The 288358-nt window shown below is 38.3% G+C and overlaps 1 protein-coding gene, 1 long non-coding RNA gene, 1 other non-coding gene and 2 pseudogenes across 7 annotated transcripts; 4 read left to right on the forward strand and 1 right to left on the reverse strand.

Annotated features, from left to right (window-relative positions):
• Nucleotides 1-10756: 10756 nt before the first annotated feature.
• TBL1XR1 (TBL1X/Y related 1) lies at nt 10757-150190 on the reverse strand. 5 transcript variants are annotated; one of them, XM_090274051.1, is made up of 19 exons: nt 150166-150190; nt 79651-79725; nt 70759-70875; nt 68783-68818; nt 66603-66702; nt 52547-52649; nt 42591-42736; nt 39010-39232; nt 38204-38336; nt 37711-37852; nt 35081-35144; nt 34896-34993; nt 33600-33660; nt 22319-22440; nt 22120-22194; nt 20490-20617; nt 19767-19932; nt 12349-12450; nt 10757-11499 (listed from the first exon to the last, which is right to left on the reverse strand). In XM_090274051.1, the coding sequence occupies exons 6-19, from the start codon at nt 52602-52604 to the stop codon at nt 11473-11475; spliced, it is 1545 nt and encodes a 514-aa protein (XP_090130177.1). In that variant the 5' UTR covers nt 52605-52649; nt 66603-66702; nt 68783-68818; nt 70759-70875; nt 79651-79725; nt 150166-150190; the 3' UTR covers nt 10757-11472. The 5 variants fall into 5 exon arrangements, with proteins under 5 accessions (XP_090130177.1, XP_090130169.1, XP_090130184.1 ...); XM_090274043.1 differs by lacking the exon at nt 150166-150190 and adding an exon at nt 140189-140246; XM_090274058.1 differs by lacking the exons at nt 68783-68818; nt 150166-150190 and adding an exon at nt 140189-140246.
• A 67098-nt stretch (nt 150191-217288) lies between these two features.
• LOC150020906 (large ribosomal subunit protein uL23 pseudogene) lies at nt 217289-217729 on the forward strand (annotated as a pseudogene).
• A 15946-nt stretch (nt 217730-233675) lies between these two features.
• LOC150020907 (sorting nexin-17 pseudogene) lies at nt 233676-235534 on the forward strand (annotated as a pseudogene).
• Nucleotides 235535-245027: 9493 nt separating this feature from the next.
• On the forward strand, nt 245028-249709 carry LOC150020908 (uncharacterized). Its single transcript, XR_016511187.1, has 3 exons — nt 245028-245361; nt 248253-248309; nt 249662-249709. It is a non-coding gene; the product is annotated as an uncharacterized LOC150020908 (long non-coding RNA).
• Nucleotides 249710-259806: 10097 nt separating this feature from the next.
• On the forward strand, nt 259807-259913 carry LOC150020909 (U6 spliceosomal RNA). The gene has a single exon (XR_016513462.1). It is a non-coding gene; the product is annotated as a U6 spliceosomal RNA (small nuclear RNA).
• Nucleotides 259914-288358: the final 28445 nt, after the last annotated feature.

The raw sequence follows: 288358 nt of genomic DNA on the forward strand, positions 1-288358 counted from the left end.
TGATGCAGGAAAGAGCCACTGAGGAATGTGAAAATTACAGGGAGGAACTTAAGAGGCAGAGCTTCACCTCTCTACCCCAGTGTGGAATCAGTAATTCTCTTGTAATGACCAGAGAATGTACAAAGAAAACCATTAACTTCACAGTGGTGAAGCCTTGCAGACACCATCTTTGCCAAATGGTGAAAGTTGGCATGGCCAACAAGCATGCTGTTATAACATACTCCTTGTAATGATGTGATTAGGAGGTTTACACTTTGTTAGTCTTCCCTGAAACCCCAAATGCCAATCTGATCATGAGAAAACATCTGAAAAACCCAGCTTGAGAAACGTTCTGTAAAATACTTGACCAGACTTCTTAAAAAATGGCAAGGCCGTGAACAACAGGAGAACTTAAACAGTGTTACTGACTGGAGACCAAGGAGACATGGTGACTCAGTGTGACGTGGTAACCTCATCTGACCTGGAACAAGGAAAGGACATGGATGGGAAAATTGGTGAAATTTGAATAAATTTTAGTTTTGTTAAAAGTATCATGCTTAGGTTAATTTCTTAGTTTTGATGAAGTATACCTAACATACTACTCTCAGAGGAAACGGTAAAGGATACAGGGACTTACTGTACTATCTTTGCAATTCTTCCTTAAATCTAAAATTATTCAAAAGACGTTTTTTTTTTTAAGGACTGATCATTGCAAGCTGGCAAGAATATAGAGCAACCAGAACTCTCAGGCACTGCTGGTTGAAATGTAAAGCAATGAATAATACAACCAGTTTAGAAAAGTTTGGCAGTTCCTTAGGAAAATAAACATCCACGTATTTCCTACCTGATCCATTTGTAGGTATTTACTCAAGAGAAATGAAAGCATGTCTTCGACACAATCAGTCTGTACATGAACCTTTATAGGAACATTATTAGAACAGTAACAACCAAGTAGTGGAAGAATCTAAATGTTCATCAACAGGTTATTTATTAAATAATTTATGGTATATCCATACAAGAGAACACTTAGCTATAAAAAATAATGAACTAAATTTATAAAACACCTAATGACTCTCCAAGTAATTATGCCGAGTGAAAGAAGGTAGGCTGCACCTTCCCACCAAAAAAAGTACATGCTTCCATTTTTCTAAAAATCTGAAAAAGGTAAACAATTTATAGTGACAAAAAGCAAATGCTGTAGGTAGTTGTCTGAGAATAACAGGAGCAGGAAAGGGAGTTGCGAGAGGGATACTCAAGGGGCGGAGAGAAAGCTTGTGAAGGTGTTAGGTTCATTTTGTGAGATTGTTTCACAGGTGTATACACAGGTCAACACACAAACTTGTACAACTTAAATACGCATTTTATGCCATTAGAGCTTAGTAAAGATTTTTTCTTTTTTTTTTTAATGGCCCGGAGGGATGTTTTAGCATACTAAGCGAAATAAAATCAAGTCACACAAAAACAAGGACAGCATAATCCCCTTTAAACACAAAACGTCTCGGTTTTGTGTATATATGCACAGTAGTGTGAGTATTACCTAATTAACAGAGGCTACTAGAAGGGAGACTGTCCAGGTGGGCCAGAGGTGCGAGTGGAGACGGAGAATGACACCGTGACAGACAATTCCAGTCTGTGGCCTGAGGTAACAATTTTCTTTCCTACTCACACTCCATGTTCCGGAAATGGCTTAAAGGTCGATGATTAGCAGCACTTAAGAATCCTGCTCAAAACTAAATAAAATTTACACCTGTGATTTTCCTATTTACACACATACACCGTTTTACTTTAAAATTTTCTAAAATTAGCATGCATTACTACTAGAAGGGGAAAAAATGACTTAGATCATCTATGCCTGAAGACAAAGGTTTGACCGAACACCCACAAAAGTACAGTGCTATTCTGACCTTGATTAATGTTTCAAAACTGAAGTCTAAGTGAGATAATTGAAATAGAAGCCAAAAGAGTGAAACGTGAAACACTATGCCTTTAGAACCTTGGTTCTTAATATGTTTTTCTATAAATAATAGATTACAAAATGGATACTTGGCACAGAGTTGCTTTTAAAAGTGCATTTTCCAATTCCTGACAATGCAAAAAATAAAATGTAGTAAAAACTCAGGCAAGACACCAAAAAATAGAGACACAGTAACAAAAGAACTGATGACACACGTCATCACTGTCATCCAACTAGGCTCCATGCAAAAAAACAATGACGTATTTTAAGATGTCCCATCGTAACAAAATATAATTTTAAGTAACATTTTGTTCAATAAACTACTTTCACATTCATGTCCATAATAGTAGTGTTTTGTACATCTAATTACAACCCATTATTTTCAACAAATTATCCTGTGAAACAAATGTTTTCTCTGGCATGTTTATAACAGTAAAAATAGTAACAACAATCATGTCAAGTATGAAAGCCTAATTACGCTCATTATTGGGCTAAATTATATGACTACTAATCCTTAAAATCTCAAAAGCAAGAAATCTCCCATAGACATTTCTTACAGATAAGAACTTGATACTCAGATGTAAAGCAACTGTTCAAGCTTACATTCATGGGAAATACAGGTTTTGCCATACAGGAACTCCATCTAATAATATTGGAGCAGATAGGAAGCAATTCTACAACCAGAGCCATGTCTAGGTGCTGAGAGAGGCAAGGGACACCTAACTCGGAGGGAAGGCAGAGGCAGAAGGAAGTGACCAACGAGTCCGTCGGTGGGTGACTGCCTTCACAGAAGCACTTGACTGAATATAACAATTAAGAATTAAGCAAATGAGGGAGGGAAGAAAACATTCCAGAAAGAAGCAATTACATCAATAAAGGGGAGAAGACACCTTTCAGGAGGTACAGGTATTTCCGTATGGCTAGGTGAAAATGTGATAGAATGAAGGAGACAAAGCTTCCTCAGTCACTTCTAGTCACAATGACTAATCAGTTCCCTGACAGCCACTATTCCACAGGCCCCCACCCCTAGGCATTGCAACAAATTCTGACAACCCTGAGCAACCGTAACCCATTAGACAGGCCCTCTCATTGTGGTGAGCTTCTAACCTCTCCCAGGAAGCCTTCTTAAGCTGGTCAATACACCTCCTGGGACATACTAGATATTCAACAAATAAATATTTGCTGAAGAAAGTAACAAAAGAGGACCCAAGACTCGAGAAGGTAGTATGTATAAAAAAGAGCATTAAAAAAGGTCCTAAAAGAATGTCTATTAATTTGCCTACATAATAGACATTTAGCTTCCAGCACTATTAGTAGATGCTGTGACAGAAACATTTTCTTCCATGTTTACCAAAACTTAACCATATCCTTAACATTTAGTGACTAGTTACACAGGTTTAAACATTCCCATTTTCTGCCAACTCTTGCAAAATGGTTGTGATTTATTAGTCTCAATTATTCCCTTGTTCCTGTTTGCACATGGAGCAAATATTCAAAGCACTTTCCCAAAGAAATCTCCCTTCTACAAATTCCTAAATGACTCCTTTTGAAATAACAGATTCATTTAATGCCAGAAAATGGGTGAGTTGCAAGTCTTTCAAAGTGCCTATTAACCAGGGGTGTGCATTGGAATCCACTGTTGAATTTGTCCTACAAATACACAAATACCTATTTTCTGTATCACTGTTTATACTAAGAGACAGTGACTAAGTAAATATGCATTATAGGGGCTGGTTAAATAAGATGTGTAACACAACACAACCATTAAAAGTCAAAATAATGGTAACATATAGAGTGCTTTATACAACCAGGCACTACTCCCTAAGGGTTTTAAATCCTGGGTGGGGCAAAAGTAAAGTAGGTTTACAGTTGTCCGTATGGAAACTAATACAATAATAAATAATAAGAAGAATAAACTGTGTTTCATGTGCTCACAACTGCAAACCTACGTTTGCCCCACCGGGTATGTTAACAATTTTAATCCAACTCCCTCATACCACGAGTCTCGTTTTACAGATAGGAAAACCAGAACAGTAACTCTTTTGGTCAAAGAGCTAGGAAATAGCTGAGTTGGGACTCACCCCAGGCAGTCAGGCAGAGTTCATGTTCTTAACCTCTGTGGTAAAGGGAAGATTTCAGTATATCCTTATAGGACAAAAGCCTCTGACAATTTCAGTGAAAAAGTATTTCTGAAATCAATGAATATTACAATTCCATTTTTAAAATGTATTTAAAATGTCTGGAAGGACACATGCTACAGTATTTAACAGTGGTCATCACTGAGAAGGAACTGGTGGTGAGCTTGGAAATGGAAATTTACTATTTTTCAATTGCTTTACAAGCATGCATTTTATAATAGACAGCATGTGAATTACACAACCCCTTCCTTTCCCACCCTCATCTATGGCATACAAACAAGCATTAAAATAGCACACATGCTAGTACCAACTTACTGGCCAGTAGATTAAGGTAGGGCCCAAGTGTCCTATTTTAAAATGGGTTTTTAATGGACTCTAGGTTAATCAACGTTACTAAAAAGAGTAAAATTTACTTACCTCTAATTTAGTCTAGATTTATCTAAGACTACTTTATTAATTTGTGCAACCTCAAACTTATTTCCATATGCTAAAATATTTCATCCACTTCACAGGAGATATCTAAAAAACACATCACATAGCTATTTTTGTCATATTAAGCTCATTTTGAATTATCTGGTGACTGTAGGCCTTTATGATGATATCCACGCCAAACATGCAGCTCTCCATTTCTGCTAGAAGTTTTAGCTTTTTGCCTGTCCTCTACTGAGGGATACTGCTCGTCAGGCACCCAAGTTGGAAAATCAGATAATTAACCTAGGGTCAAATAGTTCGTTTGCCATGTTCTTTTTATTTTAAAAATCTTTCCATGTATGTAAATTCAGTCAATAAAAGCTTATATGGAAAGCACCTGACAATGTGTAGATTTTCTCAAAACCTCATTTGAACATGTGAGATTCTGGAGGCTGATGTGTTCAAATGTTTGTTATCAGACTGAGTTGAGTGTAACTGGATTTTTAATGCAAGAGTTTCACTACTTGAGGTTTCTATTTGGTGCTTGCATGCAAAGGAGTCCCACCCAGTAGCCCTCAAACCTATAGTTTTGACATTTCTGATAGAGCCCATTACGCTAGTTTTTTTTTGTTTTGTTTTGTTTTTAATACAACTATGGTATCTTTTTCTTAGTAGATTCCACCCCACTGTGCTAGTTCTTAAAATGTGAATTGTTTGCACAATTGATCATACAAACCCAACAACCAAGAAACATTAATAATTGTCTTCTGTACTTTACTAAACACTTTGTGTTTAATATATTTTAAATTATAAAGAAATTACAAGGAACTCCTAAAAAATTTAATACAAAAATATTACAAGTTAGGACAAATAGCATTGAGATATGACATTTGAGAAGAAACATGCAGAAAAGGTAGCACAGGGTTAACATTTCATTGTTGACAGAGCGCTTTGGTACAGCAGAGAAAAAGCACCATAAAACTACTGTCCATAGTGTCTTTTCCTCCACTGCATTTGCAAAGGAATATACTGAAGAAACTGCAAACTTTAACCTGATCTGCTATGTGTTATCATAGGTTAAGAAATCTGACCTACTGTATAAAGTATAAGAACTATGAAATTAAAAATAACCCCTTCTATGACTACTCAAATTGATTTCAGCTTTACCTCAAGCTTATATGGATTATAATCTTTAGTAGACCAACACTTTTTGAAAAAGTGTAAAATGCAGAATATTAACAATCTATGCCATGCAATAAAAGTCAACCCTTTGAAAATGAAAAGCTGTCAGAAAGCTCTAGCAATTGCAGTAGCTTACCATTTAATAAAACATGTCAAGGATATGTCTGTATTAGTTTCTGAGGAAATGGAAGGGAAAGGTAAAAGATCTGGAGAACACAAGTTTTTATAAAACAAAACAAAAAATATGATCAATGATTCTTTTAAAAAGTCTCTAAGTAACTCTAAAGGAGTTGGGATTAATTAAAACTGGACGGTGCCTAATATCTTTCCTAAGGTTTTTCAGCAACATAAGCAACTAGCTAAGGAGAAAAATTATTAAAGTATAATAGGTTTATATGCAGGAAAAATGTCATTAAGAAAGTTGAGCATCCTGCCTTAAAAATCTTAAACAACAAATCTTCAACAGAACTACTGTTTTGTGCTCAACTGCATACCAAGCAAATGAAACTGAGGTCTCTTTTTACTTTGATTATGTGAAACAATATCCTTTAAGTACAATAATTATTTTTCAAAATAATTCAAACTTATTATTCCTTAGCTGCTTAAATGCTCTATTTTTCTTTAATAAAAATAGTAAACAATCCCTTCATTTAAAAAATCTTATCTCCGGCAAGAAGTAATAAAATAGTAAAATTTGTAATTTTATCTATGGGCTTACTGTAACGTATATATCTTGGAAAACAATTTATTTACGAAAACAGTGGTTTGGGTTCTCATGGCAGTTGTTATCATTGGTAACACCAGAATGGGAGAGAACAGACATGTTATATGTTATGAAGACTAACTCAGAGCAAAAAAGTTTATTCTATAATAGAACATTGGAGGAGTATATGCAATTAAAATGTAAACAGGAAATTGTAAACAAGAAATAGCATCCCTCTCTCTTTACTTGACTAAATAGTCTATACAAACTACATAGATATCAAAGATTTTATATATGTACACAGCCAACATAATATCAAAATATATTTTATTCTGGACCTCTTTCAGATCTGATTCAAATTACAGTTGTCAAAGCAATACAATGCAAAGGGAAACTGCAACAACAGCAACAACAACAAATGTGCCTCGAAAGGATAAAGGGTCAGAGGGGACAAATCATTGTGATGTGGAACCAAAATACATTGGAGGTGTAATTAACATGGTCCAGGACAGCATAGAACATCTATAATCAGTCTTCCTTACACAATAATCATGAAAACTGAACAATAAAGTTCTTTAACATGTACAAAAAACTGTCATGGGTTGGTTTACACTTTTACAACAGTTTTAAAGTTAATGGGATAACTAAAGAAATGATGCAGACATTTTAATCCAGTGCTATAGGTAGGCTCACAGAATTAGACCCAAAGGATTTGTAAAAATCAGAATTAGAACATTATAGCTACAATGTCAAAGTCAGGAAAGAAGAAAACTACTTCTGTATTTAGGGATTACACAGCTACAAAATGCAGTCTGTGTTTTTGTTTTTAATGAGATGGATACGTACATCAGACTAGATATAACATGCAGAATGTGGTTTTGAACTTAATCCAGAAACTCCAAAGAAAACATCATGAAAAAGCTTACTAGGGAAAAAAAAAAAAAAAAGCCTTAGTTATTCACCCTGCTTCAACACTGTCAACATAAAGGCAGAAATAAAGAATGCTATTAATACTTCAGAACTACAGATATAAGACATTGAATTTCTAAATCAGTGTATTAAAAAAGTGAACACTTCCTCTTTTCTCTCTCTTCTACATTAACTAGAATCATGTTTAAAAAGCAAACAAACAAACTGATAATGAATGTGACACTTCAGAGCTACTACTGGAAGGAGTAATAATTCATAACTTTCCTACCCTCCTTCCATCCCTGCTGATTCAGAAGGGAAAAAAAAAAAAACAAACAAACCCACAAACCAACAAGGGTCTCTTATAGATTTGCTGCTATTACCCAAAACGTTGGCATTTGCTGCCATGCCACAATGTCGGTCCACTAAAAAGAGGATTTCTGTGGAAACTGTCCACAGTCATTCACCAAATCCCAGTACCATCCTCTCAGCATGTAAGAATAAACGCAGGTTCTGTACACGTACAATGTACTTAAGAAAATGAACTGTCTTGAGAAAAATAAACAGCACTGCATTTGAAATTTATTTTTCTGCTTCTCTAGTAAAACTTAATAATTTTCCTCACATAAAGATGGTCATTTGTGATTCATTTAAATAGCAAAGATGCATACTTCTCTTTAGGCCTCTATTCAAAAAGTTCACATTACTCTTAACGAAATCACTCTACATAAACAGCTCCTTAAAAATAGTACTCTCTCATTAAATCTAATTTGACAGAAAGAAGTTTAAGGGAAAAAATGAGTGCTTTATTAGTTAAGTGAAAATGTACAAATCTTTGGCCTTTCTCTCGACATTTTTACATGTCAAAAAGCAAAGCAAAACAAAACAAAAAAACATACCTTCATGTAATTCAATCTCATGATTACGTTTGCACCATAATTTGTTTTTTACACCACAAAAGGAGGCACTTTCAGTATCTGTAAAAGGTGTTTAATCCTAAAATATACTTACTTACAGAATAATTAATTAAAACAGAATTCAACACACTCTAAGACCTATTAGGAAATTAAACATTATTATTTCTAAAAGTCATTTGAAAGTCAATGATGGTACCTGATCAACAACAGGAAATGGGGAATGGAACAAATATAAGATCTTATGGGATTTCCTACATGGAGAAAAAAAAAAAAAGATTTCCTTTATGATGTTTAAGAGTGACAGCTGCTCTTTATTCTATTTTAACAGTGAATATTCTACTCATTCAAGTTTTCCTTTCTATTTTTCCTTATGGTACGTTTATTATCTATACAACAATGATATATAATGAATACCACAGAAAACCTACTGGAATCAGCCGAACTTCAGAAATAGGTTCTCAGAAAAAAGGAAAAGGAAAAATGAGCAAGAACCTCAAATATAAAACTTCATGGGCTGTGGAACCTGGTCTCCTACAATCATGTTACTGCTCAAATTAGAGGCAATCTGATTGTTTGCTGGAGCAGCATCGTGGCACATCAGCAGGCAATGATGATGTTGAGAACAGCAGCAAAAATAAACAACTCTATGTTCATAAAGAACCCAAGTCTACAAAATGGATACCTTCCAGATAAAGTTGATGTTTAAAAAGACCCAAGACATCAGGATAATAAAGCTCTGTATTTATAATCTTTCATATGTCCTATTGTGGCTATTATGCTTAAGTAAAATAGCTAAAAATTAAAAACAAAAACAAAAGAACAGTTGCCATAAAAATGTAGCTGTCTATTTTGGCAGCTATACTGCAGAACTTCTTGACTATCTTTTAATCAGCTGGGGAAAAAAGTCAATAACTGAATGCAAATGAATAAATTGTATCAAAATACAAAAGTACTACCAATAATCACCTCTGACTTTCAGATTTAAATTCAGTGCAATTGACAAATGCATCACTAAAGGAAAATGCAGCTTAAACATACTCAAAACATTTGTGTCTATTCCTGGGAGCACATTTAAAAATTATTGCACAGATTTTTTATTTTTTTCTTTAAAACAACAACAGAGGTCAACCACAGATGTGGACCTCCAGCAATAAAAGCAGGATTTCAAGTGCCAGATACTCAGCATATTAGGTTTCCTACGTAAGTCACAGGGTAATAGTTGTAAATATCTATAATGTGATCCAAAACCCTAAAAACAGCTGGCACAAAACCATCATGAATGACTGCCTCTTGGGATGTAAAGTTTTAAAACATTATTACAGTATCCTAGTCCCCACTAACAATAACTGGGGTACATATAACAATGTATTATGGAATTAAGTGTATTTATTTTCTTTTAACAATAGCAAATGCTATCCTACCTTAGGAAAAACTAAGACTTGCTTCAATCAAAGCTCTTTTGTAAAAACAGCAAAACAACAAATGCTGAAAATCAAAGCTGCATTTCTTGGACTAAACCAGTTTCTACTTAAAACATAGGTTAAAATTTTAGTAGTAAAGGTATCAAAATAATTAGTGATGGGAATAGTGTTATAAATTTGTTAAGCTTGGTAATAAGCAATTCCTTAATTAAAATCTTTGAGATATACATCTGACAATTATTTCCTTCAAAACTGACATTTCTGGATTCTTAACCCTGACAAACCCTGTTAGTCACACATACAAACAGTCCCACACTATCATTTATAAATTCTGTAAATTTTTGCTTTTAGTTGCATGAGCACAAGAGGAGGTTTGATCTGATATCTATATCCTTAAGAAACTACATGATATCATAAACAAGAGTAAAAGACATGATATAGTAGTGATTACTGGAAAAAAAAATAGCAGCTTAAATCTATCTCTATTTGAAAAAATGTAGTCACACAAGTACCACAAATGCAGACTCAGAGCAGCAGGGAGGTTAGTGCAATTACACTTAAAAAAAGAAATCTGAATCACTGCTATTTAAAAACACCTTGAAGCAAGTCTTTTGTTTTAAAGATTGTTTTTAAACTAAGGTAGCTAACATTTTGCCATGTAATGGCAGTGTTATATGCCGTTATCTTGCTTTGTATAAAAAAATAATAATTGAGAGATTTTTAATACTGGAGTTTGGTTACATTACATATTTAAGCTTCTACACAGAATGATGGACACTTTGAGAAGCTAATCCTTATCCAGAAACATTTTAATCTCTTAATAAACAAAGCAAAACAAACATATAAACAAACAACAAAAAACCCAACCCTACTTTGCTCCTCTTCACAATAGTGCACATTTTAACCATAATTTAGTTATGGCTACAAAACATCAGAAGATTTTTTTATGCATCTTCTCTATGGTATTTTTTTAAAAAATTTGTGCCCTTCTAGTCTTTCATTGGCAGAAATATGTCCCCCAAAAGAAACTACTGTATTTAAGCCACATCACAAAAAAAAAGAAAAAAAAAAAAAAAAAAAAAAAAGAAACCCACAAAACAAAACAAACAAAAAACAGAGCATAATACCCTTTTACTGATGTGTCTTACAGATTGACATGACCAAAGTCATGTATTTTCATTTAATTTCGAATTTCCCCTTCCACAACATGCACCAATTGAATATATGCTCTGGGAGCCATAAAATGTACCAAACATTTATCTTTTCAAAAGAATGCATTAAAATATTTTAAAGAATTTTTTGTTTAAAAGGTGAAAAAAATATAAACAAGAAATTGATTCACTCCCTTACTTCATGCATCCATAAACTAAACCAAAAACAAAGTTTAAAAGCAAGGACAAACTACTGCTGCAGGTTTTTGTTAAGTCCATTTTCTTTGTACATACTCTCAACTGCTCAACTACTAAAGGGAAAAAAAGAATATAATCCATGGTGTCTGCTGATTCAAAGGGGAGAAACAAGGCTGTCATTAGTATCCAAAACCGGTACATGGACGGGCCGCTTTTATAATGCATATTTCTTTCTTCTGTTTTTCATATCCAAAACTTCTAAATGCTATTTTAGGGGCACAGCAGATTAGATTCCAGCACTTGGTGAACAGAATTCACAAGCTGTGACAAAATTCTGTCCTCTTCAGGGTGCAATTTTGTTTATATACACTGTATGTATATATTTCTTTTAGATTTGGCTGCAGTGGACTGGCCATGGTTCAAGTGGGACTATAGCAGTCATGGGTCAGGGACAGTCATTTTGGCTATGTACACATTCATAGTCGGTCCATGGCTTCCAACTAGTAGCGCTATTTTCGAAGGTCTAATACACAAACCTGTAAGAAATTTAAAAAAACAACCAGTGTGTTAAGAATTTCATTGTACATTTTTAGCTTAACTTTTCTATAGTACAGTTAGGAATCTATTCTTGGTGCCAAGTTCATGAAACTGGTAAAGCAACAGTAATCAGGGCAATGGGCACTTAACAGAAACCAGATAAGTCGTTTAAGTAGCTGGAGGAAACAACACTACAGAGGAAGAACCATGGCTAAAATTTTGAATACTTACTCTCTGTTAACTAAGAAATAGAAAAAATATGCTCAAATTAGACCACATCCAATCTGTTGGGTCTTAACAAAAGCCGCTACAGATTATATTAAACTACGGCTTCAGTAAATAGCTAATGGCTACGCCCTTTCCATCTTCCCTTCGCTTTTAGAGCTTCAGAAGCCATGACTGGCATTTCTGTCAAGATTTCGCCAGCCTCATCCTGAAGTCTCTAAGGATCACACATTCCTCAGATGCAGAACTCAATGGCCTCTGTTCCCCCTTCCCTGGGCCACCAACACTCTTCTATAGGGAAGGGAAAGTAGAAACAGGCATTGAAATTTCAAATCTCTCCGAGTAGTATTCTGCTATATTTACTTTCACTAGTAAATGTTTACTTTAAAAATAACCATCCACTTCTTGAATATGAAAACACTCTTTTGGCAAAGGGAGCCTAAATTCTGTTTACATTATTTGAATGAAATGAACATGAAAAGTATGCAGCCTTCAGTTAAAAAAAATCAATATCCTATCATAAAATTTATTTTGAAAAGAACACGAAGCCACATTTATTTACTATGTTTACACACACACATACACACACCTATCCCCCTCTTTGGAAACACTATTATACTTACTGAACCATCTGATGCACTGGCTCCAACCTTGTCTCCTGCTGCATTCCAGCAAACTTCAAAAATTCCACCTGTTCCCCTATAGCTGTGAACTAGAGCACCTGTCTAGAAAAGTGAAAAACAGAATTTTATAAATATTAACATATTGAGGTAAGACTATTTAAGGCTTTATTTCTAGCAATCAAAGGTTTTTTAGCTTCAACTCCAAAATAAATACAAGTTCTAATACTAGAAATGTGACTTGATTATCCTTTTATAAAAAGATAACACCAGCCTGATCTCAACAGATCATTCACACATACACGTTCAGTTTCTCCAGTACTGATAACCATTCTTAGCTAAAGTACCTTTGGCCTCTTTGACACAGTTAACAATGGCTAGAAGTAAACATTCAATGTATGACTTGAAATAAATTTTGATGAAGTTATTGAAAGATGCATGAGTTTGGTCAACATGTAAGGAAACAAAATTAAGTTAAACTTTCGTCAAACATCCTAAAGAGGAAGTACAATAAACTAGTAAAGGTTTCAGTGTGAGTGAGTCTACTAGGTATTCCATATGAAACTGAGTAGCCTCCTAAGCTAGAGGAGTTATAAAAGAAGCTAAAAGAATATACATATATTATCCTTAAAAAATAATATAAAAATTTCTTAAAAATGTAACTAGGAACACTAGCAATTTCATCATCAATTTAGCTGAATCACAAGTATAACTAAATTATTTCATTCCTTCAGCAACAAAACCAGAATCATCAACTGTCACTGATTAATTAAAACTCAGTACAAAAGTGTATTTCCTAAGAAACTAGCCATCAAGCAGGGCAAAGGTCAGAGGTTCTGCTGTGAGAAACTGGAAAACAATAAAGAATATCCTTCTGGTGTTGGGCCTTGACAAACCAGGAAAGTATCTGTCAGCTTTAAAGTAACCTAACAGGTCTAACTGGAGGTGGCAGACCTACCTAAAATCCACATGTCAGCCTAACATGTACCTTGTAAATATCTCCCCAGACAGCCAGCACTAAGTATATCACTAAGGTGAGAGACTGTTTTCCTTTTCGAAGTCAGTCTGGAAATACTGCAGAAACCACAGATGCCCTGCCACAGCTCATCACACTAGGAAGGCTTTACTGTCCCCCGTCCCTCTACCTAAAATTTCTAACAATTTAACAGATTAATGAAAGAATGTGAATACAGTACGTCTTGAGTTATCTACAAGTAATTAGGAAATAAAGGAGTGGCACCAACAAAATCTAAAATCTGCTGATACACAGAAAGCAAAACCTATAGGATGGTCAACTTGGGGGTTTAAGAAAACAGTACTGTAATTTTCTTTCAAAAGTACTTACCAACTTCTAAGTTTGAATTAAGCTCTAACTGAACCAAAATAGTGTGGTCAACAAGCCAGAACAATGGCACCATCAAAGGCTAATGGGATATCAGTATCTGCTCAAATCTGTATGTATACCCAGGTTCAGTAATTTACCTGTCATATCCTCCAAGTAATAAAAGAAAAAACTACATGTATGTATGATAAAAGGATAATGACTGTTTCCTACACTAAAAACTCACTAGATGCATTTTGCTATTTTCAAATTTAAAAAAAGTAAGAGCCTGTATAAAAGACTCATGGACATGGACAACGGGGAGGGATATGATTGCGGGAGAGGGGGTGGGTTGGGTGGGGGAGTGAAATTAGGGGAAAAGGGGACAACTGTAATTGAAAAACCAAAAAAAAATAAATAAATAAAAATAAAAATAAAAAAAAAGTAAAATGATATTTTTAGGACATAACAGTGATATAGCAAAACAGTATGGATAGCTGCTCAAATGTCCTTAAAAACCAATCAGTCTCTTCCATTAGAACTCTAAAGTCCTATGCCCAAATTTCATTTGAATTGATTTTCTCAAAATGAAGTAAATGAGCAACTGAAAAGGTGAACAACAGATTATCTATATTGTATCTAAAAAGCTGCTCTTCAATCACAACAGAAGGATTAATGTGAAAGGAAAGCCAAGGAGAAATATAAATGATTGGACTAAGAAAGTACAGCAATATGCAAAAAACATAATGTTTCAAACATGAGCAAAAACTAGTAAGTAAAAAGATGCTATTCATGGTTAACAATAAAAATACATAAAACACATCAGAATAAATTTTTAAAAAGGAAGTTCTTTATAAAGAAATTTTAAAACCTTACTGAAGGGGAAATAAGACTTAATTAGGGGGACTTAGAAAGTTAGTTACTAAAACTATGCTAATATACAAGTATATAAATGGCATACAAGAGCATCTATGAACAAAGCACACAATAACTCAGTACTTGGAAAAAGTGGCATTATGAAACATTAAAAGTACAATAAATGGTGCTGAGACAACTGATTATAAATACAGGAAGATAAAATTAGATCTCTATCTCACACCATATATAAAACCCAGTCCCACCCTGGCCAGTATGGCTCAGCTGGTTGGAGTGTTGTCCCATAAACCAAGGGGGTTGTGGGTTCCAGTCCTGGTCAGGGCACACGCCTGGGTTGCAGATTTGGTCCCCAGTCAGAGTGCACATGAAAGGCAATCCATCGATGTTTCTCTTCCTCCCTCTCCCCCCTCTAAAAGCAATAAGCATGTCCTCAGGTGAGGATCAAAAAAACACACAAAAAACAACTGCAAGGGAATTGAAAATATAAATGAAAAAGTAAAATAGTGAAAATATTAAATGAATCATATTGCTTTTACTTACACACACATACACACACACACACACCCCTTCAAGAAGAACAAAAAAGAAACTTATAAAAATAGTTGCTTGTAGCAGATAAGGACAAAGAAATAGGAGCAGGGGCTCTTAGTGTACATCTTCTATATGTTTTTAATTTGGGGGTGAAGGGGCTATCTGAATGAATAACTTCACCAAAAATAATGCCTGAAAATAATGATTTATGCAAAATAGACCGAATGCAATGGTTAGCGAGACAGAGAAATAGCCAGCTGGGGTCTCTCTCCACACTGTGCCTCTCTCCTTCCTCAGAGAGTGAATAAAATCTTTACTCTCTGCACTTTCTTCTCTTTGTGAATTCTCCCAAAGCCGGAGTCACCAACCGGCCTAACACTGTGGTGGCCTGTACGGGGATGTGCTCTATTTCTCCCTCTCCTCCGATTCCTGAGACTTGTGGGCAGCAGAGCTCAACTCCAGCTAAGCCCCTAACCCTGTCTCCCTGAGGTTTGGAGAGAGGATTCTAATCCTTCTGTCTGTCAGGACCCTGCTAAAGCCTCCTCCTCACCCATCTTCCCCGCCAGCCATCATTCTCACCATGGGCAATACTTAACCCCCCCCAAGGACTCCCACTGGGACATCTACTTAGGAACTTGAAGGCTCTGGGACTCACTGAAATCAAGCCCAAGTGCTTGATTCTCTTTGCAACAGGCCTGGCCTCAACACAAATGGGTGACCAGGAAGTCTGGCTCATGGACGAATCTCTTAACTATAATACTGTACTCCAACTCGACCTTTACTGTCGCCATCTTGACCCCCTCCTTAGGTTTAGTTCTCCAGCAGGACTCCAGGCCTCCTCCTTCCAAGTATGCCTTTTCATTCAAATTTGCCGCACTCCCCGAGTTTCCCCCACCCCCTTGCTTGGCTCCACTATACCCAAGTGAAAACAAGGGTACAAAGAGGGAGAAAATCTCACCCATCTCCCAGACTGTAAAACATTCTATATTCTCCTCCTGGTGACCTAGGGGCTGCTAAATCCTGGAAAATATTGGGCCTGCTTCTCAATTCAGATAAATGTGCCATTTTAAACTCAAGCCGCTTTTCTGCCCCTTCACCTGATAATAGCAAAGTCCTTCTAAAAAAACTTGCTTTTCTTTCCCTACATTTTGAAATGCAAATAACTGGTCTTAAGAACTCTTGTCAAGGCCATCCTTTAAAATACAAATTTGGGAACTTCTGGTCAAGATAGCAGCATAGGCAGACATGGCTTGCCTCTGTACAACCACTTCGAAATTACAACTAAAATATAAAATCACTATCAGCCAGAATCATCAGAATTTGAGTTGAATGGAAGTCTGACAACTATGGAATTAAAGAAACCACATCCATCCAGACTGGTAGGAGGGGCGCAGATCCAGAATAGGCTGGTCCCTCACCCACGTGTGGGGGATAAAAATTCAAGAGGGATATCTCAGAAGCAAGGAGTCCCAGTCCCAAAACTGGCTCCCCCAGCCCAAGGCCAGGAAGGTAAGTCCCCACAACTTCCGTCTGCAAAAACCAGCAGGAACTGAGTTGGTGGAAGAAACTTCTGGAGTCCCAAAATGTTCCTCTTAAATAATCGACACATAGACTCACCTACGCAGATTCTCTCTCTCCCTCTGAATTCCAGCACCAGAGTACCAGCTTGAAAGGCACCAGTGGCATACTGGGATAAACTGCGGTGTCTTGCATCAAGGAAAAGTAGAGGACATTGTCCTTTTTCTGAGCCCTCCCCCAAGAGAGCCAGGCAACTTGGTGCCATATCTGAGACTAACCTGGCTAACACTGTGACCCACCTCGGAGATCCCTGGAGACTCCAACCCACCCAACTTATGGGCCCACCCAAGCTGCTTTTCCATAGGAATGGCTGGCCTTGGCTCATGCTTCACAACTTCCTAAATACTATCAAACAAGTAACAGATGGCCTCAGTGAGCTCCAGGCCCAGCACTAACAGCAGCCAACATAGATTCACAGCTTGGCTTTGCCTGGGAACCTCCAAGCCCAGCACATGTAGCAGCCATCTCAGATTGCTTTATAGCTCAGGCAGGGTGGCCCCAGGCAAAACATAGGTGGAGCTGATGCTGACCTGCACCACTGGGGAAACCTCAGGGCCAGAGCAACCAGTGAACAGCTACAGACCACACTGGGGCACCACCACCTGCCCTTACACAGATGATCCTCCACAGAGGGCAGAGGCTGGTGATAAGTGGTCACAGCCAATCCTTAGAGCTGAATGGCCTGAGTAAATCCTTCCCATTGATCTGCCAACAGCAACCAAGGCTCAACTATAAGAGTGTACTCAGCCTACAATAAGGGAATACATTGAATAACCAGTTTGGGTGATAGCGGAAACTGTGCCACTGAACCCTGAAGGGCACCTACTACATTAGGCCACGACATGGAATCAAAGCAGCTATACCCGATACACAGAAACAAACACAGGGAGGCTGCCAAAACAAGCAGACAAAGAAACATGGCCCAAATGAAAGAACACATCAAAACTCCAGAAAAAGAGCTAAACAAAATGGAAATAAGCAACCTATCAGATGCAGAGTTCACAACAACTGTTATTAGGATGTTCAAGAAACTTAGTAAGGACTTCAGCAGCATAAAAAAAGATCCAGTCAGAATCAAAGGATACACAAATTGAAATAAAAACAATTTACAGGAAACAACAGTAGAGTGGATGAAGCCAGGAATCAAATCAATGATTTGGAACATAAGAAAGAAAAAACAACCAATCAGAACAAGAAGAAAAAAAAAGAACTCCCCCAAAATGAGTATAGAAAAAGCAGCCTCTGGGACAACTTCAAGCATTCGCATTATAGAGGTGCCAGAAGAAGGGAAAGAGTAAGAAGTTGGAAATCTATTTGAAAAAAATAATGAAAGAAAAGTTCCCTAATTTGGTGAAGGTAATAGACATGCAAATCCAGGAAGCAAAGAGTCCTAAACAAGAGGGATACAAAGAGGCCCACTCCAAGACATAATATAATTAAAAATCTAAAGATTAAAGAGAATCTTAAGAGTAGTAAGAGAAAAAAAGCTAGTTACCCTACAGGGGAGTTCCCAGAAGACTGTCAGCCAATTTCTCAAAAGACACTTTGCAAGCTAAGAAGGAACTGGCAAGAAATATTCAAAGTCATAAAAAGCAGGGACTTACAGCCAAGATTGCTCTACCCAGCAAAGCTAGCACTTAGAATCAAAAGGCAGATAAAGAACATATCTGCCAGAAAAAAACAGAAAAAACTAAAGGAGTTCTTCATCACCAAACCATTATTATATGAAATGTTAAAGGGACTTAAGAAAAAGAAGATCAAAACTGTGAACTATCAAATTCCAATAAATACTTATCTATCAACAATTAAATCTAAAAACACACTAAGCAAACAAAAAGAAGAGAGACAGAATCATGGATATGGAGAGCCTTTTGATGGTTACCAGATGGGACAGGGGGCCGGGGGAATGGGTGAGGAGGTGAGAGGATTAAGAAGTATAAACAGGTAGTTATAGAATAGCCACGGGGATATAAAGTACAGTATAGGAAATGGAGTAGCTAAAGAACTTATACACACGACCCATGGACATGAACAATGGTGGGATGGACTGCCTGAAGGATTGGGGGATGCTGGGTGGAAGGGGGCAAAGGGAAAAACCAGGAAAACTTAACAGCATAATCAATAAAATATAATTAAAAAAATAAAAACAAAGAGAAATAGCCCACAATAACTTATTATGTGTGTTCTACCACAGTGTGGAGTTTGATCATGGGAAAGCTGGGGAGTCAAGTAACTACTATTAAAGAAACAGTATATGGAGAATAAAACCTAAGACTGAAAAAAAATTTTTTTTAATTAAAGCAATAGGATGTTTCTCCACTTTTAGGAAAGAATCTCTATAACACTGTCCCTAAAATGGTCATATAGCTTTAATTTTGTTTCATTGTGTTCAATCATAAAATCTTATCTTTTAATACATTTTTTTTTTTACTGATCAGGTATAGGTCCTTCAAAGGATAATTCTTTTAGAAAATAAATTACGTTAATTAATAAATGCATCCTAAACTACTTTATTTCTAAATTTTGGTCAATATTGTGACAATGTAATATAACAATATTTAACTTCAGTTGGTTTCAATCTTAGCTGTAAATTTAGAAAAAAGTATTCATTTAAAAACAAGAACTGAATTCATGTCACAAAAGAAATGACAACCAAAAAAGAAAAGAAAAAAATATGTAGAGGCTAATGCTTATTAAATATGAGAATACTTGATCATTTAAAATAACTCAGGGGGCCAAATATATGGCAATGATAGATGATTTGACTTTGGGTGGAGGACACACAATCAGTATGCAGATCATGTCTCACAGAAATGAATACCTGAAACCTACATGACCCTATGAATCAATGTCACCCCAATACATTTAATTGAAAAATAAAATAACTCAGCCTTCGCTGGTGTGGCTCAGTGGATTGAGTGCCGGCCTGCAAACCAAAGGTTGCTGGTTCAATTCCCAGTCAGGGCACATGCCTAGGTTGTGGGCTAGGTTCCCAGTTGGGGGCATGCAAGACACAACCACATATTGATGTTTCTTTCTCTCCCTCCCTTTTTCTCACCCTTCCCTTCTCCCTAAAACTAAGTAAAATCTTAAAAATAAAATAACTCAGACATACCTGTGTGTTCCAGATGTGTACACATTTGTCAAAAGAACCACTTGCCAGATACCTGCCATCAGGACTGAAAGCTACACTGTACACAGGTTCTTGGTGTTTTGTCAAAGTATGGATGCAAATTCCTCGGTCTACATCCCATAATCTAACAGTAGAGTCAAATGATGCACTGACAGGAAGAAAAAAATATAATTTTACAAATAATGAAATACGCTCAGGGCCACGCCCGATGTAGAATATTCAGCCGTTCCTAATAGCTAGCCACAAATTCCTCCTGCGAAGGGGACTGGACTGTTAGGAAGAAAGTGTTCTGGAAACAAATCTCCATGTGAGAAAAGGCAGCTTCAGGGCATCCCCAAGTTCCTGAATTGGAAAACATAAATGAGCTAATTCACTGTGTTCCTTTGCTATGCAAATAATTCCTTTACATTGATCCATGGTTTTGAACACTGTATTGACTGCATTTTTAACTTTATAGCTTTTTATTAATACTAAAGAAATCTTATTGAACTGTGCCCTCAATTACTTGGGTAATCATCAGCAAATATTTCATATCTCCAGATCAAAAAAAATCCATTTTGACTTGAAATAATAAAACTCCATTTAAAAGCCCATTAAAAAAATATTCGTTGCAGGATGGATACATTCCTCACTTCATGTAATCTTCCCTGATTTTCTGTCACACTTATTAGACTTATAAAAGGAAACGTAAAACATAAGTATTACCTTGCTAACATTAGGTTGGCATTTGGATTATTTGTCCCTGGCCCTGTTGGACTCCACTTGATAGTATAAATTTCTTTATTATGTGCTTGCAAATCATGGACACAATTGTCTTGTTTCATACTCCATATCTAAAGGAAAAAAATTTTTACATAATAATTTTCCATACAAAAGGTACACTTAAAATACAATCTTGCCAATTCAAAATGTAAGTGGTATAACCAAAACAATCTTTATAGAGATCAAGAGAGCATTTAGAAATTAAAATGCAGAATTTTTAATATTTATTTCTTTTTAAAATGACAGTCCTTTACAAATATTCACTGTTGTGCAGCTTCCAGACTGAATAAACTGTACTTCTAAGATTACTTTTGATAGCTTCAGATGGTATAAACTGTAACATTCAACAAGCTCCTTGGATAATGTTTCTAAAATGTTTAAGGCATTAGTTTTTATCATGTCCTTAAATAAGAGATCAAAATTATAAATTGCTCTTAGAATTTAAAAACAGAAAATTTTTTGGAAGAGAAAATAGATCGGCAGCTTACAAATAATACAACATGATTCATGCTGAAAACAAAGCACAGGCAACACCAGCGAAAAGAAGCCGAGTGGGACTACACAGAATTAAAGAGTTCTGCACAGCAATGGACAAAACCAGTAAAGTAAAATAAAAAGGATACCTACAAAATGGGAGGAAATATTTACAAATCATATACCCAATAAAGGGTTAATTTCCATGAAAATATAAGGAACAACTCCTACAACTCAAGAGCAAAAAACTTACATTGCTAGAAAAGCATTTTTACTAGTAAGGAAGCTCAGGCTTGAGAAAGACTATCTAACTAAAGACACAGCAGGTATTTAAGGAAAATAATCTACCAGGTTACCAAGGTCACATTTAGTCTGTTCATGGAAGGAGGAAAAGCAGTTTTCCCTAACGATTATGTCAACTGTGAAGGTCATCATGTCTGTGGTCACTGGCATTGCAAAGTCAAGAATAAAATTATTTTCAGTAGTTAGTATATTGAAGGAAAGGGCTTCATTAATTTTGAGATTAGTAGTAGGTTGTTCTTTATATCAATTTTTTTCCCTCTAACTGTGGTATATGATGTACATAGGTGTTAGTTTTGCTTTTAGTCACACAATAAGAAAAATGTAAATTCATGCTGAGATGTGGATGCTGGCATGTCAATTAGGCTCACCCACCAATTAAGTAATTCTCTACTTTATCAGTTTCCAAGCAAGGGTGACACATAACACCACAGCAAATTCAAATCTATACAATTCTTATCTCAGTCAAATTCATGAATGCTACAGAGATGTATGTTACTTGTTACTCAAATCTTCCTATGTGCAAATACACTTATTGCACCAATATATGACTTTCTAATAGTGAGGACAAATTATAACGGCACGTTCCTAGGTATCATAATTCCCATAATGCAGCCATCCTTTTCAATGGAATTTATTTGCCGTACCAAACACTTGAAATACTTCATAAAAGAAAACATAAAAAGCAACATTTAAGCATTCAATGAACTTTAAGAGAGATTTTACACAGTGTTCAAAAGGCCTGAGCAGTGACACTATATGACGTCTCCACCCCTTTTCTCCCCATTATCCAAATTACCTTCAAAGTCATGTCATCAGAACAGGAGGCCAGGAGATTGCCAGTTGGGTCCCATTTGATAGCATTTACTTCATTCTAAAAATAATAGTAAACATTCATATTTTCATTTTATAAACTGGGCTGCTCTATTTCAAAGCCACTCTGAAATGTTACTTATTCTTCATAATCACTTTAAAGGCAGAAAAGAAATGTTTCTCACCGTGTGTCCCTGGAATGTTTTAATAGGTCTGTCTTGTCCTAATTTACAGACATGAATGCACATATCTGTACTACAAGAAGCAAAGGTGTTGTTGCTCTGCCAGTCGACATCCAATGCTGGTGCTGAAAAGGAAAAAAAGGCTAGGTTTGCATTCTCATTCCACAGGTACTGAAACCTAGGAGCCTTAGTTTAAACCATGGTTGGACATGATGTATGCTAACAGAAACACAGAAGTTTATACTTTTTAAAATAGAATTTTTTAAACTTATAGCGAAGTATCAAAAATATTAATAAATTTCAGTTTGCTTGCCTCTAGGTCAGACACAGCCTAATAGGAAGTACACTTGCCTGGTAATGAGGAGATTAGTCTCTGACAGCATGCTCTGTGAATTACTAGCACTGGATTTTTGGTTTCTCATTAGTAAATAATAAAATTAAACATGATGCTATACTTTCTATTTCTAGAATTCTTTGAGTGTTCAATGAAAAGAAGCCTTGGTTCTGCCACTCCCTAACTACTCGTGGACCCTAAGCAAGTCACTTAACCTCTCACAGTATTTTCCTCATCTAAAATATGGGAATAAAAACTTTCAGCTTGTGAAAATCAGGTGAGATGATATGTATGGAAAGTACTTCATAACTACAAGTTAAACAAATGTTACACTAAATGCATATCATTCCCAGTAGCTACTCAACTAATAAATGGAATACTGCATACGATTCACAAATACATTTTCTTCTAAGAGATTCCCATCCAATAACTTAGAATCTATGTCACTGAGTTTCAAACCTCTGAAGCTCAAAGGGTGGCTGACATTTAATGCTCATTTTAGCTTTACTATGATGAAAGAATCTTTCCTTTCACTTTCCCCTGCTGCAAGGTGCAAAGACTCTTAATTAGCATTACAGATTAAGGTAATCATAGTAGGTAATCGGGTAAAGGAACAGGAGCATAACAAAAACAATAGATCTGGAGCAGGGATAGACACTGTATGGTCCATGCCAAGAACAGTTTTTATATTTTAACTGGCTGCAGAGAAAAACAAAAATACCAAGACTACACCTGAACAAAAGAACACCCGAGAGTGTGAAAATCGTATGAAATTCAAATTTTGGTGTCCATATATAAAGTTTTATTAAAACCCAGCCAAGCTCCTTAGGTTACAAACTATCTGTGGCTGCTTTTGCACTACAAGGGCAGATCTGAATAGTTTCAACAGAGATTCTACAGCTTACAAAGCCTGAAAGTTATTTTCTGAAGCTTACAGAACAAATTTACCATTTAGAGGAAACAGAGAAAAGAAGAAAAACAGGAAGGTTTAAATATAAGCTGTGTATCCTCATTATCAGAGATATAAAGCACTTAATAAAGAAGGTCAGAACTGGTGTTGATGGGAAGGGAAAAACAAAGCCACTCTGTATATATCTAATTACAATAATAACCGGCGATGCTGAAACTAAAAATATTATAAAATAAATGCTTTGAGCACTGTCAGACTGATAAACCAAAGAGTATGTCATGTGTGAGAGCTCACAACTATGGAAAAGAGCAGCTCGAAGAAAGGAAAAAGAAGAATTAAAGCATTTATGACTTAAATATTTCATCAGGATTTTCAGAACTGTAACAAGACATTTTTAAACAAACAAAGGACAACAGGCAACAGTGAAACTGATTTCATTAACTTGCTAGAGACATATCAGGAAAAATACTAAAATCTAGAGTACAGCTCAGGGAAGCTAATAGTAAGAATACGGCCAGACATTATTGAAGAACTAGCTTTGGATATATTTCCACAATGAAAAACCAGAAATCAGGATACTACCTGGACTGAGTCAGTAAAGGAAAGTAATACTTACAAGATGGAAAAACACGTGTTTAATAGCAACTTACTAGGCAGGGGCTATGAGATGCGGGGAACCACTCCTTGTGGTTTCAGGAATTGTAGCCCGGGCTGTGAGCCAGGCAGCCCACCACCTCGGGAAGTCTTTAAGTCTCAACAGAAAACTGGAAGGCTGTGCAGGAGACAGGACCGAAGGCCACTCAGAGGGTTTCCATGGGAATTGGATTTAAAGAATGCTTATTATGCTTTGGAGCTTGCTCTGCTTTTCTTATCTCTTAGTTAACTATAAACAGTCTCTGGCAAGGAATGTATGAAACCTTGCACCTAATGCCAGTGTGGCGTCAAGATGTTTAATAGACCCTGACAGAGACTGGCCACTGTGCGCTCTATATTGATACTTGTAATCTGTAACTCAACTGTAATCCAGGTGACTAAAAGCTATTGATAATCTTATGAATTTTGACCTTGTATCTCCCATGCATACCCTTCTCAATAAAAAGCACGAGGAATGGAGGTCTTGTGCTTTCTCCACTAGAGGAAACAGCCACCTCCGGTTCCCCCCAGACAAATACAGCATCCTGGATAAATCTGTTCCGCCGTGGTCGTGAAACCTCTGTAAGACAGAGTTGTTTCCAACCGAGCCAGGGCACTGGAGGCAGCTCAGCATCAATGAAATATTAAATCCTCACCTCAAGCAACCTTATGGAAAACAGTGGCACGTAAAAATATTAGCATAAATATCTTTTGTACCAAAATTTCAAATTACAAGAATTCCCACCAGATTTTAAAAATAATAAACAAGACATGACTTTAGAGCGGGCAAGTGCAGTGACCTGCAGTGCCTATTACTGTCACAAGGCACCATCGCCCTGAGTGGTTCTGGTCCCCTCCCTGCCTTGTAGAACCTCTTCGCCTCTGCCGCGTGTCTAGTCACCAGCTTCTGAGTGCTTTGGTGCTAAGGGCTCCAGGGGTAAACTTCTTTAGTGAACTCCTCTGCTCTGCTGCTGCCCACTTCTCCCAAATGGAGCTGGCACCCAATAGCTGGTGATATGTAATTGGGGCGCAGAGGGGTGGATTAAAAAACCTAGCACCCATAGCTAAAATGAGAAAAATTCTGAGCGGTAAATAAAACGCTCTAGAGCTGTGTCTGCATCAGGCTGAAAATGGGCCAGCTTCACAGAAACTCCTCCCTTCCTTCCCATTTTGCTTCCCACAGCTCCTCACTTGTTTCTCCTGGGAAAGTTGCCTTAATAAATCATTTCACTCAAATGCTTGGCTCAAGGTCTGCTTCTGAGAGAATCCAACTTAAACCAGCCAGTAAATAAAAATACAGGTCAGCCCTGGCCAGTTGGCTCAGTTGGTTGGAGCAGCGTCCCGTACACCTATGCGGATTTGATGCCCTGTCAGAGCACATAACTGGGTTGTGGGTTCGATCCCTGGTCAGGTCATGTATGGGAGCAAACGGATCAATGTTTCTCACATCAACGTTTCTCTTTTTCTCTCCCTTCCTCTCTAAGATCAATAAACATATCCTGGGATGAGGATTGAAAAAAAAAGTTAACAAAAAAACCCACCACAGGCTAATTTTGATCAGCACAGTGTGTGAACCCTGCTGCTGTCTGTGTGCATCACAACTTCCCAGAGCAACACAGATGACTGTCCTGTTCACTTGCCACACTCTGTTCTCTGATGCTCTGCACCCAGGAGGCTGACTCAAATTACACATTCCAGCCCCCAGGACCTCAGGTTTCCTGACATTCCCACAGAGGAAGACAGAGTAGGAGCCCATGGTCAAGAGAAGGAAAGAAGACGGGCAATTTTGCTCCCATTTCCCTCTTTCAGGTGGGTCCCGGCAGTGCCTAGGTTTACGCCACGGTGCCTGTTCTTGCCAGGGAGCCTCTCCTCTAAGGTTCCAATTCACATTGGATATTTGGGTCCTGCTGCCTTCTCTAAGTATTAGGTTTCCGGCAGTTTTTAGAAGTCTGAGTTATCTCATATTCCTCTGTTTTTCACTCTTTCAACACCTCTGCAACTACTTCCTTGTATTAAATTCCCTTTCTTGGATTACCTGGTTTAGGTTCTTCAATTGTGCCTGGAATATGATTCAGGAACTACTTATACTACACTTTCGTTTTGACACTGAATATCTTACTTAAGCTATTTCAAAAACAATTTTTAACAAAATGTTCGTTAGGTAAATCATTTGTTCAAGTGTTAAGAAAAAAAAAATCAAATTAATTTAGAAGACAATTAAAGGTATAATAAAATGCTATAATGAAGGCCAAGTATCTGTCATAATACAGAAGAGTATTAATTTCATACAGAGCTGTCAGCAAATTATTAGGTGGGATAAAATAAGAAGTAACATTCGAAGAATTACACCATTAGGTTCAAAACAAAAGAAAAACAAACTGGATAACCAGGTAAAGATCATTGGAGGAAGCTGGGGAAACATGAGTTGCATGATTATAGACTGGTGTAATCTAAGAACACACGCCTCCTTACTTCATATTTATTTCTAAAATAAAACAAGTCCAGGTAATAAAAGTTCTTTAAGGACAGAAATAGACCTCTAACATAAAATGTACTTTTATGTAAGCAATATATAAAGGGTGAGCTCGCTATCTCTGGTCTCATTCTACTTATGATAAAAGAGTCTAAGAAAAGTTAATCTGCCCAGGGTCACAGTTTTAAAATCCTGAAGCTAAGATTCAAATTACTGTGTTCTCCAATTCTGATTTTTGTTAACCTGTGCAGTTAAGTAATGAACAAATCTACAGGACAGGGAAGAAAGGCATTCATTACTCGTTTACCTTTTTTTAAAAAACAGCTTTATTCAGATATAAATCACAGACCATAAAATCCATCCATTTAAAGTATATAATTCAATGGTTTTGGTACAGTACATTATTAATTTTAAAATACTGTGGTTACAGTAACATAAAATTTGTCATTTTATTAAGTGTACAATTCAGTGGTATTAATTGTTCATAATGTTGTGCAACTATCACCACTAAATTTCCAAAACTTTTTCACTACCCCAAACAGAAACTCAAACCATTAAGCAATAACGCCCTATTTCTCCCACTCCCAGCCCCTGTAACCTCTGATCTCTACTTTTTGTCTCTATGAATTTGCTTATTGTAGTTACTTCATATAAGTAGAATGTTTGTTCATTTGTGTCTAGTTTACTTAGCATAATGTGTACAAGGGTCACTGATGGTGCAGCATGTGTCAGAACTTCATTCCTTTCTATGGCTGAATAATAATTAATTGTATATATCGGCCACATTTTGTTTATCCATCCATGTGTTGATGGACACTGGGTCGTTTCCACCTTCTGGCTACTGTGAATAATGCTACTGTGAACACTGACATACAAGAATGTGTTCAAGTCCCTGCTTTCGGTTCTTTTGTATATATACCTGGGAGTAGAATTACTAGGTCACATGGCAATTCTATATTTAGCCTTTAGAGTAACTGCCATACTGTTTTCCAGTGAATGTGTCATTTTACATAACTACAAGAAAAGTGTAAGGGGTCCGAATTTCTCAGTATCTTCATGAACATTGTTATGCTTTACAGCTGTCCTAACGGATACGAAGGGGTAACTCATTGTAACTCATCTATAATCATGATTTATGCTTTATACAAGAGTGTATGCAGAACATTTAGTACGGGAATTAAAATACAGTAATTTAAAAAGCATGGTAGACTTCTACTTCTGGTCAAGATGGAGTGACAGGGACCATATTTACCTCCTTCCCCAAACAATCAAAAATTTTACAAAATATATGAAATCATAATTCAAGACACTGGGCATTAGGCAACAAAGGATAGTGATTTCCTGAGAGAATGGAAACCCAACAATCAACATGCCTTCAAAATTGCCTGTGCTTACAATCTGAAAAAATGTCCAGGTCTTGGCATAGGAAACAGTAATCGCCCTAGGCAGAGGTAAAATTTCTGATTTGCGAAGACAAGCTGAGAATCTGGGGAGACAAAGGCAGCTAGAATTCACAGGACAGAGTGTTGGGAAGGAGAGAGCTATGCAGAGAGCTCTGAAGATCTGCACTGGGTCCTACTCACATATTCTGCTGAGTACTAATCAGCGCAAGTATGTGAGGATACTAGCTGGGACCTGGGAATGAAAAACTCAAAAAGATTCAGGAAAACAATGCCTAATACGCAAGGCTGGGAATAGTGCCTATATCTACCAGTCAGACTAGAAACCTCACACTTCATGGAATACTGGTTAAAGTACATTTGAGGTTTTTGCCTCAGTACTGGGAAAGAATTAGCCCTAAACTGAGCAATGTTTCACGGCCATTTAACAATCTTATAAGCAAAACCCAAAAGGATCAAACCATTTCTTAACAGCGTTCCAGAACAAAGTTCATGAATATTTCTATAAGAATACAAAAATATCCAGCAACCAGCAAGGCAAAATTCAAAACACCTCACTTCCAATCAAAAGTAACAAGGCATGCAAAGGTGCAGGAAAATATGGCCCAAATAAAAGAGAAAAAGCACATGAGAACTAGCAAAGACATCAAAGCAATCGCAACTACAGTTAACCGTTGAAAAATGCAGATACCAACCCTCTTGTGCAGTCAAAAATCTGCGTGTAACTTTTGACTCTCCTAAACCTCAACTACAGTCATCTCATAGTATCTGGAAGGGATTAGTTCCAGAAACCCTTCACATACTCAAAATCCCTGGTTGCTCAAATCCTTTAGAGAGAGTGGTATAGGAAAATGCATAGTTAGCCCTCTGCGTCTGAGGTTGTTTGCAACCATGAATGTAAAACCTGAGGATATGGAGGGATGAATTCATACTTATAGAAAAAAAATCTGCATATACATAGACCCATGCAGTTCAAACCCATGCTCTTCAAGGGTCAACTATATATATCATATGTTCAGATAAGTGAGACATGAAAAGATGTATAAAAGACCTAAATCAAGCTTCTAAAGATAAAAACTGAAATGTAAAATGAAAAATGCACTAGATGGAATAAACCGCAGATTAGACATTGCAGAAGAAAGTATTTGTGAACTTGGAAACAGCACAGAAATAACCCAAAATTTAAAAACAAAAGAAGTTGAAAAAAAACCAAACAGAGCATCATCAAATTTTAGGATATAAAGCAGATTAAATAAACATGTAACCAGAATGTCAGGATTAAAAAGGGGGCAGGGAGCCCTGGCTTGTGTGGCTCAGTGGATTGAGTGCAGGCCTGCAAACCAAAAAATGTCACCAGTTTGATTCCCAGTCAAGGGCACGTGCCTGGGTTTTGGGCCAGGTCCCTGCAATTGATATATCTCTCACATTATGATGTTTCTCTCTCTCTCTTTCTCCCTCCCTTCCCATCTAAAAAAATTAATTTAAAAAAGGGGGGCGGCGGGGATACTTGAAAAAATGGTCAACATTTTAATTAATTTGAAGAGGACTATGAACCAAGAGATTTAATTAGTTCCAAGGACAGGAAACATGAAGAAAATGTTACCAAGGTATGGTACTCAAATTTGCCAAAATAAGTGATAATGAGAAAAATCTTAAAAAAGAAACCAGAGAAAACAAGACAATTATATAGAATTATAAGGTTGAAAACAGTAGCAATTTCAAAATGAAAATAATGTAAATGAAAAGAGAATGGAACATTTTTTAAAGTACTAAAAGAAACAAAATCCCCCAAATCCCAGAATTCTATACCCAACAAAAATCTTTTAAAAATGACAGTGAAATAACGATTTGTTTAGCTGTACAAAAGCTAAAAGAATTCATCATCCTCAGATCTGCACTATAAGAAATATTAAAGTAGTTCAGGCAGAAATGCCATCAAATGGAAATATGTATCTATGCAAAGGAATGAAGCATTAAAAATGGTAGCTATACAAACAAAACCTACTTAATGATTTAATCCCTTTTAAGTATTATTTGAAGGTAGCTGGTATCTTTAATAAATTAAAGATGTATACTACAAATCCTAATGCAACCATTAAAATAAAAAATTTAGTTATTAACCTACCAAAGGAAAAATATGATCATAAAAATATTTAATTCAAATGGTGGCAGAAAAAGATATATAGAAATATGATTAATTTAAACATAATCACATCAACAATCACATTAAATGTAAATGCCCTAAATATTATCATTAAAAGACAGAGACTGATACTGAATAATAAACAATACATACTGCCTGCATAAAATACACTTCAAATATAAAAACATTAATAGATTGAAAGTAAAAGGATGGAAAAATATATACTATGCCAGCACTAACTGGAAGAACACTGGAAAAGCTACATTAATATCAGATTTCAGAGAACAGAACTTGGGGGTGGGGGGGAGGTGGTCATTAACAAAATGGTGAAGGGGTCATTTCAAGATGAGGATGTAACACCCCTGAATGTTCATGTCTCTAATAACATTGTTTCAAAATACAGAGCTTCAAAGGAACAGAAAATTACTGTTTCCAACTTTGTTGGCAAATTTCAATACCCCACTCTCAATGGATTGTATGAGTAGACAGAAAAATTAGCAAAGCTATAAAAGATCTGAACAGCATTATCAAACAACTTGACCTAAATGACATTTATAGGAACAATGGAATTAAATTAGAAATCCATGTTAAAAAAGATCTGGAAACTTCTCAAATACTCAGAAATTAACACTTTTGTAAGGTCAAAAAATAAATCAAAAGTGGAAAGTATTTTGAACTAAATGAAAAAACAACAAATAAAAAGCTGTGAGATGTCACTAAGTAGTTAAGTAGAGGTAAATTTATAGCACTGATTTTCCATACCAGAAATAAGTGACCTCAACCTCTGAGAGCATGATTAATAAATTATGGAATCACCAACATTAAAAACTTCTGATCTCCAAAGACACTGTCAAAACAATGCAAGAACGAGCCACAGATAACAAGACAATATCTGTAAATAATTGATAAAAGGCTTGCATTCAGACTACATAAGGAGATCACAAAATTCAATAATAAGAAAAAATTTTTTTAAAAGGCCCAACAATTTATATAGGTACTTCACCAAAGAAGACATAAAGATGGCAAGATGCTCAAAACACCATTAGTCATTAGGAAGTGCAAATTAAAACCACAGTGAGATACCACTACACACAACTTAAAGTGGCTACAATTAAAAAGGCTGACCACATAAAAAGTGCTGGCAAGAATACAGAGATTAGAATACCCACTGCTGATGAGAATGTAAACCACTTTGGAAAATATACTGTGGAAAACAATTTGGCAGTTTATTAACAAGCTAAACATACACCTAGTGAATGATCTAGTCATTCCATTTCTAGGTATTCACACAGGAGAAATGAAAGCATAAGTTCATAGAAAGACTTGTAGATGAACGCTGATAGCAATTTTGTTTGTAATAAGCAAAAACTGGAAACAACCCAAATATGCTCCAATAGGTGATGAATAACTGTGGTACCTTTACACACACACACACACACACACACACACACACACACACACACACACACACAATACTACCCATCAATTGAAAGCAAAAGAATTATAAAAAAGAATACATACTGTGTGATACTGTTAACATCATGTAAACTAATTATCAGCAGTTGCCTGGGGATGGGGGAAGGGAATCAGAAAGGAGAGGAGGAAACTTCTGAAGACAATAGATGCAAATCAATGTCTTGAGTGTGGTGATGAATTCAATAGTATATACATTATATCAATATATATCAAATTGTACAATTTAAATACATATTTAAATACATATACAGTGTGGGACAAAAGTGGGTTTACAGTTGTTTGTATGGAAAGTAATACAATAACTGATAAACAATACAAGAATTCTGTTTCGTGCACTCATAACTATAAACCTACTTCTGCCCCACCCTGTAATTAATTTTTTGTCATTATACCTCAATAAAGCTTCTTTAAAAACCAAAACGTACGGCAAGAAAGACTACTATGGGTAAAAAAGCTATTTACTTTTTTTTTGTTTTTGTTTTTTTGTTGTGACTTTAAAGTTAAAATGCTTTTTAAAAAAAAAATTATATTTTATTGGTTATATTGTTACAATAATTCCAATTTTTTCCCCTTTGCTATTTACTTTTTAAATGACTTCAATTCCATTCAGCTCATCTGGTTGTCGCCAGGACCAAATAGGATCATGTATACAAAAAGCAGCTTCTCTAGCACAGGCAAGGAAGACATTATACAGTAGCTAGTAGCAGTATCACACACACACTTCTGTCAATATCCCATCACTTCTAGGAGGTAGGGGAAACTTTTACACAAAATATCCAGAGGCCTAACAGAATTCTATTTGGGTAAAGACTAGAAGCAAAGGTGAACAAAAACTGACGTGTAAATGCCTATTAATGTGGTAAGCTTTAATCAAGCTGAGTTTTTTAACATCATGCTTGCAAAACTGTTACTCAGATACTGCAGAAAAATATTTTTGTACCTTATTTGATTGTTGAGTCACACTAAATACAAGCAAAAAGGCAAATGACCAGCAGCTGTTTCAGTTTTTAAAAGTGAGGCTGTGTCGCTCCCTATGAAAAAGATGTTATAAAGACTTGATAATTACTTTAGTCAGCCACCATATTGAAAACAGCATTTAAATCAGGCAGTACAATACTAAAACTACTGTTTTGATAGTTATTTGGCATTTTGTTCTAGTTTACTATCAGCTACGGTCATCAGGAAACTTGCTGAGAGCAAGTACCAGGATTCTTGGCTGCAAAGGAGCACAGGTCCTCAAAGCCACCGGTCTGCGCTCACCTGGCTGCATGGCTGGTGCACACCTATACATCATGATTGATGGAGCACACTATTTTGAGGGTCAGATTTATCAATTTAAGTATCAAAATATTTTAAAAGGAAAAATTCATCTATAGCACCAAAGTTACAAGAACACTGGAAAAGTTTAATTTTTATTTTATGTCTATGGGTGGACTGATTTATATAAATCAATCCCAAATAAGACATAACAATACCTAAGTTTGTGGCTTGTGCAGTATTTTCATATATATTACTTGTCTTATCCTCATAACAGATAGGTATTATCATCCTTTATTATCATCCTTCATCTACAGATAGAGAAAATGAGGTTCAGAAAGGTTAAGTGACTTACTCAGTCTTAAAGCTTGTTAAGGGGGTGAAACTGACATTCAAACCCTTATCTCCTGATTCAAAAGTCTATGTCCTTACCATTGACCAGGGCTCAAAATGCTTTATCATGGTATATTTCACAGAAAACTTTTGATGATCCTCTAACAATTAACAATCTGAAAGTCATGGAACACCAGCACTTCAAAGAACTAGTAACAAGATTGATATTTGATATATTGAGGTTTTAAATAAATTCATGCTGTTAAAAGTTTAATTAGAAAAACAGAAAAAAGCTCCAGTTCTCATGTAAATTGTAAAGACTTACCTGAATGAAAAGGAAACTGCTGCTTGGCTTCACCAGTATGTGCATCCCAAATAATTGTTGTCTGATATTAAAAAGAAAAAAATATATTGCCAAGAAGTTAAAAGGAATTTATTATAGATGCGTGTTCAGATTCCTATCTTAAAGCAATATAAAATGTCAGGGTGGATTTAATTTTTAACATTTACTTTTACCAAATAGCACAATGAAGCTATACTCCACTTTCAGGGCTGGTGGGAGTTCGAGGTGGGGGTTGGGGGAGAGTGAGGGGGAATAACAAGCAATTTTAATTTTTCCCTGATGGTTTTTCATCAGTAAACTTAGTTGAAATGACAACTATTGGTTTGTCTACAAAGTACCAGGTATTACATTAGATTGCTTTTAACAACTCCATTGCAATAGTGTATTTAATGTAAGGGTTTTTTTTATAGCTACTTAGCTATAAGAAAAATTCTTCGTTAACAAAGTAGTCAGCTAATTCTCAGTACGTATTATGATTTTTAAAGCTCCCATTCACATATAAAGGCAGCTTGAATTTTGGTAATACTTAACAGTGCCTTTTATATTACATCAAAGTACAGCATATAAATCTGAATGGGTATCCTCACCATTCCTCTCATTGCTGATTTTATAACTCTGGGGATGCGAAGTATTGCACAGTGCAAGGCTATTAACATGGGTTTCCGCCCAGTCCTGGCCTCCTGCCCTTTTCTTCCCTTTTGACAACACACCCAGTTACCTATAAGCATGTATTTTCCTAGATTCAAATAATTCTAAACCTGGATTCATTTTGGGAGGTGTGGTAAAGAAATGACCTATGAAAATTAAGGAGAAAGAAGACCATATTTCCAACCTCTGCGTATTTACCAGCTTCATTAGGTGAAAAGGCTGGAAAGATCCTGCATTTCTTACATTTTCAATTAAGCACCAGGAGTTCAACTAATGGATTGGCTCTAAGACTTCCCACGGAATCACTCCAGAATCATACTCACTGATGAGATAAACTAGGAACTTTATGAGGGAGCGAAGAGCATGACATGCATTATGGCTCAAATTACAGCACAAACGACGAGTGCAGGCACATAGATAAAGAATAAAAGGCACTGTGATGAGTAGGTTCAGGAATGAGCTGACCGGAAATCTAAGGAAGTATTTGTTACTATCATCAGTTCCTACCTGAATTTCGCAAATATGAATGTCTTATTGTTTATGTAATGAGCAGAGAGCATATTACTTTTGAGTATACTCTGTAACACATGAACCTTTACCTTTACAGAATTGAGTTTAATGTTCTTTTACCTTGTCTACTCCAGCACTTAGGATGAAATTTCCTTTCTTGTTCCATTTTAATGCAAATATAGGTCCTTTATGCTGCCCCAAGGTGCTAGCAAGGTTACCTAATATTTAAAAAAAAAATTAAAATTAATTCAAGCTTTATAATGTAAGAGACCAACAACAAATGAAAAGAAAAATGCTTCACTTACCATCTTTAGTCCATATTCTGGCAAACCCATCGTATGAACCAGTTGCTAGAAGTGTACCTTCACTCTGTCAGAGAAACACATTTCTTTCAATTATGTAATCCAGAAAGGGCACTTAATTGTTATTAAAATATTTCGTGTTTAAATGACATTCTCTGCTTCAAAACTTTTTAGTTTGGGAGTGCCACCGAGGCCTACAAAACAGCCCTCACTGATGTGAAGCTAAAATTTTGGCAGCACGTAGCCAGTGTGTGAGCCTACATCCAAATCTCAAAAATAGCAGAACTCCCTGGAACAGAAAACCCACATCACTGTCCTGCATGCCTGGGAGTGCACACAGCCAAAGCTGGGGAGGCTGGGGGACTGGGGAGGACATCAAAATCATAACTTTTTAATGATTTATTAGGAGTAAAAAGCAAAACCTTCTGAAATATTTCATTATGATTAGGAGTTTTTATATGACCCTCTTTAAATCTTTTACTGCCTAAACAAAATGTGTTATATGATACAAACAATACTGCTGTTTCAGATTATCAGATTCTTAAATATCATTGAATGTTTCTTCCTAATTCTTCCCAGATATAAAAGTCGCCACCAATAAAAAATGCAACACAAGAAAAAGAGGCAGAGAAGAGTGTAGGTGACTTGATAGTAAAAGAAGTTGAGTACAATTGCCCAGAACTAATTTACAAGGAAAAATCCATTCCAATTTCTCTAATCTTGTATTCCCTTGTGCCTTGCCTTGATGAATGGCACAACAGAAGAACAGATCTAATCCTCTATGGAAATGCAAGTTACGGAGTATATGACACAGACTTTTGCTGGGATGAGTATACCCCGTACTGCAGACATAGAATGAAAACCTGCCTTACCCAGTACTTTCTTAATGCTTTTTGGTAAGGGCACTGAGAACACTGTCCTTTTCAGACCTCTCAAGCCATTTAGCTATACAGGTTAAGTGACATACACTAGCTAGTTCTGGGGGTTGTAGATCCAGTCCTGCCAGGATTTAGAAACCCCCTGTGTTTCCATACGAGGAAGCAACAGCCATGGTGAAGCCAACAGCAAAAGCGTATTTCCAGACTCTGTACAATGGGGGTGGTTCCTTTTAAACTAACGGTCCCCAAATGTTTTAGTTCATGGACCACTAAAGTTGGAAAAGAATACTTTAAACATCAAATATGTCAGGCTCTTGCTTTAGGCATTGAGAAAGAAACATTAATCAAGAATATTGTTTTTGCCTTTCAGTGGAAGATTCAAATACACAGTGAATAATATATTTTTGAAAAGTCCATGTTTTAAAACCATAATTTGCAGTTCAGAATCACTAAGCTCAACAAATCAACGTTTGTTTACCATCCTATTCAGCGTAAACTCGAAGTTTCATTACATTAACATCGTCTCCAAGCCAAATAGCTTAAGAATGTTACGAGGTTTTTGACCTAAGACAGAATCCCATATTAAAAAGATATTAGTATTGACCCTGCAACCAAAGAAGACTGCAGTGTTATTAACCTCTTCTCATTTTACAACTGCCAACTTGGTAAGGGGAAGGGTAAATACATTACTGGGAATTTTAGAAGAGAATGCTTAAAACAAAACAAAGCCAAACAAAAAACTCTAGCTATGAGTTCTGGAGGAATTCCATAGAACCAGAACTTTAGCCATAGTAATCGTTTTTAAAGGTAGATCTCGTTTCCTGCAAAGCGATGTGGAAGATCCTTTGGAAAGCCCCACAAAAAGCTGTTAAGCAGGAGGAGCCAGAGGAGGAAAGGATGCTCACTTGCGGAGGAAAGAATAGCTGATCCCTGAAATTCTTGAAATAATCTAAAAAGGCTTCTTTGGGGGGGGGGGGGGGCAGGAGAAAGGTAAAAAATGGATACAAAGTTACAAGGACGGAAAAAAATAACACGGAACAAGGGAAAATATACAGGAACCTTAAAAATGCAAATTCTCCAGATATTAATAATGGGAATAGAAAGAAACAAAGATAATAATCATGTATCGGAAACTAAAAGGCTGAAGCTTTATCAACAATAAAAACAAACTTTATGGTAAGTCAGAGCAGTCAAGTTATCCCTGAAAGATGTTAAATAATATATGTATAAGATTACTATAGCTAGAATAAAGCTTGGAAGTAAGCAGTCTAGAATAACGGTCCCTAAAAGGCAATTGATGATGAAGTTTTCATCAGATCACAGCAAAATGAGAAAAACAAGAACATGTTTTTATTATACAGATTTCTCTTACCCCCCTGCAAAGGACTTACCGGTTAAAAGACTTAGTATGTGCCTGTTATTGACTGTCACCTATTACCTCACTTATGTAGGTACCATTATCACACTCCTACTATACATGTGAGGAAAATGAAGCACAGGGTGGTCAACCATCGATTTTACGGAGGTTCTGCTGTTAGATAAACTAAAGAGCTGCAAGTTGAACCTTGGTCTGACTGCTCGAGGGCCAGCCTTTGTTTTTAACACCATTTGGAAATGAAGACTTCTAATTTGCTGTTCTCATTAGTTAGTGAAATCCAAAAATATCTGAACAAAGGGACAAACCCTCCATTAGTCTAAGGTTCTGAGAATTACATGAGTAACTACATCCACCATGGACAATACAGTGATACTCACATTCCAATCTAGAGAGGTCACGTCCTTGTTGCTCGGGACATCTTGCCCTCCTTCTCGGATACAATGTCTAAGGACTAACTGCGTGGAGCCACTAGTGCTATTTTCACTAAGATTCCATATTCTTGCTGTGGAGTCTCCAGACCTATAAAGTATGCAATACATTTTACATCCTCATAATATTCCCAAGTATCCCGGAATTTAAAAGAATGTATTTATACCCTAATGCTAATATGGCAAAACAAACAAGAGTATCAGAATTTACATATCCAGCATTTTCTGTCTTCATTTTGAGGGCCCTAAGCACTCCTGAAACAGTAAGTTTAATGAAAAATTCTAAGATTACTTTATAAAGGAATGATGATTTACAGAGGCAAAATGACCACTAACAAGCAACCACAGAAACCTGAAAACATAAATAATGTATTCATAAACTATAACAGGTTCAGTAAGACAGTTTTTAAAATCCACTTTAGTTTCACTTTGAGATGCATACCCTGACGCCAAGAGATCACTAACGGGGTTCCAGGCACAGATGAACACTTCAGATTCATGGCCGCGCAACACGACTGCCTTGTTAGGAGGGATTTCAACATCCCCATCCACTTCCATCATATCAGTATGGTTATCTGCAGCATATGAAACAAGTGGAAAATTCCAGTTAGGTAGTATCACAACATATTGGTAAAAATACCTCCTTTATAATACACACTGTAACTTGACTACATGGTACTTACCACATGGAAAATAAATTCTTATCTTTAGTTAAGTATGACCATACTACTTTCAAAAGATTTTATATATATATCAGTGCGTGTTTAGAGGTGGGGGGGTGAGGGTAGAGAAGAAATGTGAAAGTTAGACCCACAAAACATGACTAAAATGATAAAATGGTTTGAATTAAACATAACCCATGTCAATACTATTCTGAGTTCCCGCCAGTAGGGGTTGCTGGTATCATTCATATAACATAAGAGCTGCCTTTATATCTCCATGTCAGAGCTTCATTGTATTTGTTAATGACTAGTATTACAAGTTTTATTTAAAAATAAATGCAGGTACAAAATTCATTTAACCACAGGAAAAATGGTTCCTAAATATTTTTAAAAACAAAATCCATGAATGTAAATCTAGCTTTTTGGAACTTTAGGAATAAAACTCTGAATTGTGTGATACGAGCTAAGGGAACAAGTTGGCACAGACGAACGAGATGATGTTATTTCAGCTTAGAAGAGGCAATATCCCTATAAAGCAAAACATTCCTCCTGAAAAGTAATTTTTAAAAATTCTATCTCAGCTTACTTGCTATGGTATGTGCTCCATTCTCCTCTCCATTTGCTGTGTTTTCTCCATTTTTTGCAGACCCTTGTTGGTTCGTGGCAGCTGCAGCAGCTGCGGCAGCTGCAGCTTGTTGCTGTGCAAGCTTATCTCTGTAAGCTTGTTGTCTTGTTTGTACTACATCAGGCATTACGGCATCTATCAGTGACAGAGACTCTATTGGTCGACCATCAAACAAGGTACCATCCTGGATTTGGAAAATTGTGAGAGAGAAGTCAAAGGTAACACATTTAGGGTAATCTGTATTCATACAAGTCAACAACAGAATTGAAAAGCTTCATTCCATGGCAAAAATACTTTTATATAATTTTCTGAATGCATGTAAGAAAGAAACAAGTAAGAGGAAAGAAGGGAACTTCATGATGCAACTGCGAACAGTTAATTTTTCCTCCTCACCTGGTTCTTATTGTTATATTTTGCACAGATAAAGCTGACATATTGAAAGAAATAATAACAAGTGGACCCAGATAACAGAAAGATTTATTAATTAATTATATACCAAAATTCTGTTAGTCAAAAGCAATAACCAATATAAAAACTGTTCATACAATAAAGAGATTTGGTACCACAGTAAATTATTCTATAAAATTAAAACTAAAAACTTTTCAATAGCTTTGTTGGACACAAAAGTTTCTTGTGATCTGATGAAAGCATTCAAACAGTAAGCCCTCAGGCGTTATGCCACACATTTCATCTTACTCCTCTTTACTAATGTTGGAGTGCAAGCGCAGTAAGGTTAAAGACTTGCTGAAGTCATACACCCAGTCAATGGCAGCTGGCACCTCTTAACCAGTGCCACTCTAAGTGTGATTCAAAGACCACCACCACTTGGTAACTTGTTAGAAATGTAGATCCAAACCTATGGAATCAGAATCTCTGAAGGGCTTCGAAACGGTGTTTTAACAAGCTCTCTGGGGTGTTCATGTGCACTAACATTTGAGAAGCACCATCTTAACCCACAGGCCAATGCTCTTTAATTTTATGGACTTGCTTTAATTTTCCTAGGCTCCTCTCATGGATATTAGGAAGTTGATAATTAAAAGAAGTTCTCCAACAAGCACAAGAGGAGACATAAAGCATGGAACAAGTCAGGAATGTGGGTTGGCCAAAAAGTCCATTTAGTTTGTTTCTGTAAAATAGTTATTTACACCAATAACTTCACTGATTGGGTATTTTGAGTATGTCAGCTATCTCCCGATACCAGATTCTAGTGGTAGAGGCCAGGGGTGCTATTAAGCACCTTCCAATACATATGAGGTCTGTCAGGAAAAGTCCTGCCATTGTTAAAGTAACAAGAACAGTTTGTGCGACATCCATGTCACCTGGCAGCCAAGGAAACTGGACTGAAATGTGCATGCATGAACAATGATGACTTCACTGTACTAGTCAGTGGGGGCTGCAGATGTCATTGAGTGACAATGTGTACTATGCAGCCATTGCATGCAAAATGACTGAGTGTATAGGGCAATGAATCTGCATCAAATTTTCTGTTAAGCTTGAACATTCCTCCATGGAAACTATTTGGATGATTCAGAAGGCAGCAGCTATGGGCAACTGCTGATTGGCAACTTCCTCATGACTACATGCCTGCTCATGCAACACATCTCATGCAGAATTTTTTGGCCAAACATCAAATCACCCAGGTGACTCAAGTCTCCCTACAGCCCAGATTTGGCGCCCTGTGACTTCTGGCTTTTCCCAAAACTAAAATCACCTTTGAAAGGGAAGAGATTTCATATCTTCGATGAGATTAAGGAAAGTACAATGGGGCAGCTGAATGGCAATTGGGAGAACTGTGTGAGATCCCAGGGTGTCTACTTTGGAGGGGACTGAGGTGTCATTGTCTTATGTACAATGCTTCTTGTATCTTCTTCAATAAATGTCTCTATTTTCATATCATATGGGTGAATACCTTCTGGACAGAACTTGTAAGACAGCCCCCATAGCAAAGAATTATTTAGCCAGAATCTCAACATCACCCAGAAACTCTGCAAACCACTTTTGACAGGTTTGATCAGCCACTGCACTTTCTCCATACACTGCACAAATCTTTTTTGGTGTGTTTCAGTTGTGTTTTTACCCTCCTTGAAATAATAAAGCATAATATACCAAAAATGTTGCATATCTTCTTCCATCTTCAATATTTAAAATGGCTGCACAAAACTTCACCAATCTGTGTAAGTTTTTTTTAATGCATGCTGATATGACAGCTGTCACAACACAATCTAGCAAAACTGTTTCGAATGAAGTTAAAGACAACAACTAAACACTACTAGAGCCATCGTTCAGAAAAAACTAAAACTTTTTGGCCAACCCAATAAAACAGTGCAAGTTAGCTAACAATATGCGTACATGAAGCCTGGCTCACTTAAGCCAATGCACATGAACTACTGACAACCTGCAGTGGTGTGAAGGGTGCTCTGAGTTGCAAAAACACACCACATCTTTCTAAGGTGTCGATTGTAATGGAGTATTTGAGGAGTAGGTGAAAGTATTTTAAATTAAAAATATTAAAACCAACACAGACACAATGTGGAGTGCTATATAAAATGTACGAAAAGGTTTTCAGATAAAATAAGACTTCATCTGGCCACTGGTGGAAATTGTTTATCACCCTCTGTAAAGGTACTTTTGGAAGTTAAGTGCTAAAAGACAGTGAGGACACATTTAATTCAGTATTAGTGGGTTTTTCAGTTACAGAAATGAGGAAACATAGATAATAAGATCAATTTTAGTATGCTATATAGTAATAGCAATAAATATTTATATGGAAACCATGGATGCTTCAGTTTTTAAAATATTTGTGAAAGTATTTTTTCACAGTATATATTTGTGAAAGGGAAGGGGGACACATTAATCTCTGAAATGAAAATAACATATCATTAATCCTGACCACATACGAAAATTTTCAGCTAGACCAGGGTTTGTGAACCTTTTCTGTAAAAGACCAGATAGTATATATTTTAGACTTTGCAGACCCTAAGTTCTGTCAGCACTACTCAATTCTGCCAGTGACACAAAATTAGCCAGACAATTATGTCTATGAATGAGCACGAATATGTTCCAATCAAACCTTACAAAAACAAGCAGCAGGCAGGATCTGGTTCATGGGACCATAGTTGGCTGATGCCTGAGTTAAACTACCAATATATGGACCTTAAATAGGCAATAGTGTCAAGAATTAGCTTTAATTATGAACTGCCTTCCAAAATCAGGTATAACCAAATAAAATCTGAGATTTTCTGATTTTTTAGACCACGAATTATGATTTTAGCATTACACAGTACCATGTTGTTTTAAAGATGACTATTTCTTACTGTTTACTTATAAAACCATTTAAAGTGAAATAAGATACAGATAATGGTTCTCATAGTAACCTGGCAGCCAACGTACTTTGTCTGCGGGACCTGACAGTTACATTAGGAACAACACCCTTCCACTGTGTGCATTCAGAGAAGCTGAAGTCAGATAATGAATGAGCAAACAAGACATCAGATTTAGCAACGTATTTAAGAGGAAGAATATTTGAAATAAGTATTCCTTACCTCATTAATACTAACTTCTGCCTCTACATACTGTAGACCTTTCTGGATGATAGAAATCAATGCAGCAGGTGGGACGAGGGCACCATTTATGTTTGATTGACTAATATGGCTTTCTATACCAAAGGTAAATGCTGAATGAGAAAATCCTAAAAGCAAAAGAAAATGTATAAGAAGCTCTCCTAGTGGCAACATGCTATAAAGCACAAACGAAAAACCTTTCAAAATCACACTCTACCCATCTGAAACCCCAGACTGTTAGCTAAGGTCAAATTATGTTTTAAACAAAAGGAAAATCAAAATCCAAACTCGTTAATCTTTATATATTTTCCTTTTCACTTCCATTATTAATGTACTACTTCAAATTTCTAATACATATAAAATTTAGCATTGGCGTATCATTTCCCTCAACAAATAGCATTAACCTTTAAAGTTGGAAAAAAAGCATTTGGAAATCATGTGACTCAACTGCTTCACTCAAGATAATTCAGGTGAAGGTAAATTAAGTGACATTTAATATTTTTGTAGTATACTTAAATCTCTGCATACAAATCATAAAATATCTTATAAATTTAATCTTTTGCAGGTTTTTAAAAACTACTTAGGAAATAAAAAGCACACTAAAACTAATTTAAGAAATAAAAATTGAAATTTAATAATGAAAAATAACTTTGCCCCAAACCCAGTGTGTGTCAAAAAAAAAAATAACTAATTCTTTGCCACTTAGTAATAACCTACTTGAATAAAAGCTTTAGAAAAATGAAGTAGCAAGTGAAAATCCAGTCTGACTCCATTAGCAATTCTTTAATTTTTATTTGAAACACTTAAAACCAAAACACATAACAAAAATCCCTTTATGTTAGCCTTACTTTTTTATGCCAGCCAAGTTCAAAATGAAAAGTAAAATTCTAGTTAACTGACAGACCCAAGGCACATCTAAGTTGCTTTTCCATGTAACTCTTTCCCTCTGTGGAGCACCTAGCCATTCCATTCCTGTAACTATCCATCATGAGAAGTGAAAAGATGTTAAACACCTTTAAGACTTTCATTTTAACCTCATGATTTTACCAACAGACAAGATTTTTATTAAACATACCAATGGGAAAAAACCCAGCCTTTTGCACACTGTCCTTATCAGGAAACCCATAACTATGAATATGAGTAGATTTCAGATCACCAGGGTAGTAAACTGAGAATAAAGACTAGGAAAGATTGGGAGAAAGTGTAAAAGATGTGGCCATGAAATCTGTAAGCAGTGAGGTAGGATATTTTGTTTTCAACTGCGTATCCCTCACTAAAAGAATGCTGCAGTAAATCATGACTAGGGAGAAAAACAACAACAACTGAACAGCCAAGTGGCTTAGAGATTTAAGATATTAAGATGTAAGATTTCAAGATAAATGGTAGCATTTATGGAGGGTCTTCACCATGCATGCATAAATAATTGTATTATTTTATAATGTAAATCAGCTCATGGGAAAACAGCCATTAAGAGAATATGGATTCATTCGGAAACCAGGGTCGTAACTACTACACTCTATTGTTCCTACTAAACAGTTAGAATATGATCGAAAATAAAGCTAAGGCTGAGTGAGCTCCTGTTTACTAACAGCAAACAAAAACTTGCACCACTTTCTTTTGTTTCAGCTTAAGGTGTTAAGTGTCAGTAGTGCATGAAATATTACGACACCTTATTAAACAAGGTTTTGAAAGTGTTTCGAATTTCAGAAGCTTTATAAATTGTAGCAAAGGCCATGACTTCTCCACTCTCTAATTCATGAGTGCATCTTAAAAAAAATTAAAATCACTGCACGCAAACCTGCTTAATTAGATGATACAGTCCAAGCCTAGTCTAAGCCTATGTCTAAGAATATCTTAAGAGTTGCACGTGGATAATCAAAAGATGTCATTTTGGGGCTTGAATGTTACATATATCCTAAATGATAAGGACAGAAGCTATACCTGTGCTTATATCCATCTCAAGTTATTGCACATACGCTTAGAATGTTCTTAAACAGGAAGGAAAAAACCCTGAAGAGATCATTAGCATTGTTTTGGCACTTCTTATTAATGTTTACGCTAAAGAAGGTTCACACTTAAACGCTCTGCGTAAATAAATGTTGGATCCAACTATGATTTCTTTTTCTTTATTTCTAGCCATAGCACTATATGGCAGCTTAAAATCATTATGTTGAAAATTAGTTTTCTTCTTCCCCTGCTTAGAATTTCTTTGTCCTTAGAAATTTCTGACTTTCCTTCCTCGAACCTGCGAGTCATCCTCACTCTCACCTCTGCCGTTGGCATTTCACCAAACCCTGTTAATCCCCTCTCCCTGGCCTACATCACCAGTTTTCCTTCTCTGCCAAAACCTGGAGTTTGGTCCCCATGACCCTTTGCCTGGACTATTCCTGCCATCAGTGCCTTTCCTCTCCTCCCCAATTCAATACATCTGCCACATTACAGCTAGTATCCTACCCGATCCTCTCACTCCTTACGCAGGCACTTTCAATGATCCCTTTGGCCTTCATAATAAAGGCCAAATTCTTAAGCATGCCACACTGTTACTTTTGTAATCTGAGCCTACTTATCTGTCCAGGTTCATCTCCCCAATTCCACACCCCCACAGTTCTTCCCATTGCAAGTTTAATTCAAGTGATTACCATTACATGTGACACCTTGAATACACTGTGTGAGCTCATGCCTGTGGGCCTTCTGTGTTCCTATGCTCTGTTCTCCTAACTGAATGGAGGTGAAGGCCTTCCTTCGCTGCCCCAGGGCTGATCATTCTCTTCTATGCTAATCCTTTCATTTGTATGGCACTTGCCACATCGTGAGTGTCTATGGTTGTGTGTATGTGTGCACTAGGCTGCCTGAGGAAAGGATTTATGTCTAGTAATCTTTTAATTCTGGAAGAATAGAACATTACCTAATTTACCCAGTGCTCAATAAATATGTGTCAAATCAGAATGTGATTCTACTATAATGTATCTTGGCACATCAGAAAATCTATGAATACAAAAAAAGCATGACTTAAAATATTCCTGGAAAAACAAAAATAAAACTTTGTGCTAGAAAATATTTCCATTTATCTGTCAATATATATGCAGGAAATTTTTTTTTCAGGGACAGCTTTTGACTTAAAAAGTAGAAGACAAAAGGGAGCAACCTAAATCTGTGAAATAACTGAAGTTTGGCCTAATTGCCTAAAATAGCACCCCTTCTTTTTGGGGTAAGAGCAAATCTCCTATAAATAATACCTCTGTAATCAAGTACTCCACACATTCGCTAGGGTGATTAAGGTTTGGGAGGTAGAAAAGTGTCCAGAGAGGAATAAGGCTAAAAACCACAAATTTCAGTATACAGTAATTCATGATAAAGACAAGCATTGGCAGGAATGTGTGTGGTCACTCAGGAGATCACGCACTGTTCCCACATGAGAAAAGAGACCACACAGCAACCATTTTCTGAATGTTGCTTGGTTCAAAGAGTGCTCTCCCTTGGGTGTCCTTAAAGGGGAGCTCCTCCTCCAATCAGCCAGCTCTACAAACAGAGAACACAGGAACATGAAAATGGGCCTCAATTCTCAGGGTTATGGTATATGGTGTCTCAACAAGACAATAAAAGCAAAGCTTAACTATTATCACAACATAGTGCTATAGTCTGGAAGGAGAATCTGATTTAGCCAAGGTCCTAGTTAAAGTTCATGTCAGAAAATCCTAAAAAATTATGTCCCTGCTAACATCATCACATATACCCTTGCCCCCAAATCCATTTTGAACTCCGTTCTACAGACCCAGATTTTTGTTTACTCTAAAAATTCCACAATCATTAGTCATGGGGATGGTACAACATAGGAAACACAGGCAATAATATTGTAATAGCTATGTATGACGCTAGGTGGGTACTGGAATTATTGGGGGTATTGCTTCATAAGTCATATAAATGTCTCATCACTACACTGTACACCTGAAACTAATACAGCATTGAATGTCAGCTGTCAGTGAAAAGTAAAAAAAAAAATTAAACCTAGAATTGCAAAATTATCCATCAGTTTCTCTTATAGGTATATTGTCAAAGAAAAATAAAACACGTTTGAACAACAATAACAAAAAAGTTCCACAAATGCTTGAAGGTTTTAGAAAAAGTAAAAAGCAGGATAAAATTGCTATAGGAGATCTTTGATGCTGAAGAGTTAGACCCAGCACTTAGAAAAAGAAAAATGTAAAGAGAAAATATTACAATAACTGTTAATGTTTTTTTTCTTTACATGTATTTCCCAGCAAAATATAATACAATGTCTATACACTTTTGTGCCTTAATTTTGCTCTTAAAAATATATACAACCATGAACATTTCATATAAGTTATATTTTCTAAAATAATTTTATTATCCTAATATCCAACCAATAAATGTACACAGCTAGTAAATTATTCATCCCATAGCTGGACATTTGGACTTTTCCAATACTTCCTATTTAAAAAGAACCTTACCTCAAATATTTATGTATATAGGTTTATGCCAGGTATAATTTTTTTTTTCTCCTTACAATGGATTCCCTCAAAAGTTGAAGGGGACATGAGCATTTTAAAGGGAGTTCTTGTGATTACCAAATTGCTTTCCCCCAATTGTGCAAATTTATATGCCATCAGCAATTCATATGTTTCCTTACACCCTCACTATGCTGGCTATTCCTAAGAAAACAAAAAGATTACTATTAAGATTGAACAAGTTCTGTTTGGCAACTATTAAAGGGCCTTTGTTGTTTTTTAACAAATATGTCAGTAGGAAAGTGTAACTGGAATTTCCTCTATCAGCAAAAAATTGTCATTCAGGTGACAAAATTAGAAAAACTGATTTGGAAGTATAAAAGTATGGTAATTACCAGTATTTATGGTAACTGCTTGCTATTCATTATTAATTAGTCATGTATACAACAAGTATGTGTCAAATCAATGTTAATGCATACTGTATTGATTATAAAGCAAAACACTGCATACCTACTTGTTCTTTTGTAGTTGACCATCCTACTCTTACAAACTAAAAGAAAGACTAAGGGTGGACATTCCAGATCCTGAGCTCTCCTCACTCCAGTTCTTCAGGGCTAGGGGCACATTACTGACAGCAGATAAACCTGACTCCATCCTGTCCTCTGTTAATGTGTTTATAAATGGCACCACCAGGGGACTATGTGCAAAAGAATGATTATGCAGCCCAGTTACCGTCATCTGAGTCAAGAGTAAGGACAGTCATTTGAGTGCTGACATTTTACTAGTCACTGCAGGAGTAAATACAAAATCATTAAATTAAACAAATAAATGAATGTGCTTTGGTGTTATAAGGTTAGAACCTTTAATGTTATACATAAACATTCGGGTAGTTTGTGCCTACTATGATCACATTTATATTAAGTATGTGTGGTGTGGGGAGGGGTGTACACGGGAAGTAAGCATTATCTCATAAGTGGTATGGTACAAGACCTTGTACCTAGGGAGACGCAATACCTCTCCGAAAAGGTTAGAAAACAGGGGACAGGGATGGGGTGTAGGAGTCAAGATGTTCTTTAATGAATGAAACCTTTCAAGCCTACATATATCATTATCTTCTCATAAATGGAAACTATATGGCAAGATAAACTTCAGTTCTAAAAACATGAGGATTTTTAAAAATAATACTATTCAGAATCACAATCTAGAAAATCAGTAATAATGGCATACTCTTTTTGCATTTTCAAGTTAGTTTTCAATCATAAAATGCAAAACAGAACTGTTTCATAACACCCAACATTCAAGTATATCATAAATAAATATGCAATAGATGACAGTTAAATCTACAATAAAGAATTCTCCCCCAAACCAAATACACAAGTTAGGCAAAATAAAATTATATATAACACAAAGGAACAAGAAAAATGAGTGCCACAACATTCACAAATAACTGCCAGGAACAACTTCTCTAGGAAAAAAAATAAAACTAAAACTGTGAATAACTACAGGAAAGTCTAGGGAAAATGGGAAAATACACAGGGGAGATGAAAGGATTAAAAAGGTCCAGACCAGCTTAGCTCTTCTAAGATTAACACTGCATCAGGTTTGGTTATACAGATACAATTTAGGATGTACCACTTAGTACTTATTCTGCATGTGGTTGCTAGATATAAGTTATTAGGACAATCAAATTATTAATGTCCTTGGGCGAGTACTAATTAAAGGGGGGATAATTAAGTCAATCGTCACTTACAGTACTACATGTCAAATACACTCAATTTTCAAAAAAGAAAAAAACCTTTATTCCCGAGGATATATTTATTGAAAATGGAAATCTAGTCCACAAAAGTACAAAATGGTGATGACCAAAGTAATCTGCTTAGGGTGAACTTTCTAGAGATAAAATAAAGAAAAAAAGTCACAATCCTTAATAAAAACATCCTACAATAAATACACTTTTCTCTTAATTAGTTTTAATGAATAGAGGAGGATGGCTTATTTCATTTGAAGCCAAATATCACATTATAATCCCTTTTTAAGAAGCAACAATGCTTATGGGTGCAGAAACTGAAGATCTGAGAAATTAAATAATTTGGGGGGAAAGAGAGGAGTTTTAACAGATAATATATTCCGGTGCTGATAATAATCATAATAGAATGATCACCACATAAAAGTATTTAAAATGAAAACAATTCCAGTGATTTTATCCCCTCTGGAGATGGATACCATCTGGTCCAGTCAACATTAAAAACTGTTTGCAGAGAACAAATATTAGACGTTCTTACTGAAAAACAGTATTTCTAAGTCATACATTTACCAAAACAGAACCAAACGTTCATAAGTGGGTTTTTGAAATTTCTGATTAAGAACTTTTATACATGAGACAAGCAGAAGGAAATTTTATTTTCCTTTCTGGTAAGTCTTTACAAACCAGCTCTTTAATGTCTTTGTACAGATACTTTGTCATCACAATTACTTTTTTTCCTATCTCCTATTCTGCACTACTCTTTTATGGGGAAAGTAGCAACATTAAGATTCTAGTTTCTTCTATTTTGCTTTAACTTTTTTTAAGAGAAATATTTGTGACCTAAAATGTAATTTACATCGTATTTCTTAAGTATTTAATGATTAATTCTAAGTATTCCTTGTAAATTATGGTGATAAATAAATACACTGAATCCCAAGAAAAGGGATTTCTGGACTACATGATTTCAAGATTCAGTCAACTGCAAAAATGACAATTTTTATATACAAAGAGAAATCAGAACCAAGAAAGAGCCTTTGGAATAGTGGCAAGTGCTGAGATGGGTTAGATCCTGAGCTCTGTCAGAAACCTGTCCCTAGCTGACAGAACCATAAATTTCTTAAAACTTTTTTCCACTTCCTATGTCTAGAAGTAATTTCAAAAGAAATGTCTGATGGTATCCCTTACGATAGAAACACGACTCATCTTTCCTGCAAAACCTTACCTACAAATACAAATACACCACTTTTATTGGCAGCTCCCTCTTTACAAGAGAATTCTCACAGTCCAAATCTCAATGTGTACATTTCATGCTTTCTACTTTCTCTCAAATAGTCACTACATATTTTTCTTTCAAGATATTGTGAGCATGCTACATACCTGATGTCAAGTTCTAACTGTCCTACAACTAATATAGATCGATGGCTTTCAAACTTGATTATGCCTTAGAATCACCTGGTGCATTTGAAAAACGTACTTCCTGAGCCCCATTCGCTGTGCTCTACGTGATTCTGATGCAGATGATCAAAGGATCGAACTTTAGAATTCTAGATTAGGTGGTTCTTAAATTTATGGCAAGTTGCAATCCTAGAAAAACTGCCATAAGTCAAAATGTCATCAGTTGAGTCTCATTTTCCCCTATAAATCATAATGTAAACAGGAAGCTACAAATTTTATGAAAGGACCAGTGTTTACATTTTTAGATGTGGCTTAACATCATACTTCATCACCAGTACAAAGCTTTCTAAAGAATGCACAACTAACTAAAAATACAGTAAATAGTTTTAAAGAAGTTATGATAAATATCAGTCTACCACAGAAAGGTATTTTTTTTAAATATAATTATTGCTTTATTTTTACTGCAACATAAAACACTTCAAGACCTGGAAATTTAGAAAGGTTTTCTCTGAGAACATAACCAACCTTAAGAAGACTTTTGGTAATATTTAATCACTTGGTATTCTTTCAGAAATTAATCCAGGGTATTATTTTACTGCCCCTTTACTTCCTGTATTCTCTCGCAGCAACACAAAACATCAATTTGAGGACTCTTGTTTGCAAACAAGACCTGAGTGTTCATTAACATCTCTAACTTCACCTTGCCCTATTGCACTTCAGCACAAGCTGAACCACAGGATGCTGCTAAGCTATTCAGCTGTTTCTAATCTCCAGAAATGGCAGTTTCTGCATGGTTCAACCTAACTAACTGCCTTTACAATACACCTACAAGCTATAATAATATATTGTCCATCCACTGATCCTTTACTATGTATGTTGATTTAGTGTCCAAGGCCTCAAAACGCTGGCTTAAATAGTGTTCAGATTCTAAGGCAGAAAAAAGTTTGTTTTGGCCCAACAAATTCTTTCCATTTTGTCCAAAAGTACCACATAACAATATCCAAACATATGCATACATACATGACAATCACCAGGTCTCTACTTTTTCCACTTCATTAATCATTTTATCTTATTCAAAATATTGTGGACTTCCTCTTTGGATTTGCCTTCAATACCAGTTTACCAGTTGAAAAAGAAAACAAGATCTATTAATTTCAGGGCTTCACAGCAAGCTATTCTGCATCAGTTGGTTACTTTCATTTCTTCTGTCTTTTCTCCACCCTGCCTTTGCTGGACATCGTTTTCCCAGCTATTCCAGGCCAGAGAGGAGCAGTGAGGCTTGAAAACAGAAATCCTCCACCAAGAGAAAAGCTCAGAACGGGAGTGCAGCTGGGGATGTCTCAACAAGCACTGAGATCTAAGACCTAAGCTCATGTTTGCATTCCCCTTATAAGAAAGGACAACTAGCTGAGCCCTATGAGAACAGTAACTGGAGTTTCAAAATCAAAATTGAGAGCTCAATGTCCTCCTCTATTACTTGTCTTCCCTCACACACAACCACCAAAATTATCTTTTTTATACCACACTTCACCTTACTAGTAAAACATTCCAAAAAAGTTAAGCTGTAATTTCTAAAATTCAGCCACTCCAGCATGACATTTTCAAAGCACTAAATAATTACATCTCATGTTAACAATCTGCACTTACCAATACTGTCAACCTTTTCTACCATCCTATGCCCGACCCAATCCAAGTTTAACCTTATACTGTTTGTTTTTATTTCCTTAACCCATCCCACATTTTCCCCTTGTAGTTTTCCTTCTGTCTAGACAACATTTCTGTCTAGAAAACTTGGATGATCCCTCATTTAATATTTTTTTTACAAATGACTTTCCATAATTTGTATTTATCAGTTATCCCCCAATAGAGACATGAGTAAGAATTCAGGTGACGGGTACACTTAATCACTTGGGATAATACTTTAAAAAGCATTGCGAAAAAAATATGATTAATTTAGCTGTTGAAAGGCTAACTACAATTAGAACCAGTAACATTTAGCTAAAAATTCTGAATATACATTATTAAATTGCTATCTGAGTTTATATGTTCCTGTGTATAATCATTTCACTTCAGAACAAATCATAAAAATGATCTTTGAACAGTGAAACCCAAACCATTACTTACAAATATTTGCCTGAGATGATTCTAACATATTTGAAAGAGTCAGAGAGTTAAACCATGCAGTAACACATAGCTTTAAAATGGCAGTCCAGACATTTAAGGAAACATACAAAGTTCAACAGTTTGGACTGATACAAATTTCAAGTGCATAAAAGGTTATTTTGAGAATATTAAAATAATTTGAGGCCTATTTACTTTATGAAAGTACTCACCTGACTCTTGCAAGTATCTATATACCAAGAAGTTGACCTCATCACTGCTTATACTCATCTTTATTCCCACTTAAACCATGAGGTCACAACACAGGATATAACCCTAAAAATAAAACAAAGTTAATTAAGTATTTTCTCAATATAATATCTTTAAACAAAATGTAAACAATGTTCTATAAACCATTTTATTTTATTCAGTAATGAAAAAAAGGTTCTATATTGCGTAATAATAAATCCTAACAAATAAAGTTACTTCCAATAATAATAGATTACACAATCTAAACACGGCTGGGTCTATTTTTCTGCACAATAACATACTAACAAAAATGATTCAAAATTTATAAAAGGGCTTTAACATCACACTTCAATGATTATATCAAACAGCATAAAAAGTTGTTACTTTTTTCTCCTTAACTATAAAAATAATAAATTTTAAGAATCAGAATATTATTTAGGACTCATTTTAGACCACTGGCTAAGAGGGGAGGAGGGTGAGCTTGTTTTTGTCTACATAATTTCATAGGGTTTGAAGTCTCTATATAGTCAATATCTAATCCGCAATGTTCGTTTCCAAAAAAAAGCTCTAGGTATGTAAGGCAGAGAGGCTGGAATACAATTCTGAAAACTCAAATGATACTCTCTTAATGGATATCCTTAAACCTCGAACTGGGAGGAAGGGAAAACAGTAAACTAAGGCGTAACAAATATGTTTAACTATACTCATTCATTCTTATGTCACAGAAGTGATTTAAAGCAGAAGTCAGCAACCTTTTTTTGTTCAGGGCCAGACAGTGAATGTGTTCGACTTTGCCAGCCACACAGTCTCTGTCATTGCTAATCAACTCTGCGGCAGCAGCACAAAAGCAACAGCTAACAATATGTAAACAAATGAGTGTGACCATGTTCCAATAAAACTTTATTTAGACATTGAAATTTGAATGTTACATAAATTTGTTGTGTCGTAATTTTTTCTTCTTTCCAAGCACGTAAAAATAAAAAGCATTCTTAGGTGCGGCCTTTATAAAAGGCCAATAGTCCGGATTTGGCCCAAAGACTAGTTTCTTGGTCCCTTGTTTACAAAGATGTACTAACATCTAGCATAAAGGGGTATGATTGTTCTGCCACATCAAGGATCCTTTATGATGCAGAGTTCACAGTATACTTTAAAATCACAAATTAACAGCCCTGACCACAGGTGTGGCTCAGTTGGTTGGGCATCCTCCCACAAGGTAAAAGGTTGGAGTTCAATTCCCAGTCGGCACATGTCCAGGTTGCAGGTTCACTCCCTTCCCCACTCTCTAAAAATAAAAAAAATCTTTTTTTGAAAAATCACAAAGCAAGCACTTGAGTAGGCTATTATGTGACAGGCGCTGCTACTGTCCTAAATTGTGGGAAAAATGGTGACTAAGCACTCATCAAGCTTGTATCTCAGAAAGGAAAAAAAGGCAAATAAGGAATTGCAACCATTTTCCAATGGACACACACAGAGGAAGCCCTAACCAAATTCCGTTGTCTGGGAATACAGTTCAGGGAAAGTGTCACTGGTGTTTAGACCTGAAGGATAGGAGCAAAGTGAGAACAGGAAAGTTTGGGGGAGGAAGGCAGGGAATGGAAGCAACTCGGTGAGTAGTAACAGTCAACAAAAGGGCTGGTGAGGTAAGAGTAACAAACCATCAACTAAGGCTTGAAACACAGACAAAAAACGTATTCTGAGAGGCCTTGACAGCATCACCTAGAGGAAATTAATAGACTGACAAGGTTTAAGCAGCGTAGGTGAATGACCTGATTTACATTTTTAAAAGATTATCCTGGATCTAAAATGAAGAACAGACCTGAAGGAAACTTGGACTGGAAAAAAGGAGAAAAGAGTTAAGAAGGTGTTGCAGAAATCTAGCAGAAGACTAAAAAACCTGGACTGTGCCTTTGGAGTGAGAGAATTCAGATTCCCAAGATATTTAGCAAGTAGACTCAAGGGTGCTGGACACACAAATGAGGAAAAGAGAAGGCTCAAAGGTCTTTCAGGGGACCTGGATGGCTGGCACTTCCATTTACTGAGATGAGAAACCATAGAAGGAAGAATAACAACTATCTTGATGTAAAGAAAAAACAAAAAACTAACTCAAAGAGTCTCACAATTAATCACCTGAATGTTCAACATACAGTATCCCTCTTATCCACAGGAACACATTCCAAGAACCTCAGTGCTTGAAACCACAGATAGTATGAAACTCTTTATATACCATACTATGTTTTTCCCCTATGTATAAATACCTATGATAAAGTTTAATTTATAAATTAGGCACAGAAAGAGATTAACAACAGTAACAAATAATACAATTAAACATTTGTAACACTATGTTGTATTAAAAGTTACATAAATGTGGTCATTTTTCCCAGATCCCTTGCTGAAATCTTTGTATAGACTCAATGCTTTCTAGCACATGTTGCTTTTGATCAAAACACATTTCTGCTCATGCCACCCACCCAAAGTTTAAGTGCCTTTTCCCTTTCTTTTTTTCTGATGACTATAACTAAATTTATTGTGATCCCTTCAAAATGTATACATATACCAAGTCATTATAATGTATACCTGAAACATAAGGTTGTATGTCAATTATATCTCAATAAAACTGGGGGAGAAAACCACTTACAGTTGTATTAGAAGACATAAATGTAAAGGTTTAGGTCAGCACTGTTCATAATTAAGAAAAGAAAATTAACTACTTGACATATTACACAGCAAAACAATTTATTTCTTCCCCCAATTTTAACATTTTAATTTAGATTAAAATTTATTAACTAACTACACTTCAGTGGTTCCACAATCAGGTAGAACATGATCTTTTTTTTTACTTTTTTATTGAATTTACTGCGGTGACATTGGTTAATAAAATTTACATATATGTACATTGTATTTTGTGTTCACCACCCCAAGTCAAGCCCCCTTCCATCACTATTTCCCTCCCATACCCTGTTCTACCTTCTCCCAATCCCCTTTTCTTCTGGTAATTACCATACTACTGTCTGTGTCTATGATTTTTTTTTTTTTTTTTTGCTTGATTTCTTCATTTTCCACCTAGTCTCTCCCTCCACCTTTGACAGCTGTCAGTCTGTTTCTACTTTGTTAGTTTATTTTGTTCATTAGATTCCACATATGAGTGAGATTATATGGTATTTGTCTTTCTCCGACTGGCTTATTCACTTAGCATAATGTTCTCCAAGTTCACCCATGATGTCACAAAAAGTAAGATTTCCTTCTTTATTATGGCCAAGTATTGTTCCATTGTGTAAATGTACCACTTCTTTTTATCCACTCATCTACTGATGGACACCTGGGCTGCTTCCAAATCTTGGCTAAAGTAAATAATGCTGCAATGAACATAGGAGTGCATATATTCTTTAAAATTAGGGTTTCGGTTTTCTTCAGATACATTCCCAGAAGTGGAATCACTGGGTCATAAGGCAATTCCATTTTTAATTTTCTGAGGTACCTCCAAACTGCTTTCCACAGTGGCTGCAAAAATCTGCATTCCCACCAACCATGCACAAGGGTTCCCTTTTCTCTACGCCCTCACGAGCACTTGTTTGTTGACTTACTGATGTTAGCTGCTACCACAGGTTGAGCTGATTTCTCATTGTGGTTTTAATCGGCATTTCTCTGATGATTAGTGATGTTGAGCATCTTTTCAAATGTCACTGATCATCTCTATGTCCTCTTTGGAGAAGTATCTGTTCAGGTCCTGTGCCCATTTTTTAATTGGATTGTTTGTTTTTTGGTGTTGAGTTTTCTATAAATTCTGGATATTAATAACCCCTTATCAGACATATAATTGGCAAATATGTTCTCCCATTCATTGGGCGGTCTTTTCATTTTGTTGATTTCCTTTGCTGTGCAAATACTTTTTAGTTTGATATAGTATGTTTGTTTATTTTTTCTTTTGTTTCCCTTGCCCAACGCAATATATCAGAAAAAAAATACTGCCATGAGAAATGTCTGAGATTTTACTGTTTATGTTTTCTTCTAGGATTTTTATGGTTTTGAGTCTGTTAAGTCTTTAATCCATTTTGAGTTTATTCTTGTGTGTGGTATAAGAAGGTGGTCTACCTTCATTTTTTTACACGCATCTAACAAATATGTGCCTTTTCCTTCTTAAGCACTTGACCACATTGTGGCTATAACTTTTGCAATTGAGGCACAACAACAAAACTAGCACAGATTTTTTTCCCCCTTCTTCATAATATCTTAAAGAGAAGATACAGTCTTATGAGAGATCTTAGCAACCTCAGCATATGATGTTTTTTCTTTGCTTTTTACATTGAGAACTTCCACCTTTTCACTTAAAGGAGGCACTTGACAATTTCTCTGGCATATCCAAATTGGCAGCTTGCTCTCTGGGGTCATGATTAAGTAAAATAAGGGTTACCTCAACACAAGCACTGCTATACTATGACAGTGGATCTGATAACCAAGACGGCCACTAAGATAACTGATTGGTGGGTATGTGCACAGTGTGGGGATACTGGACAAAGACATGAGTCAGGACCGGGGCAGGACAGAGCTAGATGACACGAGATCTCATCATGCTACTCAGAACGGCACACATTTTAAAAGTTGTGAATTGTTTATCTCTGGAATTTTCCATTTAATATTTATTGTTTTGACCAGTTTTGACCTCGGATAACTGAAAGCATGGAAAGTGAAACCATAAATAATTAGGGACTACTAAACTTACATCACCTTGGTGTAATTAATTAACCAAACAAATGCTAATTAGATGCCATTTGTGGAGTGAGGTAGTGACCAGTGAAAAGCAAACACTACAATGGTCATGTAATAAATAAAGATCATGGGGAGGAAATGTCCTAAAGCACTTTTTCTGACCATTTAATTCACTCAGTCAATACTTTGTTTGAGCACCTCTAATGTTCCAATGTATCAGGCATGCTGGCATGCTTCAGACGTGGCTAAACAAAATAGACCAGGGCTAGACCCAGGGATGTGACACATTGTTGGGGAGAGAGACAATAATTAATTCCAACTTAAATAACAAAAAATACATAAAATTGTAAGAGCACACACCCTGAGTCTGAGTGTTCAGGTAGGCAAAGTATGTGAAATGTAAGTGACCTACATACAGGTTTCTATAATAGGCATAGTGTTGAAGGAGCTAATATTCCTTTTAATTCAAAATATTTGAAATATATGAAGTTACCTTTGCTCCTATCTGTATGTACACTGCTTCTCATTGATTTGCATGTTAAGAAAAATTAGGTGAAAGAATATTCACATTTATTGAGTAAATGCTACATACTATATGTGTGGGGCTAGGCCTTATTCACATTCAGTTTCCTCTTCAGTGTTATAGATCTATACATAGATCTGTGTATTCAGAAAGGTTATTCAAATACTAATCCTAAAGTGACTTCCTTCAGTTCAGGGAAAACATGAAAAATAGTATGGGATGTATAATGTAGAATAATGTAATGACTATAAAGAATAAAAATTCCTAGCACTAGAGGGTCCATCAGGGAGTTGCTAATTCCACGTTGTGACCCAACTTGCCAAGACCCCATGCAGGCATCACTGCACAGCTGACACCGACTATAATGTGAACCGTAGTCCAAACTGGTCAGCCAAGCTCTGCAGCCACAGATATACCACTGCAATACTCTGTTAAGTAACAGCTTCTAACTAAACTCACACAGAATCATGGCACAAAATTATTTGGTTTGTTGGGGGTGAGTTCTCAATCTGCTGTGAAATGAAGGAATGGTTCAGCTGTTGCCCTGGAACCCAATGAGCTGGCACAGAAAACGCGGTCCAATTGTTTTGTTAAAAAACCAAGACACATGCTGAAAATACCAAATTATTATAACAAAAAGAAAACAACAAAGTGTGTCTATACGGAGGTGAAATGAAATAAGAGGACAGAGATTAAGTCCATCTATCCACTGGTGAACTCATGGTGTTTATTGCCATGCTGTGGGCTGCATAGAATTCCTATGTTGAGTCCTTACACCTCCATACCTCCAGTACCTTAGAATGTGTCTTTATTTGGTGATGGGATCTTTACAGAGATGATTAAGTTCAAATGAGGCCAATAGAGCGGACTTTTAATAATGTGGATATAACCCAATAGGACCGGTGTCCTTGTAAGAAGAGGAAGAGACAACAGGATGGATGTGCACGGAGGAAAGGCCATGTGAGGACACACTTGAGAAGGTGGCCATCTGCAAGTCAAGGGAAGAGGCCTCAAAAAAACCAAATCTGCTGGCACCTTGATCTTGGGCTTCCAACTTCCAGAACTGTGAGAAAATAAACTTCAGTTATTTAAACCACCTAATCTGTGGTAACTGGTTATAGCAACGCTGGCAAACTGATACACACCCATCATATCATAAATTCTTAAAAGCTCTCTATTTGATCATTCATTAGAGCCCTTTAAAATTATTAAGTTCACGCCCTGGCTGATGTGGCTCAGTGGATCGAGTGAAGGCCTACAAACCAAAAGGTGCCCGGCTGGATTCTCAGTCAGGGCACATGTCTGGCTTGTGAGGCAGATCCCAGTTGGGAGCAAGCGAGAGACAACCACACATTGATGTTTCTCTCTCCTTTCTCCCTCTCTTCCCCTCTCTCTAAAAATAAATAAGTAAAATAATTAAGTTCACAACTGCTAGGATCTGCCTTCTTGAGAATTTACCTCGCTATCTCTTTAGGAACTCATCCTGTCCTGTAATTATCAAAGACAATGAGATTAGCAGAATACATTAACATTTCATAATCTTTTGCTCCCCATTGCCCCCTTCTTCTCAATGCCCCCTCCCAAATCATTCTCAAGAACAGCAGCAAAAAGTGTATTACTCTTAATTTCCCACCTGATTAAAAATAGTAATTAAAATTTTACCAATGTTAAGTAATAACACTTTGGTGTGTATAAAATATAGGGTACAATGAAGGAAGGCATATTTTAAGACTAAGCTTGAAGTCTTTGGCAATACAGCTTAAAATGTGCATAAAGTACATTCTCAACTTTTACTATGCTAAATCTTATGAGGTTTCACAAAATTTTACTAAATGAAATCTTGTTTACCAAATTACGTTTGTAAACTATAGTTACATTAGGATTTAGAAACAATCTGATATTCTCGAGACGAAACACTAAACTCTAAATGAAATACATACTTCAGCTTATTTTTTATATAATACTAATAAAGCTAAAAACAAAAAACAAAATCAGTTTGGCTGACTTCTTAAAGCATTAATGACAAACAACAGCATATTTACTTTTCTGTGTATTATCCCTGAAGTACAACATTTTAAGGGTATCTTTTCATGGTTGCCTGTAACATTAAGTCCAAAGAGAAGGAAAGTAGTGTATTTCCTTACACTACAGAGATAGGCTGTATTTCTGGTAATTTTATTTATTTTTATTATTGAGCAGTAATGAGTCATAGGACTTAAGGCAAACGATTGTCAGTGTGGGAAGGAAACTTCCGGAAACTAAAGTCAGGTATGAAAATAAAAATCAAAAAGTTAGTCCTCTCCCACTAAAAGAAAAAGCTCTGAATTTGTTTGAATGGGAACAAATATAAGAAAGGTAACATAATTTTCTTAATTAAAACACTTATTATTCTTGCTTAGAACAGATATGAAAATATGGAAGACTGAAGCAGCTAAAACTTTAAAAGGACAATCATGCCAATGGATAGAAACTTTGCTTAAAACTGAGAAATTACAGGCTAAATAAAGAGAAAAAGGTACCTAACGAAACAAACTAGTAGAGTTATGACCATCTTTATAAAACAGATTATTGGGTAAGGATAGGTGTTCCTGACTCCTCAAAAGGAAAAAAACAAAAACAAAAAACTAAGCAGACACAATGAAGACTACTGAACCCTAGTGAATCAAAACAAGTGCCCATGGATTGATTATACTCAGCAAATTCCTTACAAGGGCAGAAGTAAAAATGTGCAGAAGATTGTTCTGCTGGCAGAAATATGTAATTAATATAGATCAAGTGTCCAACAATGGGAGAAAAACTGTAAAGAAGAGATCAACATTCATCCCAATGGGCAATCAATGCTGTTCAAATCAAGTGAAGACCATTTAAACCAAGTTTGATACTCAGATAACAAAATGATACACCCATGTGTGTATACACACACACATGCGCGCGCTATTGGAAAATTTGAGAGACAAAGGCAAAAGCAAATGGAGGAGAAATTGATGACAAATGTGGATTAATGTAGGCTTTCAAGTTTTATTTTTAAAAAAGCAAAAAAATCCACCATGAAAGTCTCATAGGTCAATTTCACAGTGTAAAAGGAAACAACAGTACTATCCTATTAGATTTTCTGTTTAAAAAACAAACTACAACCCAGGTAGGAACAAATAAAGTGCATCACTCCACAATGATACTGAGGTCCTGTCTCCTCCTTCCTAATCAATCAATCCAGTCAGGTTACGATAGACTAACTGCACAGATAGATTTTTAGCAGAATCTTATTAAGAGATACTTCTTTTCATTTCATAGTAAATGTATTTCATTGATGATAATGTTCAAAGTGCTCAAAACTAAAAACCAGACTTACTTCCTTTATCAAGTCCATGACATAGTCTGATCACCGTTTTATTCTGTATAGAAATTAGGTCTCAAAGTGAGGTCTGTAGATCCATGGGGTTCCCAAGACTTTTTTAAAGGTGAGGTCAAAATTATTTTTCTAATGTTACCTGCCTTTTTTACTGAAGTGACATTTACAATGATGTCATATAGTAATAGTGGGTAAAATCAAGGCAGGAACACCTTACTTTATTAGTAGTCATTATACTCTTCACTATCATACACTCAGAAATAAAATAAAATAAAGTAATCCACAAAAATTCTTTACTGAAGAATTTCCTTAATGAAGCAGAAAAAAAAACTTACTTCAATTAATATCTTAATCCTCAAATACATATACTTTAATATCCTATGTAACAAAACATTCAGTACACATAAAAGCACTTTGTTGCATACTAAAATGATGAGTCTCAAAGAAAAGTACTGTGTAACTATTTGAACTGCAAGCTGAACTGGCTACTTTTTTCCATGGAATGCTATTTTTACTTCAAAACAATTGACAAGAGTGTGGCTTTTTCAGATTGAGAATCTGGCATTTTCTTGCAAATAAATAAAGTGAAACTGTCACTTTAAAGAAAATAACTAATGGTATACGTTGGCAAGGATTTAACTTCAGCTTTTAAGAGAAAATTAGTATTTGGAAATTTTATCAGCCACCATGAGCTTGACTGAGAGCCCCCTAATACTGTATTCTAATGAGACCAATGGTAGTATTAATGAGTCTTAATTTTTTATATTGTATAATGAACATATGGAAGACCTGCATAACTCAGTGAACCAATATTTTCCCAATGACCAGCACAAAATTATGTATGAGGAAACCACCCATGCAAACATAAAGAGAGACCAATGGATTTTAAGGAATAGAATACACATTAATTGATAAAATTTCACATCTTGCATTAAAACTAATCCTCAAGGAACTAGCCTAACTGTTGAAATTTGGTGTAATACCAAAGAACGTCATCCAAATTTATTTTTAAAAATTAGTTTTCATTTGAAATATTTACAACTATTTATCTTTATAAAGATAGTTTTCGTGTATTTTGACTACAATAATATACCTCAATATGTGACTGCAGAAGCAAATGTTGAGAACCCCAGTTGTCTTCTATTAAGCCAAAGATTAATAGAAATTTGAAAAATGTAGAACAATGTCACTCTTCTCATGAAAATTTACATTTTGGATAATACCCATTTTTCATAAAATGATATTTTGGATGGTTTCCTGTTACGTTAAAACGTGTTAGTAATATAAAATTTCAGTTTAACTTTCTGATGCAGCAAATATCAATAGCTATAACCCACATAAAAGTTCTTTGGAGTCATTAATAAATCAAGAATGTACTGGGTACTAAAACCAAAATGCTTGAGACCTGATAAGACTAAAAACTGATTTCCTCTTGGCAATATCGATGCTAATATTTTTGGCAAAGTTCAAGAATTTCCCTGAAGAAACAGATCTCTTAAATCACACTAATGTTCGGATTGTAACACGACCTAAATCTTAGTTTGACTTCTATTATGTTCATGTTGGAGTAATTATTATAAACAACAACAAAAGTACTTAAGAGATATAAACATCCCCATGCAAAGTTCAAGTTTTAATAAAACGGACAGGATCTACTAACTAAAACACGGAGTGAAAATTACAAACTGAGACTATACCTCTGTGAAAGGATTTCTAGATAATCCCATTTGATTCAATAATTTTACTGAAATTTAGTTTATCATTTAATCAACAAACATTTACTGAGTGCTAGCATATGCTGGCACCGTTCTAGGCCCTGAATACTCTAATAATACAGAACTCCATTAATATAAAGTGATGTTGTGAATAGGCTTCACAGGCAAACATCAGCCTGCATCTTATTTCCTCCCAAATTCTACTATACAAAGCTGTAGGCAAGGTGTGGGGGCCATGGCACAGAAGCACACCACACTGCCCCACACTTCCCTCTCTCATAGCGCAGGCCGCACCATCTGGCAGGTTTGCCCAGCTTCACCACCTGTGCTAAGTGGTAAGGTTCCAAAGGGCCGCAATCCCTTTCCCACCAACTGAAATATGAAGCTGATCTCTCTCTAATGGCCTTTATTTTCCAAAGAGAATGCACTGAAAACTACACTCAACGGCAGCCTTCTTCACCATGAAGACACAAGCAATGAATGCAGGACTTGGGCACTACAAAATCCGGTCACTACGTATTCAATTTGCTAGCTCCATGAGCCACAAAGAGAGGCACACAGCTAACAACGAGTCTGAAATTCTTTATAGTCAGGTTCCCAGGCTATGCGTGGTACAAACTCCGTACGTGCCCATTTACACTCTTGAGGGCACAAAAGAAGAGATGTAGGGAGTTCAAGAACATCTAGGAAATAGAGGCACATCTGTGTTTAATAGTGGTAAGTAACTTTGACAATAATTTTGCTGCTCCTACCCATCTGAATAATTGTTGTGGATATATTAGAGGAAATTCAAATATAAGATATAGGGTTTCCGTTCCTTTTCAAATCTTTGTATATAAGCCATTATCAGTCAGGTGGAGAAGCCTAGGGAGAATTGCTGAGTAAATGCAGCTCTTCCTAGGACCTCCTACCATCCCTTTCTCCTGACTAGACCCCTTACAGAGCACTCCACTACTTAGCATCAATCAATATCAACATCACTGAAAGTGGAACAGCCAGACGGTTCATGCCTCATGGTGTGCTGCAAAAGGAAGAAAAAAGAAGACTCCATTGTCAGACTTAAAAGTGAATTTAATCAAGCCTCTAACTACCACTTTACAGAAATTATAGGAGTAGAGTAGAATGTGTTAACAATACCACAAAGATGTGATTAGACAAATCCAAAATGTGGGATATTCAACAAGAATAAATGAATGTCTTCTACCAGTAAGTGGAAGGGACTTAAATTTAGCAACCAAAAGCAGTGTGTAGACCTTACTTGGATTCTGATTAAAATTATTTGAAAATGTCATTTAGGAGGGAAAAAAATTAATTCCATTTACTGCATACAGTTTCTCTTAAATCTTGAATCTTTTCTGGACCATTGTAACACATGAAGTTGAACCTGTTCTTTCCATTATTAATGGGAAGGGTAGGGGAAGCTATATGTAAGGATGGGGTCAGTGAGTATAAAGGCAATACAGCAATTCTTATTTCATATTCAAAAGTATCCCAGTCTTTTAATCCTTATGTTGTATAAAGATTCTGATTTGACTATGAAATACTGGGCTTGACTCTGTTTTCTCTGTAAAATCAACAGTGATGACTTGCTGAGTTTATCTATAGACATGCTCCAAGGATTTTCATCAGAAACATACTGTTTACTACCAAACTCCTGATCGATTTACTGTTTCCCAAGAACAGGTATTAGAATGGCCTATTCCTTCAACATAATGCAAATGATGTCAGGGGCTCAATAAATAGTTGTAGAGAAACAAACTCTGAGGCAGAAAACAGTGGCGCCAATGCGCAGGAGTGCTGGAGCTTCCCTTCTCATCCTTCTCTCAACCTCAAGGCTTTCTGGGAGAAGGAAAGGCACTTAGAGGAAAGAGGACGCTGTGTATTCCCTTAGATGTCAACTTCAGAATCACTTTGATATACACCAAAAGTATTACATTAAGGAATCAGTAGTAAGACTTTCTTGAACACACCTGGTAATCAGGTATTTAATCACTGTTTTATATCAATCATGTAACTAAAAAGCACTTTGTTGCACAATTTTCTAACATAATTCTCTGAACAAATAAAAGGAAAAAAATAGTCTTTCAAAAGATATGAAGCTGTTCGGGCCATAAATCCCAAAAACATTCGATCTCAATTAAAATACCTAATGTTATAATAGAGTTATTGCTATAATAAAATGTTATACACAAAATATTTCAAAATGAAAGAAGAACCTCTACCCCTGTGCTCTGTTCTGGTTACTTTATCAGATATCACTGGGCTGTCTAATGTGAAAGGTTTTAAATCTATTTATGGCCAGTAGGTAGGAGTCTGGAATTATTTCTCTGCTAGAACTAAAAGAATGACCCTCCTTTTCCATTATGTAGTGGGAATGGGCTCACCTTTTTGTGTGTGTGTGGTCCCTCCTTATATTAGGGGTAAAGAAAGCTTTAATGGGAATACATATAACAACAAAAAAGAGCAGCTAGAAGGTAATGAAAGCATTAATTTCAAAATTAATTTTTTATTTATATAGACCATTACTCTAAAGAAACTAACACTAGATTGTACAATGTGTAGGATAGGTAAGATTTTTCAAACACCATGGTGGCTCAAAAAATACTCTAGGAACGACAAGTAATTCACATTCATTAAAAAAATGAAAGCTACATAAGAGCAGAAAGTTGATCGCTATTATTTACTAATGTTTAAAAAGACCAAAAAATGATCTCTGATGAGAACTAAATGTTAATGGTCCTTTTCATCCATTTCCAACTTGATCTCCATTACTTCCTCTATTTCAATAAACTGTACCTCCGTTTATCTTTGGCCAAACATTAAATACAAAGAAAAAGATCCACACTCCAGTTCTAGCCCACCAGGTGCTTGCTTAGCACGCATATCAAAATCACCTGTGGCATGTTTTTCAAAGTAATGTCATAAACTTTGTGACAACTCTGAAAGGTCTTAATTAAGTTTTAGCAAGTGAAAGGCACAGCCCAAGCATGTGTACTTTTACAAGTTCCTCAGGTCATGCAAACTGTGCCTTGCATCATGCCATATGCTTCAAAACTTCTCTACCTGTAAATCCTGTAACTATAAAACAAAACCAAGTGCACGCACCCCTATACCTCTTTTATAGTAAACTTCTTAAACCTCTGAGCTACTCAGTTTCTAACTGAACAGGTTTTCACCATCACCTCAATTACTCATACTGCTCAGTGTCCTCAAATCCAACATCCTCCTCCTGGGCTATATCTGTTCTCCCTCCAATTTCACGCGAATCTACTGATCAAACATTACAACAAACGCTATGATCCTGACATTCAGTCCAACTAGTCCCGTCAATTCCACTCGAGCCCTGTAACATGTTACATTCCCCAAACAATGACAGTATCCAAAACCATTTTGCCCCTCTGAGCCATTTGGCATTTTATTATGTTTTTAACTTCCTTATCAAAATTGCCATCATGGATTTTCAAAAATTTTAATTTTCCTCAAGGACCCCATCTCACCGAAAGCCCCTCAATCTAAGTGACTTTGCTTCTCCAGGAAAAGTTATTAGAACTTCCTAGACTCTTTGCTCACTTCAAAATCTTTATTTTTTATTCACCACATTATTTTTTTAATTTATTTATTTTTTGAGAGACAGGGAGGGAGGGAGAAGAGAAACAGAGAGAGAGAAACATCAATGTGCAAGAGATGCATTGATCAGCCACCTCCCACACTCCCCCAACTGGACCTGCAACCCCGGTATGTGCCCTTACCGGGAATCGAACCAGCGACCTTTCAGTTCACAGGCCGGAGCTCAATCCACTGAGCCACACCAGGGCAGGGCTATTCATCATATTATTTTGTGCTGACTTGCTGAAACAGGAAAAAAATATATATATATGAGAGAAAAAATTATCTATACCATAAAATCTACTGGGTCTTCTAGCTAAATTACTAGCCCTTTATAAAGGAATTGGTTACAGTGGCTACTAAAAAGTATCTTTTCCCTATTCCAGTAATAAGCACCTAAAAATTACAGATGAGAAAATATTCTATTTACAAGAACAAAAAACTATTAAATATTTACCAAAAAATTATCAAAGCAAGCACAGAATTCAGGCGAGTAAACAAAATACTCTATTGAAAGATACAAAATCTGAGCAAAGGAAAAGGATGGATTGCTGTGCAGACTTGTGCTATCACAAGTGACTATCCTTCTGAAAAAAAATAAAAGTGGGCCCACATGTTTTGCTATTAACAAAAATAAATTATAGATGGATTTAGTAAATATTTTTATAAATGTGGTGTACATGAGTATATGTATGCATGTACATATATACATATTTCATATATACATTATAATTAAACATGTAAGAATACATGTATAATCTAAAGAGCAGGAAAAAAATCTTTTTAACCAAGACTAGAAACTCAAAAACTACACAAGAGCCATATCTGAGAGAATCAAGATTTACTAGGTATCAAAGAAAAAATCATATCAAAGTAACTCAGACTAAAATTATACTCATCAAAATTCGTACAATGTAAGAGATTTGGTATTTCTGGCAGAAATGTGGGGAAAGGTTATTCTCATTTACTGCGAATGGAATGTGAGCCCTTCTGAAAAACAATCTGACAACCTTTAATAAAAGTAAAATTATTAGACTGAGTCATAGATTTGCCCCCTTTTTTCAGGTTCAAATGATTAAAGTTAAAAATATCATGTTGTTCACCTAATACACATACCTGTACAACCTAGAGAAATAAAAGCACAAATTCCTAAGGATGTTTATTTTAGCATCACTGTTTTTTAGTGTCAAAAAAAGGAATGAAGTCCATTAAAAGGGGACTATCAAAATAAGAGTGTGGCACATTTATAATACCCATGGATTGTAAAACATAAGAACAATAAACTGATGGGGAAAGGGGAGAGTACACTACCAAAGTCTAATCACATTCATGTATTTAAATAAAAGAATATGTGCATTGTATAAGAAGAAAAAATGTTTTTGTTACTGTTAGCTTTGCTTTTGATCTTATAGACTCTAAATAACTTTATTACTAATCACATCCAAATTCAAAGGGTTGTCATACTCCTTGACTCCCACCCCTTGCCATTTTCAGTATCTGCAAAGACTGAAAACAACACTCTTACTTTCCAACAACTGACTTCCTGACTGTCCCCTCTCCTCTCCTGATTTTTCCTCCTGCCCTAATATGTGTACACCTTACTTCTTTTTAGCCCTTTCGTCTTCACTCTACTCTCGCACTAATGATCTCACCCACTCTGAAGTATTAGAAAACAACCATGTAACACATCCCGACCTTTTCCACCCCAAGTATTCCAGCTGACTCAGACACAAGTCTTCCTTTCAGAATCTTTAACCCAGCATTATCTGGGGCAATTTATGTCCTATGCCCTGAAATTTATTTCTCCTCTTGCCTATAACTATCACTGATCCTACCATTTACCACACTTTAAACTTTAGTGTCATGTTGGATTTAATTTCCTATTTTAGCTTGTACCTGCACTCTTAGACTATCTTCTAGTCCCTATTCAACACCACTTTCAGCCATTCCTTCCTTTCTATAGCTCCTATCACCAGTACTGCAAGTCTCAAAGTCTGCTAGCCCCATCCTGTTATCTTCTGACACCCAGACATAAAACATAACTCTGATTATGTCATATATATTTATCGCTACCTGTTAGCTTCCACATTCACTCTAAACCATTTAGCCAGGTATTTAAGTTCTTCAGTCTATGGTCTCAAAGTATCTATCTAGCCACAGAGCACCTCCCTTGAATGTATCCTTCAGATAAACGCAGATGGTCCTTGACTTAAACCCATCATAAATTGAAAATACTATAAATTGAAAATGCATTTCAATACATCAAACCTACTGAACATCATTATCTTAGCTAGCCTACCTTAAATGTGCTCAGAACACTTACATTAGTCTACAGGTGGGCAAAATCATCCCTCTGCCGCTGTCCAGCACCACAGGAGTATCATGCCACATATACATGGGAAAAGATAAAATTCAAATTTCAAAGTAGTTTCTACTGAATGCTTTTGTTTTCATGTCATTGTAAAGTTGAAAATTTTTAACCTGAACAATAATAAATCAGGACAATCTGTATACATGTGTCCTTCTAACAGACAACAAATTTCCACACTCCTGCTTTTTAGCTCATTGTTCCAATTATAAGTGTTGAAATTCTTCTGTTCTTCTTCAAATGCCACCTACCTATGAAGCCTATTCAAATATTAACATTAAAGATGGCTGGGTACTTTCTTCCTGTTATCTCAAAGCATAGTATTTTTACTTTTCAAAATAGTCAGAATGTAGATGTTTTCTTTCAAAGGCTACTGATTTTGCATAAATAAAAGTCATTTTAAATTCCGAGTCCCAGTTTCTTGTTCTGTAATATAGAAGTAAAATCTAATCTACAAACCTCAGGGGTAGGTAGAAATGCATGAAAAAGCAGTTTCTAATCTAAGTGTTAAAGTTGTTATTGTATTATCTTTTATTATGCATATTTGTTTTTTCAACCACTACTAAATTAGGCACTTAAAAGGCAGTCTGTTCTTTATAGCCTAATACCCAATACATAGTAGCTGTTCAAATATTTTTAAAACCTTCATAAATCATGAAATAACTCTCATGCTCCAGCATAAGAAATATAATCTAAGCACAATTTTATACCATTATGCCTTGATCAGAATAAAGTATCTAAAATAAGCCAGTCTGAGAGAGACAAATACCATATGATTCCACTCTTATGTGGAATCTAATGAACAAACTGAACTAACAAGCAAAATAAAGGCAGACTCAGATGGAGAGCAGGGTAACAGCTAAGTGGGGGAGGGGGGTGGGGGGAGGGATTGAGCAAAAAGGAAAAAGGATTCATGGACAATAGTGTGATGATTGGGGGGTGGGGGAGATAAGGGTACTAAACAGTAATGGAAAAATAATACAATAAAAAAAATTGAAAAACTGGAGAATCTACAAAACCCTCCTTCTGTTATCTTTTCAGGAAAACTGTTGTCACATAATACATCTAGACCTCTGACTTAGTCCACCTGAAACACAATTAGTTAACTCGTGGTAGGCTGATAGGGATCCTTTAAAATGATTGATAAATAACTAAGTAGTCTAAGTATCTGTTTGTGTGTCTGTGATGGTGGTATTGTATCCAATCCAACAAATTTATCCAAGATTCATAGCCGTATATTAGTGCTTTAGTTTACCATAAAATTCAAAAATGTTTAAAGTTGACATCATGGTTATTTCAGTGACATAAAACAACAGATTTTTTTTTAAGTAAATATACGAAAGAAGCATGTTGACTTTTTTCTCACTCTTTTACAAAAGCAAAATTAATTATGGACAATGTTTACAAAATTTTTTTACATGGAAGGGAGACTAGATATGACACTTTGGTTCTATAAAAATCAGTATATAATAGTTTAAGAGAACTTAACTGCAATTATGTCATGCTGTTGGCTAGTATTTCTTGGCATTTTATTTCACAAAAAAATATTGGACTTGTATCCAGTATCGTATGTGTTAAGATCTCCTATCTACACTCTTGTACTTATTTGTAATTCATTTTTTAAATCTAAATTTACAACTCTATAAATCATTCCTGTTATAAATTTTAATCTACTATTGCTAATAGTGCCTGGTATGGCTACAGTAGCTACTGATAAGTAATCTTCTGAGAGTTTAACTCTTAAAAATAATGATCAAATGCCAAGAAGCAGCAGCAACAAAATAAAAAGTCACGAGTAACTGGACTATGTTATGCACTAAAATGGGTGTGGGTAAAAAAGGAAAAAGAAGAGTTGATAGCAATGGGGAACAGCACTTGATGAGAGCAGTAGATCACTTTGTGCGTTCATTTAACAACAACAAAAAGCTCACCCTGTGTCTGATGTTGCTGAGTTCCACAAACAAACCTCAGGCAGCATGATGTAATACAGAGAGTCTTGGACTGAGTCAGGAGACCTCTGTTCTAGCCCAAGGCCTCAGTTTCCTCATCTGTAAAATGAGGGTACTGAATTAGATAATCTGAAAGGGGTCTCCTAATTTTAAAATTGAGGAACAGGAATTCTATGGACGAATTTTGGAAAAAGCAATAAAATGTAGAACTTTTGTTAACAGTGAAGTTTAACTGTTAACACTGGAAACAGCAGGTGGAAAAAGGGATGAAAAGAATTTTCATAAAATTTTGAAATGCAAAAAGCAATTACCTTCTAACTTGTTAACACTTAGTAGTGTTCCCATCTAAACTGGATTAGCTATGGTGACCACATTATGACCTGAAAAAATCTATTCATCTTTAGCTAGCCAGGCTGCTCAGGTAAATCTAGAAAATAGTACAGAAAACACCATTGGGCTAGTAATGACTTCAAATGATAATGTATGTCATAACTGTCCATAGTTAAGTAACTGAATAAAGAGTAAAATGACATGAAAAATTATTAGAGTAAATTAAGTAATTATTTAATATGCAATAAAGCAATAATTATGTTAGTGATATCCTTCTTTGTTAATGAGTGTATTTTCTCTATGCAATAATTTTTTTTCTGGTTAGGACTCAAAACAGAACCTGGCTTCTTCTGACAACAAAGCTAATTGAAATAAATGACTTTACCCCCCCCCCCCCCAGTGACACATAGAAAAAGGGCGTCTGTATCCAAGTTTCTATACTGAAAGAAATCAAGCTTCTATCAATAACAAATAATAGAAAGGCTCTGGTGCCTCAAAAAATAGTTATTTCCTAAACATAATTTCCTAAATAGAATTAACTGCCTGGTTCCAGCTATTCCTCCAAGGTCTAACTGAATTATAAGTTTCAAGTTCATGGGTCAGTTGATATTCTACTTTATAATTATTTATTTTTTGCTTATGTTGATGCTAAGGTTCTGACCTGGCAAAACTTAAAATTCCAGGGACATGAGAACCAATAAACATATCTCAATAATCAAAAATCTACAAAAAAATTTATTCTATTAAAGGATATGATGTCTATATTTAAAGGATATAAAGATATAATGAAACATGCAATACAAAAACTTGTCTTTTAATGCTTTTTTATGCAAATTATCTAAGGGATTATAAAATAATTTGGCATCCACACAATTCCATTAAGTATTCATTTGAACATTTCACCTTGGCAATAGCGTACCTAATATGTTATTCAGAATCACTGATAAATTTCTATTTGGTTGGTAGAAACAAAGGCAAAAATAAAACACTCTTCGTGGTAATAAAACTTGATCTTGGCTAGTCTAAAAATGGCTACACGTAATATTGGATGTTTCGTCAATATGTTTTAAAAGCACTGTGTCTGTCTCTCAGAACTTTACAGAAGAACCACAACATTCTGGAACAATGACATTTTGCTTTTCAACTCAACAACTCAGAAACATACTGTTAACCATATTCCTAAAATACACATTATTTTTTAAAAACAAATCCTGATCATCCAATCTGGCTAACAATTCTTGCATAAAAAATAAGCAACCTTCCTTCTTTGAAAAATGAATACACTGCACTAAAAAATGTGTCCTAAGCTATACTTCATAAATGGCAATTGATCAATTAAAAGAATGGAAAGAGGATCTAGTAATTTTCTTTAATAGCATTTTCAAAACTTGTTCAAAATAAGCAACCCCAGGGATTCCATCTCCCATTAATCATACTTGACTCTGAGCATATTCTAATTATGTATCCATTCCATTCCCTCAGTATACTCTAATTATGTATCCATTCCCTCAGAATTTATGTATTATAAATTATCTTAATGAGTCTTTGCTATGTCACTTTGAAGTAATCAAATTATTGTGTGGATGTGATTTGTCTTCTCACTTTTATTGTTTATATTTCAGTATCTTTCTGCATCCTAAACAGTTCAGAGCTCAGGACACAGGCAGAAAAGTAGCACTGATAAACTCAAACTATTTTCAAATTTAAAGAAATACCAGTTTTGATAAAAGGCACTACAAACATATTAACAAGAGGAACCTGGTTTAGAAAAATACTACCTACTAGTACTTTCATAATATTTTATTATACAAACTTGCAAACATACAGAAGAAATGAAGAACTATACTAAAAATATGAACACAGCCATCATCAAAGTCTTTAAAATTAACATTTCCTTGTATTTGTTTTGCCACATCTATTAATTGGTCTCAATTTCTGAAGCATTTCAAAAGAAGTTGCTGATACCAGTATAATTATACCATATATTCTTTAGCTTGCCTACCACTATAGCAAAGTATTTAATAAGGTTTTTCTGTTAAAAAAAAAAAAAAAAAAGACTTTACACAAAATACAATGGATACATACTAGGTGTACCACTCAATGAGTTTTGATAACCGAACTCCCTAACAGCACACAGTACCACTGCCCCAGGAAGTTCCCACATGCCCTTTCCCACTTAATCCCTGTCCCCAATACCCAGGCATCCATTTCTAGGCCATGGCAACTACTTTTTTTTTTTTTTTGACAACATAGATTAGTTCTGTTTCCTCCACCTCATATTTCGAATGATAAAAACTGCATGTTTTTGCTTTTGGGACATCATATAAATGGAATCATACACTAATGTCCTGTTTTACATATAGCTACCTTCGCTGAGCATAGTGTTTCAAAGTTGCTGCAGGCATCAATAGTTTGTTTGTCTCCATTGCTCAGTAGTATTCTGTTGTACAAATATAGCATACAGTTTATCTATTGTGATGCTGACAGGCACCTAAACTGTTTCCAGGTTAGGGAACAACCCCATATTTGGTAAAGTTTATATACAGTATTTGGCATCCCACTCTGTGGTTGAGAGATTTCCCCCCTTTTCCTCCTGCTGACTCCTGACTCTGCAACTGCTGTGTAGCTCTCAACTCTGTCTCTGATTCCTCAAGCCAACAGAACTGTCCTCAGGCAAAACCATCAAGATGAGGAAACTAACCAGAAACTGGTCCAGTTTCTACTTGTTTTAGCTTGTTCTACAGTGTCCTCAATGTTTTTTTTTTACTTGACCAGAGACTGCGGTCACGTTTATGGATTTATCTGATAGGAGGCACTACTCCATTTTTTAAATTCTACCTTCCTGTTATTCTTCTGAGCACAGCTGCTAAGACTGTAATTAACATACTGGGGGGGGGGGGTCCCCTCCAAAGCTTGATTAAGTCAGTCCTTATTAAAAGAGCCAAACTAAGCCAGGAAAAGAGGCCTCTGGGCACTAGTGAGTACGAAAGCTGAAGGAGGGGACACTGTACTTCTGTGTATGAACCAACAAAGTCCCAAATTCACCCCAAGGTGTCTATGTAGAACATAGGCAAAGCAGCAAAGAGTTTGAGAGCTAAAGATATAAGCCACTGTTTGGGTCCCACACTAATTCTGAGTGGTACCTGTGAGGAACAGACTCATGCGGCTTAGCAAAAGGCTTTGAAAAGTGAACTAGCCGCGGAACCACTGCCCACACCACGAAAGGAGGCAGAACTTGTAGTCTGAACCCACCACGCTGATCACCTGTTTTAATCAGAAGGAAAAAAATTAATAATCATTCTCCCAAGAGGATATAATAAAAAATCACTCAACATACAACAAATCAGAAAAATGTGAACAGTTAGATGCCAACCTTGATAAGATCCAGACATGAGAATTATCAAACAAAGGCATTAAGCGGTTACTTTATTCATCCTCCACAGGGCAAAAGTACACACTTGAAATGAAAGTATAAAAAAGAAACAAATAGAAACTTTGTAACTGAAAAATTGGGAGGGAGGGTGATTTAACAAGTTAATATAGACAAAGGAGAGCAAACACTGAATAACTATCTGAACAAAAGAATGCAAGTAGATAAGAAAAAAATCTAATTTTAATTTAAAAATTTTTTCCTAACAGTTTGCACCTTTAGTTCTTAACACTAATGAAAAATACTTAGAAATTGCTAACCAAGATGCTTTAATCCTATTATTCTATCTCCTCCGGAGGTCCTGTGAAAGCTCTCATGATTCACCTTTGAATAATATTCAGATTCTATATAATTTGTATGACAGAATTTTTTTAAATGCTGGACTGCAAATGAGATCTGTTCAAGTCTTGTTCTGTAACCATGACAAGTACGTGATACGGTATTATTCTCTAAGCCTTAGTACCTCATTTGTAAAACGAGGGCCTACTCAATGAGTAATGACAACTTACTGAGTTTTGTAATGTAGTCCCATGATCTAATTTTAGGAATCCTCTGAGGGGCATTCTAGTTTCCCCAGATCTTAGCACTAGCCAAGTTTTCATTGAGCTAATTACTTGTTTCTGGCAAATAGGCAGAATACAAGTAAATAGATCAGGTAGTTGGGACTAGCAAGGTCTAGAACAACAGTGTCAATAAATATACAATGTAAGCCTTAATGCAAACCACATAAGTATTTTTTAATTTTCTACAGACATGGAAAATTTTAAAAGAAATAGATAGCAATTGATTTTAATAATATATTTTATTTAACTCAATATATCAAAATATTATTTCTTGTAATATTTTCATAGTGTGACTACCACACTATACAGCACAGGTCTAGATGTGGAGGTGAAGGGTGAGGAGAGAAGAGTCAATGGCAAGCAAGGGCCACGGGGGTCTCAATGAGTGATCTGCTACACATATATACACACAAACAAAAACTGTATGTTGGTGGTGGTAATGAGGTCTGCTCTGTTCCATGGCAGGAAGATAGAGCAAGAAAAGTCTTTTTGAAATAAATATCCATCTCTACTATGGGTAGTGCCTAAAAAAAGGTAGTAGCTTATGAATCATTTCAAAATAAATGCATTAACAAGTATTTATTTTTATGAAAGCTACTGTCAAAAAGAGGTCAACTCAAGAAAGCTCTGTAGGCCAAGACAATGTAAACATCCATAAAATAAGAATAAAAACTACAATGCAATAAACACATCAAATATTTATATCTACAAGCTAACAATGACACCTTAAAAAGTTCTCATTGGTCTACTTTTCTAGGATTATAGGGAAAAACTCAGTACTTTGAAAATTAGTAAATGAAGGAAAGAATCAAGTATTTAATATGCCTTTCCTGTGCTGACTGTGCCATAGGGTAACCAAGCATCTAATGAGAGAATTTTCTCTCTGTAGAAAGATTACAAATAACAAAAACTTGATTCACTTAGGACGTCAACATTCTGTACTCAAGGAAATAACGGATCAAGGAGGTGGACAGCAATAGCCAGCAGACAACCGAACAGTATGTGCTTCTTCATGGGATTACTTAGCACCAGCCGGTCCCTCCCTCCCAAATAAAGCAAGAAGACCTGACTTAGATGAAGCCTTTAGACCTGACTACCAATTTACCAAAATATACAAGGTAAAGAGAGGCATTTTACTACAGGAATGCAAGTTATAAAATACAGAATGAGGAAACCTTAAGGGTTTTCCCTTAACGGGAAAGAATTGTTAATAAATAAAGACCTAAAAGCATAAGCTGCACATTCCAACCAAATGTAATACATGAATTGTTATGATGGTGTAAAAATATTACTTATGAGCAGATGGAGAAACAAACTAAATGGATATATGGTGATATTAAGAAATTATTGTCATCATCTCACACCCATTATGATGCCCACTATCTAAAAAACAAAACTAAACTAAACGATCCACAGAAAATAGCAAGTATTGGCAAGAATGTAGAGAAATAAAAACCCTTGTGCACTATTGTCGGAATATAAAATGGCACAGCCACTTTGTAAAACAATATGGAAGTAACTCAAAAATCAAAACTAGAATTACCATATGATTCAGCAATATGATTTCTGGGTTCACAGCCAAAAGAACTGAAAGCAGGTTCTCAAAGAGATATATGCACACCCATGTTCACCACAGCATTATTCACTACAGTCAAAGAAAGGTGTAAGCAACCCAAAAGTCCACTGACAATGAATAAAAAAAAAATGATACATGCATACAAAGAAGTATTATTCAGCCTTTAGAAAGAGAGAAATGAAATCCTGTCACATGATATAACATGCATGAACCTAAAGGACATTATGTAAGTTAATGAGCCAGTCACAAAGGAATACTACTGTATGATTCCATTTATGTAAGGTAGCTAAAGCAGTCAAACTCAAGGGAACAAAAAGTAAACTGGCTGTTGCTAATGGCTAGGGAAGAGGGAGAATTGGGAGTTGTGGTTCAATAGGTACAGAGTTTCAGTTTTGCAAGATGAAAAAGTTCTAGAGATCTGTTGCATAATAATGTAAATACATTTAACATTACACACACCTGCACTGACTGCACACTTAAAATTGTTAAGATAAAGTTTGTTACTACAACTTTAAAAGTATATTTAAATTCCTTTTCAAATAAAAAACACTGTCAATTTTTAAAGTGTGATAATGGTATTGTGGCACATATTTTTAAATAGTCCATATCTTCTATAGCTACACACTAAAACATTTATGAATGAAATTATGTGATATAATCAAGTGTGTGTGGGAGGGAAGGGTAAACAGTAACAAGATGGTTAACTGAAACAAAATTGGTGACTACTCAGCTAGGTGAGTTTATCATGCTATTCTCTCTAATGTTCGTTTGAAATTTTTTACAACATAAAATTAAAATGATACACACCTGTTGGCCAATGGGTTCTATTAAAAAAAGTTACAGAAAGTAGTATAAAACATTTATATAAGAAAGTACCTGTATATCATGATGATTTAAGGTGCAATTAGTTAAAATAACTTTTACCTGGGCAAATGAAGAGTGAGATTTAAAAAATGAATGTTATGAATCCCTCATGGTTATTATATCAATAACAAAGTTGAGAGCAGGCGTGGAGGGTGGTTGAGGTAACTATTCCCACAAAGCACTCCTTTATGGCATGTTCAGCAAACACCACACAGGCATTCCCCTGAACACTATGGCATTTCTCAGGTCCATAGGAAAATCACCACTTTGGACCAGTATCTATAAACTTACAGGCACTGCATGCAAATGTGCAGAAATGTCTTTTGTGTCCTCAAGCTAGATCGTAAGCAAGCTTGTTGCAATTGCCTTTCATCTCTAATACACACACATATATAGAACACTAACACAAATAAACATAAATTTCTGTGGTCATAATTCAGGTATGATTTTCAGGTATTTTCAGCAAAACTGGCAAATGTGAGATGATCTGATTTAAAATACAGTCTATGAGCTGTTTCAAAACCAAAACAACATATCTCCTGTGTGAGCAGCACATTTAGAACTTCACTGAGGACAGGTGCATCGCAGACACCAAAAGCCTGTGCAACTGATTCTTGGGAGACATGTCACAAATAGTTAAGACTCCAACAACTCAGTAAACTAACAGGCTTCAAATATGAACTTCAAACAAAACACCAGGGGCAGATATTCCAAAAAGCCAAAGATGATTTACCATGGAGCTGCTGCTTCCCACAGAAACTCTATAGTGCTCCAGAAAAACACAGCAGATTTAATGAGTTAATGAATCACCCAAGCACCCTAAAGAACCCAGCAAGTATTTCATAAATTAATGAAGAATTATGTAATACTTCAAATTAGGAAAAGACAGAAAATAATTCCTATTTTCCCCAACATTCCCCATTAGCCATTAGCTGCTGGGGGCCTGGGCGGGGGGGGGGGGGGGGGGAGGGGGGGGCAGTGAGAAAGGCCACTTCCCCCCTCACTAAGAATTTGAAAGGCAGTTTAGATTAAAGGAAATCCTCCTCTTATCAAACACACTGACAAATTCATCTTTAAATGAATCATCTCCTAGGAATAGTTTCATAGATACCTTATCTCACCCTTGTATCCAGGTTCTAGTTAATTTTTTGTTTTTTATTTCATACTGATACATCTATTTCCCACAAAATTTTATAAACCTTAATCAGTTTCTATAGCTCCCTGATTTAATGTTTAAAGCAAAAAATAATTTGAAATTTTGATAATGCACTACTTTGAAATAAAAGATATTGTTTAAGTAATTAATTCTAAAGAACAAAAAGTAAAATTAATTCTCCTGCTATTTATTGATCCCCAAAATATACAGCAATACAATTTAGGTTAGGAATTATTCTTTGTAAGGGAAAATCATTCTAATCTAAAATGAACAGTGATGAGATCACTTAGCCTACAGCTAGAGTAAACCTAATTTACTCCACTTCTATCATCAAATTTTGTAAGAATACTTGCCAAGTCACCCAAGACACATGCAAGAAAGACAGCAAATCCTAACTCCTACAGAGTCCAGTGGTCTTTCTGCTGTATAACATAATAGACAGATTTTTATTCTACAGAGAAAGGCTTCTAAATGGTTAAACAGATAAAAATATTTCTCCTGAAAATTATTCATTAGCTAAAAACAGGCAGAATTTCAGCCAGTTAAGTCTCCATTAACTATAAATAGTAGGATAAATGCAATACAAAGAAACTTAAGTTCATCATGAAAATTCTATTCACAAAATATATAACCTACTTGTTAAAATACAGGATTATCACTACATAATAATACTTTTCATCCTGATAACCATATCCAAGAGATTTTAAAACCTATTGATAATGGAAATACTGAAAGAAAGGATTTGCCTTTTTATTTTTAATACTAAATAATCAAAAAATATTTTAAGTACCTTAAATTACATACTTTAAAAAAACAATTCTTTAGTTTGGGAACACATGTATAGTTTGTGAGACTGTGAGAAACTTTCAAAACCCTTAACAGAATCTTAAAAATAAGTGAATACTAAAAAAAGCACTTGAAACACTCTAACATTCAGAGTGGGAGGAATTCTTACCATTGGCAGTGCATTGATGTGGGGATGTACAACTGAATATCCGGTACCGCCAATCACAAGCTGCTGTTGCTGATGCTGAGAAAAAGGAAAGTAAGATATTCAGTGTGCCCTAAAACAAATTCAGCTTTAAAGATTCTTCATGCCAAATTCTGGAGGTATAAATATTCTTCATTTATGTCTGTAAGGTCTCCTTACAGACCTCCCTCCCCCACCAAGCAATTGTTATAAACAACAGCAACTTCTGCATGCATATTGTGTGGCAGGCACTGAATCTTTCTAACGTTCCTAAAAGATTGACACAAGGAACAAAGTGAGATGCAAGAGAGGCATCTGCACAAACTGACCCACATTCAACTCAACTCATGCAAATATTGCTGTAAAAGGGCACAGTATAGTGTGTTAATGATCTACAATCATGAACCATGAAGAATGGTAGTAAACTTATATTCTGTATATTCTGTTTAATTAAGAGAAATACATGACTGGTATTTAAAACCATTTCAATCAAAACTTAATAAATTTTCATCTCTTCAGAGTTTACATTTTACAGAGTTTACCCAGTCTTCTCAATTGCTAAGTCACAGCACACTCGTTTTCCATGAACCCTTTTTGTAAATACACATACACCAGTGGTTTTCCACACACCCCATCAGTTGTGACTCGGGGAGACACTGACCAGTGCACGTTCCACCACGTGCCAGGGCAGAGAACCATTTTCTGTTAGAGCACAAGTAGATGCCACAGGAAGGAGTGTAGGAGCTTTACCTCATAAACCTAACAGGTTCAAGTAAGCCACACAACACTTTTTAAAAAGAGAACTAAGCAAGTGCACTGAATAACTGCAGAAGAATTTAATCCCTTGAAGTCTGCTCCCCTCAGATTTTATCTGTAACTAACTAGAACTTGTATTTGTGCTAACTGCCAGCTCTGTGGCCTTACTAATACTTTAGTGCTACTATGTATCTTAAGTTTTAAGGAAATCTACAAATTAAAGTAACATTTATTAAATATGTCACACAACAAAATTACAGATGGCTATATCAACATATAATATATCCCACCAGCCTCTGGTGTTTCAAGAGAGAGGAAGGAGCCCCACAGCTTTGTGTAGAAGACACTTGTGTGAGCTAGTTGGTAGATCCTTTCTACCACCTATTGAAGAAATGTTTACAGATATGACTGAGGCCAAACAAAAATTAATTACTGCTAGGCTGTTTACCTCAGGGTCATTTGTTATAAACATCAATTATTCTGCTATAAAATTTTCATTAATTTTTGAGCTATTAACCAGACACGGCAACTTGTTATCCAAAAACCAGAAGATCCTCCTTATCAGAAAAAAGTTTGGACATACACTCAGTCTATTTATTTATAAATAATTAACACGGGCTACTGAATTATGTACATTGTAAAATACACAAAACCAATTTTTTTTATTTAGAGTGTTGCAATATTGTTTTAAAACATTCTAGTTTCTTGACTTTTAAATGTCTTTTAATAATGATGGGTTTATATCATTATGAACTAATAACTCAAAACACAATTCACTCTTACAGCAAGGCTCACCAATACCAAAAGTGAATGTATGCCTATGTGTCAAATATCTTTCTTGATAATCTCTGCATTTTCCAGTCATCTTGTAAAATTACAGGATGGCTCATTCTAGTAGTTTGTATCAGCTCTAGCATTTTCTTGTTTCCTATTTTTATTGTTTCTTATATTCAGTTTCTTTGTAGGAATCTTTAAGTTATTAGTCTTTTTTGTGGAGTTTGGTTAAAACTATATAATATCCATAAATCTACACATTCAAACACAAGTAAACTTACAGAAGTAAGCCTAAATATGGGGGGGAGGGGGCAAAAAACCCAGAATTTATAGAAAATTGTGTATTTATTCTTGCATGTTTAAACTTCAGTCACTTTCAAAGTACTCTCCATTTGATGAAACACACTCATCCAGATATTTTTTCCCCCTGCTCAAAACGGTTTTTGAATTTGTTGATTTTGATGCCTTTCAGTGCTTCTACCATTTTTTTGCTTCACCTTTCACATGCGCAAAACATTTCCCTTTGAGGACTTTTGTCACTGGGGGAAACAAAGGTCGCTGGGGGGAGATCAGGTGATTAGGGAGGGTGGGGCACGGGGTGGGGGGTTGGGGGGGGTCCATGCCATTTTAGCAGAGGAAGCCTATACTACAAGGGGCCCGCACTGCAGGAGATAATTCCAGGTTTTGGGGGGGGGGGTCCTCTTCGTACATGGCAATTCCCAGAAATGGAATGAGTGAATGGGAGTGCCACTGTTGCTTTGTGGAACCCTGCCCCTCCTGAAAACCATTCTTTGCCAAATGTTATATATAACTCTGACATCACAGATAAATAAGGGTACAAATTGGAACCCCTACATTGAAATTAAGAATTTTAAAACCTAAAACAAACATAAATAGACTAATAGAGCATTATACCTCAATGGATACTTGTTTTCACTACTGGGATGTGTATACACAACACAAAGTCACACACAATTACCTTTGAAAAAGACATAATTAGATCCTTCCAGTTGCTAAGACTTTTTCCTCCTCTTCCTGTTTCTCTTCCCCTACTTTTCTGTGGTCAGTGAGTCTTTCTATCACAGCGGTTCTCAACCTGTGGGTCGCAACCCCTTTGGGGGTCAAACAACCCTTTCACAGGGGTCGCCTAAGACCATCGGAAAACACATATACAATTACATATTGTTTTTGTGATTAATCACTATGCTTTAGTTATGGTTGGGGGTCACCACAACATAAGGAACTGTTTTAAAAGGGTCGTGGCATTAGGAAGGTTGAGAACCACTGTTCTATCATCACTTTCACATGTGTCTCAAATCTCAGTTTCTTTCTCTTTTTTCTACCCTTGTTTTCTTCAGTCACTCATTTAACTTCTCCTATTAGACCATAGTCCTTAAGGGAAAAAAAATAACAATAGTGATTTGATAAATGTTTAGGTAGGTAAATAAATATTTGATTCTAGGATATGAAGGGTGAATTAATCTGTGGAAAATAATGTATCAACAGGTCTGCCCATGTGCACATATGGTACAATCTGGAAAACTGAGGAGTTGCTTAAAAAAATAAACATACGGAGGGCTGTATTTTGGATTCTGTTAGATGTTTTTCTACTTGATTTATGTACGTGTGTACCGGCCATTGTGCAGTGCATTTATAAAGCACACCACACAATTCTTCATCTCATAAATATTTGAATTTTAAATATATAATTATACTTTACAAAAGAATTACAAAAATCTAAGGTGTACTTAAAATAATCTGACAGAATGTACAGTATTTTACAACTTCTTGCACTGCAGTAATTCAAGTTGTCCAAAAATATCATCTGTTTCCTTTGAATCTGCCTTTAATCTCACCATAGTAGATTGTATTATCCCTCTGGTCTCTGCATTCTGGCTGCCATGACAGTGCTCATTCCTCTACAGTTCTGCCCATCAAAGTTCAGCCCAAATCAGCTTCCTCCCTTGACTGTTTACTCCACGTTCTGAAGAGAACCACAACTTTGTAGTGCCTTAGTCTCTCCTGTCCCCCTTTAACAGACTTCTGGGGACCAAGGACTGATCTGTTCATCTTGCTGACCCACCACAGAACTAAGAATAGTGCCTTAAACATATACAGTTCTTAAGATATGTATGTTCATGAAGTGTTACAAAATCTCTATGTGTAGAATTAAGTGTATACACATTTAAAAATAAAACATAGTAGAGAATGAATTATAGCACAAATAAACCATATTGGTTAGGAAGAATTCCGAAACTTTTTTTTTTAATCTTAAAAACGCTCAGAAGAGCCTAGCTATACCAGTAATTTCAGTAACCCTTCTAGGCAATAACCAATGAAGATTGATCTTTTGCCATCAAAAAAAAAACACAAAACAAAACAAAAACAAAAAACCTCATTATCACATTATAAAATCAGCATTAAACTATCAACTAGTTTGTTCTACATACATTAAACCTATTTGCTTTACTTCTTGTAATGAAATAAAGTTTATTGGCTTTGGTTTTCTCTCCAACAGAAAACTTTGCTTTTAGAATCTACATTTCAGAACACTTTACCTAAATAAAAAAAGTGCTAATTTTAGAAAAGGCTTCCAGACTAAAATAGACATTGCTGACTCAGCAGACATCTTCTAAAATCTACCACCTACACATAATTAGGTTTTTTAATATGCGAAAATCGTATAAAATAGTTCGATGTTATATTATGACTATCTTCAAAAATACTACCCTGAAGTCTTTAGAAGTAAATTTATTTGATTTGTAGATCTCTTTGGAATGCTAACAGATTACAGGCCCTTTCCAAGAAGAGGTACAAACAGGTAGAAAAGTTGCTTACAATTTACAGTTGCAACATAATCTAATCTAGAACCTAGTGGCCAGTAACAAATTCAAGGACATATACTTGGTATCGTAAGAAAACCTGAGAAAAATCATCCCAAAAATTAAGAGAAAAACATACTGATCCTACCATAATCAAGGTGCTTGGAAGTATTTCTTATTAAATGAATTTCTGGGCAAAAGAAAAGTGACAGATAATGTCCAAATTGAATTGCTTAGCATACTATTGAAAGTACAATAAAAAAAATAGTGATTACCTTCAACTGGAACAACTAAAAAAGAATATACTTGAAAATTGGAAGTTTCAACTGAATCTTCTCAATTCCATTGATCCATGTCACAACAGACTTTTATTAATGGCCTTCTACAACATGGCAATCTTTTAATATCATTACTATGCATCTATCAAAGCCTCTAAACTTCAGAGTCTAAAGCATTATATCCTGAACTCTCCTCACCCCCTTATCAATATCCATGGAATTACACACACATAATATTCTAGACAGCCAGTACAAAAGAGGAAGGAGCTGTAACAGAAAGGATGTCTTAAGGAAACGGACCCTGAATCAGACTCAAAGACAAAGCAGTCAGACCAAACACAAGTTTACCATCACTGGCTATAATTTTCACTTTTTTGTTATTTGAGTGCCTTAGGAAAAATGGATTCAAGAGCTATATATTGTAATTCCAATTTTCTAAAAATAGGATATACTCAAAACCACAAATCCAATTTAAAAACAATTTAAACATGCCTTGTAAAATAAGTAAACATGCACTGATGTCTAATTTTACAGTTATTACTTCAGTTGAGTTAGTTTCACTGGTAGCATCCCATGTAGTTGAATTTTTATTAATTTTATCTTAAAAAAAAGAAAAAAACCACTGTGCAGGAATAAGACAAAAAATTATGAAGTACCCCAAAATTTGCCTGTCAAAGAGTAAGCAATGCAATTAAAGACAATAAAAACTTATACTAAGCCACAGACTTTTTAAAATTAAAGTCTGGTTTGGACAGTTTCAAGTGTTATTAAAAGTCAAATTGATTTTTTTCTAGGCACTAACAGCTACAGACCAAAAGTTTCCAGTTCACTAACTTTCCAGGATAGAGAATTTAACATGAGAAAGGCTTAAACGCAAACTACAGCTGTGATGCTACAATGACTAAGAGTACACTATTGTCAGTTACTTATAAAGTGGTACGTCAACAAACAAATTTCCTTTTTTCTTCCAAAGAAACTGTTACTAAATTAATGGTGCATCTTATAATTTACGATGCCTTAGATATATGACAGATATGACATCGTTTTCTTCTTAATACAAAGCTGATAGCACCTAAACATTTCTTTTAAGTAGCCTGTGAGGAAGAAACAAGTAGAAGGGTGACCGGTGGCAGTAAGAATAGTATAAGGATGTAAGAAATAATAAGATGAAAAAAAAACTTTGGCGTCTCCAAATTTGCTTAAAACCACATAATCAGTACCTTGGCATTAACAAGTTAAAGAAAAAAAACGACAAAATTCCTTGATCTTATATTAGGTTTCTCACTCTTCCCAAAGGTTGAACATTTGATTCAAGATACCAAGAACCTGAATCGCTAACTAGGCTAGGACAACACAAAAGCATTCTGCTGAACAAAATACTCTCTGCAGAAATGAGAACAGCTCTGCCAGGGATGCTGGGTCTTTGGTTAAATGTGTCCTACTGAAATACCTTTCCAGATTCTAGCCCAACAGTGATATAGTGTGTCCCTCACTGAGATTTAATTGGTCTAGGGTAGAAATCTGCATATTGGTTGTATTTTTAAAGCTCCTCCATGTGATTCCAATGGGGATTAAGAACCACTCGAAAGGGTAGCACAAAAACGTAGGATGGGGGGTTTTAATAGTCAGATTTAATTATTAATCTATTGGGGTGAGGATGCCCAAAAGGATCATTTCTTTCAAATATTAGCATTGCAAAGTGAGTGCTTCTCACAACTTGAATGAGAAACGTAAATAGTATATTAAGTAAATTAAAGGTTTTTTTCGTTTCGTTTCGGCAGCCATCCATCTCGAGAGACGATGGTGTAGCTTCTTAAGAGTCTATCTGCACCGCCGAGAATGGCTGTGCAGTCCAACTCGGGAGTGACACGGTATCTGTCTCCTCCCGTGTTGAATCGACATCTTGCGATGACGCTGGAGTGTCCTCTCCAGTGAAGCTGAAGCTACAGAGCCTGGGCAGGGTGATATGGAGGGTCTGCTGTTGCCCATGCAGCAGACCCCCCCTCTCTTCGCAGCTGAAGGGTCCAAGGGAAAGACGGAGTCGATACAGCTTGGGTTCAGGTGCGCCGCAGGAGTTGCCGGTGTTGACTACAACGTCAAACCGCCTTAGGGACTCCGGCTCCGGATTTTCTGTTGGGGTTTACTCCCTTAGCCTTTCCCCTGAAGAGGTATGCCGCAAGGCAGCGGAGGTTTTTTGGAATCAGAGTTTTCCTTCTCTGAAATTAAAGGTTTTACTAATTTGATTTTAAGATTAACACTAAGAAACAGAAAATAAAACTCAATCTTTCTCCCAAAAAATGAATTAGAAAAGCAAGAACAATAATAATGAGGGCCTCTGAGACCCAGTAAGAACACAAAACAGGGGGTTACCATACCAAAGAACACAAAAGGAGCACTGCTGGTACCTACACTTCAATATAAAGAGACATATAAGACCAAATGAGACTAAGTCATGCGTGACAAAACTGTCAGTAGCAGGTAGAAATTATAGGAAAATATTTTTTCTGCTCAATATAATAAAAACAATTTAAACAAATCAATGAAAATGTTCAAACATCACTCAGATCTACCCCTCGGTAAGGAAGTGATTATAATGGGATATATGTGATTGTGTGCGTGCCTTGTCTGATTCCTTCCATCTCGGCGTTCCTGTGTGCTACCAGGACAGGGCCGCCAGTAACATCTACGGCACCCGTGCAAATGAGATTCCAACAAGACAAATTAGAAAAAAAGAGACACATGACAGCACACAGGGGGCTCCCAGCCTGAACTGCAGGGCCACATGACTTGGATTTCACTCCCAAGACCTTAAGACATGTTACTTAACCTCTCAGTGCCTTAGTTCTCTCACCTGTAAAATAAATTTTTATGGAAGTTGAGTAACAATATTTATAAAGTGCTAAATAGTGCCTGGCATAGGGTTCAAATACAACCGTTTTGCAACAATACACCGAAGTGAAAAGGAGCCCTTTCCTCCAGGAAGACACAACCCCGTACCAGAGAGACAGCTTGGCTGACGAAGCGTGGCTTGGGTGTCAGCACCCACTTGTCTCTGGCTGTGCACGTCTGTGCAAGACACAAGCTCACCATTCATGTTCTTTTGTGCTGTGTCCTACTATGACTGTAGTGTCCAGTTTTTCTTTTGTGAGTTAATATAACAGCATAGAAAGGATTAATCATTGATACTACTTTTAAATTATAACATATTTGGAGTGTGCCTGAACATGGTAGTTACCTCGACTAGTATGACCACACACAGTTAACAATGAACACACCTAACCAATGTAACAACACAGTGGCAATGAACACACCTGACTTCTCACTGAAGCAGAGAGCCTACCAATCACATTTGAGAAACGAAGTCTTCAACTTCCACTTTGTAATAGAAAGGAATAAGCTTCTTAACTTCTTTTATAACTAAGAACATGCCAGCAGATGATTAATAAAATGAAAAATGTCTTTCAGAAGTATTTTGCACACAAAGAGAAAAAAAAGTATTACGTCAAGCTAGGTGCTGGGTCCAGAATTTTAAAATGTTATACTATTTTGATCTACTACTACAAGAGTTAAGAGTCACTCTTGTGCATCTTTACTAAGAGTGTTTCTTTACATATTTTCACCTAAAAATACCTAAAAACTGGTTGCTTTGACTTCACATTTTTTAAATTGGTATAATCTAGACAGTATCCATAAATGCTTTACCTTTAGTTAAAACAAATTGCTAACTACCAATTTTAAAGTGGCTGTCAGAGATACTATATTCTTTCAAGAAATCAAGGACAGCCTGTCTTTTAACACAATTCATTCTAAGTATACAAAATATCTAAATGACATATTCGTAATTACAAAAAATGCCAAATTCTCACCAAGCTGTTTTCCATCTAACATTTCACCAAACTTAAAATGAATCATTTAAACCAACAAATACAATCTGTGTTGTCCGCCGATTCACTCAGGACACACACACACTCAGGGGGACAGAGGCTCACACTCCCTCCCACACTCTTGTGACCCCATCCCCATTTCACGGGTCATGAAAAAAGAGACGACCTTTCTTAATTACTTACTTCAATATAGACCACTACTCCTCTCCCCACCCACCACCCAAATTATAATCAAGCACTGACTGAAACCAGATGAACACAACTGTCCATCTTGTTAGTCATCACTACACAATGATGTAAGTAAGGGTTGGCAAACTATGACCAGAAAGCATGTTAGGTTTTGCGGGCCATGCAGTCTACCACAGGTACTCAACTCTGATATTATAGTGCAGAGCAGCCAGCAACAATACATAAATGAAAGGGTAGTACTGTTTCTAATAAAACTTTATTCACAAACACACAAAAAATGGCAACAGATGATATTTTGTTGACCATGAGGTAATTCCCAAGACCACCCCAACTTCTTCAGATCCAGAATAAAACGTTTAGGTTAAATAAGAGGAAAATATTTTTTTAAGAATAGTAACAGATCAAGTTTAAAAAATTACTCAAGAATTCTCTACTAAAACTGTAATAACCATTCTATGGGAAGAAAAATTTCTAAGGCATTCAAACATACTGTCTTATGTGGCACTATTTAGAATAATGAAATTCAATTAAAAAAGAGTATTAGAACTTTAGTATTTCTCTGTCATCATCAAACACTTCAAAGACAGTGGAAGTAAAATGTAAAGAACAAAGGATTTCTACTCTTTCTGTTTAAAAACTCGGCTCTTTCACATCATAACCATATGATCAGGAGTAAGTCCTAGGTGTCCTCTGTAAAATGAAGCTATTATATAATACTATACTCTACGGAGATGTTGTATTAGATGGCTCGACAACAAAGATAGTTTGGCTTTTTTTTTTAACTATGATTTTAAAATAAGGACACCAATCCTATTACATCTCTAAAGATGTTTTCTTGCAGAATAAAAAATATCAGCTAATTATAATTGCTTACAGAGCTTAAAATGCACAAAAGGGTTAAGAATAGTATAGTATCGAAAGATTTAAAAATTTAGGTTCTAAGCAAAAACTGTTTAGGGCTTACTATGAGATTATAAAAATAACAATGGGAAGCATTTTTTTAAAAAACAGACAACAAAAAAAGAGAACAATGAAGGCAGAGAAATAACAGAGTGCACCTGGATATGAATCCCCTTGGCCAGAGCAAATGGAAGCAACAAAAAATGTTTGCCAGAAATTTTGTCTATACTAGCCAATGTTCACCTAGTAGTGGGTGAAAATAAATCTGTTATTATGTGTATTTTAAACTAAAAGAAAATGAGCTTATATTTTAGATTTCTGACATGATTAATGACAACTGGATACCAAAAATGACTTCTATAATATAAACTGAACTGACTGCAAAAGATATTTTCACATTTCCTAACATTCCTAAATCATAATATAATTCACAAATACAGGAATGAACAAGTGAATTGTTTGTCGTTAGTTTTTAAAACAAATTCATAAATCTATAGACAAAATTACATATAAAGCAAAATGGTAATTTTCTTCTTTTCCGAGTTCTCTAATATCAAAGCAACCAAAGATTCCATCAATAACAAGGGACCTGCCTGGTATAAACAGACTCTTTCCATTAGCAATGCATTAGTTATGCAAGAAAATGCAAACCAAGAAGAAAGCCAGATTCTTCTTCAGGAGGCCAGGAAACAATGGAATCTAAAGCCTAAGTTTATCTTGAAGCCAAGTTATATAGTAGGGGTTTTCTTTTCTTTTTTTTTTTCTTTTCTTTTCTTTTAACTGACTGTAAGATTTATCCTGCAACAGACAACAGATTGGTGGGAAGAAAGGAGAGAGGAAAAGAGGAGGAAAGGAGAGGAAAAAAGGGAAAAGTTTAATTAACCTCTATTATAGACATTGTTAATATTAAAAGTTAGCCTTTTACCAACAATAGAAAAAATATATACTAAAATATATCAGAAAATAAACATGCTTGCCCTCCCAGAGTTTAAATTCCAGCAGAATTTAGATTCAGGTACCATATAGATGGTGTCAAGTGCTATGAAAAACAGAAAAAGTCTGAGTAGCGGGAGGAGACTCAGTGTTGGGGAGGAGGGAGGAGTTGGTGCTTTCAACCAGTTGGTCAGAACTGGTTTTCAGCAGAAAGCTGGCAAGATATCAGGAAGCCACTGTATATTCTATGTTCTGTATGCAGGCAATCATACAGGAAGATGTGCCTTATCTTGATGTTGTCACCTTAGTGTTGGAAACCGTTCCTAAAACATCCACATTCACAAAATAGATCAGATATGTTTCAATTATTCCAATTTTTCCCTCTGATATATGTGCCTTGCCTATATCCTATATCACCTGTACATTATAAAGCTATAATTCCTAGAATAGATATTAACTATTATAAATGGCAGGTTTACTTAAGTGTTTAGCACTGTAATTTTATGGAGGTCATCAGAAAAGTTATCAAATGTGGAAGAGTAGATATGCTAAATAAGAGAAACTTTCATAATTGTTGCCCCAGAGCCTTTTCAGTCAAATTGCTTTGCATACAAGCATTCTTACAAAAAACTTCCAAGTTTTAAGAAACATGATACTGAAAAACAGAAAAATACTACTGAAATGAAATGCTTGGTCACTTAAGCCCTACTACAGTTTAGACAACAGACTAAATGTTTAAATATCCAGCAAATGCTCACATTGTGCCTAGTACTACACACATTTATCTAGCATTACTACTTTAAAATACCTAGTTATGTAAAAATAACAAAAACAAAAATGTGCATACAGACCAATCAATACTTTTTCAAATACTTAAGAGCCATTGATCTTATCTGTTTTTCCCCATTGTATTCAATATTCATAAGCAGAGCAAACATAAAAAGGAGGAAAAGTAAAACTAGTTTGTGAAAACACACAAAGCTAGAACTATAAAAACTGGCTGGACTTCTTTCAATTGTAAACTCTTAGAAAAAAATAAGAGTATCTATAACTTGTAGACTCTATCACATCTAAAACATAATTCTAAATTCCAATGAGCACTAAGTAAGACTGACAGAGGGGGAGATCTGTGAAGGTAAAGGAATGGGATCAAAATCTTACCTCTTCCTTATAAGAGGGGAAATAACTCGGAAAATATCTTTCCAATAAATAGGATGAAAATCTGTTGTGATTGTTCACTGGCCTCTGAAGCTCTAGTCCAGGCTAATCAATCAGATGAAAAGTACTACCACTTAGATGAGTCAGACTCAACTAGGAGGAACTCACAAAAATCTAAGTAGGCCACACCTGTAACTTGTTTACTCAGAAGGATATAGGACAGGAAGGCTATCAGTGTAGTTACTAACAGGCCAGACAGGTCAGCAGAACATGCAATCCAGGAGCCTTTGTACATCTCCCGCCTACCACCACATGATCACTCAGGTAAAAGGGGGCAAGAACTCTCAGAGGGTGCAGAAGCCACCCTGGCTTAGAAACCCCAAGGTCCACAAAGGAACTAATATCATCTTATAAGTGTCATGAGCATAGCTTCCAGGGTATCCAATTCATCAACAGTCATGCTCAGTCATAAGACTGCACTAAACCTCCCACCAGGTATTCACCCCTACTCCAGATGCAGTTCATGCCCCATGCTGGCTGGTAATATGAAATACAGCTAAAATTTAAACCAGTCACTTAATTATATAAGGAGAAAAGGTTTGCTGAACCCTTTCCTCAAAACATACCTGGATCCTCATCCTACTCTGACTCAAAGATGACAGTGTTGGGCCTATGACTTAGGCCTTTGGTTCACCTCCTATAAACAATAACTGGGTATCACTGGGCTGACCTCTGAAACACTTTGAAGCCTTATAAAAAATAAAAATCAGGTTAACAAAAAACAGGCACTCAAAAGGAAGAAAATACCTCCTAACTTCTGAGAAATGAGGCAACATAGACTTAAAACCAAACTAACAACCTAAGTAGCATAGAAAACCTGTTTTGATGATCTAAAGGTTCAAGTTTAAAAAGAAGGCAGTCTAGTCATAGAGAAATTAAGTCCCCACAGGTTAGACATTCTTACCAGAAGTAATAAAATAACTATTAAACTCTGCAATTGCTTGTGCACGCGGTATTATTTCGATTTCACACGGTATTATTTCGATTTCACAAGCTTGTACAGGAGATATTACTGTCTTTGCTTCAAAAGCTGAGGCTCAAACAAGTTCCTAGACCCAAATCAACACCTGATACCAGGGTACATTCTTAACCACTTTTCATCCTTATAGGTCTTTTGAGTCTCTCTTCAAAGCCTCTGTTTTCAAAAAGTGTTTCCTTATTTCAACATGATAAATAATTTTTAATGCAAGTACCACTTTACTTAGGAGGAAGAGATTTATATCTATATTCTCTTATTGTAACAGGTTAAGATGGAGTCAATACAGTAAGGATCATGGGCACCCCCAGAGGACAGTGTAAATCTACCAACCAATAAATACTACCTTTGCTACCCACCCCTACCCTGCTTCCAAATTCTTTTGGCCTAGAGTGTTTCATACAACTTACTAGTTCTTGAAATATCATGTAGACTTAATTTTTTTAAAACCTGACACATACAGAAATCAAACTTCATCTGATGGGAGTTAGGTTAAATTTATTAATTTGCATAATCATTCATAAAAGAGTCTGGAATTTTATAATGTATAAATCCTATTACTTCTGGAATTTTACTAAAAAAAGTGTTGGAAGGCACAAAAGCACGACAGCCATTTCTGAAGCAAATATTGTGCTACATATAGCTTAACATGCACTAGCCAAGTCAGAAGCCTGCAAGCCATCCCTGACTCTTCCCCGGCTCCATCATCAGCCACATCAACTACTAAATTTTGTCAATTCTTTTTCCTAAAGACCCCTTGAATCCCATCACCCACACTCCTCCATCTCCTCCCGCAAAAGCCTCTATTACTTGCAATAGCCAGGCATCCCAAAATTGACTATCTGAAAATTCAGCCATTAAAAAAAAAATTGAAGTTCAAGAGACAATTGTGGGTTTCTTTGTTGGGTCACTTAGTTATTCACTTACATAACAAATATTAGTTGACTTCTTGCTTACAAAATCTCAAATCTGTTCAAATTAACAACATGTTCAGACAAATACTCACTTTCCCAGCCTTTCTTACAGCTATAACTCTAGGAAAGATAGACAGTGGGGAGGAGGTGGCTTTTGCTTCCCTGGGACAGCACTTCCTCCTGTGAAGCAGGATGCTCCTGCAGCAGTCGCTGTATTCAGCTGTGTGGTAAACCTGAAGGAATGCCCCACACTAAGGAGCACGGAAGCAAGCAACAGCAACTGCCTGCCTCTCAATGTGTTTGATTTATTTAAAACAGTGGCCTCGCGTAACTTGAAGCCCAATGGACATCATTCTCCCTGTAGGAGTTCAGAATGGGACTCTCCAAGGCCTGCAACTTCAGCATGCGTGTTATTTCAAGCTAAAGACAACCAAGGCCCCAGGGCTCATGAGGAACTTTTACCCTCTGCTCTTCCTATGTCTTGCAATGACCTTTCTCCCCTCTAAAACCCCAAGATACCTTACCTCATTCCTTAGTTCAGAATGCCATATATATCTCAATTAACTTTGTCTTTAAACCTCTCACATATGTGGGGTTTCCGTGCATATGTATGTATGTATGTATGTAATGAAATTCAGTTTTCTCTAGTTAATCTGTCTCATAGATTTAATTATTAGACTACCTGAAAGAACCTTGACAGTAAAGTTTCCTCCTCTCTCATATCCCCTTATAAATCCCCAAAGCATTTCAAACTTACTATGTATAAAAACTTAATTTATCTTTCACTCCACACTCACTCCTCTTCCTATACTGTCTACCTCCATGTATCACTCCAACCTCCCACTCACCCAAGCTACAAATAATCGCTATTTCTCCTCCTCCATCTCTATAGCTTAATCAATGTCCAAACACAATTCCATTCTAACCCTACGGGGTCACCTCACAAGTATGCTGTGCCCTCTGAACCCCCCACACCTTCATGCCTTCAGACATGCTGCACCTTCTAGCTGAATTTTAGATAATCTAAATCAGCGGTTCTCAAACTGTGGGCTGCAACCCCTTTGGGGGTCGAACAACCGTTTCACAGGGGTTGCCTAAGACCATCGGAAAACACATATAATTACATAGTTTTTGTGATTAATCGCTATGCATTAATTATGTTCAATTTGTAACAATGAAAATACATCCTGCGTATCAGATATTTACATTACCATTCATAACAGGAGCAAAATTACAGTTATGAAGTAGCAACAAAAATAATTTTATGGTTGGGGGTCACCACAACATGAGGAACTGTATTAAACGGTCGAGGCATTAGGAAGGTTGAGAACCACTGATCTAAATCCTACCTTAGCTTTATCACCACTGCAGGTATTAGTTTTATATGCCTATCTCCCCTCAATAAAGGAATCTTGAAAGATTCCTTATTCAGCTTTATGACACTAGATGAATAGAACAAAATATGGCAAAATACATCCCTCTCACAAAAAGGCTAGTGGTTAAAATATAGACCTTATCTGCACAGGTATTAAAAACCCATGACAAGGCCCTGGCTGCTGTGGCTCAGTGGATTGAGCGTCGGCCTGAGAGCCAAGTGTTGCTGGTTCAATTCCCAGTCAGGGCACATGACTAGGTTGCACGTCAGGTCCCCAGTTGGGGGCGCGAGTGAAAGGCAACCACACAGTGATATTTTTCTCCCTCTCTTTCTCCTTTCCCCGCTCTCTAAAAATAAAATAATTTTTTTTTTTTTAAAGATACTTTAAAAAAACAAACAACAACAAAAAAAACCATGACAAAACTGTTGGGTTGCTTTTCACTCCCTCATAAAATCAATTTCAGGAAGAACAAAGACAAATGTAAACCATATATGAAATTCAGGATACTTAAAGTATACTTTTTGTTCAAAAGGTAAAGAAAAAGAGCTATAACCAATTATTTAACAACCATGCTTATCACTGAAATATTGTATGACCCCAAAACCCATTACTGTAACTATGGAATCTTGGTAAAAAAACATTTTAAAAGCATTTTAACACAGTGCTACTCTGTTACAAATGCAAGTGCAAATTTAAAAATGTGATAGTTGCTGTTAACAGACATTTCCTCACTTTTGCTCTTTTAGGGTATATGGTTTGATTCTGATTCCACTGGTTGATTACCTTAGGCCAGAATAGAAGAACTGGAAGGAAGGCAAAGAACTGCATAAAGAAGTATGAACAGCCTGCACTAAAAAAAGGTTGAGAGATATTTCTATTTTTGATATTTTTCTTTCATTGTTCTATAGACAAAAAACTGAGCAGACTACCTAAAACTTAAAGACAGCTTACAACTGTCAGGGACTCCTTTCATTATCAGTTTCAGACCCCAAGATTCTGGAAAGAAAGACAAATTTGCTCTGCTGGGATTCTAACACCAAAGGAAATAAAATCTGAAACAATATGGATGTCCCATACAAGTTTACTATCATGAAGCTGTTTGCACATTTGCAAATTTTACAGGTTCATTAGTAGCTACTATATAATTACATGCCTAACGTATACCTCCTATCACTTTTATTTCTTGCTTTCCCCCTCCTAATAATGTGAATATTTTATGCCCTTATTCTCTTCTAACCACACAAAGTTCCTTACTCCTTCCCACGTGCATCTCATAATCCTACTAGTTCACTTCATTTGTAAACCTTACAAAAATACAACTGCCAGAAACAAATGTCCGGCTCTTTACGACTTTTCAATTCACAGGGGAACAAATTTTTAACCTAATTGCTGTTGAGTTTGATTTTTCAACGGTTTCTTAAGACTTAGATAGGCACACTGATCTCAAAACTGCAGTTAGTTTTCTTCTATCACATTTTTTTCTGTACAGCTTATTTTAATGCAACCACTCTAGGCTGGATCGAGCCCAGATCAAGAGAAGCACTAGTGCTCTCCTACTGGCTGAGAGCAAACCTCCCTCAAGTGGGGAGGGATGGGGGACGACCTTGGAGACCAGCGACAGGTTCATACTTGTCTAGGCTATTCAGTTACACATGAGACAGTGTGATGAGAGGTTGTGTGCAGCTCTATATAGTGAATCGTATTCCAAAGTGTAGTCTGAGTTCTTGTCTATATACAAGAAGTTAGCAGAATTTATTTTTTTATTTACATATGTACTTATTTTCTTTCCTTCAGATCATGTCTGCCTCTGCTATTTTTCGTCGTTAAGTGCCTAAACAACCCTGATTCATTTTGTTATATCTGTGGCAGTTTCACCATTCCCAGTCAAAGGACAAACATCAGTGCATTCGTCAAGCAAGTATAGTAAAATTGGTGATCAAGATAAGTCTTGGGTCCCTCACAAGGTGTGCAAGCAGTGTGTCGGGAGTTTAGCATGTGGACGAAAGGAACACATGATCAATTGCCATTTGGTATACCTATGGTTTGATGAGAGCCCAGAGATCATTCAAGTGACTGTTACTTATGTATAGTGAAAACGTCAGCATATAACAAGAAAAATAAATGAATGCAAATTAGAGTATGTTAAGTCTACCATCAGCTATACACCCAGGGCCTCATTCAGCTGAAATCCCAGTGCCAGTTTTCACTGAAATACCCTCTTTTGAAAAACAGGAGTCTGGTGAAGAACTAAGTGACAGCAACAATGAAGATTTTGAAACTGAAGATGACTCAGTTCGTAAGGGATTTGATCAGCATGAGTTGAATGATTTGGCACAAGATTTGGGACTATCCAAAAAGGCTTCAGAACTCCTAGCATCAAGACTGCACAAGAAAAACTTGCTTGAAAAAGGAGCGAAGGCATCCTACTTTCGATCAAGAGAAAGTGCATTTCTCCAGTTCTTATGCAGTGACAGTGGCTTTGTGTATTGCCTTAATATATATGGTTTAATGGTGGAATTGGGAATTCCAATCTATAACGCAACTGAATGGCGACTGTTCATCGATAGCTCAAAGCAGAGCTTGAAGTGTGTCCTCCTCCACAGTGGCAATTTATTTGGTGCAGTCCCAATGGGCCATTCGGTTTGTTTTTGTGAAGACTATGAAGACATAAAGAGAGTCATTGATCTGTTGCAATATCACAAGCACAATTGGATCATCTGTGTTTACCTTAAAATGATCTGCTTCCTTCTTGGTCAGCAACACAGATACACCAAGTATCCCTGTTTTCTGTGTATGGGGGACAGCAGAGCTCGTGAGAAGCATTGGGTGGAGTCAAATTGCCCTCCAAGATCTGACCTCAAACATGGTGATCCAAACATTCTACATGAGCCACTTGCTGACAGGAAGAACATTCTATTCCCACCTCTGTACATAAAACTGGGTCTCATGAAGCAATTTGTTAAAGCTCTGCCAACTGAAGGAGACTGTTTTAAGTATCTCATTTTGGCATTTCCTAGCCTGTCATTTGAAAAGATAAAATACCTTAATAAGTATGTTTGGTGGCAGAACTTTACTACTTGTACACAATTTGACTTACAGTAACAATATATAGCCTTTATAGGAATAAAATAACTCTAAATAAACAGTATATTCAGGTAATTTTTTCTTTATTTTCCTCTGTATGTACATTTTGTATGATTCTGGGGACAAAGGGAGGGTATCCTGTACCTTAAGAAGTTGACGTGATAGAGAAAGACTGGGTCATTTTTGGATTCAGATGCCAAAAGTTAGTCAAAAACAAGTGTCAGATCTAACTCAATGAAAATTGTGTTCCCCAGTGTAATTTAGTTTCTGTTTTGAAAATTTTTAAAAACAGCAAAATAAAATTACATAAAATTAAAATAGAAAATAATGAAAATAAGAACAAAAAATGAAATAGAATGCAAATGTACAGAAAATATCCAACATTCTGATATAATTTTTTATGTAACCCATGAGTTTCTTTATACATTCTTTATTTAGTATGAAGCATTTATATGATACATGAATATCACATAATATACAAAATGTTATACTTTTATATAATACATTAATTATATAATACATGAAATAAATACAAAGTACGCTTTATCTTATCCTAAATATTTAACTTGCGAAGAACTGAAATATGCCATAGTGAGTTCCAGAAGTTTGGTGAAGCTACTTATTCAACACAGTTAAATAAACACAAACGTTATGCATTTGCATTTCCTCCTTAGTCTCCACCATTTCTATGGGCCTATATACACAAACTATGATTCAATTACTCTCATTAGCCAATATGTTTAAATTTTGCTAACAAATACAAATTCCAATAAAGACAAAAAGCAAGAAATAATGTAAGAAAAAATGTAAGGGATTAAATGAACTAATTCTTTAGAGCATGCTACTCCAAATTCTTATTATTGGAAATATGGACACAAGCTTATTTTCATATGGGTTCATGGTTGCTCAAGACCACTAATACTTAAATTGGTATACAGTATTCCCTCACTTATCATGGGGTATTACGCTCTAGACACCACCCCCCCGCGATAGGTGAAAATCCACCAAGTAGGAACCTTACATGTATTTTAATATTTGTAAATATTTTAAGGCTTTATAAACCCTTCCCACACTCTTATAAACCGTTTCCAGTCCCTTAACCTTTCCCACTCCCTTAATAACCTTTTCCACACTTTTATAAACACTACTTATGTTCTTAAAACATATTCTACACTCTTAAACCTACGTAACCTTAACACATGTATACAGTACCGCAAAATCCCACGATATAGTGAAAAATCGGGATAAATAATTAAATATATATTTTAAAATCCCGCGATACAGTGAGGACGCCATAAGTGAACCACGATAAAAAGAGGGACTACTGTATCCTTAAATCTAGACCTCTGACTTTTCTTATAGTCAGTCGCTGCTCTTTTCAGAGCCATAATAATGTTACATAATAATAATGAACTATGTTAAGCTAATTGTGAGAAATTGATACCAAGCAAGTAACGGCTGTTAATTGCCATCTTTAGTGTTACTTTCCATGAGTGGCCAGCAGACTATTTTTATAGACTTTAAAGATATATGTACACATTTCCAAATTAAGTCATACTGTTTGGGAATACTTGAACTAATTTTTGGTCCATGTGAAATTTACAGAACAAAAATATTTAACTTGAGTCCTAAGCAAGAAAATGGTGCAAAGCAGGGTTGGTTTTTTGCTTGTTATTTCTGGGAAAAAACAACACACTTCTGTGAGGACTACAAACTGGAAATGAGCACATGCTGTCGCTGGGCAGGCTTTCCTTAATATTTCTCTCAAAGAACTGAAAAGGCCTAGTTTTATTTTTTTTATTTAATTATTTTTTAAATATTATATACCACCCTCTGTAGGTTTTGGGTATATGTGCTAAGCTGGGCTGTACGTAGAACATAAATAACCACAGATTAACAAAGCCAACAAAATCGTTCTGATTTTTTAATTCAATTCTATTGTAAACATAATCTGAAAACAATAATACACAAAGCACCTAAAGCACATGTGAATCAACATTTTAGATATATTCCAGAGGTTCAAGCTTCAAGCTTCAAGTCCCTGAGAAACTATCTTAATGGAAAATGACCTGGCAGAGGCTGGTTCTCTTTTAAGTCCAACTCTACTTAGACATGTATTCTTACACTGATGTTAAATCTTCAAGGAGGACACAGAGAATACCAGACTTTCATTCAAAGTATATCTAGTTACTAACATTTCTCCTGCCCAATAAACTTACTGCATTCCTATGTTTTATGTCAGCCTGACAATGTTCTTCCCCAGGGCATTATTCAAAGAACACATATTTCACTAAGACTTATCAAGAGCATTTTATTTAAAAGTTGAAGGAAGACAAATTGTGTCTTAACCCTTTGAGTGACAAGACAAATTTTCCCAAAAGTGCCAGCGTTGCTCCCAGCGACTCTTTTCGATGGCTATAAATGTAAATAACAATGGAATAATTTGTATTTTATGTTTTGTTCTCTTTTTTTGTACCTCAGGTTATATTGATATAACTTTTTCTCATGTTGATCCAAATTTTGAATTACACATGGCACTCAAAGGGTTAAGCTAATAGATCAAGAAAGACATAAATGTATAACGGTTAACTATCAAAAGAACCAAAGCACAAGTTCTTAACATTGCTGCAGCCCTATCCTGAGGGGAGGACTAGTAAAGAAGCCCCATTTTTTTTTTCCACTTTATTACATGCATTCATTACACCCATGGTATTAAAAAGGAAAACATGCTGAAATTTCAAATTTCCTAGGTCACCCAGGGCCAGGAAACAAATTTCCTTTATGATTCTAATGAACATTAATCGCACATGCCTTTTTCACATCCCCACCACTAGGTATCTTTGGTCATTTTTAAAGATTTAATATAAGTTTAGATAGAAATGTTTTAAGTATAGAATTTTACCACAAGATTTAAATTTTAGATAAGCATTAGTATAAAATAAAATTTTAAACTGCTGGCTTTCTTCTGTTAAAGGACCTTAAGTGTCCTTTCCAATTAAAGGCTAAAAATCTGACCATGGTATTTTTATCCAAAGACATGACTAGATTCCTAGACAAAATTAAAACGTGACTTGTCATACCCTTTCACTGATCAAAGCAAAGCAAAGCTCATAAACAAATGGGGAAGGAGAAAGGGAGTAAAAAAACTTTAAATGAATCTGTTTGTGAATTCTTTCATTAGCTTTAATTGTATGTTATGTGGTGAAACACCACAGTTTTTCATTCATTTGATGATTGTGCACTGAGTGCCTACTATACATGCCAGGCAGCATTTCAGATGCTAAGGGACAGAGCAGTAAAGAAAACTCCTTTAAGTTTAATTCTAGTGAGGGAGGACAAACAAAATGAGTGCATTATAATATGTACTCAATTTTTTAACCTAACTTTTATAAAAGCAAGAGATACTTACACTTGATCACTTAGCCATTCAGATTCATTGACTGCATACACCAGAAAGCAACTCCAGAAAATGTGATCTACTCAACACATGAGCTCAGAAAAACCTGGTTAGTCAGGTTTTGAAAGAAAGAAAAGACAGCAGTTGTATGGATCAAGAATACCCCTGCCTACCAAATTGTTTGTTCCTGGAACCTGTTCCAACAGCTTGTGGTCAAATACAGTCCCACCTCTCTTATTTCTCCAATGAATGGCTGGATTCACATTAATTGGAACTTCCACTAATTTTATTTATAGATAGGTAAATAAGTAGATATGAATGCTTGGTAGAAGGAAGGTTAGAAACCCTGAGGCAGGGGGATCTACAAAGAACAGTTACTCATACACAGTTTTTACTGCCATATGATGGGGCTGTTGAAATTTGCTTTGAATAAACAATAGTTATTCATTGTGTTGTGATATGCTGCAGGTCTAGATCCCAGCTACCAATTCTGTGGATTATTTTATTTTATACTTGCACAACCATTTATTGTTCCTCCAAGATCAGCTGCCACACTTGTGTGACTGGGTCTGTAGAAGCTCCAGAATCAACTGACACACAGAAACATTCTAAGGCCTATATATTCCATCCATGGCCTATATTTCAAACTCATCCATTTTTAAAATCTTTCTTAATTTTTCAGTTACAGTCCACATTCAATTTTATATTAGTTCCAGGTGTATAGCACAGTGGTTAGACACTTACCTAACTTAACAAGGTGACTTCCCAATAAATCTAGTGCCCATCTGACACCAGCTCAACTCGTTCCTACCAAAAGCCTTCCCTATTCTGACCAATAAGCGATGTTTCTCCCTCTCTCAAGAATATTAGTAATATACTAGTCATTTTATACTACTAGAAAATACAATCCAAGCAGGTTAAATAATTTACTCAAAATCATACAACTAGCCAATGGCAAAGGCTGGACTATAATCCTGACCTTCAAACTCAATCTCCAAGGTTGTCTGTTCTTCCAAACTCCTCTAACAGTATTTCCCATACTAATCTGACCACATCACCACTTAAAAATTTCCAACGGATTCTCCACACTTAGATGTTTTATCCAAAATCAACCCATTCTTTACATCACAGGCCAACTGCAATCTTATCCATTCAAATTTCTTTTAGACAGTTCTAACTCATATTGATTTTCCTTTTTCAGATTTACTCTTATTTTAATCAATATCACACAGCGCAGCATCTTTTTACTTTCCAGATACTATCTTAATATCCCAAACAACTTGAAAAGTTAAGAATATGTATATTAGCTATAGTTTACAAATGACCCTACATATTAAGTTACCAGTATTTGCTTAGTTATACAATTAGTCACAGTAGTGATGCCACAAAGAGCTGCATTTTAAAACTATGTCACCATCTCGAAAGTCTAAGGTCATACTATAATTTTCTTCTTCTCAACACACACACAGATTACAGATAAGCAATTCTTTTCTTATAATTAGAATGCAGGACTCACTCTTGATTCTTATTCCAGAATTTTTTCAATTATAACCTACAGACTTTTCCTGTTATAGGAGTCCATCCTTTTCATCCCTTTAAAACCACAGTTAACATAATTTGAATCTGTCCTGAGGAAACAAACCCAAACTAAGAAAACATTCTTTAAAACTGTCAATGTGAATGTATTAAAACACAAAGGAAGGCTGAGAAACTGTGCCAAAATATTCATGCATGACTGAATCCCATATTAGGGCAAAACAATTGCTAGCAATGTCATCAGGAGAACTAGCACAAATTTGAATACGGGATATATTAAATAATAGTGTTGTATCAATATCATAACAATGCTAAATACAGTGGTACCTCAGTACTCGTCCTTAATCTGTTCTGAAAAGTGGCGAGCAAGCAACAATTGATAAAGCATTTTCTTTTGCAGCTGCCGGCAATGTGACTCATACAAGTTCTAGCAAGTGCAACAAGTGGTGAGCAAGCACCAAATGCTGAAACATTTTTTCCCCATCAAAATGTACCAGTTTCGACGAGTTCTGAAGCCAACAAGTATTAAGGTACCACTGTACCCTAAGTTTGATCACTGCATTCAGGTTATATAACAGTGTCCTTGTTCTTAAGAGATGGAAATATTGGGTTGGTCAAGAAGTTCATTTGGTTTTTTCTGTAAGCTGAATCTAGTAGTACTTACTTGTCTTTCATTCTAAACAATTTTGTTAGATTGTATTGTGACATCTGTCATTATCAGCGTGCATTAAAAAAAAAAAAAAAAACTCATCAAAACTGGTGAACTTCTGTGTAGTCATTTTAATACTGAACGTGGAAGAAAATAAGCTACATTTTTAGCATATTATGCTTTACTATTTCAAGAAATGTAAAAATCCAACTGAAATGAAAAAATAAAAGATTTGTGCAGTGTATAGAGAAGGTGCTGTGACTGATCAAACGTGTCAAAAGTGGTTTGTGAAGTTTCGTGCTGGAGAGTTCTCGCTGGATGATGCTTCATGGTTGGGTAAACCAGCTTAAATTGATAGAGATCAAATCAAGACATTAATTGAGAACAATCAACATTCTAAAACACAAGAGATAGCCAACATACTCAAAATATCCAAATCAATGAAGTTACTGGTGAAAAGTAAAAAATGTCTTCTATTTTACATAAAAAACCATACGGAATTTTTGGTCAACCCAATATTTAGAGGAAAGGATCATGATGTGCACAGTTTATTCTCAAATGACTCAGCTACAACAATGATAAGAGACGTTAATAACTAATGTAAAGCAAATGTGTAAAAATGTCAAAAATTGGTAAATCTATGTAAAAGGTACGTGAGAGTTCAAATTTACAGAAAAATTGAAAAAATATATTGTTGAGAGAGGACTGGATAGGCATGTAGATCAGAGATTGGCAAATAGTTTCTGCAAAGCGCCAGACAATAAACACTTTATGTTTGAAAGCCATACAATCCCTGCCACAACTACTCAATGTTCAGTGTTGCCTCTGTGGCACAAAGAGAGCCGACAGACGATAATATAACCCAATGAATGAGGTATCTTCCAATGAAACTTTACTTACAAAAAGCAGGCCTTTGTTTGCAGAACCATGGTCAAGAAAAAGACTGGCAGTGTTGATAACTGTTGGATGCTAAGCAATGGCAACATGAGATATTTACATTATGTTTTTACATGCTTTGAAATTTTTTATAATAAAGTTTTAAAAATAAAACCTTTCACTAGAAAACCTTCCTATATGTCCCTTTCTTCCCTTCCAGACTACCGCATCCAGAAAACATCCCAATGACTTTACACATCATTCTTCTTTCAATTATTATCCTCTCTTCCAAACAATGTGCAGTTTTTTCATTGAGCTTAAATGTACTTAGATTGCATGCTACATGCACTAACTTTCTTTTAAAAGTCTAAAGTCCCTGAGGAAATGGGTCTTATTATCTGGGGATTTGAATAAATTTGGTGGCCTAACAGGATGATGTAGCAAATTTCACCACTGGCTCTGAACTCAAGTCTGCCTTGGGAACGTGGGAAAAAATGAAACTTTCACAACTCATTGAGCCTGTTTGTCGTGAGGTGTAAGGAAGGCAAGCCTGCTTTTAGATTTTACAAGGTTTTTCTTAGCTAACGAAGTAAAATAAACTGATGTAGCAACTAATTTAAGAATCCAGACTGGCGGAAACCTAGAATGACACAGGACTTGAAGGCACTGCAATACAAGCCTCATCCCACAGATGAAAAAATTAGGGTGATTCCAGCATTCCAATTAAGCGATATGAAGTCTAAACCGGGACATGCATTAAAAAAACTATAGTAGTATTAATAAGAAAGTTTTATTCTTTTAGAACATATACTTATAACTACTGTGTATCTGTACATGTTTACAGATTCACCAAAATTCTGCTTGTCAGCACTGTCAAATTTAGTTCTTCCATAATGTTGTGTCTACTAAATTACATTCTATTAGGTACTATAGTGTATACAACAGTTCAAGTCTTTCCTCCTCCTCTAAGTAAGATATATGAAGACAGGTAACTGCTATACAAGACAAATGTGAACACAATAAGCCTCCAGCCTGGGGTAGTACAAGAAGTGATACGATGAAACAACGAGAAAAGCAGGTCTCCTAAAAGTACAAAGTACTGACCCAAAGCTCTTACTATTGCCATTAGATCTGCCTCTAACACAGATGTCCAGTTTGGCTCTATACATTCTAATTTGAACTCCTGTGTACTGAATGTTAGAACCTAAAATACAGCAAGTCCACCAACAGTGAAGCCACAGAGCTGAAAATTCAATTTTGCTGAGCTAGCTTTCACATAGCTATTACAGTCAAGTCTGAGAAAAAGCAGAGCTCTTGGATCAATGGCTTCTGGATGGCAGAGCTAAATTAGGCAGCTGTAAAGAACAACAGGTTCTTTAAGTAGTGGTAATAGCTGCAAATCAAAGCACAGATCATCATATATGTGCAAAAAGGACTGATGGTCAGATACCACTCTTTTCAGGCTTATTCACAAATGTTCCAAAAAATTAGTGTTAACAATGTCTCGTCTTCCAATTCCAATAGCGTTTATATACAATACAGACAATTCTACACTATAAGCCAAGCCAGCCTTAGGAAAACATCCTGCTGTGCAGTATTTCCCCACATTCTATCCTGTACTGTACATACATATCTTTATATCTATCGAGAGGAGAAGTGAAATCTTTTACTAACTTCTGGCAGGGTCATGGACAGAAACCTGTGAGCAGTAGGAATCTTTACACAGTCCATTCAAAAACAGGCAAAAGGAAAAAAAACTTGATTAAATCATAAACTTTAATAATTTGTAATGTATAGTAACGTCAGGGGAAAACTCACATACATCAGAAACAATATTTTACCTTCTTAGGCATAAAAGAATGCACATATTTAAAATTTTTAATTTAAGTCTTAAATAGTTATAATTATATAAAGACATCTTCACTTTAATTGATTTGCACCAATTGCCCATTGAGGCACTCACATCACAAAAAGAAAGCTTTGGTTTCAAGTCAACTGTTCCCAGCAAGACTTAGGCTACATTCAAAGTAAAATTTTTGGAATAATCTTGAAAATAAGGAAAAGCCCCTAAAATTGAGCAAACAAGATAAATATTTAAAACCTGGAACAGGCTAAGCTCAGAAGTTTTTCCCTACTGTATCTCACTTCAAAGAAATAAGAAATCAAATTATTTCATGTTCTCAAATCTGTTTTGAGCAATATAGTTTGAGTCTTATCACCAAAATATTCTCAAATTATTCTGTCTAAAGGCTAGGGATTTAAATTCATTTGCCTCAATTAGCTTATATAACAATCAGTTTTCTTCCAAACATTGAAACATATAATTGTAAAATGCACCCATCAGAGAAGTACAAATATGCAATAGTACATTTTTTCCTTTAAATAATGTATTCTTTTAACGAATCATTTACAAAGTATATAACTCCTTGAATCAAGTATGGTAACTGTTCAGATTTTCCTGAAAGGATGACAATGTAATTTTATTTATACTATCACAATTTATATGTTCCTGTAATTTATGCAAGCATTCTTTAATCCGCAATCTACAAATCACAACCATGCTCAAATGGGATGCTAGAGTAATACTTTAATTTTCAGTTCTGACCAAGTTTCACTCTTACTACAGTGCCTCACTTCCACTGTTGACTGGTTTTCCAACAAGGTGAGAGAAGTCAAAAAGAAAAGAACTAGCTCAAGCAATGGGATCCGTTTACAGGATAATGCATAATAACGTTAGCTAATCAAAAACTGGAGTACTTCTACCACTTAATCCTTCAAGACAAGAACCTCCTACTGTCACTCGTGTTCTGCTACTTGACAGAAATCTGGAAAAGAATGAAGCTTGAAGAGAAAACTCTTCACAAACATGAAAGCAAATCAGAATAGAATGAAAAGTCTTCACCAACTTTTGTTTCATGCAGAAACCCATTCTGTAATTTTGATGATAAAATGTTTCAACCTCTCCTTGAGCTCCTCCAATGATGAGTGCTTTCATGGGAGATTGACTATTTCACTAAATTATTAGCTCTAATTGTTTCAAAGTTCTCTCTTTAGGATTCAAATGTAACTTCTTCTTAGGGCCCCTAGAGCTACACAAAACAAACTTACCCATTAACTGGGTACTCCACTGAATCGAATTCTTCACTTCTACTACCCATAAAACAATGATTTGCCAGCCTGTAGTAAATTTCTGAGTTGGCAACAGCTAGACATTTTCGCTTCTTAGCCAAGGCTCTCCAAAAGTATTGAATAAAAATGCATTCAGCAAATAATTAGAATCAATTTTTGATTACATCGCTGAAAAAAAGGAACAGTAAGTACGTGAGGATTTCACAGAGAAATAAAGTCAAAACAAAATCCTTTTAAAATGACTATAATAATAAGTTATACTATTTAACAATTTAGGTACAGGTTTCGAAATAAGAACACTAAATTGGGGTGCTTTAAAACCTAGCTTCAACACTAACTTACAATATAACCCTCAGGTTGGTTAATTAACCTACTCTGCTCAAAAAAATGCATTTAAAATCCCAGATTAAGCTGTTTTATTTTTTTGTAAGATTTTTTAAAATTTATTTTGGGGGAGAGGGGAAGGGAAGGAGGAAGAAAGGGAGAGACACATCAATGTGTGGTTGCTCCCTGTATGCCCCCAACTGGGGACCTGGCCCACAACCCAGGCATGTGCCCTGACTGGGAATCAAACCAATGACCCTTTTGTTCACTGGCTGGCACTCACTCAATCCATTGAGCCACACCAGCCAGTGCTGGGCTATTTATTTTAAAGATTAATCTGCTATAGACAGGTTACAATCAGTATAGGGACCTGCTGCACAAGTATTAATTATTTCCATGTTATTATTTATATTAAAAATGTCTGTTTCATGGCTTGTAATAACCATACTACCACCAAACCGATATAAAAAAGCTCAACTTGTATATATATTATAGTTCCTACCAGTTTCCTCGAAAAGAAGAATCACCCTTTTATGGTATTTCCAACATTACAGAACATAGCAAAGAATTCAGCAACACTTTTAAAATGGTTGAGATTTTCCATATCATGAACTCTAAATCTTCTGTGATATTTCTGCATAATTCCATTAAATCATCTTTCATCTGCCTGCCTACCCTTAGTCGACTGTGAGCTCCTTCAAGGGAAAAAAAGGGGGGCAAGGGAGAGACCTAATGTTATTTATACCCCAATACCCAACAGTGCCTAATGTGTAGCAGGTGCTCAAGAAATAAACAAAACCATTGTTGTCTTTCATGATCTTACACACTCTTCTTCTTGTATCTCCTGAAACTACTGTTATCCACACTTGGCATTTTAGGGACATAATGAGATCCATAGCAGCTCAAGGAACTCAAGTCCTGAATAGAAGAAAAACATACCATATTTGGAGCTCTAGTTAACCTATGGTAGAGTCCAAGGTCAGAAAGACCATAAAGGGATTTCCTTCTGAAAATCAGGTCAATTTAAGAAGTTGGGGGGGGGGGGGGTGTTAAACACACCCAGGCAGTCCTCATTATTTTAACAGTAGCATAGACTACAAAAATGACCATGTAAGATGAAACCAAGCAAAACAACCCTAATCAGTTGGAATTAGTAAAACTAATATAGAAATGAGAACCCTTGTGAACTAAAGTAAAGGGCTTTATTTCTTTGTAAATAACTTATCCAGTAGTTTGAACAGCACATGTCTGCTCTAGTGGTGTGACTTATGAGACAGTACGATCATCTTTTACATTTTATACATCTTTTACATTTTATACATCTTGGGGAACTGTCATACTCCTAAGTTGGGACCAACTTCTAAGATTTTATCCCTTGCACTTTTAATGTCATAAAATATCTCTGTGAAAGTTCCATTAGTGTGACGTTTTCTGCCAGTCACTTCCTCTGGGACATTATCCTTTTCATCACACCACTTTCCACATTTGTCCCTAAAGTTCGTCTTCATTAAGTTCCTCTGAGTGCATATCCAATCTCTTGAAAAGTGGCAGTGAGAACATTCTCTTCTTCTAGAACTCCATTTACATTTTTAGTCAGATTTCACTTTCAGAGTTATCACTTTTCATTTCTTTATTGCACTTTCATTTTTACTGACATTAAGTTGTGGTTTAATAAAAGTGATGTGGTGCTCAGAAGACAGTAGGCCTACTGAGAAAACAAATAATATGAAGGAAGTTTTTAATGGGCACAAATATTAATTGGATTATATAATTTTTTAAACTTTCATGCAGGAATCATATGCAAAATCAAAAGGCATGGGAAACTATAAAAAAAGCTGTAACTCATATCCCAGGTAAAGAATTCCCTCCCTTTATATACAAAGAAATCCTTAAGAAAATAATCTTCCATTCATGGATATAGGAAATAAAGAGCTTATACAGAAAACTTTAAAGACAAACACGAAAAGATGCTTATAAAAATTTAAAGCTTGAAATACAAGTTTCTCCTCATAAAAAAAAATGCAACTTATGATTTCACTGAGAACTTCTGATACAAGCTGAATGAATCCCAAATGTAATACTGAGTAAAAGAAACTATATATGAGGACACACACTGTATGACTTAAATGAAGTATGAAAATAATGAATTGATGACATAAGTCAGGATAATGGGTCATCTTTCCAGAGGCTGGGGATGGAGCAATGACCAGGCTTGTGGTTACACAGGTGTGTTCCATTTGTGAAACTCAAGGTATATTTTTGTGCCTTTATTATATATGTTACATAATGGGACACAAATCATTAAAAAAATGAAGGTAGCATTTTTTCATCTACTAGTTTGGTGAAGATAGAAAATGTTGTAACACTGTGAAGTATTACACTCTAACACGGCTGGTAAGTGTGCCCATTAGTACGACCTCCATGGAGACAATCAGGCAGTTAAAGTTAAAAATGCACATATCTTTTCATACTAAAATCCCACTGTAGGGAATTTATCCTTCAGAATGTTTGCATACATGCAAAATAACTTATGTACAAAGTTATCTGCTGCAGCATTAGCAAAACAAATTAAACAACCTATTGTCCATCAATAGTGGCCTGGTCATACTGATCTATTATTCAGTCAGAAAGAAAAGAGAATGAAGAAACCCTTCCGGTACTGATATGGGCATGATCATCAGGATATACTTTTAGACTAAAGGGAGAAGAGAAAAAAAAGCAAAACAGTATGCATAATATACTGGTTTTTTTTTAAGTTGAGAGAAAACATTATGTATTTGTTTAAATATAATAGCATAATTTCTTGGAGGACTCCTAAGAGAACGATAATACGCATTACCAAGTGGCTAAGGAGCAGATGTCAGAAGATTTTTCAATGTATATACATGTTAAACTTGGAGCCATATAAAATGTTCCAATGTTCAAAACAATTAAAAGTACCTGAAAGGGAAGCAAAAATAGAGAACCATAAAGAGAGGATCAGACCCTAGATTAAAACTATTGCTAACGACTCCTCAGCGAAGGACTATCTAGAAAACTTTTAAAAAGGAAAGGCTACCATATTAGGGTTTAGATGTACTGTGACCTGGCTGGTTTAGCTCATTGGATTGAGCGTCGGCCTGCGAGTTAAGTGTCGCTGGTTCGATCTTCCAGTCAGGGTACATCAGAGAAGGAAAACTCTGACTCCAAAAAACCTCCGCTGCCTTGCGGCATACCTCTTCAGGGGAAAGGCTAAGGGAGTAAACCCCGACAGAAAATCCGGAGCCGGAGTCCCTAAGGCGGTTTGACGTTGTAGTCAACACCGGCAACTCCTGCGGCGCACCTGAAGCCAAGCTGTATTGACTCCGTCTTTCCCTTGGACCCTTCAGCTGCGAAGAGAGGGGGGGTCTGCTGCATGGGCAACAGCAGACCCTCCATATCACCCTGCCCAGGCTCTGTAGCTTCAGCGTCATCGCAAGATGTCGATTCAACACGGGAGGAGACAGATACCGTGTCACTCCCGAGTCGGACTGCACAGCCATTCTCAGCGGTGCAGATAGACTCTTAAGAAGCTACACCATCGTCTCTCGAGACGGACGGCTGCCGACGACGACGAAATCAGTTAAATTACTGAGACTTAATGTGAAGTCACTGACACCACAGCAAAAGGAAACTACACTTCAGAGAAGAAAGAGAATTTACTTAGCTAATCAGGGGTATCCTTTTCAACATATCTACTTGACTATTTCACATGAATCCAAATAAAGAGGTAAGTTCTATATACTTATACAGAGAGAAATGAACAAGACAAACCTCCCCTCCCCAAAAAGTTATGGTTAATGTCAGATCGGCTACTTGTAAGAGGCAGAACTTCAAATGTTCTTCCTATCTAATTCCCGCCATGTGTTGAAAGGTTATGTTAGTGATTCACTCTCAGGTTCTTGCCATCTTTTACTTCTACAACAATAGGAAGTCAGTCTGGTTTGGGCCCTCAGGTCCAGGTCCAAATCTACCTGTGCCAAGTAATTACTAAGAAAAGTCTTGAGTGTAGTCTTTGACTTTGAGCCTCAGATTATAGTCCTTCAAAAAAGGAATAGTACTGTCCATCCTGTAGTGTCTGCGTCAAAATCAGAGCTAGCCCTGGCTGGTGTGGCTCAGTGGGTTGAGCACTGGCCTAAAACCAAAGTGTCTCTGGTTCAATTCCCAGTCAGGGCACATGCCTGAGTTGCAGGCCAGGTCCCCAGTTGGGGGCATGGGAGACAACCACACAGTGATGTTTCTTTCCCTTCCTTTCTCCCTCCTTTCCTCTCTAAAAATAAATAAATAAATAAATCTTTAAAAACAAAACACTAAAGATAATGTGTGAAAAAAATGTTAACATGATGTTTGATGACTAAAAGGTACTCAAAGAAAGGGTTCCCATTATTGCTTCATCTGTTCGTAAAACTACTATAATTCTTTTTATAGAAGACGTTCATAGAGAACACAAAAGATGAAACTACCTTATTTGCCTAGTCATGAAGACCCTTAAAGAGGTGTCAAGGAAAAATGAAAGAATAAGAATCACACTCAGTTTTACACCCATTCCTATTTATCACTTGCTGCCTCCTGACCTGCCACTAGATAAAGTGCCTGCCCCTTCACAAGATACTCAGATCCCAGACCTAAAAGGTGTGGGGGAGGGGGAGGAGTAAATAAGATACTTTTTGGTCATTCTTAATATCCATTGTCAAATCATAAATACAGTAACGAAATCATTCACATATTCCAACATAGATACAATTCCTGCTGTAGTAGCCTTTACAGTCTAGTGGAAGAGAAAGATAAATAAGCATGTAAGCAAAAAAGCACATTGAGGGTTAATTCCAACAGACTTGAAACAAGAGAATGACCTAAAAGGCACTTATGCCTGGTCAAAGCAGGATACTGCTTTGAAATCATGGATCCAACAAACTTGAGCTTCAGGATGTTTGTACCAAAACGCGAGAGGCTGTGGAATTAAGAGAATAAAAACCAGGGAAGGAAGAAGGGATACAGAAGCTAAGGTACAAATGAGAAGAATCCTAGCAACTGACAACCAAAGGTAAAAGAATCCAAAGGACGTGTATACGCTGAGGTGAGAATAAGTTTGACTTGCACAAAACCTAAGTATGGCTAGAGCCCAAGGGAGAACTAGTAGAAAATTAAATCAAAGAGGTAGAAGGAGCAAAATCTCAGAGGGCCTTATAAGTTTGGATTTCAACTAACCAAACAGCTTTCTTTCTGCCTCACACAGCCCTACTTATATCCTCACGCCAACCTTTATAATGCCTGCAGATTAAACTTTCTAAAAGATAAATATAATCATATAATTTGACAGCAAAAAATAAATGAATCCAAAATCCTCGTGATGATGTTATCTTTGCTTGTTCTCTCTCTCCTATCACTTAGTTTTAAGATATATGCCCTAAGCCCTAGTCACATAAAACTCCAAAGTTGTTTACTTTTTACACCAGATATATGCCCAGTAAGTGGATAACAATTAAGAACGTTGCTTTCAGGGAGCCACAAGCTATGGAGAGATGATAGCTCCAAACAGGTTGCTCAGGGCCAGTCACAAGCAGTGTCTGACAAAGGCCCACACCAGAATATTTGCAGATCTACCTATTACACAGAAACAAACACAAAGAGGCAGCCAAAATGGGAAAACAAAGAAACAGGCCCCAAATGAAAGAACAAGAGAATTCTCCAGAATAAGAACTAGATGAAATAGAAGCAAGCAATTGATCAGATAGAAGAGTTTAGAGTAATGATTATAAGGATACTCAACAGCATGAAAAAGGGCACAGAAACAATAAAAAAGAATCAGTGAGACATACAGATTGCAATATCTGAAATAAACAATACACTAGAAGGAATATACAATTGGTTAGATGAAGCACAGGATCAAATCAGTGATTTGGAAAACAAGGTAAAAAAAAACAAAACACCCAATCAGAGCAGCAAAAAGAGAAAAATAATTTTTAAAAAATGAGGAGAGCTTAAGAACCTTTGGGACAACATGAAGCATAACATCTGCATCATGGGAACACCAGAAGAAGAGAGTGAGCCAGGGATCAAAAACCTGTTTGAAGAAATAATGACCAAAAACTTCCCCAGTTTAGTGAAGGAAAAAGACACACAAGTCCAGGAAGCTCAGAGAGTCCCAAACAAGTTGGACCAAAGAGGCCTACACTGGGACACATCATAATTAAAATTGCAAGGCTTAAAGACAAAGAGAGAATCCTGAAAGCTTTAAGAGAAAGGCAGGTAGTTACCTACAAGGGAGCTCCCATGAGGCTGTCATCTGATTACTTAACAGAAACACTTCAAGGCCAGAAGGGAGTGGCATGAAATATTCAAGGTGATGAAAAGCAAGGACCTACAACCAAGGTTACTTTACCCAGCAAGGCTATCGCTTAAAATCAAAGGAGAATAAGGAGCTTCCCAGACAGGAAAAAAGCTAGTTTGTTAACACCAAACCAGTACTGCAACATATATTCAAGGGCTTGCTTTAAAAATAATAAAAAGGAGGAAAATAAAACAAAACCCAGAGGAAAATCGATAATGACCTTAAATATAAATGGCTTAAATGCTCCAATCAAAGGACACAGAGTAGCTGAATGGATAAGAAAAATAGACCCATATATATGCTGCCTCTAAGAGATCCACCTCAGGACAAAAGATATACACATACAAAAAGTAAAGGGATGGAATAAAAGGTATTTCATTCAAAGGGAAAGGGGAAAAAGGTAGGATAGCAATAATTATAAGGTTACAGTAAGAGGTAGCACAGTACATAATGATAGAAAGAATAACCCAACAAGAGGATATAACCCTAGTAAAAATATTTATGCCCCAACATAGGAGCACCTAAATATGTAAAGTACATCATGATGGACATAAAAAAAGAAATTGACAGAAATAGTCAGAGTAGGGGATTTTAACACCCCATTGACTTTAATGGATAGATCTTCCAGACAGAAAATCAGAAAGAAGACAATGGCCCTAAATGACACACTAAATCAAATGGATTTAATTGATACCTTCAGAGCATTTCATCCCAAAGCAGCTAAAAAGACACTTCATCAAAGAGGACATACAGATGGCCAACAGACATATGAAAAGATGTTCAATGTCACTATCATCAGAGAAATGCAAATTAAAACCACAATGAGATAGATCTCACATCTATCAGAATGGCTATCAACAATATAAATCAACAAACAAGTACTGGAGAGGATGTGGAGAAAGGGGAAGAACCCTTTTGCACTGTTGGTGGGAATGCAGACTGGTGCAGCCACTGTGGGAAGCAGTATGGAGACACCTCAAAAAATTAAAAATGGATCTGTCTTTTGGCCCAGTGATCCCACTTCTGGGAATATATCCAAAGGAACCCAAAACACTTAATTTGAAAGAACAAAGGCACCCCTGTGTTCATTGCAGTGTGATTTACAATCACCAGGATATGGAAGCAGCCCAGGTATCCATCAGTAGATCAGTGGACAAAACATCTATGGGACATTTACACAATAGAATACTACTCAGTCATAAAAAAGAAAATTGTACCCTTTACAACAGTATGGATGGACCTGGAGAACATTATGCTAAGTGAAATAAGCCAGTCAGAGAAAGACAAATACTGTATGATTTCATTCATGTGTGGAATCTAATGAACTAACAAGCAGAATAAAGACAGACTCATAGATAGAGAGCAGGCTGACACAGCTATGGGGGTGGGAAGTTAGGTGGTGGAGGGACTGAACAAAAAGGAAAAAGAACTCATGGACAAGCGTGTGGTGACTGCAGGAGGGGAGGGCAGTATAAGAGAACTAAATGATAAGAAAGAAAAAATAAGGGAAAAAAAGAACCAGACATTATCTTCTCCCTTAAGTTTGAATAAAATATACAAACCCATCCCCCGCCACAGACACACACACACACACACACAGTATTAGACATCTGCTGTTTTTGGCTGCTAGCATCCAGTCTCCCTTCTGGAGCAGCACTCTGATTTTGTTTTAGAGGAACTACACAGTTTTTGCCGCAGTCTTGGTTAGATTTTCAATCAGTGTCCTCTCCTACCCTGGCCAAAGGCAAACCAGATTCTCTCCTAAATAACTAAATGTAAGGAGAGAAAAACTATAAAGGAAAATAATAGGAAATGATTATTAACCATGGTCTACTAACACAACCCACTGATTTCTCTGACTAGATTTTTCGTTCTTTACTTTTTCTTTGCTTCAATGAACACGTCTTTCCTCTTTTTTGCTTCAGTTGTCTAGAATCCATGTCTGTTGCTTATAACCAAAAACCCAGGAGTCCAGAAGCCATGAGTGTAATGGAAGTCAGCAGAAGTCACACTGTAGCAGAATCCATAAAGCGCGGCAGGCAGAGCAGAACCTGACCTAGTGGAACACAGAACTGAGTTATGAAGGCAGAATACTGGAGCTGGAGCCTCATACTGCTGCTACTGCAGGAAAACATCAGAATCAGTCCCTGGACTGTCATAGTATAGGAGATGTGCCAATTATCCATGAACTCAGAAAATGAAAACAATCAGTTATGGTCAAAATAATTCTCTGAAATGCCTAGTTCCGTGGTTTTAAAGTGATTCCTGTTTTTCCTAACATCCCTTATGTATCCCTGAACTAAAACCCCGTTTAGAGGGGGTAATGTGAGAGACACTGTTCCTTAAGAGTCAAAAACCAAATACAAAAAAGGCACATCTGTAATTTCACAACTCCAATTTCCCCTTTTAGGTTATTCTACCTCCTATATACACTACCTACTTCCTCCTTCCCCTGCAGGGTAAGTATATGTCTGCATGTCTCTACATTGATAAAGTGTTACCTACCTCCCTAAAAACAAGAACGTTTGAATCTCAGTGTCTACTTCGTATGACAGGTGGCATACAGTAATAATACTGAAGATAATAAAAACCTTCCAATTACTAAATATCTAACTCGGGTCCCTAACCCCCAGGGCCACGGACCTGGCTGGTCCACAGACTGTTAAACGAGGCTACACAGCAGGAGGTGAGCAAGAAGCAAGCAAGAACAGCTTTGCTTGCATTACTGCCTGAGCTCCGCTTCCAGTCTCCTTCCCCTCGACCTCCGCCCCTGTCCATGGAAAAACTGTCTTCCATGAAACCAGTCCCTGGTGCCAAAAAGGTTGGGGACTACTGACATCATTCCTAGCTCTGGTAGGTACTTCACATTTCTTTTTAACCCTCACAATCAAGCTAACAAGGTATCATTACTCCCAGTTTACAGTTGCAAAAACAGAATCAAAAAAGGAAAATCTAAGTCCATGAAGCTAGAACCACCTACTTCTCTACCTGAATTCAAATCCCCTCGTCTCCCACTATTCTAAGGGCAGGATTTAAATCAGGGGATTTCAAACTACAGATCAACCAAGTAGTGGATCATGAAATCAAGCGAGTGGGGCATATACTTTTTGTTAATGAAAATAGACAATGTGAGTTTATCACATGAAAGGCAAACACTGTTTCATGAAATTCACACATTTGAGTATCAAACACGCAGGTACAAGGCAGCAATGTAAATGTATGTCTTACTGTGGATGGCAGACTACAGAAGTCTAAAAGCTACCAACATAAACACTGACTTTATTACAGCTGTATACCCAATACATTCTGATTCTTTATCAAAGGTATAATGTTTTTTAAAGCAGGTGGGCAGTAAAATCCTTCACCTAACAGCCTAAAGGCATTACAACAATAACAACAACAACCAACAAGGTTTACAAAGTGGTAAATAAAAAGATGTTTGGGACATTAAGTACTAGATTTTTCCTCCTCCAGAAAAATGCTAAACCTCCACTGCACACCCATATAAGATGGCGAAGAACAAAAGTGATCTAGCCGATCTTTCCCTCTCTTCCCCAAGCTTTTACTAAATCATTTTGAAAAATAATTCCCTTCTCCCTGACAGGTGTGGCTCAGTTGGTTGGGCATCACCCCAGAAAACAAAAGGTCTCTGGTCTGATTCCCAGTCAGGGTACATGCCTGGCTTGTGGGTTCAGTCCCCAATCACAGTATGTATGGGAGGCAACTGATGTTCCTCTCTCACACTGATGTTTCCCTCCCTTTCTCCCTCCCTTCCCCCTTCTCTAAAAATAAGTAAATGAAATCTTTTAAAAAAATGATTCCCTCCTTTGCCATGGATCACTAGAGATCACAACCCAATTTTATCAGTTTTCGGACCATTTCATGAGTGATTAAATAAATATTACCCAATATATAGTTTCTCAAAAAAAGATAACTTTACTCATATGTATAACCTTATATACAAAGGGGGGGGGGGCACTCAGTGGGTGTTGGCCAGCAATGTCACTGTGATTGGGCATGTTTTCTTCTACAAGAGGCCATAGGACCAAACAGCAGCAGTGAGCATTACAGCAGAGACTTAAAATTAAAATATCCTTTGTTGTTTGGGGAAAATAGAAAATTTGGTAATTCTTCTAGGGCACAAAAGAAGTCATGCATGTTAAGACAGAAACGTGCTTAGGAACCTATCTACCTTTTAAATCAGACTAAAATTAGTTACAATTCAAGGCAGTGGGCTGAATAAATATATTTACCTCTCTTCTCCTTTCCCAAGGTCCCACTGAAATGTCAGGAACAAAATTTGAAATAAAAACAACAACACTGTTGCAAAACAAGATTCACTGGATGATCACAATTTGTAAAGAATCCTGGGCAGACAGAAAGCAGAAAAGTCAATTCACTAAGGAAGAAAGCAAAAATCACATATAAGACACCAAAGGCTTTCCAAGGACACTCTCCACAGAAGTTCCAAGTTCTAATCAACCTAATCACAATTACAAAGAGGAGGAAATAATCACCGGTATTTCATCAGGGTGCTGCATTACCTTAATTCGGGGCAGATAACCCCACCCCCTCTCACTGTGTGAACAGAGATGCCGCTGCCAGCAGCTTTTGCCTTTAGGATGAAGCCAGAGAGCTGGTCTCTATAAAGCAGGCATTTCTGCCTGAAGGCTTCCTATGAGTAGCCAGGCCTGAGAGAAAAGCAAAACAGAACGAGGGCACATGAGCCCTCTAATGTGAAGCCAGAAATAAGGGGCGCAGAAAGAAAGGGAAGAAGAAGCAAGCTCTTAATATCCGTAGAGTGAATGAAATATGCCAAAGCACTGCTCTGCGGAAGTACTTAAAAGACACCAGTTATGCAAGTGAGAAGGGTGCCCCCTTTCCCATTCCTCATCCACCTTCCCCAGGAGGAGGTCTGACCTGCTGGTCTACACCTCATCCCACTTCATACAACCCACACACCAAAACTTCCATTCAAGATAGAGGCCTCACGGAGAAAGAATTACATACTACATCAGACACATTTCAACTGCCAGTACTAACCTAGATGCACTGAACATTTGGGGGAAAACCTACCAGCATAAAACAGGAGCAAGATGAAGACAGAAAAATCAGGGGGGGAATGGGCATGACCAAACATCAAATTATTTATCTACAATATAATTATAAACTGCAATATCTGGAAAGATACAATTATCATTATTCATGAATTTCATATTTGTGAAATCTGCCTACATGCTAAAATTTATATGTAACTCCAAAATTACTACTTGTGGGACTTTTGCAATCTTCAGACGCATACAGAACAGCAAAAACTGGGTTGTCTACCTTGCATGTAAGGCAACACTCTGCCTTGTTTCAGCTCCGATATGGTAACAAACATCCTTTGTATGGCCCACTTAGTTCCACTGTTTATTTTCTTGGTGATTCCGCTATTTAAAATAGCCCCAAGCATAGTGCTGAAAGCCTACCTGTCTAGTACTCCCTAAGCGCAAGATTGTGATGTTCCTTATGGAGAAATATGTGTGGCATGTGGGCTTCATTAATGTAGGAGTTATAATGCTGGTGGCCACCAGTGCAGTACTACTGAATCAACAATATCTATTAAATAATGTGTCTTTAAACAGAAACACACAAAACAAATTTATTATTGATCAGCTGACAAAAATGTTGTGACCAGTGGCTCACAGGAACCTAACCCTGTATTCCCCCTAGGAGCAACAGTTCAATATTTGCTAATTCAGCACTCAGAGCAACTTTATAAACTTAACTATTATGAGTAAGAATTGACTATATTTATCTACAAGTTTTTAAAAAGGAGGAATATTATATGCAAAAAACATATTGGTTTATGTCAATCACTCCAATTACCTTTAATGTGATTTAACATATTCTAATAGCTAATAAAGTTTTTTTACAGCACATGAAGGGGAGGATGGGAGACATTTATTTCTAAATTAAAAAATAAATATCAGCTTACCTTTACTGAATACTTATTCACCAGGCACTATACTAAGCACTTCTTACATGTGCAAAGTACTTAGCTCAGTGCCTGTACACAGGAAAAAAATCAATCAATCAATCAACAAATTATTGACTAATATTATTTATATCATGAAATTCTTATAATCATTCTGTGAGGTGATGAGCAAATCTTCAAGATAATGGAAATTTGAGCATGCTATCTAATCTGGTTGGGTTTGAATGCAGTGAAGACACAATTACATAAGATGAGCCTCTGAGAGATCATTCAAGCTATGACAAAATTAAATTATCAACTGTGGTCATCTGTAATGAAGTGCCTCCTGAAAACAAGGTTTTGGGGTCCAAGAAGAAAGCTCTGAAGGGCAGGAGGACAAGGACAATGGAGTACAACTATTGCTTCTAACAGCATTGAAGAGTTTGGAAAACAGAAAGTGACATTCACAGTGTAAATTCTTGACTCAGGCACTGACAAAGAACAAGTCAGTTACTAAATATGACAAAAGAGTTCTTCTCTAATCTCTATATTAGTAATCAGAAAACTTTTTTCTACAAAAGGCCACATAGGAAATTTTTTCAAAGGCCATAAGGTATCTGTTGCAACTCTCCAACTCTGTTGTTGTAAAGTAAGAGAAGCCATAAGCTATACATAAACAAATTAACATGGCTGCATTCCAACAAACCCTTATATATGAAAATATAAACTTCATATAACGTTCACTTGTCATAGAATATTATCTTTGTTAAATTTTTTTCAATTACTTAAAAATGTGGAAAGCATGATTAGCTTGTGCGTCATAAAAACACAAGTATGGGCCACGTTCGGCCTGCAAGGCGGTAGCTTGCCACTCTAGTGCTGTCAGGACCAAAACACATAGCTGACCTTGTTGATCACTTAATTATAACATCAAGTGGCACAAGCAAGGCTAAGGAAACAGGATCCTAGTGGTTATAAAACTAGTTTGTCTGGAAGAATTTTAGGAAGTCCCTAAAATCATATCAGTATATCCCATCATAATCCTATATGATTTGTACAAGAGGTACAGAAATTACAATCTGAAGTCCAAATGTGACCCACTGTGTATATTTTTGTAAATAAAGTTTTATGGAAATGCAGACAAGCCATTTATTTATTGCCTATGGCTATTTGAGCCCTGCAATGGCTGTGTTGGGTAGTTTTTTCAGACTATAGAGCACATACAGCCTAAAATATTTAATACATGGCCCCCTACAGACAGGGATTGTTGATCCTTTATCTATACAAATAACTCTAGGTATGGCATACAGAGAGGCCAGACAAAGGGGACATAAGCCACCAAAAAAGAAAATTACAGCCTCTCAGTTCCCAGACCCAGAGCCTCCAGGATAAAGGTACAGCAAAGTTCTCTTCAATGGGCTCTATGATTACATCATAAGTACTATGATTTTCCTCTTGGCTTTCCACAAATGATCAACTACTTATCGGGGTAATCATGCACTTAGGAAGGGGGAAGAGCCCAATGTTTATTTTTGTGACTACAAAATCTAACTCTTAATCTCTAAGGACAAAGATAGCATTACTGTGATATGTGTCAAAATGAAGGATTATAGTAGTCAAAAAATATATGAAGTTCTAGCCCAAGTCCATTTATCAGAGAGTGGATCACTCCTCCCATATCTCATGGTTATTATCCCAAATGCTGAATGTACAGCTGAAAAGAGTAGTCTCAGATGACCACCAGCTGACAAAAATCCCACAATGATGCCATGACAAGTGGAGTGGTGGGGTAGTACGGTATCAGGAAAGGTCAGAGACCCCGGGAGCTCTCCCTCCAAATAAAATAGTGCATTCCTTGGGAGTTATGAAAGAATTGAAAGGCGCAAGGGTTGCAATCCCTAGAAGATATTCATTTAATATAACTGTTTGGCTAATGCAGAACACACCAATGTTTTTAGAGAATGACTGTATTTTCAGCTAAAGGACTACAAGCGTAGCTGGCAATCCAAATTGAATCTCCTTACTGTAGTACCTGGTATGTAGCTATAGTTCTGGCAAATGATTTCTGTTTCTACAAAGAACTCCAGAAGCAATGTGCTTTCATCTGGCTTGGAGAGCATTACATTGCCTTAGGCTAAGTCAAGTTTCAAGCTTTCATATGACCTTAGTTATTTCACCACACTGACACTACACTGATAAAATCAAGCCAATAGGAGTTTGTGAGGAAAGAGTGGTCCTCTAGCTGCCTTAGTGAGACATATACGCCAAAAGACCAAGTCCCAAGAAAATACAGGCTCCTACCTTCACTATTAAATTCTAGGAGCCAGTGGGGTGTGAAAAATCACAATATCCCCTCCAAATGAAAAACACTTCACCATACCTTGTACTTCCTAAAACAAAAACAAAAAGAAGTGGGCAGCTTGCTAGGCCTTGTTGGCGATTGGAAACTACATATACCAATTTGGTACGTTGCTCTACTTACTAAGTAATCTGAAATCCATCAGTTTAAGTGTGGTCCAAAGGAAGAGAAAATTCTCTAGCCAATCCAGGCTGTAGTACAATTAGCTCTGCCATTTGACCATCATGACCCTCTGATTGCAATGAAGCTCAAAGTGTAAACAGATCAATGCCATAAGAAGCCACTGGCAAACCTGTCTCGGGCAATCGCAACAGAGACCCCTAAGAGTTTTTAGGGCAGTCATACATTCTTTATCAAACCAAAATTCTCTTTTGGAAATAATTCCTGTACCTTCTGCCTGGTAGAGAATAAAGATTTAGCCACAGGTAACTGCCCATCAGGAATTATCATGATCTGATCCACCAAGTTAAAGCTGATGTGACAGAGACATTACATGATCAAGTGGTATGGCATATAGGACCTAGGGCTGTTGTGAAACATGAGCAAACAGATGGCTTACATCTTCAGTGTACATACTCCAGATGCACTGCTCTTTCTTCCTCAAACAAGGCCTATCACTACATATAGGGGATTCTCTATGACCAGCTAACTTAGAAGGAAAAAATATGAGCCTGGATTACAGGTATCACCCCACACTCGATTCTTTCAACCATACTGCCCATTCTTGAATAGTTCTTAAGTTAAAGAGAGAAATCCTCCCACTGAACAGTACATCTTGTGGTCCACATTGCCAAGAAAGAAAAACAGAGTGAGGTTCATACCAATTCTTGGAAAGGGAATAATCATATGTCCAGATTTCCAGGTCAGGAACTCAAAAAGGAAAAGGTATGGAGAATAATTTAAGGTAGAGATGTATGGATGGACCTGTTAGAATTGACCAAGAGTGGAAATATGTCTGTCCCATGTGAAGGCTCACCAAAAAGTCTAGCTGTGGAGACTTCTATAGTTATGTGGAATCATGTAGATAACCCATTCCTTGAAAGTCAGTCAACATCTTTCCCAGCAACCTCAAGGCCTAATCAATGGTCTCACAGAAAACAGCCACAGTAACAAAACAGAGACTCAACAAACTGTACTGTACTTCTCAACAAAAATTACTTATTTACATTGCCAATGCGCCATCTTTCTCTAGATTTTGATGTAGGAGACAAATAATCCTAAAAACAGTAATAGTTTACAACAATGGTTCTTGAACATTTTGGGTTTATAACCACTTTATACTCTTTAAAAAATGAGGATCTCAAAAAACTTGTTTATAGTTATACTTACTATATTAGAAATTAAAATGAAATGTATTCTATATCTAATATATAAACTTCCGCAAGACTTTGATTTGGAAGTAAGCAAGAAACTTCCATTTTTGCTCAAGGCCAAGACAGCAGATACATTTGGGTTTTTGACAGCGGCGGTGGCAGAAATGTTAGCCATTTCCCAGTGATTACAACATGGAGTCCCTATCGTTGAAAGAGTACCAGAGCTAACAGTGGCAGCATCTGCAGTCAGTTGAGAACCTGACATTTAGTGCTCAGCATCAGTGACTTTCTCAAACCTGGATCTATTGTAAGGTTTTAGGGAATGTTCCCAGAAGCTTGGACTCAAGTCTCTATTTCTAGCACTCCCCAATGATTCTGTGATCTACCTAATAATTCTCTAATAATTCCCGACTCTGCTTTCAACAGCCAGGGTAGGTTGTTATTTACAATAAAGAACTATAATTTACAATATTTGTATTTCCACTCTACATATAAGAAAACTGAAGTTTGAGGTGGCTAGGTAATCAGCTATCAGGTGGGTTTTTTGTTTGTTTGTTTTTGTTTTAATCTAAAAGCTTATTTTGCTAATTTTATATTATACAATTAATTACTTAAATAGCATAACACTACATCATCACTGTTCTACACAGGGCCTGGCAAACTGGCCAACAGGCCAAATCCAACTTGCTTTTTACATTTTTAAATGGTGGGGTGGCAGAAAATGTAAAATTTATACAACCTTCAAATTTCACTGTCTATCATAAATGAAGTTTTATTGGAACACAGCTACGTCCATTCATTTACATATTGGCTATGGCTGGTTTCCCACTACAAGAAGCCAACTTGAATGGCTGCCTAAAATATTTACTACTTGACTCTACAGAAACAGCATGCCAATCCATGCTCTAAAATTATTCTAAAATAAGTGAGGAAATGCCAATGTAAACAAACCTTAAAGTAGGCATATGTGTATTCCTATCATCCTTGATTACCTACTTGAGAGCATGAGACACGCACCACAGCACAATCTGCCCAATAGTTAAACCAGAAGGTCCCATTTTTCTCTCACTTACCTGTGGCTTCTCTAGCAAAGGTATACATATCAAACTAAAAGTTAGTGTCAAAGGGTAATTTTCAGGACAATCAGGATGCTGGTAACCAAAAGTCAAATGTCCCTATTTATCATCCCTAAAAATTGGAAAAGTCAACAGTAAGGAAGATATGTTAAAAAAACATCTGGCACTGATGTTTGTTTGGGGGGGGCAGTCTAGAATACAGAGGGGGAGGGACAAATAAGTATAGTATCAATCAAAGGAGTTGACATTTTAGCAGGAGATGAGAGTCCTTGATTCCTTAACACTAAGCAAAATGGACCAGAAAAAAAGGCAAATGTACCTCCTAAGAAGCACTCATAGTAGGGTACTATCTATGCATGCCAAAATCTAGAGCACAAAAGTCACTAAGTCACTGAAATTGAAAATTGACCAGTCCCAGATTCATTCTTCCTCTTTCAGAAACTACAAACTGAATTAGCTAGCAAAAACAATAATAATAATCAATTGTCCTTTTGAAAGCCTCAAATTCAAACTGTTTTTCTCCATCATGTAGTTTAATAATGTTCTAGGAATTCTGTTCCCCCGTTTGTTGGCAGTATTCTCAGCTCTATCTCCAGACCCCAAAATGACTTTTCTGTGTGGAAAAATGTTAAGTTATATACAACACTTTGTTCAAGTGCCATGAAGAAGGCCACTAACAGAAAGTAATTATCTGAGGATTCTGTGACATAATCCCAGTTAAGGTAGGCTGAGAACAGAGTGGAGGGAAGCATTCGGAAATAAGGAGAAATAGTCACAAAGGTTTTTATTTTACTATCTTTTAAAAATTAGGACACAAACAGGAACAACTTGTGAGAAGCCATGAGATCTGACCTCAACATATATTGTAATAATACAAGTCCACCACAGATGACAGGTTTGGAATGTGAGTTGTTAAGAACTTAAAACTCAACCTCTCCTGGAAATAAGGTTATATACCTACATGTACTTATTTCTAAGATAGCTCAGAAAAGCTAATAAACAAACAAACAAAAAAAAAAACATAGGATCACAGACTACGATAGATGCTGATTATAGATGCTATCCCATGCCTTCGGTGTACAGATTGATGCAGCTCTGGTGAAGAGAACGATACTTGCCCAGTATCACCGTAGTATGTAAAATCAGAACTCAGAAAAGAACCAGATCTGTGACTCTTCTAACCATGTTTTCAGATTATACCATCTCTACTTATAAAATATCTTTTAAGTTTATATGCCCAAATATAGCTTAACTTTATCAGTCTAAACCAGAAGCAATATTAACGAACAGTAGCTGGTGGTGGCTTTACATAATAAAGTACTGAACAGGCCAGGTGTGAAACCAGCCGTATTCCAGAACACCTGTAGTGTAAGTATAGTCCCCTGTCTCAGCTGGTCAAATCTCAGTTATTTTTTACTACTGAGAAAGTTTGCTCACTAGATACAGTACTCTTTTGTCCTAAACACTGCTAAAGACAATTTGTTCCAAGTTGATTGAGACTGGTAACAGTGGGAAGGAATTCCAGGAATAAATTAAATACAACTATATCAAATTACAAGTTTTGTTAAGACTACTTAACTGGCTTGGCTATATGGCAAAACTTCGAAGATGCTCCCAGCTGACACCCTTCTTCTTCAGTCCACAAGTTTCCTTTTAAGTTACCACATCCACGCTGTACTATGCATCCCACTTTTTCACTTCTAGACCACTGTCACTCCTCTTTGTTCTCTCCAGAGCCAGATGAGTAATTTGAGGGTCACCCGAAGCTTTTGCAAAAAGCTGCTGTATCCATGTTTACTTCCCTCACCTACTCAGGCAAGGTTCTATATATTTCTATATGTTTTTATTTTCCACATAGATTTCTTCAGCCCTCATTCACAGAGCTTAGCCCTAACTGAGCGTATTGCTTCTATCTCCCTCTGTTCTTTTTCTATTTTCCACACAGCTTTCCTAAAAATCTCTTAAGTTGTTGCTCTTCTCAATTCCTGCCCTCACATTCCTATTCAGCTAATGTTACCCTGCAGAACCACACTGCTTTCAGACTGGTTTGCAGCAAAGGCACATGTCATTATTGTCTTGTGGATCCAGAGAAAAATGACCTGCCCGGTGACTCCTATTTGATTAACGGCAGGTTAAGATTTAATACAGCAGAGAATTTCACCAACCAAGAATTCATCTTACCTAGAATTATTTTTTTTAACTGTTTAAAAAATAATTTACAGAGGCATGTAAGAATGAGTAGAGCAATGTGAACTAAAAAATTTTTTAAAACTAATCCATAATACATATAAGAACAAAAAAAGTAAATGAAAGCAATAAAACTAGTGATTTATTTTATTTTAACATAAACACTTGTTAAAAATCTTGATCTTTCCCAAAGGTAATATACAAATGGCCAATAAGCACATAAAGATACTTAATCTCATCAGGTATTAGGGAACTGCAAATCAAAACCACAGTAATATACCCATCTCACACCCATCAGGATGGCTATTATCAAATAAATGAAAAATCTGTGATCAAAGTACACAATCAACAGAGTAAAAAGGTATCCTAAAGAATGGAAGAAAATCTTTGCAAAGTATTTTTCCAATAAGAAGTTTATATTTATAATATATAAAGAATTCCTACAACTCAACAGCAAAAAACTGATTTTAAAATGAGCTAAGAATCTGAATAGGCATTTCTCCAAATAAGATATACAGATGACCAACTGGCATATGAAAAGATGTCCAACATTAATCATCAGAGAATTGCAAATCAAAACCACAGTATCACCTCATATCCCTTATAATAGCTATTATCTTAAAAAAAAAAAAAAAAAAGGAAGAAAGGAAAGAAAGGGGAGGGGAGTGGAGAGGAAGGACACAAAAAGCACAATTAGCAAACAGAAATATTCATTCACAGTAGCTTTATTTCTAATAGCTCAAATTGAAAAAGATACAAATATCCATCAATAGGCAAACAGATAAAAAATGTGGTACAATGAAATGGTACTAAGAAATAAAAAAGGAATTAATTACTGATATAGTTACATAATGACTCTTTAAAATGAAAAAAAAAAGCAAGGCTCAAAAGAAAAGTTAATTGCTGCTATAAAAAATTACCACCATTTTAGTAGCTTATAACAACAAATTTATTATCTTACAGTTCCATAAGTTAGAAGTCTGACACAGGTCTCACTGGGCTAACATTAAAGGTGTAAGAATGGGGCCACATTCCTCTCTGGAGGTTTATAGGGGAGAGAGCTGTGTTTCAGACATTTCTAGCTTCTAAGGCAGACCATATTCCTCAGCTTACGGTCCCCCTTCTTCCATCTTCAAAACATCTTTACTAAATTATATCTCTCTAAGCATTCTTCAAAAGTCATCTCTTTCAGACTACAATTTTTAGAAGACTCAAATATTAATTATACCCTCCTGTAAAATCCAGGACAATCTCCCCATCTCAAGGCCCTTAACTTAATGTCTATCTGCAAAATATGTTTTGTTAGGTAAAGTAAAATATATTCATAGGTTCCCGGGATTGGACTATGGATAGCTTTAAGGGGTCTTCATTCTGCCTACCATAAGAAAAGAGCTAAATTCCACTCATATAGGATTTTTTTTTAATAGGCTGTATTGATTATGCCGTTACAGTTGCCCCAATTTCTTTTCCCTTTGTTCCCCTCCACCCAGTGACACCTCTGCCTCCTGTTGCCCCCCACTTAGTCCATATCCATTGGTTGTGCATATAGTTCTTCTCAACATCTTCCTATCTGCCCCTCTCCTTCCTACTAGGCATCTTAATTCCCGTACTATCTCCCTCCCTGTGCCCCCTTCTCCCTCCCTGTTGACCTCCCCCAATAATTCTTTCCCACTCTCATTGCCTACTTAGTTTGCCTTTGTTTCAGTTCCCTAGCTTCTGTTGTTGGTTGTTGTGATACAGTTTTCATTTTAATGTTCAGTATTGATCGTCTTTCTCCTAAACAAGTCCCTTTAACATTTCATATAACAGTGGTTTGGATCTTATGAACTCTTTCAGTTTTACTTTGTCCTGGAAGCACTTTCTCTGCCCTTCTATTCTGAATGACAGCTTCGCTGGATAGAGTAATCATGGTTGTAGGTTTTTGCTTTTCATTCCTTTGAATATTTCTTGCCAGTCCCTTCTTGCCTACAGAGTTTCTTTTGAGAAATCAGTTTACAGTCTTATAGGGACCCCTTTGTATGTAATTTTCTTCTTCTCTCTTGCTGCTTTTAAGATTCTCTCTTTATCATTAATTTTTGACATTTTGATTATAATGTGTCTTGGTGTGGTTCTCCCTGGGCCCAGTTCTTTTGGAACTCTGTGCTTCCTAGACCTGTAAGTCTATTTCCTTCCCCAAGTTCGGGAAGTTCTGCTTCATTATTTTTTCACATAGTTTTTGAATTTCTAGTTCTTCTTCACCTTCTGGCAACCCTATGATTTGGATGTTGGCCACGTATAGCCGTCCCATAAGTTTCTGAGCCTTTCCTCATTTTCCTCACTTTTTGTTTCCTCTTTCTGCACTGGTTGACTGTTTGTTCCTTCCCTATGTTATGATTTGTTGATTTGATCCCTGGTTTTCTTGCCCTCACCACTAGTTTCGTGTTTTTTTGTTCATTTCAGCACGACTAGCCTTCATTCCTTCCCCGTCTTGTTTAAGATCTGCTGTCAGGTCTGTAAGCAATTTTATAACCAAAGCTCTGAACTGTGCCTCAGAAAGACTTCCTATCTGCTGCTTCGTTAGATTAGATATTTGCTGTCTGGTCAGCTGCGTCGCCGGGATCTCTATCATGATCTGTGCCATCCTGACAGTTTTGTGTTTATCTTTGCTTCGTGGTTGGGGCTGTCACACCTCCTAAACTATAGGGGGTGGAGCCCCATGCACTCACCACAACCGGGTGACCCTTCTCACCACACTGTGGCATTTTCTGCAGGGGTGGGGGTCCAAAATGGATTCCTGCCATTCACTCTCCACTGACAGACCGGGAGCCTCCTCCTCCGTCCCCACCCCCTCTGGGCCTAACAGTCCAAGGCAGTGGGGATCTGCCTTCCCTAGCGTTGGAATCACAAGCTGACAGGTTTGGTCTGCAGCCCGGGGTGCTCCCCAGGTGCTTCTCGCCTCCCCTTAAATACGGGTGTCTATGCTTACCATTGTCCCGCTGCTGTCGCCACCAGCACAGCTTGACCTCTCTGCCCTCGCTTCGCCCCTCCTACCCGTCCAGACGAGCACCACTTTTTATAACTTCATACATTGAGCTTCCATTTGTTTTCTGGAACTTCTGATTATTTCTGGTTTTGCGGTAGTTATATTCCTTCTTAGTTGTGGAGGGAGATGGAGCGTGTCAGTCTAGGCCTCCATCTTGGCCAGAAGTCTCCTGTGTGTCACTTACACATAAGATTTTAAAAGAAGCAAAACTAATCTACAGTGTGAGAAAGCACATCAGTGGTTGCCTGGGATGGAGGTGAAGAGTGGGACTGGCTGCAGGTGGGAACAGGGAAGCTCTTCTGTAATGAACATAGGAGTCTTGACTTGAACTGTAGTGTTCTACAGGTACACCTTGTCAAAACTCAACAAACTGTACATTCCACTGTATGTAAAGTATACCTCAGCACAGTTTATTTTAAAAGTCATAAATAGTTATCTTCAGTATTTTTTTTTATTTGTTTTCCTCCAAAAGCTTTAACACATTTGCTCATAACCTTAATTCTCCAACCTATCTTTCTCATGTATCTTAAGTTCCCACCATGGCAGTTTTCAGAAAAAGAATCTATGACTAGGGAGGCAATAACATTCACCACAGAAAAACTAATCACTTTTGTAACATTACTACAAAAGAAAAACCTGTTGGAAATTCCAGTTCAAATATGGGAATTTAGAACATGGCCACAACTCTGGCAGCGCTACATTGCTCAATTCCATGTTGTCTATTGAGGACTGAAAATCCTATGTGTTGTTGTGGTATTGCTTCTAGGAGATATTCAGAAGCAGTAATAGGAGGCAGTAAGGAGCCAACTGACCGATGTGCAGACGTGATTAGGAAATCATGTGCACTTTGCACACCCTGGTCCAGCACCACTGGCTTTAAGAAAACTGAACAACCACTAACAACTCCATATTACATAAGCCCAGAAATTTAACCTAATTTCCCTGAAGTAATACTAAATAAATATCATGTTTCTACACACCACTCAATATAAATCCAGAACAGTAACATCCATTCTATGGGACACATTTAGACTACTGCATTTCCCATTGAAAGGGCGAATCTCCCCACCTCCAAAATAGAGTACTGTCTATGAAATCAGTAGCACTCAGAAGGCTCAATGTAGAGATATCTTGTTAGTTTTAGGTTTATTGTGCTAAAATGTAAAAAGAGGAAGTTTTTTTTTAATTCCTGCAGTGACAAGGATGTTTTTGTTTATATGGTACAGTGCTGATTTTTCTCAATGGGGAGAAAAAGAAATGTTTCCATTATGGGTTTAAAATGCTGGGCCTGATTCCTGCTGCTGAAAAAAGTAAAGCACTACTTCCAAAACTGAATGAACAAGCTCCTCGAAATTATATCAGTTCTCTCTAATGCTAAAAAGATTCCCTCAAAAATGGTAAGTAAATTACCACTTATGGCACGATTTAGAGCATCACTTTATGACAATAAGGACTCTCTATTTTAAAATTAAGCATGTTCAATGTTGTTATGAGAATTGGGTGATTAAAAGTCAGTATGTATAATCTACACACATATAAATGACAAGTCTGATCAAAATAACTGCCTGAAAACATAAAGACATAAAATTCTCATCATATTTTTAGTAATACCAGTTCTTATATCCATTCTCCTATTCTCTTCTTTCTTAAAATAAGCATTTACAACACCTCTTCCAAGCACTAAAGGTACATCAGTCTTCAATGTTCCAGAGAGAAAAGGAGAGGGGAAAAATCACCCAAGTAAATGTATAATTATAATCAGTGGTAAATGTTATGAAATAGTACCAGCTCCTATGATGACAAGAAAGCCCTTTCTAAGCAAATAACCTTGCTGTAGCCACCTGGTACAAAGGGCTTGGTGAGGACTGTTAATGTTTTTAAGATAAGCTATCCTCGCCCCAAGCTCAACTGGCAATGCTGCTGAGTTTCAACAATACTAGCTATACCTTTTCATAAGGACTTGCCATTTTATTTGTTTACAAATTTTAAAAGATAATTTATCAATGGGTCAAGTTCACAGACACCACCACACTGATGTATCTAACCTCCTAACTTGGATCTAAATTTCCTAATAATGTTAAGTAGTGGTTCGGAGCATGGCTAGAAAGCAGATTTGCATGTGATACGGAGAATATTAATCTGAAGAAAGGAAAAAATGGAGGAGGGAACATATATAAGACTGTTTTCTCTAGGAGCCTGGATAAATACATACAAATTAAAAAGCTGCTGGAAGCCTTATTTTACTGACTTTCAATCCTGATTAAGTGAGAGTATCTGGTTTGCAGAGTGAAAAAAAGAATCAATGTCCAGAACAGTCTGTACTGACGCCATAGTTCCCACTCTGTTCCCAATTCAGGATATATATCCCTGCACCAAGTTCCAGGAGATACTTTCCAAAAAATTGTCCTTTTTCACTAAGCTCACAATTACTGGGTTTTGTTATTTAAAAGTCAAAGAGCTCTAAATCATAAAAGAAGTCTAAAGACTACAATACAGATGCTTAACGGAAAAAAAAAACAAACAAATTATAAATGTAAAATTAAGTATTAAACAATCAAAGCCAGTTAGACAATCTTATATACAATAAATACACAAATGCTAGATCGAGTTTTTTTAAATATGGTAAACGTTCACAATAATTTTCCATTTCTGTTATAATCTAAGTTGTGCTTTGCCGGTTTTCTGAGTTTTGCCTACCTATCACCTGAAATAAAACAGCTCATTCTTGCCTTCTTCACTTTTCATATGGTTATTTTAGCCAGTCTATGTGCCCTTTAAGTATTCTTTCCCCCAAACCCTTACTAAACAAATTAGATTCCTACAAGCAGTAGGCAGATTACTACCTGCACCTGTCTCACTTGTGTACCTTATGAACCTATTAATTCCATTTAAAATTAGTAAAATGCAAGTCAAAGACTCTGAACTTAGCAGTAAGCATGCACAATCCTACATACAAGATAATTATTGTAAAACAACTATAAGCACCAGATTGATTCCCCTGAGCAGTAATGGCCAAAAGCCGTGAATACTGGAAGGCAGTAAAGAGCTCAGCAAAATGTGTACTGGGTTGACTACAAAGTCCGTTTAGATTTTTCCATAAAATAAAAGACATATTTTTCATTTTCACTAATAACTTTATTGATTTGGGTATTTTGAGTATGTCAGCTATCTCCCGCTGTTGGCTTCTAGCGGGTAGAGGCCAGGATGCTGCTAACCTTCTTCTAATGCGTAAGTCAGCCCCACAGCAAAGAATTCTTTGGCCAAAATGTCAATAGCACCAAGAAACTGCGCAAACCACTTTTGTTGTGTTCAATAAGTCACAGCGCCTCCTCCATACACTACACAAATCTTTTTTTGAATTTCAGTTGCATTTTTAGCATTTTTGAAATAATAAAGCATAACATGCTGAAAATGTGTATTTTCTTCCATCTTCTTTATTAAAATGGCAGCACAAAAATTCACCAATTCTATATAACTTTTTTTTAATGCCTACTGACATGACAATTGTCACAATACAATCTAACAAAATTGTTTCAAATGTTTTGGCCAACCCAATACTAAGTTTAAAAGATACAATAATTTCATAGTAAAGTCTCTTTGTTTTACTTTCCTAGTTATTTATATAGAAATAAATTGCTTGTGCAGTTAAAAAAAAGTGAATAAATAAAAGATACATATACTTACACCCTAGAAACCCATCAATTCCATTTCTAATACACCAAAAGATGTAAGTACTTAGGTCTACCAAGTGAGAAATCTAAGAATATTCACCAGTTTTAGTTAAAATAGGCAAAAGTTGAAAAAACTGCAAATGTCTCTCCATCCACAGTAAAATAATAGTGTTATATTCACATATATAGCAATAAAAAAAAAAAAATGCTTGACACAGAGGATAACTGAGATCTACTAATGAATCTATAGTGGACACAAGGTCAGACAGTAGTTACTTTTGGTGGAGAATATACTGATGGGGCAGGTAGAGTAAAATGCATCTGCAGGACAGCAGAAAAATGTTCTGCATGGGTGTATAATACATAAAAAAATCAATGGACACAACCCTGGCTGGGTAGATCATTTGGTTGCAGCCTTGTCCACATACACCAATGCTGTGGGTTCAATCCCTGGTCAGGGCACATATGGGAGTCAAGCAATGAATGCATAAATAAGTGGAACAACAAATCAATGTTTCTCTCTCTCTCTACTCCCCTTTCTAAAATCAATAAATATAAATTTTAAAACATTATTGCTAAAATAAAGAACAGGAAAATTAATGGACACAACTGATGGTAAGAGAAATGAGAAAAGTGATTACTTAAGGTAAGAGATGGGAAAGTTGAATGAAAAGATGGCCTAAGGCAGTGGTTCTCAACCTCCCTAATGCCGCGACCCCTTAATACAGTTCCTCATGTTGTGGTGACTCCCAACCATAAAATTATTTTCATTGCTACTTCATAACTGTAATTTTGCTACTGTTATGAATCGTAATGTAAATATCTGATACACAGGATGTATTTTCATTGTTACAAATTGAGCATAATTAAAGCATAGTGATTAATCACAAAAACAATATGTAATTATATATGTGTTTTCCGATGGTCTTAGGTTGACCCCTGTGAAAGGGCCGTTCGACCTCCAAAGGGGTCCCAACCCACAGGTTGAGAATCATTGGCCTAAGGGAACCTCTTTCTGGGTGATGGAAATTTCCTAAACCTTGACTATGATGTGTTATATATGGTCATATAAAGGTGTCAAAATTGTACACTTAAGACCTGTTTATTTTATTGGAAGCAAATTATACTTCAATTAAAATAAAGTTTACTGAGTTATACATTTAAAATATCTGTATTTACCTTAAGTAAACAGCTCACTATTAGAAATGACTAATATAAAAGATGCTCAATCTCACTAAATTAAAAAACAAATTGGAAATTAAATACCATCTTTACTATCAGATTAGCGAAGAGCAAAAACTGTTGTTAACACTACATTTGCAAGAGTGTAAGCAAAGAGACTGGCCCTGGGAGCAGGACTATAGACTGAGAGCCTCAGTGAAGTCAGTCTGGAGTAACTACCCCACTTACACAATTCCAATGCTAGTAATTTATCACAGAGATATCCTGGAACATATAGGAAATGATATACTCGTATGTACCAAGGTTATTTACTAAAACATTGTGATAGCAACAGATGGAAACAACCTAAATATCCATCAACAGGGGAACCAGTTAAATGTATTATAACATATCCATGCAACAAAATACCAGCATTAAAAAGAAAAGGAAAACCCTACATGTGTTGATGTGAAAGCTACAAAAATTATATAAAAAAGTAAGATACAGCAAAGTGACTTAGTATCCTATCATCTGTTTTTAAAACAAATCTAGGAGGAGGGTGTTAATTATATATACTTACTGGCGTTACTATATATAATATTTCTCTGGAAGGATAGAGAGGAAACCACTAATATTGGTTGGCTCCAGCGAAGTAAATGGGTGGCTTGGGGAGACATGAGGAGAAAGAACAGATTTGATGTTTTAACAATGAGATGTATTACCTAGTCAAATCATTTTTGAGGCAGTTATCAGCCCTACTTCCTACACATTACTTGCTGTACACACAAAGATATACTGTCTGAAATGGATAATAATCATAATTCCCTCTCAAAAAATACCTAAATGTGGATTAAAATTGTTTTTTCTTTTGATCCTTAAAAAGTACCAACAGTTTGAATTAAGTAACTATACTTAAACAGTGAACATTCACTGCATGACTTTTTCCAAGCCCAAAAGATATACAAGGTCTGTCCAGAAGGTATCCAGCCATGTAATATAAAAAAGACACACTTATTGACGAAGATAAAGAAACACTGTACATAGAACAATGACACCTCAGTCCCCTTCAAAGTAGGCACCTTGGGACCTCACAGTTCTCCCAAAGCCACCAGATCCTGTTGTTCTGCTAAGTCCTTCGCTAGTTCCCTGACACAGAAAACTGTCCACACTCCTTATCACAGCAAAAGTCACTTCATGATAGGATCCCTTCTCACCTTTCCTGTCCATTGACACTACTCTCCCACTCACAAACCATTGTCTACACACAAAGCCCACTGTTTGCCAGAGAAGACCAACTTGCCGGGCACCTTTATGCCCTAATACATATGCTCTCCTGCTGTTATACCACTCACATATCTATGTTTTACTGTTATTTTAATACACAGATTCTGTTAAGATGGGCAACACTTGTGATTTGTTTTATCATTTAAAAAATTATGAATGAGAACAGCATGTTTAATAGTACTTAAGAAATACTTTAAGCAAAATTTCAAAAATGTGTAATATGGAGAGCAAAAAAATACCTAAAATATTGAAAAATTATTTACTTTGACATTCAACAATCATACAATTAAAATAAGGGCATTAAAAAATGTCAAAAATGTGTTTCATGCTATTTCTTTTAATTTTCTCTACAATGAAGTGGGATGTAACAAATACACCTGAACTCAGAGATTAACGGATAAAAACAACATAAGTTCCTTAAGATACCTAAAAAATATTTCCTGTATACTAACCTATTCAAAAACAAGGTGTCAAGAGAAATGCAAATGTTTTCTTTAGGAAAAACCAGTTCAGGTAATGATTAACCTGAAGCGATCAACACTGTATATTTTTCATTTAATTTCGCTAAACACTGACCTAATGTTTAAATTTATACGCAACCACAGGTCAAAGAGCATTAAATCCAGAAGAGACCTCAGAGGCTCAGTTCAATGTTTTGCTTTGTTTTTTGTAGTCCTCATCTGAGGATATGTTTATTGATTTGAGACAGGGGAGGGGAGGGAGAGAGAGAGAGAGAGAAACATTGACTGGTGGTCTTCTGTATGCGCCCTGACTGTGGAAGGAACCTACAACCTTTTTGGTTGACAATCCAGCCAAATGAACCACCCAGCCAGGGCCCAGTTCAATGTTTTAAAGATGAAGCAACTTAAGTCCAGAAAGATTACTAATCTCAAGTCACAAAAAGCTTTTTCTACATGGCTTTCTCTTATTTTAGTGAGCTGATGAAGTACTTATCAAAACAATAACAAGAATAAGTAACTTGTTAATTTTGTTACATGCTAAAAAATATTTAACTATCTGGTTAGGATGAAGGAGGTTATCTTCCTCAGAGATTCAAATATCTCCTCTATATGTATAATTAATCTGTTGATAATTTTCCAACAGCTACCCTCAAACACTGGCTTACATTATCTGTTACATTAGCAGAAGTAATGTTAAAAAGAAAACCAAAATAAACAGCATTCATTTTTTTACTATATAACTTGTTTTGAGAAGTTAAGTTCATTTCAGTACCCATATTAGCAATAGACAGGGTACATAAAATTACAATTACTATTATGAGGGACCGCAATTTTTCATTTTAAAAGTGAATTTATATTTGAAAAGTTTGGGAAGCACAGAGAAAAAAATAAAATAAAATTTAAAAAGTACCAGTTCTGTTGTAGTTAAAAGAGAATTTTAAGTTAGCTTTTCTCATGAAATAAATGCACAACCTTTGTCACTATAAATGAACACACCTTTAGGGATGAGGAGGGGGGGAGGGGGACATGTCTGCCCAGCAGCTTCCTTGTTCACTAAACTGTCCCATCCAATACCCTCCTCCCACTCCCACCAGGTAATCAGGAGCAGCCATAGTTTACATTTGGCCTCTGGCCATAGCGAGCACTTCCCCAAACCAAACTGATCAGTGCTTCAAGAACTTTCCAAACAGAAAGAGATAGTAGTCCCTGCTCTAAAGCAGGAAAAAATAATAAAAACTCTGGCACTGGCAGGTTATGTTTTCCTCCACGTCAAGAAAGCTAATCTACTATGAAAGAACGAAACTAACCCACCAAAATACATACATACATACATACATACTTAAATAAAATAAAAATCTCTTAAGAGAAATTTCTAGTAGCATTCAAATGGCGTAAAGCCTGGCTGACTCAATGCTTTTTCTATAGTTGAGTTTTTCAATCCATTTTTAGATTCCATGTGCCAATAAATTCCCCTTCTCAGGTTAAGCTAATTTGAATTGAGTTTCTATTGCACAACTACAAGAGTTCTGACTCATATACCAACTATGGAAAGTTGACCACTGATTATTCAAGACCCCATCACAGGTAAATATAAGTAAAGGCAAATTACAAAATCTCCAGAACCTGTATAACCATAAATGCGGGTATCTAGCCCTCATCCTATTACTTGAATGTAATATGTATCTTTAAGAAAAATGAGGTGTTATGATTAGCACAAGCACATTTTCAAAGTTCAACAATCATCCATTTATTTTCTCCAGATTGATTTAAATACTATCTGTAAGTATGTTCCTCAAAGGGGGGCGGGGGGCACGCATATGTTCCCTAGTAAAGCCTCTTTCAACCCTCCCCTAAATGCTGGCCTTATTGAATTATTTTCAGTGTTCTATTGTAAAGATGAACCAAATTAAGGCTATTAGCTAGTCACAAAAACATTCCTGAGAGAACAATTTCACTCAAATATTCAGTATTTAGAGCCTAAAGTGGAGCTTAAACTATAAAGGTGTGTGTACACACACACACACACACATTTGAGTGACTTGTGCTCTCAGAAATATTTTCATGACCAGCTGATAGTCTTAAACTGGTTCATCCTTACCAAAGAACACTGAAAATAATTGAAATATATCTGAATGATACATATAATTGGCATATATAAATGATCAAGGCTATTTCAGAGAGAGGTAAGTACTATAAGGAAAATAAGAGGGTCTTATGACTGAAAATGGTGAAAGGGTGGGCAGCTACACTTCAGTGTGAGCTCTCTCTGTGACCTCTCTGAGGTGATGGCACTGGAACTGAAATCTAAGTGACTTAAAAGAATTAGCCACAGCACCATCTCAGGCCAAGCCTGAGGCACAGAGCAAAGCAATTAAGGCGCTGAGACAGGAACAAGCTCGCACAGTGGGCGTGGAGCTGGTATGGCTCATCATAGTGAACAGGGGGAGGGTGCTGTGAAATATGATGATGAGGTCTGTGAGGTGGCCAAGGGCAGGATCTCGTGGGGGCGGGGGGATCCTCACAGCCTAAGGAAAGGCATTTGAATTTTGTACTGAGTATGATGGAAAACCCACAGAGGAAGGATAACAGGAAGAAAACTGACATTTATTGAGCATCTTACATAATTTCAGATAAAACAGTATGTATGTTTTTGCTATGCACTCTAAAGCCTATATGCATTCATATAAATTATACCATATGCATGTATCATAGTATTTATCAAAAAATCAGTATGCTGCTATGCACAAACTTTTTTAAAAAGCCACTTTTCCTGTTACTACCAGTTCTCACTTGTAGGAAGTCACTTATATGTTGATTTGTCAGACCAAAGGAACCAACCAACCACTGTTATCTACTAGCAACACACATGAGTCATCTGGAAGAAAATGCAAAGGCAAATGAGACTAGATGAAATAAGGCAGCAAGCTATTCATTAGAGTATATGACCCAGTAAAATGAAACAAACCAAGTAGAGAAGCAACAAATAAGAAAACATACCCATGTATAAGAAGCAGAGAGAACCCAGGAATACAAAAGATTAAGTCGTCTACTTAAACAGAAGTACACTCCAGCAGACAAGTAAACAAAGGTAAAAAACACAAAAGCTTCTAAAATAAATTCTCTGTTCATGCCTCTATTTAATAGGGCCTCGCCTGTTTTAACAACATTCAGAGGAAAATAAAAATTAGTTAACGTTTTAAATGTAGTATGCTCAATAATTTTTATATCTACTGAATTCAAATTTTTTAAATTTTTATTTATAAGTATAAATATTTATTAAAATATCATTGAAATACTGTGGCAATGATTTTAGTTCAAAATTCTAAAACTGAAAATCTTATCTTCCCTTATAGCAAATTCCGGTTTCCAGAAAGCAGCTCAACTATCTCCCTTCTGACAACTCTCTTCTCTGACACAAGGATTTTCAATAAAAATGAGATGGGGAAAGGGGCATCTTCTACTTTGGAAAGCTCCAAATAATAATACCAAGACTTCTTATCCCCAAACCTTGACTCCGAACACCCCATATCTCAAATTTTCACCAGTAGCCACAAGTAATGATGTTGCCCTAGCTCACCCTGACAGTGTTACTATGCCCTACACCCATTTCTTCCATCTCTGACCCATCCCCTTACCTTCCAGCTCCGTATCACCATCACCACTTACCATTAAATGAAAATCCAATGCCACTGCCAGCCTACAGTCAACAGTAAAAACACAGGAAGAAAGTAACAGGATGTTCACGCTCTAGAATGTGGGCAGTAGCAGCTCAGAAGAGGAGGTCAGAATTAGGAGCCAATCTGGGCCACAGAAACACTTGTACAGTGAGGGCTGGTTTAACAAGAAAAAGGGCATGGAGTGCGCACATGCTCTGAGTCCTGAGGGAGGGCCAAGATCAAAGGGGAGAGCATCAGTAGGTGTACAGACTGAGCCCACAGGCTAAGATCCAGCACCCAGGAGTAAAAGTCAGACAAAAATGGCATTATCAGTATCAGGTACAGGCCAAGGTTCTAATTAGGGGAGGAAAAAAGGACCAAGGGAAAATAAACTAGAAAAAGCACGAGAGTATCAAAAGCATGTGGACAAGTCCACACAACAATCCAATTCAGGTTTAACCGCTAATGTCAGGTCAAAGTCTTTGCTTCTTTTAACCAAGGTCTTGAGCATATTCACTGTCTGTCTCTTGCAGACGCCAAAAGCTGTAGAGCAGGATGCTAGGTTATCAAGCAGGTCCTCACAATTTTCCTACAGTATAAACACAAGAAGTCCAAGGATCCATGAGTTTGTAAACATGGATGAACCCTTTTTCTAATTTTGAATATCTGAATCACTCTGTGTTTTTAAACAAAAGAAAATAAAGAGTATAGAAAATGTGTACCATGTATTAAAAGCAAGTATCATTTCCTGAAAACTTACTTTAGTATTTATGCACATATACACATCCCATGTTATGTCATATGTATTTCTTGTGAGTCGAAGTCTAAGTTTGCATATATGTAACATGCCCATCTGAAATTATTGATCTGCCCACAAGCAGTATCCAATGAGAGCCAGAGCAGTGCTGGATCTCCCTGAGACTGAAAAGGTATAGATTCCATTCCAGAAAGCAAAGACTATCTCTTAAGAAAGGCAGTAACCTTTTTTTCTTGAAACATCACATCAAGATGTGCCCAAATTCAGGCCTGCCTGGTGTGGCTCAGTGAACTGAGAGCCAGTCTGCGAACTCAAATGTCACTGGTTCGATTCCCAGTCAGGGCACATGTCTGGGTTCGGGGACTTGGAAGAGGCAACTAATCGATGTTTGTCTCCCTCTCTTTCTCTCTCCCTTCCCCTCTCTCTAAAAACAAATAAAAATCTTTTTAAAAAAAGATGTGACCAAATTCAATATAAAATATCACTGTGAAAAAGCATATGTATTATGGACATAACAAAGCATCACAGTACACAGTCATTTTAGAGTGAAAAACAGAAGCTCAGTCACTGAATATGTTAGTCTTAGTCCTAGTCTAACTTAGAAATTCTAAGCATTCTGTTCTCTGCAGTTGCCACAGGAAGCCATGACAGGTTTACAGGAGGGGTGTCACTTTTTTGCCTGTCTCTACAGCTGTTCCCCCTGCAACTAACAAAGGCACCAAGTAGCAGCTAACAGTTTTACTGAGTACTTCCTCTGTGCCAGACTCTATAATAATTGCTTTACATGCAATCACATTTCAATCCCCACAAATGCTCCATGAAGAAAATTATTAATTATCCTTTATTCCCATTTTGCAGAGTGGAAACTAATTGAAATAGTTACATAATTTCTCAAAGCCACATAATTAATAACTAGGGGTGACAGGCTTCTGAGGTGAGCACTTCACCACATTAACACCCTACGGTTAGGAGTTACAGCCGAAGATCAGACACAGACCCTACCTAGTTCTTTTATCACTAAAAAGAGAGGCACTGCTCTCAGGAAAGGCCAGTGTCAGATCACAGCAGCAGAATTAAATGCACAGAAACAGTTGCCACCTTTCTCTCAGGTTGTTTCAGCTTAAGTTAAAAGTGATGGGCATGACTGGAAGGCAAGATTCTTTGGGTAAACTAAACAGCCAACGTACAATTACAAATGACACCAACTGCAACCAAAAATGGAAGCAGCAACCAATGTATCTGTCCTTGGAATCAACATATACATCTAAATTCACAAGTCCTGTTAGGATCCATGAAATATCAGAATATATATCAATAGTTCCACAAATCCCATTTCATCAAAGTTATCAGTATTATTAAAATGAACTACTAAACTATGAAAGCTCCAATTTTCACCTGATTTCCAAATCCTTGGCACAACAACACAACTAGAATCTCTTAAAAGTCTGCAATGACTCAATTTCTAATATTATCAACCTTGACTAAAACTCAAAAGTCACCAGTTCACTATCACTAAATATTTCCACTGGTCTGATGACCTAATCATGAAATAGAACCAACATTTTTAATCGCACTCAGTAGCTCTAGTTCTGCCAACAAATCTGAGAAATAAGAATAAGTGCATGCCTGACTGTGGGAGCAGGGAGTGGGATGGGCAGGGGAGAGCAATGGGGGGAAATTGGGACAACTGTAAAAGAACAATTAAAAAATGAATAAAAAGAAAAGAGCAAGTACATGCAGAAATATACAGTTCCAGTTCTTTAAGAACTGACTGAAAAGCACAGGAGAAATTAATAGTTTTCTCTTCTTTTGACTGTCCAAATTGAAAGGAATAGAAAAGATTAAGAATTCTTAACAGGAAGCCTTGATTTTTCACAATCATTTCTTTTTTTGAAACGGCTAAAACTAACGCACGATTCAAACACAGTTCAAAAGGTTAGGCACGGCCCTGGCCAGGTAGCTCAGTTAGTTAGAACATCATCCTGATATGACAAGGTTGTGAGTTCAATCCCTGGTCAGGGCACATACAATAAGCAACAAACAAATGCATAAATTAGTGGAACAATAAATCAATCTCTCTCTCTCTCTCTCCCCCCTCAAATCAATAAATAAATTTAAAAAAAAAAAAAAAGGTTAGGCACAAACAAGTTTCTCCCACATCTGACCTCATGATCTCCCCACCCCACCCCCACCCCCAAAACCACTGTTATTAGACTCTTGTGCATGTTTCTGGAGTCACTTTAAACACACAAGACAAGCATATATACACATACTCATACACACTCCACCTCCACCATGTGTGTGTCCTTTCTACCCTTCTCCCCCTTTCTAAGCTAAAATGGCAGCAGACTACACAAGATCTTTGCCTCCTTGTTTTTTCATTTAAATATATCTTGAAGAAGATTCTATAAATACTAACAAAAAAGTCATAAACATCAAATCTAAACAAATCTTTAAAAGACCCATTCAATTCACACAAAACCTCTCTCACCAGGTGTTAAAACTGGTGACCTCTGCTGGCAGGACACAAGAAAGTCCAAGGTCAAAAACTAATTCTGGGGAGGGCCTGTTACTTTTAGTTTTTGCACAACAGAAAAACTATTTCCCTGATATCGCACTCCTAACCTGTCTATGGTCTCACAAATGTACAGGGCTTACTAAGAAAAACAGAGAACAGTGACTTAGATAACACCCATCACTTTAGAGGAAGAAAAAAGTTTTAGGTATTCAGTATATTACATTTTTATATTAAAAAAGTGCCAAAGAATATTGCCACAGCTACAAACAGCATCTAAAAATTCACGCATATAATAAATTCTGTCCCATAAAAGGATAATTATATAGAAAAAGAAAAAAAAATACCAAAATATTAAGGAAATCCATTTATTATTCCTACCACCTTATTTCAAAAACCCAGAATAGATGACCCAATTGCCTTACACTATGAGTTAATGACACCTAATAGCAGCAAAATAGAGATGGAGCAAAATTAGTATACACTCTGCACCGTTAGCCTGTTCAATTTAGGGAAAAAGCATAAAACACCTTCTCCCTAACCCATAATCTATGTTCTGTTAGCAGTTAAAGGTAACCACCAAAATGGGCTGTAACTTCTCTAGCAAAGTGTTTGCTGATGCTAATGTCAAGTACTTTCTGACCATTCAGAAAATGACAGAATGTGATCATTTTAATACAACAATTGACTATATAAGTTTTGGTTGAATGAATGAGCAAATTTTAGGTACTATTTCACATGATCGCCTTAACACACATTTCCAGAAGCTAAATCATTTACCCACATATGGCTTTGCAAAAACTGATAAAAATCACTTGCTTAATAATGAACCTATGTGAGAATTTGAAATGCTTCATACCATTCAAGTAGATAAGCAGTAAGAACAAAAACAGTCACTGATTACCTCGTTATAATGTCCTATCATTCAGTGTTGAAAAGGGCACAATGCAAAAAAAAAAAAAAAAGAGTAGAACAGAAAAGCTCAGATACCACCTTTGTTCTCAGACAAAATAAAGAAGATATCAAGAAGTAGATTGAAATCTAATTCCTAAAAAGTAAAAGTTCTTCACTGTTTTAAGGTCATTAAAAATTTAAACATCTTTGTGTTTTTAAGTTTGAGAGTACAGTGTTCCATTTCATAAAAAGAATTATTCTATTAAAATACTGGAATGACTGTCTCTAACCTGCACTCCTCATGTTCTTCTGTTTAAAATTCTACCTCCTAAAAGAAACTTTCACAGCTACATAAGAAAAAAGATGGCAAACTCCCAGTTTAAACATTCAATACCTATTCTTCCTCATTCCTCAAACTATTCATTACACACAAATCGTTTCCTTAATCTGAATACTCTTTCTATGTATGTTTACTGAAATTTAATTGTTGATCTTTCAGCATAACCCTTACAGTTTGATTACATTAATTCTGAACATTACTCAGCCCTCAGAAAAAAGGGTAACTTAGAACTCATTTTGTTTGATGCAAATAAAAATCATGCTAAAAGCTTAAGTTTTAAAACTCTAAATATTAAAACTTTCAGAAGGATAAATTAAGTTAGTTGCATTTAGAATAAATTACGCAGGCTGTTTCTAACTAATATGGCACAGCCTTACCATAAAAGCCTACTGAACTAAGATGGCCACATGATGACATTCTTCTGGTAGATTAAACCCACTCACATGGTATACTCAATACACCCTAAACTGTACGTTAATACGTTCATAGCAATGGCTCAAATGGGACTCCAATATCGTCAGAATGCTGTCACACATACTGAGAGCTAAAACAAAATCTTATTTAGGCACACTACTGAGAAAATAATGGGCAAAAGAGTCTGAGAAGTTAAAAATAAATAAAAGTCCAAAATATTAAATTACAACTGGCACAAAGATAACCAGATAAAGCCAACTTAGTGTGATGTGATTCCCAACTAGAATGGGTTTTTCACCAATACAGTGGCTACAATTCTGAATCAAGACAACAAAATTAATTTTCATTTCACTCTTAAGTTTTGGCTAGGTTTAAAAAAAAAACTCAGATTAACAGTTAAATGTGTCTATATTACACCTAAACCTTAAAGGCCTAATTCAAAATGAAGCTTCTGCCACATCAACAGGACTGTTGCTGTTATTTTAACACTGGCCCTTTTAACATGAAGATGGTATGAGAGAAAGTCAAGAATTCTGCTGAATACTATTTTTTTTTTTTAAAAGTTCAAGAAATATGACATGTAGTTGGGGTAATGTGACACATACTCACACATAAAACAATAAATAATTATAATGGAGTCTGTGATATTCACTAAATCAATGGAATCTCTGAGAAGAAATATCCTGAAACAGGATGGCCAGAAAAAGCTTCATGGGAGAAATAGGACTGAAATCAGTCCATAAAAAGGACAAAGGGAAGGAGCAGTATGAGCAAAAGCAATAGAGTAATGTGTATGGAAAACTGGATTTGATCAGCAGGCAAGAATCCCAGTTGGAAAAGACTAGGAAATTAAGCTGAATAGGTAGAATGGAGCCTTAAAAGCCAGACTGAAGCATATGAACTCAATCCAGTTGGCAATGGGAAGCCATAATGGGTTCTCCAGCAGGGAAACTGACGTGATGAAATCAATATTTTAAATAAATATACTGTCAGTAGTTACAGCAGATAGGTGGAGAAGAAAGACTGCTCAGGGCATTCTACTAGAAAATTAATGCAACAACCCAGAGCAAAAACCATTCGCTCATTTCTTCATTCACTGAAGTGAACTGGCTAAAAGACAGACCTGCTGGGCCTACTGCCCCTTACTACCTGAGCCTCGGTTTCCCCACTCTTAAAATCAGGATATCACCAGTTCAGATTGTCGCAAATACCTTTCCAAGCATCTGTGTAGTCCTGACACACAGAACTCTAATAGTAGTTAACATTATTGCTGATTGAGAATGGGGGAAAAAGGGGAAGTGAAAATGAGACAAGGCTCACAGATATTTTAGAGGAACAGAACTTCCAAGTAGAATAGTCTTGACAGCAGCTGAAATATGGAGCAAGAACCCAGGTCAAGGCTGGAGAAACAATAAACGCACTTGAAGTAATCACTCCAATCTAAAAACCAGATCCTAGGTACTGCTGAACCTGGCCTTGAAAAACAAACAATTTTTTTTTTTTTTTAAGTTGGAAACTATTTCAAATGGTACAAGTGGATTTAACAAGTCCAAGCCCAAGTGACAGAACAGCAACAAAAGCATGCAAAAGATGCACCACTGTACCTACACCAACCATGTAACTTAATATTAAAACCCAATCTAATTCTTCAAGGTAAGGCTTAAATCACAACTTCAAGAGTAAATAAATTAAGCCAAGTTTATTTCAAATACTTTGACAAGGAACTTAAGGAATAAAGCTGCCAAATGCCTTCTATGACATTATTCCCCCACTGAAAATTAACAAGCAAATAAAATGTAATACAAAGAAGCAAATTTCAAGTCCAAACAAACCCATCCTCCTCCTCCTACTCTTCCTAAATACCTTACATGTGCAGCATGCTTGTTGTATGTCATGTACTGTTTTCAGCACTTCACACATACACTTTTCTCAATCCTCTCAAGGCTACCAAGTCTACTGTCCCTCTGACACAGAGGAGAAAACGGAGATACAGTGGGAGTTACTCCCCCAAGGTCACACATAGTAAGGGATAATGCCTGAGTTTGAACACAGGCAGCTGGCCTCAAGGACCTCTGATGGAATCAACTAAACTACATCAGACATATGATGTTTCTTATTCAAGGAATATGTACTGTGAGGATAGTTGGGCATAGTCTTATTTGCTTTTCCTTCTTAATTGAAGGCATGGAAGCACATTTTCTTATTTCTGCGGGCAGTACTTGGAGAGGCCGCTTCACCACTGTCAATCTTAAGGTAGAAAATATAGTACTTGACAAGACTGCATCTTATTAAGCTGTTCTAGAAATTTTTTATGGGTTTTTTTTGTTTTAGTTTTTACAGTTCTAGAAACTTAAGCAAAATGGTGTTTGAATCACATGAATTTTATTTATACATACAATCTCCTGACCCAGTTAGTAGAGATAGACAACTATAGAATTAAAAACTTGATTAGAAATACTAGTTTTTACAAGCACATTTACAGAGAAGACTGACAAAACAGCTGGGAAAATCTAGCACAGCTACAGCCATCTAGAAAGAACATGGACAGGGCTCAGACAGACCTAGGTTTGGATTCTAGAGCACATTTGATGATTTTGTGGCCTTGGACAAGTGGATTAACTTGTCGGCAACTCTGTTTCATTATCCACAAAAAAAAAAAAAAACAACGCCACCCACCCATCTCATAGAATCAGCCTGAGGTATTAATGGCACAGAAGCAACTCTCAACTCTCCTAGAATATAGCTCAGTAGACTCCCTTTCCTATGGCTCTTTGTAACAAGGCAATTCATTGTACTCTAGCAGAGTCCAATCCCAGAGATGATGACTAGCAAACTTCTCCAGCAACAGTTTTCTCACACAGCTTTCTTTAAAATCAACAACAACAACAAAAAATTTCAAGTTCCTGTTGGTCAAAGAGCAGGAGATACCACCTTGGCAGTCTCCAAACTGAAGGAGACTCTTACTAATTCTTTACTATCCAGCCCTCAGGGCCTAGCCCTTCTGTTTTATGAGGATGTGTAACTGCTTTCCTTTTTTTGCATTTCAGTGACCTACTGTAAATATTATTTGTGGAATGAGTCAAATTCACTTGTACTAGAAAAATACAAACTCCCAGACAGTGGCAATATTTCTGCGTTCTCTCTCACTTGACTTACCACCATTCACATTCCTCTCAATTCTTTTTATATATTAATACAGAAACTGAACAAAACAAATTTTCCTACTAACTTGATCAAAATATGTCAAGTCAGAAATTCTTCGTAGTAATAATGCTCTAGTACATTGTGGGACGATTCCTTTGTCAGCTTCTCGTTTGACAAGACTGTACTTATATTTCATTGCAATATGCGAACAGATGTATTTATTCAACAGGTTGTTGTTCAAATTGTCCATTAGTCACATCTTCTCATCAGCAACCCCTATGTAGATACTAAGCTTCTTCCCTTTCTGCATATTAGCTTGAAAGACTCCAAGTACAGAGAAAGCAGTTACTTCTTGTTCTCTTGGTAGGCAAGCATCGTGGTAATCATGATAAACCTTAATTAGATGTTGAGAACGCAAGTAACAAAAACATTCCTAGACACATGTAAAAACTTATTTAAATGTTTAACACTTCTTTGAAGCAACCAATGCAAAAATACAACCTCCACAAGGGGCCACTTCATTTACGATGTGTCTCCACCACATGCATAACCGAATGTCACTCCGTTAACTGGTGGTGAGCTGTAACAATTTTTAAGCCATCAATGACTCCTTTAAGTTCTTTAATAGTAAGAAAAACTTTTTCCACGTAAATATTGTTTTCACGTGGATAAAGGTTAGTAGTTTTCCCTATGGGTCTGATTCCAACTACTCAAATGGCAAAAACAGTAGTTATTTATGGGTTTAATAGCTGTGATTATATATACATCAGACAGTGCATGATAAAAGAACTGGAAAAATATATTCAAAACAAGCAGGAAAACCTCAATTTCAGAGCAGAAAGTATAAACAGCGCATCACATGCCTAATCACTCTCAGGCATACTTTCTGTCTACCGCCCCTCCCCCACAAGCAAACGCTAACTTTCTGGAACCCTCAATGATCATTTCCAAAGCTTGTTTGCCATCAACTCCCATGATACAACCCAACATACACACCGTTTTCATGGAGACAAAGCTGCTATTTCCCTAGACCATACACTTATTAAAATGGTGAGGCCATACAGTCCCAGGAAGTCAGAATTACTAAAATACACCAATGGAGCATGGGTCTGATTTAACAAAAATGAAAATGAACCACATTGGGATAGCCAAAAAGTCACTCACTGTATCTTCAATGTGTAACAAAGATATTTATTACAATTTGTTTGAGATAAGCAGGTAACATCACCAGGGCCTTATATTTTCCAATCTAATAAAGGAGTCGTTTAGGAGAAGAAAGGGGAGGAAGATAATCAGCTAATTACATGAGGTGGGAGGACCACTGAGACTAAAAATAACCCACCAATTCACCCACCACACTTTATTAACAAGTTTGTTTTGATCAACCTAAGGTTCTTGTTTATAAAACAAGAAAGCCAATAGTAAACTTTCCTAAGTCAATTGTAAATTACATAGGTTCTAAAACTATTCACCTTGGTGCCTGCACCGCCCAAGGTTTTAAGTAAACTCCAGACACAGAGAAAATCTAGTTTTTACTAGGTACCTACCCTTGACATTTACAATCACCAAAATATTTTAGAGAATGTTATTAAATAACCGAACAGGAGCAATTTTAAAGATCCATTACAACCCAAATTTTACATGAAACACGTTATTTTCACAATCTAAATTTAATCTCGGTCGCCACTGCAAAGTGATGCATGTTTCAGCAAATTAGGAACTTCCAAAAATACTGAACATGTTAGCACATGCATGGCTTCCCTCGAACTGCCATTTAAGATTAATATTTTACTTAAATAAAAAGTCTGTTTCTGTTCAAAAAATGACATCGATTGCAAAGAGGAAGTTACCGAGAAACCACCCTCACAACGTGGCCTTTACACTGTCAGAAAATAATGTGACTATGTGCTACCCAAAACTTACCAGGAAGCTGGCAATAACTTTGCCAATTCTACACTTCTGAACCCAACTTCAAAGACACTCAAAATACCTCCTCAGGAAGATAAAAAGCACTAAGTTACAAGTAAACACGTCCAGAAGTGCAGCCCCGCGGCCGCGCGCCCCTCCCCCGCCGGCGCCCCCGCCCGGGACCCGCGGCACCAGGAGCCGCCGGCAGCCCCCCACACGCCGGACGGGGTCCTGGACGCGCCCAGGGAGGGAAGTCGATTTCCATTGCCGGCTGAGGTTTAACAAAATAACGTGCACCGAAAAGATCCCTCTCCTCTGCTAAAAATAGGCTATAAAGGAGTCGGCCTCATGATGGCTCCTTGATTCAATTTGCTTCAAATTCTTTCCTGAAAGCCTCTCCCCACAGACACACACAAAAAAGGGGTGTAAATGCACGAAGGGTGGAACAGGGGGAGAAGGCCGAGGTGCACATTTTCGGGGACAACATCATAAGGGTAAGGATCCCCGAGATCAGGAAGGGGTAGGGGTTGGGCAGGCACGTGAGCATTTCAAAGCCTGAGGAAAAAGGGGGGATGGGACACCCTAAATGCCTTCACCTCTTTCCCCTCCCCCACCCATACCCCAGTTCCCCAAAGGGGCAAGTTGAAAAATGGTTGTTCCAGTTGCGCCCACTTCCTCGCGGCCCGGCGCCCCTCGGCCGCCTCCGCCCGCGCCCCCAACCCCGGCCCGCGGCCGCCCCCACCCGGGGGTCCAGCCCCCGGCGCTTACCTGGAAACGGTGGCCTCGGACGCCGCTCCCCCCTCCCGGGAATGGAGGCACAAGGAAATTCCCTACCTCGCCGCCGCCGCCGCCGCCTCCAACCACCCCCAAAATAACCCCTCCGGGGGGTGAGAGGCAATTATAACCCCGGCGAGCGGAGGGCGCGGGGGATGGGCGCCGGGCGGGCGGGGGCGGGGAGCGCGGCGCGGGTCCCCAGGTGGCGAGCGGAGGTGCTCCCGCCGCGGGGGGAGGGGCGGGGGCGCACGCGGCCGCCGGCAGGGGGAGGCGGCGCGCGGGGGAAGGGCGCGAGCTGGGAGAGGAATTGAGGCAGAAGGTAAAAGCTGTTACTAAGGGAAAGAGCCAAACGGTTCGGAGCAGCCAACGGCTCAGACACTCAACACTGGGGAGAGAGGAATGGGGACCAGCCAGGCACAAATGAGCTCGCGAGGCCCGCGGCGGCGGCGGCGGCGGCGGCCGCGCAGCAAAACAAACCCGATCGGCCTGCGCCGGGCGGGCGCGCGGGGGAGGGGCCGGCGGGGGATGGGCGCCGCGGACGCTAGGAGGAGGCGCTGACGGTGGCGGCGGCGAGGCTGGGGAGGTCGGGGTTCGTTTCTGCTGGTGTCGTTTCTCTAGCTCCCTGCTGCGGGCCTCGGCGTCGCTGGAGGCTGGGCATGTGCGGCGCAGTCTTTCAAAAATAAAGACCCGCAGGCGCTGCGAGGCGCCTCCAGGGCACTGGCCGCCCCGCCCCCACCGCCGCGCTGCCGTGTGCAGAACGGCTTGGGTGGTTGTGGGGCCCGCGGCCCGAGACCCAGTAGGAGCAGGGAGGCTCGCGCCGCAGCCAGTGTGACAACGCGGGTTAATTTTGCTGGGGAGGGTGTGCGGGCTCCCGCGTGTTCCCGGGGGGGGGCAGTCTGTCCCTGCCTAGACCGAGTTCGCGTCGGAGCACACGCACGCGGTGGGCATGTGCAGGGAGCGCGGCACAGGCGTCATATGGACTTTAGTGTGTGCAAAGATATGCACACACCTTTGTGTACATAAAAACATATGTTTCTCGGAAACATACCTGGAAAAGTACTTTGTCTGTAATAAGCAATTTTTAAAATGTAATCCAGTGCACAGGATTTGGAAAGAAAACACACACACAAGGAAAGGTTTTTGATACTAAACACAAAGCTGTAATTGAAGTGTTTATGCCCAAATGTACTGTGAATCAGACATATGGTGGTATTTATCGTCTGGTGGGTCTGTTTGAAAGGTTTGGTCCATCAGTTCTCATTTCACAAAAATAAAATAATGTAACTAGGTGGTTACTAATACAGGGGTGGACAAAAGTAGGCTTAAGGTTGCATTGTGACATTCTTTAGAGTTAATAAAGCTATGGTAATAATCATAACCATATGCACAACCGTAAGCTTTTGCTCATCCCTGTATATGCTTCTAGGGCAGCATCCACAGAAGTTTACCCACTTCGTGTACTTTTTGCATGTGGAGCACATCAAGGCGGTTGATAAAGTGTAACTTAGGTGAGTGATGGTGTGACAGTATGATTGAGGAACTGGGTACAGCCGGTTGTTTTTTAAAAGGTAGGCAGGCACCTCACAGTTTTTAAGACAGAAAGCAGGGGTCGGGGGTCTTTTAAGACCTTGTATAAGCCTAAGACATAAAAAGCAGCTACCCTTTTAAGATGTGACCTGAAAGAAACCTGTTAGTTGTTATTTTCAATTATTACTGTCTTCAGAATAAAATAACATTTTTGCAGCCTTTTTACATGAAGAGTTCTGTTTTCATATTTTCATCACAATATTTGAAAACAGGTGTGGTTATTATTTTAAGAAAAAGTCTTTTCCTCTCAATATCAAAGACCCAAATTTTTACACACACTCGCAAAAAAAGTTCATTTGAAGTAACTTTTATGCATCTGGATTCCCAGAGGACTAATAAGGTCAGTGATTAGACAGGTGCTTTTATAGCCAAGGTCAAGGGCTCTTTCCCCTGATTAGCCCTTGCTTGGGGGTGAGGGGAAGCATCCAGAAACTTTCCTGACCAGGGTCGGAGAAGGGCTGGGGGGGTGGGGGGCGGTAGGAAAACCATCAGCGAAAAAAGGATTGGAATTAGAAAACCCTTCCCAACCATAATAAAGCGAGTTTAATGCACCTCAGTGGATCCGTGGCTGAAAGAGGGAATGTTAGATTAAACAATGTCACCCGATGGGAATTTAGATAACTGCAGGTTTCCAAAACACTGTGTTGAGTGTACAGGGAAACAGCACAAGGAAAGTGAGTTTGCATTTCAGTAAGATTCTAAAGCCAAGTCTTATTTACTGCAGAACTAGGACCTTTGCAAAAACTTTATTTGAAGAGCGATAAGAATACAGTAGTTTCCTATGTTTTTAAATTTTTTAAAGAGTTGATTAATGACAAACATAGGTTACTAAACATAATCTCTTCAATAAGTAAACTATCTCAGTACAATTAGGGTTCATTTATCTGATCCACCCAATGAAATAAATCTATTAAAAGTTTCACATTGCATGCATGGGCCTTCTGCAGGCAGCAGTTACTATTAAATCAAACCACTCTTCCAGTGAATATGGACTTCCCAACTATATGATTCTTAAGTAGGGTCATCTTCAAACTGGGGACCGCCAGAACTCTCCAGCAAAATGACCTCTTCCTATCCCTTCACAAGGGTGGGCCCACACTTCTTCAGTTTGGTGAGATCTAGGGCTTCCAGCCTGAAGTCCTGATACACTACTACAAGCTGTCTTCTTTCCTAACAGAAGTTACCACAATGATAATAATTATGTGTCTTTTACATAGTACTTGTAATACAGTGTGGAACTTATGAATTATTTATTAGTTGTTTATTTCTAGAATTTTCCATTTAAAATTTTTGGCCCATGGTTGACTGCAGGTAACTGAAACCACAAAAAAAAACCATGGCTAAGGGGGTGTTCTATACACATATGTTTTTATGTTGATTATATATTTCATCTGGCTGGTTTGGCTCAGTGGATTGAGCGTCGGCCTGCGAGCTAAGTGTCGCTGGTTCGATCTTCCAGTCAGGGCACATCAGAGAAGGAAAACTCTGATTCCAAAAAACCTCCGCTGCCTTGCGGCATACCTCTTCAGGGGAAAGGCTAAGGGAGTAAACCCCGACAGAAAATCCGGAGCCGGAGTCCCTAAGGCGGTTTGACGTTGTAGTCAACACCGGCAACTCCTGCGGCGCACCTGAAGCCAAGCTGTATTGACTCCGTCTTTCCCTTGGACCCTTCAGCTGCGAAGAGAGGGGGGGTCTGCTGCATGGGCAACAGCAGACCCTCCATATCACCCTGCCCAGGCTCTGTAGCTTCATCGAGGCTCTGTAGCTTCAGCTTCACTGGAGAGTGCAGATAGACTCTTAAGAAGCTACACCATCGTCTCTCGAGACGGACGGCTGCCGACGACGACATAGTACTTGTAGTTTACAAGGTATTTTTGTGCATAAATTACTTCATTTGAATAGTGAGATGAAAATCACCAAAGGAGGGACCTATGCCCTCAACTAGTTCCAGTAAAGGGCACCTCACCTGCCATGGCCACTGAAAAGAAACGTTAAGTATCTTTGGGGGAGGAAAAAAAAAAAAAATCCAGCACTAAATATGGAAAAATCTTGATTCTCCCTATGAAGGAATTTTAAATGAAACTATAGTTTGATCCCTTTGCTATATTATGGAACCTACCTGAAATGCTGGTGTGGCTGAAACATGAAATCTTCAGATAAATGAGCCACCCTATAAAGGTGGTATGTACAGTAACCCTACCCTTCAGTCATCCTAATTATAGCCACTATACAAGATGAGAGGCCTCACCAAAATTCAAGCAATAATTGGGCACAAGAGTGAGGTACAGGACAAACAAGTAACTATTGTTACTAATTATCAGTGCTTTGTCCTAATCTAAAAGATACCCTTATGCTTTGAATGTGTTATGTTTCTAGAAAGGAGAAATTATTTTGTTACTAAGACATTCTCAAGCAAAGAGTTACATTATTAAGAAAGTTCTCCTGAACTTTCTAGCTAATTACTCAACAAAGAGAAACCTCATACCAGTAACTGTTACCAGAAGTTACATATATATATACATATATATATATATATATGTATATATATATATATATATATTATAAAATGACTAAACAAATCTGGACTTGTTTTATTTCAGTAATATTACACCCAGGGGTGTGGTGTGGCAAGAAAGCTTACACCTTTGCAACTTTCGTCTCTCAGGAAATAGAACATTTTAAAGTTAAAGTGGCTTAATCCCAGGCTACAGGATCTCATTCTTGTTTGTATTTTTAAAACCACCACGATGGTTTAGATGGTTTAAATTGTTTGCTTTGGTTGATCTATGTAAGTAAGGTGTTCAAAACAAACTTAATCACACGAAAAAGATCTTTTATACCAAAAATGTTATCCTGGCACTATAAATCTGTTTTTATTGTTACTCACCCAAAAACTCAGTGTCTCTACATCTGCAGGATTTACCCCTAAGCGTCTTGCTGATATGATACCCTGTGATATGTCTGTTTCATTTTGACTCAGCTTGTGCAATTCTTTGCGTTTCTTTCAGCTATCAGCTTTTGCCATCCTCACTGATGCACACCTTGGCCACACATCTCAAGATCTTAGCACACAAGCTCCTTTTCTCCATCTGTGCTTAGCATGCGACTTGTGACCTTTCCTCATCAGTGTGAACCTTGTCACAATTTTCCATGACTTTGTGACCCGATTGCATTACAACCATGAACTTTACTTGAGAGTCTTCTTCATTTAAATTACAAAAGAAACTCACAGCCGTCTTACAAGTATTTATGCTTCTCAGATAATGGAAATAGCAGGTTGTATCCTGCCTTTGTGATTGAGTCAGAACAGAAAACCAACCACACACAGATTGCTAAGCACTGTACCAATCACGTATACTGACCAGCCAGCCATGTGCTTCCTCAGGGCAACACAAGGCCTTCCATTATGTTGATGGTTTTGCCATTCAGTCGTTCAACAAACATGTTCTGAATGCTGAGCAGACTAGGTACTGTTCAACAAGCTTTTTACAGTGAACCAAACAGCTTCCACTATCATGGAATTTACATTCTAGTCCCATTTCAGGTAGGGGTTGGGAGGGTGATCAGACATTCAAAAAATACATGTCTGTGTTAGTCTTCGGTTTCATTCTGTAACAAAGGTAATATGAAAATGGCATAAACAACATAATTTTTTTTTTCCTTTAGGAGGCCATTCAAATGCAAGCATTTCAGAGCTGATAAGGTATTAAGGGCCCAGATTTCTCTACTGTTTCAACACTCATCTTCCCTCTGGTTGTCTAGGATGGCTTTTCTAGCTCCTGCCATCACATTCAAATTCCAGCCACTGGACTAGAAAGGAGGAGAAGTAGAGGTCTTATGCCTTCTCTTTCAGGACTTGTCCTGGCATTTGCACTTACTGCTTCCACTCATACTCCATTGGCCAAAACTTGGACACGTAACTCTACCTAGCTGGTAGCAAGCCAGGTAAAGGACAGATACCAAGCTTATGTAAAATAAAGTGGGGAGGGGGTGAAGGTGTTTGTTATTTTAGAGAAGACTGCTCAGTTAAGGTCATGTGAGCAGAACATTAAATAACAAGAGTGGGTGAGTGTGCTAATATCAAACAATAGAGCAGTCCAGGCAGAGGGCATATCAAGCACAAAGGAACAGAAATAAAAGCAAGTATGCCGTAGTCTAGGAATAAAAATAATACCAGTTGACTGGCATGAAGCAAGCAAAGGAATGGCAGCCAGGGACCAGATGCGAAAGGTCTTTCTCTTCTCGTGAGATGGAAAACCAATGGAAGGTCTTAAAAGCAGAAAAGTGACATGGTGCAACTTCTGTTTTAAAAGGACTCTGCTGTGCAGAGGACCCAGTGCAGCAGTACAGCAGGGCAAGGGGCCAACCAGTCAGGGAGCAGTGCAGAAATCCCAAAGAGTAGGCTGTAGCATGGGTCATGGTGGCAGGAGCGAGCTAGAAAAAGCTACAGTCTGTACATTTTAAACAATGATTTCCCGATTTTAGACCAAACAAGTGGAAGAATGGAGTTGCCATTTATTGAGATAAGAAAGGTTGGGAGAGGAGAAAGTTGATAAGGGAAAAATCAAGGGTTTTTGTTTTAGAGTTTGATGGGCCTATTATACATCCCCATGAAGATATATAATGGGCACCTAGATAAATTAATCTGATGTTCAGAGGAGGTATCAGAGCTGGAGATACAATTTTGGGACTCCTCAGTAATGGTATTTGAAATTATAGATCTAGATACAATGAACTACAGAGTGAGTATAGGTAAAGAAGAATTTTTTCTTACCTCTAATTATCTGCTGCCCCAAATGTTTTATTACGAATGCTCCTCTGCTCTTGATGTGGTCAGAAACCTAAAACATATTTTATCATAGGTGAACATATGGTGAAAAGCTGTGCAAGGACACTGGTAGAAACCACAGGTAATATTTATTGCTATCTTGTATTGAGTGTGTTATCAAGCACTTTTATGTTTGTTGTCTAATTTTTTCAACAACCTGAAAAGGTAAATAATATTGTCATCTCAGTTTGGTACATGAGGAAACTAAAGGAATGAGACCTAATAGCTTGTCTAAGGTCATGCTACGAAAGGCGAAATGAGGATTTGAACTCAGGGTTGTCTGAATGCAGCATCTGTTTTCCCACCAAGTGAAACTATACAAGTCAAGGCAAGAAAGTGCAAGTGTTTGCTGAAAAGCCCTTCACTGAATGAGGAGAACGGAGAAATGCAAAGTGGTAAAAAGGAGAAACTGCTTGAAGGGAGGAAACCCATCTTAATGACATTTATATGACCCACATTTCCTAGATCAGAACCTCAGAAAAAATGCTTATTGAGTGCAGATGTGGTTATAATCAATCAATTGATTTACCGTTGTACTCTTTGATACTGTTAGTGTATCTAATGATTACACAAGGATGACCTTTGTCCCCCTCATTCCCTATCTCTCACCACCACCTGCCCTGCTACTGCAGGGCGATGTGGGCATGGAGTGTTCTTGAGGACAGGTTTTGTGAGCAAAGAAGACAATATTACAGTAATTCAGTTCAATTTATTACAAATTTGATAACCTAGTTTTCTTTCAAGCTTTGATTTCAAGTTCCAAATTTAACTCTCCCTTTTAAGGGAGTGTTTACAATTTGATTAAATTTTCTTGAATTATTAAATTGTATTTGTACACTTCATGTATTCCATCTTCTTTTTAAAATATTTCAATTGCTCAACAAACAAAAGAATCACAAGTAGTTAATATTCATAAATATGATAAACTAATTATAAAATATGATGAATCTTAAGTTCTCTTGAATGTTACAAAAAGATTTACAGATTTAATACAATTCTTGTATCTTTTCAACTGAAATCACATATCTAAATTAATGATAGCTCTCATTTAGATATTTTAAATTGGCATCACAAGAGTGACCTGTTAGATGTTCTAAAATGTGAAATTATCTTTTTTTTTTAACTTTTGGGGGTTTTTTTACTTTATTTTTTTATTTATTGTTTTTTTTCTATTAAAATGCGAAATTATCTTGAGGAACTAAACATTAAAACACCGAATACAAATATACACAATTATTTTTAAACATAAAATAATAGTATGATGAGCTTACTATATCTCTACATAACTTTATGCTTTCCTGAGGCTAAAAGAAATGTATGCTTTAAATAAACAATTCTACTGATTCAGGTGAGTTGCAGTGCCTTCACAGTAGGTTGAGTGGCTTATTGTCCTGAGAGGTTCTGGCTGGAGATGCAGACATCAGGGTAGTATTTCTTACAGTTGATAAGACATGCAGAACCATCCTTAATGGCAACCAACGAGAACCCCAAGTTCTTGCCTTCAAATTGGTGGTGTCGCCACAGTTCATGTCCACAGATTCTGGCTGTACCTACTTCTTCCAAACAATTTCAATTTGCACCCCTACTGCTCAATTGCTGACACACATAGCTAAATTTAACTAATTTATATCCTCTTTTATTTAACTATGAATTCTTTTTACATTTTTCTTCTGATGGGGCTATAATTTTTATAGAATCAACTGTGCATGTTCTTGTGTCTGGCTGGCTCTGCAGTTTTGACCATGCACACATACACCCAAAAACCTTATTACAGTCAAGTGCCACTTAATAACAGGAATATGTTCTGAGAGATGTGTCATTAGGCAATTTCATTGTTGTGTGAACATCATGGAGTGCGCTTACACAGACCTGCATAGTGTAGGCTACTTCACACCTGGGCTGTATGGTACAGCCTATTGCTCCTAGGCTGCAAACCTATACAGCATGTTACTGTACAAATGCTGTAGGGAGTTGTAACACAATGGTGAGTATTTTTGTATCTAAACATAGAAAAGGTTAAAAAAAAAGACAGTAAAAAGGTAAAAACTGGTACACCTTTATAGGGCACTTCCCAATAAATGGAGCTTCAAGACTAGAAGTTGCTCTGGGTGAGTCAGTGAGTGAGTGAATGTGAAGGCCTAGGACATTACTATACACTACTATAGATTCTGTAAACACTGTACACTTAGGCTACACCAAACTTACAGAACGTGAAATTAAATTAGTCACGTGAAAAAATCATGCAACCAAGAAACACAGTAAACACAAACTGTGTGTGGCTGCTGCCAGTGTAACATGGCATACTATTTTACAGCAAACTTTGTTTTTAAATTTTTTGTGTATATTTTATTGATTATGTTGTTATAGTAGTCCCAGTTTTTCCCCTTTGCTCCCTTCTGCTCTGTAACCCCCTTCCCCCAGCAATCCCACCCTCCCTAGTTCACATCCATGGGTCGTGCATATAAGTTCTTTGGCTTCACCCTTTCCTATATTATTCTTAACTTCCTCCTGTCTATTTTGAACCAACCAATTATGCTTCTTAATGCCTGCACCATTCCCCTATTTCTCCCCCTCCCCCCTCCCAGCTGATAACCCTCCAAATTATCCCTATACCTATGATTTTGTTCCTATTCTGGTTTGCTTAAATTTTGTTTTTATTTTTTAGATTCAGTTGTTGATAGTTGTGAGTTTGTTGTCATTTTAGTGTTCATAGTTTTGATCTTCTTTTTCTTAAATAAGTCCCTTTAACATTTCATATAATAATGGCTTGGTGATGATGAACTCTTTTAGCTTTACCTTGTCTGGAAAGCACTTCATCTGCCCTTCCATTCTAAATGATAGCTTTGCTGGATAGAGTAATCTTGGTTGTAGGTCCTTGCTTTTCATCGCATTAAATACTTCTTGCCAGTCCCTTCTTGCCTGCAAAGTTTCTTTCGAGAAATCAGCTGACAGTCTTATAGGCACCCCTTTGTAGGTAACTCTCTGCTTTTCTCTTGCTGCTTTTAAGAGTCTCTCTTTATCTTGAACCTTTGGCATTTTAATTACGATGTGTCTTGGTGTGGTCCTCTTGGATCTAGCTTGTTTGGGACTCTCCGTGTTTCTTGCACTTGTATGTCTATTTCCTTCGCCAAATTTGGGAAGTTTTCCTTCGTTATTTTTTCACATAAGCTTTCAATTTCTTGCTCTTCCTCTTCTCCTTCTGGCACTCCAATGATTCGGATATTGGCGCATTTAAAGTTGTCCCAGAGGTTCCTAAGCCTCCCCTCATTTTTTTCAATTCTTGTTTCCTCATTCTGTTCTGGTTGACAGGTTTTTTTTTCCTTATGTTCCAAATCATTGATTTGAACCCCAGTTTCTTTCCCTTCACCATTGGTTTTGTGTGTTTTCCTTCATTTCACTTAGCATAGCCTTCACTTCTTCCCTTATGCATCTGCTGTACTCAGGCATAGCTGTCAAGCCTGCAAGCATCTTTGTCACCAGTGTTTGTTTGGAATTCTGCGTTTGTTAGGTTGGCTATCTCTTTGTCTGTTAAGATGGCTATTTCCTCGTCGCTTAGTTCTCCTACTGGAACCTTGATCCATTCCCTCATTTGGGCCATACTTCTCTGTGTCCTCATCTTGACAGGCTCCTGTGTTTCTTTGCCTCTGTGTCTTAGGTAGAGCTGTCATTCCTGTTAATGTTGTAAGGGGTAGAGCCTTAGGTATTCGTCAGTACAGGGCGACCTATTTCACCACGTTGTGGCGCTGTCTGGATGAGTATTTCTTCTTTATATCTTTGTTTGTTGGACTTCCATGCTGCTCGATTTTCTGGAACTTCTGGTTGTCTCTAGTTTTGAGGTAGTTGTATTCCTTCTTAGTTGTGGAGGGAGACCCAGCGTGTCTGTCTAGGCCTCCATCTTGGCCGGAAGTCCCTGCAAACATTTTTTTTTAGTAAGCAGAAACAGTACTCTCTAAATAACGATAAAAATGATAGTATAGTAAATACATAAACCAGTAACATAGTCATTTATGATCATTATCAAATGTTTTGTACTGTACACATTGTCATCGTCATCGGCAGCCGTCCGTCTCGAGAGACGATGGCGTAGCTTCTTGAGAGTCTATCTGCACCGCCGAGAATGGCTGTGCAGTCCGACTCGGGAGTGACAATCCCTGCCGCACTTGTTACAGGTGAAGGCAGATGGCTGTTGTTGCTGCTGTTGACGCTGCTTCCGCCTCGATCTTTTCTGGACCGCCTCCTCATTGCGCGCAGCCTCTGCGCGTGACGTGCCTTGCCTGACCGCGAGCCTCCAGGCTAGGCGGTCGTCTGCTTGAACTTCCCATGTGTTGAGATTGATGGAGCATTGTGTCATGTCCTTTTTGCAGATGTCTTTGAACCGCAGTTTTGGGCGCCCTGTCATCCTCTGGCCTTCTGCTAGCTCGCCGTAGAGGAGGTCTTTGGGAATACGGCCTGCATCCATTCTTTTGACATGGCCGAGCCACCTGAGGCGTCTCTCACTAAGAACTGCATGCAAACTGCTCATGTTGGCTTGCTTCAGCACCTCGGTGTTGGGAACCTTATCCTGCCAGGCGACATGCAGGACGCGTCGCAGGCACCTCATGTGGAAGCTGTTGAGTTTCCTTTCGTGCCTTGCGTAGGTGGTCCACGTCTCGCTGCCATAGAGGAGAGTGCTGAGTACGCAGGCTTGGTAGATGCGCAGTCTGGTTTTCTCAGTGAGGCTGGAATTGTTCCACACTCGCCGGTTCAGTTTGGCCATAACTGTGGCTGCCCTGGCGATTCTCCGGTTGACCTCCAAGTCAACTGACAGAGAGCTCGAGATGGTGGACCCGAGGTAAGTGAAGTCGTTGACAACCTCCAGGGTGTATCCGTCGATGGTGATGCATGGGGGAGTCCCCGTGCCTTGAGCCATAACGTTCGTCTTCGTCAGGCTGATGGCTAGTCCGAACTCCTTGCATGCGTGGGAAAGGCAAGTGACTAGCTGCTGGAGTCCCTCTTCGGAGTGTGATGTCAAGGCTGCGTCGTCGGCGAAGAGCATCTCACGGATGAGCACCTCTTTGACTTTGGTCTTGGCTCGTAGACGGGCCAGGTTGTAGAGCTTGCCATCGGATCTGGTGTGAATGAAGACACCCTCGCTGCAGTCCTTAAAGGCGTATTGGAGGAGCATGGAGAAGAAGATTCCGAACAGCGTAGGCGCGAGGACGCAGCCCTGCTTTACTCCGCTGCTGACTGGGAAGGCCTCAGAGGTTGCACCGTTGTAGGACACCGTGCTGTGCATGTTGTCGTGAAAGGACATGACCACAGCAAGCAGATGTGGTGGACAGCCAATCTTCCGTAGCAAGCTGAAGAGTCCGCTTCGACTGACCAGATCAAACGCCTTCGTGAGGTCGATAAAGGCGAGGTAGAGTGGTTTATGCTGCTCGTGACACTTCTCCTGCAGCTGGCGTAGGGAGAAGATCATGTCCAATGTTGATCGGCCAGCTCTGAAGCCACACTGGGACTCTGGGTAGACGCGGGAAGCAAGGGTCTGCAGGCGGGCAAGAGCGACCCGGGCGAATACTTTGCCGACGACGCTGAGGAGAGAGATGCCCCGGTAGTTGTTGTAGTCACTGCGGTCTCCTTTGTTCTTGTACATGGTGATAATGTTGGCGTCTCTCATATCCTGGGGGATGTAACCCTCCTTCCAGCAGCGACAGAGTAGATGGTGGAGCGGCTGTAGCAGGACTGGTTTCCCGCTCTTTAGGATTTCTGGAGGGATTCCGTCGCTTCCTGGTGCTTTCCCGCAAGCGAGGCGGTCGATGGCTTTGCCGAGCTCTGCCGCAGTAGGTGGGGTGTCTAGCTCCTCCATGACTGGTAGGTCTGGGATGGCATTAAGAGCAGTGTCTGTTACGGTGTTCCTCGTTGCGTACAGCTCGAGGTAGTGCTCGGTCCACCGCCGCATTTGCTGTTCCTGGTCAGTGATGACCTCACCTGTCTTGGACTTAAGGGGGGCGATCTTGGAGGGGATTGGGCCTGTTGCCTTCTTGATACCCTCATACATTCCTCGTGCGTTGCCTATATCGGCGGCTTCCTGGATGCTTCTGCACAGGTTTAGCCAATAGGTGTTGGCACAGTGGCGGGCGGTCTTCTGGACTTTGTTCCTGGCAGCCCGTAGAGCTTGAAGTGTACTGGGAGTGGGCGTGGCCTTGTAAGCCAGTAGGGCCTTCCTCTTAGCCTCGATCACGGGTTCCATTTCTTCCCAGTGAGCCTCGTACCAGTCAGCGTTCTTCCGCTCTTTCTTCCCGTAAGCAATAATGGCGGAGTTGTATATGGCGTCGCGGAGACGTGACCAATTGGATTCGATAATGTCATCTGCCGCCGTTCCCTCGCCGAGTGCATCTTCCATCCTGTTGATGAATTGCTGGGTCTTAACTGGGTTGCTGGCACAACTGGTGTTGATGCGTGGGCGACCCTTCATCTTGGAGTGGTGCAACCTCTTTGGCATTATGCGCACCTTGCTTACCACGAGGGCATGGTCCGTGTCGCAGTCTGCACTGTGGTAGCTGCGGGTGAGGAGGGTGCTGCCAATATCCGTTCTTCTGGTGATGATGAGGTCAAGCTGGTGCCAGTGGTGGGAGCGGGGGTGCCTCCATGACACCTGGTGGATCTCTTTGCACTTGAAGAATGTGTTTGTCACGCACAGGCCGTGGTGACACGAAAGCTCAAGCAGTCGCTGACCATTCTCATTGATCTTTCCTCTCCCAAAGTTTCCGAGGCAGGTGGGCCAGGCCATGTGGTCGGCTCCTACTCTTGCGTTGAAGTCTCCAAGGAGATAAAGAGCGTTACTTCTGGGGATCTTGGATAACGCTTCGTCCAGTGCATGGTAGAACTGTTCTTTCTCTTCGGTGGTGGCGCAGAGGGTTGGGGCGTACGCGCTAAGAATGCTGACTGGGCCGAAAGTTGTTGACAATCGGAGGGTAAGTAATCTCTCTGTGCCTCCTGTGGGTGGCTCTATGGAGTTAACAAGCGTGTTCTTCACAGCGAACCCAACACCGTGCTGTCTTGGTTGGTCCGGAGACTTCCCTTGCCAGTAGAAGGTGTAGTTGGTTTCTCTGATAGTTCCGTTGTCGGCCAACCGGGTCTCCTGTAGAGCCGCAATGTCGATGTTTAGTCGTGCCAGTTCCCTGTCGATGACGGCGGTTTTCCTGGCACCATTGATCCACGGAAGGTCTGCAGTAAGTCCGGGACACATGGTCCTGATGTTCCAGCTAGCGAGGCGAAGAGCTGGAGGCTTCTTTCTTGATGTTTGCTTGGAATTGCCTGGTGCGAGTATTTTGTGGCCCACTTTTCGAGAGACGCCTCTCTGATGCCCACGCACCCAGTGGGGCAGGCGAGCCATGGCGAGACGGCACCTAATTGGCTGGGGGCTGCCCAGCTTGAGGCGGGCGGTAGCTGTCCAGTGAGGTGCGATGACCTCTCCCACCGTCAGAGGAGACCCCTGGCGCTCGTTTCCTTCACCAATCGGATGAGCTTATAACCGGTAACTGTCTCCTCCCGTGTTAAGTCGACATCTTGCGATGATGCTGGAGTGTCCTCTCCAGTGAAGCTACAAAGCCTGGGCAGGGTGATATGGAGGGCCAGCTGTTGCCCATGCAGCAGACGCCCCCTCTCTTCGCAGCTGAAGGATCCAAGGGGAAAGACGGAGTCAATACAGCTTGGCTTCAGGTGCGCCGCAGGAGTTGCCGGTGTTGACTACAACGTCAAACCGCCTTAGGGACTCCGGCTCCGGATTTTCTGTCGGGGTTTACTCCCCTAGCCTTTCCCCCGAGGAGGTATGCCGCAAGGCAGCGGAGGTTTGGAGTCAGAGTTTCCCTTCTCCTTAGCCTTTCCCCTGAAGAGGTATGCCGCAAGGCAGCGGAGGTTTTTTGGAGTCAGAGTTTTCCTTCTCTGTGTACACATTGTATCGCTATATTATTCTATGACTGGCAGTGCAGTAGGTTTGTTTATACCAACATCACTACAAACACACAAACGATGCACTATGACATTTATGATGGTTATGACATCACTAGGTGGTAGAAATTTTTCAGCTCCATTATAATCTTATGAGACCACCATCTTATATGTGGTCCATCTGTTGATGGAAACATCATTATGCTGTAGAGCCAACAGAAGGTGAGCCAACTTCACTTTATGAAAAGAATATCCCAAATGTCTTCTGGTAGATAACAGCCTTTTCCTCTTTCTTTCCTTCTTTCTTTCTTTCTTTCTTTCTTTTTTTAAACAACTACTACTATGTGCTTAATGTCAAGATTTCTCAAACTGTGTTCCACTTACCATGGGCACGTGGCCTGTGCTTTGGGAATTAAAAGGTTCCAACATTAAAGAAGTGTTGGAAATCTCACATGTTAAACCCACCTTCTAGAGATTGCAATGTTTATTAGCATATTAACAGACTGAGAAACCAAGGAGTATGATAGTCTCATAAACCCACTGAACCCTCTTTTTAAAGACTTTTAAAATTTTGCAAAGCTAGTATTCTGTGGAACACTGTTTGGTATATGTATTGAGTCTGTATTTGGTAAAATGTTTATATTTCCTATCTTTTATTTTTTAGTTTTGGAGATGAACAGTTAGATATACAGCTAGTAGGCCCCTAAAATTTCTCCTCCCCTAAACTTATCTCAACCAGCCACAGGCATAACTAAACAGTCACAGCCTTTTTCTGCCTGGGAAACTGTTCACCCAGGGGCACAGGGCGTTTCTATCCTGAGGCAAGTCCCCTCCAAAAGAGAAGGGAAGTCACGGAGCCCTTGTGCTCATTCACTTCCTTGCCACAACCTTGTAAGTCACTTGTCTTTGGGCAAAGAGGGCACTACAGAGACTGCAGAGAACTCCTCCCCTTATCGGCTTTCTAATACCATGATCTCTATAAACAAAAAGTACCCAGGTTATTATCAGAATCAAATAAAACAAACTTGATTTTATGCATATTTGGTGAATGCATATCAACCACAGGGTTAGTTTAGAGGCAATAAGATCTGTGTTCTACATTGAAAAATTAATCCCTGCCTTTTGTCATCTAGTAGTTATGGATTGAATGATGTCTTTTAACCCTTTTCGCCAAATCTGTTGCCCCCAGAACACAACAAGGACACCAGCCTGTTAAACCAAGCACGCCGTTGACCAGAGACAGCCAACTGACCTGGAGTCTGCACAATCCTTCCCCATGTGGGAAGGCCACCCTCCCCTCCACACCCCCACTCTTATTAGGGTTTTCTGGATCCAAGGGTAGGTAGGACGACGACCATGTCCAGCTTGAAGCAGCTAGAGGAGCACGAGACCTTCGCCCATTGTCCTTTACAAAATTACAAAAGGTCCTAATATTTGCGAGGGGGGGGGGGTAGTTAATTTTTACGAACCAGGGGTATGGACTTGGGGGGGATTGCTGGGGGAGGGGGGTGCTGGGTGGAGGGGAGCAAAGGGGAGAAAATTGGAACTGTTGTAACAATATAATCAATAAAAAACATTAAAAAAAAAAAAAAAGAAGATCTGTGTTCTAGAAGTAGCTCTACCCTCGTTGCTGTGTGATCTTAGAAAAAGTATTAACCAGCCTGGAAACTCAGTCTTCTCATTGATAGATAGGAATCAGGTCAACTAGTTGTTTCAGAGTGGCTATTCAAAATATTAATCAACTAGTTGTGTATGGTCACGGACTGGTCAGCTATGCCAGCTCTTTCTGCCTACTGGCAGACTCACAGCTCATCTCCCTCACTCAGTCAACATCTATGGGCACCTACCATGTGCCAGCATGGGCTGTTGTATGCAGTAAATTAAATCGTGTTTCGGAAAGCGCTTACAACTTGCATACAAAAGCAAAGTATTTTTAGCTGTTATTACTCTGTATGATAAAAGGAATAGAGAATAAAGGAGTAAGAAATCTCTTCAACACATTTCAAAACAAAACACCCCCTACACACATCTGACCTGTTTCACAGCCTTGCCTATTCTCTGGGGGTGGCCTGGCCCAAGTTTGAGAGCAGACGTCACCTTGAGCAATAATCTGAGGAAGCAGAGATCTGGGCCAAGACCAGCCTTTACACACAGCTTAACCTCAGAACATCATATAGAAGTAAAAGCTAGCCCGTTATTGAGTATTTACCATGTGTTATGCCCTGTTCAAAACAATTTTATGCAGATTAACTCATTTAATCCTCGCCACAGCCGCAAGAGGGAGGAACTATTATTATCCCCTGTCCACAGATGAGGAAACCAAATCACAGGCTGATTAAGTGACTTACTGCAGGTTCCTTAGCTAGTAAATGTCACAACTGGATTTTCATCGAGGTGGGTGAGCTCATGCCCTTAACCACCACTCCATAGAGCAAACAGATCCTAGTCTGGTGTGTTGAGGAGGGTGGGGGAGGGGTGTGCTCCTGAAAGGCTGGCAGCCAGAGAGCATTATGGGTCATGAGCTGAGCCCAAAGTCGTGGGGGGCCTCTCTGAAGACTAAAGGTGTTATAACCCAAAAAGAGTCCCAAGGAGCAGACCTCTTCACTGCTCTTGCAGAGGATACCCAAGGCCTGGGTCCCCAGAAGTTCCTGGTTGCAAGAAGCCCTGCCCCAGAGCATTGATAACTGGGGTGCCAACAGCCTGAGGAGTGGCAGCTCCATTTCAAAGTGCGTAGTGGAAACCAGGGGAGGGAGAGTGGGAGCGGTGGGGGCGGGGAGGAGAGAAAGAAGCAGAACAGCAGCCCTCCCTTCAGCTGAGAAAAGGCAGCCAGTTCAAAGGGTTTTCTGTGAGTAGGAGGATTAGCTCTAATTGTTGGGTAAATAAACCTGGAGCTGAGGGCTGGGCCCAGACTTCTTTGTATTGACGAGTCAAAGAGGACTCTGCGGAGTGAGGGCAGAAAAAGAGAGGTGGGAGCGTTCTCAAACGGAATGGGCAAAGTTCTGCTGTAAAGGTTAGGCATATTTCAGACTTTGTAGGCCGTAATTGTCTTTCTTGTTGTTGTTTCCTCCAATCCTTTAAAAATGTATTCGAGGCCTCGGGCTGTGGCTAGATTTGGTCTGTGGGTTACAGTTTGCCAACTTCTGCTCTAAATAAGTAATCTTTAAACCTTACCATTTACCTGAGTCTGACCCTCTCCTCCTCTCCATTTTGACCTTTGGCGGTTTATCGCAAATTAGCGCCTAACCCCCGCCCCACAAGCAGTTGGAGGAGCACTGTGCTGAGGAAAGGGGCGTAAAATTGTGACTCTGGTGATGCTTTGTGACTCTGAGGTATGTTCCACAGAGGTGCTTCAGGGCTAACTGTGTTTGGCAACTGGAAGGTTTGCTCTGGGGAATTTTATGCCATGCACAGCTGCACACATGAGCAACTCTGCAAGAATTATGTTTCATGCCACATTCCATTTGGGAACTGATGCCTAAAACAATATTGCAGAGCAGTGAAACTCAGTATGACTGTATTTCAGTGAAAATGGAGTAGCAACCTTTCCCTCTCGGTACCCCAAACTGGAATGTCTCAGTGTACTTGGGAAGAACCTAGCCTGCTCTCAGCAGGAAGAAATGGTACCTGTTAAAAACCTGACTCTCAGTTATGATATGATGTCGCCTTTAAAGAGCCCGGCCATGCAATAAGGAAGCTCAGCTCTGGAACCACAATTTCATAGATTTTATAATTAGAAGAACAGTTGATTTTTTTACCAAGTGCCTCAAACTATCTGTCTCATAACTAGATACAAAATCTTCTCTTCCCACCTTTAACTTGAACTGCTAATCAGTGTATTCACTAAACCTGTTCCTTTTAAAAAAAATTTTATTTGTTGATTTTTAATTTAATTTTTTTTTAGAGGGAAGGGAAAAGGAGAGAAAGGGAGAGATTTGTTGTTCCATGCACCGACTGGTTGATTCCTGCATGCTCCCCTGACAAGAACCAAACCCAAAACCCTGGTGCATTGGGAAGAAACTCCAACTAACTGAGCTATGCTGCCAGAGCACTAAAGCTTTTCTTAAATAATATAAAGGCACAGTTCTAAGGAGGGGGAGAGGAGTGAACTTATAAACCACTTCTTTTAACTTAAGAATTGACAGGAAGCCATGGCCTCCAGATAATTATTAGAACTTTCCAATACATTGAACATGAATTAATGTGTCAGAGAGACTACTTCCAGTAGAACACAGGGGAATGTTATTGGTATGGAACAAAGGACAGAAAAGTTTTCTATAGGAACATGAAGTTTGGGGTTGGGAGGATAACAGAGGGTAGGGGCCTAGACAAATGCCACGTTGGGAAGCTTTGGTCCATCATGGCTTAGAGGCCTAGAAGGGGGCATCAGATGGGGCAGAAAGGTTTTGGGGACATTTTCACCTATTCCACAAACTCTGCCTAGGCAGTGCTTACAGGACACTAGGAAGCACCCACTGCTCCTGACCAGTGCTTTGTGATCTCCCTGATATGAGTTCCTGAGTTAACTCCAGGCATTCCAACAAGACTATGTATTAACTGAGACACAGCAATAAGAGAATTGGCCCACAATACATTCTAGGAACATGTGTGGAGGTGTGAAATTATAAAATCTGCTTAGTCTAGGTAAATGAAAGCTTTGAAATAAATTTTATCTTAGAGATCTCTTTAAATTCTGTGAATTGATTAAATATTCTATACACATTTAGAATTAGACCAAGAAGTAGTATCCCTTCCCACTTCCTCTAAAGTGTTTGCACAAAGCAGCTGAGAAACCTCTAATGCCCAGACTTCCCTGACACTTCCCCACTTGCATGCACCCCTCTGCTCCCGGGCTCCGTGTTGCGGCCACACTGAGCTTCTGCCTGTTCATCACATGCGCCAGGCTTCCTCCCACCACAAAGCTTTTGCCACTGATGTAGCCCCTGCCTGGACACCCTCCTCTTCCTATGCCAACGTCCATACTCTCCCCTCCCTAGTTAACCCCACACTCGTCTTCCAAGTCTCAGTTGAAGAAGCGTCACGTCCTTGGGAAGACTTTCCCAACCCCTGGACAAGATCAAATCTCCCTGTTATTCATGTGGTCTCTGTAATATGACTGCTCCTTCACAGTGCTTATCATGGTGGCCATTTTGTTAGTTTTTGTTTGATTATGTGATTTATAGTCTGTCTCATTCACTAGACCATGAGCTTCTTGATGGCAAAGATTATGTTTTATTTATTAATGTACAAGACACAAAGCATTCAAGGTGAGTTGTCATTATTATATACATTTGGAACAGATCAACTTTTCTTTTGGAGTCTTTTAGAATGCTATCTACAAATTTATTACTTGCAAATTTGACCCCCTGCCCCCTGCAAATTAACCAATTCATAAGGATGAGGCCCAATTACTCAATCTGATAAATTAATAGGAATAAAGCTATTAGATAAACATAATATATTGTTCCAAAGTGTAAATTTATTCATGAGGTAGTGTGTTTTGGGAAGAGGGGGTATTTTTATAGCATAAAAAAAGACATATTATGGAATTTTAAGGTAAAAGAAATTTTAAAGGACTTTTGAACTGTGGGTAGTGCATTTAGGGCACACTCCTCACCAGGCAGCCTACCGAGGCACAAGTTCCACCTTAAGTATAGCATGGTGGGAACGTGAGAAGCACTTAAAAAGCATTATAAAACACATCCTAGGCCTGGCCGATGGCTCAGTTGGTTAGAGCGTCATCCCAATATGCCAAAGTTGTGGGTTTGATCCCTGGTCAGGGTACATACAAGTATCAACCAATGAATGCATAACTAAGGGTGTTACAGAAACAGGGGAGTCCAAAAACAAACCCCAGAGTTTGTGGCTGGTGGATAGGAAAAAGGAAGCAGCTTTCAGGGTGCCTTTGCGTGTGCCGGGGCTAGTGGCTGGAAACTTTGTTGCACAAAGATCGCTTTACTTCCAAGGCTCAGGAAGATGGGAGGGGTCTTGCACTGTGGGATGGTATGGAAGGAGCCTACAGAGCCTGTGTAGGGTTCTGTGAATGGTCAGAACTGTTTGTAACACTCACTGCATCAGAGGACGCAGTCAGGGATATATAAGCAGCTGTGGACATTTAAGCTCGTGTGCTCCCTCCAGGTGGCTTGGAGGAGCGGGTCTCTCCAGGCTGCTTTAGGGGAGGCCTCCAGACTGCTTTAAGAGGCTCTTGCCATGCGGTTTTGAGAAGGAGAGGAGATCCATGCGGTTTACAGGAAGAAGGCAGTTTACAAGGAGGCTGAGAATCCAGGCGGTCCTGCATTGAGATCTGGAGGGCCCCACAGCACAGAAAGGACCTCCCCAATCAGAACTGAGTGATTGGCAGTTACTGGTAAAGCTGAACTGTGCCTAGGAAGTAGGGAAACGGTGTTTCTGACTTTCCTAAGACTGGCCAGGTCTGGGAGGTGGAGGCAGAACTATGTGCAAATAAACAATTCTTTTTCTTTTCAATAAACTCTGGTATTGAGAGTTATAATTCTGGCGGTGGGCAATCGGGCCCCTAACTAAAGAGCCCATGGGTTCTGTTTCAATCGGAGCAGCCCAGGGGTTCTGTTACAAGGGGAACAACAAATCAATGTTTCTCTCTCTCTCTAAAGTCAATAAATAAAAAATAAAATAAAATAATAAAAAGTAAAACACATACTAAATATGCAGAATGTTCCCTTTTCTCTATTGTTTCATTAGCTGTAAGGTTAGAATATTAGTAATAAGATATATGCCTACTTCTTAGCAGTTTCTTAAACCTAAATCAGTATGTAGCAAAACATTGTTTTCTAAATTACAAAACCTTAGCTTTAAAATAAATACTATATATATTCCTGACTTACAGAAGACATATTTGAGCTAGTAGAGTGTTATAGAAATCCCAGTATTATCATAGACAGATCAAGCCACCGTTTTGTAGATACTGTAAATGAGCTGCCCTAGCTTGATTTAATGTCAAATAGTTACATAATAACAAAAAGTATACAAAAGGCCCACTATAACCAAAAATTTTAATAAATGGGATTTCATTATTTTTCAGAAATATGTGTCAGAGTAAGTGAAAAATGCCAAGAAAAGCAGGAATGGTATTTAGGGCTCTAGTCAGCTTTGGATTTGAATTCAAGTTTTTGACCTGAAAGCTCCTCAAAAGTTGTGCTTTAAAGACAATATTAGGGCTGTTATCTGGAACAGCCATCCCAACCAACACACACACACACACACAGACACACACACACACACAGAATGAGGGAGGAAGAGAAAAGTTTAGAGAGCCGATTAGGGATTCTTTTCTTATATGTAGAGGTTATTTTCTTTAACCATTGTCCTGTGATTCAGCATTCATAAAATAAATCATTTACAATTTGAGCAAAGTAACATCAGGATCCTGCAGAGCAATAGAAAATGGCTGGTGGGGGTTAATAAGAAATAGGGGGTGGAACAAGTGTATGTATGGAAGCTTTGTTCTGTTCCAAGGGGTTGACAGTCCTTAGAAGGCTTATAAACCACTATTTATGACTCATTCTCTTCCACCCACACTTCCTTTTCAAGCTCTTAGTGCTGCTTAGGGCTTCTTGTGTTATCCTAGGTTTCTAATTCTATTGCTTCCTACTGTTCTCTATCACCTGCCTTCTGTTTGTGGAGACCCTGAGAAAGCCTGGCCAAGGAATGGTAGGCCAGGCTGTTTTTCACCCAAACTGACCTAGATTCTCCTAAGTGACTAACTACTTGATTGTTACTGGGGTACCAGTTCTCTCTACTGGCCTTGTATAACCCAACCTTGCCTGGCTCAGCTACCTCAGAGCAAATGTGTAGCTTGGTGCAGGCCATATTCTCTCCTTCAAACAATCAGGGGCCAACAGAATTTGTGAAAACTTGTTTTGGTTGTTCCTTATCTGAATATGTCCTTAGATCTATGCAGTGGCACTGACTTCATCCAGTTCAATTTCAAGTTTCCAGTAAGAAGAAGGCCAGGCTACCAACCTACCTTCCTCTGCCTGGGTCTTCATATAGCAGCACTCCTCTGGCCCTTGCATCAACCTAGGACATGTGCACAGGGTAGATGGAAACAGTGACCTGTATCCCAACCCCTAGACTAAAAGTCACTGCTCAGCAGGATCTTGCCAACCCCCTTTTCTGGAAGCACAGCTGTTTCATCCCTTCTAGTGCAGATATCTCAGCAGGCCTGCTCTTCTCCCCTTCACTCCTTAGTCCTCCTTTCACTCCCTCTCCTAGGCTTTCTGTGAGTTTGCAGTCCCTCTGTTTGGTCATTAGCTTTGATTTTCGGCCCTGATTTGTGTGCCCTCCCGAGTCTACTTTGGCTGGAGAGGTTGCTAGTTTCCTACTAAGCCTTATTTTGTTCACCTCCACAAGCCCTTTCATTTGTGTGCATGTGCATGGATGTGCACACACACTGCAAAGTATTCAGATCACTTGCAGCATGGTGGTTAGAAAATGCAGATTTCTTTTCTGTTAACAGGAACTATCCATGGAATAGTGATGGGGCATAGTGAGGGCAGTGTTACCTCATAGACAGCTCTGGGGATGGATGGAAAATGCTAGGTAGTCAATGGCAGACTTGCCTTCCACCATCAAATAGCTCTCCCCAACTCCACAACTTCCTCACTTCTACCCATTCCAAATCCCTTTAACACTGAGCAATTCTACGAACAAGTATGAACAATGCCTCTTCCTGTGAGCAGGAAAGGAACCTAGTCTCTACCCTTTTTCTTCCTCATATGACCAACTACCTTCCCCAATGGCCCCCACCCAGCCTCCCATAACCCACCCCACCCCCATAGGTCCTAGTCAGTGCAGTGACTAACCTCAATGCCTGAGGGGGAAATTAGTGTTTACTATGCAACATTCCTAATGCCACCTTCTTGGGAAGAATCTTCCAGCAGAAATTAAGCCTTATTGGACACTGAAATGAATTATGGAAGAAGGTTTAGACCCTCACTCTCTGGAGGTTTATAAAAACAGGATGGATTCTCTTCTGTCTGGGATGATTATGAGGATACTGCTAGTAGACCAGGGGATAGACCAGCTCATCATCCACAAATAATATTTATTAAACTGCTGGACATTCATGATACTGTGCTACATTCCATGTATATTAAAAGATACTCTAAAAGACACAGCCCTGACTCTCAAAGAAGTTTTTAACTAATGAAATAAAAGGTTCATATGAGACACAAATAATGTAATGAATATGAACAATGCTTCAAGGTTTGAAAGTATATAGGTTTCTCGTGTCCTTTCTCTTTGCATACCCTTTAGTTTTGGTTGGGGAGTAGGCAAATTTTTCTAGCTCATGTTTTCTAGGAGTTCTGAATGATGCAAAATGTTAACAGACATGAGAAGAATTAAGTAGGGCAGAAAGCACAGAGTGGCTTCAGTTTTATCATGCAGAAAGCAAGAGGTTGCTGGGTTTGATCTCAAAGAATCCTTCACTTTCTAACACCCTGCTTTATAGGCCAGAGAATAAGTAATTAGAGTCAAGGGGGACAAAAGACTATGAGGAGGAGGGAAGAGAGCAAATTATTGAATATTTTTTCCCAGTAGAGCCATAAAAGTGTATTGGCCAGGGGTCCATTTGAGGCCAGATTTTCAGCAGACAAATAAGATCATATGCCCTGAGAGGCACCAGGATCATATAAATTCCCCCTGGCTGAGAAGTGCGTGTTTGTGTACAGGAGTACGCAGGTCCATTCCACTCCCTCTAGCAAAGCACTAATGATGTGGCCCTGTGCTCTGCATGCTCGGGTCTGTGCTGCCCAGAATGCAGAAGCGCCAAGTTGAAGTAGCATTTATATGTTCATTCCTATGTCTCAATAAGAATGTCTTTTTCTAGGCTGCTTCCTTTGTCCTTCTCACTCTTGAGAGCCAGGCCATTGAGAGCCTCAGACAGCACACCTAGGTCCTTTGTGTCCCTTGAGTGGACCAATTAGAAGTAGATACACCTTTCTCCACTGAGACTAGCATTATGTAGGGCAAAGGTGTGGCCAGAGGAAGCAGATTAGATGCTAACACTCACTCGAGCCACTTGTGCTGGCCCTACTAACAACAATGCAGCACTATAGGTAATGAGAGGATTTTGAAATAACTTATATAGCAAATAACTGACTAAATGTGCTTTGTGATTTTCTCTAATTTCTCTGCATATAAAGAGATGTGAGTGAATCAGATTTCATTATTATTTACTTCTAAATATACTCCTTATTTTGCCACTAAAGAAAAGAATGGACAACTTTCCCCTCAACTTTCAGGAAAGCTGGTGTTGTGTACACTAAAAGTTGTTGTAATGTAAACTTCATGCTCAGCGTATTGGCTATTTTCCCCTTCCAGGAATATACAGGAAAGAGGGTGTGGTTAGTTATGTGGCTCTTTCAATTCAGTGAAGGTCTCGGGCTGAAACGGGCTGAAACTGACTCATGTTGCTGAAACTGCCATGTGTTGCTATTATCTTAACCCGAGTCAATGAACCTCTGAAGACTCAATTCTTGGACTACTCACATCTAATGACCTCATTGGTTTTCTTATTTTTAACTACAACATGTAAGTTGAATTTACAAAGGTAAATAAACGTGTAGTATAAATTTACTTTTCCAATAATGCAGTCAAGGATTAACTGCAATAAAAAAGCAAATGAGTGTTTAGCTTGTTTCACTCAAACTGAAATATATGTAGTCATGCCAAAATTGATTGATATATAATTGGTCAAGTCTTCAGTTTTATTTAGTCAACCATTCAATCTATATATAATTTACTAAGTGTTTATAGTAAGACTCTTATGTTATAATTTTATCCACTTACTAACATTTTAGGCTTCTAAACACATTGCACAACTAAGTTATTTTCAACATTAAAGAGTTGATTTATTTCTTAAAATATATAATTTCTCTGAGAATGCTTGATAAATTTCTTTACACATTCTGTCATTAAGCAGTTGTATTTTAAGTGCTGGTTTATGCAAGTGTCTGACCATTTAGGAGAATGATTTTAAAGATCAAAGCATTGGTGATGGTCTTTCATTCAGGGAATGCTTTCTACCAGAAGTTTAGCACATATTCCAATTTCAAAGATAGAACTAATTTTATTCCTTTGTAGTCAGGTGTTAAAAGCTACTGGTTTTAGGGGCTAAATCCATGCAAATGAACTCTTTGTTTTCTTGAATATCCATGGGAAAGCTTCCTTTTGCCTGCTAGATAGGACCCCTGGGACCAAGTTGCAATAAATGTAAGAGGAGCAGGGCTTTCCTCCTGAGCTGTGAGGCTTGGAGCAATTTATTTAAACAGCATCAACATTTAGTCTCTTTGTTAACTGAGGCCAGCATCTACCTTGCAGAGCATTTGGAAATATTTTAAATATTACATGTAAATTATTAATCATATTGTTTTTCACAGTAGATGGTCAATAAACGGTAGCCATGCATTTGTGTGTTTATCTTATTTCTCTCCCTACACAAACTATAAATTCTTTGAGGGTAAGAATTGCCGCTCCTGGTACATACTGTCTGTCTCATGTTTCTGGTGATCAATAAATATTTGTTGAGTTGAAAATTTCATTTTTGAAAGGCTTTCAAAATAATCTTTCCTTAAGAATTTTAGGCCTTTGCATCTGACTTAGCTTTCTCTTCAGCTCCTTAAAATCTCATTTCCTGGGGTTTAGAAGCACATTTGACATCTTTGGATATCACACAATCTCAGGTGACCTGGGCACTTTCTCCTCAGACTGCAAATCCGTTTCACAACTAGTTTCTCTCCCTCTCTCTCTCCCTCTCTCCCCCACCCCCCTCATTAAATACAAAGTAGCAGAGCATCTTGTTGTTTCCTTTGCCCTGTGAGATTCCAAATTCTCAGAACAGCGACTGATAAATTTATCACACGGTTTGCTCTTAGACCTCTCCCAGATGCCCTGGTAACTGAGGCCCCTTCTGCTACTACACCCTGCACTTACCTTCTAACATACTCTGTACTTTATTTCTTGTTTGCTTCTCCCTACTAGGATGTTTGCTCCATGATGCAGGATTTTTGTTGTTAGTGTTAACTTAGAAATCCTCACACTGGCACAGAGTAACTACTCAATAACTATTTGTTGACTCAAGGGCATGTGAGTGAGTGAAGGAAGGAAGGAAGGAAGGAAGGAAGGAAGGAAGGAAGGAAGGAAGGAAGGACAGTAAGATCCCCTGACAGGAGCCTTGTTCCAGTGGGGCTGGAGTAGAAAATGCAGTTAGTTGCAAGAATATTGGATGTGAGACAAGACAGTTTGGAACTCTTTAGGCAATGGGGAAGAGAGGGAACATGACGGGTTCCTCAGTTCATCTTACCTCATATTTCCATATTTAGTGTAACTGCTCCAAAGAAATTGAAAAGGGTGATTTGCTGATGGGCTGGCTCCTCACAGTCTGCAGGCTGCTCCTCCAGGAGACGGTGGGATGCACACAGGTGTTGGACTGCTACTGCTTGCCATTGGAATTCTTAGTAACAGGTTCTCTTTCTGGACCCAGGGACCTTGTCTTGCACATGTGGCTTCTGTCTCTGACCTCGCCACTTTTATCCTAATCCACAGCTTCCATAACCTCATTTGTAGATTCCTAAAATTGCCTCTTAAGAGGTTTCCTACTTCAAATCTCTACCTTTCTACTTTCTTTCTCCTTCCACACCAAACAAACACAAAGTCCTTTCTATCACATCAGTGATCTCACTCTCCTAAAGGACAGCTTTCATGATGCAACTTTCCTTGTTAAGGACCATAACAGAGCTCTAGTAAATATCCATTTCATTTAGTTCTGGCTTTCTTCCCCTCCCCTTCCCCCTCTCCACTTTCTCCAGTCATCTGTCTTCTCTATATATATCCAATGCTTCTATTCTACTTAAACTAGGCTACTCATGTTAATTAGGTAATATACAAACAGGCCCCATAGTGTCTATAGGTATCTGGCCCCTTTTACACTATTATATCTCTCCTTATTCTGCAGGAGCTAGAAACCCAGGAACAAGGTTTCTCATATTTCATTGCCAGTATGGCTTCAGATAAAATTTGGGCTCTGTTGGATCAGATGTGTTGGTGAGAGCTTTGGAAGGGAGATGTGAGGGCAGCTATCCTTGGCTTTTTCCTCTGTTGGTAGTGATGGGCAGCCTTTGTCATTTCCATCTCCCTGGGGCTCAAGACCGTGAAGTCAGCAGGGTTTCCAGCAGCCCCCCGACTCTGTGAGGCAGAAGCTCCTTCATGCTTTGTGAGAAGGTAGGCCAGGAGCCACGCTGCTCCCCTGGGAAGATACAGAGGGAACAAGTAATAAGTCAGAGTAGAAATAAGCTTCCATTAACACACTTTTATGCCTCTTCTTGCCCTTCATTTTCATTTTCGATTGGAAACAACCTAGCACAGGAACTTAGAGGACATCGAGGTTTTTAAAATAGTGTGTAGGTGTTGGCTATCAGACCAAGAGTTCTTTTTTTTTTTTTTTTTTTTTTTTTTTTTTTTTATGCCACCACTTTTCCCTATGACCCAAGACAGTTGGCATTTCAGTAAAGATAATAATATAATTGACTTAAGAGAAAATTATGTTGAATAATCAAATACTTTTGAAATCATCTTAGGGTGATGTTTTTGTTCTATTTTTCTCATTTGGTTTTATACCAATACCATGTTATAGGGATTTCGACACATTGATCTGAATGAGAAAATTAAAGAGGGAAACTTTGTATTCTTTATAGGGATATATCAGGAAACATTTATAAAAAGAATTGTATTTCAAGAATGATTATACTCTACATACCTAAAATGGAAAATAGGAAGAATTTTCCAGATAATTAGATTTAAAATGCACTGACAGATCTACCTAGATATTCAGATAGGTCTTTGAGGGCTTTCAAAAATTATTCACTAATTTTGTTGTCTTTTTCTTAAAATTGACGTTAAAAATTGAAATTTCTTGTTAAGTACACAAAAAACATAGGTGTGAATTTGCATTTCAGAAATTTGAAATAGTGCTGCCCCTGGCAGAGTTTCTCCCTTCTCTGAAAAACAAGGATGCTCGCACGCTGACCTGGCCACCATCATGTCCCCAGGTCCTTCCACCAACCACATTAGGCCACTGTTATTTTTATGGTAACATTGTTAAAGTTGGTAATAATTTTTTTGTTGGTCACTTTTTGAATATTTTATAACTTTAATTAAATATTGAATGCTTTGTAGGTTGATCCTAAACGATGAAAAGTAATAAATAGCACTTGCATTATCATGACTCCGTAAATATTGTTCACTGCAGAGATGACAGTGTGATGTGTTTCCTTTTCCATTGTTCCAACATCACAACATTGTTTATGGGCAGACTGGTACAATGAATTCTTCATGTTTCAGTCTGCCAGTTGCTCAAAATCATGCCACATTTAAAAATATCGGCATTATACCTCTTCTTATGGAGTTTTGTTTTTATTTTTCCTGGTGTTTCTAATTACTTTCACTCTTTTCTAACTGCTGTATGTAAACATTCTATTGCTTAGATGCACTATGATTTACTTCACACTTCAAGATTGCTGAACATTTAAGTAGATTTCATTTTTTGGTACTACATATAATGCTTTAACAAACATCTTGCCCATGAATTTTTGTATACATCTGAATTTCTGTAGGATAAAATCTAGAGGTCGAATTGCTGTGTTTAAGGGAATGTGCATTCTAGTAACAACTGCCAAATAGCTTTCAGAAAGCTGTTGCCATCTACATTCCCACCAGCATTATACAGAAAGGTATAAATTTATAGAATGCCTCTAAGGCTCTTATTAATCATGTTCATGTTTGCTAATCTGATTAGTTAAAAGTATCTTGTTGCCCTGGCTGGTGTTGCTTAGTAGGTTGAGTACTGGCCTGTGATCCAAAAGGTCGATGGTTCAATTCCCAGTCAGGGCACGTGCCTGGATTGCGAGCCAGGTCTCCAGTTGGGGGCATGAGAGAGGCAATGAGAGGCAATCAATTGATGTGTCTCTCACACATCAATGTTTCTCTCCCTCTCGTTCTCCTTCCCTTCCCCTCTCTATAAATAAGTAAATAAATAAATAATTTAAAAAAATATCTTGTTGCTGTTTTAATTTGCTTTTTCTTAATTATTACTGAGGTAAAACATCTTTTCATTGGCTTATTGGCATTTGGTTTTTCCTCCTTTGATGCTTTGATTTTTTTTTTAAGTGTTTTTTATGTTTAGGATTTCTTATATTTTTTGATTATTAATTCTTTTTTCTGTTGGACAGGTTGAAAATATATTCTATCACTATATTACTTTTTGTTTAACTTTGTTTTCCATGTCTCCTGTCAAAAAGAAGCTCTAAATTTCATGTAGTTAAAAATGTCTCTTTCTTCTACAGGTTTTGTACTGTTTTGCTTAGGATGAGCTTCCATAGCCAAAGGAAATAATCTTACTTTCCTGTATGTTTGCAAATACTTTTATAGATTTTCTTTTTATACTTATCTCTTTTAACTTAATTCATCAAGAATGTTTGTTTAGGGTAAGGTAATTTTCTTCATTCTGTATGTGTGTATGACAAACTGTGCACAAATTCTTCAACTCAAGAGCAGAAAGGAGATGTGATAATATCATCCCCTGCACCTTTTCAATTATCCCTCCCCACTTCTTTTTTTCCTGTCCCTGAGGCGACACTGATCAGTGTGACACATTTCAACAGGCCTTTCTAATGTTCTGAGCCATTCCAGCTCCTGCTATACACCCGTCCTTTTCTCTCTAAGGAAAACATTACTAGGTCTCATCAATATCCAGTTCTCTCCTGGGCACAGAGAAGACCGCACTTATCAATCCTATGTATGAAGTTAGTTAGGGCTGTGTATCTTGTTCCGGCCAATAACTGCTGAGTGGAAGTGACATGTCATTTACATTGTCACGTTAGGTGTAAAGCCCTGCTTGGCCTTGCAGCTTTTTTTCCTGAGCCCTACATTGGGATTATGGGGCCACAGGAAAACGGCCTGTGTAGTGAGATACTATATGGAGGACAGCTGCCTGCTGACTTGATCAGCCTACAGTGGACATGTTGTAATAAACTATTATGTGTTAAGTCATAGAGATATTTGGGTTTGTTTATTTTGACATCAATAGGCAAATGAATTAAGAATGACACCATTTCTCAGTCAACCTTGATCCTGCTCTACTTAATTTTTTTTGTGTGTGTGTTCCAATATAATTTTATTTAGAAAATCAGAGTCCATGCCAAGCCTTAAACGTGACCACTAAGATTTCTTTACTTGTAAGATTCTTTGATTCTTTTTTTTTTTTTTTTTTGGTTTTTCAATCTACTTAATTTTTTTGAAGTAGACAGTTTGAAACTTTGGTACTTTATCATTTGAAGCAACTCATTTGCAAAATACCTTGCACCTGATTTGCAAAACACCAATATTATTTATTCATTATTTAGTTATATATATTGAATACATAACCAGAACCAGGCTCTGAATAAAATGAGAATACAAGAGACCAAGCCTCTGTCCTCATGGGGATTGGCAGCAATCCCATAGAGGAGGCCATGCAGAGAATTGTTAAGGGCATGGTTCTAGGGTCAATGCCCTAAATTTGGATCCTGGCTCTGCCTCTCACTAGTCCTTAGGCAAGTTAATTAACATTCTAGTGCTTTATTTCCTCATCAACAAAACTAAGAGTAAATGAGTTAATGTATGTAAAATTTGTAGCACAGGGCTTGACAAACAATAAGCACTCCACAAATAATTATATATTATCACTGTTGGGAACATGGGCCTGGAATATACCTAGATGTTTTAAGGGTGTATAGAGCTATACTCTCAAAACAGAGAGCCAACATCACCAGCTCACATCCACAGCACAGCATTTTGCCTGGCTGGTGTGACTCAATGGCCTGTGAACCAAAGGGTCGGCAGCTCAATTCCCAGTCAGGGCACATGCCTGGGTTGCGGGCCAGGTCCCTGGTTGGGGGCATGCTAGAAGTAACCGATTGATGTATCTCTCACACATCGATGTTTCTTTCCTTCTCTTTCTCCCTCCCTTCCCCTCTCTTTAAATAAAAATTTTTAAAAAACAAACAAACCTATCAGAGAAGTCCTAAGGTAGTAAGAAGCAGGGGTTATGAAAAGCACCTTGTGCTGTCATCTCTCTATTTTTAGCATTTAATATTTAATTTTCTAGAGCACCTAACTTAACAAAAGATAATAATCTATTTTTAATTGGCCTATAAAGGAGTGACAAGTCTAGTTTATGGACTCTGAAATTCTTAGCTGAAGAGTGTAAGAACTTTGTATATTTAGTTTATGGATATGTATTGCATATATAAACATATGCTTACAATTGTTTAGATATACATATAAATGGGGTACTTTTGCAGAAGGTGTCATATTTGTTTTGAACCTTGAACTTAACATTTATCTGTTACCTAAGATCACAGAACTCAGTAGCAAAGATAAGATTAGAATCATGAAATCAGCAAATGCTCTTTCTGTCACAACCCTGTCTCATAAAAGAAATAACCACCTTTGACTTACTAGAGGTACAGTCAATGTGGAAAAGATAGTAATATATTACACATGCACACATTTTTATTGCTAGACCATATAACCTTATCTTCAACAGAGGTTTCAGTATTTTCTCTGTAAATACACACCACTTCCTTTGTACACCATTATAGCTAAATTATTAATAAACCCTGTAGAAGGCAAGGTCTTTGGTAGAACTGTAAGTCTAATAATAAGTCAATTACAGAATCCCATTTCTTTCCTCCTAAAAAAACCCTGCTACACATTTATATTATTATAACCCCTTCTAAACCACCCATCACCTCCCTAAGGGGAAGGGAAACTAATATTTATTGGATGCAAGCATTTACATGCTAGGAACTATGGAAGCATCTTCACATAACCACACAGCTTCAACAAATACATCATTAATTGAAATACACATATTATGTATAATTTTATTTCTGTTTTATAAGATACACCCACAAAGCTCACAGAAAGTATATCAAGGAAAAAACGCGCAAACTTCTCATCACCTTTACTCTTGTTTGGGCTCAACATTGGTTCAACAGAATCACTGAACTATATAATATGTTGCCTCCAAAGCCATAACACCTCTGGATTTGTATGTGAGTGTGTTGTGGGTATATGTTGACTATAATCAATATGTGACTATTGCCAAAATATGTGAACGTTGGTTTGCACACTTTTGCAAAGATCCTATGATCTCACTGACACCGAGTGAGAAAAACAATTCACTGAGGAAACCACTATCAATGTTGTGATGTATATTCTTCAGATTTTTTTCTGTGTACGTATGTATATTGGGAATATATTTTCATGTCTGAAGTATACATCTATATCATCTTTGTTAAAGCCACATATTTTCTTCTTGTGTTATAACTATGTATTATAATTTATGTATCTTGTTGGTCAGTTAAGTTGTTTCCAACTGTCCACTATCATAAGGCTAGTGGGAAGGAACAGATGCCAGGAATATGCGAGGCAATGCATGTAGCTAGGCCCTCTGTTCTCAGTGTTCAGTGCAGGGTTCCTTCATCCTCAAGGACAGTCACATGGAAGAAACCTGGATATGGGAATCCGTGGGGTGTGGATTCTAATCTCAATTCTGGTTACTAATTAGAATTATTACTTATTATACATGTGATATGGATAGTTGTATTTAAACTCAGTTCTGATTACTAATTAATTTTGTCAAGGCATTTTCAGATACCCTGTAGAATGAGGGGACTGGGCTAAAGAGAGGTGCAACCGGTCAGCTGACTGTCTAAATTACCTGAGAAATTATACACACACTTAGCCTGCGAGCTAAGTGTCGCTGGTTCGATCTTCCAGTCAGGGCACATCAGAGAAGGAAAACTCTGACTCCAAAAAACCTCCGCTGCCTTGCGGCATACCTCTTCAGGGGAAAGGCTAAGGGAGTAAACCCCGACAGAAAATCCGGAGCCGGAGTCCCTAAGGCGGTTTGACGTTGTAGTCAACACCGGCAACTCCTGCGGCGCACCTGAAGCCAAGCTGTATTGACTCCGTCTTTCCCTTGGACCCTTCAGCTGCGAAGAGAGGGGGGGTCTGCTGCATGAGCAACCGCAGACCCTCCATATCACCCTGCCCAGGCTCTGTAGCTTCAGCTTCACTGGAGAGGACACTCCAGCGTCATCACAAGATGTCGATTCAACAGGGGAGGAGACAGATACCGTGTCACTCCGGAGTTGGACTGCACAGCCATTCTCGGCGGTGCAGATAGACTCTTTAAGAAGCTACACCATCGTCTCTCGAGACGGACGGCTGCCAACAACGATATATATAATTTGACTTACAACTATCAAATCTAGGTCTTCAGGGAATTTGCATTTTCAAAAGCTCCCCGAGTGCTTCTGATGCTTTGCCAGTTGGGACACACTAGACCAGGTCACCTCTCAAGGCCTCCCTCCTACTGGAGCTCCTTCCTTCATCTTTCTGTTCCTCTCCTCATCAACCCCCAGCCCCATGCGGTTTTCCCTCCAGCCCAGGTGGTTTGTGTATAACAGCACAGGGAAAACAAAGGGGAATTAAGTTAAAAACAAAACTCTTGAGTCATTTTTAAAAACCAAATTAAAACCAAGATAATAAAATAATCTCACTTCTGCTATTTCTTATTGGCTTACCTACTGTTTAATTTATTTAAAAGTTGGCTTTTAAAAATTACCTTTTACTCTTTTTCAAATAGTGATTAAGATTTTTCTTGTTTAAACAGATTCCATCTGACAAATGGCAAGTGGGCCGTTTAGGTTATAATGGAAGAGTCTAGAGTCACTGGCAGTTCTGAAAATCTATGATTTTATTTCAGATAGTTTTATAGATGCTAGAAAAATACACACAGTTGGCAGGCCCAACTCTCTATCTCTGTGGGGAGCATGATAACATCAAAGATATATTGAATTGCAGCTGTTTCTGGGAAAGAAACATACTGATTCAAAGGTACAGTCAGTCAACCAATTATAATTTAGAACACAGGGTTTATGTTTTCAGCTGCTTTTGAATATCTATTCAATAGAGTTAATAATGAAAGCTTAGAAATTATGTAATATTTTTATTTTTCATTCTTAAATACAGAAAAAAGTTTTAATTCACCTCAGTTTCTTATTAAGCTTTACATTTTCCATATAAAAAGAATGAAGTTAGTGATTTAGAGAGGAAACTTAGATTCTATATTACATTTTAAAAGTAAATAGTAATGGAATTTAACTTTTCTTTATGGCTACAGTAAAATGAAGATTATATGTATTAATGTTTAAATGACAAAAGAGAAAACAAGGATTCTGAGACCTAAAAATGTATTATCTTAAGTGAAAAAAGCTTCATTATTTCAATTTATCAGTTAAGATACATTTAGCTCTGAGATTCTAATAAAAATATGGGCCTTTTATTGAGAGATCACGCTACTATGATAGTATCTGCATTTCCAGTGGATACTTAATACAAATAAATTAATTCTTTCTATCAAATATCAGCTCTGCCATGGAGGATTGTAATTGCTCAATATTCTCTTCTGCACTCTAACTCCAATTTATATATCACTGATGCAATAAACCATTTGGCCCAGTATCAGTAATATGATAAAATCAAACTATTCTAGACTTGTAAGGTACTGTGTTGTTTTCTGTACTGCACTTTACTTAAAATGTAATAGCTCAGAAATTGAAGCACCAAAGGTTACTATTACTGAGAGTCATTTATCTATATCTTTAATAACAAAGCTAGTATTAAATATAAAAACCACTCATAATACTGTTCAGCAAAGAAAGTATCATCAGAATAACTCCAGGGCTCCAATTTAAGCTCCCATAACAAAAAGAAATCTTGAATTGTAATTGTTTTTTTAGCTTCAATTTTGCTATTTGAGAAGTTGGAGTGGAGAAGTTGGATTTAATTCTGTCTTCATGGGGAGAGGGAAGACTGTCATGAAGTTAAAAAGCTGTAGACCAAAGGTCCTTAGATTTTTAATTCCCCCAAAGTTCAGAGATCTTGGTTAGTGAGTGGAATGTAGAGGAACCATGCATGCCAGCTTTGCACGGTGTGAAAGAAGGGGCCTGGTTAATGAGCTATAATAATCTATTCTGATTTATACTTATTTGTGTAGTTGTCTTATCTTTTCCATGGGACTATATACTTCCACAGGAGCGACTTTGTGTTTTCTGTATCTTTGTGAAATTGATCCTGAAACATGAGGAGCCCTCTTGCGTGAAAGATGACCTTAATGGGTTTAGCAGTGCAAAGATGGGCCTATGAGTGAGTTTGGGTATAGGAGCAAATTTCATCCCAGTAAAACTGCTGACCTACATAGTATAACGGGGAAAAATTGGTATTCTTAAGTTAGAGGCAGTCAAAGGCAAAGGGTTAAGAAGAAAAAGGAATTCTAGTGAGGTTGTAGTTTTTTGGGGGTGGAGTAGAGGTGAAGGACTTCTAAGAAAAAAATGTCTGCTGTTCTCTTTGAAGTTCAAGGATGGTGTGAAGTAACTACCACCACTGTGTCACTGCACTCTCACATTCAGTAAAGTCAACCAAATGACAAAAGCTTTGTGAGAGTGGAATTTGCAGGGTGAGGGAGGTGGAAATTGAGTAGAGCTTGCATTTCATGTTTAGTTGATGCTGCTGGGAATAGAGAAAGTGCTTGAGAAATGGCATGAATGAGCTCTTCCAGTTCTGCAGAACCAAGAGGTGAGCATAAGAATGCAGATGTTACAGTAATCTTGGGAGAGGACTTGAGACCTGAACATCATATCTGGATTACAATGGATGTGGAAACCTCAGTTGAAACTGAGTTACATAAATTGGTCAGAGTGCCTGGCCTGGGCCTTGGGTATTAGTCATAGTAGGCTAACTGCCATCACAAATGGCCCCCAAGTGTCACTGGTTAATGCAATTTCTTGCTCACATAACAGTCTAAAGCAAATCTATAGCTTCATTAGCAAAGCCAGTTTTAAATATAAAACCATTTATCAAGCTTCTTGGTAATGAAGCCTCATTGAAATAACTCCTAGGCTCCAACTTAAGAGCAGAGAGAAACCTTGGAGTGAATTTAAGGGAAGGAGGTGGAAGCTTGCTCTGTGCAGGATGTCACTGTCCTCCAGCAGATCCTCAGATAAGGGGTATCTCAGAGGAGAACACCTGCTTTTAACGGCCATGATCTGAAAGCGCCACCCATCACTCTGCTCACAATCCACAGACCTCTTCGCATTCCCTTCCGAGATGCCAAAGGCCTGTGTCGTGCAGGCTAGTGTACCAAGGAGGGTGAGAGCCAGCACAGGGAGTGGGGAATAGCTAGCCAGTCTCTGCCGTGCACAGTAAATATTAGCTAGATTAAATGAAGTACTTTTCTTCAGCCTGTTTATTAAAATGAATCATCCTAGGCCTTGCACTTGCAACATTCCAAAAAGATTGGATGTGGTAAAACAGTTCCCTGTTTACAGTTCCTGGAAGACATCTGTGTATAACAAGAAACTCCTAAGTGGCACAATTCCTTAACCCAAAGCAATGTGTTGAGGATGTTGAGAAGGAGGGAGACCTGAAGCTCTGTCCTCTGAAGCTGCATTTCTACTTAACTATGGTGATTAGTAATAGGTTTTTACCTCCCTGGGAGCAGCATCTCCCATGGAACATGTTTTACCTACAAATACCTATTTAGCCCTTGTCCTCTGTCAGGCACTCATCTAAGCACTTCGCGGATACTGACTCATTGAATCCTCAGAGGCCTATGAGGCACAGAAAGGACACAGACTGCCTATAAGTAATAGCTCATAAGTGATGGGACAAAGATTTAAGACCAGAGTCAGGCTGGGAAGTCTGAGCTCATAACATCGCACCATACTACCACTCCTCCCGCGAGCCCCGCCCTCCCGTCTGCACACTTGAGGACACACCCTAGAACACTGTGTACATAAATAGGGCTTTGCCTAAAATTTCTGTAAGGGGCGTTGCTCTTTCATAGTGTTTCTAGTTGGTAATTAGAGGTGGATATAGAGCCCGAGAAACATATTTCAGGCTCAACAATCAAATTCTGGAAACTTAATAAATTTCCCAGTCCATGTTTCATTAAATTAAACAATAGAGCGAACTCCAGGCCCCAAAAGCAGGCTGATAGAGGAGGTATGCAGGGGTGCCTTTTACCTTTACCTTACAAATCATATCTAATTTATTAATTTTACTTGACCGATATTTATTAAGCCCCCTCCCATAAGCCATGAGGTCCAATGTTGTACAAAATAGACATGGTCCTTGCTCTCATGAGCCTTGTGGCTAATAAAAGGAGATCAAATATGCTTACAAATACACAGATAATTAGTTATAACTGTATAAGTCCTATGAAAAAGTATAATAGTATTAAAGTATAGAATGGGAAATGTGAATATGTCTGAAGATTCAGGCAAGGCTTGCTTCCCTAAAAATATGACATTTGAGTAGGAGTTAAATAAGTTGAGGGAGGCATAAGGGGGGAAGACTATTTCAAGCAAAAGGAACGACCTGTGTGAAGGCTCCTAGGGGGAAGGAAATGGTGTTTTGGAGGGAACTGAAGAAAAAAGCTAATGTGGTTGTCATGCAGAGAGTAGGAGAGATGAAGGACTGAGTAGGATGGAGAAGCAGCCAGAGGATTCTAAGGAGCTTGTGAGCTGCACTGAGGATTTTGGTGTTTATCCCAAGAGCAATGGAAATCCTCCGACTGCTTCTGAGCAGGGGAAGTGGCGTGATCAGATTTTCATTTGGGAAAGATCATTTTGGCACACAGCCTTGAGGGCTTCGTAGTGGCAGTAGGCAAGCTCCGTTAGGCGGCTACTGCAGTGATCCGTAGATACTACCACTTAGACAGCCGACCACCTCATCTGTGCGTGAGGCTGTCCTTGACAATGCCCCTCCAAACTCAAGATACATAAGACCTGTCCTACTGACTTGAATTTTGCTTGCTTTGGCAAGGATGTCCTATATCTCCTTAAGGTGAGGACATGTTTGGGACTCCAAAAATAACTCATAAGAAGGCATTTTGCAGTTACATCTTTTTTCCTCATTATAATTTAAAATTGATAAGGTGGAAGCACTGGGTCTTATAGAGGGCATCTAGATAACTGGATAATAAAAAATTGAAAGGTTATATAAATAGATCACTGAATATAATAAATATTTATGGCACCCATGAGTGAAGGGAAAAAGCATATAAGAAATCATAAGTGAAATGACAGGCAATTCTGGAGTTTTTTCTTTGGTGAGAGGAGTAGTATTGTTCAGGAGGGGTCTGGGGTCTGGCAATCCAATCTGAAGTACCAGTCCAAGAATATCATTCCAGGACTGCTGTTAAGTGGCCTCTTAGAGTAAAGGGGCACTTGTTCCCGCCTTATTAATCCCTGTTCTTACGGTTTTGACCTCAGTCAGTTTATGATGGCTTACTAGCCAGTAGAAGGTGAAAGGGACAAATGAAGACCAAACCTGTTTCCTTTAAGAGCACAACCCATTGCACATGTTCTTTCTGCTGACACCCTGGTAGCCAGAATGTAGCCTCCTAGCCAAGGGAGACTGGAAAATCTAGTCTAGTTAGAGAAGTAGAGAACAAACATTGTCAACAGACAGCATTTTCACCCACAGAGCTGTAGGTAAAATGAAACTACATTTATAGAGCTTACTACCTATTAGGAATAAAAGACATTAAATAAATAATCATACAAATACATAGTTATATTTGTAGCTGTACAATACAATTACTATAATTATAAGTAAAAATACAGGTGATTTTGGGGTCAATAACAAAGGAGTCAAACCTAATCTGATGGAGGGACAGGGATGGGAATGAAGGTTCATGGAATACTTTTCTAAAGAAATAATATCAAGACTAAGAAAGACATGAAGGAAGATGAGGAATGAGCCAAGGGCTGAGCATTCCCCGTAGAGGTACAATACTCAGGAAGGAACAGGAGGCATTTTAAAGACTCAGAGACAACAGCCCAGAGAGAAATGGGAGAGAAGGGCTCTCAGGAGGTGAGAAGTAGCTGCAGGGAAGGAAGATGGCTAGAGATGAGTGTGCAGAAGACATTCAGTGAAGGGTTTTACTAAACAAGTAAGTGATGAGATTTGCTTTTATAAAGATCATCCCAGCTGCAAAGTAATAAAAGGTGTAGATGGGAGCAAGACCAGAGGCAGAGAGACTAGGCAGCAATAAACCAAGTAGAGATGGAAATAAGTGGAAAAATCTCAGGTGGATGAATTTTCTGAGTTTGTGTATGTCTGAAAATATTTTTATTCTACTCTCATAAGTGAATGCCGGTTTGACTTGGTTCAAAATTTTAGACTACAAATGACTTTTTTCCTTAGAATACTCAAGATGTTTTATTATTTTCTAACAATCAGTGTTGCCAGTGTAAAATGTGATTCTAAGCAATCCTTGTTTCTTTGTAGATTGTTTTGTGTCTAAAAGATTTTAGAATTTTCTTGCTTTCCTGAGATCCTGAAATTTCACCAGTATTGAAAAATTTGTTTTATTCGTTGGTCCTGCTTTCTCTGTAGCCAGTGGTACTTGTAGTGTGAAGCCCCTTGACTGTCTTCACCTCTGGGATTTTGTATTTTTCATCTAGAAAATTCCCTATTCTTCCTCTCTATTTCTTATTTATAGAGCTATTGATGGATGCTGAAACTTTTTAATTTTCCGTTATATCCAGCTATTTAATAATACTTGATATTGCTGTGTCTTTTTGGGCTAAGAGACATTACTTTTGATCTTTCAGCTCACTGTTTTGGTTATTGAATCTTCCATGTTTATACCACCTATTGAGCTTTTAATTTATAAAATAAATGTTTTTTTATGTTTATTTTTAATTTATTTTTATTCTATTTTTTTCCAGTACCATTTATCCCCTTATACCCCCTCCCTCCCGCAGTCACCACCCTGTTGTCCATGTCCATGAGTCCTTTTTCCCTTCTGCTCCATCTCTCCACTCCCTAATCAACCCGCCATAGCTGTCACCCTGCTCTCTATCTATGAGTCTGTCTATGTTGCTTGTTAGTTCAGTTTGTTCATTAGTTCAGTTTATTTATTAAATAACTTTATGTAATTATAATGTTCATATGACAAAATAGTAATATTTTAAGTAGTTATGTGGGTTTTAACAAATGCATACACTCAGGTATATAGAAAACATACTACTCCAATTAGGACATTTTCATCACCTCCAAGTTTCCTTGGCCTCGGTACAGTCAATACTCCCCCATTCTCCTCACACCAGGCAACTGAGGATCTAAAATTTGTCATTGTAGATAAGTTTTGCATGTCCTAGAATGTCATATAAGTAGAATTATATAATACGTAGTCATTGATGTCCGGCTTTTTTGTTAAGTATAATATCTTTATGATTCAGCCATGTTGTTGCCTGTAGCAGTTTGTTCCTTTTTATTTCTGAATAGTATTCCTTTACATGAATATATAACAATTTATTTATCATGTTACCTGTTGATGGGTATTGAGTTGTTTTCCATTTGAGGATAATATGAATGAAGCTACTATGAACATTCACTTACAATTCTTCATGTGGGCATATACTCATATATCTCTTAGGTAAATACCAAGGAGTAGAATTGCTAGGTGGTATGGTAAATATGTGTTTAACTTCATAAGAATCTACCAGATAGTACTCTAAAGTTGCTAGGCTATTATGTACTTCTACTAGCAAAGTATGAGTGTTCCATTTGTGCTACATTTTTATCATTTATTATTGCTGGGTTTTAACATTTTAGCCATTCTAATGGTATTTCTAGTGGTATTTCATTGTGGTGTTAACATGCATGTCCCTAATGTGTAATGATGTTGTGCATCCTTGCATGTGCTTTGTGAACATTCACATATTTTCCTTGGGATGTCTGTTCAAAACTTTTGCCCATGTTTAAATTGAGTCATTTTTCTTCTTATTTATGTGTAAATATTCTGGTTACAAGTCCTTTATATGTGTTGCTCCTAGCTTCTTTTTCTTTCTTTCTGCCTGTGGCTTGACTTTTTATTTTCCTAGCAGTGATTTTTTTTCCTTTTTTTTTTTTTCTGTTTTTGGAAAGCAGTACTTCTGGAAGAATGCAAAATTTTAATTTTTGTAAAGTACAACTTATAATATTTTCTTCTGTGGTTAGTGCTTTCTATGTATGATGCAAAGAATTATTCAAGGTTCTTTTTTTTTCCAGTTATTTGGTAACATAGATATCTATTTGTTTCAGCAAATTTATTGAAAAGACTATTCTTTTCCTATTGAATTACTTGGACACCTTGGTAAAACATTAACTGACCATATGTGTGTGAGCCTATTTCTGGACTTTCAATTTTGTTTTGTTAATCCATATATCTATCTTTATGCCAATATCATACTTTTGCTTTACAGTAAATCTTGAAATCAGTAGTATATTGTTCTTCAATATTGTTATTTTCAAAAATTGTTATGACAATTTTGGTCTTTGACATTTTTTACATGAGTTTAGAATCAATTTGTCAATTTATGCAAAAAAAATCTTCTGAGATTTTGAAGAGAGTGCATTAAATCCATAACCAACTTTAGGGAGAAGTTGTAGCAGAACAATCTTTAGTCTTGCAAGCCATGAACATAGTATATCTTCCCATCTATTTGGAATTTCTCTAATCTTGCTAAGCAGTGTTTTATAGTTTTGAGAATATAGGTTTGCATATACTTCATTAATTATTTATGTGTTTTGATACTATCTGAAATGGTATTGTTTACATTTTATTTTCCAATTATTTGTTGCCAGTGCATATAAATGCAAGTAACTTGAGCCAGATAATTGTGTGTGTGTGTGTGTGTGTGTGTTGGATTGTACTGTGCATTGTAGGATTTTTAGCCGCTCCCCTGGTCTCTATCCATTGGATGCAAATAGCATCCCTCCCCCAACAGTTGTGACAATCAAAACTATTTCTATATATTTCTAAATGTTTCCTGGCAGGCAAAATCACCCCCATTTGATAACCACTGCTCTAAGGCTAACTTAGCCCTACTCATTAAGGTATGGCCTCCTTGGAACTTCTACCTAATGTTTTGGGTATTTAACAAAATTTTTCTTTTGCAACTCGTCAAAGATCTTTCTGCTTTGTACTTGTTTTAGTAGTTGTTTATCCCACAGGTCCCTAGAAGTTGTACATCTCTCAGAATTTTAGTTTGTCTAATGTGGTGGTTTCCCATCCTCCGATGTTAGGATCTAGCCAATGCTTCAAGGTGCCCTTATGCAGCTTTCCGGGACTCTTCCTATGCATTGTTTCCTCTTTTCTTTTGTACCCTGTTCTGCAGTTTTCAGTCACCTCAGCCTTCCCAAAATTTAGTCTCCCTTTTCTCAACTCATCAACATCATTGTACTCTGATTTTTTCTCCCTGAACTGATTTCTGGGAAGTACCTCTAAGCAGAAAACCAGGCAATTGTTGGGGTCAATTCACTTATTTCCCTTTTCTCAGAGATCATAATCTTAATCTTTCATGTCTTTTGTCTTGTGTCTGAAACTCTTGCTTCATATACTTTTCTAGTTTTCTAGTTGTTTCCTGCAGGAAGGTTTTTCTGCTACCACTAATTCCATCATGACTGTAAGTGGAAACTACCCATCTGTGGTAGATTCAGCACACTTACAAATTCTTTGCTATTCCGCCCATTGAGAAGTGGAATCTAATTCTCTCCCTTTGAATCTGGCTTGGACTTAGTTTTGCTTGACCATTAGAATGTGAGCAGAAGTGATACTCTTGGATTTCTAAGATTAGGTCCTAAGATTCTTTGTAGTTTCCACTTGGGTTTTTTGGAATCTTTACTCTGGGTAAGCCATTCACTATGTAAGAAGTTTGACTTTCCTGAGACTGCCGTGCTAAGGGCAACTTGCAGGTGCTTTAGTTGGCAGTTTCAACTAAGTCCATTCTTTCAACCATCCCCACTGAGGCACCGAGCATGAGAATATATCAGTCTTAGAAACTCTCTGTCAGCTATGTCATTGACACAAGGAATAGAAAAATCACCCAGCTGAGACCTGTCCGATTTCCTGACCCACAAAATGGTGGAATATAACATATTTCAATATAGTAGTAAAATGGTTGTGGGTAGCCATGGAGAGGTAGTTTGTTACATAGCAATAGATATCTAAAACATTACTAGAGACATATTTTAACTGGCAGGATGTTTTGTGTGTTTGAATAGCAAGAATAGCAATTTTCCTCAAGTTGACTTTTGGTAACTATTTCCCCAAATGTTTAGTGATTCTCAGTGGTCTTTGGGGACTAGATAGGGTCTGTGAATAGATTGATGCTGGATGTGAGGGCAGGGTTCCCTCTCATTCCTTGGGATCCTAAATTATCTGTCATTCTTTACTACTTTTTTGGTCTCTGAAAACTCACCGGAGAAAACAGTATCTTAAAATTTTGTACCAGAGAGAAGTGGCTGACTTATCTATTCCCTTTTCCCCCTCTCCTTCTCTCCTGTCAAATGGAGGTTTGGAGTTACTTCCTTGCTCTTCTTTCTCCAGCTCCAACACTCATCACACTAATACTCCAAGCAGATTGTTTGCTTTGGGGAAGGAACACAAACAATGGTAACTACCTTGATGATTTTCAAGGGGAGAGGAAAAGTTCTGACTTGTGTAGCTTATTCCTACCACGATTTAATGAATCACCCTGACAGTTGTGCCAAAGCTACTCTCCTTTCCTTTGATGTTGATTCTCATCTTAACATATATCTGGAATGGCTCTTCTTTTTACAGTGGAGTTATATCATATTCATAGTTAATTTTTCAGAATTTAATTACATGGTAGGGAAAACATAAGAAAAACAATTTTTAGAACATGGCAGCTGGCTTTGTCTATCATTCTATTCAATAAATTTTGTCCCAGAATGAGCAAATCTGAGATGGGGAATGTAAATCTGCTTTTCTTTCCATCACATTTGTGACCATGTGCCTTTTGTAGTAAAAGTATTCACCATATTTAGTATGACAATAATGATTAAAGATATAGTTTTGTCCTACGTACCATAGCTTCTAAATGTAAGCCAGCATTTTTTCAGGTGTTTAACCAAACAAATATTATTCTAGTCCACTGTTAAAGAAAAATCACTTGTGCTGGATGCTTAAGCAATATTTTGACTGTCTGCCTTTTCAGGAGCTTTTCAAGGATATTTCTTATTGATTCATTTTTTTTTAGATAGGTAATTGTATAGTTATAAAGATGATCCTGATAACTAGAACACAATAAAATTTCAGGTATGTAACACAACTCCGTTAGATGGAAGTAGAAAACATCTAAGTAGCTACATCTAGACTGCTCTGCAGGGCAAAATGCTAAAAGCAATATCCCTGTTGGTGGGGAAGCCCACCTGGCTGTCACTGCCCACAAGGGTGTGGTGCCCCTGGTAACACTACCCACTGACAGAGCAGACTCAAGGTTTTTAGTTCTTTTTGCCAGTGCTCAGAGGTTTTTATTCCCTCTTGATCACTTTCCACTGTTCTGGAGACTTTGGTTCTGTTTCTAATGTTCACCAGATGGGAACTAACTCATGACCACCCCACACATTCCTGAGTGCTTACTGTAAGAATGGATCAATTGGAGATCCATTGCCCAGGGCTGTTTTTCCAGGTGTTCTAACCTCCTAGCAGACCCTAGCCTCCTGAAACTACTAGGCCCATGAAATACAGGCATAATGTACTACATTTTAAATTACAAAAAAGTGTGGTGAAAATGAAGCCTATTTCAATGGTAATTTTGATTATAAACACTTTTTGCTTATAAAAAAACAAATCTACTCAAGTACTTTTCTCCTGATTATGTTTTAGGCTGGGTGAAATTTTAATTCGTTGGCTCTTATTTCCATTCAGTTTCCCATCTACTTTGTTTCTTCCTCAAATTTCTGGTCACATGATGGTATAATTCTTGGGGTTTTTTTTTTTTTATCACAATTATCCTTTATAAATGAAAGTTATGCATTTTTTTCTGTAGGTTAAGGAATTTGGGAGAGGAAGGATGGGTAGATATTTGTGGTTCAGCCTGTCATCTTTATCTGAGGGTCATCTTTGTCTTTTGTGTTGATAATTTGATGTCTGGACTCAATTTCTGGATTTCCAATAGGGATTTCAGCTTCTCTCTCTTCCTCTCTCTGCATTTTACAATTTCAGGTAGACTTCCTACACTGGCTGTTCTCTCGGAACCTATTGGGCTGGCCAAAAAGTTCATTTAGTTTCTTCCATATGATGGCTCTAGTAGCACTTAGTTGTCTTTAACTTCATGCAAGCAATTTTGTTAGATTGTGCTGTGACAGTTGTCATATCAGTGTACATTTAAAAAAAAATCAGAGTTGATGAATTTTTGTGTAGCCATTTTAATACTGAAGATGGGAAGAAATACACAATGTTTGCAGCATATTATGCTTTATTATTTCAAGAAAGGTAAAAACACAACTGAAACGCAAAGAAAGATTTGTGCAGTGTATGGAGAAGTTGCTGTGATTGATCAAATGTGTCAGAAGTGGTTTGCAAAGTTTCTTGGTACCTTTGACATATTGGCCAAATTATTTCTTGCTGTGGGGCTGTCTTTTGCACTGGAAGATGTTTAGCAGCACCCTGGCCTCTACTCACTAGAAGCCAATAGTGGGAGATAGATGACATACTCAAAATATCCAAATCAATAAAGTTATTGGTGAAAATAAAAAATGTGTCTTTTATTTTATGGAAAAAACTAAGTGGACTTTTTGGCCAACCCAATAATTTCTGTCCCCGGTGTTCTGTTTAAAGTTGTTACCGACCTACCCAATTTTCCAGAACGGGCAGAGGCCTTGGGCAAGGCCTCCTTCCTGTTCCTATCTGCAGGGCCGTGGTGGAGACAGCTGCCCCTGGAGTTGACTGTGGTCCCACAGCCCCTTACTTTCAGCCTCAGCTGCATAGGTCTCCTTTCAGTGCTCTGAACTGAAATTCATGCCTAGTTTTGCTTCATAGCCATCTACATTCTTTTCTCTACGTCTGGAGCAGCCTGTTCTCTCACACTAACTCCCACACTTAGCTATTATTTTGTCATTTTCAGGTGTCTTTTCAAACACCACTTCCTCCTCATGCTCTTCCCTGACTCCCTGTATAATCTAGATCCCAGAGCATCATAGACATTTTCTTCACAGCACACTTTACAGTTTGTAACGGTATTCTTATTTGTATTATAATTTTATTATTGCATTGCCTTTTGAGACCACTACACCTATGTCCCTAGGATCTTGTGTGTTTTGCTCATCCTTGTTTTCTGAGTTACTAGCCTAGTGTAGATATGAATTGGTGAATGAGTAAGTAGAGTGCTCGTAAGTGTTCTGTGATAGTTTGACTGAAGACACTGCAATGGTGAAGGAGAATGATATTTCTTTCTTCTTGGATTTCTGACATTAGTAGTAATACAGTACAAATACTTATTTCTATAACACTGGACAATCTGCATATAGCTATATGAGCATAAAATAACTTTGAAATTAGATGATGACAATTTTATCATGGATGCTAAGTTAAAGATTTCTTAAAGTGTGTATTCAGTCCTAGTATTATTGCATTTAACAACTTCAACTCACCTATATGTCTGTGAATCATTATATGTAAAGGCATTATGACAAGATACTTTGTTTCCATTCCTTAGGCTTTGTTAAGGACAAATAACATCAGTGTGAGTCACGGTTCTTCAGGCAACAAGCATATGGCTACATTAAGTCAACTAATATAATCGATTTTATAAATTTGAATAAATCCAAATTTGCTTTATAAATTGTAGAATTAAACATTCTCCCCTATGTCATAGGCACAGTATAGTACACAGGGTCCACTGATGTTAACTAATATTATAATCCTACAAATCCAGTATATTTTGGTTAGGGATTTTAGTACAAGAAAAAGTAAAAGTCTACTCTGATTAATTGAAGCAGCAAAATGTATTAAGTAAATCACAGTATTAGAGTTGCTTTCCATCCCATCTGTTCAGTACAGTTCTAGTTTATCCTTGACATTATTAATAGCATCCCCTTTCACTCCCAGATGTCTTAGTTCAAATGATAAACTATATGGTCCCTACATAGGATCATTGGGAAAGTTGGAGAAACAGATTAAGCTTCCAGAAATAATACCTTGTTACACATCACAGACCTGGATTAATGAGGGAGTTGCCATTTGTCACCACCATGAACCAGAACTACTCCACAGATCTGTCCTGTGCAGAAAGCTGCCACTGACTCCAAAACCATATTTCATAGGTTAGAGAGGAAGCCTCCATCACTACCTCTACCTCTGGTGACATTCACACAATCAGAAAGTGAACTTTCCATGCAGACCCTATTTTTCCACACAGCAAACACTAAGTTACTGCTTGCACTATTCATAGAAAAGATTCCACCTGGGAAAAATAAGATCGAGAAAATAAGAAACAATCAAAAGCCAGAAAAACACTTACAAGCAGTCACGAAACCTAGATGTAAACCCTTTATCTGGACATTCATACCTTTTCCAAACTTAAAACAAAAATAGCAAATAAAACAATGTTCCCACCAAATAAGGTGACCATCTTCATACAAACAAACAAGCAAAAAAACCTCACCTTCTCCTCAGGTGAGGAGACTCTAAGACTAGTGCAATCTTTTCTAGGGCTAATATATGTAATGATGATTATGTTTCCTCAAACTGTCCCTAGTGTTCTCTGTTTATTGGGACAGAGAAGAAGGCAGTGATCAAATCAATAGATACATTCCAGCTACAATCCAGGGGCTAGCTTGATTTGTCTTTACTAAATGACAGCATCCTTATGATATGAAACTCAACTGAATATAAAATAATTCGTTGACATTCTGCAAGACTCATTTCTCTCTCTCTTCTGCTGAGGCTATATACATAAATTAAGATGAGAATATGATAATAGTTACCAGCTGTGTATCTTTTAAGCCTTTAATGGTGGTCCTAATCTCTATGTGTACCAGGTGAGTGGTACTGCTTTTGATTTAACATCTTGGGAGGGCAGGTAGCCCTAGGGACTTAACATTTGGCTATTTCTATCATTATTTAAACTTTGATTCTAGGGGTTAAGGGTTGGTATGCAGATTTTGCCAGTTGCTAAGTATTTCTATTCAAACTCTATTTTGAGAACTGGGAAGATATAAACAAGATGCTTTTGTGGAAGCACAGAGTCCACTCTAAGATTGACTAGGTTCTCAAAACTCTCTTGTCACATGGCCTCCATATGCTCCCATTCTGACCAGTGCACCATTGTAAAAGCCTAGGTTTTCGTAAATTACCTGTAGCTCAGAGCCAGCATCAGCAATCTCCCAAAGTGTTGTCCTATTGCAGTCATCCTTGCAAAATGGCTACAGACCCCATTGGAGAAAGCCAGAGAAAGGTTGCTACATTACTTACATGTGATGTCATCTTAGGGCCTTCTCTTAAGGGTTTCTGGGCTCCCTCCTTAACTGGTGGGCTTCAGGATCTGTAAACTGACTCCTGTCTGGGCGTTGGTTGTTGGGCTTTTGACTCTTATCATGGCAGCTCATTTAGAAACAGGGGCTCGTATTGCCTCTTGTTTGTTTGTTTTTGTTTTAGTTTTTAGATCAAAAAGGATCTTAGTGGGTTGCCCCTATATTTTTGTACTGGGAACCCCAGGATCAATTAGTACTGTCAAAGATCACTTCATTATAATCAAATAATAATTGTGCTGGCCTGATTTTCTATTACCATAACCATGTCTGCTTTGTCTCTTGAAGTTAAGAACTACTGCTAGCCTTCTGTCAACCAAAGGTGTGCTCATCAGAGAGCCCATTTCCATGGCAGTGCCCCATGTCCACAGGTAATGGCATTTTTCAAAGATGCTAGCCCGCTAATTGCTGATGTATTTGTTCATGGTGTGATGAAAGGAATTTCTTCTGGATTCTTTTGAGGGCCACAGTGTGTGTGTGTGTGTGTGTGTGTGTGTGTGTGTGTGTGTGTGTGTATCTGTATATGTATGAGTGGTTTGCAAATTATAAATAATCACCAACATTTTCTTATTTATCCCAAATCTTTGTATTTTTTTCCTCCTTATAATATCAGAACTTTTTTACATCTTCATTTAGGGCAGACCACTGTTGAATGCAGGTTTCAGTGAACTAACTGAGCAAAATTTTAAACTCTAACTATTTGACCTAGCATATTGACTCCAGAACCTGTAAGAGGCACATTCCTATCAGTAACTCAGGCCAATCTAAATTTATGTTCACTGGCGTAAGTATTGTTTCGGTTACTAATGCTGTGTAACAAGCTTTCTCAAACTCAGTGCCATAAAAATGTTTTTTGTTAGGCTCAGGGACCCTGAGAATCAGGAGTTCAGAAAGGGAACAGCAGGACAGCTTGTTTTGGTGCCATAACATTGGAGACCTCAGCTGGAAAGATTTGAAACTGAGGTGAGAAGCTGACTGGTCTGTTCATTCACCTGTCTGGTGATTGATGATAGCTGTTGCTTGGGATCTCAGCTGAGGCCAGGGGCAAGAAGCCCTCCATGTGGCCTCTTTATGTGGTTGTTTGGGATTCAATAGCATGGTGTCTGGATTGCAACGGTGAGCATCCCAAAGACAGCCAGGTGGAAACTATTACCTTTTATGACCCAGCCTCAAAGTCACATAACTTTACTTCTGCCAGTCACAAGCCCACTTGAATTCAAGGGGAAGCAACAAGAGACCTTAACTCTTGCTGGGAGGAACATCAAAGAGGAGCATTCCTATGGGAGATGTTGTTTTGTCATCATTAGAAAATCTATACCCGAAGCATCCTCCAAATCCATTCCCACATATAGTCCCCAGGTTTTTGCTGATATAAATTAGCAAGATCTTGCTTACTGTATGCCTGCATGCATTTATACCGTCAGGTGTGTAAGCTTTCTCCTTCTTGGTTTGCCTTTGTAATAGGCCTCTAGAAATTTCTAATTATAAGCCTCTAGCAACGAAGATTCTCAGGGGAAGGAGATGAGGAGAAGTAGGTTTCCCTTACAAAGTGATTGCCTCTTACTAGGCCATTACATGGAATTCAAGAAAGGCAGGAACAGCCTCATCAGACAGACCAGGAAGCGCTGCTTCAGCTGGCACAGGAAGGCTGAGTGAAATCAGGCAGTTTGGAGTGCTGGTGCTACTACACCCTAAACAATACCTTCATTTTCATGTAAGAGAAGCAATGAGACTATGAAGTCAGCTGCTATAATTCAACAATCCATATGCTGACCCCGTGTGTTATGTTTTTCAGTTACAACAGCCCTGTGGCCATGTAAGGTGTTCTTATTTAAAAAAATTAAGTTTATTTGGGTAAGAACAGTTAATTACATTATATGTTTCAAGTGTACAATTTTATAATACATCATCTGTATATTCCATTGTGTGCTCACAACCGTAAGTCTAGTTGCCTCTATGACCATATATTTGACCCCTTTTACCCTCTTCAGCCTCCCCCACCCCACTTCCCCTTTGGTAACCACATTACTGTTGAGACATTATTTTTAGGGCATACATAGTTCTGACCATAATTTGATCCAGGCCATGGTCAAACTTTAAACCTGTCTGTATTAGAGTTCTCCAGAAAAACAGAACCAGTGGAATGTGTGTGTGTGTGTGTGTGTGTGTGTGTGTGTATTTATGTATATATGTATATACGTGCACACTGACTATATATCTGGGACCATGGCCTAGCTAAGTGGACACACAAAGTTAACCTGCAACAATCAGAAGCATTCAGACTGATTTTTCTGTCTTTTCTTCCATATGCCTTTCTATGCTTGTACAACTGCAGTCACTTGGTCTCTGAAAGTCGTGCCATTGATAGGGTTCTCATTCCATGAGACCAAACGATCATTTAAGTAACTCTCTCTCCACTGCTGCCAGGATCTGGGTTCTTACTGCCTTTTCACCTGACCACATCAGAGGAGCAGCCAGCCACTCAGTCTCATTTCCTGACAGGTCTATTGTCCGTGACCACATCTGCCATTCATTGCTATCTTGGTCAGGGTTTTTGTTTGCAAATAATACAAATTACTCTGAGTAGTTTTAGCTGAAATAGACTTAATCAAGGATATTAGGTAGCTGAGGGGATTACTGGGGTGGTCAGAGAAATCTGCTCACTTTCCGTAAGTAAAGTCTAGAGACAGTAAAGAACTACTGAGGAAATGGCGACTATTGCTGCCAGTCCCAGAACCATGCAGCTGAACCAGCCAGGGACAGGGATAGAAGTCTGAAAGTGCATCGCTTATGGCATAATTACAAAAGAATGGAATAGGAACAGTTACTCTCTTTTTATTCTGGTGTGAAGAAAGTCATCCTAACATGCTATGTTGAATATCTAATTTCAAAATGGTGGTGACAGTGTAGTGCTGACAATATTTTCAGATTATTAGGTAAGAATATGGAAATTGCCTCCCCTCCTCAGAGCTATGAATTAAAAGTAACTATTATAACTACTTCTTCAAGTAACAAAATACTCCACATTGTTAGGCAGGAAGGATTCTGAGATGGCCCCAAGATTCTGTCCCCTCGTATACATGCCCTCTAAAATAAATGCCCTCTTTTGGACTCTGTGTGTGTGTGTGTGTGTGTGTGTGTGTGTGTGTGTAGGGAGGGATAGTGAATATGATAGGGCATCACTTCCATGATTAGGTTACTAATTGACCCTGACTTAATCAAATGGGAGATTATTGTGGGTGGGCCTGGCTTAATCAGATGAGCTCTTGAAAAGAAGGCAAAGCATCAGTAAAAAGTTTTCCTGCTGACCTGGGAGACAAGTAAACTGCTAAGTTGTGAGAGAAGGAGAGCACAAGATCCCTGGCCAACAACCAGCAAGAAAATGGGGATCTCAGTTCCATACTGCAAATAGCCAAATTTTACCAGCAATTTGAGTGAGCATGGAAGAGGATCTCAAGCTACAGATGAGAATGTGCCTTGACTGACACTTTGATATTAGCCTTATAAGAACCTGAGCAGAAAACCCAGTATGCCCTACTAGACTTCAGATCTATGAAAGTGTAAGGTGATAAATGGATATTAAGTCATTAAGTGTATGGTAATTTGTTACATAGCAGTGAAAAACTAATATGATTGTGGTTAGGAGCTATCACTGAGAAAACTTTTAATTATATAAAATGCCTCTTGAAATCTTCACTTTGTATTTGCATTGGGAATAGAGACTTTCTCATAGTTATGGGACAAAAGAAAAATAAACCAAAAAATATACGAATGAATACACTAAATATCTCTCTTCTTCAAGTACGGGATCTACTATAGAACTTGGCCCATTACCGGTACATTTTAAATAGTAGATATTATCACATATATATAGAAAAAGACTCATTAATTTTCATACTTTAAAATTTCTACAATTTAGAGGTTTCTGTTGCTTCCATTGTTAAAGATAAAAGTCCATTCACTTTTGTGAGCAATACTATGTATATGCATATTCCCGAGCATAAGAATTCTTCATGTTAAGAAACAAAACTTTATGTACTTCCTGTCAGTTTCATAATTCAAAAATCATAGCGTATGTCTTCTTTTCTATGTCTAAATTTATTTTACTGAAATAAATGGTGAGTGGATGGTAGCACTGGTATTTTTTTCTTAATAACTGGATTCACCCAACAAATAATTAGATTTCAAATGTTTGAGAATACCTAATGGGAGACTTCAGTCAAGATGGTGGCATAGATAAACACAGCTCGCCTCCTTACACAGCCACATCAAAATTACAACTAAAATATAGAACAACCATCTCTCACAACTGTCAGAAATCAAGTTGAATGGAAGTCTGAAAAGTACAGAATTAAAGAAACCACATCCATCCAGACTGGTAGGAGGGGCCCAGACATGGAACAGGTTGGTCCCATATCTACGTATGGTGGATAAAAATTCGGGAGGGATATCTCAGGAGCAAGGAGTCCCAGCCCAGCGTTCCATAATCAGTGAAAAATCTGCAAAAAAACAAACAAACAAAAAAAAACCTCATAGCTGTATAACGGAACATTTAACCATGCTTTTCAGACCTATCCCAATTTTTAGGTTTTAAGATGTTGTAAACCTCCATATCCTCTGCTGCTGTTTATCTGAACACTTAAAAGTTAGAAATTGCACTTGGCTATGAGTATCATAACCAGAAAAACAGAAGCTTAAACAAAGAAAGGCTTTTATTTTCTTTATATTGTGTGATGTCTGGAGCTCGGCACTGCAGGGCTGCTATGGTGGCTCCCTGCTCCCAATATAAGCCAGGTTCCTTCTGTCTTTCCATCCAGCCATTTGTAGGGGGTGCTTCCTACCTCATGAGCCCAGGCTCATTGCACCACTCCTAGCATCACGTCCACTTCCCAGGAAGAAAGAAGAGAAAAGGCAAGGGAAAATATCTGTTGGCTGGGTGTGTACTGCTCTTAAAGAGGTTTCCTAAAATGATCACCCAGTGACATTCATTTACATCTCATTGGTCAGAACACATGGCCACTTCTATCTGCAGGAGGATGTTGTTATGAAGTTTAGTGAGGTTTTTTTGTAATTGTTGTTTTAGACAATCACATGGTGTCTCAAATGGAAGAAGGTAAGAAAGGAGAAAAATATGAATTTTTGCCACAGATAGCATAGACAAAAATTAGCATTATTTAAATAAGAAAAGCAATTTGGTTTGTCCAACTTTGAATTGGAAAGCAAAAAACTATTTCAACATTTCAATGGTAGATGGAATACTATAAAATAATGTGACAATATAACACAATAGTATTGTCTTGATACTAGAAAGTTATAAATATCTTTGTAATTATTCAAAGAAACAGGGAGTTATAAATAAATTTCATGGGAAGAGCTGGCTCATGACTGCAGTGGTCAAAAATTCAATGCACCTTTTGTGGGTTCTTTGTTAACTTATGATTCTCATTAAGTACAGTTTTGAATTATAAGTAACCATTTTTGTTTCTAAAACAAAAATCAATATTACTATTCCAGTTCTTATTGACATTTATATAGTAATAAACCAGATGTTCCAAGAAAAAAACTGTGAAGTGATAACAAATAGATGAACAACATAATGAAAAATCTTAACAGAGATGTGCTCTATAAACAACAAAGATATCATTTTCCTAAACAGAATAACAGTTGATTCAGCTGACAATAATCTGACTCTTAGGTACAGGCTCAGTACAGTCAGATAATTTATTTTTGCCTGCTGAGGAAGCAGGTTAGTTTCAGTGGAGTTTGATTTCAGCTGGGAGGGAAAATGTGAATGCTCACACTTACTTCATCAGCTATCATTCAGCATACCAGCAACAACAAAAAAAATCTCTAGAAGATGGCCTTTTTCACATCTACTAAAATGTATTAGTCTACTAACAAAGATGGAAGATATGTGTGCCTTTGGTTTCCTTATCTGTAAAATGGGAAAAACAATTATACCTACTTTATAGAGTTGAAGAATTAGTAGAGTTAATATGTGAGAATTGCACAGAATGGTGCTGGTATATAGTAAATGCTATATGAGCTTGCTATTATTATCAGAAACATCCACAAGAAGGTTAATAACATCCATTCTTGGGTGGAGTTAGTGCAGGGTTGTCGGAGGGCGATTTAGTCTTCTTGGTCAGGATGGGGAATGGTGGTTTAAGATTAAATTCCTTCCTTCCAGTGTTTTCGTTGGCAATGATAAGGTCAATTCATTTGTCCACATAGGTCTTAACAGGACTTTTGGAGAAGGATTGAGTCAACAGGAATTAGATTTCATTATTTCAACCCTACATTTCCTATACTTGTAAGGCCTCTTTTATCCTTATTGGTTATAAGTTTTCTGCCTCTAAGTTTCATGACTATAAATTCCCTGCTGAATATAGTAAAGAGAAAGAAATCAGTGATTCTAGAAAGTGTGTTAACTATTAAGTTTCTGGTGGAAGTGAAGGCTGCTATTGAAATAGACATTGATGATCATTGGACAGTATATGTTAACTTAAGTAAAATTAGAAATTATCCTACACAAGGAAACAACAAAATGACATGGAAAAAATGTCATATTTATAATATGATATCTCTACTCTGTTGTAAAGTATGCATGTTTGGACAAAGACATCGTTAGTACAGTAGAGGATGGATCCAAGGACCAGCTCTGCCTCTCTCTGGTGATGTCTCCTTCAAGGAATTTGGCCCTCATGAGTATGGCCACTGGGTCTGACAGTACCCAAAAGAGATTGGCTGAAACAAAGCAGATGCTATTTCCTTCTCTGTAGAAATCTAGAGGTAGGTTGACTTCTGGGTTTAAGGTGTCTGCTTTGGTTCTAGCTGTCCATTAATCAGCAGGAAGGAATTAAAGGGCCAGGAGCATACACTCAATCTTTTAAAGGGCAAAACTAAAAACAAAAAACGCACATACCACCTTCTCACATTCCATTGGCCAGAAGCAGTGGTCACATGGCTTTTCTAGCTGTAGGAATGGCTAGATAAGGTAGCAGTCTTTACCTAAGTATCCATGTGCCAGCTAAAACCTATTTTTATGGAAAGTCAGGGTGGGTGTTGAAAGATAACTAGCAACAGGTCTCATAGGCTCCACCCACCTCTAGTATTTGGAAGAGGAGAAAATTGTAACCCAATAGAAAAGGCACAGGACTGGTTTTAATCCCATTCATTAGGCTGCTAAAATGCTATAGGAGCAAAGCACTCAGCCTGCAGCAGGGAGGTTGAGCTAAAGAGATCTATAATTCCTCTGTACAATTGTATAGAAGGCTATTTTCTCTTGGGTTGAAAAATTTGCAGTGAATTTTTATTTCTTCTTGGATGTGTGTATATGTGCATGCATGTGTATGTGTTTAAAAAGTGGCCCAGGAATAAGAAGGAATAAAGGTAGAGAATGAAGAGGTATAGCTTCACCTTATATTTGAGGAGTGACCCCGGAATGGATGGGGCATGGAGTCCTGGAGCCTGCCACAAACTGCCCTCTTATCCCCTGCTCCTCAGTGTGGGCTATATTCTCAGTGCTGGTATGGATTATTTATGCTATGGATCATCCTGGTGTGAGTGTGTGTGTGTGTGTGTATGTGAGCAATGTAGGTGTGGTTGGGACAAATTCTAGGGTAAATATAATTAATCTATGGAGTAGTGTGTACCTATCTATTCAGGGAAAGATTGTGGAGAGGGCTCTGTCTGAAGACCTCAAGAGACAGAAGCAAAGCTAGTAATCAGAGTTTATCTATAGAAAACCCCTATCATGGGTTTAAAAATCTTCTTTTCTTGGACTCTGGAAATTTCAGCACCCAGTTGTAGATGTTTCCCCTGATCTTCATTATAGTATGTTCACATAATAGTCTTCGGAATTCGGGATGATGTGACACTAGGAAGTCCTGTGTTCTCTGTGACCCCATCCTTTGAGGCCAGCACCACCAATGGTGCAACATTGTTCCAAAGGAAAAGAATGTCCTTTAGTTCTAGGATCAGCAGAAAAGCCAACAGAGAGCAAGGCAGAGAGATTTGGAATCACGTTCAGAGGAGAGACAGGTTATAGCCACATGCTTTCCAGAAAGAAAATGAAACAAGTTCCAGATTTTGAAAGATAAATATTTAAATGCTTAGTTTTCCTAATACAAAGTGGGGCAGGGGGAAATCGTAGCTATAAGTGAGGAGGGTAAGGGTAAATGACAAAAGACAAGATGGTACCAGCAGACTTGAGGGCTGTGGTCCCAAGGAGTCAGACAACTGGGTTTCACACATTGCTAATGAAGACATAGTGGCAAGTCTAGATACAGCTTCTCCTGGAGCCTGGGCTGCATTGGAAAGAACAGCATGTTGGATGAAGCACACGTGTGATCTGGGACAGAGACAGGGACCTGGAGTATATCCAGTGTGCAAAGAACAAGTGGCATGGGAGTGCCTGAGTAGCAGTGGATGGTCAGGAGGTTGTGGTCAGCGAGGGAGCAATGATCATGTCATGAAGTCTGCCTTCCTACTTAAGTAAATCACGTGTGACCTTATGAGCAGCACACCTTCAAAGAGCTGTGGTCACAACAGTGAATGGAAATAGTATGTTTCAGCTGAAAATATTTCGTTATGCCTGAGAACTTACATTCTTTCATTATGGAGAAGAGAGAAAGCTTCCCTGACAATGCATAGAGCGGCACTGGCTCACAGGTGATGAATGGCCCACTTAGGCACACTCTTTGCTTTCCCTGTGAGAGCATGTCCTTGGCCCATTTCATCCAAAAAGTGTTTCTCAAACTCAATGATAAAAAGAATCACCTGGGTTTCATCCCAAGCCAATTGAATCAGAATCTGACAAAGAAGGGGATCTAAGAATCTGCATTCTCAACAAGGGCTCCTGTTGACTCTGACCAGGTACATTGGGAAACACGATGCTCCCTAAGCAGTGGTGGCAAAGTTAGAACCCAGGGTGGCTTTGTGTGCAGTAAGCAAGCATAAGCGGCTGGATTTAAGTTGGAATATAGGGGGAGACTGGCATCCAGACAGAAATGGAAGTTAAACTAAGATGAGGAACATAGAATGGGATTTCCCAACGCTTTACCTTCAGCATTGTGCTGTCTGGGCCCACTTGCTCACATGTAAAACAATGGTTACTCTGCTTTTAGAGGCCTGTGAGGGAGGCTCATCACAATCCACTCTTCAACCAAAGCAAATCTGCTTGGATTTGCTTTGCTCTTTGAGCTTATATATTTCTTAGATTTCATTTAAATTAAGTGTTCAGTACCATTTTTTTTTTAAGTTTGAAAACTACTGCACTAAATGATTTCCCAGGCCCTGTAGCTTTGGGATATTAAGTGTGTCTATAGCAACAAAGCCAGCAACCCAGGTCATTAGCACAGAAAAGAGCGCAAGAGGCCTTAGGAAGCAGGCCACATCTTGAGGTCTAGTATTTTGTTTTTGTTCTTTTTTTTTAAATACTATCTCCTGCTGTTCAAGCCTGCTGGCTTCCTTGTTATGGGCTGACATTTAACTGGCGTGGAAATAATTGTGGTATCTCCATGAATATAGCAACTCAACTCGAAGACAAATATCTACCCCAAAGGTTGTTTATCATTGGGTAGACAAAATAATTTTCTGAATTTTCCCTTTTCTTACTAGTTATTTTAGTATCAAGTAGCTACATCAAATGTAAATCCTGTTGGGTGACCTGCATAAGGCCAGCTGTGCATTCAAAGGCAGCTGTAGACAGCAGCAAGCCAGGTGCCTGGGGCTAGAGCTTGTCAGAGTGTGGAGAGGCCACTTCCTCTATTTGGACACTGCCTGATAGTACATCTTCAGAAACAAGATTCTGTTTACAAATGGACATAACCTTTGCCTGCCTACTCACCTTCAACCCAGAGAAAAGACTGCTAAGTATATGTGGCAAAACTTGGGTTCAAGTTCAGCTCTGGCCTTAGACAAATCACCTTAGACAAATCACCTATCTTATCTAAAGTGGGGAATAATAATATCTACTTTACAGCACTGCTGTGAGGACTAAGTAAGATAATGCATGTGAAAGCATTTTATAAATAGCATAGAGCCTTAAAAATATAAAGGTGCATTTATCATAATATGAATAATGGCACCAAGTTCAAACAAACAACATTAGTAGAAAAACACTATCACAGTCACAAGCTGTACAAATGCTTTTATGTATAATCAGACAATATGCATTTATGAACACATCCATTCATTCATCTATTCATTCACTAGTTCCTGCCAGTATAGCACCAGTCCCTGTGGGAGATAAGAAGTAAATGAAGGGGAAATGGTTGGATAAAAATACCTTTAAGGTTTGATGATATATAGTTCAATGTCTATTGAGCCAGTGCTATGTTCCAGGAATGAGGCTCTTCCCCGTGGAAACATAGATAGTTCAGACCCTTTTTCTCCAGGGGAGGGGCGCATAGTTACAAAAGGGAGGTAGTGGCTCAGTATGCCTGATAATCCAGAGGGTATCAGAGTTGGCCCCCAAGTTGGCAAATGGATGCTAACTGAACAAAGATTTTACTCTTAAGGCCACTTTGCAGAATGTTCATTACTCCCCATTCCCCATTTAATCCCACTAGTCATGTCTGCTTGGATGCTCAAGAGTCTCCCAAATGTCCTGAATAAATTGCACAGGGTCTCTTCAGGGCCAAGCCCCATTCAGAGTGGAATGACGACCTGTAGACTACTAGATTAGTATAGTGATGGTCTTCAGAGCCTCTCTAACCTGTTACTGAAGGAAAAATGACTTTGTAAATGAAAATTAGTCAGTGTGCCTCCACTGAACATGTTCTTTTAAATTGTAGTAGGGACCACAAGTCATTTAGCATGTACATGTATGATTATGTTGAGATGATGTGCAAAACAATACAGCTTTAAGTAGCAGAAATAAATGAATCCAGGCTGCCTGCTGGAGAGATCACTAGACCACCAAGTCCTTTGGTTTACCTGTGTCACATAGCATCATGGTGGACCACGCATTAGTCTCTCACATATAGCTCTTTTACATCACTACTGTTACTTATGCGGGGTAATTCCAAACTTGCTCTTCTTGCTGTTAATAAACATAAATAAAAACAAACATAAGCTTGGCCATTTAATCCCGTATAGGAAAGCTGAATTGGGTGGTAACTACTAGAGTTTTCAAGTCCAGGCAAGCCCTTTCCTTTAATCTCCCTCACTTCTCTCACATATGGTAACAACGAAGATAAAAGTATTTTCCCCTATTGACTGCTCCTCTCCCCACCCCCTTTCCCTCTTTCTCAAAGGCTCTTAGGTCACACAAGAGCACTGCATATTTTTGCAATCCAAAGACATCAAGCAAGGATAAAGGGCAGGGTTTCCTGCTGGGGAACCATCAGAGGCCAGCAGCCTTCCCTCTGAGCCTCTGTAAGACACTCCCTGTTCTGCCCTGACATTCTCTGTGCCTTTGACTTTGATTAGGTCCAGAGATTGCTATTGGGAGAGGAGCTGGTGTGTACTTTTGCTCTGGGTGTTAGAAATACTATCAGGCACCACCGTGTAGTACTGAAGTGGGTGCTTCATGCTCTGTTATTGAATGATTCCATTTCCTCTTCCACGGTTTTGGGAGGTGAAAGTCCTCTTGCTCTGGACACAGTTTTGCCCAGACCTGTGGTGACACTTGTTCCTTTGTCCCATAGTGCTTTGTAATCTCTCTTTATCTGGTTGATTTTTTACAGCTCCTGGATATAGATGAAATGTATGTACCCTTTGCTGTTCTTTAACACTGTAACATTATTATAGCATGTGTACTACTACTCTCTCTCTCTCTCTTTATATATATATATATAAATATATATAAATATATATATATAAATATATAGATATATTTTTTAATAGTTTAGGTGATAATAGATAAACTTACAGTGACATAAAAGTTATGAAAAAAAACTTCTGGAACTTGTTTAGTTTATGAATTTCTTATGACCAAACACCATCATTGTAAATTAGTGATCTTATAATAAATCTTGTAATAATTCTAAGACTAAGGTTATCCTGAACAAACTGTGATCACCTCCCTACCTCAATCTCATAATAATAATGGCAACTAACATTTGCCTAAGGCACAGCGTTTTGAAAAGTACTTTCCTATAAATTACTCATTATGTTCATTATACCATTATCAATGTCATTTTACAGATAGAAACCCAAGGCTTGGAGAAGACATAGATTTGCCCAGGATCACTCAAGGGGTACATGAGGAGCAGCAGTTGAGGCCAGACTGTTGACTGTAGAGCCACAGAAGCTTCTCAGCCTATTCAAGCTTCCTACATTTCTCTGAGAGTCATAGGAGCCAGCCCAGATGGTGTGATAACTAGTTGCAGTAGGCATGGAGGGACTGTGATTTGGTTGTCATTTTGCTGCCTGTAATTGTTTCACTTTAGTTAAATTTCTTAATTCGTGTAGACCTGAAGTTCCTCATTTCACGCAGGAAGAACTAGATCACACCCATGTTTGTCAGTGGTTGGTGGTGGCCTGCAGACTTTTCACAGGTTCTGTATATGCCTGACTGACTTCCTGGAGGTGGAGGCTGACCTTTGACCTTCTTAACTCCTGCTTTCAACTTTCTGAGTTCATCTAAATAGTCTTTTAGTTTGAATGTTATAAACGTATTATAGGAGAAATCAACTCACCATACTGAACCAAGAGAACAGATGTTGAAAACCAGTTTTGCAAACTTTACCCTTCACCCACTATGGGATACAAAAGGATTCAAGTTGAAGAGGCAAGAATGGATGGAAATCGGAAGATTTCTTTAGAGACAGTTGTCAATGTGCTGTTAGTATCTTTTGTTCATGATCAGTGAACAAGGCTTCAGGGAGACCACCTGGAGTACTTGATTTGTACCCCTTCAGTTTGAGGAGACTCTGAATCTGTATCCAACTCTGCCTTGAGAAATCTAGACTGAGCCTTTAGCTGGAGTGCGCCACATGCAAGTGGGTGGCTTAAGAAGTAACTGCACTCCCTTTGAGCGAAAGGTCAAAGGCGCATACTTCTTGTGGACCAGATGCAGGCTAAGAAAGGCAAAGAGCTAGCTTGGGGTTGCCTTAGATTCTACCTAAGAGAGCCACCTAGGATATCAATGAGATCTCAGTAGAAAAAAAACTGGAGGCAGGAATTGAGAGAAGCTTCATTAGAAACCAATCTGAAGACATTTACATACTTTGTCACAGGAACAGCAAGTGAAAGTCCACAGAAGTGGGAGAATTTCCTTATAACAACACCCCTTGAGAGAAAGAGTCAACTTCAAACACTTGCTAGGCCCCGTGAGCACCCACGCCACCCATGATAGCACCTGTTGAATAGAACTTTTCTTGCCTCTTTGCCTTCCTTCCCTCTTCCTCCTGAACTCTCATTTTTTAATGTTTGCCACTTTACTACGAAGGATATTATAAACGATCCTGATGAACAGCCAGATAAAGAGGTACACAGGGCAAGGTTCAGAAAGGTCCCCAGTGCAGGAGCTCGTCCCTGTGGAACTGGGGGGCACCTCTCTTCTAGCACTTGGATGCAGTCACCACTCTGGAGGCGCTCCAAACTCCATCCTTTGGGGTTTTTACGGTGGCTTCATTGCATAGATGATGGATTAAATCATTGGTCTCCCGTGATTGATTCAACCTCCAGCCCTCCTGACCCTGTAATCCTGGAGGTGTCAGAAACGCCATTAATTAGCTGGGGCAAAACAGGAAGAAGAAGAACGTGGAGTCTAAAGATCAGCCAACCCAAAACCCTTTCCGCACCGCTGGGGCCAAGACTAAAGCTGTCCCACTGGGAAGGGGAGAAGCATAAACTTTGGAAGGAGCTCAGACTAATAACTGAATTGAAATTGTTTGTAGGAATACAGTGAGCATAGGACATTTTACTCCCTTGGTTAAATCTGAGAAAGACCACAAAAGGCTGGCACTCTAAGTTGCATCCAAAGGAGAAAGAACACCCTCCCAAAGAACGGGCCTGCAGGGGAAGTGGGGAGAGAGAGTAAAGTTATTTCCTGTTACCCTTCCTGGGTCCTGAATATTGAACATAATGGTTACATCTAAAATAATACTATTTTCCCTTGTCCCTGAGAAGTGATTTGAAAAAGTTTTTCCATTTCAAAAGCTTGAAACTTGCTCAAAGTCAATGATGTCAAAAGCCACTTTTGACATTGGCATCAATACCAGTTAACACAGAGTGAAAAAAAAAGGGGCAGAGTGTTTCCCCCTCCTCCATTGCAGTCATGTCCATTTAGATCTCATGGCGTGAAATTAAAGGAACTGAAATTGTTTCTTTCTCTAAGAAGAGAGGACACAATTGTAATCTTGGGCCACCTACTCCCCACCCCCCACCCCTCAGCACAGAGACACCAATAAACCTTACATTCAGCTTGGGAGGAGAGTGGAAGAGGAAATAAAGAGAACACATGGAGAGGGTAACAAAAAGGAGGTTAAGGAGCAGGAAAGGAAAGAGGAAGTGGGGGGAGGGTCACTGTGGGCACAGAGGCAGCCTTCCTGATCATCAGGAAAAGGGAATTAGAGCCTCCTGGGGAAGAATGGGGACTGCCTGTTCATTTATCTGTTCCTCCAGCACTGCTTTCCCAGCTCTGCCCCCCTATTCCTGCTTCTGCTTCCTGGAGGAGCCCGCACACAATTGCAAACATGTCCTCTGGTTTCGTCCAATCCCTTTGGTACTCACTGACCACATTCTCAGCGTCTCTCCTCTCTCTGCCTTTCTCCTTGAGGTCTCACCAATGCCCCTTCCCCAAGGCTTGTTTCTCACCTGGTGGCACTGTGTGTCTCAGGGCCACCCAGAGACGCAGGCTATGATGTGGGGCCTCTTCTTACAGCTTCCATTCTACTTGCTGCCAAGCAATTTAGAAATTTTATATTAAAGCAGACTTGGGTACGTTATGATGTAAGATGTAACATTTGTATGATGGCTAAGTCCAACAGGAGACGTGATACATATGTTGAGCTTTTGGCTGCTTTACGCTAAATTCAGTCAGATCCTCAGGGTTCTTAGTTCATCCTGCTCTGCTATTGGACGTGCTTTTCTGGAAGGGCTTGAGGAAATTTGGCCAAATTTGTTTCTGTTCTCAGGATCATCTGAATAGGGAATAGCAACAATTATTTAAGAACCAAAGAAATGACACTTTACTGATAGAAATGAAGGTGATTTGATGGGAGGTGGAACAGATCTTTCAGTGGTGTGTGAAGCAACACTAATTTCCTATATTCTGCCAACTCATGGGGCCAGCTCTGTTTATACATCTCTATATAACCAGGTAATAAACATAGGGATGGTTTAATGTGAGTTTATTAATCAGCTTTTCCTAACATATGTTTAATGGAATACTTGTCATGTAAAATGCCCCAAAAATGAAGAGTGCTATGGTCAGGTATGTTTGGGAGATGCCTTCTTGGAAAGTCACAAAATGCAGAAATATTAAAGGCTCTGAGCAATCATGCAGCAAAACAAATAAGTTTGTTTGACCCAGAGTTGCCCCCAAATAGTGGGTCTTTTTATGTGTGTGTGTGTGTGTGTATAAAGCTTTTTAAATAACTATTATAATACTTCAGATTAGTATTCTAGGGAACATATCTAAGGAAATACCATACTATATTATATTATATTTCAGAAGTTACAATCTTTTTTTTTTTTAGAGAGAATGCCCTTTTTTTGTTTTCCCCTTTTATCTCTGTTTTAAACATGTTTTCTAGTAAATAAAATCAAACTTATCTCATTCATAGTTATATCAAATGAAGTTATGTAAGCATAAAAATGTCTAAGCAATATTTCTTTGATTTTGGCTATCAACCTGTACTTGTCTCGAAGTACATTCTTTTCTGAGTATTCAGTTTGGATATTACAATCCAATAACAGTTTGACCACTCAGTTTCATCACAGGAATACCTATGATATCATCAATAGCCAATCAGAATTTTTGAGCCACATGAGCTAGTCAGTTGCCAGACTGAACTGATATAATTCTAGCCCAAAGCAAAGAAATAAGATGTTATAATTAACTTGTGTAAATCAACATATGGTGCATGTACAATTGTCTTTGGCAGTTTAAAAATGTTTTAAATAGCCCCAGGATGTCTCTCCAACTTCACAGACCCCCTAAGCATTCAGGTATTACAGATTGAAATGTACAACAGCTCCTTTACAAATGCTATTGTTGTGCTTATACAGCATAAATTCCTTTTGTATTCAAAGTTGTATTAATCTAAAAATGACTTTATGTTAGGTAACTCTAAAGGTCACAAAAAGTGGTAACATATTACAAAAGGTATAAAAAGTAAGAAAATTCTGAAGCATGACAAAACTTTTGGTATTTAAGTAGAAATTTCTGCATCCACGCATCGTGTTTTACAGATGACAAAGCACTTTATGTTAATCGTCTCACTTATTTCTCCCACAATCAGGTGACGCTGCTGTCAGTACACAGTGTCACACTGAAGAGTGCTACATTATAGAATTTTTAGGATCTTCTGGTTGCAAATGATAGCAACCCAACGTAAACTACCTTATGCAAGGAAGATCATTAAATAGAAGGATACTGGTGTTTGTTTTGTTTTGTTTTTGTTTTTCATGAACTTTGAGGAAGTATCAGATAACCCGACACAGGAAGAGCAGAGGTGCAGCTGGGTTATTGTTACTTCAAGCCAGGGACTAGAAAGTTGTCAAGATTCTTCTCAATCTCTTGTGCCTCACTGGATCTTGGTTTCATTCTCTCTCATTTCTGACTGGCTTTCTCTCCTTGGTGGGATATATGCTTTCCAGAAGCACCTGAGTTTTATATCTAAGTGTGAAGCCACTTGAGAAGAGGTGTACATCCACTTGTATTTATATCCCAAGGCCATAGCCACAAAGAACTGTGGCTCAACTTAAGTTCCATGCTAACGTGTGGATGAATTAACAATAACCAGGGACCTGGACCCTCCTGTATGCATATAGTGGCTCCTGTGGCAAAAACATAGGTGAGGAAGAGCTGTGAGAGTGTGGGTGGGGAAGAAATCAATTCTTAGAAAAGATGTGCCAGGCAGATAATTCTGTAGGTGTGTTCTTCATATCATGCACTGGTGACTGTCAGCAGAACCCCCAAGCCCACTGTAGCTGAATTTATGCTTAATTACATCAGAAGAATGATTGTATGTTAATGGAAACTCCTTGGGTCCTTACTTACAAGGAGGCCAAATATTCCCTATTGCACATCAAAAGACACGTAAGCACAGCAGAGATTTGTTCTTGAGCTCCTCTTTCTTTCAAGGTAAAACTTGATAGAAAAGAACTGTGAGAAAATAACTCATGACCTGGAGAAGGAGGGCACCTCTGTGTCTGGACTGTTTCCTTATGTGAGAACTGACAGTGAGGTAAGGATGAAGGTTTTGGCTACATTTAGAAGTTCAGCTACCTAACCTTCCTAGCAGGGTCTGCCTGCACAGGTCTCAACCCCAGTTCCAGGAGGAAGGAGGAGTGCAAAAAAGGTGAGGTAAGACAAAGAAACAATCATAGAAATTAAAAAGAGGAATTGTTTGGCCTTTCTATGAGATGGCGTCCAAAGCAAAGAAGAAAGCCCCTGCCCCTCCCAAAGCCGAAGCTAAGGCAAAGAAAGCAGTGCTAAAAGGCGTCCACAGCCACAAGAAAAAAAGAAGAAGAAGAAGATCCACACACCGCCCACCTTCCGGAGGCCTAAGACACTGCAGCTGCGAAGGCAGCTTAAATATTTTCAGGAGAGCTAGCTCTGCCATCAAGTTCCCTCTGACTACGGAGTCAGCCACGAAGAAGATGGAACACAACAATACACTTGTGTTCATTGTGGAGGTCCAGGTCAACACGCACCAGATCAAACAGGCTGTGAAGAAGCTCTATGACATTGATGTGGCTGAGGTCAACACCCTGATCAGGTCTGATGGAGAGAGAAGGCGTATGTTTGACTGGCTCCAAACTATGATGCTTTGGACGTTACCAACAAAATCGGGATCCATCTGAACTGAGTCCAGCTGACTAATTCAAAAATATGAAAATTTTATTCTTAAAAAGAAAAAAAAAAGGAATTGTTTGGTTCCCAGGCAGGTGTCAGGTGTAGCAAGACCTACACAACTACAAAAGAAGATGCAATTGTTGAACCAGAAGTCTCTTTTGCAGGAATGTAGCAACTTGTGCTGTTTGATTTTTTTTATAATTATTATTATTTTTTACTTCTCTTAGTATTGTTCTCAAAAGCAAGGGTGTATTTCAGCTGTGCTAAGGGGAACTTCCACCCTACTCTTTTCCCCATACCCTCTGCCTTTCTGTGGCCATATTTTGTGGAAGAAGCCTAATATCCACTAGTTTTAGTGCTGGCTCTAGACTAAAAGTAAGAAAATTCCAAGAGTCAAGAGAAACTACCCTTTTGTGGTTGATGATGGTGGCAGTGGGAGGAGGCTGCACTGGGTGTTCGGAAGCTGTGATGGTTAATTTTATGTGTCAGCTTGGCTGGACTACAAGGCTCAGATGTTGGTAAAACATTTTGAATGTTTTGCGAAGGTGTTTTTTTGGATGAGATTAACATTTAAGTCAGTGAACTTTGAATAAAGCAGATTACCTTCTATAATGTAGGCAGGCTTTGTCCAACCAGTAAAAGGATTGGGTAGAACAAAACCTGATTCCCCTGAGCTAGAAGAAATTCTACCAGCAGACTACCTAGGCACTCTTTCCTGGATCATCAGCTTGATTTTGGATTTATGAAGTCTCCACAATTACATGAGCCAATTCCTCAAAATATTTTTCTCACTCTCTTTCTGTCTCCTCATACACCTTGTTGGTTCTGTTTCTCTGGAGAATCGAACATAGAAGCTATTCCTATAACAAAAACTGAGTCCAAATTTTTTCAGGGTACCTAATAAAGTGGTACTAAGTGCTTTTGGACTTTTCTCATACATTGTCTCATAATAACAGGAGACGAAAATCCAAATTAATGGGGGGAAAATAATTCCAATAGTTATGGACCTAATATATAAGGTCTATCCAGAAAAAGTCCAGCCATTGTTAATATAATGAGAATGGTTTGTACAACATCGATATAACCTGGCAGACAAGGAGAGTGGACTGGAATGTGCATGTGTGAACAATGATGACTTCACTGTACTGGTCGGTGGGGGCAGTAGATGCCATTGAATGAGCATGTGGACTGTGTGGCTATTGCATTCAAAATGCCTGAGTGAATAAAGCAACAAATCCGCATCAATTTGTGCGTTAAGCTTGAACATTCCTCCATGGAAACTATTTGGATGATTCAGAAGGCCGCAGCTGTGGGCAACTAGATTGGCATCTTCATCAGAACAACTGGCCTGCTCATGTACCACGTCTCATGCAGTTTTTTGGTGAAACATCAAATCACTGAGGTGACTCAGCCCCTCTATGGCCCAGATTTAGCACCCCATGACTTCTTGCTTTTCCCAAAACTACAATCGCCTTTTAAAGGGAAGAGATTTCAGACCTTCAATGAAATTCAGGAAAATACAACAGTGCAGCTGATGGCAATTGGGAGAACTGTGTGAGGTCCCGAGGTGCCTACTTTGATGGGAACTGAGGCTCATTTCCTATGTACAATGTTTCTTGTATCTTGTATCTTCTTCAATAAATGTTTCTTTTCCATATTACTTGGCTGGCTACCTTCTGGACAGACTTCGTATATATGTGTGTGTATATAAAACCATCATCTCCTGAGGGAAGGAGGGTTTGCTCTCTTTCTCTCTCTTTAAAAATTTTATTTATTAATTTTTAGAGAGAAGGGAAGGCAGGGAGAAGGAGAGGGAGAGAAACATCAATGTGCAAGAGGAGCCAGGGACCTGGCCTGCAACCCAGGCATGTGCCCTGACCAGGAACTGAAGAGGCAACCTTTCGGTTTGTGGGATGACGTCCAACCCACTGAGCCACACCAGGCAGGGCGAGTTTGCTCTCTAGGCTGTCTCAGGATCAGACCCTGAGCTGAGAGAACGCCCTCGTGCCTGGTAAACGTGGTACTGATGACTCAGAGGACGGGCTCTGTGAGTATAAGAAATTGGACTTGGACCTGTAGCCAGAACACACTATTTTCTTATCTTTAATCTCCACAAAGCGTGTGTTTGTTCTTCCCTCCCAAAAGCCAAGCCTAAAGTACACTGCCTGTTTTATTAAGGAATTATCCCTCTTTGGACAACTGTGTGCCCTGTGAACGCCCTCCTGAGAAGGAGCCATGGCAGAGAAGTGCACACCCTGAGAGCCAGGCCGTGGAGTGTTTCTCCAGCCCTGGGAGGCATGCAGCTACACCCTGGAGGGCCATGGTTCCGTGAGGGGCTAGGAGGGGTTTCATTTCAGTCCTTCATTCACCCGGAAAGGCTTGGCACTATCTCACCAACCTGGTTTCTGAGTAATCAGGCAACCTGATTGCACTTTATTTACAACTTGGTAAATGATAATATTATTCTAAGGGCTCTTAAAAATTAATCTAGATACTTGCTACAAAGCTGATAGCATGAAATGAAAGAATGAATTGAAGCCTCCTTTCTATCATATTTGTGTCCAGGATGGGCCAAGCTGTGTGCGGGTCCACATAGTGCCGAGGAGGAAAAAGGCTTCTTCCTTGTTGGAACTGGCCATGCTCAATGCCCCTGAACGGGGCCCTCATACCCACACCATGGGCACAAATAACTTGATCGATGCCATGGAAGGTTCCTGGAGTGTTCCCTAATTTGGTTCTTCCTCCAATCCCTTCTTTCAATTAAATTAAATCATTTATTATTTTGAAAATAACAATAGCTATCATTTACTGAGGACCTACTATGTGCCAATTTATTTACATGTCTGTTTAATTCTTACTGTCATGCATCACATTCAGTAGTAATTCATTGAGAATCAGAAAAATAATTTGATAAATTCACACAGCTAGAAAACGAGAGAGTCTGTATACAAACCTAAAACTACCTACTGCCACTTCCTGCACTTGGATGAAGTCTACCTTTAAAAAAAATTTTTTTAATTTATTTATTTTTACAGAGTGTAGAAGGGAGGGAGAGAGAGCGAGGGAGAGAGAGAGAGAAAGAGAGAGAGAGAGAGAGAGAAACATCACTGTGTGGTTGCCTCTCGTGTGCCCCCAATTGGGGATCTGGCCTGCAACCCAGGCATGTGCCCTGACTGGGAATCAAACCAGCAACCCTTCGGTTCACAGGTCAGCACTCAATCCACTGAACCACACCAGCCAGGGCTGAAGTCTACCTTTTTCAATGCAGTATCTGGGTAATTCTTACTTATTTACTGTGGAGGTGAAATGCAGGTACTGTAGTCATGTATGTTTCAAGTGGAAGGGAGTAAGAGGTCTAATTTTCTTCCTCCTAAAGAGTCTTTAGTTTTCTCTATTGGGAACAGTGCAGGGAACGCTACATGAAAATAATCTTAAGCACTGCATCAAATTTTTAATAGCAAGACAATAGCTACAGAGAGACTTTGTATTTTTAGGAATTTAAATTTTAGTAAAAAAAAAAAACAAAGAATAATTGGCTGTATTTCTATAATGTTAAGATCTTCACTTACTGTTTTCTAGTATTTTTTCAAAGAAAAATTGCTTTACTGTTTTAAAAGTTATTCAGACTATTTAGGAAAGTAAAAATGAGAAGTATTAGTGAATCACCCAGAAGTTGCCATGGTTAACACTGGATGGACATGCATCCTATTATGCATGCTCTCAAATAAACATACTTTATTAAAAACATCATGATTTAACTGCTTTTCTCAATTTTAAAAAACCTTGTATTTAATAGAAGAAAAGTAAAACAAAACACAACTGGAAGAATTGGTGAACTTCAATATTTCTTCTCCACTAGGGATATTTTCTAAACATATAAGATTCTAAAAGAGGTTGCGATGAACATTTAAAAGAATTTTTAACCCATATTTAGGTGGTATAAAATGAGAACATTAATGTTGTCATTCTTCTGTCTCCCTTTTGCCATCTCTCAAATATCGTTAACTATATTATTATTTCTTAATTATTCAGATTTATAATGTTTACATTCTGTAATTACAGCTTCACTGTTTTAGTGTAACTTCTTTGTGTAAATGGAAGCGTTGTTCTCCACCAGTCTTGATTCTATAACTTCTTTGACCTTTACTTTGATTCATCTCTTACTTGTTTGGCTTGCATTCTCAGACACTGTTTCAGAAAGGCACATTGGCACCAGTTTCCCTGGTCCTCTTGTGTTTGAAAATACCTGTTGTTGTCTTTATACTGGAAAGATAGCATGGCTGAATCAATGCTCCTGAGTCAGTTACTTTTCACTAGAATTTTGTGGCTATTTCTCTAGCCTTCTGCCATTGTATATAACTATGAAGACATAGGCAATCAGGCCAGTTTGAGTGTTTTCTTTTTTGTACGTATATTAGTCAGAGTTCTCCAAAGAAACAGAACCATTAAGATATATATCTTATATATAGGAGACTTATATAGAGATTTATTATAAGAAATTGACTCATGAGATTATGGAGTCTGAAAAGTCTTAAGACTTGTAGTTGGTCAGCTGGAGACCCAGGAGAACTAATGGGTAGTTCTAGTCTGAATCCAAAGGCATGAGAAGTGGGAGAATTGATGGCATGAGGTCCAGTTTGAGAGCTGGCAGGCTCGAGGCCCAAGAAGAGCTGGTGTTTCAGTCCCAGTCCAAATGCTGGAAAAGATAAATGTTATAGCTCAATCAGTCAGGCTGAAGGGGTTCCATCTTACTCAGACTTTTTGTTCTATTCAGGTCTTCAAATGATTGGAGGAAAGCCATCCACATTGGAAAAGGCAAGCTGCTTTACTCGGTCTACCCATTCAAATGTTAGTCTCATCCAGAAACACCCTCCCAGGTATGCCCAGAACAATGTTTAGCCAAATGTCTGGGCACCTTGAGGCCTGGTCAAGGTGACACATCAAATTAACCATTACGGTAGTTATATGCTTTCCTGGGCCAGTAAAGGATTCTTTCTTCGTCCTTGCTGTTCAATAGCTAACTGAGGTAGTGTGTATATTGACCTTTTGTATCAAATTTTCTTGGAACTGATTTGCATAACCCAGTGTTTTTTTTACTTGGGGCGAGGGGGTGGGGGGTCTTTTTTTTTTTGCTATTTTTCTTTCACCACAGCTTCTGCTTCATTTGTAGTTTCTCTAGCATGGAGACACCAATTACCATTACTTGGGATTTTAATCATTTATTTTCTCTATACAGTATTTATTAATGTTACTCTAACTGGATTTGCATTGTGTCTTCTAAAATTTCACATTCAGTGGTGTCTATTCCTTGCCCATCTCTAGTTTATCGGTTATTTCTATGATATAATTCCAGTCAAGTCTTTCTTTTGCTCTCATTCTGTTGTTTAACACCTTATCATTGAACTCATACTTTATTGGATTCATATTCTTGTTAATTTATACAATGTCGTGAAACAAATGTTAATGATTTCCTTCTAGGTCTTTTCTGTCCTTTATTCCCCTCCACCCCCTTTCTTCTCCTGCTGCTTTATGTTTTTGGAGTTTCTATTACATTGATGTTCATTCTGTTCTGACTTGGTCAGTTCTGTCCAGGTCTGCCTCTGTTATGGTGTAGAGAAGCCTTCTTTACGTGATTCTCACTGAATCCAGTGTGATCTCCTCTCTGGGCAAGGGTTTGAAGCTGAGTACTTCTATTTATTTTCTAAAGTTAGTACAGTAGTTTCTCTCTATATTGTGGTTCACTTATCGTGGCCTCACTGTATCGTGGGATTTTTAAAAATATTATATTTAATTATTTATCGCAGATTTTTTGCTATATCACGGGATTTTGCGGTACTGTATATGTATGTATGTTGTTAGTTACATAGGTTTAAGGGTGTAGAATATGTTTAAGAACATAAGCAGTGTTTATAAAAGTATGGAAAAGGTTGATAAAGGAGTGAGAAAGGTTAATAAGGGACTAGGAACGGTTTATAAGTGTGTGGGAAGGGTTTATAAAGCCTTAATATATATATAAATACTAAAATAAATGTAAGGTTCCTACTTTGCAGATTTTCACCTATCGCGGGGGAGTGTGTGTCTAGAATGTAATACCCATGATAAGTGAGGGAATACTGTATGACTTTTGGGGTTTAATTTTTGGGTTAATGGCTGAATTAGATCACCTCTCTCTTGTCCTTCTTGGAATTTCTCTTTATCCACTTAATTTTTAAATATGGCATCCTTGCTTCATTTCCTTAGGTGAATGTATGCCTAAGAGCATTCTTAAATCTGTATTTTGCTCAACTTTTGTTTGTTGAAGCAGAGAATTTTCTTCCTCTTGCTTCCTTTCATGTTTTTAGAAGTCTTAACTCAGACGTTGGAGTGATGTAAGAGGGACCTAAATGAAGAAGTTGACTTGTATTTAAGTCAAAACAACTTTTTTTTTTTTTAAATTAGGAAGCACCATCTCATGACACAGGACACTGTATTGTCCAAGGGAAAGAGAATGAACTGAGCATCAGATAAACTTCAATTCTAGCCCCCAGCTCCAGCATATAAAGCTGAAACTGGAGAAAGCCCTTCACTTCTTTGACCCTTATTTTTCTCAGCTGCAAAATACATTGATAGTAGCTACCATCCACTTCCTAGAATTGTTGTGAGGTTCAAATGAGATAATTAAATGCAAGGGCTTTGTGAATAACGAAGTGACATTTAATATAAGATATTGTCATTCTTATATTATCATTATCATTATTATTATTGAATCTATTTGTAGAGCTTGTCATAAAGATGGTTAGATGAGAGTGTTTAGGAAGAGGGTATAACAAGGAGAAGGGACTATCTGATTAAGCTCAGAAGTTTTTCCAAGCATTCACATCTCCCTGTCCCTATTTTGATAGGGTAAGGGAACATGCGTAGTTTTGAAAAATGTTTTTTAGCTTATTTTGTATACCATCTCCCATCTCCAGTGGAAAGTAATAGGTTTAGACATTCCTAGTCTACCTGAAGACAGGTAGTAGGTAGACAGGTAGTCTATCTGAAGACAGGTAGGCTAAGTTTCTCTTACACCTCTGTGTACAAGGGTAGGCAAAAGTATGTTTACAGTTGTGAATATGTGAAACAGAATTAATAAAGCTATTGTAATAATAATAACCTGCATGTCTTTTTCCATACAAACAACTGTAGACCTACTTTTGCCTACCGCTGTATTTGTAAATATTAATAGCAATATTTGCATTAAAAAGTTAATAGTGCCCTGGCTGCTGTGGCTCAGTGGATTGAGCGTGGGCCTGCGAACCAAGTGTCGCTGGTTTGATTCCCAATCAGAGTACACGACTAGGTTGCACGTCAGGTCCCCAGTTGGGAGCGCGAGTGAGAGGCAACCACACAGTGATGTTTCTCTCCCTCTCTTTCTCCTTTCCTCTCTCTCTAAAAATAAATAAATAAACAAACTAACTGATTAATTAATTAATTATTTTAAAATGTTAATAGTACTAATCACACTTTAATATTTTTTATAATTCCTTGTGAATTTTAAGAGATGTGCAGTATTGTTTTTAATCTTAAGATTCTTTTCAAAACATAAGCATGAGAAACATGTCTCTGCTGACATGAAGAAGAGCTATGAAAGCCCTAAGAAGTTAGATTGAGTAATAAACCTTGTTTGTAATAATATCAACCTGAACCAAATTAGTTATTTGCTTATGAATTTTATTTTAAAACTAAACTTTTATTTATTCAAACGACAGAATTACTGATTTAAATAATTTTCTTTCAAAAAAGCACATTTAATGAAAAAATACACAGGACTAGGTTTTATACTCTCACATTTGCTGGAAGGTAAAATAAGCTAACTGACATCTTTGATTTTCCATTCTACTTCATTCATACTTTTAAAAACATCTTCATTTGGGCAGAAGCAGTTGTAGATTGAGGAGTTTTAAAGAAATCCATTATATAGTGATTCTGATTTATAATTTTAGTTTAAAAAATTGATAGTATTTCTTTCGCATTCATTTAGTCTACTCTAATTTTTAAAAGTCTGATAAAATACTTCTTGCTGTGTAACTTTGGAACTCATGACAGCCACAGATACAGAGTAGCAAAACCCCAAACGGGACTGAATTTACTAAGCCCTGGCATGAGATGAAACGCTAAAGCTGGTCAAAATCCTACTGTTCTTGTATTTAGAGAACAGCAGCTCCACTGTACACGGGTTTGGCTCTTCTGCCCCATCCTAAGTCACACTTGTGTTTATGAAATAGTCCTCTCAACACTCAAATATTTACCATAGAAACATTGTTTGTACTGTTATAGTTCAGGGAACCATCCACTAAAACTTATAGCCAAGTTCCGCAGCACAAGTGTTTGTTTTTAGGACTCATGTTATACTGAAATAAATCCATCATACTATTCGGAAGCGTGTCCTTTATAGAACTTTCTTTGCTACTTATCAGCATAATCATTTAAAATCTGAAGCAAAGATTAAAGTGGAACTCTTGATTTCAATATACTATAAGGAAGACCATTATCACAGCATTTATTATTACCATCTTTGTACCATTTGCACAACAAGAAATAAGGGAAAAAGAGATCTGTTCAGAGGAATTAGAAATTTACCCCAGCCTTCAGCTGATTTGTCAGGACATGCAGGATGTGGTGGGTTTATTCACTGAAACTAATAAATTGTTTACATTTTCAATTTAGCATATCAAAATTCATTTCCTGGGTTGCCTTTATGTATTACAAATCCATAAATGGCCAATATAGATTGCAGAAAACAAATGGTAATGAACATTAATGGAAATTTCAAGTCAAATACCCAATATTTGCTTTCATCTTGGGTAAAAATTTGATTATTGGTTAGGTTTGTCAAGATATACACATTACGCTTTTCTGATTCCTTCCTTCACAGTTTTCTTCTGTTTAAGAATTGATATTTTGTGTATACATCTCACATTTTTCTATTCTCAAGATCATAGTGGAGTTAATAGTGGGTGAAGAGATCTAGGGCTCAGTCATAATCAGTAACTTGTGTGTGTCACTTAGTCTTTCTGTCCTCAGTTCCCCATCTGGGAAAGCAGAAATTCTAGAGCAGGAGTGTGTCACACTGAATTGCTCGCAGGAACCACCCAGGGGCAACTGAGCTGGTAGGAATCTAGGTTCTCCCACTCCCACCTTAACCAGAGTTTACTTTTATTTGTTTATTATATTCAGTTAACCATCAGATTCTGGACATAAAAGAGGTTTTGCTGAGAAAAAAATTTTAACAAACTTTGAAACCCACTGTTTTAGTTATTATCTGTTGCAGTGTGACAAATCACCCCCAAGATTAGTGAATTAAGAAAGTAGTAGCTCATAGTTCTGTGGGCAGACCGGGCCAGGCTCAGCTCAGTTCTCACCTTGTGTCTCTTGCCCAGTTGTGAGTGAGGCTGCAGTCATCTGAAGGCTTGGCCTGGGTTGAATATTCAAGATGGCTTATTCACTCTCAAGTTTGACACTTTGGTAATTCAGACCACTGTAGTCATGGAGATTAATTAGAAGCCTTTAAAAAAAAAACAAAAAAAACCCAGCTTTATTGATGTATAATTGATATATGATCAATTGCACACAACTCATCTGATCTGCTTTGTCACTATAGATTAGATGCATTTTCAAGAATTTTTTGCTAGAGGAGCTCGAGACCTTCGCCCACTGTCCTTTATAAGATTATAAAGGGTCTTAAGTCTGAGAGAGGGGGAATGTTATTTTTTATTGTTGTAAAAATTAATTTAAAAATAAATTTTAAAAAATTTTTCAAAAAAAAAAAAAGAATTTTTTGTCTGGGTTAATTTCCTCAGCATAATTATTTTAAGATTCACCCATGTTATTGCATGTGTCAACAGTTCTGTTTGTTTGTGTTTGTTTTTTTGCTTTTTGCTGAGTAGTAGCAGTATATGAATATACCACAATTTGTTTATCAATTTACCTACTGACAGACATTTGGGTTGTTTCCAATTTCCAATATTTAGCTATTATAAATAAGGGTGCTTTACACATCCATATGCAAAACTTTGTATGAATGTATGCTATCATTTCTCTTAGATAGTCAGGAATAGAATGGCCAGATCAATTGTATATGTATGTTGAACATTTTACAAACTGTCTAATTGTTTTCCAAGATTGTTATATAATTTTACATTCCAAAAAGTAATGTATAAGAGTTCTCATTGTTCCATACCCTTGCCAATAGTTGGATTCATGAGACTTTTGAATTTTAGCCCCCCTAGGGAGTGTGAAGTGATATCTTATTATGGTTTTAATTTGTATTTCCCTAATGACTAATTATTATCTTCTTTGATCAAGTGTGTGTGCCAAATCTTCTGAGGATTTTTAAATTGCTTGTTTTCTTATTAGTGAGTTTTAAAAGTTCTTCTGATCCAAAAACATGATATATTTCTTTATTTAAAATTCTTTAATTTCTCTCAGCAATATTTTGTAGTTTTCAGTGCATGTCTTGTGCCTCCTTTATCAAATTTATCATTATGACATTACCAATTATACTGTCCTTTTCAAAGTTATTTGATTTTCTGATGGTTGCTAGGATATAGAAATACAATTGAATTTTGTATATTGATCATGCATCCCACTATAATCTTGGTAGGCTTACTTTTCAGTTCCAGTAGCATTTGTGTGGATTCCATTGTATTTTCTACATAGATGATGTGCTAATAAGGACTATTTTATTTGTATCTTTTTAATCTGGATGCCTTTTGTTTCTCTTTTCTGTCTTAAACTTTTATCTAAAATCTTCAGTACAATGAATAAAAGTGGGAAAGAGAAGACATTCTTGCTTTGTTCCTGATCTAAGGGGGCACATATTTAATCTTTACCGTTAAATATGTTATTAGCTGTAGGTTGTACACATGCTCTCATTAGCTTGAGAAAGTTCCTTTTTGTTCCAATTTAACCAAGAATATTGATCATTAATGAATATTGAATTTTGTCAAATGATCTTTCTACATTTATTGAAACGGTATTACAGTATTACCTCACTTATCATGGGTATTACGTTCTAGACCCCCCCGCCCCCCACCCCGCAATAGGTGAAAATCTGTGAAGTAGGAACCTTACATTTATTTTGAGTCGGCAGCCGTCCGTCTCGAGAGACGATGGTGTAGCTTCTTAAGAGTCTATCTGCACCGCCGAGAATGGCTGTGCAGTCCGACTCGGGAGTGACACGGTATCTGTCTCCTTCCGTGTTAAATCGACATCTTGCGATGACGCTGGAGTGTCCTCTCCAGTGAAGCTGAAGCTACAGAGCCTGGGCAGGGTGATATGGAGGGTCTGCTGTTGCCCATGCAGCAGAACCCCTCTCTTCGCAGCTGAAGGGTCCAAGGGAAAGACGGAGTCAATACAGCTTGGCTTCAGGTGCGCCGCAGGAGTTGCCGGTGTTGACTGCAACGTCGAACCGCCTTAGGGACTCCGGCTCCGGATTTTCTGTCGGGGTTTACTCCCTTAGCCTTTCCCCTGAAGAGGTATGCCGCAAGGCAGCGGAGGTTTTTTGGAGTCAGAGTTTTCCTTCTCTGATGTGCCCTGACTGGCTGGTTTGGCTCAGTGGATTGAGCGTCGGCCTGCGAGCTAAGTGTCGCTGGTTCGATCTTCCAGTCAGGGCACATTTATTTTAGTATTTATATATATATATATTAAGGCTTTATAAACCCTTCCCACACAATTATACACTGTTCCCAGTCCCTTATTAACCTTTCCCACTCCCTTATTAACCTTTTCCACACTTTTATAAACACTACTTATATTCTTAAACATATTTCACACCCTTAAACCTATGTAACTTTAACAACATATGTATACAGTACCGCAAAATTCCGCGATACAGCGAAAAATCCATGATAAATAATTAAATATAATGTTTTTAAAAATCCCGTGATACAGGCGAGGCGGCGATAAGTGAACCGCAATATAGAAAGAGACCACTGTGTTTATTTATGTCTGTTTTTCTGCTGAATTACACTGATTGATTTTCAAATGTTAAACCAACCTTGCATTCCTATGATAAACCTCACTGAGTTACCATGTATTATCCTTCTTGTGTATTTTTGGTGTCAATTTGCTAAATTTTGTTTAAAATTTTGCCCACAAAAGATTTTAGTCAGTAATTTTTTTTCCTGAGATGTCTTTTTCTGGTTTTCTGGAGTAAGCTAGCCTCATAGAAGAAGTTGAAAAGCATTTCCTTGTTTTTCTTTTCTGAGAGATTTGTATAGAATTGATATTATTTCTTTAAATGTTTAGTAGAATTAACTTTTGAGGTCATCTGGGCCTGGAGTTTTCTTTTTGGAAAAGCTTTAAAATGTGAATTCAATTTCTTTAATAGATAAAGGAATAGTGAGGTTATCTACATCTTGAGAGAGCTTTCATTGCTTGTGTCTTTAGAGGAATCTGTTTAGTTTATTTAAGCTGCTAAATTTATTGTTCAGGTATTCCTTTGATTACTATTTAATATCTACTTAGTGGTGTCATCTCTTTCATCCCTGGTATTGGTAATTTGTTTTGTCTCTCTTTATTTCCTGATTAATATTGCTAAATGATTATCAATTTTATTGTTCTTCTCAAAGAAACACCTTTAGTTTTATAATTTTCTCCCCTTTTTTTCTTAATTGCTTTCCATTGCGATTTTTATTATTTATTTTCTGTTTACTTTGGGTTTACTACTTTTTTCTAGTATCTTAGAGGAAAGCTGGGATCATTGTGGTGAGGCCTTTCTTCTTTGCTAATGTACATGTTTAATGTTATTAATTTCCCTCTACATACTGCTCTAGCATGTCTCATATTTTTAATGCTGTGTTTTTATTTTCTTATTCAAAATAATTTCCCTTTTGATTTCTTCTTTGATCCATGGGATATTTATCAGTGTATTTAGTTTCTACATACTTGATTTTCCAAACTTTTTTTGTTATTGGTGTCTAGTTTAATTGTAGACAAAGAATATATTTTTATGACCTGAATCCTCAGTGAGACCTGCTTTATGGCTCAGAATATGGATGATGTTTGTAAAACTCAGGTGCACTTATAAAGAATATGCATGCTTTTGTTTTTGGGTGGCACATTCTGTAAAACTTTGTTGAGCAGGACCAAAGCAATATTTAGTTTAGGACTAGTTTTTCCCCATTACTGGGGCAAAACCCTTTTGAATAACTAATGTTCCCATGAATTATGAGGTTTTCTAATTTGGTTAATGGAAACAGGCACTTTTTTTCAGCCCATGTGAGAGTAGGGTGTTGTTCCCTTTAATATTTTCAGTTTTTTTAACCTCAGGTAGTTTCATCACTTGTATATAGTGATCAACACTGAGCCGAACACCAATGGTTACTCTCTGTGGAAATCCAGCTCTTTTCCTCTGGTAATCTTCTCTGTGAATTCTAGATGCTTTTTTTTCCTTACATGCTTCTGTCTCCTCAACTCAGAGACGGTTAGACTCTACTTGGTTTCCCTTTCCCTGTGCCAAGCCTGAAAACTTTCTAGGTGGAAATGTAGGGCAATTGCAGGGTTTAACCTTATTTGTTCCCCATCTCTTGGGGATCACTGTACTTGGTTGTCTGATGACTAAAGTTTGTGAACCATTGCTTCATATACTTGTTTAGCTGTTTAGCATTTTCAGGAGGAAGGGTAAATTCAGTTATTGCAGTTTCGTGTTTTCCAGAAACAGAAGTCAGTATAGATTCCTTTAAAATATTATTCTTGAGAGGAAAGGATGACCTGAATAGAGCAGCGCTGTTGAAAATATGAGAGACTATATAAATTTGAGAGATGTTTCTTCAGTTTTTCTGTGACTTGGTGCCTCATTAAGCATGGGCAGTGAGAGAACTTACAACCCTTACAACCATATGACTACGTGGATGGCAATGCCATCTTCTCAGGTTCGGGATCCTAGGGGAAGAAGCGGGTTGGGACTAGGGTGAGTAAAATGAGTTCTAGGTGGGTACATGACCTGTGCAGGTCATCTAAATGAAGAGGGAGTATGGCTAGAACTACAGATTCTGGAGCAGTCCTCCTAGAAAGGGTAGTGTCCAGTTGAAAAGAACTGTTTATCTCAAGTTTTGTGAACAGAAATAAAATGGGAACAACTTGGTAATGGATATAATCATTCCACTCTAAGAATTTGTTGATGTTGACACTGGGTCCTATTCTCTGCACTGTGTGTGTGTGTGTGTGTGTGTGTGTGTGTGTGTGTGTGTGTGTGTGTTTTCATTTCCCCAATGAATTTTAGATTGGCAGGAAACAGAAACTTTAACCTTAAAGAATTATGTTTTGTGATACCCTATCCTATAGGCTAGCATCTCCAACTTTATTTTAGAATTTATACAATAAAAAAGAGTAAGCTAGTCCTGACTGGTGTGACTCAGTGGACTCAGTGCCAGCCTGGAAACTGAAAGGTGTACTGGTTTGATTCCCTGTCAGGGCACGTGCCTGTGTTGTGGGCCAGGTCCCCAGTTGGGGGTGTGCAAGAGGCAACTGAATGTTTCTCTCTTGCACATCAATGGTTCTCTGCCTTTCTCCCTCCTTTCACCTCTTTCTAAAAATAAATAAATAAAATCTTTTTTATAAAGAGTAAGCTAAATGTTTTGCTTTTCTCCTTGTTTCTAAAATTGCATGTTTTCATGCCAATATAACATTACCCAAAGTTTTATAAGAATACTGAAAGAATGACAGTTTGTTAGGATCTTTTATATATCGTGTAGCTCTTGAATTCACTAGAATTAAATGAATAAACTATACTATTATTAATACAAGTCTTATGGTATTAGTCAAAACTTGGCTCAAGTTGAAACTTTCGGTATTACTGATTTTTACTTTCAGTATTATATATTTCTCCAGTCAGTAGTTTGGAACCTTTGCCACAAGGATGAGAAAACATAGGGTAAAACCTATTCATCTGAAATAGCAGTTTATTAATTCATTCAGAAATTAGATACATTTAACTTAGATTATATGAGAACTTGGACCAGTGTATTTCTATCATTAGAAGAAAAGTATAAAATATAGTATCATACATCTCACATTGAATCCACCTTGGTCAGTTGGAAAATGAGTATTTTGAACATAATTTTATATTTTCAGGGATGCAAAAAACTATATATAGGTGGAAGGTCAATAGTCAGAGCTAAATAATGTATCTGCCTTTCCTTTATTGTTATAGCATGAGCTCCAATTGACTTTCTGAAGTCACAATAGTCTTGATGCTAGTTGGGGTGTTGTAGTTAATCAATGAGGACAGTGGCCCTACATAATGTTCCTTTAGCTCAATAATATCTCTGGAGCTTATTTTTAAAGTTAATTATAAAACTTTAACTTGTCTCAGAAAATACCCTTTGGTAAACAAGTTTATATCTACCATGCAGATTTAATAATCAGGCTGCACATAAACAAGATCCACTCATAGAGAGAAGCCCAATCTGATTTATGAATGAAACTGAAGTGTCAAGCTCAATGACAGAATTTTGGAAAAACATGCAATTTAGGAGGATGTTTAATTTCCTTTTAGTTTACTTCATTTTTTGTTTTCAGTTTTTCAGAACTATCAGTGCATAGTACATTCAACAATTAGATTTTTTAGTAACATTGTTCAGAATAAAGCTTAATTCTATTTCCTAATAATTCACTGATTATTTGTTTAAGAAAATTATGGGTTTATCTCATACTTTTGCAGCAAAGTAGCATCTCATGAAGTACTGCATTTTGCAAGGAGGGAAGCTACTCCTTTTATTGGAATTTTAACAATTTAATTTACTTTGGATACAAATTATCCTAAAACATATGACATAGTTTCTTGTCCTTTATAACATCATTACAAAAATAAAAGAGCAAGTTTATTTATTTCCCAACATATAAAAACTGATTACATTTTTGTATTTTCTCAGACTTTGTGCCATATGTATGAGTTGTAAAAGAGTTCATTTTGCCCCCGCCCCCAAAATGACGTGTGAAGCTGCGGGGACGCGCTGAGCAGCGGAGGCGAGCGTGCAGAGCTGCTGTGGCCCTCACAGTCCGGTGGGCCGGGCCCTGCCGCAGGGAACATGCACTTTTCCATTTCTGAAACCGAGTCCCGCAGCGGGGACAGCGGCGGCTCCACCTATGTGGCCTATAACATTCACGTGAATGGAGTCCTGCACTGTTGGATGCGCTACAGCCAACTCCTGGGGCTGCACAAGCAGTTTCGGAAGGAGTATGGGGCCAACGTGCTTCCTGCATTTCCCCCAAAGAAGCTTTTCTCTTTGACACCTGCTGAGGTAGAACAGAGGAGAGAACAGTTAGAGAAGTACATGCAAGCTGTTCGGCAAGACCCACTGCTTGGGAGCCGTGAAACCTTCAATAGTTTCTTGCGTCGAGCGCAGCAGGAGACACAGCAGGTTCCCACAGAAGAGGTCTCCTTGGAAGTGCTGCTCAGCAATGGACAGAAAGTTCTGGTCAATGTGCTAACTTCAGATCAGACTGAGGATGTCCTGGAGGCTGTGGCTGCAAAGCTGGACCTTCCAGATGACTTGATTGGATACTTTAGTCTCTTTCTAGTTCGAGAAAAAGACGATGGAGCCTTTTCTTTCGTACGGAAGTTGCAAGAGTTCGAGCTGCCTTATGTGTCTGTTACCAGTCTTCAGAGTCAAGAATATAAGATTGTGCTAAGAAAGAGTTATTGGGACTCTGCCTATGACGACGATGTCATGGAGAACCGGGTTGGCCTGAGCCTGCTTTATGCTCAGACGGTATCGGACATTGAGCGTGGATGGATCTTGGTCACCAAGGAGCAGCACCGGCAGCTCAAATCTCTGCAAGAGAAGGTCTCCAAGAAGGAGTTCCTGCGGCTGGCCCAGACACTGCGGCACTGCGGCACTATGGCTGCTTGCACTTCGATGCCTGTGTGGCTGACTTCCCAGAAAAGGACTGTCCAGTAGTTGTGAGCGCAGGCAACAGTGGGCTCAGCCTCCAGCTCCGCCTGCCTGGCCAGCAGCTCCGCGAAGGCTCCTTCCGGGTTACCCGCATGTGGTGCTGGCGGGTCACCTTCTCTGTGCCATTGCCTAGTGGAGGCACAAGTAGTCCAGGCCGGGGCCGCGGTGAGGTGCGCCTGGAACTGGCTTTTGAATACCTCATGAGCAAGAACCGGCTCCAGTGGGTCACCATCACCAGCCCCCAGGCGATCATTATGAGCATCTGTTTGCAGTCCATGGTAGATGAACTGATGGTGAAGAAATCTGGTGGCAGTATCAGGAAGATGCTGCGCCGGCGGGTAGGGGGCACCCTGAGACGCTCGGACAGCCAGCAAGCAGTGAAATCCCCAACGCTGCTTGAGTCCCCTGATGCCAGCCGGGAGTCCATGGTCAAACTCTCAAGCAAGCTGAGCACCGTGAGCTTGCGGGGGATTGGCAATCCCAGCACAGATGCCAGTGCCAGTGATGTCCATGGCAACTTCGCCTTCGAGGGTATCGGAGATGAGGACCTGTGATCTCCAGTGCTAGGATGTCTGCCTTCTACCCAAGGAAAAAAACTGGCCCTAGCTGGGGGTTCTTTTCCTTCCTACCTTCCCCCTCTATCCTCTTGGCCAGGGGCCTGCTAACCTACCTTCCCTTCCCACTTGGGCTGGCCGCACAAAGGATTATCCCCTTCGGAGCTGGCCCTCAATGCCAAATTAGCATTTAGTATTTTGCACAAAGTCCACGGGACCATGGCTACCTGCCTTGAGGAGGAACCACAGCGCCCCCCCCCCCCCAGCTGCTTCTGGCTCCTCAGGGCCATGGGCCAAGGGGATGGGCAGAGATCTGTGTATGGTCTGGCCAGCTTCCCATCATTAAACTCAGCCTGATTGCTGCCTAAAAAAAAAAAAGGAGTTCATTTTGTTCATTAGTAAAATCATATGGTATTTCTCTCTCTGACTGACTTATTTCACTTAGTATGATACTCTCCAGGTCCATCCATGCTCTCACAAAGGGTAAGATTTCCTTCTTTTTTTTTTTTTTTTTTATGGCGAAGTAGTATTCCATTGTGTAAATGTACCACAGCTTTTTAATCCACACATTTACTAATGGACACTTGAGCTGCTTCCAAATCTTGGCTATGGTCAGACTCATAGATAAAGAGCAGGCTGACAGCTGGGGACAGGAGACTGTGGGGCTGGAGGGATGGAAGGATTGAGCAAAAAAGAATAAAGAGAGAGAAAACTCACAAACACTAGTGTGGTGATTGCCGGGGAGAGAAGGCTTGGGAGAGCTGGAGGAGGTTATAGGGGGATGAATGGTGATAGAAGGAGACTTGAGTTGGGATGAACACACAATACAGTGTACAGATGATGTGTGGTGGAATTGTGTACCTGAAACTTGTTATAATTTTGTTAACCAGTGTCACCCCAATAAATTCAATAAAAGGAAAAAAGGAAGTAGTTTAAAATATAATTGACATAATTATCTCAGGGTAGTTTTAACTGTTTAATATGAACGCTGGTGTTCAAAAAGGCCTCTGATTTTTATTTCAATAACATTATTACATTGGGAACACTGTAAACACTATGGATTTTGATTCCAACAAGACATTTGACAAGTCTTAAAATTTGGGCAAAATGGAAAATGTTGGAAAGATAAGAGTTTACTTAATTGTGTTTTTAACTGAAAGGTGACCATAAGCGTTCCAAATAAAAAATTAAAGTCACATTGTGTGCTTTTCCCTTATTAAAAAAGTAATATATGTTATCTTTAGACATTTTAAAGAATTTAGCTAAGTAAGGAAGAAAATGAAGATCGCAAATGAACTCCAACCCACATCTAACCACTCTTCACATTTTGGTTCATATATTAATGTAAAATAAACCATACCTTATTCTTTTAAGAAAACATTTTATTTACTCAGTGTATTATGAACATATTTCCATGTCACTAGTTATTCTCCCACAACATTATTTTTTTAACAAATGTGTGGTATTTTATCAGGCAAAGGTACTGTAATACATTTAACATATACTGTGTTATTTCCAATATTTTGTTATTAAAATTAAGACTATATGACTAAATTGCTTTTTTTTAAAAAACTTTTTGTTGGGGTGAAGTATTTTCAATGCCAAATCTTTTGCATTTCTGGAAACCCCCTTATTTGATTATGTTGTTTATTTTTATTTTATTTTAGTTATGGAAATTTCCAAACAAACTCCAAAGTGTAGAAAATAATATAATAAATTATCATATAATGTACACCCAAGTTCTGTAATTATCAACATTCTTGTTCAATCTATTCTCTCTCCCGTTTTTGAGGGAGTGTTTTAAAGCAAATTCTAGGACAATCTATCATGTACCCATGATTACTTTAATATGGCTCTAATAGGTAAGGGTTTTAAAAACATAAACACAATGTCATTATGACATCTGACAAAAGTACCAATTAATACTCATTTCCTAGATTCATCTAACAATCTATCCAAGTTTAATTTTCTTCAATTGCCTCAAATACTGGGTTTTCTTGAATTGCTGGTTTGTTTTAAGAAGTCTCTTTACAACAGCCCTCCCTTTCTTTTAATTTTTTTTTTTTTTTTTTGTGTGTGTGTGCTTTGATGAAGAAATAGGGTCATTTTTTTTAACCTCCTGCATTCAAGATGTGATTGATTGCATCCTTGTGGTTGTAAACATAGTCTCCTTTCTTTTGCATTTTCTTTAACTGGTAGTTAGACCTAGAGGCTTAATTAGACTAAAGTCCACATTTTAGGCAAGAGTATTTCAGAGGTGGTTCTGTATCCTTGATTTTGTTCCATATTAAGAGGCCCCAAAATCTAGTTGTCCTACTTTTAGTGATGTCAAGGTCAGGTGCTACAGACCAGTCTATCCATTATAGGGTTCCCCATTATCTGTGTGTCCTTTCAACCCAGTGCTGGATTTGATTCACCACTGTTTTATTTAGTTTAGTTTTGTTTTTAATCTATAGTTCATAAGTGAGCTACCTCTCTTGATTTCTTTCTGTGTATTATCTTTGACAGGTACAGACAACAGGATCAAAGAACAGGGAAGCCAAAGAGAATGGTACTTTGATGTCAGGCAACCTGGTTCCCATCTCATAAGGCCATAATCACCTGTCTGAGATAGGCACAAAACTCAAATGCCTGAGGGAGCAACTGGCAAGTATCTGATCGGAACCAAAGCAGATGTCTGTCCTGAGAAAAGGGAACACAATTTGGAGTGATCTCAAATGTTCCTGCAGCACTGGGGTCTTATTTTCCAGAGCTAGTTAGTATCAAGAGGCTCAGAGGGGAACAATGCCGGGGAGCCCCCTCCAGTCTGGCTATGATATCCAGAACAATAAAAGAGCATCTTCCTTTCTAGGTAATAAACCATCAATCCTTTTGAATAGGTGTTGTTTTTAGGACTTCAACTACTCACCATTGTTTTCCTCACTGTTTGCTGCCTGGAGTGTTTTGTCTTTGTTTTTATGATACTTTAAGAAACGTTTTTTATTGTCAGAAGACATTATATTTTGCACAGATGTCTGTGTGTGCATATAATCATGCATTTGAGTTATCTTAGCAATCGACATCCTAAGACTCAAAGGGCAGGGAATAGAAGACCGCTTTCAGAGGTCAAGTCCTACGCGTTAGGGACACAGGAAGTCTCCAGAAAGCCCTGCCCTCCACCTTTGCTTTTCATCATGTTCTTGACCTGAGACCTCCAACATCTTTATCATTCCTAATTGCTAAAATCCAGAAACTTTGGGTAATGTGCTTTAAGAATGCTCCGAACTAACCTCTGCCAAGAATTTTATTCTGAATATCCAGGCAGCTTCATTCCAGAGGTTAATTTAAGACCTAGTTTCCAAGCATGCCTCCTTTTTTCAATCATTACTTGACAAACATTCATTGAACCATCTTGTGCCAGGCACTGGTTAATGCTGGGCCTGCACCAAGATGAATAAGACATGTTTTATGCCTTCCAGCAAAGAGACAGATCTAGGCAAATAATTACAGCAGATGTGAGCGTGGGAGTACAGAGAGGGGGAAACTGATTCTCCCTGGAGGAAGAGATATTTCTATTGGGTTCCAATAATTCTTTGGGTTCTCCCAAATTGTAAATCTCCACTCTCTGGGGCCATTCATTCTGTCCCTGTGGTTTGGGGCAAGAAGAAGATCTAGGCAAAATAACTCTAGAAATACTAGCCCCGTGGGAAACAACAAGACCCATTCTCAATATTCCTCTGCTGTTTCCTCGTGGAGAAAATATTTACTCTTCTATGTCCTCTGTAGGGAAATGGCCAAAATGACTGGTCATAAAATAAACAGCAGTTTATATTCAAAATGATACATTATCCCCCACCCTTCTTTGCTTTTCAAAATATTTTAAGATGGCTGGATGCGCCCCCCCCCCCCTTTTTTCTGTAGCCTGACAATTACTAAAGTTAACATGACTAGTAACAGGACTCAAATTAAAGGAAGGTCAAAACCGCTTTTAAAATAAGAACCCATTTGGAAATAGGCTAACGGAGGCCCATGATGACATTGTGAAAGCTTGCATTATCTTGAAGCAGGGACGACATTAAACGCAAGTCCCCATGCCCCAGTGCTGGGGAACATCGCCCTCTCCACCTGAGTGGGAAGAACTGAATAATGACAGAGAAGCATGTTTCTAAAAGTTTGCCATTGCTTGTTTATCCACTGGAATTACCAGAATCCCAGTACCTGTGGTAATGGGAGCTCTCATTTTATTCTGGAGGCTCTCTTTCACCTCAGTGTACAAAGGAACCCACAAATGGAGAACTACTTCATATCCTTTTGTAGAGATATGGATGCGGGGTGGCTGTCACCGAAATAAAGTGGAAAGCAAAGGAGGAACACATTGTTCTGCTCACTGTTTCATTTTGAAATTGCCTCCATAGGACAGAACTTTTAGGAAGCCTGTAAGTGTTATCACATTCTCAGGGAAGAGAGTTTTTCTTGGAGCCAGTCCTTTAGAAAATTTCTTCCAAGAAGCATTGGCGCACATGTCTGCTTAAATACCCATCATGACATTTGATAGAACTGGGAAGTTCACATGTCTGTCTAAAGACTGACCCACATTGACCCCTCTCCCCAAAGACAGGAAGTGGATCAGAATGTTTTTATAGCACATTAACTGAGAAGTGGAAGGATTCTGTGTAATGGGCACATGCTGAGACTGCAACTTTTGAAAACAAAAAACACAAAAAAAGATTGTTTTGACTTCCTGACTCTCATGGCTAAATAATGCTTTTGGTCTTTGCTCTCAGCGCTCTAGGAGGGGCATGCATCCTGTTCTGCTGTTTGGGGGAAGAAGATGAGGAGCTGGGCAAAATGCCACCTGCGAGACTGACATATATGACCCAAACAGAAAGTGAAATTTCACACTGTCCAGGGACAGAAAGGGGATGAATTCTAGAGGTTTAATTCTTAAAAAGGCAGAATAATAAAAGATGTTCACAAATACAAAATATTTTCATTTTGGTTATGTGTTCTCGTATTTCTTTGGTATCAGCTTAAAAAATGTATGCCAGTATCTGTCAGGGCTCAGCTTGGAAAACAGGAGCTACACAAGGCATTTTCAACAGAGGTGATGCCATACAAGGAATGAGTAGCCTGAAAGGAAAGAAAAAAGAAAGTAGCATGGTGAGCTAATCCAGAGATTAGTAAATTGGAAATAGCTACCACCTCTGGGGCTGGGAGCACAAAAATGACAGTGGCAGAGATACCAGAACCAGGGAGCAGAGGTAAGGAACAGGTGCCGCAGAATAGGGTGTAGGGCAGAGGCCACTGCTTAACTGTCCCAAGTTGGCTGTTGGGGGATGGGGGGGGGTGTCATGCAGCTGTGCTCAGACCATCAAGCGCACTACTCAGCTGGCTCAGATCTCTGAGGGCTGTGTCATGGCCAATGATGGGACTGCTGCAGCTCCTGAGAAGGTGCCGCATGGCTCTCCTGGGGTGCGAAGAGAGGCTAGAGTCTTCGCCATCTCGTTGTGGTACAGAGATGCTGACAGCTGCTGGAGGCAGGAAGTAAAATCTTTCTCCTGCCTTCCACCCTACCTCCCCAGTGCCTCTCACTGGGAGAACCTAACTGGAACAAGCTGTCCAAAGTGTCTTAGAAATGTGGTTCTCATATCCCCCGCCCCAGTGTTACCGAGCACAGTGTAGAAAGCTGAGAGACCATTGGTGAATAAACTGTCCCAGACCCTCCCTTTGACTACCAAGCATCCACCTGCACTCTTCCATCCATTGTACACCTTCTATACAACAATAGTAGCAACCTCGTGCTTCTGTCTAGCAAGTTGTAATTTCCCTTTGTGCAAATCTGTTTCTCACTCCCAAATGGAGACACAAATCTCTAATACCTCTCATAGCTATCCCTGAGTGATAAATTTTTTTTGGATTTGCACTAAAGACTATATATTGTAAAGTTAATTATCATCAACACTGTTTATATAAAATAATAAAGGATTAGGAGAAAGTAAATGAATGGACCCCAATGAGGAAGAAACTATTCATATCTGCTGCTTTCTTTCCTTCTGCAACTGGTGACAAAGCCACAGGTGATATTTATAAAGCCCTATTCTGCCACCCATTCTTCATTTCCCTTGCCTTCAGCCAGCTGGTCAGTGTTTTTAAGTAGTGTGGTGACCCAAACCTTCATTTTTTTAAAGGGTGTGAATGTTTTTTCAGTCCTGTGGTTTTGTACATAACAAATGACTTAGAGCTGCCTTCAAGAATCCTCTCAGTTTTAGACTTAAGTTTTTCCTGTCATACTTGGTTTTTCCTGTCAGTGTTGTGTAGCAACCGATACAGGTCAACAGAATCAATCACCCAAACAAAGTACAGTAACCCCTTCCTTTGTCTGTTGGTTCAGCGACATGAGGAACCCAAATTGCCAGATGGCAATCTTAACTTCCAATTCAATAGAACAATTGTCTTTCTTTCTTTAGGGACTAAGCTCTCTAACAAGTGTCCATTACACAAAGTTTTGGGAATAGGAAGCAAAAATTTTGTAAGTGGATTACAGTGGTCCCTCTCTATATCGTGGTTCACTTATCGCGGCCTCACTGTATTGCGGGATTTAAAAAATATTACATTTAATTATTTATCGCGGATTTTTCGCTATATCGAGGGATTTTGCAGTACTGTACACGTACGTTGTTAAAGTTACGTAGGTTTAAGAGTGTAGAATATGTTTAAGAACATAAGTAGTGTTTATAAAAGTGTGGAAAAGGTTATTAAGGGAGTGGGAAAGGTTAATATGGGACTGGGAATGGTGTATAAGTGTGTGGGAAGGGTTTATAAAGCCTTAAAATATATATAAATACTAAAATAAATGTAAGGTTCTTGCTTCACGAATTTTCACCTATCACGGGGGGAGAGGGGGTCTAGAACGTAATACCCGCGATAAGTGAGGGGGAATACTGCATTAAGAGTAACAGAGGAACTACTGTTATTATCACATCTTTATTTACAGATCCATAGATTCTGGTTTCTAGGAGAAAAAGCACCTTATATTGGTCATTAATGGAAAGTACATACTGTTTCCTGTGCAACAGTGATTTCACCTCCCAAGGCACCTTCTCATTAGAACCCTAACCGGATTTTTAGGAGGCATACTACCTTTCTCGCAAACGAGATGCTGCTGGGTGTTAGTGTTAAGACCAGCAGGTTCCATTGGCATAAGTCCATCGCTATACCTTTTTTTCCCTTTTTTTGCTATGAAATGAGTTGCTTAGTGTAAAGCAGTTTGTATGGGATACCATGAAGGTGAATAAGGTAATCCATAAGTCCATGGTTTGTGTGTTCACAGAAGTAATGCAAGCAGAGAAGACCAATCACTGTCCACAATGTGTGCCTATTCCAGTAAAGACAATCTCAGCCCCTCCATTATGGAAGGGGTTCAGTATAGCTGGTGACTGGATTGTCCCCATTCCCCACCAAATGGTACCATAACAGGAGCCAGCATTGGCTTCTGCTATCATCAGCTTGAGCATTTAGTGGTTAGGTAGTCAGGTCAAAACTGGGGATGGGAAGTCCATGTTGTTGGGCCCATATAGAGTCTCTACTCTTGCGGTCATGTCTTGTGTACATAAACCTATTAAGCAAATGCCTTACCTGGGTAGGGGAGAAAGAAACTAACAGACATCCATTGGATAGGCTTTCTTTTTCACCTGATTATTTAGAGCTTTGCCTGCAGCAGGTGCCTTCGTGAGCATTCACATGACACTTAACATTCCACTAAATATCCTCATGCTCTGTGCCAATTTACAGAGCCGATTCTGTTCCTTTCTTTCCAAACCGCTGATGATCCAGCCAAACCATTATCCATTGCCCATTTTGCAGGATAGGTCCACCCATATCCAGAACCATCTCTCAGGCCACTTCACAATGGACAGTGAGATGTACTGCCTGAAATTCTGCTCTCAGAGAGGCGTTCGCCTTGCCCAGCGTTTTTGTTGTTGTTTTAGCCTACTTCTGATCGTGGCTACAATGCTCTATTCTTCATTTGCAGGTATAGTGAGAAAAAAAACATCTGTAAACTAGACTCTTCCTCAGTCCCTTGTTCACAGGGAGATCTCTTATGAAAACCTAGTACTGAGTAAAGGAGGGACGACCATGCAGCAGGAGAATGTGCCACAGGAGCCTGAGCCGTCAGCACCTGGGACTTGATTGTTCCTTTGGGATCTGCTTGAGTCTGATTTTGCACATACCACTTCCACTTGGTGAGGAAGTATTTCTGTGCATGCCTAATTGTGTGGTCTAATAATAGCGCCCGGTCAGTTACAGGCAGCTCCTGTCGCTGGGCCAGGTGTTTATTCTCTATGAGGTCCATTAGCAAGGCAGGAGCAGTTTCTCAAAAGGAGAACAGTTATCTGGAAAAGAGGGCTCTGCTTTACTTCAAACCCTTGGGGTATGCACTACGGTCATCCTCTGGAGACATGCAGGGGGTTCTGTACAGCATACCCCTTTATTATAGAAATATCAAGTGCTACTGGATCTGCTGGGTCCTAAGGCCCATGTAGCAGCATAGCTTGCACTTGATTAGCCTAAAGTCTACAATCTGGACAAGCAGTAGAGCCTTCTTTCACTGGGTCGTCACTCAGAACTAATGCATTATGGTCTATACACTAATTGGTCAGAGCAGCACACTCAAGTGTGCCATCTGTTGCCTCTGAAATTCAGAGGCCCAGCAAATGGTGAAAGATAGTCTTGATTATACTTGGTGCAAAGTAGAACAACTTGTCTTTTGCTCTGGAGGAAATATCCGAGTGAGATCCAGAATATGGGACCACTAGAAACCTCATTCTGGTGGCTGGTTCCTGGATTTCATGGGTTGTAAATTCCACCCTCTGACATACATGTGTCTTAGGCATCTAGTGTACATGATACTTATTGTTCATCAGATTCAAACATCATGCTGTCTTCTATGCAGTGGATCCATATGATCTTTTGTGAGATCAAGGTCCTTGCAGACTAGGCTATGACAAGAGACTTGACAGAACCCTAAAACGAGATGGTGAAGTTGTTTTCTTGTAGTCTTTTTAAATGTTCAATTGATAATAGAGAGAAAAAGCATTTGTTATATAGGGTGGGGAAAAATGTAGATGTACAGTTGTTCATATGGAAAATGATGCAATAATTAATAAATAATAATATCAGGATAAACTCTGTGTGTCACATACAACTGTAAATCTACTTTTGCCCCACCTTGTATTAACAGCTTCCCAAATATAGAGCCATTATATAGAAAGTTGAACTTGCAAGACAATGGGAAAATAATTAAAATAAAGTTGTTTATAATTAATTGAATGTGGAAATATGTGGTATATAATGTGGTGGTTGAGGCAGGCATGGAAGAAACTTTTAAAACTATATCAAAATATGATTACTGGGTCTTCATTTTTAAAGCACAACACTATATAATTTTTGTGCCATTCTTTGCTCATTAGAAAACACTGTCACATCTTTAAAGAATGATATAGAAGACATGAATTAATAATGGAAAACACTTAGACTGTAAATACGAGGTCATTGCTGTTTAGTTTAGTCCTCATAATAGACTTGTAAAATAGTTGGACTAAAGTCTATTCCCATTTTACAGGTGAGGAAAGTGAGGCTTTCTGTAATTATGTAACTTGTCTGAGTTCTAACTGCTGATCAGTAATAGAGTTTCAAATCAAAACCAGCTATATTGATTAATATAGTGATATTGGTGATATTTTTAGAATATATGAATATATTTGTATAATTAAGATATTAATTTATATAGTCTTATTTTACTTTCCTATTTTATTTCCCCCCTTCCCCAAACTATACCCCAAGGGAGATAGAAACAGAGAGAAGGAGAGAGTCACCTAGAAGCCAGCCACCTAGACTGAGAAAGAATGGTGGTCTTCAGTTTGTTCTTCATGTAGCTGAGACCCGTGCCCCTTGAAGCATCCTGGAGAAGTACTTGGAGAGGAATGACTATGTGGTGTACCTAGAGAGCCTTTACATTAGGCTCTGGGGCTTTCAGTCCTGCCAAAGATTTCTGTGCAAACCTTGGCAGAAATCAGCAGAGCTGTCTGAACTTACAGGAGCATGAGGACTTGGACAATGAGCACATGGGTGATGACTATATGGGCTGAAGACAAGAAGGATTGATCTAAATGAAGTAAATCAATCTAGGTAAGTTCCCAAGGGCTTTTGAATGATACTGGGAAGCCCAGGGAGATGAGGACTTATACTCAAATGTATTTTGATTTTGGAACAAAATGAAGTATTTTGATATTTCTCATAAACCCTTGTTTGTGGAGTTAGTCATACCTCTTCTACATTTGTTTTGGAGCACAGAAAGGAAAAGCAGGGCAGCAATAATGATGGGCTGTAATTCTGGTTAACAGAGAGCTTGACAATTTGCTTCATATCACCAAGGATAGGAAAGGATGGCCTTATGTGTACCTTAGTATCACTATCAACCCAATATGTTTTCTGTTTATTATTGGTATGTGCCAGCGGCTGATTCACTTAGCTCTTTGGAAGACAGTGCTAATGAGGCCAAGGTCAGGGTTCTCATCTTCACAGAGTGAAATGCACTTAGTGAGAGAGAACTTCAGTTTCAGTTACCACAGATTAAATTCCTAACCTGCACCTACAGCATTGCAAGTATGTGGACTGGTTTATGGGAGGCCAGGTGAGAGGGTGTGAGTTAGTTAGCATAAAGCTCAGCACCTCAGAGGGCAAAATCTCAAACATGTCCTGTTGATATCATTGCAATCTGTGAGTGCTTGTGAAGGTGAGAACACACTGTTGCCATGTAAACTAATTCACAAAAAAGAAATATATTGAACAAAGCTCTGCTAATTTTTGAGTAGAGTCTGATTGGACTAAAGGCTCTATAATTAGTTTAGTGCCACATCTTATCTGCACTAAACATTTTACTCATTGTACAATATTCTGGTGTAATTTACAAAAATAATACAGATTTAAAGATGCATGCTCAAAAATCTGCAAAGTGAAGATGAGAATTCTAAGATTACATTTTAAATAAAAACTCTGAAATTAAACCAATAATAAGAGCATATGCAATATTCTTAAGGTGTTGTTTGTTTGTTTTTGGTAGTATAATTGACAAACAATGCACTGGGTTTAAGGATTCAGTTCTGTGAATTTTGACAATTGTATGTCTCCATGATCACTGTTCAAAACAAGACATAGAACATTTCTAGCATCCCAGCAAGTTCCCTTCTGCTATTTCCCAGTCATTTCTTCTTCCACCTCCCCTGGTGCCCGCTGTTGTCTCATCATGGATTAGTTTTACCTTTTCTTGAACTTCATACAGATTTAAGCAATCAGTATGTACTCTTTCATGTCTGTCATTTTTCATTCAACGTTTTTTGAGGTTCATGCATGTTATTACGTTATGCCAGAAGTTTACTTCTTTTTATTTTGGTATGTAGATAGTATAATGCATCCATCATCCTGTTGGTGGATGTTCAAGTTGTTTTTGTTTTCTCCTACTATGACTAAGGGCCATAAAAATTTCTTAAAATTATTAAAATTCATGTTTAAATTCTCACTTTTTCATGCTAATGCTTTGAGAGCAGAAAAAGTCCTTAACAGTAACTCATGCAAATTGTTTCCTAGTTCTTTACTTTGCTTCAATTTTTTAATTGTTATCAAGGTTCGGGAGTTGCAAATGTTGCGCTTTCCCAAGTGACTGGTAAGTGGTACAGTATTAAGAAGGATGAATAAAAAAGCAGGTTCCCTGCACTCAGTTATGCATCATTTTCTACGTCCTGAGTCATGCCCAGTTAAACCCAAACGTGTATGTTTTTATTCTGCTTTCCAACATCTCTCCTGTTTGTCAATACAAATTCCTTCAGTCATTTATTATTTGTATATTCAACTCCTATTATGTGTTTGCTGGGCTTATGCTGGGCTCTGTGTGCAGAATGACAAGGGCTCCTTTTGGTGGATCAGAAACCAGGAGATGTTTGTTGTGTTTAGCACAATGCCTAGCACACAGAGGAAACTGCATGTGCATTTTTTAACGAAGAAACTCTCAGTTTAGTATGGATATTACCCCAAATACCAATAAACCGGTATGAGAGAAGTATGGAGAAAGCACTGTGGAAACATCAGAACTATAAATACATGTTCCTGTTTTGACCTAGAGCCCACTTGATTAAATAGCTCTGTTGGACAGTAGTTTGTCTAATTATGGCTTTCCCCCATTTCAGGGGTGGAAAGGAGACTGTTTCCTTTTAGTCTTGGTATCTCTAACACTCAGTCCCTGGCCTGGCACTCAAGGGAGTGACTAACTCTGTCTAGGTTTGCCAAAAAGAAAAAAAAGAAAAAGCAGGAAAGGGACATTTGAGACAGGCCTTGGAGTGGAGAGGAGATCTGGGTGGTGGTGGTATAGTGGGGATGACATTCCAAATAAGAAACAGTTAGCTCTGTGGTGATCCTTTGCATGCTGACTGTTTTCTCTCTTGAAAAATGTTCCCATTTAGTATTCTTGAGTCACCATCATGACTTTAAATCCCTTTTAGCAATTCAGTTTTTAATTAACTTTTTAAAAGCCCTTTCTACATACATATCTACACGGCAAATAGTCCTGAGGCAAGCTGTGGTTTGTTTTTTTTCAAAAGATTATATTCTTGTCATTTAAAAAAAGAACCAAAAAACAGTTATTCTATTGCATGCCTTAAATACAAAAGCAGAGTATGACAAAAACTAAATAGTTGGCTAACATTTCAACAAAGGCTTTTATCTTGAATAGAATGAATAAAGGGAATTGTTAATATTATGATTTTTAGCCATTCTAGGTAGAAGAATGGTCTGTTTTTCAAATAACTTAAAAAAGTAAATGGTTTCTTCTTCATAATTGATAATCAAATCTAGCCAATTTAGTTTATTGTTGAAGACTATGCATTCCATTGGTTTAAAAAAGAATATTATTAACAAAGAAATTAGAATCTCTTTATTTCACATTAATCATGTAAGTGGAAACTTACATAAGGATTCAGGAAGAGTATTTTAACATTACCTTTTTTCCCCCTTTATTACACTTACAGGCCCTGAGTAAATTGCATATGAAACTTCTCTGATTGAGTGTTGGAGGTCATCTTTTGGTAAGCATGGCAAACAATGATTCTAGGCATTATGAATTATATGATATAAATTACAGTAGCTTTGAAGATAGGAATTATTCTTTTAGGCAATGCATTGCACAAAGGAGTAGAGTGGAAATTTCACCATTTATGTTTTATTTTGGAGATGATCATCTCCGCAATTATTTCCTTCCCTACTTGGTGCTAGCAGAATTCAAAATCTTAAAAATCTCATATTCTTTGTAGGTATAATGTGGAAGTCTAATAGTTTAGAATTCAGCATACAAATTTTTTCCGTGCCTTTAATAATATCTTAGACCATTTGAGAAGCATTAATTAAGCTTTACAAAGCAACTCTAAGGTGATTTGGTCAATTCAAAAACATAATTGTAAAGTCTGTACTCAACTTTCAATTATTGTATGGCCCAGTAGAAGAAAGGCATAGGTAATAGAAACCACGGATAATATCTAAACCATTTCTACTTAATGAACAATGGCATGATACTTTTAAAAATGCAGCTAATCCAAAATCATTTATATTTGACCTCAGAATGCATTAGATGATTTTTTATAAAACCATATGAAAATTTGCCATTATAATTAGGCTTTTTTTCTTGTATATATGCTGCTTACTGAAAGGAAGAACTATCTATATGTCAAGCTGTGTGTCAGAAGTGGTCCAGTAATACATGTTTTTGCCTGTCTGCAATCTGTAAAGTGAATCACCTACATATGGTTGCATTTCATTAAACTTTAGAGATGAGAGAGTTCTCCTGCTAGACAAACTATGTCACCAGAACCAGCTCATTTGATAAATAACAATGAGGCCCACTAGTGTGACAAATGATATGCTAGGGCTGCTTAATAACATTATTATTTACAATAAGAGAAAGAGAGAGAGAGAGAGAGCTCTAAATTTCCTACAACTGAAGAGTGTTTGAGTAAATTATGGCTCAACAACCTCATGTCATTCAGCTACATTACAAAAGATGTAACTAGGTAGCAACAGCCTCAACTGAGACATCCCTCTTCTAGTCTAGGCCCTTCTCTGTTTCCTAAATCTGGGTTGGATGCCCAAAATCCTGGATTTTGCCTTTGAGGTTGAGTATACCCTATTGTATTTATGTGCTGTTCTTTGAAAGCTGAAATCATGGCACTTTTATTTATCATTTCATTTGCAGATCCTAGACAAGTGCCTGGCCTACTATCATCATTCATTAAATATTATTTAAAATGGAATAGGGTGTTATTAATACAAACAGGAAAATCAAGAAAAAAATGTATTCACGACTATATGTACACAGTCACATATTCTCAGGCTCTCTCCTTTTCTGTACCCTCCACTTCCATGTTTATCTCTAATCCTCTCCTAGGTGGTGTCCCTGCTTGTTATTCAAGACCCAGAGTGGATGACAGAGTGGTAAGATGCTGGGCTGTCACAGATAATGTACAAATGGTGTATGGCATTTAGAAGTAGTAGTACTGAAAGAGAAGCAACTTTTGACACAACCTAAAAAACAAACCCTAAACTTTTACCTTCAAACAAAAAGACCAATGAATGTATTCAACAGACACTCTCGCCCCACAGCTGAGACTCTCCCCAAACCTAAGGCAATCACACTTCCTCTAGAGACTGACACAGGAGGCAAAATTAGTGGTCACACTAGGGCCCAGATTTCCTGACCTGAGAGCAGTGTCTTCTGAGTGCCTCATTGTCTTAGTCCACTTGGGATGCCATAGCAAAGCACCATAGACCAATTGGCTTAAACAACAGATATTTATTTCTCACAGTCTTAGAGATTGGGAAGTCAGAGATCAAGATGCAGGGGGATTCAGTGTCTGACGAGAGCCCTCTTTCTGGCTTGCAGATGTCTGCCTTCTCACTGTGTCCTGAGAAAGAGAGGGAGAGGGGGAGGGCAAGGGGAAGAGGGAGATGGAGAGAGGGAAGCCGATCCTTAGGCTTAGCACAGTGTTTGACACATAATAAAGCATGCATATATATTTCTTGATTGGATAAATAATTGAGTAAATGAATTAATCTGAGTTCATTTCATGTATTTCAGAGGGACTGAGTTAGCAGTAGTCATACAGAGCTATGTTTATGGAGAAGGCAAAAACAAGTTATCAAATGGATTGGGACTAGAAAAGTAAGCCCTATATGCTCAGACTCAGAATCCATGGTCAAAATTATTTGTCTCTCCTGCCTAAGGTCATACTGGGTCCTGGGGCTTTTGGATTAGGACCAAGCTTAGGTGTCCCTAGGTGCTTTCAGCAGCATGGAGAGGTTTGGAAGCAGTGCAGGGACAGGGCCGATGCAATGAGTTGTGAACATATTTGGTTTAATTTATCCCTTTAAGCTCAGAAGGAAATTACACATCTCTTTCACAAGATTCTTTTTCTCTCTTTCCCTACCTAAAAGTCTTTGGTTCAGCCTGGAGTATGATATTTGAAGTAAAGGGAACACCGGTGATCATGTGAAAACATACCACCATCATCCTCATTCTTGCTTCTCCAAACAACTTCAGTGCTCTCCTGGCCACACACACACACACACACACACACACGCACGCACACGCACACACACATACACAAACTCACTCACTCAGTGGATGGAAATTTATTGGTGTGTGTATAACCCTGAAGCACATTAGGAAAGCCATATTCAGGGTCCTTTCCCCTTCCTTGTGGAGGTCTTCATAAAAGAGTGGCTTCTCTTCTGACTATAGAAAGTTGTGGAGGGAGGCCCCTAATAAGATTCTTCTGTACTTCAGTGAATCGTGTACACATTTATACTTTCAATGATGGAGGGATCTCACGTTGTCCTCTGTACCTTTACCCTCACCTGTGCTCAGCTGTTTCTCATTCACTGGAGAGCAAGTGCCATCTTTTTTTTTTTTTTAATTATATTTTATTGATTATGCTATTACAGTTTTCCTGATTTTTTCTTCTTTGCCCCCCTCCACCCAACATCCCCCACTCCCTCAGGCAATCCCCACCCCCGCTGTTCATGTCCATGGGTCATGCATATAAGTCTTTGACTACTCCATTTCCTATACTGTACTTTACATCTCCATGGCTATTCTGTAACTACCTATTTGTACTTATTAATCCCCTCACCTCTTCACACATTTCCCCACATCCCCCTCCCATCTGGCAATCATCAAAACACCATCTTGCAATCAAGTTCTCTCTCCAATAAACCACATTGCTTAGCGCTCACCCTTGTGAGATAAAACTGTGGTGGTCTAATAATAGAAACCACAAATCCTGCCTGCCAATCCTGCATTCTAACCTCTAATCCACTTGTAGCAAGGGCAAATGTTTTCAGGAATATAAAATGACTACATAGAACACAGTAATATACTGGTCTTATTGTCAGATGTTCCACCCTAGAAATGAGGGGCTGGATTCCTACCCTCCAAACCTTAGTCATAAACTTAGTTTTAACCTTCCTCTAAGTTGTAATCCAATCTCAATTACAAAGGCAATGAAAACAAAAGTAAAAAGAGAACACAGGCAAGAGAGGGAATGAGACATAAATTTCAACACTACGTATTACAACTTTTCTAATGGTGGGAATTTGTCTTGTGTTTCAGCACAATGCAAAGAGCCTAATAGAAGTTTAGTATTAGATTGATAGGACTCTTAGGATTGTCAGATGGAAAGTTGGCTAAGTGGGGGAATTCTTTAATCAAGTGACTGGATTTGAGGACCCAAGGCAGCCTGCTTAGTGGAAAGTGCCTTCAGAAAACCTAAGTGTGAGCTCCAGTTCACCAATTGTATCTGGTTCAAAGGGACAAACTATTTCATCTCCTAAGCCTTGGAGCTCTTATCTCTAAAGCCTCACAGAGCTGCTTGTGGCTCAGTGTGAGACAATGCATAGGAAGTGCTGAATAAGCTGTAAATCTACCTATTACTACCAGGAATTATTATCACTGGACACAAATCCATTTATTGTTCCTGATTAGCTTTGCATATAATTCAAATTCCCCAGAAAAATAGCTCAGCCTTCATTTCCAGTTATGTGGTATGCAGCTTCTAAACATTTTTACTGAAACCTTGCCTCTTAACCTTTTGTCTTGAAGACCTTAACAGATCTCTGGAGCTCAAAGAACTATTACATCTCCAGCCAGCTGGGGGGCAGGAATTCCTGACTCAATAAGTGTTTTAACCAGCCCATTTCTTTCTGTGCCTTGGTCACTGAAGTGCTATCACAAAGACGGAAAACAGAGTGGAATCAAACAGGAACTTTGCTGAGAAATGAGTTCTGGGAGGAATCTGATTTAAGAAATGAGATATACATGTAAATAGGACTCAGAAAGCTGTGGTGTCATGGAACCCAGTGCTTTTTCCCTTTGTCTAGCAATCAGAAGAATATGTGAGGCAAGGTTGGGATCTCTGACAGTTCCTTTACTACAGACATTACAGTATTCACGTGTGCACTGCTGCTGTTTGCACCTGTGCTCAGCGCTGCTCCTCCATTTGCTCGCTGCCCGCTGTCCGAACATGAACACTCCTGTGGGGGTTCCTGCCTCTTTTTTATATTATGCATAGACAAAGTCGGCTACTAGCCAAAATATGACATCAATGCTTAAATAAGTGCCAGTGTACTGCACACGCAAACCTAATTGTTATCTCTACATAGCCCACACCTGGGCATCTGGGGCGAGGGATCCTGATTCTAATCCATTGTCCTTGTGGCCAGAGATTTCTCTTGTGAGGCTTCGCTTTCTCAGTTTTGAAACACCATGCTTGCTTTGCTGTGTGGTGAATGTCTGCGAATTGTGATTTCTCCACTGGTAATGTGGTGAACTTAAAATATTGTTCTTGTACAGAGTCATTTTTGAATTTTCATGGCACTCATGAAACTAATAAGAAACAACCATATGCTGTTGGGGAGAGTGAGTGAGTGTATTTTAAGTCTGAGTTTTTGGGTAGTCCTGTCTTTCTAATTAAATGCATGACAATAGATTTATCATTGAAAAAATAAAGAAAGAGGTCAGACAAAATCAGCAATTGATCATTAGCAGTCAGTCATCCACTCTTCTTTTCCAAGAAGCCAATTTATTAGCTTCTTGTGTATCTTTCCAATATTTTTTTTACAAATGCAAGCAAATACAAATACATATTCATATTTTCTCCCTTTAGATCATATAGGTAAGTCGTCTACTCTTTTATGTTAGAAATCTTATGGCTGTGTTTAAATAATAATAATAAAACATAGCTATAAGAGGATAGATGTTTTAGGCCTAGACTTTGGCTAGTCATTGACATCTAAGTGTGAGGCCTTGGTAATTAACAAATACATGCTTGGCTATAGTAATCCCTAGTCAGTTTTGCCTTGGTTCCCATAGGCTATCAAATAATAATGTCTTCACTCTGGTCTGCAGTGAAAATAAAATCAGAAGAGAAAGAAGATATGAAGTGGAACAACGTGGTTAAAAAATTCCCATGCATTTAATCTTAAAAAAAAGAAAGAAAGAAAGAAAGAAAAAGAAACTCTTGTATGTAAGGCCAAAGAGAATATTAAATGCACACACTATGAGTCAAAGAAAATAGTGTTAACATTTTTCATCAAAGTGAATCGTTGGTCTTGGCCCCATATCTGAAACTTAATGATGGCAGCCTGTGCTCTATGTCAGTCCATTTGTATCAAACCACAAGTGTCTGAGTACTTATTGCTTAAGTGTTCAGTTTCTAGGGTGTTTTGTTTCTGTGTGTGTTTTTTTAAAGTTTTCCTTTTCTTTTTGACTTTTGAGTATCCAAAGAATGAATCTGTTAATAAAAAATAAGACTGACCAATAAATGAAGAAAAATAAGAAAACTCCTCCATAATTCAAGACAAAAATTGAAAAATTTTAAAGTCTTCTCTTTTTCCAAACAGATTTAATTTAGAAATATGAACCAAGGAAAATTACAACATCATACTCTGGCCAGCTTGCCATAGACAATGGTTTGTGTGACCAATGGAAGCTTTGGGGGAAGGGAAATTCAGATAGCAACGAGGAACTTCTGTCATCTCAGACTTTCACAATATACACAGGAAGCATTTGTAGCTGGCTCTCTGTTAGCCCAAAAGATTAGCTAATCTCTTGTTTCACCATAAAATGCATTTTTAGCACAAGGTCCTGAACTGCAAGCAAAAACTCACTGTGGCAGGCTCATAGTCTTCCTGAATTACAGTTGAAAGATTCTTTACATTGTTCATGTTGACTTGAGCAATCAGGAAACTGGGTTGGTTTCTGGGTATGTGCTGGGTTATGCATGGGTGGGCTCTCCATAGCCCACCAATGGTGCAAGTCAGTTCCCAGGTCCAGCATGCCCTGTGAATTCTGCAAGTGTTGTTAGAGTAATATCAGATTTCTGAAGCAAAGAGATGGATTAACTGTCCAGGTGCCTCAGCCAAATTCCAGCTCAGATTAATACATCCTGTCTATACAACCTTTCACCTCTATGCAGTGGAACTGTGACTCCTGTTGTTCACAGAATAAAGAGAAGCAGCTACATGTTACCATGATGGTTTCTGAATACCTTTACTATTAATTTGCTTCTCCATTTGTGAGTTGCCCTCTAGCCCTTTTTTTCCAGACATAGTCATTTATTTCTAAAATGCTTGGAGGAATTTTTGAAATTATAATTATTTTCATTTGTATGAAGAATCCAAAGATTTATTGTGCTAGAAGAGGCTTTAGAGATTATCTAATCCAATGGTCCAATGCCTTTTATTTCACAAAGAAAGACATGAGACGCCCAGAGAGGTTAAGTGCCTGTTCAAGGTCACTCAGCTAATTAGCCCCTGTAGATTTGCAATGTGAGCACATGTTTAATTCCTATACTATTCCCACAGCTCCTCATTAAGCAAAGGCCCTAGGAGAGCAGTTTTGTCATACATACTACACTCAGCACTTCCCACCTCTAAGACTTCCCAGGGACAGCTCCAAGAATGCCATCATTCTGAGATCAGCTTGGAGGGTCAGCTGCTTGGAGGGTTTCCTGTGCACTGAGGCAGAATGACAGCTGGGGTGTATCTATCACATTTGTTTTTCTGAATAACCCCATAACTAAGCTGGAATTTAGCATAGATGCCAAGTTGTAAATATGATAAAATTCATGTGCTTTACCCATTTTGTCCCGCAAGGTTCTCTCTCTGTATATAAAATACAAATTATAAAATAAACAATAGGAACAATTAGGGTAAAGGGGAAATTGTTTTGTTTTTGACAGGAAAATAAGACAGGTACAATTTGTACACAGAAATAAACATTTTCAAGTTCCTGTTCAGTGTCTGGAAAAGGGTGTCAGCTTTGGCTCTGAGCTTCTTAGTGGCCTCAGCAAAGTGGGATAGGTGATCTATTATAAGATTCAGAGTATTCATAAGATTAAAACATTTAATTCAAGAGAAGCATAGCTTTTACTCATAGTAAGACCAGAGAGAAATTTCTTCCCTTAATACCATCCTCTCAGTAGATATAGCAGTGAATTTCATACAGCTCTTTCTCATTATATTCCTCCATTCAAGCTGAAGGCACAATCATGCAAATCAGAAAAGGTGTTTCCAGGACATTGAGGGCGGGTGCAAAATGATGGCTCTAAATATACACCACAGTTTCTAAAATAAGTGGATTATATGTCCTTCAGAAAAATCTTCAGTAGAGAAGGAATTAGAGAGTCCAGTAAGAATATCGTTCTCTGAAGCAAATGCTGCTAATGCTCCCCAATATCCATGTTCTCTGCTAGAACACACTTCTCAGTCAACTTTGCAGTTAGGTGTCACCATGTGACTGAACTTGGGCCAATGGAATGTCAACAGGCCTCATCCACCTGTGCACCATTCCACTCTCTGAACTCTGAGGACTCCAAGGATCAAGAGGTGAACTGAGCTACAAGACGGAAGGAACCTGGGTCTCTCAATGACTGTGTCTTCAATGGACTCTTACATGCACAAGAGATAAATTTTCATTGTATTTATTGAGCTTCATGGGTTCCTTTGTTCAAGCAGGCAGCATTATAATAAATAATATAATCTTCAAATTTTTCAAATTGGGAATTCCCATAGATGGGGCAGATGGCCTCAGTAGCTACATAATCCAGTCACTGCTTTACATTGAAAAAAACAACCACCAAAATCACTACTATTTCAAGGCTATGCCATTTGACATCCAGTATTCTCTAAACATCAGACTGCCTGGGCTTGAACCTTAACTTTGCTATCCGTGGACCCTGAGGAAGTAGGCTCACCTCCCTAGGTCTCAGATGCTCCACCCGTAAGAGGGGCAATAATAATGGGGCCTGCTTTCAGAGCTGTTGGAGGGAGAAGGGGCCCAGCCTGAGATTTGGCATGTGGCAAGCACATGATTAATGTTAGGCAGTAATCGTGCCATGCTTTAGAAATGTATACTTGCTTGTGTGTCTCCTCACCCTTCCCTTCTCCCTTCTTTGTTCATCCAAGCAAAAGCTCATTCAACCTCAGGCTCTGAGCCAGGCTGCCACAATCTGACACATGTTCAATCTACCTGAAATTTTTGAATGACTTACTTATGACCCTTTGGGAGAAAAGAGGTGAAATAACATCAATAACAATAACAATTCCTGAAAATAAGTACAGGCTTTTTAAATGTAAGAAGTTTTTGTTGTTGTTTTGTTTTGTTTTTGTTTTTATCCATTCAAAAAACCTGAGATGATTTTACCAGAGCATTTTTTTGATGTCAGAAAGTCTTACAATAGTCTTTGATAAGATGTGTTTCTGGAAAGATCATTTCACAAAAATAGACATTTTGTATTGATGCCGGAAATAATTTCTGAGTGAAAGATTATGCTCTAGGTAAATCTTTCTTGAGGAATTTAGTCTTCTTTCCTTTCCCCTTACTGGAAATACAAACATAGCTAGAGTCTTGGCTAATAATAACATCACAATATGTACAGACCTGGCCTTCCTCAACAGCTGGCCGAGTTATTTGTGTCAGAGTGGATTTTATCATAAGTACATTTCTTTTCTTGCTATCACACATGATGCACCATTGAATTTCCCATCACACAAACATTCTAATCTCATTTACAGTCACAGAGGTTGAAAATAGAAAATTAATCAGCATTTAAGTACCTTATAATCTGTAAAGTAAACCAGATATGGCTAGAATAGAAGCAATGTGGAGCAATGCAGTGGCTCTGGACTGGGGGACCCTGCTTCTAGTCAGTTATTAATGAGTCCTATGTCTTCCCACAGACCCTCGATTTCTTTGTGACCCAGTTTCCGTATGTAAAAATTGTATTTGTTTCTCTCAGTACTCCCCCATCTCATACAGTAGAATGAGCATCATAGTTCTAAGTTTATTGTCTTTACTCATGATGTGAGACAGACCAGCCACATAAAGGATTGTTGTGGCTTTTCTTTCTTTTCTTTTTTTTAATTTTAAAAATTTATTTTTAACATTTTAGTTTTTCTTCTTTTCCCTTCTGTGTTTTATTTTTTATTTTTTTATTGTATGATTCCATTTATTTATTTATTTATTTATTTATTTTTGGTTTTTCAATTACAGTTGTCACCTTTTCCCCCAATTTTTCTCCCCCACCCAACCCACCCCCTCTCCCGCAATCATATCCCTCCCCGTTGTCCATGTCCATGAGTCATTTATACAGGTTCTTTGATGTTGTGGCTTTTCATGAACCTAGGAAATATATTCAGGGAAACGTGCCAGTCTCCTTGTTCTTAATTCCTTCCAGTTCTGTGAAATGACAAGTGACAAGTTATATAGGAGTTTATCTGGGCTGCTTTCCTTCCCTCCCCTCCCTTCTGACCCCCTTCCCATTCATCCATTTATTTTTATATTTAATTTCCATAGCACTATAGGAAACTTCTGAGAAATGTCTGTTGCGCAAGTAGCAAACTAAGTGACAAGATATAACTTTTAGGTCTAGTTTTACCTGAACTCTTCACCACTTCCTAAAGTGTGTTTAGAATTTAGCCATTTAGTTCATCTGGCTGGTTCACAATTGACTGATTAATAGTTTTCCTTTGTCATAGGACTCCCCTCCATTCATCAAACATTCTGTGCTTGAGAATGGATTTAGAGAACTCCATTATCTTTAAATTTGCAAGACACTGACAAACAGGAAGATGCAAATAGAAAAAGAATGGGGTGATTTAGAAAGCTGAATTTCTTTGACTCAAAGATGAGACTTGACCAAGGAAAGTAGAAAGGCAGAGTTCTGTTTCCTGTTCAAGAACTGGCTGAGTAGTGTAGTCGACGTGCCATCTGAAAAAATGTTTTACAACAGGACCGCAATTCATGCAAAACCCAACCTGACCATATAGTATGCGATGCCCCTAGACTCTAATCAAGGTCTATATCAACCTCAGTTGCAACTTGGCTCTCAGTAAGTTTGATTCCTGTAATATCAGTGAGTGTGATATGCCATTGGCTAGTTTTATTGCTTTTGGAGTATAGGAAGTGAACGATAGCCCACTGCTAAGGAAAACTGCACACGCATCATTTAGTTTGGTGAGTCACGGAAGGTGTGTTGTGTGGAGGAAGCAGCAAAATAGCAAGGGTTTAACACTCAGATGCTTTTATACTCTAGGTTTTGGTGTGGTTGTTGTTGTTCTCCTTATTTCTGTTTTGCCATCAATAGTGGCAGGGGCTATTGGATAGGCCTTGGCCAGCTCTCTAGGGCTGCTGCTATGCCCAGTGCCTTTATCTTTCCTGTCAGCATGCTGATCATACTAGGAAATTATGAGTCAGTGAAATGTAGCCGTAAGCAGTGGGGGTGGGTAGATTATGAGGGAAAGTGCAGCCAAGACTTCCTGTACCAACTCAGGGTCATTATCTTTGGGGGAAGATAGGGACTCACTATGGCAGTAGGAACACCCATATTCACCTGGCATTTGCTGTGTATAAAATGCATTTAGATAGAGTATGGGGAACAAGTTAAAAAGCAAACAGATTTAAACCTTCTCTTGCAGATGTCAGGTTGGAGCTTTGAGAGCCATGTTATATCACTGTTATTGACACCTTCGACTTGCTCTTACTTTGTGAGACTCATTAACTATTCACATTTGTCTGCCCTCATTCAACTCTTAGCAAGTGCAGCTACAGTCCTATTTAAAATAATAGAGTGAGATTGGTAACATTACTGATTTAATAGGAAATTAGAAGACTTACATCCACAGAGCTTAGGTAATTGACATCAACAGCACTTTTCTTGTAATTTATGCACTCTGATTGATTTCATTCCCCAGTTAGTCCTAAAAGAATCTCTGAAGCATATTTAGCCATCAGATTACTGTGCAAAGGAATTAAATGAGTATTACCCTGCTTGCTATCTATTCCAGAGCTGGCAAAAAGTTTCTAAGTGGTTTGGAGCTCAGGAGTCCGTCTAAAATTATAATGCTAATATGAGTTCAGCCTCAGTGTATCTTTCCTAAGTGACGAGTGTGAATTTATATGAAGAAATCTTACTGATAACAAGGACACCATTACAAATGGGTCATTTGTTTATGCTTTTAGGAGACTTACTTTTAGTGCTGTCTTCAGCAGTATACATACTAAAACCGGAATAATATGGAGAGGGTTAGCACGGACCCTGTGCAAGGATGACACACAAATTTGTGAAGTGTTCCATATTTTTCTAAAAGAGTATTTTATACACTATATATAGATTGTGTTCCCTAGAATACCCTAAAAATATTCACTTTCCTTTAATAGTGCTGTCATCAATGACCCTTTTCCAGGTGTTCATTTTACAGGTGTGGTATTTGCACCGTAATACATGACTCTGCTTTATGCTCCCAACTCCCCTCTCCAGCATAATTAACAATGCTGAGAACGGGCGTTTGATAAATGAGGAAGAAACATTAAATGCATGTGTTCTACCCTAGACGTCTCATAAAACAATGGCAAAGTAGAGGCAGTAAACCTGCTGTGTTCAAGTAAATTATGAGCGTTATTTTTGGCTATTCACTTGGAAGAGCAGGCTGGTCCAGGATCTACCTGCCTATTTCTCTGTCTTCGCACACCACCAGGCTTCCTCAGATGACCCTTATTCAATCATGTGGAACAGTCCAGAATCCCTCGTGCTAATCACCCTGCTTCACACTCTGAGGCTGCTGTACCGGCTTTCTTCTCCCTGGCTCATCCTTGACAGCTCAGTCTAAGGGTCACCGCCTCAAAAATCCCTCCCTGATCCCATAGTCTCTTCAAAATCTTCCTCCTCTATGTTCCCTTTGCAGTCTGTGACTAACCTTTATCACACAATATTTTTCATGTGGATTACTCGTTTATCACTCCATTGACTGTAAGTTCCCCGAGGGCAAAGTAACTATGAATTGCAGCATCTATAACAACACAGAATGGAGTTGATAAACGTTTCCCAAATGATTTGTGAATGCTGAGTGCAACTGTTTGAAAGCCCAAGTTTATGTGATGCCACTATTTTCAAGTTACACCTAAAATTTAATCTTAAACATTTGTAGTCAGAGTTAGAATTCTTGTATACCCTCAGGGGCAGGAACCCCAGGTACACCCTGGGCTCAAGATCCCTCACTGTAAAGGCCTACAGCCTTGCAGAAGTGTGGGCTGGTCCAATACCACTCATCTATCCTCATTCTGAATTCCTCACTGCTTGCTGAGGCTAGAATGCTAAAAACTCCATTGCAGGTAGGGTTCTAAGATTCAGATAAACTTGAGAGACTTTAATTTGAAGTGAGAGGTGCAGGTTTGCAGTGGAGGTGGCCTGGTTCTGGAGCCAGTAGCTCAGCTGTGGCTTCCTGAGCCTGCAGAAGACCTCCTGATTCAGCAGCTTCTGCTCCAATGGAAACAGGCTCCCCTGGTCAGGCAGAGGGAGCTGGGTCTAGGGTCTGGGAGTTGTGCCTGGGAGATCATGGCCTAGAGCAATGGTTTTCAAACTACAGGTAATGACATCCATTTAGTGAATTGGCACAAGCATGAAAAATTAAACAAATAAACAAACAAACTGAACAGAGTAGTATAGAATAAAATGGAATAGAAAAAATATTCCAGAGCATTGCCCCTAGTAAAGATAAATTTGTTTTATGCAACTGTATTTCAGTTTTATGTGTGTGTGCATACATTTATGTATGTATATTCTGAGTCATGTCTAGCCATGAGTTTCAGTTACAAGAGTTCAAGAACATCTGGCCTAGAGCCTTACCTTCAGCATTTTCAATAATCTTCTTAATCCTTTCCTGTTTAAACCATCCTGTTTTGTTTTGTTTTTAATGTGCAGAACATCTGTTCTGTTGCCCATCAAGTGCATAGAGGTATAGTAGACTCTTTAAGTTGTAAGTTGCACAGAGAGGTACATGGCGTTTATTTCAACTAACAGCTTCTTCCTATGGGTTTTTTCAGGCACTCCTCAATACGTTTTTTAACAAGGACAAGATAAAAGTATAAGATATAAGTGTATGCTTGGGGGCTCCTAACTTTTTCTGGTTCCACAACACGTTCTGATAACCACAAGCAGAAAACTGAGCTTGAACTACCCTAAGAAACTCTTAGAGAACTGAGAACTCTTCTTTCCTCTCCTGGTCCTCCTTGGTGAGAGGGGCTGGGGCTCAGCCCAGGGAGACCAGTCCACACCCACAGGCTTCCACAATGCTGGGGCTCCCTCAACATGCCCAGAGATGGCAGGGCTCCAGACATCCTACGAGGGGACACACCCAATGTGATCATAAAGGTTGTAATAGATGTTGAATGCAGTGGTGCTATACAAATTGTTTTTTTAAAGATTTTATTTATCTTAGAAAGAGGGGAAGGGAAGGAGAAAGAGAGGGAGAGAAACAACAATGTGTGGTTGCCTCTCGCGTGCCCCCCAACTTGGGATCTGGCCACAACCCAGGTATGTGCCCTGCCTGGAAATCAAACCCATGACCCTTTGGATCTCAGGCCAGCACTCAATCCACTGAGTCACACTAGACAGGGCCAATATTTTTCATATGATAAAGAAGCAGAATAATGATATGATAGTAATGTGTGGAAAAGTAAAACTTTGTGATGATCAAGACAGGAACAGATTTAAACACTCTCTAAATTGTTGCTTGGGGCAAAAGACCAGCCGACAGCCCAGAATCAAAAAACTTAGGTACCCTCACAGTTCTTCTTAGTCTTCTTAATTAACCTAATGCTTCCTTTATGCCCTTCTTAACAGAGGACCCTTGTTTTCTCCAAAGAGGACTAGACAGCTGGTGGACAGAGGCAGAGCGAGATTTTTCTTTTGTCCTTTTACACCTTTTGTGTTTAATATCGAATACAACTATTACCTATTCAAAATCAAATTAAATGGCCCCAACACTTACTCCCCAATCCATATTCTCAATTGATGGCTTTGTCTTTCACTTCAGTGAGAAAACTGAACCATCAAAAAGACTTTCCTCAGATTCCCATAACCAGCCAATGCCTAAAACAGTACCTGAAATATAGTCATCAACTCCTTAAAGGTCTGCTGAATGTCAAACAGGCTTTCTGCAGCTACCAGGGTTCCAGCCTTAGCCTTTCCTGTAAGACCTCCTGGGGCTACATGCTGTCCTGACTACACAATGTCCGTCTGTATGTCTGGTCTCAGATACCCTGTCTCTATGTGCCACCCTAGCCTTCAGCATCCTGACCATTCTTCAGTGGGGTTCCTTTCTCATCTCTGTCAAGCCTTCTTTTTCCTTTCCAAGCTCCCAGTCATTTCTTCCTCTCTTAATATGTAGATATTATTTGGGACTCTCACTGACCTCAGTAAAATGAATGAGACTTGGAGCTCTGTTTCACACCATTTTGCAGCTCGCTCAACACTTAGACACAGTGCCTACACATTGCAGATGCTCAGTAAGTGCCTTTTGACTGGCTGAGGACATCTTTATAAATTCATGTAAAATTCAGCCACTGGGAATACTGTGAGAGAAGTGGGACCTAAGTACCCCTCCCCCAGTCACCCTCATGGAAATCTGAATTTCTTAAATGAAATTTAAGAGAGCCTCAGGCTTACTCAGCTTGTTTCTGCCAAGTGTTAATTATGTGTGGAATCTAAGGGGACTTCCACATATGGATTACAAAGGACATTATGAGGGGACATTAAAAAAGACAGCTGTGGAGGAGGCAGACATTCTTTCCGAAACTTTCAAAGTCCTACAGTTTCTCTAATTTGCTTTTGGGAAATATGTCTTTGCTTTCATACATTTCATTTGCACTTATTGAAAAAGGAGAAAATATTTCAGAAAAACCCTTTGTCTGATTAGCTCTTTGCATTATCAGGATTCAAAAAAATAATGGAAAATTCTCATTTTCTCTTAGCTACAACTGCTAATATATTATAACTCCTGACTTTGTTGTCTAAATCTTCATCCAGCCAAAACTAACCAATGTGTAAGAGTATCTCATTCTAAAATACTTCTAAAAACATTGATTATTTTTAAAACATCTTAACATGTGAGTGATCATGAAGTAAGAGCATAAACTAGATGGAGGACTGTCAATCCTGTGTAGTCACTTGAAAGGCTACTTTTTCCAACTTAAACATTTATTCCAGCTTTCCTGTCAGTGCTCCAAATGAGACTGGGTTGCATTTGAAGCTACTTTTCTAGCTTTATAAAGAAAATCACTTGTTCTTCTATGGTCACAATCTTTCATTTAGTTTATTTATTTATTTAGTTATTTGTTTGTTTGTTTATTTATTTATTTATTTATTGTAAACTGCATTAGCTTGATCATGTACCTCATTCACCAGATTTGGTACCAGATGATTCTGGGCTGTTTCCCAGAACTCAAATCAAGCAATGAATGTTTGCCAACATTAAGACTACTTCAGAAAAGAAAGTGATACAGGCCCTGAAGGCAATTTCAAAAAAGGAGACACAAAGGAATTTTGAGTAATGGAATGAGTATTGTTGCCTGGGGTAGTTTTTTTATTTGGGACAGCACTAGTTTTGAAGGGGAAGAGTTCATATCTTTCTTTAAAATCAGTCTCATTCACATTTAATATTTGAAAACTCACTTCCAACTGAGTAAATGGTCTTGTGGATGAAGACATTGGGTCATTGTTTAACATATTTGGGAGAAATTACATCCTGCCAAGTTAAAAAAAAAAAAATTTTGTAGCAGGGAAAATATCATTAAAAAAATGCCAGATGGTAGGAAGTATTAGAACCATCTAGACCTAGAGTCAACCCCTCGCTTTACCAGTGTACTTGTTTGCTGCTTTGGATTAATTATTTAATCTTGCTAAGATTCCAGTTCCTTGTCTATAGAATGATGGTTTATTAAATGGCCCCTTATGTAAATGATCTAGTACAGAGCCTGGAAAATATTAGCATATTAGGCACTCAAAAAATGTTATTTTTTCTTTTTCTTAGAGAACAAAACTTAATTTATTAGAAAGAGATCCTTCTAGTACTTAAAAGTTTTAAGTTCTAATTCCAGTTAATAAGCTAGGTGACCTTGACCAAATCATTATACTTTCTGGGGACCAGTTTTCAAATTTCATTTGTAAAATATTGATATTTTCTGCTGTGGAAATGAACTTTATGTGTCAACTTGGATGGGCCACAATGACCAGATATTTGGGCAAACATTATTCTGGCCCTGGCTGGTGTGGCTTAGTTGGTTGAAGCTTGTCCCATACACCAAAAGGTCATGGGTTCAATTCCCAGTCAGGGCACATATCTAGGTTGAGGGTTCGGTCCCCTGTCAAGGAGCCTGTGGGAGGCAACCCATTGATGTTTCTCTCTCACATCCACGTCTCTCTGTCTCTCTCCCCCCTGCCTCCTGCTTCCTTTCTTTCTAAAGAAAGCAATGAAAAAATGTCCTTGGGTTAGAATAAAAAAAAAAGAAACAACACGTTATTCCGGATGTTTCTGTGAGGGTGTTTTAGATGAGAATAACATTTAAATAGATGGACTCTGAGTAAAACAGCTTGCTCTCCATAATGTGGGTGGGCCTCATCCTCTCAGTTGAAGCCCTGAATAGAAAAAAAGACTGACCTCCTCCGAATGATAAAGAATTCTGCTACCAGATGGCCTCTTTGGACTTGAACAGCATCAGCTCTTCCCTGAGTCTCCAGTCTGGCAGCCCACCCTGTAGGTTCTGCACTTGCCAGTCTCCATAATTGTGTGAGCCAGTTCCTGAAATCTCTCTCTCTCTCTTTCTTAAATATATACATATCCTATTGGTTCTGTTTCTTTGGAGAACTCTGACTAATACATGCACCTCAAAAAAATAAAGGAAGTTATATATGGAATGCTGCTTGCCACAGGCCTGGGTCATGGCATCTGTTTAATCAGTATCGGTTTCCTTTCCTTTTTCCTTCCTTTTGCTCTTTGAACCTCGGTTTTCTCATCTGGAAAATGAAGAGGTTAGACTCATGGGATAATTTCTAAAGCTGCTTCCAGCTTTGAAAGTCTGTGTACCTCTGTGAAACTAATTGCTTGGACTGTAACATTCAAATACGCTTGTGGTTAAATTTGGGTATTTGCAAAGGAAGAAAGGCATGGGAGTGTACCAAGACTATTTATGTAGCAACAAATCCTTTCAGGGGTGTGCAAAAAGTTAGGGGGACTAAAGGGGAACTCCTGGTAGCCCTATATATATTCTTGTAAGCCTGAATGCTTTCTCGATGGTTGGGGGAAGCAAAATACAGTCTCTTATTCTTTGTAGGAGTAACTGGGGAAAGTACCTACTTTACCTGTTAGGATCTTTATGTGTGTCTCTGTGCACAGACTTCAGAGGCGAGTCATTTGATAGATTCTAAAGAACCTTTGGGACCTGGCTGGTGTGGATCGGTGGATTGAGTGCCGGCCTGCAAACCAAAAGGTTGCAGGCTCGATCCCCAGTCAGGGCACATGCCTGGGTTGTGGCCCAGGTTCCCTGGCTGGGGGCATGCCAGAGGCAACCACACATTGATGTTTCTCTCCCTTTCTTTCTCCCTCCTTTCCCCCTCTCTCTAAAAGTAAATAAATAAAACCTTTAAAAAAATAAAAGAAAGGCCCTGGCTGCTGTGGCTCAGTGGATTGAGCGTCGGCCTGCGAGCCAAGTGTCGCTGGTTCGATTCCCAGTTAGGACACATTACTAGGTTGCACATCAGGTCCCCGGTTGGGCGCGCGAGTGAGAGGCAACCACACAGTGATGTTTCTCTCCCTCTCTCCTTTCCCCTCTCTCTAAAAATAAAATAAACAAACAAATAAATAATTAAAAAAAATAAATAAAAGAAAGAACCTTTGGTATCGGGTTGAACACTACCATTAACCTTCAATCTCTGAAAATGTAAGGTCCAATACGTATTCTTTAGAAGGAGAAAAGAAGTATCCCAGATTGTGTTTCATCTGTATTCTCAGCAATTCACCAGAAAAGTTCCCTAGTGTATTTCAGGACATAAGTGTTATTTCCTTTCTTAACTGGTGAAGTGGCACGATACTTAAACAAACTGGCTAGAGTACTTTGGGTCTCCGAGTTTTTAGATGAAATAGTGGGAAATATCTTTTGTAAGCTCTACAGTGTTATGTAAGCATAAGTGATTATTATTGTTACAATACACACTCAAGTGATAGCCATAGTTTGAGATTCAATTGAAAGAAGTCTGGCTAAGAGGGCCTTTTTCCCAATATTTTGTTCCATATATTCTTTTTGGCACACATCGGGAGCCTTTGTCAGGAAGGCCAATGAGCAAAGTTAGCAACTGCTCACACAGCTTGAATTGAGAGGCTCAGACAAGGCTCCCTGCTCATCAGTCCAACTGCCCACAGCCTGCCACCTGGGCTGTAGGCCACCAGCTTCTACCCTGCTCAATTCCATGATGTATCCGGTGCCACTTTAGGCACAGTCACTGTCACAAGAGTTCACTGCTTAAAAATCCAATGCTACTCTGTTGCGTGCAAGATAAAATCCAAACAATTTAGCATAGCTTACAAAGCCATTGAAAAATAACGGTTTTGTTATTTCTCTAGTTTCATCTCTGCTGTGATTCTTGACCGCTCTTCTATGATTCAGTTTTAGGCTCCAGTCTGTAAACTTTCATCCTCAAATTTGATATTTATTCTGCAACTATTTAATACATGCTTATTAATGAGTGTCAGGCACTGTTCTCAGTGCTGGTGATATATCAGTAAATAAAACAGAGCTTACATTGTAGTGTATAGACACTATACAACATGTTAGAAAGTGATGAGAACTATGGGAAAAAATAAGAGCCTTAGTTGTGTTGGAAATGGGAATGGGGTATTTTATAGAGGGGGATTGGGGTTGGCCTCCCTGCGAGGGCAAGGGAATAGTTCAGTTATGCAGCATTGTTGTAACACTAGCTAGCTGATATACCGAGCAAACGATGCCAACATCTTGGAGAATAGCTTTCTGAGCAGAAGCAACAGCTACCTCAAAGGTCCTGAGACAGGAGGCGGCTGTTGTGTTTGAGAAACAGCAAAGAGGCTGGTGTGCAGGAATGCAGTGAAAGCAAAAGAGAAGATGGAAATTAGGTGGGCAGTGGAACCCAGAAATGGTAGTTCTTGAGTGCTGCTCTAAGGACTTCGGTTTTGACTCTGAAATGGAAAAATCATTGGAGGGTTTTGTGCAGGGAAGTGGTATGATCTACCTATGTCTTCAAAGGACCCTTCTGGCTATTGTGCTGTGAACAGACTGATGTGTAGAAGTGGGGGAACCAATTGGGCAGCTGTTGTGATAGTCAGATGAGAAAGGATGATGGTTTAGACCAGGGTAACAGCAGTGGAGGTGGTATGCGGCAGTCAGATTAGGCATTTACTTTTAAAAGTAGAGCCCATAGGATTTGGATATGGAGTGCTTTAATACTCAAAAGGACCAAAGATGGGCAGAGTGGAGGAATCAGTAAGGAGATTGGGATGGTGCAGTCATTAAGTGAGGAAAAAAGACAGTAAAGGGTAGTGTCCCAGATGTCCAGTGAGGAAAGTATTTCCAGAAGGAACCCATGATCAATTTTATCAAATGCTGCTGATAACTTTACCACAATGATGCCTGAAAACTGACAATTGAATGTAGCAATAATAGAGATCACTGGTAAACTTGAGAAGAGCAGTTTTGGTAGAGTGGTTTGGGGCAAATGCCAAATTGGTGATAAGTATGAAAGAATGGGGGAAGAGAAATTGAAAACAATGAGTCAAGACTATCCTCTGAACATTGTTTAGCAATAAAGGGAGCAGAATAGTAAGGAATAGCTGGAAGGGTAGGTGGAGTCAATTAACGCTCTGTACAGTCTCATGCCTTTCTGCCTTTCTGAGATTCCTTTCTTCTGAAGTCCACCTAGTGAATTTCTTTTTCTTGAGGAGCTAACTTGGCTAGGTCTATACTGAGCTTCTCTACTGTGTACTCATTCATCAAAAAGGACTTATTGTGTGCCTACTATAAAATAGACATTGGTCAATGACCATCTCAGTGAACAATGAACAAGCCTGATAAGATCTCTGCCTTCCTGGAGAACATTATGCTAAGTGAAATAAGCCAGGCAGAGAAAGACAAATACCATATGATTTCACTTATATGTAGCATCTAATGAACAAACTAAGAAGGAAAATGGGGACAGACTCATAGATGGAGAGCAGATGACAGATGGGTAGGGTAGGTTAGGGGGTGGAGGGATTGAGCAAAAAAGGAAAAAGGACTCATGGACATGGACAACAGGGTGGTGCTTGCTGGGGGAAAGGGGTATAAAGGTACAAAATGGTAATGGGAAAAAATACAATACAGATTAAATTTATAAAAAATAAAATTAAATCTAACTCTGACAAAAATCAAAAATAAAAAGATCTCTGCCTCCCTAGAGGTTATATTCCAATGCGGAGGCAGAGAATACCGAAGGATACAAATAAATAAGGTAATTGATCACTACAGGTCATGGTAAGTTTTGTGTAGGCCATAAACTGGGTAACGTGAGAGAAAGGGTCATGGAAAACTCTCCTAGGGAGGTGCTTACTGAACTGAAACCTGAAGGATACTGCTATGAACTGAATGTCTCTCCCTCCCTCATTTATATGCTGAAGTCCTAGTTCTCAACATAATGGTATATGCAGGTGGGACTTTTGGGAGGTGACTAGGTCACGAGTGTGGAGTCCTCATGAAAGAAATTAGTGTCTTTATAAGAAGACACATGAGAGAGATGCTCTCTTTCTAAACCATGTGAGGAGGACATATCAAGAAGGTCTGCAAATCAGGAAGAGGGCTGTGACCAGACACTGAATCTGCGGGCACCCTGATCTTGGACTTCCAGCCCCTAGAGCCGTGAGAAATAAATCTCTGTTGTGTAAGCCATTCAGTCTATGGCATTTTTGTTAGAGCAGCCAGAGTGGACTAAGACAGATATGGATGAGCCAGTCCTAGAAAAGACCAGAGAGCCTTCCAGGCAGAAGGAATCAAAGTCAAGAGCAGAGGCCTCAAGGTCAGGAAGGGGTGAGGCGGTAGAAGAAAGAAAAGTGGTCTAATGTGGCTGTAGTGGTGAGAGCTGGGGGAAGGTGGTATGAATGCCTAAGGGGACCAGATTATGTAAGGCCTAGCAGGCCAGAGTGTCAGTGTAGAGGTGAGATGTGCAGGGGCAGAGACATTTTTGGGAGGTAAATGAGGTGATGGATTGAAGGTGGCAAATGAGAGAAAAGAACACATCAGGATCGCTTCTTTAACATGAACAGCCAGCGGTTGTGGTACCATTATCTAAAAGAGAACAATATTTAGAAGAGAGATGGGGTGGGAGATGATGTGGGGGTGGGGAGTAGAGAACTGGCTGGTAAACAAGAGAGTGGCATTAAGGAAACCTCAAGAGAAAGTGTTTCAAGAAGTTGGAAAACAGTCAACCAGATAAAGTACTGCCGAGAGACAGAAGTCATTATCTGAGTACTACCTACCTCTTCCATAGCCCTCAAAGCTGTCGAAGTGATTTTTTCTGCCTTTCTCCTTTATTATTTGACCAGTTGCTAGAGGTTTTGGGCCTCCTTTTATATTTACTTCTGTATCCCTGGGCTCAACAGGGTGTCTTAGAAACAGGGTAGATGCGTGAAGAGTTCCAGATTGAAAATAACCCTGGGAAGGAACCACCTCAAGGTGCTATCAGTTGAGAGATCAGCTGCCAGATGCCAGAGGGAGATGGGAAGAAGGAACCACCCCAAGGTGCTATCAGTTGCGAGATCAGCTGCCAGATGCCAGAGGGAGATGGGAGGGCCCAGCACTACTCCCTTAAGAGCCCTACCCAGAAGCTGTGTGTAACAGGTTCCACTCAGTCTTACAGGATGGAAAGTGTTCTGTCTTCTTGGAGCTAGAAAGGGTGTTCCTGATAAGGCAGGGCAGGAGCCTGACTCACTAACACACAATTAGCCGGCTTTTGTCTTTGGATCTGACTGGAAGTGACTCATGGGCTGGAAAAAAAACCTTTTGGAAACAAATGAGGGGGGAAAAAGAGGTTAGGTCATTACAGCATTTTGTTCTCAGATAAAATGTGGATCTGCTGTCCCATAAATGTTGAATACTGTACATTTCTTCAGCCTCTCTCCAACAAAATCCCAAGGGGAATTATTAAGCCTGACAATTCACTCATTTTCTCTGATATTTTTATTAAATGCAATTTAAAGGGGATCAAGTTTCTTCTCTTTTCTTTCTATTCACTCGAATAAACCCTAATTACCAATAGGGCAAGAATAAATGGGCTCCTGGAAGTCTGCAGTAATAGGTAATGTTTCCCCTTTAAATTAACCAGTTGAAGGCTCCTGATCGAGCCAGCAGGGCACTTCCTGTCCTCTGAATCCTGGCTCAATTAAATTTGAGAGAAGTCATGAAGCACCTTGTTATGAGGCAATGCCACCTGCTGTTGGGGGAGGAGGGTAAAAGATACAGCTCTGCCCTCTGGGGGCTTATAGTTGGGGTAGGAAGCTAGTTTATACTCAAGATACTGGACATGTTAGACTAATAAATGTCATGTTGATATATTAATTAGGACTTTTTTGGTTGCATATAAACCATAAGGAGAATTTGTTGTAAAAATTACTGGGTTGTCACAAGGAATCGGCAGGCAGGACAGCATCAAGAACAAGGACTAGCACTGCCAACATTAGGTCAGAGGCACATTCCCGCCCCCCGCTCCACCCCCACCCTGTCCTCTCAATTCCGCTCTCCCCAAATGTCTCTCTGTCAGTCTCCACCTCTGTCTTTGTCTCTGCCTCTGTCCTGTCCCTGTCTTCAGATAGGCCTCTCCTCCGCAGGATGGGAGACATGCTTGTGTACAAGAGTCCCAAATACATATCTTGCAGTTTAGCCCCGGGGAAAAATCGACCTTTGCACTCCCAGTTGAAAAAATTCCCCAAGGCTTTTGATTGGATAAAACATGCCAGCAAGGCGGGGGAGGGGGACGAGAATTTGGGAAGCTTCTGTGAATGGTTGACTTTAGGTCAGAGGTACATTCCCCGCCCCCACCCTGCAAGGAACCGGCTCCTTCAGTAATCCGGGGGGGAGAGGGAGGCGGATCCGGAGAGGCCTGGACAAAGCCAGGAGTGGGGGAAGGGATGAGTTTATAAAACAATGGGTCCAGCTCTTTTGCAGACCTGGCCTAACAAGTGTAACTCTACTAATAAAGGCGAAAAGCTGGAATATTTTAAAAAGGGAGTCGGCCCCTTTCTAAATCTGGCTTTGTTTTAATCCTTCTAACAGTTACGAGGGGATTACTGCAACCCCCGTTTTCCAGATAAGGGATACCGAGAGGTTAAGCACTGTACCCACACTCACACAGCTGAAACGGCAGAGCAGGATTTGGAAGCAGGACCTCTGCGGTTTGCACGGTGCTTCCACAAACCCAACTCAGCGGGGCCAGACCTGGAGCCCCGCAGGCCCTAACAGTGGGCCGGGCCTGGGCTTTCTGGGAGGATTTCAACAGGTCTAGGAGCCGGAGAAAGGGAGCTCCGCTGTCAGGCAGGCCTCTGGGCGCCCGGTCCCAAAGGTGAGAGCAGCCCTGCCTGTGAGCGTGGGGAAGGGGGTGCGGCGGGAGCCGCGTGGCCTGAAAGCCTGGTCTAGGCCTGGAGGGGAATGCCACGCCCCAGTTTGGAGTGCTTCCCTTCTTATCCCATCCTGGTCTCTCGATGCAATTCCATTTAAGGGCAGCCCAGCTTGGTTCCCACCTAGCCTGGAAGATGACAGATTGTCCCGTGGTCAATCTGCCGGGGGAGAACGGGAGCCTACAACTCTGCACCTGCACTGCTAGTGCTATAAAATGAAGCCAAACACGTCCCATAAAATGTCACCACTGCTGAGCTGCAATTTCCAATGGGGTCTTCTGCAGCGTATAGTACACCACGAAAAGCGACCCCCGGATCTGCAAATTGACCGCAGCCGGGGAGGAAGTATCCGGTACAGGGTGGGGGAAGAGAGCAGGGAGGGGCCTCCATTCTTTTCCTCTGCTCCCCGCTTTGGAACCCGGCTCTGCCATATGCTAAAAGCTTCGGGAGGGCAGGGGGTGGCCTCAGTTATTTCTGCTTGAGGAGCTGGACCAAACGTAAAGAGCAGAGGAGCAGGAACCAGGAGGCGCGCCTGGACTCTGCTGCAAGACCCCGCCGCCGCCGCCGCGGAGCCTGAGCGCGGAGCCGCCGCCGCCCCTCCCCCGCCGGGCCCGCGAGCCCATTTTCGCTTGGCCGGTCCCCGCGCTGCCGGATGGATTGCGCCCCACCCCCGCTCCTCTGCTCAGTCATTCAGACTTGGAAAGTCAATAACACGCTGACATCATCAGGGGTTTGTGTATTATTACAAGGCTACTTTCCAGAGTACCTGGCATTATCTAAGAGAGGAGCACTCCGGCTGCCCAAGAAAGGCCCTGGACGTGGGGCCAAGGCGGCCTCGGGGAGGGGCGGCCCCCTGAGCCAGGCCTTTTCCTTGGTGGGGAACATCTTCCTGCACCAATTAGAAACAGATCATGAGCTTTTGCTGCACTAAATGCAGATGCACTTTAGATATCGATATTTCCTTCATTTTGGCTTGGGGTGCACTTATAAATCATTCTTAAGTGACCTCTATTTCTACCAAAGACATCCACTTGGTCTTTAAGAAGCATTTTTAGTGATCCTCACAAAGGAAAAGAAAAAAAGGGCGTCTTTTATGACAGGAAGCTTAAACGCTGATTCTTTGGAGACTCTTGGGGTTTGTGTGTGCGATTCTCGATTATGTAATCGCCATCACGGGTGATTAGGCCTTCTCTTTCCAGGGCTGGACTGGGTGGTTTGGTTGCTGTGTTTTTCTTAAGCCTCATGGAGAGCAAACACACACATAAAAACATGTCCCAGATTTATGGTGCAAAACTGCTCTCCAAAGCAAATTGCTGTAGGAGAGTGTCTCATTTGGAAGAAGGGAAACAGATGAATTTGTTGTTAATTAAGACTTCTTATCTTTCTACTTTGGCATTTCCTTTTTCTAGAGTGAGTTTAAAAAAAATTTAATGTATTTTGGGTGTTCTGTTCCCTCCTCCTTACTATAATAGTACTTGTAATAGTTTAATTGTATAGATTACTGTATTATAGATTACTGTACTTCTGCTCTGTTAACACACACACACACACACACACACACACATTAAAAAACTGAAACTCAAGAACACACAACATGGTATTTTTTTCTTTTTTGGCCAGACAGGCTATTTCTTTACACAATCAGAGCTGATCTCATTTAAATTCTCTTTAGTATCTTGTATTGCACCAAAAAAAATAAAAAATAAAAAAAATAAAGGCAGCCAGCCCAACATTAGCTACTTGGAGAATGATAAGGAGAGAGTAGTTCTTCACTGGCCGGATCTCATCCCTCTGTACCTCAGGCAGGAGATGTCTTTAGAGCGTCCCAGGGAAAAGCAAAGCAGCCATGTTTCTCACAATGTAGCAATTTCCCTATGAATACTTGATAGTTTCAGGAGCATTTGTAGTAGATTATAACCACTTCCCTCCAGATGGTGTGAAGAAAAACTCCCTCACCAGGTTTGCACTTCTAAAATCACCTCCCCAGGCCAGTACTACACCCCTCTCCCTCCCCCCCCAACTTTGCCCTGGGAAATTCCCCTTTTCGAGGTGTAGGCAGCTGGCTAGGCCCAGTGCACCAGACCTCCAACATGGTTCAGTAGGTGTTTCAGTAGGTGTTTCTTAGGTAGGTCAGTGGAACTTGAAGCTGTTGAAGGGAGGAAAGGGTGTGCAGTGGGACTCCACCAATCCATGCACAATTTACCTAGGGGTTTTCCCTTAGCTCATCAGAGAGGAGTGTGCAGACTTGCGAGTTTGTCCCTTAAAGGTTTAAGATAAAGAGGTCTTTAAGTCTCTAAGCACTTCTTTTCCTTGCCAGTTGGCCCTCTGGCTTTAGCCTAAGCCATCCTAGATGCAACTGACCCATACAACTGACCCATATAGGAGTCCTTGCTGGGCAAGGTAATCAGCCAAGTCATTCTGGATGTTGAGCTTTTATAGCTGACAACCTAGCAGCTATCCCAAGCAGGGGAGGACAAAGGTCAGAGGGTTGCTTGGGCAGAAGCTCCAGGATAGGAAGTTGGTTGCCAGCTATCAAGGCTCCAGAACTAGGTGACTGACACCTCTGCCTGACAAGGAGCCTTAGGCTGGCCAGAAAGAGGAGAGCATTCAGTGGAAGAGAACCATGTCGGGGAGATGGAGAATCCAGAGTCTTGGCCTAGGAGAGAGCACTCAGTATGTGTTCAAAGAGGCAAACACACAAACAGCCCTCTGCCCCAAGGTGAGGGTCTTGTGTGGGTTGGTCCTTGTTTACTGCTGGAAGATGAAAGAACTCCAGGTGACCAGTGGCATCAGGTCACTCCTCCCACAGCTAGCCCTGGAGGAAACTTGGTGGCCTGCAAGAGTGACATGAACTCTCCCCTGTTTTCTCTGGGGAAAAGAGATTGCCACCTTCTAGGTCTTTACTGCCAGATATTTGTCATCTGGTTATAACTGGGTGCATTTTACTTCATAGGCTTGTGTCTCTGCAGGTAGTCAATGGGAAGATTCCAGAGACTTTCATTCAGCTACCAAGCCCTAATTTTGGTTGAGAAAAGACAGCATCTTCAAGTAGACCCTGTATACTTTGATGAAGACTGTGACAATGCTAAGCTCTCTGTGGGCAAGATTTCCAATCCGTTGCCCACTGAAATTTTGGTTTAAAATAATTGAGAAATAAATTTAAAAACATAAAAATGTTTTATGTTTAGATTCAGAAAATTATATTCACCAAAATAATCTGTCAAACTACTATGCATGCTTCTCATGTTCTCAGTTGCTCTGTGGATTTTGTTGTGGAGTATCACAAATAGTTCTTGGATCTGGGACCTATTTTGAGTAGCCCTGGAGCAGCAGTTGCCTACTGAAGGTTCACGGGCTAAAATCAGCTCACATTTATGTTTAGGATGGCCCAAACAATTTTTTAAAAAATTGGATTGAAAATTTGGAGGTTTCACTTAAAGATCCAGCTTTTCCGGAAAACTGAAAAGCTTCTACAACACAAGCCCAATTAGGTGGATTGAGCTGAGTAGCGGCTTCTCCTTTTAAGCTACGTACCACTAGGCAGGTTCACTCATTTAAGCTACCTGATGGGCTACAAAAGGTATTTGAATCTGTGTGCCCTTTCTCAAGGTATCCCTTTGAGATGGGCTTCCTGGGTATTTTCCTAGTCCTCTTTCAGGGAAAGACCATTGTGCAAAGGTGAAACTAACCAAGGCTGAGTGGCTCCGAGGTTGGTTTTAGAGGAGGGTTTCTGTGAACCCTTGGGTGCCCAAAGCATTCTCTTTAGATTATAGCGGATAATACATTTCAAGTGTGTGAGTTAAGGTCTTTAGGTGCGTGCAGATGACATTTTAATGAATATAAAAATTCATCTAAGATTCTGTAAGTGTGACTACTAGTTTTTCATTAGTTAATTTTTCTTGGTCAATAGGTGAAGTAAAAGTACAACTACCTTTAAAAAAAGTTCAAGAGAGCAACATAGAACCAGAGGCATGTAAACAAGGAACAGACTGACAGTGACCAGAGGGGAGGGGGAAGGGGAAAAAGGGGGGAAAGAAGGAGAAGGATCTAGTCAAGGAACTAGTATAAATGACCCGTGGACATGGACAACAGAGTGGGGATCGACTGTGGGAGAGGGGGGAGGTGGGTGGAGCAGGAGAGAGCAATGGGGGAAAAATGGGACAGCTGTAATAGAAAAACAGTAAAAAGAAAGAAAAAATATGTTCAAAAAGGGGTGTCTATCATGAAAAGTTTAGGGAACTGCTGTGCTCTAGCACTCACTATTTTCAGACTCTTGTTCATGTACCCCTAAAAGCATGTTAAAACATGATGTGTCCTCAGGTCTTTTAAAAAATAACAGCTACAGTTTTGCATTAGAAGTTAAAGTTGTTGCAAAGAATATAATATCCAGTGTGCTGCAAAAATTGACATTGTAGAATAAAACTGTTATATCTTTTTTTTTTTTTTACTATTTTATTTATTTTTAGAGAGCAGGGTGAGGGAGAAAGAGAGGGAGAGAAATATCAGTGTGCGAGAGAATCCACCAGTTGCCTCTCATGCCCCCAGCTGGGGACCTAGCCTGCAACCCAGGCATGTTTCCTGATTGGGAATTGAACCAGCGACCCGACCCCTCCATCTGCAGGCCAGCGCTCAATCCACTGAGTCACACCAGCCAGGGCTACATCATGTTTTAAAATGTACCCAGTGAGATGCAAATATCATAACAATCAGATACCCATCATCATTCACTTAAAAAATAAATGAACAAGCTGTTCTTTAACACTGGCAGATTTTACATGGATTTTCTGCTTGAATTTATACAGCCATCCTTATAGAGCCAACAAAATAAATATAAAATTTAATTTTAAAAAGTTATGTGTGATTATATGGATTTAAGTGTTAATTTTTATTGACTATATGTTGTAATGAAGTGACTATGGCTTTTCTCCCAGTTACCTCATGGAGCAATGGATGAACATTCATTCTTTCTGATTTTTTGTTCACACACTTGTGTGCACACAAGAAAACAAGTAGATGGAAATGGAAGTTGTTTTTTATTTTTTAATAGCAATTCATCTCCCAAATCTCCATTTGCCATTCTTTCATTCTTCATCTCCTGAATCATTTACTGTAGATTTCATGATTTGCACCAAATCACTTGTGATTAGAATCTACTTTGCTCTTGTGGGGAGCAAAGAATAAGAAGGTATTTGCTGCAGGTTGAACATTTGTGTCCCCTCCCCCCAATTTATATGTTGAAACCTAATTCCTACTGTGATGGTCTAAGAGGTGCAGAGAAGGCCTCTCTGAAAATAGGAGAGAAACACCTGAAGCCCAGGGTTGGGGGAAAGGGGAAGCTGGAAGCACATGATACGACAATTAAGACACTTTGCATTACACTGGTAAGGTAAAGGTTGTGCTGCCTTGCTCTAGGCAAAAGGCTTAGCTGACTTTAAGAAAGTGTGTGTGACAGCCAGGGGCAACGGATGTGGATGTCTGTAAGTTACTGAGAACTCTTGCCCTGACTAAAGATGGCAGCCAAAAGAACGTAAAAGAGATGGGAGAACTGGCAAAAGTAGCGCATTATAGGAGGGGTCAGATATGAGGTCACACAGGAAGTTCTGGGCTGAGCATTTTAAATAGGGGTGGGCTGAGAGAGAAAGCAGAGTAACCACGTGGTCTGAAAGGGTGTAGGACGGGCAGCCCTGTCTGCCATGAGGGCAGGTGTGTAGGGAGCCCCCATACAGTTTGGAAGGGTGTAGCAAGGGGGATTCAGTCATGCTGCCTGTAGTGAGGGTGGAGCTACATCTGCTCCTCTAGGGATTCGCCATGCTGCCTGTAGTGAGGTAGAAGCCATACAGGGCTGAGAGAGAGGAAGGCATGTGGGAGGGCAGGGGTGTAAGGGGAGTGCTATGGAGCTGTGCAGGGACCTGGCAGAGCTCATGGAGCCAGGTGGGGACCTGCCTAACCAAGCACGGATTATTGGGAGATCCCTGGAATGCTGAACTGTGGCTTGGAATGCTGAACTGTGGCTTGGAATACTGAGCTGCAGACTTCTGCTTTTTCTGAAAAATGATACCTCTGACTGGCTATTCTGAAACTGGCCTGGGTTTGGCAAAGGGAGGCGGGATTATGTGTTTTGGGGTGTTTTAAAGGGAGTGGGACTTAACAGCAGAAATCCACCTTTATTCTATATCTGTATAACCTTTAAATAAACAACTCCTTTCCTTTTTCACCAAACTTGCAGTAGGAGTCACACTTCTTGGTGGCAGACAATCGAACCCCACAGCTGTTCCAGAACAACATAGGTGGGATTCTGTAAAATGGTATTTGGAGGTGGGTCCTTTGGGAGGTGATTAATCAGGAGGGTGGAACTCATGAGTGGGATTAGTGTCCTTATAAAAGAGACCCCAGCAAGATCCCTTTCCCTTCTTGCCATGTGAGGACACAGTGAAAAACTGGTCAGTCATCTATGAAACAAAGCAGGCCCTGAATCTGCTGGTCTGTTCTTAGACTTCTAGCTTCCAGAACTGTGAGAAAAAATTTTTTGTTGTTTACGAGCCACTATGGTATTTATTAAAGCAGCCCAAATTGACTAACACTGATAAGCAAAGGTTTTATTTCAAGTCGTGAATATCATTTGCTCCCGCTACACCTTTGCTCAACCCGAGGACATGGACCACAGTAAGATTGGTGAATATAAGGTACACATTTCTTTAGTAAAGTAGGAGACCAGGTAAAAGTGTCAGCTTGACAGCAAGCTTTTTATCACAAATAATACTCATAGAAATTGAGGAAATTGATTCACTTAAAAATATCCTTTTCTGTGTACCCCTTGAGAAGTCTTCATGTACCCACAGAAGTATATATGAACCTCAACTTGAAGATGGCCGCCCTGGAAAAATGTCAGGTCTAGGTTCTTGGGGTAAAAGGGAGGCACTGGGAGGTCAACGCTGTTGCACCAATACCATATTCATTCTCTTTGGATTGTAGGCCCAGTTATATCTTGTGGCCCCATCCTGTATGAGCTCCCTGTCAGGGCTTCACTAAAGAAATTGTGAAGTGAAGCTTTGCTGAGGACCCGTGGCTCCCTGTGAAGGCTCCTGGTGGTTCGTAGCAACATAGGCTTTTTACACAGTTATACCCAGTATGTTATTAGCTTTGTTCTGCCTTTTCCACTGGGACTCCCGTGAGAATGTGCTCACTGCACCCTACTGTCACCCTCCAACCCCCTTAGACTGATTCAAAGAACAATTCCTATTCTTCCCCAGGTGTGGTCAACTGTTTCTTCCCTCAATCTGTTCCTAATCCGCCATTGTGCTAAGCATCTCCCCAGTTTGCTGTTATTTTAGAGAAAGTGGCTCTAAGTAAGCCAACAATTTTTAGAGCTGATCATATTCAGAGATCTCCTTTGTTCTCCTCCTTTTAGTTCTGGTGCTTTGACAGACTTTCATAGCTAAGGTTGCTCCTGGAGGGTAAGCAAGTGTTCGCTGCTCCTGACCATTTAATCTAATCTCACCACAGAATTTTGAGGGCCTCAGAAAGTCAGGACCACTCTTGAGGTACCCTAGGGATTTGGGTGCATTACAGAATACATCTGAGAAATTCAGTCCAGGATACATGGAGCACTTGAAATAATTTTAAGCCAAATTTAATCTAATTTTATAGAACAGTTCTGATCTGGGATCATGTTAGATTTTTCTAGGTATATTTCATTCTTCACCAGACCCAAAATTGAGGGAAAGAAGAGAATGGTGGGAAAACTTTTTAAAATAAAACTTTGGTTGAAATTTATGAGCACCCACCAGGTCGAGGCATTTTACTCACATATCCATGTGAGGTAGGTATAATTATCTCAGAAACAATGGAAGCTGAACACTTCCGCCATCCTTTACTCTGGATTTGCCTGACTGGCCATTGCAATACTTATTTCTCAACTGAAGTTTCCCAATACATAAGGAGGAACAGAAATGGGGCATAGATCTACTACTTCATAAAGTAATGTATATGTAATTACATGTGAATAAAATTTTCTAAGATAATGTCAGGGTATCCCAAAGAGGGGTCCATCTAATCCTTAGGATCCCTAAAGGATTGATTTGCATTTCTAGTGGCACTTCAGCAAGAGATTAAAGACTATAAAATATCTCTTAAACTATTTTGTTTAAACCATATATCTTCCAAAATAGATAAGAAGACATTTTATTTTTCTAACACAATTGATATTTAAAGTTACATGAACAACAGGATGAAAAGAATGAATCTGGACTAACTGGATCAGAATAGTGGTAAATAAGAGCACAGCTCCTAAGACATCCTAGTGGCCTACCCTGGCACTAGTGTCCTTCTGAGTAGCAAAGCTAAGTAGATTGTGACATTAACCCAGCAAGAGAGAATGAGTGTGAACAGAAAAATGAGTCCAGTCTGGGCTGGGTAGCTCAGCTGGTTAGAGCATAATCCTGATATAACAGGGTTGGGTGTTTGATCTCTGGTCCGGGCACATACAGGAAGCAACCAATGAATGCATCAATAAGTGGAACAACAAATCCATGTTTCTCTCTCTCGTCCTCCCTCCCTATCTGCCCCTCCTCCCCCAAAAAATCAATAAATAAAAATGAAAATAAAAATGATGAGTCTTGTTTTGAACATGTTGAGCTTGAGGAACTTTTGGAACAGCCAAACGGTGATGCCCATTGGATGCATGGTTTTGAGATGCAAAAGGAGAGCTAAATAGTGGTGACTGAATCTACTGGAGGGAGGAGAGCACTGGGAGAGTACGTACAAGGAGAATGGAAGAGAGCCAGAACACAAACTTGGGCATTATACAAACTAAGACTCGAAAAAAATTGAGAAGTCGCCAGAAAAGAGTGAAAACCAGAACATTTGTTGTTGTTTTTGCAAGGAAGTTAAGGGCAGTGGGAGAATTCAACAGTACTAAAAGCACTCAAGAAATCGTGGGAATGAAGACCATTGGGTTTGTCCTAAGGCGATTACTAGCCATCATGGCAAGAGCACTTCAGAAGGGAGTGGATTATGAAGCTAGGAGGCAGTGATTGGACAAGACTTGGTAGTGACATTGGAGTTGTGAAGGGCAGTGATTATAGGAGGAATTTATTTTTGAAAGAAGTGGACTATAAGGAGCCAGTAGGGAGGGAGTGCTGGAAGATGGGAAGAGAGTGGGAACAAATCACAGATTGAGGTGAGAGAAAATGTCTGAAAGGATAAGATCTAGAGGGCAGTAAAATTTATGATGCATTGAAGGCCTCCCCTCTTCTTTTACATACTGTGGGAACAGCTGAATGTGGAAACTATGTCATTGCCCTCACAGGTGGGTGGTCTGTCTAGTTTACTCAGTAGTGTTGGAGCCCTGTACATAGTTAGCTCTGTATTTCCACTTCTTAACTCATTTTTAGTACTTAGTAAGTGATTATTTATATAGTCAAAAAAGTTAATATAATATATTTTTTAGGCAAAAGGGTAGAGTGTTAGGCTACATTTGTAAGAGAAAATAATCCCAAACCAGAGGATGGAGGATAAAGGGGAGCAGTTGCTAGCAAGTGTCCGGGCTATCTGTTAGTTTATCCAGATGTGTCACAGGCCAATTGATCAGGAAACAACCCAGGTGCATCATTCACTGGCATCACTTTCCAGGTCAGCTATGCTGGTTTGCGTTCATCCAAACGTGATTTAAAATTTCTCATTTCCACAGAGAAATCTAAAGATTCGCAATTTATGTATTCAGAAATCCCAAGTTACATACACACAAACCAAAACACACTACTGAGATGTTAAAAAATACTGGTTAACAAGAGAAACAAGAAATATTTAGATGTTCTTCACAAAATTCTTTAGCTTATTGACGGTTGTTTGCCAAATGGCTTAATGACCACAGAACAATTTTATGTGTTTCCTTCCACAGAATGTGGTCTGGTTATCAATCTGCCACAGTAAGAATATGGGCAGTCATATAAACTGTGTCTAAGTGAGAATTTTCTGATCCAAAGGACTGTAGGGACTTTAATTGAATCCATTTATTAGCCTCTTTTGTCAGCACAAGCTCCTGAAGACTATGTACGAGAATATGAATATATACCCAGGGCTAGGAAGTTCATGGTTGTGTTTTATTGAAAGAAAATTCACTCTTTTAAATCTTGCTGACAGAATTCCATCCAAAATATTTGGCTACAGTTACTGAATGACTGGCAAGATGCTTTCATTAAAATTGGTTTTATTGGTCAAATTTTCAATGGAAGCCAATAAGAAATTTGCCAAATGAAGGATAAAAAAATCAGGGTCCATCCCATGTAATTTGGAAGTATCCTATTATTGTTTGTCAGCTGGTAACCAGGCCTGGCCAGTTTTATTTTAGAGTGCCTCTTGAGTCTTTCTCATTTTCTTCTCTGTTACCACCTGGTCCAAGTCTTCATATCTTACCTGCCAATCACTCCCACCACTGTCAACTGATCCGTCCCAATTTCAACCCAAGTATGTCAAGGGGATGTTTTGCAAATCACCACTAACCTTGGGTCATCTTCCTGTTGATAAACCTAAGTGCCTTGATATTACTTCTGAATCAAGTAGAAATTTTTATTTTAATCAAAATTATTTATTAGTATAACTAAGATCATGTGCCTTGATGAAAACTGACATTTAGTAGGAGAGAGACTGGGTTCCTCCTAGGGAATGTAATGTAAGAAAGGCATTAACGAACAGTAATTGCAAAAGATTTTAGTTCAAACCAGGGTCATTCAGGGCTTGGAGCATACGTGACTTGGGGACGCTTTAAAAAAACAGAATAGAAAGTATATAATTACGAAATTAGATAGGTCATAACGCTTGGAAGGGGGTCAGTGCAAGTGAGGGAACTTGAAGCTGAAGCTTAATTCGTCGTAAATGTGCTTCTGGGTCAAACAAATGTGGCCTAATAACTGCATTTATTTATCTTGCATTTTCAAGACAACATTTTCTGCTCCCTAACCCTCCTCATCCTTAGTTTCATTCCCAGAGACAAGCTATTTCAACTTTATCTTTCCTCTGGAATTTACTCCAAAAGGTCCAATAATATATGCTTATACTTTTTTTCTTAATTAATCACATTTAAATCGTGTCTATTGGCTCCTTGCTGTGAGAGATGAGGGTTTAGCTTGTCTTATTTCACATTCTCCCAATGCTTGGTAAGTAATTATTATTGTTTTTAGTTCTAGTGCTTAGTAACTTAGACTAGTGACTAACTTTTACTTTAGTCTCATGTAATTTAGGAATCGCTCCGTAATTCTATTCCACTATCCTTCTGCTGGTTTCTTTAAACAATAGAGTCATAATAACTTTCCCTTCCAGCCTTGCCTCCCGTGCATTATTTTAGTCCTTTTCATTCTTCAAAGCCCAGATCAATTCTTACCTCATCCATACATCTCAGCTGTTCTAATACATTTTGGTATCTCTCTGAATGCTTCTCACATGACTTGTGCAACCCACAATTTAGCACTTAATTATAAAGCTTATTGTTTGTTTTTGAGCCCAGCTCCCACCTGCTACCTGGAGCCAATCACTGTATCTCTTGCAAGGTTGGCTCTTAATAACTGTTTATTGAACTGAATCATTCTGTTCTCTAATTGTTTCAGGTTTGGGCATCTTACCTGCCTCACTAGATTAAAAACTTCATATAGTTTTGTATTTTCCCACAGTGTTAAACACAGAGTGGGCATACAATAATAAAGAGCTGAATAGTTCTAATTTTTTCTCTCCCAGTGATCTGGTAGCATTTCTCCTGCATTTACTGGAAGATAACACAGGTTAGAAGAAAAGTCCTATTTAGTGTTAACTCTCAGCCATATAAAGTATATATTTTTCCTGCCTCTTCTTTGTGAGGATGATTCTATCTCCTCATTCACTCCCTAATCTCCCAACAATGTTGTTAAATGTGGCTTTAAAAAAGTCCTCTGAGACAGTTTTTGTGTGCAGAAAAGATTATTTAGAGGCTTAAAAGATTGATAATTATTTGTTACAACTCCACAAATGTAGCTCTTTTTTCAGCTTTTAAGCTCAGTTTAAAAATCTTATTTTTCTATTTATAAATCTAGCAAATTTTAGTAACTTTTAAGGGGACTTTGACTAAAACTTGGTCGCATTTACACACATAGCTGATATGCTTGATTTAGAAAGATAGACTATGATTGTTTTAACTGATAAAACTCTTCGTAACTACTTAAAAAGCTCTTGTAAATCTAAAATCTAACTCACAGATATGGGAACACTAAAAAGCTTTTAAATTTTTCAATATTATAATATTTTACATCACAATTCTAAATCAATAACCTAATTATATATTTTAAATTGGTATTACAAGACTGAAGTGTTACTTGAAGAGCTAAATTCTCGTATGACTATTTAAAATTCCAATATACATATATCCCTTAATACAAAATTATAAATATTACACGTTTGATTTTATTAAACATTTATTAACTTAAATTAAAAATTTTCCAGGTGTTAAAATATGCTTATACATTATGGAAAAAAAATGTATTACCCTGATAAATTTTTGGGCCTTGCCTTCCCACTTGATTCTGGGACTTGCTTTTTTCAGCTTGAAGGTGCTAAATGCCTGGTGATGTTGGCTTGAACATAAGTAAATCTTCATCAGTGACTAAAATGGTCTCGTGGTACCCCTTTTATAGCTGCTGGATAAATGACCTCTGTGAGAAACGCTCACAATAAAAACTGGGACACAGGACTTGAGCAGTAAAACGAGGCCTTTATTCACGAGTCTGCAGAGCCGGGCGCACCCTCATAGCCAGGAGAATGTGCGCCCCAAGTAGACAAAGGAACCTGGTTTTATAGTCTTAGCTTCCCCACCCTAGCGCAACTAGTTTCCCCTCCCCTCTCCTCCTTCCCCGTTTCTCCATGACTGGATACTCCGGAGGTACAATCTAACGCGTTCATCTAAATGCCCCTATTGTGATTTGTGAATATGCTAATGTTATCCACTCCCTTCTCAGAGATCCTTTAATTACATTTGCCCTTAAGACCCTTTAATTACATTTGCCTTTTGTTACCAATGACTTTGCTACTGGTTTGGGAGTCACTATGACCTTGTTTCTAACAACCTCCATTTGGAGTCTTCTCATGGCTGATGTCCACCAGACTCAATTAAAAATTCTCTTAGCTTGTCTATACAGGAAGTCTGCTATTTAACTGACTTTTAATATCAATAGATGTAATCTGCAATACCTAATTTTACCAAGCTAAGGCAAAGGCTCAGGTAGCACCTTGCTTGATTGGGTCTTTCATTTCTTTGGCTCTTAACATATGTAAATGTCTTTGTATGTAATGCTAAAGACCTTTGAACTGGAGAATATCACGCATTCTTCTAATATATTTCTTATCTAGAAAATCCATGATTTTTAATATTTAATATCTAAATATTATTCAGTTCAATTAGGGACATGTCTTTTGGCTTTGACTGACTTAATGGTCACAATGTCTAGAGAAATGGGCACTTTGCACAAACCAGTGATTTTACGTGGCCAGATTCTTCCATGCTGCAGTGGGGAACAGAGAGCTAACAATGGAGAATGTAGCCCCAACAAAGCCGTTTACAGCTATAAAAAATGTCTGTAAAAGGACACAGCTGTGATGCTTTGGAAACTTTGTGTGGAGGTCAGGAAAAGAGCTAATGTCCTACAGGGAAACTTTCATAAAATGGAGTGTGTATCTGCATTGTTTAGGGTGATATCCTCAGGGTCCAGGACCATGCATTGTAGGCTAGTAATGAAAATATTTGGAATGGAGGATGGATGGATGGATGCCAGGCAGGGTACACCAGGCAAGTCCTCTCCTGTGCATGTAAAGGACATGAGTAGGAGATTGTTCACCTAGCTGTCATTTAGCATGGATCTAGGTTCCAATAAACTGCAAAATTCATGAGTGGAACAGAAGAAGCTGATTCACTTAGGAAAGAATTAAGAATCTTTTATAAAAACTCAAGGAAATGCAAGAGAACAACAACAAAGACAACAGAATAAAAGCACTAGAACCTGACTGTCATATGTGAGGAGGGCCTTAACGGTGCTCTTGATATAGTGACTATGATGTGTGAATTATACAGTGAGAGACAAAAGTAGGTTTACAGTTGTTTGTCTGGAAAATAATACAGTAATTAATAATACAATAATAAGCTATGTTTCATGTTCTCACAACTGTAAACCTACTTTTGCCATACCCTGTATTTAAAAAAACTGATTCTGGTTTTCTCCAGTCATTTCCTGTTATTTTCTTATGGGCATAGATGAATGGAACCTATGCCTACAACACCATGAGGACAGACAGACGGACAGACAGGCAGGACACCTTGTTCTTGCTTGTGATTACTGAGGCAGCAAATTTTCCATCTGTGTTTTCTCCCTAGACTCTCTTCAATGCCATACCAGGTAACTCTGTAGACAGGGAGCTAAACTGGCTATGGGGATTCTTACCCAGCAGATGGGTTCCTGTTTTCTTACTCTGTTTCTTGCTGCATCATGTGGGGAAAAACAACTGAACAATAAGGAACAAACATGTGAGTGAAATCTTTGTTACCCACAGATAAAGTACATCCTTTTTGACGGGTGTTGTGAGATGAGGCATCAGAGGAATTACATGATGAAGTGCGTGTGTAGAGGAGACATTAAAAGGCGGTTTTTCCCAAAGGATGTAGGATTTCAGGAGCTGCTAAATGAAGTAGATCTTCATCAGAAAGGAAGTGATACTTTAGTTATAGGGTTGGACCTGAAGGGGTTGTGGAAGGATTGACTGAATGGGAGCTCAGAAGGTACAGAGGGTACTGCTGGGGAATGAGAAAACTTACTTTTGTTGAGAAGCATTGATCTTTAATATTGGGAGAACTGAAGCACCTTGGATTTGAAATCATATTACAGATCAAATTAACAAGTATTTTTTGAGCACCAGTTGTATGCAAGGCACTGGAACATTCAGTGTTTTCCCCTTCTGTTTCACGGTTGTTTCTCCCGAAGTGAGCATGGATGAGAAAAGTAGAGTTACGCTATGTCTGTGTATCCTTGGCCATTTTTGTCAAGGGAGCTCAGAGAGTCAAAGGCTGAGCCAGCTTTGAAAAAACAAGGCAATACATTTGTGGACTCTCCTTCATTAGTATTTTTATTCTTATAAACTAAAACTTAAGTACCACAAGACAGTAGCTCTAACATTCCTCATGGCTCCTCACAATATGGTAATTACTGAAATGATTCCTTTCCCATTATGCAGCCAAAAAGCAGTGAGGTCATGAGGGAGGCAGCAAGAGAAAACAATATTTAATTTGTTCTAGAAGGGTGCCGTGGGAATAAAAATATTCTCCTTTTCCCCTGAGGTTTAAAAACATGGACATAACCAAAAAATGCAGGAGCAATGCTGTACACCCAACAAGCCCACACTTCACAGCCTAATTAAATCATTTTAATCTAATGGATATAAGCAACAAAATAAATTGGCATAGCAGTGAGTCAGGGAGCGAATCCAATTGAGGCAACAGCAGAGCTGGCGCTACCTTGTCGGGACACGCAGAGCTTTTCCGCTCACTTTCAAGTGACGCCCTATCTGCCCTTTGGCCCCAGATGAGTAGGCCTGAGAAAGACAGCTTTCTCTGGCAGTTTCCCAAAGGGGACTGGACCTCCTACACACCTTCACCTTTTGCCTGGTGAAACCTGGGTTTTACCAGCCAGAGAATGCTGGTGAACTTGCGTCAGGTTAAGTGTGTTCCCCAGGCTGTGGGTGTAGGAGTTTCGACCAGCCGGCCTGGAGTTTGGTGCTACTAATAGACTATTTGTAAAGTGAATGCTAGGTTCCTTGATCTTGGTAGTGGTAGATGGAAAAAAAGATCATGGTGTTATTTTGTGTTGTTTTGACATGAGATCAAAGATCAGCTGCATTCCATCTCAAGTTAGTGAGGGCTATTTTGGAAATATTTCAAGAATAATTGTTTTAGCTTCTCATATTTCATTTGCATTTCTTTTTAGAACTACCTTCTTTGCTTCCTGCCCCTGCTGTAGGAATAAGAATGAGAGAGAGAGAGAGAGAGAAAGAAAACTAAAAGAAGTTAACAAGAAGGGTA

Source organism: Furipterus horrens, unplaced genomic scaffold (genome assembly GCF_987537825.1).
Source record: "Furipterus horrens unplaced genomic scaffold, mFurHor1.1.pri manual_scaffold_1, whole genome shotgun sequence".
Classification (NCBI taxonomy): domain Eukaryota; kingdom Metazoa; phylum Chordata; class Mammalia; order Chiroptera; family Furipteridae; genus Furipterus; species Furipterus horrens.

Excerpts from the sequence above, each read along its gene's own strand:
- TBL1XR1 (XM_090274051.1), bottom strand. The coding sequence starts at position 52,604 with ATGAGTATAAGCAGTGATGAGGTCAACTTCTTGGTATATAGATACTTG. Across the intron at positions 39,233-42,590 it reads CAGAAGTTAGTATTAATGAG|GATGGTACCTTGTTTGATGG; the intron begins GTAAGGAATACT and ends TTCCAAATCCAG. Across the intron at positions 37,853-38,203 it reads AGTGATCTCTTGGCGTCAGG|GTCTGGAGACTCCACAGCAA; the intron begins GTATGCATCTCA and ends CATACTTTATAG.